The sequence below is a fragment of the Vulpes lagopus genome, chromosome 5, assembly GCF_018345385.1.
Source record: "Vulpes lagopus strain Blue_001 chromosome 5, ASM1834538v1, whole genome shotgun sequence".
Taxonomy (NCBI): Eukaryota; Metazoa; Chordata; class Mammalia; order Carnivora; family Canidae; genus Vulpes; species Vulpes lagopus.
Window position 1 is genome coordinate 61,067,563 of NC_054828.1, and position 288,358 is coordinate 61,355,920.

General features: G+C 42.4%; 1 protein-coding gene and 1 pseudogene across 1 annotated transcript; one reads left to right on the plus strand and one right to left on the minus strand.

The window, feature by feature from the left end:
• Positions 1 to 296: 296 nt before the first annotated feature.
• On the minus strand, positions 297 to 142,176 carry HMGA2 (high mobility group AT-hook 2). The gene is made up of 5 exons (XM_041756076.1): positions 141,859 to 142,176; positions 139,258 to 139,344; positions 129,109 to 129,159; positions 12,970 to 13,002; positions 297 to 639 (listed from the first exon to the last, which is right to left on the minus strand). Exons 1-5 carry the CDS (start codon positions 141,967 to 141,969, stop codon positions 592 to 594), a joined length of 330 nt encoding a protein of 109 aa, XP_041612010.1. The 5' UTR covers positions 141,970 to 142,176; the 3' UTR covers positions 297 to 591.
• A 28,139-nt stretch (positions 142,177 to 170,315) lies between these two features.
• LOC121491787 lies at positions 170,316 to 172,488 on the plus strand (annotated as a pseudogene).
• Positions 172,489 to 288,358: the final 115,870 nt, after the last annotated feature.

Consider the following 288,358-nt stretch of genomic DNA (forward strand, 5'->3'; position numbering starts at 1 on the left):
CGAAAAAGAGAGAAGTAGTATATCTAGTCCTATCTTTGGTGTTCTAAACAGAAGCTTCACTAGGGCGAGCGGGTCGGGTGGTGGTTGAGGTGTACACAGTGTTGAACACCGCGCCTTTCCCACGGGAATGCCCCACGTCACGGGCGAGTGTGACACTTCCTGGCCTGTGTGCAGTGCAGTGACTGAGTGAACCCGGCTTGGAGGTCTGTGGGTTTTTTGCTTGTCTTTTTCCTCACCCACCCGCTCCTGCTTATCAGGTCAACAAACTATTAGTAGGTTAAGAAAAAAGAAAACAGTAATTAAAAGTTGCATTGTTAAACTGTGTCCCCTGTGTTTACAGCAGTTTTTCACTAAACCTGGGACTGTGAAGGGATTACAAAGAAGGTGATTAATATAGTCCTTTTTAAGGTTATGTGATTTCTCCCCCACCCCCCAGGCCCCCCGCCCTGCCCCCCCGCCCCCCGGCTCCCCCCCCCACCCCCAGATGAAAGTGGAAAGACCATGGCAATAGAGAGTAAGTGGTCACTGCAGTGTCTTCTCCCTTCAAAAGATCCAACTGCTGCTGAGGTAGAAATCGAACGTGGGCGCCCCCTAATCCTCCTCCGCGGACTCCTGTGAGGATGTCTCTTCAGTCTCCTCCTGGAACACACAGAGGGCACAACCATTACACCGCGTGGGCCGCTCAGGGGGGCCCTCCTTCCACAGCCCGCTCTGCGGCCTCCAGGGGAGGATGCGGGTGACTGGCCAGGCCTCATTCCCAGGCCTTCTCAGACCGTAATTGAGGAATCAAGGTGTTGTTTTTTCCCAGAGCAGTCGTTAGCCACTGTTGACTTAAGGCCTGACGTCATGGCGGCTGGTCAGCAAATTCAATTGTTCGCAGCCCAGCGACTGTCAGGCCAATGTGAGCTTACTCACCAACTAGAGTAAAAAAAGAAATGCATTTCTTTTTTTTTTTTCTTTTCTTCTTTTTTTTGGGGGGGCCTGAGAGCACGCCGGTCACCACCACGGTTAGAACCCCAGCGCACGAGTGCAGCAAGAAAGGGAAATCCTTCCTTAAGCGTCACGCGTGAACCTGTCCCGCGGATGCTGGCAGGAGTCGCTGGCACCTTTGTGACGCTTACGAGATGCTTTTGGGCACCATTTTGTTATTGTTCCCGTTGGATGGACAAAAAATAAAAAAATCAAAAAGGCCAGGCCCAGCAAGCAGTGCCCCCCAGGTCGCGAGGGAGCAGGGCCAGGAGCTGGGCCCGGCCTGGCGGGACCACGACACCACCGCCAGGGCGCACAGGCAGCCCGAGCACAGACGCGCCTGGCAAAGGGCTGCAGGAGCGGACCGCTAGCTTCCTTTCCAAATCCAGTTCCTCATTCTTGCATTTATTAAAACACATTTTAAGACAATGAGCAAAGTCTGGCATCACGGCCGAATGTCAATCCTAAATCCACCTCGACCGAACACCGAGCGGTGGGCAGGCCAAGCGGAGAAAATCTAATATCTAGGTTTTTGCAGGGCCTCCTCTTCCTATAAATCTAATTCTTCCTTCTCTTTCCTTTCTTCTGATTCCTTGCGGCTCTGGAATTTGCTGGGAGTTTCTGCAAGCTGCCTGGGGCCGCACGGTTCTCGTTGCCTTTGCTTATTTAACAAATGTGCAGTACCTTTCAGGACATGGGTGGTAAAGCGGAGACAATAAACATTTCTGATAAAAGTGTCGTTGGTGAGAGGATGATTTTTATCAAATGCTGCACACTGTCTCGTAAGACGGCATGTGAAAAAGATCTAGGGGAAGAGGTAAACATTTACTCCTGCCGCCAACTGAGCCCCCTTTAAGAATGGCCAGCTTAAAACAGCTTATAACAGTCTTCATACTTTAATAGATTTGATTTTCCACATGGCTTCATTTTGTCTGGGTGGCTAACTGACACAATTTATACCTCTCTTCCTTTCCCAGGTCACCACAGTACACCATTCAGTAAAGCATGCCTTCAAGCTTGTCTGCGTTATATGACCAAACTTCCATTCATTAGTGTTTGAAACACTTCAGCTGTGAAGGAGCTCCTAAATGCTACCATGTGTGACGCTTTTGCGTAAGAGCAGCAAACGGGAGGGGAAAAGGCCCACGTGAACGGGCCCTCGCACACGCACAGGAATGCACGCGCATCTGTGCACACACACGCACATGCCCTCGCTCACCCTCTCTACCCTGGGCCTTAACCACAGACCACTGCTTACTGCAAACCCCTTTGCAAAAGGTTCCAAACATTCCCTTGCCCCAAAGACTCAAGAAAGCTGTAAATCCTGGGAATCAACACACATACAAACGAATGGATTACAGCTTAAAAAATAGAACCACAGCAGCACCAAGTCAGGAGATTTCACACCGGTTTTGTTTAGTCTGCTTCGGGTTATGTGGGAAATGTGGAACGTATGCATCGACTGCCCCTCTGCCCCCAACCCTCAAACTGAGGGCTCCACATACTTAAGCAGCAGGTTTATACCTCTTGATAGGCAACAGGCCATGACCCTGAGATTCTCCATGGAGTCCCGGCCACAAAGGAGGATGTAGCATGATCAAAGCCACAGGCAGACGAAAGGGAGACCAGCCAAGGTTCAGCTGCCCCCTGACCCTGTCTTTTCACTTAATATTTAAATTCCAGAAAGTCACTAAGCTGTTCAGCAGATACGCTCTTCACGGGTCCCCAGATGACTCACTTCTCGTTAGGACACGAGGTGTGAACCTAGGGCACTGCTCTGAGACGGACCACAGCACAAAAGCCGCCAGGCCTATTTCACGCCTTCCTCTTACGGGTAACAAACTAACAAAGCTGGAAAACCTTCTGGATTTGGCTGTAATTATTCCAATTCCTACCAGCTCGATTTTTTTCTATACTATCTGGAAACCAAAGTACTTCCAAATCCAGAAGGAAACAGAATTTTCGGGCCATGAACTCGCAGAGGCCTTGTGGTAGATGGAATGCGTTCGGCTTTTCAAAACATTCCCAGAAACTTTGCTTGATTTGAGCTCTTGAAGCTCCCGAGATGTAAGTGGTTTATTTAAATCCCTTCGACACAACTCAGCTGAAGATGATGGTCCCTCATATTGTTTCCTTTACTTAACCGTTCTTAACACGACACGGATAGTTGTTTTACTAATCTATCTTTCCGCTGACCTTGAAATTCTTCTACTAGTAGCCGTCAGTACTGGGTTAAGTAACTAGGCTGTCAGAGGGTGGGGGCCGCAGTCTGTTACCTCTGGGAAGTGATGTGGCTCTCACATGCTCCCAGTGATGGTTTGCTCCAATGTCTAGTCAGTGGAGCATTCCCTCTTCTTGGCATGGCCTCCCCTGGCGACCCTCCAAGGGTCAGCATGGCTGCCAAGCGGATGACGGTGGGGCGTGTGGCACTTCTCACCCCTGCAAACCTCTGTTGTCACCTTTTCAGTGACTTGACTTTTGCTATGTGTGTGGTTGCTGTGACAAAAGCATGGGTATAATTAAGAGAAACCTTCCCTGTCAGGAAAAAAGATGACCTTGGAAACCCCATCCTCAGCTGCCCTGTGCGTCGCAGCTCACCAGACCTCACATAGGCCCTTCTATGCTGCAAAGCGATGGAGGGGCTGAGCAGCTGGGTCTGGCCTCCCCCAGAATCTTGCTTCCACCATAGAGCAGTTGGTTGGGACACCTGAGATGCAGTCCCCTTAGGTGACTTAGGAGACACTGCCACCCGTTCTAGACAATAGCTTGCACTTTGAGATATTTATTTCAATGACTTCACGTTTGCTGCATATGGGCCAAAGGAACTTTGAGCTCGTGTAGGCCCCCCTGGCCCCCCCAAAGAGCAGCTTTGAGGCAATGAGGAGATGGGAATCCCATAGCTAGGAGTTACACACATCTCGTTAGAGTCTGGGCCGCAAGGTGGGAAGGCAAACAGCAGCAGTCTGGTCACGGAGGCCAACTGCTGGAATAGGGCTGCAGGAACGCGGGATAAAAGGACTTTTCAAAGTGGAAGTGCATAGTGACATTTTTATGAGCACCAGCCACCACGACCTCTGAACACCGAGCAGCTCCCAGCCATTCACGCGGCTACTTTACAAAGACCACGGAGGCTGCACCATATCGGGGTGAAGCGTGCAAGTTTTGGGGGAAGAAAACCGAGGAGAAGGAGAGGAAAGCGGGCAGAGCCGGAGAGCTCTATTTTTATTATGACTCCTGGAAAATTGCGCTCATTTCGCCTTAGTTTTTCTTTCGTTCATGAGAAGAAAAAAAAAGGAATTTAATAAATGTAACTCTTTCACTGCTTTGGTTAAGCTTGAAAAAACACGCCACTAAAACCTAGCAATAGAGTTTGCACTTATTTCCATCCTGCATGTGGCATGTACCTTTGGGTATGCTTCCGCTCGTTGATTCAAAAGGAGGAAGAAGACGGCCCAATATCCAATCTTATCCTTTAATGCCTGGTGGAATTTTAAAACATCTTAAGCGTCTAATCACAGATCTTAGCACACAGACTCAAGCGTGGGTGTGTGCTGGGAGGAAAGTTTAGTATTTAATGTGAGAGCCGAAGCTCTGGGTTTAATTTTCAGATGCAGACTAAACAGCAGGTCTGCAGTGGAAGGGAGGCCAGTGAATTCTAAATGGAACCAGGAAACGGAAATACCCTCCTTGCAAAATTTAGGACTTGGGTCCCCAGGATCCCCCTCTCTGTGTGTAGTAAAGAGTGCAAAAGCACAGAAGACCATGTCGGCTTTAATAAATCCTCATTTTTTTTTTTCTCCTTGATTGCAAAGAATTCTGTAACTCTTATTATGGAACGCTGCAGGCTAAAAATACTTTTGTAATTTAAGCTATCTTGCCAATAAACCTACAAATACCTGGTTGTCTAGAAAGAGTCGTTATAGTTTAATGACAAATTCTTTTTGTCATCTGAATATGTCCAACTCCTTAAGGCCTCGGAATGACACATTCAAGAGTTTTTCACGTTCCTGAGTATCTCCAGCCAGTCCCATCAGAGCAGAAATAATGGACTCTGCTTCAGTAGCAACAACCAGAAACCGATTTTTCAAGTTCCATCTGTGGCTAAATGATCCACAAGACCACAGAGCTGAGTTTTTCTGTTTCTCTGTCAGATAGTTTAATTTAAAATGGATTGAGGCTGTTTAACTTAATGGAAAGTGATTATTTCCTCCAACTAGGAAAACTTTACATCAGATTAAAAAAAAAAATATATATATATATGTTAAATGGAACATATATAAACCAGATAATCTGGCAAGTGGAAGGTATTCTGGGTGGAAATGCCAGCAGGGAAATGTATTTTTTACCAGGAGACCCTAAGAAGTTGGGATATTTGAGGCATTTGCACCCCATCCTTTCTTTATTTTGGCTGAATGGGTCTAGAAATATACGAGTGTCGGGACTACCTTGCATGTGTCACCACCAACTTAAAAAAGTCAGTGTTGAGGAATGTTTAAGGGAAAGATGGTTAATCCTAGAGATCGCTGACCACCGACATCAACCGTGGCATTAATGGACTCATGATATATTTTCATTGTGACCCATTTAACCCCCAGCAGGGGGTGAGAAAAAAATGTGACAACCAAATGGGAAATTAAAAAAAAATTAAATTAAATTTGCCAACAGATAGTATAACCCTCAGTGCTCATCACACATGGGAAAATTTTGACAACAGAAAAGAGTAAGACACCCTGTAAGATATAGCATGGAATAATCATTGTTAACTAGTTACTCATTCTATCTTTATTTCTTTACCCGTGATTCAATGATAGACTGCGGAGAAAGGAAACATTAAATAAAAATGAAAAAGAAAACAAAACAAGATTTCATTGATTTCTAAAATGTACTCTTGTTTGTCCCATCTGCACCCCATAACCCCATCAGGGTTATGTCACCGAGAGAACCGCTTACCAAAGGAGCCTCATGGTTGAAAAATAGCTAAAGATGTAGTAAGAGGATTTTGCATGAAGGAAGCATTAAGAAGAAGGAAATTTATTTGAACATCTCCAAAACTGTGGAGGGGTGTTCTTGTTTTCATGCAAAGTAGTTTTTATTTTTATTTGCTTTTTTATTTTATTGTTATTATTTTTTTAGCGAGGGCGAGAGAGGGGCCGAGGGAGAAGGAGAGAGAGACTCTTAAGCAGGCTCCGTGCTCAGCTCCATGCCCATGACCCTGAGATCAAGACCTGAGCCAAAACCAAGAGTCGGACGTTTAACCGACTGTGTCACGCAGGCACCCCCAGCAAAGCAGTTTTAAAAAAAATGATTATGTCAAAGGACGTTTTCTTGCTTTTCTATGTGTATAAGTTTTTGCATATTTGTTGTGTTTGTTGCCAGGGAGGAGACCATTTTCTGGATTTTAATCAAACATTTTTCACTGAACATTTTTCATTACCCTGAGTTAGGGCTTTTGGATAAAATTAGGAAAAGATCAGTCATACTAGTAGGTCAACAAATAATTTCTCAATATACATTTGAGAGTCTAGCAAACACTTTCTGAATGTAAAGGAAGTGTCTTGGACAAAGCAACATTTTACTATTCAAACATTTAGATTTTTTTTTTTTTTTTTTTTTTTTTAGAAAGACGAGGTTCTAAAACTAGTTACAATTGGAGCATCTGGGTAGCTCAGCGGTTGAGCGTCTGCCTTCGGCTCGGGGTATGACCCTGGGGTCCCAGGATCGAGTCCCGCACTGGGTTTCCTGCATGCAGCCTGCTTCTCTCTCTGCCTATGTCTCTGCCTCTCTCTCTGTGTCTCTTATGAATAAAGAGATAAAAGCATTAAAAAAAAAAAAAAAAAAACCTCCTATAGGAAATCTGGCAAGCCCAGAAACTCTAAATTTTGCCTTGGGTAGGTTTACATATTGCCCCAAATTGAGTGATGTTCTTTTACTTCTGTTAGAAGTTTGTCATTTCTCTGAGACATTCCCTGCCAAGACCCAGCTTACTTGACCCTGCCCATATTCCTTTATTACAAGGGTGAGCCAAACTAAGTACTTTGTAGGTTTATGGTTAATAATCATTTTGATAGGTTTCCTTGCTCTACCCCCATGCTATTATATCCTTGAGCCACTTTACTGTAAGGGTTAAACGTTGGCTTCTACTGTGCTCTCTCCTTTTCCCTTGACCTCTGCAATGTCACAGGTCAGGGGTTAAGTCAAAAAGTATTGCATATACAACAAAACAGTGCCACTCTGGCGGGGCTTTGATAGAATTCTTCACGTTTTGCCAGTTGGTACCAAACATTTACTGGCCCACAAAATGTTTTTACCAGCTTGAAGGAGCATAAGTGGGAAAATAAAAAGAAATCAGTACTCTTTATGACTTAGGCAGCATAAATCATGGTGTTCCCTGAGTGAGTAGAAGAGTGACTATTTGCAAGTCTGATTTATTAGGAACTATTTACTGCATTGGCCGAGGTACCATTTAAAAGACGAGAGAGTCTTTTAGATTGAGAACGCTCTCCCCTCTGACTCCCTCCTCCTTTCTCCTTTGTGTGTCTAGACCCAGAGCCCCCAGTAAAAACGCCTTTTGGAAGAACAAGATGCTGACTGCAATCCATCAACTTGCTTGTCCCAAAATGAAATCTCTCATTTTGCTCAAACAATGTTTAGGTTGTCTGAAATATAAACATCCTTAAAACGGCCCTTGAAGTCCCTGTAAAAACATTCAACCTTTCTTCTTCTTCTTCTTTTTTTAAGAAGGGAAAAAATCCCACGATAACTGAGCTTACTGAGAGTTCTTTGCCCAGGTACACACCTCCCACAGAAGATGTTACTCGCAAGTAAAAACTCTACTTTCAAACAGAAAGCGTTGTTTCCACTCTTCCAGCATCAGAGAACTTTCCAAGCCTCTCCCTGGGAAACTGAAAAGGAGCAAGTTTATACCTGTGTTCCTTGCTGGAGGTGGAGCTTGCCAGGGCAGCACAACAATGAGGACTTTGGGTTGAAAGTTAAGGAGAACTATCAGGATTTTTTAAAACCTGTTTTCCCTTTGGGTAGGACTCAGGTGAGAAAAAAAAAGTCCGAATTAAAGAGCAGGAGTCACTTCTGATGTCTGCTTAAGGCCTTAAAAGAAGGAAATCAGGGAACGCGAGAAGATATCTGACGACCCAGCAAAAACTTTTTAGAAGTTTGAGATGGCATGGGGTTTATTCCTATCAAAATAAAAACTTGAGGAACAACACTCCCTCTGTCAATAATAATAACCGGATACTTCTGTGGTGTTATCTTATGAAAATAACAATGACAACAAATCCTACCACTGTTTCCTACTAGAGTTAAGGATGTGATCCATGTGGTTGAGAAGTCAAGGGCTTCACTTTGCTAAAGAACTAACGTATTAGCTAATTTCTATTTATTGCTTGATTCTTCATTTTCAATGAAAATATAGTAGAGCGCCCCCCCACTATGCTTCGTTTTTGCTATTCTTATAATTTAAAAGATTAATGTGAATATTGCTGATTTTTCCCCTCTAGATTTTTAAGAGACCATTAACTTTTCCATTAGGACGTGGGACACACTTGAGGTCTCTAGCTGATGGCACCTGGTGGGCTTCATAAACACAACCCCCTGTGGTAGGGCTTCCCTTACATTTTTATTCTTCAATTGGACACATGTATTTATATACATAAACATATACTGGGATTTTGAGACTTATCATAATTCTAGACTTGTCTCCTCAGAATGAATTTTGCTGCTTTGTATTCCAGTTTCAAGAAGTGGCATTCTTGAAGCTCTGGGGAGCTTTCACAATGTGATGACATTAGGGTATTTTACAATAGAGTCTTTGTAATTCCATATAAATGTGACACACATACAAGAGAAGTGATTCTGACTGTTTTAGTCCTAATGAGAGGATGTAGCCATTACGGTAACATTTCCTCCTTAGTTAAAACAACCTTTTTTTTAAAAAGTACAGTGAAAACACGGGAGGTAAAAAAGATAGTCGCTTTGAGCGAGTGAGAATTCCAGGATTTTTGAGAGTATAAACCTCTGGAAACGAAAAACCCAGCATCCAAAAAATAAGTCACACCATAGCAATACTCCCTGGAACTTATATTTTGAATCTCTCAAAATTTTCTTGGGAGCAAAGGGCTATGTTGTCCTTATCCCAGGGCATGGGTGGATTAATGGGGAACAGAGAGATTAATTCACCCAGTGATGGGGCCAAAAAGCAAAATTTAGGTCTTTTTACACACTGCTGCGCCCTTTTCCTTAGATGCAAAATATTTAATTGTATGAAAATTTCACCACCTCAAAACAGGATCTGAATGTAGCCCCTCAAAGTACTGTCGATGAAGAGAGGATATGAGCCTGAGTTTATCCAGACTGCCACATGGAAAAGCCATCTGGGGGTATTTTGAAATAAACAGATGGAAAAGGAAGAGATCCTTTTGAATGTAGTGTTAAATTTACATTATCCTCCATGAACTTCCACGTAGCCCCCGTGTTTATATAATTCATCACTGTATCCTTAGACAATATAGATTAGGAAGCCCAATGAGCTCATGTTCTTCTTCTTCTTCTTCTTCTTCTTTTTTTTAACTCTAAACTCTCCTTGGGAGGGCGTATCTAGAGCAGGGTCTGTGAGACAGCTAGATGGATCAGTGAAGGCCAACCCAATCCATCTGTGCCTTCTCTGATAGTCTTGATTCTCTTGGGAAAAAAATTTATGCTTTCTTGATGTATTACTGACCAATCTGCAACCAGTTTCGGCCACATGGATCATCTGCACCTATGATTTATTTGTTTCTGCCTTTCTACTTCTGCATATGCCACTCATTTCATTGATAACATCTTCCTTTCTTTCGCTAATTTACATCTCCATTGTCCCCTCTGCCACTAAACAACAAAATCAAAAGGCTTCCAGGGGCGCCTGGGTGGCTCAGTGGGTTGAGCGGCCCACTCTTGATTTCAGCTCAGGTCATGATCTCAGGGTCTTGGGATCCAGCCCCATGTGGGGCTCCGTGCTTAGTGGGGGGTCTGCTTCTCCCTCTCCCTTGCCCCTTTCCCCAGCTCACACACTCGAGTGTACTCTCTCCTTCTCTCTCTCAAATAAATAAATAAATCTTAAAAAAAAAGTCTTCCAGGAATTATGCCCTTAAGTAACACATGGCATTCCACTCATCCATCTGCATCCCCTCTGTTCCTCTTACACACTGATAGTCCGTGGTCATTTGTTCAACAAATGTTCAAATGTCTTCTAATGCATGTTCGCCGAGTATCGTCTTCAGCCCTGGCTGGTTACACATTAGAGTCACTAGGAGAGTTCATAAAAAATACTGACGCTTGGGTCTTCAGACCAAATAGTCAGAATCACAGAAGGGTGGGGTCAGTAGTGTGTAGGTAAACTTGCTCCCCAGGAAAAAGAGGGTTCTGATTTGTAATAGTTGTCAATTTTCATGCCTTAAAGGCCCACACCATAGTGAATTTTAAGCTACCCTACTTGACATCACCGAACACACAATTTGAAAGAGATGCTTACAAGTGGTTCACAAGGGCCGGCTCCTTACATGCTACTGGGCAGGGTTCAGGGGTAATATACAACATGTGATAAATACACATATACACATATATATATATATTTCATATGGATATATATAATAACCACATAAATATATATATGATGATATATATTATATATTATATATGTTTATAATGTCTAGGTTATTCTAATATGCAGTCAAGGTTAAGAACCTCAACTAGGAAAAAAAATTAAAAAAAAAAAAAGAACCTCAACTAGATCATACATTTCCCAGATGCAATCTGGGAATTTGTTTGCCTCATCTTCCCTTACAACGCCAAGAACAGAGACTGAGTCAATGTCATTAGCAGACCACATAAGGTTATTCATCTATTGTTCATAGCCAGGGATGCAACAGTGAACACTGCAGTATCCTTTGACCCAAAGCCACTGACTTTTATTTTTATTTATTTATTTTTTAAAAAGATTTTATTTATTTATTCATGAGAGACACAGAGAGAGAGGCAGAGACACAGGCACGGGGAGAAGCAGGCTCCACACGGGGAGCCCCATGTGGGACTTGATCCTGGGTCTCCAGGATCACACCCTGGGCTGAAGGCAGACGCTCAACTGCTTAGCCACCCAGACGTCCCGGCACTGACTTTTAAATTTACGTTCTCTTGATGTTCTTACTGATGAAAGATGAGAGGCTAAATACATTTGGAATCACCTAGTTAAAATATCATTTTAATTTATATTTTGTTTTGTTTAAATATTGTCTACAACCAGTCAAACACTGGACATTTATTTTTAGTACTCCTTATCACTCTTGGCTTATAGGAATGGGGGCAGCCGTGAGAATTTTTTTTTCACATTAACTCTCTTATTTTACTTAAAACAACATGTAATTATTCAGACACATTTCCCCTATATGCTTGCATGTGGTTATAAGCTTCAATTCCCTTTCAAGCAGCATTCGTAAAGCATAGTAGACACATAGGATTACTTGGATGGTCTTCCCCAGGCAAGCCACCACTGTCCCAAGAGAACAGGGTGGAAAGTACACTTTGTAGAGACCTCTAGGGAAAAGATCCCATCGATATTTTAAATTATATGAAAGAGATCTACTACAACGAACAGAACTCTGTAACCCATGACACTGGGGAACAACTTACTTCAGCAGGTTCTGCGTGAAATACTCAGATCTCCTGGGCATATCTTTTTTATAATTTATTTATTTATTTTAGGGGGGGAGGGGCAGAGGGAGAGAGAATCTCAAGCAGACTCTGTACTGAGTGCGGAGCCCAACACAGGGCTCAATCCCATGACCCTGAGATCACTACCCACGTGGAAACTAAGAGTCAGACGCTCAACTGACTGCCCCACCCAGGAACCCCCTCGTGGGCATCTTTTTAAAACCAGAAGGGGAGAAGAGTGGGACATTCTTATATTTTAATATCAGCTCACATACTTGGCAATCATGGTTAATTTATTCTTCAGACTTTTTTCCTTCAAGATGTATTTCCTCAATAAATATGATTCTTATGTTTTTATGTATCAACTACATTTAGGACAAGGCACATCAGGCATAAAGAATAGAGAAGTAGGGGATTCCTGGGTGGCTCAGCAGTTTAGCGCCTTCCTTTGGCCCAGGGCGTGATCCTGGAGTCCCGGGATCGAGTCCCACATCGGGCTCCCTGACTGGAGCCTGCTTCTCCATCTGTCTGTGTCTCTGTTTCTCTCTCTGTGTGTGTGTGTCTCTGATGAATAAATAAATAAAATCTTAAAAAAAAAAAGAATAAGAGAAGTAAAACTGGTTCCTAATTTTGATGCTGCCAAGACTTCAGAAAATGTGATCCAAGCCAATGAGGGAGGACTTGAGGATTCATCAATCTGCAAAATTGGTGTAACTTAATTTCCCAGTTCCTCTGCCTTCTTTGGGATTATCAAAAGTTATGGAATAATGAAATGAACAGAATATGTCTCCTGTCATGAATCACAATATATTTTTCAGCTAGTAAGCCCTGTTTCAAGTCAGTGTAATATGGATCAATAAAAGGAAAGGACAAAATTTGATGTTTAAGAGTTAACAAAAAACATGATAAAATTACTAAATGTTTGTTTTATATGAGGCACTGAAATAAAGATTTTACTTTTCAAAGTATTTATATTTGCTTTGTACACTTCAAGCTTTGGTATTCTAGGTTTTTTTTTTTTTTTTAAGATTTTTATTTTTAAGTAATCTCTACAACCAACATGGGTACTGACTGAGCCAGCCAGGTGCCCCGCCCCCAGGGTTTTTAGTGACACAATCTATGTATTCTTGGCTTTGTCTAAAGGACACAACAAATGTGTAAGAATACTGTGATACTGACATAACCAAAAGTAGAAAAATACTAAATAAAAATTTAATTTGGGGTCGTATCTTTTTTACTCTACTAAAAAGTAGTAGTAAAATATTAATTGGGAGGAAAAAAATCATAATGATCATCTCTTACCTGAGCAGGCTTCTTCTGAACGACTTGTTGTGGCTGAGAAAGAAACAAACAAAAAGGAACCGTTATATTTTAAAAGGAAATATACATAATAAAAATAACTAAGTATGTATGTTTTAGATATAGACACTTGTCTGCAAAGTAAAGATAAAAAATTGGTTTGAAAATCAGATTCACTTGAGGAGTGGAAGGGTCTAATTTGTTAGCATTTTGTTTAAAAACACTCAGCTTTCTTGAGACACAATTTACATACCATAAAATTCGCCCATAAGGTGTGTAATTCAAAGTTTCTTTAGCGTCTTCAGAGAGTTCTACAATCACCATCAAGATCTAGTTTTATTTTATTTTATTTTTTTAAAAGATTTTATTTATTTATTCATGAGAGACACAGAGAGAGAGAGAGAGAGAGGAGAGACACAGACAGAGGGAGAAGCAGGCTCCATGCAGGGAGCCCGACATGGGACTCGATCCCGGGACTCCAGGATCACGTCCTGGGCCAAAGGCAGGCGTTAAATCCCTGAACCACCCAGGGATCCCCAAGATCCAGTTTTAGAACATTTTCACCTCCTCTCAAAAAAATACCCCATACCCATTATCAACTGCTCCCTATTCCCTCCCGCGGTCCTGGTAACTCTCCCATCCCTAATCAACGTCTCAGCTTTCTGCCTCCACAAACTGGCCTATTCTGGAAACTTTAGGTAAATGGAATTATACAATATATGGTCTTTTGTGTCTGGCTTCTTTTACTCAGCATCATGTTTTCCAGGGTCATCCGTGTGGTAGCACCCAACGGTACTTCATCCCTCTTTACGACTGAGTAACATTCCATCGTATGGACATACCACATTTTGTTTATCACCCTTCAGGGGATGGACATTTGGGATGTCTCCACCATTTGGCTATCACGAACAATGCGACGGACATTCGTACGTAAGTTTTAATGGAGACATGTTTTCATTTTGCTTGGGTAGATAGCTTGGAGTGAAATTTCTGGGTCATACAGGTAAACTCTATGTTAACAACTTCATGAGGAGCCACCAGACAGTTTTTCAAAGCAGCTGCACCATTTTGCATTCCCACCAGCAATGGGTGATGGTCCCAATTCCTTCACATACTTGTCAACATTTGCTATTGCCTGTCTTTTTAATTATAAACATCCTACTGGGTGTGAAGTTCAATGTCACTGTGGTTTTGATTTGATTGTCCCTAATGACAAATGATGTTGAACATCTTTTCATGGGCTTATTGGCAATTTGTAGACCATCTATAGAGAAATACTACTCAAATCTCTTGCCCACGTCAAAGTTTGTCTTTTCATTATTGAGTTGTAAGAGCTCTTTACATGTTCTGGATATGAGGGTCATCAGAATATGATTTGCAAATGTCTTCTCCCATTCTGTGGTTTGTTCACTTTCCTGATGGTTTCATTTCCAGACTAATTTGTTATATTTATATCTATAGCTCCTAAATTATGTATGAAGAGCAGAATTTGTTTTTGAGTAAAACATCTGAGGGAAGCTTTTTTTCTACCCAGACTAAATTAATTTTCCAATAATTAGAGTATTTGAAAGATATTTAAGTTATTCTTTCTTGGTAAAAGTAGCATCTGAATCCTAAGCTTTTTGATTGATTACTCCCAGTACTCACTCTCATGTCTGAATAGAAGCCTTACTTCTTCTATCTACACATCACTAGGATTTACAGACACAACTGAGCCACTCGGATGTGGACAGGGACATGCTTTTGTGGCACGAGTGAAAAAATAAAATAAAATCGCTACCGTTCTCCCGAATTACAGAAGTTAGGGCAAATTCACTAAAACCATGGGGTGTAGAGCTCCCATTCGTTTTCCTTCCTCTCAGAATTTCTGTGATGGTGTGATTGTCCTGTTGCTGGTGTACTAATAAATATGTTAGATGAAAAATCATCAGAGCTCTTTTTTTTTTTTAGAAGAACAAGATAAACATTTTTTTTTTTAATGGCAAAATACTTTGGCTCACCTAAAAGAAAAAAGTTCTCCCCCTCGATCTTCAATCGCAGGAGACATGACATCCTAAAAGCCCTGATCTCAAGAGGATACTTTCTCCAGGTGGAACTCACCCCAGGATGATTGGGACCTCTTAACTCTTGGGGTTCAAAGGGGTGTGCTAAGAGAGCATGCGTCTCAAGAGTCCTCTGCAAGGACAGACCACTTTCTTCCTTCTGTTTCTTCCTGCCGGTTACACCTGTACCCGTGTTGACTCCCAAACCGTTTCCAATCCGCACACATTCTTGCAGGCTGACTGGTTTCGGCTGCTCAGAAGTTCCCCTCCTCTTTTGGCTGAGGATCCCGCATTCATGTGACTCCTGCACACTGCGGGGCTCAATGAAATCCTCTGAAAGGGTTGCCAGCTCACCCGATTTTCCATGAATTAGGTCCTGACACTTCAATGAGGGGAAAGACAATGTCTGAACCTCTGCCAGCCCTGGCTCCCGGCCTAGTCCGTGTCACAGAACTTCCACCAGCTGCCCTTCCACACAGCACTTCATACTTTTCAGGCCACCAAACAAACAGACCCTTGAATGCTCTCAATGCTGCTTGGGGTGACGGCTGCCAGGAAGTTTCCCCGGCCTCTGGCACCCGAGGGCTCCAGGCAGTGCGAGAAAGTTTTCTGTTGTTGTTATTTTGTTTTGTTTTTATTTTTATGAATGGCTCTGGTAGGAAATGCAGACAGAAGCATAATACTGCAGCCATTCATAAAAAAGGGAAAGGAAACAAACTCTAGTCTGGAAATCTTCTGGGACACCAAACTGACTGCAAGGTTCTTATCTTCCTCGAGGCATCTCCTGGCTTAGGACTAAGGCCTGATACCTTGAAACCAGTTGCCCCTTGGGATTCCTGTCATCAAAATACGTGGTTGGCCACTACATCTCTAGAACAAGAGCATATGAATCTAGAACAACTATGCATATGAATCGTCAAGTGTGGATGGCAGTGTATTTTCCTGCACCTGAATACGTGAATACTTTACACATGCATTTCCCATACAGAAGCTAAAATCCTTTCTATTTTTTTTTAAGATTTTATTTATCTATTCATGAGAGACACAGAGAGAGAGAGGCAGAGACACAGGCAGAGGGAGAACCAGGTTCCGTGCGGGGAACTTGATGCGGGACTCGATCCCGGGACCCCAGGATCATGCCCTGAGCCAAAGGCAGATGCTCAACCGCTGAGGCACCCAGGTGTCCCCCCTTTCTATTATTTTAACAGCTGCCCCTTGGTGACCAGGAGGATCCAGGCCTTATTATTTCCATTTTTTCCCCCACAGGGAAACTAAGGCATAGGGAATCAAATTAACTTCCCCTAAGATCATTTTCTAATTCTAAAACAAGCTGAGTCTTCTATTTCTTTTAATCCCCTGTATAAGGCTCTGAGGAAACCTGTTTTCTTCCTTCACCATTCCCCGCCCCCTCCCGCTCAAAAAAGGTCAAATTCAAAGCCAGGTCCAATTCAGGAGGAAAGTGGCCTTGACTTCCACCTCCAGCTTTCTTCTTTGGGATCTCTCAGGACTCCCCACTGCCACCTCGGCCAGAAGGAGCCCATGGCTTCCTCAGCAGGGCCCAGCTCGGGTTTAGGAGGCCGCCGATAACAGGTGAATGCCAGAGGACAGGAGTTAGCCACCCCCCCCCCCCCAATCCAGCTAATCCCCTCCCTCCCACTGGGAGAATCTTCCCTCATTGCCAACCATGGAGGGTAAGAAGTCCCCTTTAAAGGCATGGATTTCATGATGACTGTTCAATTGAACAAGTCGCGAAGTCCTCTAAGTTGCTTATTTAGGTGATTCTGAGGACTCTGTTTCTAATAAGTCTATGCACATGGTGAGTTCCTACACTTTAGGGACCTTGTCAGCTTGGCATGCAAAATCTTAGAGCACTGAAATTTTGAGTTCCTTATGTTAAGAGAGAGTTCAACCTTTCAGAAAGCTTGTCATGCAAATCTCTCATTCAGCTGTAGCATTTAAACATCTCCAACGCAGTAGGTAAAAGCAAGCTTTCCAGCCTTCAACAACAAAGGACTCTGAAGATCAAGTGCTTTGGGTTAATACAATGTTAAAACAAGACAGTGAGAGCTAAAAAGACCCCATTGACAGAACATATCAAAGAAAGACGCAGAAAAGCCCTTTCTAACCACATGGACTTCAAAGTGTGGTTCTCTGCGGGCTCCTCCTTATATTGGACTAACTCCACCAAATTCAAAATACAATCTTTATCCAAATAAATATGGTTAACGTTTGTACATAGCATAGGATACAGCATGCTAAGAAAGTGCAAGGGATACAAAAGAGAAAAACATGCTTCAAGATTTCTGAGATTGTACAGTGAACCAGTATTTTTCCAAAGAAGAGGAAAACAGTTATCAAATGTATAATGTCCGCAGAGTATTTTGGTTTTCAAGATTTTGCAGAATGGCACTCGTGTAGGAAACGGCCTGCTGCACCACCTATTTCAGAATAATTAAGGGGTTCCCCAGCCCTCCTGAGAATCCAAATTATGGTTCCAGGGAGTCTAGGTATTTAAAGGGGATACTTAGACAGCTAATCCACCCTTCTGGTAGGCATTGAAAGAAAATCCTTCATAACAAAGGGCCGAGACATTAGTAGCTCATTTTTAGTACTAAGCTAAACACTAAATGAAATGAGGCTGGAATCGGGCTTACTAACTTAATTTTTTAAAAAATGAGGTACAATGTGCCATAAAGTAAGGATGATCCTTATGTAAAGAGTCTTAAGTTGACCTCTGAAAGAAAATACCCCTTCATTCAGATCTCTGTGGAGATTGGGTCTTTTGGTTTCAGGTAAGCAGCAGATTTTTAATTTAATTATATCTTTTGTTTTTGCCAGTCGCTGGGAGGTAGTTTTGTCCCCTTTGCTTTAAAATCCTAAGACGATTGTTCAATCAAGAGGTACTTCTGTTCCTTAGCACAATCTTTTCTTCAGGTAGATTGTTTCTCATTTCTACAGCAGTATAGAGTAAGACAGATCTCTTTGCTATTTACTAAAAAAGAATTTTAAGACCCTCATTTCTTTTGCAAGGCATGAAAGTCCCCTTCGGTGTAAACTCTCTTGAAATAAGACTTACATCGAAGGGGACTTTAACACGTCCCAAAATAACAGCTCACAGATAAGCTCAGCTATTTACAATTTTAAATTAAATATGGGATCATATTAAAAACACTTGCTGAACAGATATTTGTCTTTAGACTCCCAGGGTCCTTTATGCCTAAGTCAGCTCGTTGAAAAAGTGGGGCTTATGACTGCAATTGTAACCACATGAGAGCAACCACCTTCGTATTTTGCCTGAACTGGCTGATGAATTTATCCCTACCATTTGGAGAAAACTCCATTAAATAAATTGACCTACTGCTCAACTACCTCAACTGCTTTTTGGACTAAATTAATTGGTTATTTGTCATAAAAAGTACCAAACAAATTCAATAAGTAGACACAGCCCAGATTCTACACAAGCCATTGTCCAGTTTCTACATAAACACTTCGAACACAGCCATGAACCACGAAGGCCAGCAGCAGCTTCATGTCATGTGGCGTACATCCTTAGGGGAGGGGTTTTTTCTTTATTTGTGTTTTGAACAACACTCCTTTTTACCCTTTGTCCCAAATAGTTTAAAGGCAAAAAGATGACCTTTCTTTCTGTATATAACCATTTGCCAAGATTCATTTTCATTTATGTGCTGAGAAATATGCTTTTCACTCTCTGAAATTTCACAGTGCTGTTTTGAATGTATTTTTTTGCCTATGACATTAGCTGAACTGGAGGGAGATTCCCAACATCAAGAATGAAAAGTCTTTCCTGCCTTTCATGAAATGATGTAATCAACACACTTGCTCATGATCCTCTGGATTTACAGTTTTAAAACTCCAATATTCCAGAAGTCAAGATTTATATTTGGGTTCCTCTAACAAAATGAACATGCTCTACAGGTTTTGAACCATTTTTTAAAAAGCATAAGAACCTTTCCCTCTCCTTTTCCAAATCAGATGTTAGGTGGAATCCCACAACAAAGTAGGCAAAATTGTACACTTCTGACAGGAATGGCAGTGCCTCATTCACATGACTTCCACTCCAACCCATTCCCTGCCCTCCAAGGATGGCCCTGGGACCCCTCAGAGGAACACCAGAGCTCCAGAGAAGGTTACGTAAAGGTCTCTGATCTATAGGTGCAAATCTTCCATCAGACCCGTATCACCAGGACAGGTGGAGACAGAGCATCATTCCCTTTTACTCAGCAGGACTTGCACTGTTAGGTTGAACCATATGAACTTGGATATGTGTTTGTCAAACCCAGGAAGACAGCAACAATTTCATGTAGTTTAGCCTAATAAAATCAGGGTAAGATGACCATTCACCTTATAATTTTTGTAGTTTGTCATTAGGCTTTGGTAGCCCAGAAGTCCTATGGATTTTTATACTTTCTGTGCACCTAGATCCTGCACTCAGTTTCCCATGCTACTCCACCCTGGCTCCTAACCCTGACACTTATTTTGACAAAGTCCTCCTCACTCTCTGGTGAAAGAAGGGATTTGCTTATACCAGGTGTGATGTTCCAGTTTTCTCATTTATTCTGCAGCTTTTCTTCTAGTACATCATGGTTGTTTTTGTGATCATCTAGCTAACCTCTCATATCCACACAAGCCCTTCTGAACTCCACCTCTTCGCTGAAACTGAACGGCTAGAACAATTTGTCTGTAACAATTCTTGGTGGCTGCCCAGGAGAGCTCTAAATGGAAAAATGTAACTTCTACTGTAAAATGCTCAACTTCCAGTTGTTGACACCACTGTAGGGGAGTGGAATTCAGGGTATTTTCTAATACCAAGTGATCCAAAATTACTTTATTTACCTAAGAATGTTTTTTTTGGAGGGGTAATTAGATAGGAATATGGTGTGTCTAAAGTTGGAAGAATTTATTTCAGATCAAATGCTGATGGGACACTGTGAGGATGAGACACAGCTATAGCTAAACAAATCCCATCTCTATTGCATATACCACTTTTCTTAGGCAGGAAGCCTTCTTGTTTTCATGGCTTCCTCACCTGAGAATGATCGTGTCCCCTAGTGATGGGAGGTCTCGGTAAGGAGAAACCACCTATGGTAACTAGCCAGTGGCAATCTTCCTCCAGCTCAGAAAAAGCTGGAGTCAGGTCATAACTTCTATTTCTTGTGCCTCTTGTGTGCAGTTAGAGATGACTGTGCAATGTGTGTACACATGTAGCCCTGGATGGTTACAATCTGACAGTAACATCTGGCTCTTATAGTGCAAAGGAGATTTTGCAGTTTTCTGTGCAAAGTCTCCTAAGAAGTGATAAATCTATGGAGAGTTTTGGCAAAATCTCTGGAATTTCTGCTTGGTTTTGGGGGGAAAGGGGAGGTGTTCCTTATTTTTTACTCTGCTTGGCTTTACTCTCAGACTTTAATGCAAAAGACAAAAGTAAGCATCATTTCAAAAGTATTTATTGGATTATTATAGCAAAGTATCCTCGCTATGGCTGGGTTCATTTCATCTGCTCAAGGATGAGAAAGTCACAATCGACTCTAGTTGGTGTTTATTAATATCAGCCTGTGTGTGTATATGGCAGCATGCCACAGCAGTTCTCAGAAAACAGATTTGGGGCCAATCCTTTGGAGTCTTAGCCTTCCCTCTGGTGCCTTTCAGACACCTTCAGAATGGAGGGCAAAGATCAACAGGGGATCCTTTAAAAATTTCAGTGTCCTGATTAGTTTCAAAAGCCAACCTTTTATAATCTGATGAAGTTATTCATTGGCTCATCAAATCCTAATTGATATTTCATACACTATAAATCAGAGGGGAACCGTGTGTGCAAAATGAATAAGAAATGTTCCTTGGCCTCAAGAAGCCTAGTGTCTAATGGGGGGCGAACAAGCAAATAGATAGTAGAATACAATGTGTAATTTTAGATTCGTTTTTTCTATGTTCAATGCAATCTCTTATGCTCAATGTAATTTTAAGTGTAGAGAGGCATGGTCATGATTATTTTCCCTCTAATAGGAAAAGACAACATGATTTTTTTCCCCTTCTAGTTAGGGAAAATGAGAAAGTAGGGATAGAAGAAAAAGAGATGTAAGAAGAAATGTGAAGACTTGATGTAGAGGGAAAGTATCACTTCTTTCCTATCACAAAAAAAATATGGATATAGGGGCACCTGGGGGGCTCAGTGGTTGAGTGTCTGCCTTTGGCTCAGGGCGTCATCCTGGGGTCCTGGGATTGAGTCCTGCATCGAGCCTGCTTCTCCCTCTGCCTGTGTCTCCGCCTCTCTCTCTCTCTGTGTCTCTCATGAATAAATAAATAAAATCTTTAAATATATATATAGAGAGAGAGATAGGAAAGAAATTTCCTTGTTTTCACTTAAAGTTATAGTTAAGTTTAAAAGTTAAAACAGGGACGCCTGGGTGGCTCAGTGGTTGAGCGTCTGCCTTTGGCTCAGGGCCTGATTCTGGATTCCTGGGATGGGGCCTGCTTCTCCTCCCTCTGCCTATGTCTCACCTCTCTCTGTCTCTCATGAATGAATAAATAAAATCTTTAAAAACAAAACAAAAACAAAAAAAGATGCAGTATGGGGGTAATGTTGTCAAAACTATGGTTAGTTTTAAAATGCTACTTCCGGGCAACCCGGGTGGCTCAGCGTAAGTTTAGCGCCGCCTTCAGCCCAGGGCCTGATCCTGGAGACCCGGGATCCAGTCCCACGTCAGGCTCCCTGCATGGAGCCTGCTCCTCCCTCTGCCTGTGTCTCTACCTCTCTCTCTCTGTGTGTGTGTCTCTCATGAATAAAGAAATAAAATCTTAAAAAAAAAAAAGCTACTTCCGTGAGCTCCTGAGTTACAGCATTTAAAAAGCATTTTTATTTTATAGAAGATAGCCATGCTTTGGAGGATACAAGGCATTCTGAAGTGAACAGTCATGTGCAGGTGGGGTAAAGGAAGACATGGTCTCATGAATTGACTTTTCATCTCAATTTTTACACTTCTCCAAGATTTGGGACAAAATTCACCTGTAGGCAAAAATTTTACCTAAGTGAAAATGGTGAAATTAATGTTACTTCATAGAAAAAGAATTATTCCGTTTCAGTCCTATTTCCTTATTCTGTAAGTTTTAAAAACAGAAACTACCTATTTTTAAAGGCTTTTTACATATTTCTTTTTTTGCTGCATATAACCATTCACATAGCTAGTTCACTTTGCATATGCACACGTGGTGAACAGCACCAAAGCAAAACGAATAAATGTTTGAAACACCATACTGCTGAGTTTCAGTAAATCAAACATGTATGCATAGATGCTGTGGACTAAGTTCAAACTTCAGCTAATGTCAACTTTAGCCAGGTAGAAAGACTAGTTAATGTTCAATACTAGATGAAGATAGACATCTATGAGATAATGGAAATTAAATTATATATTATTGAAGATGACCAATAGCTAATACTTTAAATTTGTTGGTGATATACCTGAAAGTCCATTTAAGCCATAATGTCTTCTTAACATTTGACTGATTCTTCAGGTAGCTGTTATATGAAGCTCGATTTGGACTTGAACCACACATACCTAATTTTTCACGTAACATTTATATCTTTTCTTGTGTACTGGGACAATTGCTTATGATAGAAATAATGTGATTTTTATAATATATGTATTTACTTGAGAGAGAGTGAGAGAATATAGCAGGGGAAGCGGCAGGGAAAAGGAGAAGCAGGCTTAACAGGGAGCCTGATCCAAAAGCAAACTCTTAACCAACGGTTAAGGAGACACCCAAGGGCCCCAGAAATAATGTATATTTTTAGAGCAGTTCTAATTACTTTTATTTTGATTAAAGGGATTTAGAATCAGACCTAGAAAATTTCTTTGGGACATCAACCTTATGGCGGCATGAGTCATTCTTTTATTCTCTCTTCTTTGATTTACAACTACTCAGAGATCCATTAACAGGCAAAAAAAAAAGGGGGGGGGGCGGGGAGGCGCCCCTGCACAGCACACCAAGACACAGAGATCCCCTGGACTGCAGAGGAAGTGGCAGTGAGGGAAATGGCAGCGGAGCTCACAGGCAGCAGAGACAGTGGTGAGGGTGCAGGCTGGCCAGCAGTGAGCCAGCACAACTGTTTTTACAAAGGAAGTAGAGGGTGAAGGCAGTGAATGAGGGTCTGCTTGGTCCTGCCCTACAGCTAGAGGGACCCCCTGCTCTCTCTGAGGAGAGATGGCAGTGATTGAGTTTGGAGAGGGGAGGGAGAAAAGGAAAGGGAAGAAGGTAAACAAAGAGAACTGAAGGAAAGCTCTCCTGCTGTCTGCCCCAGGAATCAAGAAGACTGCTCATGGACCCCTAGGGACCCTTCCAACTTGAGAACACCCCTTCCAGGCAGTAGGCATACCCAAAGCCTAAGAGCTAAGTACACCTTCTTCTGCTGCCATCCTTTGCTTTTTTTCCCCACCTCCCTTTTTCATGTTTGCTGCCAACCTTAGTGAGAGTCAGCTCTGGGTAAGGGAAACCAAAAACATATGCTATAGCGCCACCTTCTGGAAAACAAAACGAAGGCTCTGAACTACCAGCCTCTTGAACTGTTAAGACACAAAGTAAACAAAACTATGCCTAAATAAGAAAAGTGTTCCCTACTTCATATGCAGAGGCAGAAGCACTTTTGATTAAACCCCATGGAAAACCATGGTAATACATTATCACAAAAACTGACATTTTCCCAGCAGCTAAGCCCCGAGACATGGAATATTGCAACCTAGTTGATAAAGAATTTAAAAGAGCTGTTATAGGGAAATTCAACAAGATACAAGAAAATTCAGAAAGTTAACACAATGATCTCAGAAATAAAGAGGAGTACTTTACCAAAGACCTTCAAATCCTAAAAGAGTACCAAAAATAAATTCTAGAGTTGAAGACTTCAATAAATGATATGAAGAATATATTAGGATGCATTGGATATAGAGCAGATCCTATGAAAGAGAGAATTAGTGAGCTCGAGGATAAAAATATAGAAATTATTCAAGTGGAAGAGGAGAGAGAACAAGGATTTAAAAAGTAAAGAAACCCTATGAGAACTATCTGACTCTACTGGAAGAGCCAACATAAGAACAATGGGTATCCCAGAAGGAGAAGAGAGGTAGGAACCAGAGAGCATATTTAAAGAAATAATAGCTGAGAAGATCCCAAACCTGGGAAAAGAACTGGGTATACAAGTCCACGAAGCTAATAAAACACCTTGCTATCTCAATGCAGAACAAAACAAAACAAGAACCCATCTCCAAGACATGCTATATTAGAAGTGTCAAAAGGCAACAATAAAGCAATAGTTTTAAAAGCAGTCAGGAGAAAAAAAGATATTAACTTACAAAGGTACTCCCATTAGGCTACTGCAGATTTCTCAGCAGAAACTCTTTGGGCCAGAAGAGCATGGAATGACCTATTCAAAATATTAAAAGATAAAAGCTGCCAGCCAAGAATATTCTACTGGGTAAAGTTATTCTTCAGATATGAAGGAAGAATAAAGGCTTTCCCAGAGAAACAAAAGCTGAAAGAGTTCACCATTAGATCTCTGCCTTAAAAGAATTTTTGAAAAGAGGTGTTCAAGATGAAAAGGCAAAGGTCTACAAAACTCTGATAAGGTGATAGTTAGAATTAAAACTGTAATGGTTTTTTAGAATGGTATGTTAAACTCTTAATTATAGCATAAAGGTTCAAGGAAAAGAGGATGAAAAATAACTATACTACACCTTGGCAACAAAATCGCAGCATAAAGAGAGATAATTTGTGACTTCAAAAAATATAAAAGGGGAAGAGTAAAAAGATGGACGCTTTATAGGCAAAAGAAGATAAATTTCTATTAGCAGAAAATGGACTATTTTATCCAATAGATGTTTTGTGCAAACCTCTTGGTAATCACAAAGCAAAAATCTAGAGTAGTGACGTGAAACAAAAAATGGGGAGACTGGGATCCCTGAGTGGCGCAGCAGTTTGGCGCCTGCCTTTGGCCCAGGGCGCAATCCTGGAGGCCCAGGATCGAATCCCACATCAGGCTCCCGGTGCATGGAGCCTGCTTCTCCCTCTGCCTATGTCTCTGCCTCTCTCTCTCTCTCTCTGTGACTATCATAAATAAAAGTTTAAAAAAAAATAAAAAAAAAAAAGTTTCCTGAATGGTATGATCTGATACTTTCTACTTGCTTCCTAATATAAAAATTAAAAAAAAAAATGGGGAGACTGAACAAATCAACATGGAAAGGCACAAACTTATAAAGGTAGACAAAAACAGAAAGAAAAAGGGAGAGACAAAATAACCAGAAGGTCAAAGATAAAATGGCAGTAGTAAATCCTTACATATCAATAATCACCCTAAGTGTAAATGGATTGAATTCACCAATCCAAAGGCCAGAGTGGTTGGATGGATAAAAAACCAAGACCCAATTATATGCTGCCTACAGGAGACTCATTTTAGCTCTAAGGAAACACACAGGCTCAAAATGAAAGGATGGGGGATGACAGTCCAAGCAAATGGAAAAAAAAAAAAAAAAAGTGAGCACAGCCACAGTTTTATCTGGCAAAACAGACTTCAAGCCAAAAAGGGCAACAAGAGACAAAGATGGCCAATATAAAATGATAAAGGGGTCAACTTCAAGAAGATATAGCAATAAAAAAAAAAAAGAACATATAGCAATATAAATATTTATGCTCCCAAACCTGAACCCTGAAATACATTAAGCAATTAATAACAGATCTTAAGGGAGAAACAGAAAATTCACTACAATAATTGTAGGAGACTTCAGTACCCCATTATCAGCAATGGACAGATTGTCCAGACAGAAAATCAACAAGGAAATGTTGGAATTGAACCATGCTTTAGAACAAATGAGCTTACTAGACATATACAGAACATACTATACAACAGCAGCAAAATACACATTCTTCTCAAATGCACATGGAACACTCTCCAGGATCGATCATGTGCTAGGCCACAAAACAAACCTTAGCAAATTTAAGAAAACTGAAATCATACCAACTATATTCTTTGACCACAATAGTATGAAACTAGAAATCAACAAGAGGAAAGTGAGATGATCTACAAATATGTGGGAACGAAACAACAAACTTCTGAACAATCTTTGGGTCAAAAAAGAACTCAGAAAGGAATTAAGAGCTATCTTGAAACAAAAATGAAAACACAACGTATTGAATATTTTTATAGGATGCAGCAAAAGTGGTTTTCAGAGGAAAGTTTATAGCTATAAACGCATATTATTAAGGAATTAGAAGGCTCTCAAATAACCTGCTTTACCCCTTAAAGAACTGGAAAAAGAAGAAGAAATTAAACACAGAGTTAGCAAACGAAGGGAATAATAAGCATCTCCCAGAGTGGAAAAAAAATGAAATTGAAATAACAAAATAGAAAAAAATCAATAAAACTAAGCTGGTTCTTTGCAAAAATAAACAAAATGGACAAACTTTTAGCTAGACTAAGGGCAAAAGGGAGAAAACTCAAATAAGTAAAATTAGAAATGAAACAGAAGACATTACACATGATATACTACAGATATACCTAGAATTGTGAAACTAACAACAATTACGTGCCAACAAATTACATAACCTAGACAAAGTTGATACATTTCCGGAAACACATTACCCACCAAGACTGAATCAGGAAGAAAAAGAAAATCTGAACAGACCAATAACTAGTAGAGACTAAACCAGTAATCAAAAAACTCTCAACAAAGAAAACTCCAGGACCAGATCGCTTCCAGAGAATTCTATGAAACATTTAAAGAACAATTAACATCAATCTTCCTCAAATTCTTCTAAAATATTGAGAACGAACACTTCCAAACTTGTTCTACAAGGCCAGCATTACTTTTACACCAAAACCAGATAGAAAACCACAAGAAAAGAGAATCATAGAGCAGTGTCCCTGACGAATATAGATGCAAAAATTATCAACAAAATATTAATAATGCAAATCGAAGAATACATTAGAAGGATTATATACATCATGACCAAGAGGAATTTGCTCCTGGAATCATCACAAGGATGATTCAACATATACAGATCAATAAATGTAATACATCACATGATCATTTCACTAGAGAGAGAAAAGCACTTGACAAACTGCAACTCCCTTCATGATAAAGACCCTTAATGGAAAGGGCACAGCAGGAAATACCTCAACATAATCAAGACCATATATGACAAACCCACAGCTAACATTATATTCAATCAAGAGAAATTGAATGTTTCCCCTAGGATCAGGAACAAGGCATAGATACCCACTCTTATCACTTCTATTTAACATAGTACTGGAAGTCCTAGCTAGAGCAATTAGGCAAGACAAACAAATTAAAGGCACTCAAATTAGAAAGGAGGAAGTAAAATTCGTTATTTGCTGATGATAGGATCCTATTTACAGAAGATCCCAAAGAATCAGTCAAAAACCTGTTAGAATTAGTCAACAATTTCAGTAAAGTGGCAGGACATAAAATTAACATACAGAAATCAGTTGTCTTCCTTTACATTAATGCTGAAGCACTTGAAAAAGAAATAAAGAAAACCACCCCTTTCACAACAGAATAAAAAAAGTACAATAAAATACTTAGGAATAAATTTAACCAAGGGAATGAAAGATCTGTAACAGCAAAACTACAAAACTTTGCTGAAAGAAACTGAAAAAGACAAACAAATGGAAACTCCTCCCATGTTCATGGATGTGAAAAATTAATATAGTTAAAATGGCCATACTATAGATTCAATGCAATCCTCGTCAAAATACTAAAAGGAATTCTTCATAAAAATAGAAGAAACAGTTCTAACACTCGTGTGGAACCACGAAAGAATCCCAATAGCCAGAGTAATCCTGAGAAAAAAAGAACAAAGCTGGAGGTATTATGCTTCCGAATTTCGATCTAGTAATAGATCGAAAGCCATAGTAATAAATACAGTATGATACAGGCACACACACCCAAAAATAGACACATCAACAAATGGAGCAGAAATAGAGTCCATAATTAAATCCCAGTATATAGGGACAATTATTATTATTATTTTAGATTTTATTTATTTATTCATGAGAGACACATAGAAGCAGAGACTCAGGCAGAGGGAGAAGCAGGCTCCCTGCAGGGAGCCTGATGTGGGACTGGATCCTAGGACTCCAGGATCACGCCCTGGGCGGAAGGCAGGCGCTAAACTGCTGAGCCACCCAGGGATCCCTAGAGGGTCAATTAATATTCAAAAATACCCAATGGGGAAAAGATAGTCTCTCCAACAAATGGTGCTAGGAAAACAGGAGAACCAGGGAGAATGACGAAATGAATGGAATTGGATCCCTTTCTCACACCACTCACAAATATTGACTCAAATGGATCAAAGAAGTAAACATAAGACCTGATACCATAAAACTCCTGGAAGAAAATATAAGGAAGAAGCTCATGAATACTGGCCTCGGCAATTATTTTTGGGATATGATGCCAAAAGCACAAACAACAAAAGAAGCAAATCAATAAGTGAGACTACATCAGACCCAAAGGCTTCCATATAGCAAAAGAAACAACAGTGAAAAAACAACCTACAGAATGGGAGAAATTTTTTTACAGACCATGTATTGGCCTGTAAAATATACAACAACAACAACAACAGCCAACCTGATTTAAAAATGGGCAGAAGAACCAAGTAGACATTTCTCCAAAAAGGACATCAACATGGCCAACAGACACATGAAGAAATGCTCAACATCACTAACCATCAAGGAAACGTAGATTAAAACCACAGGAAGATATCTCCTCACACCTGGTAGAGGCTGTCGTCAGGCAGACAAGAGACAAGGGGTGCTGGCAAGGACAGGGTGAAAAGGCAACCCCTGTACACTGCTGGTGGGGATGTAAATTGGTGCAATCACTATAGAAAACAATATGAAGGTTTCCCCCCAAATTACAATTACATCTATCATATGATCCAGCAAGTCGACTTCTGGGTACATACCCAAAGGAAATGAAAAAAAAAAGATTTTGATAGAATATATATGCCTCCCATGTTTATTACAGCATTATTCACAATAGTCAAAATATGGAAACAATCCAAATGCCCATCAACAAGTGAATGGATAAAAAAATGTAATACATATACACCATGGAGTATTGTTTAGCCACGAGAAAGGAAGTTCTCCTTCCATTTATGACAATCAGGATGGATCCCGAGCACATTAGGCTAAGTGAGATAAGTCAGACAGAGAAAGGTTAGTCCTGTATAATATCACTTATATATCAACCTAAAAAAAGTGAAACCCGAAAAAAAAAAAAGAGTAAAATGGTGGCTACGAGGGGATGGGGTGGTAGAGGGGTAAGAGAGACGGTTTAAGGGTTCAAACTTGTAATGAGTAGTAAATAAGCCAGAGATCAACATGCAGTATAATGAACAGAGACACTAATACTGTACTACACTCATGGAATAGCTATAAAATGTGATAAATGTTGCTATATCAGCAATCATCATACAATATTTAAATATATCAAAGTAAGACGCTCAACACCTTACACCTACACAATGTTACACATCGAATTTATCCAATCTGAAAAAAAAAATGTCTTCGGTTCTAAGAACATCTGTCTGGATCTTAGACTAAAACATTTAAATGCAGTTTTATAAAATGATTTGAGTATTGAGTAGTTCCCAGCAGCTATAATAGTTACACATGGAAATTGAATTTAAAAAGCTGAATCATGATTTTAGGCATTTCCTTTCCTTAAGGAAAGAGTCAGTAAATTTATTTGTAACCTCTTAGGTTCTCAAGGACTACAAAGGGAGAGTTTCTGGGTTGTGAGCGCTGTGATACTTCACGGAGTCATAGCTCTCCTAGAACCCTAATTTAGCAGCATTTTCTTGGCACCAGCTTAGGGCTGACATTAGCAGTTGAGTTGTTTTCCTTGGAGGAAGTTTAATATTCAATCCGAGAAATGTTAACTATTCCCGAACATTAGCTTATACACTTTAATTTTTTAAACAGTTGTAGGAGGGAGTTCTCTTTCTTCCACATTCTCACACTTCCAGGGCACACGCAGCACCCTGGTCTTTCCAGAAAATACCTTGGGCCTGGACCTACCCTCAAGGTTTCCTCTGGATTAATGTCCCTTTCTTCAGAATCCATTAAGTCCAAATGTCTCATTCCTTCTTCAGAAAACCAAACACTTCATTTAGCTTGTCTCCAAAATCTCTATTTCAAACTCAAGCTGGAGCTTCGGGCAGCCCCTGAACGACCTAACTTGGGGTGACTTCTGAGATCGATATGCTGTGAGTTTAAACACTACGTGTCTTTGTTTATGCTATTCCAGAAACGTCTCTCTGAACTGCACTTCCTGGTCGGTCACATCCAGCAAGTCAAACATTTTACATGTTTTAAAGATTTTATTTATTTATTTGAGAGAGAGAGAGAGAGAGAAGCAGACTCAGTGCATGGAGCTGACCCGGAGCTGGATCTCATGACCCTGAGATCATGACCTGAGCTGAAATTAAGAGTTGAACGCTTAACTGACGGAGCCACCCAAGTGCCCCCCAAAACATTTTATAAATTACAATTCAGGATTAGATCAAATGACTTCATTTTATATCACTCGTATGATGATACAGCAACATAAACTTTACAAAGTGACTTAGCGTGTCCTGTCTAGTTGACCTCCCCATGACCACCTGAAGGAAGTGTTTGGATTTACACTAGAAGCGGGGTCCTAAAGCAGCAAGCGACTTGCAAAAAATATGACAGGGTCCATATATAATAGAGCTACCACTTGAACTCACATCGTACAGCATTAGCTTCTTCTGTGCCTGTTTTCTTATGAAAAATCAGTGCTGTGTGCAACCATCTTCTCTCATTCATAAAAACAGGATGTTTTTTTAAAAAAAATAATAATAAAGATCTAGCTTTCTAGGTTTTCTATGATTTCCCTAAAAAACAAAACAAAACAAAACAAAGAAACAACTAATAAGAAAAACTGCATGTTAGTGACATAGCTTTAAAGATCTTAGTTCAAAAGAATGTTTCTAATATATTTAAAGGACAAATCAGTATTAGAACATTGCATAGTAACAGCTCGGAAAAGAGTTTTCTCATCAAAAAGTTCAAAATGTCTCAGAAATATAAATAGCCATCTTGTTTCTCACTAGATCTCTATAAAAGTAGGAATCCCATCCTGCTATTCTTATACACACACACACACACACACACACACACACATATATATATATATATTATATGCTTCCCTCCATCCTTTTCTTGTATTCCCTTCAAAAAGTCTGTGGGAAAAAAATGCAGTGAAGACTGTGAAGGCTAAGATTTCTGAGATAACTGCTAATGGATTCTTCGGTTTGTTCCTTTCCCTCTTGTTCATCATCTGTTCTAATACGTGATCATGCTTAAAATATTAGCTCTAAATCCCACGGTGTCTACGACATAGGAAATACACGGTCACAGCTCCTGTATCTGTGGTGTTTATGATCTAACGTAGGACAAATTGTTAACTGTGACCAATATGTGAGGAAGAATAAAGACGCCTTGCTTCCCACCCAGAGGCCACAGAGGTTCTTCCCATACAGGTTCCTCATGTGCATGGTCAGACACCTCCCCTCTTCTTTCCTTGTGGCTTTCTACTCAAGAAATCGGTACATCTCCTGCCTTTAATTCCTCGTTCTGTATGGTCTCTCCATTCACTAGCTGGTGCTTTTGTGAGTGTGTTCATTTCTTTGGAATGTGACCACCCGTGACACTTATTTTTTACTCATGATATATATAAATACACATTGCCATACAGAGGGAATCATTTAAAACACTCCATTTAAAGCCAGGATATATGTGTATAATATTTATATATATTTACATTAAGGCACAATTACTAGTCAGAGCTCCGGACGCTGACCACTTCGTGCTCCACTCTCCGAGAAGCTGTGCAGACCACACCAACAATGGAAAATTCTCAGAGATTCCTCACACACACAGGGAAATTGCCCACCCACCTGGCTTAGCTGCTAACACATTTCCTGTCTTCTGCATGGGGTAAATACTCAGAAAAGGTTTCTGACTGAGTTCTAAACCCTAAATTGCCTGGAGGAAGTCCTCTGTTTGAAGTGGTAGTGATACCTTTCATAAATCTCATAAAAGGTGCCGGTTAGAAATGATGACTCCTGGGGGTGCCCGGGTGGCTCAGCGGTTGAGCGAATGCCTTTGGCTGGGGTCATGACCCCGGGGTCCTGGGATTGAGTCCCACATCGTGCTCCCTGCAGGAAGCCTGCTTCTCTCCCTCTGCCTGTGGCTCCTGTGACTCCTGTCTACACTCCTAGCTTCAGCAGGAACTCAGGGACCGCCGGTCCTTTGGGTGGTGCTCTGAGAAGCCATCATGGCACGACAACTTTCGCACAACTACAATTCTTCCTTCCAGCAAAGCTGTCATTGGCCCGAGAGAGCTGCCTCCGTGCAGATCCGAAAGTGGGCGAGGAACATGGATCTATTTCTAAATCATGAGAGGACATGGTAAATTCCGCTTGATCTCCCCATACTTCCTGTCCATCAGTGAACGGGGGGGGGGGGGGGGGGGGGGAAGAGTGATGGAAATCGAGTAATTTCTACAAATGCAGATAACGAATTCTGATGTATCCCATCAAAGAAAATTCCTCTAGTACGCTTCTGGGTGCAACAGGGGACCCCCCCACACACTGACTTGGTAAAGATATTATCTGATGTGAACAAAAGGCCTGGACAAAACTGCACCTCCAGGGTTGGTGAGCTGAGCAGTTGACATCAACAGGTTGACTCTCGGGGGCTTCTGATGCTTCCTATCCTCCTGCTCTGCCATCTTAGATTTGTTCTGGGTCCATGTCCCTCGGAACCCCAAAATGGGAAGGGCCGTTCCTGGTGGACGGTCTCTTCCTCTGGGCCTCGGCAGGCTGTGCTGCAGCGGAAGGGCCCTCGCGTTGGGCTCTCACCCACCAGCCTCACCTCTGGGCTCGGGACAGGGCCCCCTTCCGTGAACAAGGGAAGAGGGCCAATGGCTACAGGGGAGCGACGGGCATGGCTCTGCGCAGTCCACCACCATCCCGGCTTTGAGGCCTGTGGTTTCCAAGGGCCCTCTGGACTCACATCAGCTGCACGAGGGTCTTCTCTGCACTGTTCGTCCTGGGCGAGGCCATAAACTTGTTTTTTGGTCTTTGCCAAGCGTTTCAGGAGAGGTAGGGGGTGGGGGTGGGGGGTAGGCCTCTGTAGAATGCCCACATTTTGGTTTTACAGTTATTACGGAGATGGTGGCTGCGATTTTTGCTTCCCTGGTCTGTTTGGAATTTCCTCTGCTAAATCCAGATCTGCCTTCACCTCGCCGTGGACCGAGGGGTGTAACTGCTCCGACAGCTAGTGAGTGAGTGTGCCATGTGGCCTAAAAAGCAGCTGTAACTCATTGGTCATGTCCAACAGGAGGGCAGAGGAAGGGGTAGCAGGCCACCGCCACGAACACCTGCCCACAACTGGACGGTGACTGAACGGCTCCCGGCTTTCCCTGGGAGTCCACGGGAGTCCTGCCTGGCTAAGGGAGGAAGGGCAGGGCCGGCGGGTGTGCGGGGCGCCCTCCTTGTTGTACCCTGCTCCCGACTTGGTCACTGCCCGGGAGTGTCCTCGCCCTGTGAGGGGGTGACTACTGAGAAGGGGCGCTTGTCTCTCTATAGATGCCGTGGGCTTCAAGTCCTGGCTCTAGATAATACACGTTTTGGTATGTCTGGGCTTTTTGCCAGATGTGGGTAAGTATCTCCGATCCCAGAAGGGACCGGTGGTGGTGGGAGGGTGGGGTGTTTTTTTTTTTTTTTAAAGTTTTATTTATTTATTTATGAGAGAGAGAGAGAGAGAGAGAGAGAGAGAGGCGCAGAGACACAGGAGGAGGGAGAAGCAGGTTCCATGCCGGGAGCCCGACGTGGGACTCGATCCCGGGTCTCCAGGATCGCGCCCTGGGCCAAAGGCAGGCGCTAAACTGCTGAGCCACCTAGGGATCCCCTCTTTCTTTCCTTTCTTATTTTCTTTTTCTTTCTTTCTTTGGCTTTTCTCTCTCTTTCCTTTCTTATTTTCTCTTTTTCTTTCTTTCTTTGGCTTTTCTCTCTCTTTCCTTTCTTATTTTCTCTTTTTCTTTCTTTCTTTGGCTTTTCTTTCTCTTTCTTATTTTCTTTCTTTCTTTGGCTTTTCTCTCTCTTTCTTTCCTTTATTTTCTCTTTTTCTTTCTTTCTTTCTTTGGCTTTTCTTTCTTATTTTCTTTCTTCCTTTTTTCTTTGGCTTTTCTTTCTCTTTCTTTCTTTCCTTTCTTATTTTCTTTTCCTTCCTCCCTCCCTCCCTCCCTCCCTTTATATACATACATATTTATACAGGGATTTCTTTTGAAAGGAGCCTATATTTTATCAAATATAATTAACGATGACCAATCAGATCACAATACGTAGATGTATGTATATAAAGGGAGGGAATATGTATATATATTTATATTTATATAAAAGAAGGATGTTTATAAGGTACTACCTTTGACTGTAGTTGCTATTTCCAGGATATGGAAGCTGCCTTGGAGTACTACAGTAGCAGCGTTCGGCCTTGGGGAAATTGTCCCCCAAGGAGCTCTCGGTTCAGTTTGTAAGGGTTCGGAGGGGACATCTTGGTACCTGCAGAGTTCCAGTCACACACAGGGAAAAGAAGTCCAAGAGGGTGGCGACAAACACGGCTCTGGAGCCAGGAAGGCCACAGAAATCAGGTCTGGGATCAACTACGCCCAAGCTATGTGACTTGGTGGCAATGCAAACCCCGATCTACTGATCTGTATAATGCGGATAGCTCACTGGTCTGCCGGGCTGATTAACAACGACTGACGTCTCGCAAGTACAGGGCACAGCTGCTGGCTGTTTGAACTTCATCCACATTATGTGAAAGCACCAGGGAAGGTGGCAGTGGTGATGGGACAGTAGCAAGAGTGGCACTAGAGGCACTAGAGACAGCACTTCTGGCTGTGGTGACATGGGAAGAAGGACCAAGGAAAGAAAAGACAGTCTGGCAACCACTCGGGTCAGAAGCTGTCCTTCTGTGGTGGTCACGATCGTCCTCACAACAGTGATACCAGGAGTGATAGCAAGAGCAGCGACATTCCTCATTGTTTAGGGATTTACATTGTTCGATATGAGAGAATTAGGTATCCTTCTGGTGCACGATCACTAGACGCTCTGCAACATAAATTCCAAACCCACCCTCTCATCTGCCAACATGTCACGGAAGCCGTGCCATTTCGATGGCCTTCCAGATTCCGGTTTCGGTTGCACGGGACTACACATGGCAACCAGAACAGGATTTTTTATGTGCTTTGTTCACCTAACTTGCACAGGACAATGGCAATTTCCTTTGTATTGTGTGATGCCGAATTCATAGGCATACATTTTACAAAGATGTTATCTAGCCTGATTTCCTTCATTCAGCTCTAGCCTGGCTATTTAAAGCCCTTGATTTGTGGCTAGGGATGTCCTCCCCCACATTCTTGTAAAGCTAAAAAGAAAAAAAAAAAAGAATGGAACAAAAGATTTACAAAGAGAGCAAAGAACACACACATTCATAATATTAACAAGGAACTATTACTTAATGGTAAAAGTAAAACAACTTAATAATGGTGGCTTGCAAACCGCATCTGACCCACAGATCCCATTTATTGAATGGATCCAGCCATGTGAACATTAAAGCTCTATATGTGTTAGGCATGTTTGAGAATTCCCTGTAGCTTTTTTTCATAATATTACTGTAATATGATGCTGCATCAAGAATGCAGCGCCCAAAGCACTTAACTGCAACCCTGCAAGACTTTACAGCTTAAAGTACTTCTCTTGTTCTTCTAGCTTCAAAACACCCTGGGCTGCTGGGAAAGAGAGCCTGGCTTTAAAATGTACTATGGTCGGGGATTTCTTTTGAAAGGAGCCTATATTTTATCAAATATAATCAATGATGACCAATCAGATCACAAGATGTAAAGAAAACAAACAAGCGAAAACGAAACTCTTTGTTTTCTTCCAAAACTACCTCTGTCCAAAAATGACTTTCAGCAAGTTACAAAATTAGAATTTCAATAAAAGCAAATTTAATTCTCCCTCTTCAAAGTTAGGTGCTGCTTGCAAACTAGCTCTAGGACGTGTGGGCTGTTAAAAGAGTCCAGAGATCTACTTTTTAAGAGATTAACAGCGGTAAATATTCACGTTGTGTCTGCAAGTGTTACACAGACAGGGAAAAAAACCCACCCCAATTCAAACAGATGCCTTTAGGCTATAACGAGCATGTATAACACACTGCAATTATGCAGATATTTCTGTCAAAAACATTTCACGTATTCAACAAATTTTCGAGTAGCTACTTTGTGCCGCAATGACTACCAGACTCTTCTCCAGCAACCGTTGAGCAGCCTCTAATAGATGACATTTCACTCTAAGTTTACCTCCTTAGCCACACTTCCAATGTTTTAATAACCGATAATGCTCCCGTTGTAAACATAACCTTAAAATTCAGCTACATTTCCAACCTATTATAGTTTAATAGCCAAGAGAATGCAGAGCTAATTGTGAAAGAGCCTGACTATTCCAAAAATCTAATTTTCCTGATGCTTTCCTCCAAAGACTCAACAAATATTGTATCATCAGTCTGCTAAGCCACACATACTCTGTATGATCCCTTCTCCTGGGAGGCACTAGAGACAGCACTTCTGGCTGTGGTGACATGGGAAGAAGGACCAAGGAAAGAAAAGACAGTCTGGCGACCGCTCGGGTCAGAAGCTGTCCTTCTGTCACTGCGGGAACCTATGACTTGCTCTCCTGCTTTCGCTGCTCTGACCACCGGAATGAAAATCCACTCCTTCCTTCTCTTGCTCTCAAGATCCCTTCAGGTTCTGCAGGGTAGTACCTGCTTGGCTGCCAAAAACTGACCAAGGAGGTCAGGTCTTTCTTTTTAAAGAAAAAAAAAAGATTTTATTTATTCATGAGAGACACAGAGAAAGAGGCAGAGACACAGGCAGAGGGAGAAGCAGGCTCCCTGCAGGGAGCCCAATGTGGGACTTGATCCTGGGACTCCAGGGTCAGGCCCTGAGCCCAAGGCAGGTGCTTAACCACTGAGCCCCTCAGATGCCCCAAATCAGTCTCCTAATGCCTTTACCAATGCAATGGCCCATTCAGGGTCTTTAAGGAGAAGATGAAGAAACAGACAACGGTTTGAAGAATGCCGGCCCCTGAGTTGAGTGCTTGCCCCTCCAATCCCTCAGCCTTCTTGTAGAGCATGATCAACTGCTGAGCTTCATTCATATAAACAAAGGTGTGCACCAGAACAAAAGTCCCTCAGTTCCACTCATGACTAAGAGATGGCATTAGAGGGTGCTCCAAAAACTAGTAGCTCTTGTAGAGAAAATGGAAGCACGAAGAACCCAATACGGCATAGAGGCTGAGTCTCTCATGAAGGCAAATCCTGCACCCTTCAGTATAGCCTCCACACATTAGGTAGTAAGAGCACAGGTGCACCGATGCACGAGGGGCCTAGGGCTTACAACGAACCGTTCCACATCACGAATTCCAGTATCCTTTCCATGAAAAGCCAGGAGACTGAAGCATAAAAAGATGCTAATATTATTCAAGTATAATATTTTTCCATTGCTTGCTTACAACTGGGGAAAGTGAACACAGGAAAAAATGCCACTGTATCCATGCAATACTGATTTATCTACCTTTATTTTACCAATGTTAGAAAGTACCACTGTTGAAAGTCTGTATAAATTTTCAATTACTCAAACTGTGGGGAGTAATACCTCAACAATGTGCCCTTTAAATGTGACTTAGGGCCCTGACACCATATTTTATTTAGGTGGCCGCGTTGTTGTTTTAAAGATTTTTATTTATTTATTTGAGAGAGAGAGAGAGAGAGAGGGAAAGTGCACATGTGCAAGCAGGGGGAAGAAAGAGAGGAGGAATCTCAAGCAGACTCCCTGCTGAGCACAGAGCCCATGTCGGGGCTCAACCCCAGGACCCTGATATCATGACCTGAGCCAAAATCAAGAGTCAGATGCTCAACTGACTGAGCCACCCAGGAGCCTCTAGGTGTTTTTTTTTTTTTTTTTAAGGTAGATGTAAGAATTCCCTTATTTCTGAGGGCTACTGTCATGTGACTACATAACTAAATCTAAACATCTTCTCAGGAATTCAGATGGCTGACAGAGACTTACTTAACTTCCACAAGAGAGACAATGCTGTGGCAAAGTGAGGCCCAAAAGGAGATAAGGTATGGCTGACACAGGTGTTTACAAAAGATTTCTGTGGCTGCTTCTGAGAACTGCTTTCCTCACAGGCCCTAGTCCCAGAACAGTTTTATGCTGCTGATATCATGGGTCCGTGCTGGCGCTACTTTCCACATTCTCTTCTGATGTTAGAGATTCATCGTCTCCGTGGGTTTAAGCAACTTAGAGACAGGCTGAATCTTCTTAGAGATGGCAACCAAAACCTTAGTGATTAGAAAACCTCTTCGCTTTGGCTTATTGCTTACAGAAAGCCAGCTGATGCTAAAAAAGATAAAGCTACATTTGGTGGATGGTTCCATCCATCTTTTATACTTGTTCTTTCCATGAAGAACCATTTCAGAACAGACTTACCTACAGAAGGCCTCTTGAGGAAGCAAGGTATAATTCTGTGAATATTTCTTTGTGATCTTTTTATCCCTTAGGATCAATCACCTCTGATTCACTGTACAGATCATTCAACATAGGAAATATTAATACAAATCAGATTTCATGAGAAATTTAATCTGTTTTCCAGATTCTATAGAGATTGTTTAGACGGGATGAGTGAATGGGGAACTTGCACCATTGCTTATGCACAGAGGACACATAATGAAGGAAAGACAAAAAAAAAAAAAAACACAAACAAAAAACCCTCCTAGCTTGGTGTGATATGTCTGGTCAGGTGTATGCAATCTTCTGATAAAGGCAGCAGTAATACAAGCAATAAGCTTTTCTGGAGCTCTGCAAAAATCTTTTCTATAGATCTCCATGTTTACAAAGACAGAGGAGTGGACTGAAGCTCCCCAAGGCTACTCACGCAGCTGATGGGCAGCTAATGTTGGATGCACCAGATATTCGAACCTTCATTTGTCTATCTCCAAAGGCCACACTTTCCCTCCACGTTATGCTGAACAGGAGTATCATGATGATAAAGTATTTGTATGAATGCAACCCATCCCCCAAAGTATCCTAGCCCTAATTCTCAAAGTGGTGAGCAATGCTGCTCTGTCGCAGTCCAAGAACAAATTTAGTGTATGTAGAACAGAGTCCTGGTGAGCAAAAGTGGCAAGCTGGTGTCTGTGATATGTGCCAAAAATGCCAAAATGGCAGCAGCAAGGAAAAGTCCACTGACTGTTGTTGTTAGGATACTTGTGTTTGTGTGTATGTTTGTGTGTGTGTGTGTGGGGGGGGTTAGATTTATTTGAGAGCGAAGGAGTGGGAGACAGTGTCCCATGCAGACTCCACACTGAACATGGAGCCATGTAGGGCCTGATCTCGGACTGTAGGGTCATGCCCTGAGCTGAAGCCAGGAGTCGGATGCTTAACCGACCGCGCTACCCAGACAGCCCTAGGATACTTGTTTTTAGGGAGAGAGAAAACCCTGTGAAGCGGTGGTTGCTTTAGCTTTTGACTTGAACACATATCTAGCAGATAGTAGCCTTGTTGCAATGTCCAGAGAGTCCTACAGCGCATAGGTTTCTTCCAATTTCAGAGAAAGTGGTCAATGATAAGAAAGGTACTCCCGTGTTCTGAGTACTTTTCAAGGAGGGACGGGGGCCACTGGCCTGGGGATGAACACATTTGTTCCTGTGGTCCACATAATTTGTGACCCAATTGCTCTGTCTATAGTCTCAGCTACCACTGTGCCTGGAACTACACCCAGAATCGTTGAACTCAATCTACCCTCATAACTACCCTTTTTACTTATTTTTCCCTCATTTCTTCATTTCTTCTACATACACTTACTTATTCAGTGCCTCTGCATGCCAAGGATGGAGGGGGGCTTCCTAGTTCCTCTCATACAGTGAGCATTCAAGAAATGAGAAAGGAAGAAAAAAATGAAGGAATATGATATTTGCCACTTGACAAGTCTAGCGATGCTTATGCTAATGACCAAATATCATCAAGAAACCCATAGAATTATATTCAGTGCATTGATAAATGTAGTCAGACACACATGTCACCTATACATTAGCCAGATTTTCATATACAATCACATTATCAAAATTTAAAGTTAAAAATCAAAGATGTTAACATTCAATCACCTGGAAAATCAGTACTTTCAGAAAGTCCAAGATAAGCTGAACTTTTACATTATCCAGTTTTGATCCCAGCTCTTACTCCCTTTTATTTTTTTGGTGGGGGGGGGGCAATGAAAATGAATGCAAGTATTCTTGCTTTATACTTTTCAGGATGAAAATGTAGATTGCTTGCACTTGAAAATCTCGATCTTGAAGCCAAGTTGTGCCACAAAACAATTAAAGAATGAGGATAGCTATTTAAATTAGCCACATTTAATAGTTTAAACATGAGGAGTTTCTTGCATTTGGTAAATATTTTAGTCCTCTATTGGTTGTGGCAATTTGGGCCCTGGCAACTAATAGGTCCACACACTTCAGAATTTTTAGAGAAAAAAGGACTAGATGCTTAATCAGCAATTCATATACTAAAAATACCATGAATATTTGGACACATAAATCTTTGGATATGTATCAATACATATGTGCGCGAGCACACGCACACGTAGCCATAAACTTTGTTAGCTCCTGGGCTCCGTTCTTATTGCCCCCGATAAACAGAGGAGTTATAATCACATAAAGGATATTTATAGTTGTGAGAATCTCTTAAGTCTTTCAACATTGGATCGCTTTACGTGGTTGTGAGATGATGGTTTTGGGAGGAGGAAAGAAGGAAATTCCAAAATGTGAATGGTATTTAAACCTCTTAAATTTTTTCTTCAAAGGAAGAGAAAAAGAATAAAATTATGTTTTCCTTATTCAACAAGATGGCACGCAGAAGGGCTGTTGGGCAGTAAAGTAACTAAAAAGAATATAAAGATCCAGTGACTTGAGTCCCTTTCATGAAATATGCGAGTTTAAAAAAATCCAATAACCATAAAACAACTTTTTCTTTGATGCTGAACAAAAAACAAGCTTGAAATTTAGTGCTGCTGAGCAAATGAATGAAAAATACAGATGTTTTTACCTCCAGCTCAACTTAGATTTGCCATGTGAACAGTCCCATGCTTAACTCTTTGTACGACGGACTAAATGTATCAACGCATTAAGTCAAAAGCAAAGGTTTAATGTAAAACTTTAAAGAAACACGTATTTTCCCTTCTTAAAAAAAAATCTCTTAATGAATTGGGAAGCTTAGCTGTGCCATATCCTTTTTCTTGTCCTCCATGAATTCAAACTTTAAAATAAATTTGAAACAAACTTTAAATAAGTAACATGTTGAAAACCAAATACGCTGTGTCTTCTCCGGGTACAGTATTCCAGTTTGATTTTTTTTCTTTTCAGATTAACTAAGATTTTGGTTGTTTTCTTGAAAAATGTAGGACATTGATGTTATTTTCATTTTCTAAATTATCGGCTCAGAATCCCAATTTTCCTAAAGCTTAAAAACAATATATTAAGGAAATACCACCTGCTACTTAGAGCTTCCACAGGAAATTTGCCTTTCCACTTTGTAATGTATTATTTGGGGGGAGGAAATGACAACCTACTTCATTATCCAAAGCACAGTATCCCAAGAGCTGCAAAGCAGCAGACACAAAGAAAGAAGGCCAGTGTCCCCTTGCCCACTGACATTTCATGGAAATTAGAAATTCAGCAGGAGAAAGCAAAAAGCACATGCTGAAAGAGGCCAACTTCACCCAAACTTTTTCTTCCATTTCCACTAAAGCTCAGTTTGCCTGCCAGCCCGCCTGAGGGGGGCTAGTTCCACAGAGGGGCGGGCATGGGCCCTGGGCACATTTTTCAACCTTCTGCAAACAACCGCGGAAGGAATAAGGTGGTGGTCATGGCCATGCCCTTTAACCCGTCTCCAAGAGTGAGGGAGAACACATGGAGCCTGGCTCTCCAAAGCTCAAAGACTTTTTCTCCAGGGTTATTTACAAACCAAACAAGGTCGAAGATAGATTGCTTCCTACTGTCCAGCTCACAGGAAAGAAGCATTTTGTTCAGGTACAGTATACACTTAGGAAACAGAGGAGGTGCTGAAAGCATCTCTTACAAGCATTCAGCTCCCCCGGGGTTTACAATAGATTTTACTCTGAAAACAGTCCCTGTTAATTTGGTTTTTCTCGAGTGTTTCATCTCCTTCTTTTTTCCTCTCATCCATTTCCAACTTTCATGGTTTCCCTCTCTCCACAGTTCTTTTTTTTTTTTTTAAGATTGTATTTATTTATTCATGAGAGACATACAGAGAGAGGCAGAGACACAGGCAGAGGGAGAAGCAGGCTCCATGCAGGGAGCCCAATGTGGGACTCGATCCCGGGACCCCAGGGTCACGCCCTGAGCCGAGGGCAGAGGCTCAACCCCTGAGCCTCCCAGGCCTCCTTCTCCTAGTTCTTATCACCATAGGAGAACAATCTGCTACTCCCTATCATACCCTGCACTTGATGTGTATGAGAATTAGAGCACCCCACATCTTGGTACATTAGAAAAATTTGTTCAATAATCAATCCGCACTTTCATCTGGGTAAGGACAAACAACTAGTTTAATCAACCGTGGGTTTTCTCCTCATTGAGTTGACCAACAATCTTCTTTAAAGTACAGTTATTTTCAGTTGGGTTTAGTTTAAAATGGAGTGGGCATGGGTATTCATTGAAGTACTTAATGTAAGGTTTTTGAAGAACTGATGTAGAGCTTACTCTGTCATCCACCATGTGAACTGGCTGCTTAAATATGCACGTCTTCAGGAAAGATCAAGTTGGTAAGGTTTTTTTGTTTTTTTTGTTTTTGTTTGTTTGATTTTAAAAACAAGGGTGAGTTAAAACAGGTCTTCCACCATAGCAACAGTTTCCTTTCATCTTCGGAGATGAAAATTATTTTAATTTTGTGGTCACAATGCACAACAGCTAGCAAAACAAAACCCTGCTTAAAAACATCAAATGTGTTCGTGATATGACCCTGAAATAGAAGAATGGAAAACATGAGGTAGTTTCGCTCTTGAGAGAAATGGTTCAAGGAACTGGCCAAAGAACACCCAGTCTTTATCTGGGCAGCAGTTGTGAGAGCAGAGAAATGTAGGACTTGTCTACACAATATCCAAATACCTGTACAGAAACTTGGCCAATTCCCAATGGAATTGGGATTCCATTGGAATACTGTAGTCCAGATTCTAAACGTCTACTGGGCACAGACCACATCAACATGGTGGGAAAATTAGAAAATGGAAATCTCACCGTAAATGAAGAACTGGATTGTTGGGTTTGAAGAAGGGGAGAATGCTGGTGACTTCAGAGCTGTCTTGAGGATAAATACGTAAAACAGGGCTGAACAACAACTCTTTACCCTCGGTGAGGGCACTTCAGGAACCATTCGTACTGACTTAGTCAAGGTGTCTGGATGGCCGAAAGCACGATGCACGGACTCGCTGTGACACCTCGGCAAAGTCTCCTGAACTCCCTAGGTTTCCACATCTCCATCTCTGAAGGGGAGTGACTGTCAAATTGTGCAATTCTACGACACATAAAGAACTGCGTGTGTCCTTGTCTTCTTCCAAACGGAAACAATCACCAATTTTGTCTAGAACCTGGCCACTTCAAAGGGAAGGATGGTCTCCTCCAGTGTGGCTGAAACACTGGGCAGCGCAAACAAACACCCAACAGAGGCAAAATAAGAAAATCAAAAGGCAAATAGTCTGCGGGCAAGGAGCAATTCCTCTCCAGAAAGTTCTCATCCTTTCTTGGAGGCTGGTGTAACAGTTGGTGGCTCCCAGAATTAAATTTCAGAAAACACTCTTGGTTTCCCTACCACCAAAGGGATACACGCAGGTCCCACCAGTGTAGCCACGAATAGGCACCTGGGGCCATCCACCCCGCTCTGAGGAAGAAAAGGGCCATTTTGTGAAAACAATCCCGGGCTCGAACTCAGGCTGGTTTGAAAATCGTGTTAAGTCGTACTTTTAAATCGAATGATTAAACCCCCCTGTGTGGAGAGAAGGCCATAAAAGTCCTCCTCCCTTGATAGAGAGGGACGTCCAGGCCTCTCTCCTGCGGTCATGCCCTCCCCACGATGCTACACCCCTGCTGACTTCACAGATAACAGTGGTGAATGTGGCCACACTTCACAGATAACAGTGGTGAATGTGGCCACGCAGGAGATTAAATGCAAGGCTACTGGGGGTTTTTTGGTTTTGTTTTTGGGGTCCCCCCCCTTTCCTTGAACCAACACAGGGCTGCTTCTGGAATTAAAAGTTGCATTTTTCTCACCCCATGCCTCCCTCGGAGCAGAGTGCGTGTTGCAAGACAGCTGAAGGAGCGTCTTGCTGACTGTCCCATGTGACAATAGGGGCGTTGCAGGGCTTCCTGCTGCTGCTGGTGATCCTGCTAACCCTTCCTTTGTGATCTTAGCAGTTAACGAGACTGTAAACCAGCATCCAAGCTGATTGAATGCAGGTTTAAAGGGCGAAAGAAAAAAAAAACAGTGGTTGTTTAATGATTAAACTACTTTTTTTTATTACTAAACACTGATGTTGTTTTAGTTTAATGTGTAAATCAATGTACAGGCAGGATGCAAACCGCCTTCAGGTTGAAACGCAGCCTCAGAGCACAGTTGTGCTTGGAGGGGAGCGGGTGGGGGGGAACACGGGGACATTGCTGCTGTGACTTCAAAAACTCAAATTTGTAAACCGGCCTGGAAAGCCGAGGGGAGGCCTCTGGCCTCCCAGGAATTAATTCTATAGAGAAGAAGTTAAACACATAATTTGTAAAACCATTGAGTGGTAAACTTCTGGTTCCACAGTAACCCGGGTAGTTGCCAAAAGCAGATAAATCTTCACCCAGAGGAGGAAGCCCCACGTTGTTTGGAAAACAATTCCTAGGCTTTGCCACCACTGGAGCAGATTCTGTGCACAGGCCAGAGGCTCCGCTGTTCTTGTCGCACTTACTGCTTTTTTTTTTTTTCTTTTAAAGGTTTTTATTTATTTATTCATGAGACACACACACACACACACACACACACACAGAGAGAGAGAGAGAGAGAGAGGCAGAGGGAGAGGCAGGCCCCATGCAGGGAGCCCAACGCGGGCCTCTATCCCAGGAACCCAGGATCAGGCCCTGGGCCTAGGGCGACGCTCAACCGCTGAGCCACTCGGGCTGCCCTGCTTTTAAGGGCAACGGTGACACTTTGCCAAACTCAGTGGCCTCCCTCCCGGAGATTCAGATGGTCCCTGAGAACAGAGGTCCGGTTTCCTTTGCTCTGAGCAGGTGTACAGTGAGCCTAAGCGGCGGGGTCCACAAAAGGTCTCTGGGACTTGGCGGCATATTATCCTGTAATTCCTTCCCAAAATAGACTTAATGGAAAGAGGATGCACAATACACCCCTCCTCAGAGGAAGCGCGCCCCGACACAACCGAAGCAGTCATTCTAAAAACAGCCCGATGGCTCTGTAGTCAATAGCTCTATTTTCTCCCCTTTCCACTTCCTTCCTTCTCCTGGGGAAGAACGTGTGTGGGACACACACACACACACACACACACACACGCATTCACATCTCGGTGCACACAACTGAAAAGGCCTCCCCCCTCCCACGACCCGCATCCTTCCCCTCCCCGAAACCCCATTTAACTTTATAAGACTTCTCACTTGAGGTCAGTTTTACTCCCAAACTGATGGGGGAAGGCCCATTAATCAGCCTTGGGTGGAATTTGGTTCAAGGAGCCAGGAGAAGCGCCCCACCAGGAAGCCCTGCAGCAGACAGAGACCAACAGGAGCAGTGGTCACAAAATACCAGGAGCCCCCAGCAGAATAGCTCCCTAGGGGCAGAGAATCAGCATTCTGGCCTCCAGATGGCTGAGCAGCATCAGTCCCAATCACACCCCTCAACTGCTGGTCACACTCCTTCCCAGGGTCTCAAAAAACCCCCTGAAATTTCCTTGCTATCCCTCCGATGTTTTCCTTAGCTCTGTTTCACAAGCTAGAACATTTCCTCCGGCTCAAGGCCAACCGAATCCTTCTTAGAATAGAAGCAGTCCAGAAAGAAGTTGAGTTGGGTGTCATTTTTTTAAATGCGGAAGATGCTTTGCCTTGAGTGATACAAGGTACCAAAAAAAAAAAAAAAATTGGCGGTGAGAGTCTCAGGCAGGTGACAAAAGCCTAGATCACCTCCAACGTAGCACGTGCGCAATAGAAATGTTAGAGGACAAAAAAATTACTTTTGGGCTCCTTATAATTAATTAAAAGATCTAAACAAACGTTTGTAACAAATATCTTCCAAATTCATCTTGGAATTTGACATTTGAGGAATACCAGGGTTTAATAAAAGACAGTGAATGGAAATTTTTAAGAAGGGTCTGAATGGGAGCTTCTGGGCATTTTCAAGGGCTGGAGATTAATGGCATTCTTTCTTTATTCTATTAAATTTTACCTCAAAACATATGGTTCCTCTCTTCTCTGATACGTGTATTGCCAGGGCCACTCTAGCCGTATGACAAAATGGTGGAAGGGGCATGTGAGAAAATGGGAAGGCGTGTTCTGACGAGCTGGGAAGAGTCAAAAGAGTGAAGCAAAGGGAAGGTAAATAGGATATTTGTAGGAAAATATGTGTGAGGCCACTATCTTGAGAACATACAGAGGCAGGAAAAATCTCTGAGCCACCCAGCACCCCCTCTAGCCTCAGCACAGTTACTGCTAGCTAGAGGGATTTCTGACGCGTTGAGTGTGGGGCTTGGGGGTGGTGGGGTGGGGAGGCTGAGGCAAGAGAGGGCATGCGGGATTTGGAACCTCAAGGCATTTACGAAATTCAAGTGCTCGCCCTGTTTCCAATTTATAGCCCAGAAATCAACGCATTGGAGAAGTTCGAGATCATGCTCAGACACCACAAAAAGAAGAATGGAATTCCAAGCAAGTCAGAGGGAAGTAGAGTAAAACAGTTTTGTACTCTGCTTTGCAGTGGGGTCGTTTAAAAAGTAGCTTTAATAGCATGACAGTAGGGTAGGAAGTAGGTAAAGCTTCCGCTGTCCGGAGTCGACCAAGGCAAAAGAGACGTTCATTGCAGCAAGAGGTTTTGAAGTTAGCCCTAGGTAGTAACCTTCCCAAGGCAGGCTGGGGTAGAGGTTGGGGAAGGCTTTCCTGGGGATACGAAAGTCTGGCATCTCTCATCAGCCAAACTCTAGAGTTCCATCTGAAGCCACAAAATGGCACTTGGATTGAACGCACACCGTGCCAGGTTCTCCTCACTGAGCACTGGAAGCTCCAGGAGCTAAAGGGATTCGCTGAGGGAGTCAGGGAGCTGCTTGATCCTCAGCAGCACGAACACGTTCTGCTGACTGGGCCAGGCCCCAGCTGGCAAGCGGAGTCCACCACCAACCTGCGTGGTCCTTCCAAGCCTGCAACCTGACAGTGACCTGTGTGTCATACAGGTAAGCCCAGAGCGGGTGATGAGCATCCTTCATCGAAGAACCCTCCTGCTTCCCCTTCCTCCCACACATGCAGTCTTGAGAACATCAACTTATATAAATGATAAAAACAGAGCTACTCTGGTTTGGGAGGGGGGAAGGCACCCAGAACCCTTGGTCCTTCAGGAACCTTCTTTATAAGGACAGCCATAGGATTTTGTGCTGCTCTTTTACTTGGCAGATTTACCATAGTCACCAATCACATCATTCAGAGGAGCAAGCTACCCTTCTTTGGGGCACATCAGTTAGGAGGGAGGAGTACTTTCACCTCGTTTCCAATTTTGTGATACCCAAGAAATGGTCAGATCTTCCCCAGGTCCAAGGGGTTAGCAGTAGGAGACCTGGATCTCAAACACAGCTCTTAAACAAATCTTTTACATTTTCCTTGTCCTTTTCCCGTTCTCTATAATTTCCTATTATATTTTAGTAGACTCTTGTTTTTCAGGAATTGGCAAATTCCCCAAATTCACAGTCTCTAAATTTGGGAATCCAGGAAATATTTTGCTCAGGGTTGGAGATGTCTCTTGAAACTGTATTACTATCTAGAGGCAAGGGTTTCCTGTGCATATCCTCATACCAAAGGCTGGCTGCCTCTCCGACTTTTACCAAGGATTCATCTCTCATTTGGCTGTTTTCACAAACGAAAACAAAAGCAAACCCCAGAACAAAACAAAAAAACAAATCACCATATGTTTAGTCTCTTAAAGGAAATTACCATGTCTGCTCAAATTAGGAAGAAAGCAGGTCCCATCTGGATGTGACTATTGGCTACGTGCTGGCTCACCTTATTCACCAATTGAATGATGTTTCTCCCAAACGTCTAGGAGCAAGAATTCAATTTTGTGCCGAGAAAAGTGGCAAACCACTCAATGTCACAGACCTCTGCGTCCATCTTTGGTCACTGAAAACTCAGGTTGCCTCAGATTACACGGCCTTGAATCCTTTTTGGATCGAGGTAAACCAGGATCCTATTCAATAGGGCCACAAACAGAACAGGTCTAAACACTACTTGAAGTTTTTTTGCTATACTGTCATTTAAATGTATATATATATAAACACCTATTTGATTCCATGATGAGCTTGTTTCAGTGACGTTGATAGGTTCCCTGACATTTTAATTCTCATCAACTTAATGGCAATAGGACATGTCACACATTTCCACGTTGTTCTCTATTGTTCCAGAAATGGGAAAATAGAAGATTTACATAGAATCTTTCAGAATAGTTGGATTAGCCATAATAATGCTAATAATAATGCTTAGTGTCGGCTTCTGAGATGCTATTTCACCTGCAGAGATCTGCGCTGGGAACACCTGCCTTGCTAACTAAAGCTTCACCTAGGTTATAAGTGTCTCTTGATTCTAACACCTAGAATTAGCCGATGATAGGTACCTGCCTTCTGTGATCATGTTTGAGGCTCCTCTACTATCACCCGTTCTTATGAAAGTCAGACAAAAGTGGAAGTAGAAAAAGACATTAAAAAAAAATTGAGTACCACTACCATCTTGCCATGAGCTATCTTGCCTAATGTACTTTAGCTTTCCTTTAAGCCCAGAGCTCATGGGCTACTGCTGTGTCTTCTTCAGTGACACTGTCTTTCTTTTCTCTTTTTTTTTTCAGGACATTGTCTTATGTATCATGTAATAAGCACACAGAATGCCTAATGTATACATCAGTATGAAGAATGAAGACTTGCCATTGTCCCTCCCAGGGAGCCAGTCTCTATTTTTAAAGGGCTTTCTCTCTGAAACGTTAGGGATTTAGCAAGTCTATGCTGTGTAATGTTCCCAGAGAGATGCGGCTGTGGCATCTGGGAGGTCTGATAAATGTTCTTGTCTGATATACGTCCATTCTCTGTGGGAAAGTTCTATCAGATGAATCAAGACTGTCTAGACCTCTCTTCTCTTTTCCATCCCGCTGCTTCATCAGAATTGGACCACTTCCCTTCTGCAGACACATGTTTTCTCATCTAGAAGCGCTTTGAAAGTCCTAGTCAACCCACTGGTATCTCTTGCTTTTCGGTGTCACTGACATCACTCCTTAAAATAGGCACTGTTGCCCGGAAATGGATGGAACAACCCTTATATAGTTAATGAAAATAGGTAACATTGGTGCCTCTTCAACAGTCTCTTCCTTGCCCTCTTTGGAGCGTTTGTGTAGAACATTATAAAGTTACACACTCCCAAAATGCCATGGGCCATTTCGTTTCCAGCCTCCCAATACCTGTCAACGTGGCCATCTTGATCTTCCTCAAAAGGGGAATTTTACGTCTTTGCTTAAAAGCTCGAGAAAAATGTGCTCAGGTGTTTTTAAATTAGAAAAAGGTGAAAATTACTACTTTGATGCTTTCAAAGTCATTTTTCTTATTCAGATCATTACTGCATACAAATCGGTTGAAAAGAAAATGGTTGAAATTTTCCAGGTGTCCCGCATTCATTGAAGGAGAGCTTGCAGACTAAGCACTGAAGCATTTCCCAGGTTCAGAATTAATTAGCTGCCTCCACCCCATTCTCTCACCGTCCCTGCTTATTAGCTTTCCTACGTGCACACCCCACTTTACTACACAAGTCTGACCTTTCTTTGACCTTTCTTTCTTTGTCCCTACCACACACGTAAAGGGACATCTGATTTCCCCTCTCGGTCCACACTACCTTTAATTCATCTGCGAATACTTACAGGTATTCTTATGAAAATGAAACAAAAATGAAGGAAGGGAAGAGAAAGGAGCATGTTTCGAATCTTCCAGGCACATTACTTCATGTGGCTGAAATTAGGAAGGATGTCCTTCCTAATTATCAACGTGGCTAGACACTCTTCTAGAGGTAGGGCTTTGGGTAAATTGTTTAGAAAAGCAAAGTTAAGAGCCTCCTCTGAGTGGAGAAGGGATTATTTGACTTTGACTTATCAGAAACTGGGTGCTTTCTGTGACTAGATTTCTAGAGAATTATGTATTTTTAAAAATTACTGAAAACTTGCCTCTCTTTCTTTACCCCTGTGCGTAAGGATAGAGTGAACGTCTGTATTAGGCACTTAAGAGATACGCAAAAGTAGTTCTTGTCTTTGCCAAGAAGCCCAAAGTTCTATCAGAGAGTCAAGATAAACATCTGAAAAACAGGTAGAGATACACACAAGTTGAAGTCCAAACCCATAAATTTAGGCTGTTTACTTCTGACTCCACACTCCAGGAAAGCCCTGGCCTTCATGACTCTCTCCTCCTGTTTCTCCCACCGACTCCATCTGCGACTTCTTTCCTGAACTCCCTTCCTCCTCCCTGCTGCCTGTTTTAACCTGATAGGCCTACAGCGACATTTAAAGACACTGCCGAGTACTATCACGACCTTATACTTACCAGTTACTTCCTATGCTATTACCCTCTTGTTTATAGGGAAAATCTGGGGTCACCTGGAACTGCCAGCTTGATGAATGCTGTCTCACAAAGCTCGGTGTTCCCAACGTGGAGCCCCGGTTTTGCCCAGCTCTCTGCAGTCCCTGGTTTGTGTTTGTCGCTTCTCTGAGAGCCATCAGACAAATACCAGGCTCTTTGCTGAACTTCTCAGCAGCTGCCCAGTCCCAGGGATCTGGCCTTTCACAAGGTGACAGGATGCCCTGCCTTGTGGCCTCAGTGGCATGTGGCCTCTCTGCTTGCTTTTTCTTTGCCTTCTCTCACTTCCCGGGGTGTGTTATCACTTAGGGTCCCTTGGCCTCAGCTTGGGGTTCCTTGCTCTTCTCTTCCTTCTCTATTCACTCCCTTGGTGCACCCATGTGGATTCAAGTGGCACCTATGTTCAGGTGAGCCCCAGGTCCCCATCTCCAGCCAGACCTTCATACCCTCTCTTCAGCCCCCTATTTCTCAACGTCTACAAAATACGTCAAGTAGATATTTCACTGCCCTCTACGACAAACATGTCAAAATCAGATTTTCCTATCTCTCCTCCCAACACTGCCTCTGCTGGCTGCCTCCCCATTAGTGGAACAAACTGGTATCCCCAACTCCCAGGTCCATCCTCCACCAGCCTTCCTGTCCCCCCCCACAGTCCCCTCTGCCCTGTCCCCCTCTCCAGTCTGCCATAAGCCCTACTCAGGCCTTCTCCCTGCGATTTCCTCAGACCCCGATCTTTCATCACCATTTCCCCCGCCAAAAAACTCTTCCAGATATTACCTCTCTCCAAGTAAAAATATACATACATATTAATACACTCAAGGAAGTAATAAGTAGGAAAGCTTTATCGGGGCATCCTGCACATGCTCGAGCAGATCAGGAATGGTTCCCATCATGTTTGCTAGTGATTTATAAAGCATCAAAGAAATGCTTCAAGCTGGTGTTAGATGAATATTTATTAGGTTTTTCTATTTACTTAACTCAATAGTTGTTTAATTGTTATGCTCCCAGGGAGGTAATGGCTTAACAGGCACATGAGAAATGGGCTGAACAAAATGGACACTCGGAATAATGGCATTCCGTGCATCGCCAGCAGAACAATCTCCCAGAGTCAACACGTCAGGCTGTCTGGAAATTCTGCTTCTCGTTTTATCTTCCAGTTTCTCATTCCTTAATTTATATTCCTATTTATTTATTTATTTATTCATTCATTTATTCATTTATTTTGCATTACATTATTCTTCTACCCCATTGAGATGAATTTAAGAATAACTATCAAGGGATCACCTGGGTGGCCCAGTGGTTAAGTGTTTGCCTTCGGCCCAGGGCATGACCCTGGGGTCCAAGGATCCAGTCCCACATCAGGGTCCCTACAGGGAGCCTGCTTCTCCCTCTGCCTGGGTCTCTGCTTCTCTCTGTGTGTCTCTCGTGAATAAATAAATAAAATCTTAAGAAAAAAAAAAAGAATGAGTATCAATTCCTGGATAGGAGCACAAGCTGATGGAGACCTGTTCTCCAGGACTCACTTGGCTGCCTCTGGAAAACTTAACTGTCCACCGCACTCCTTTACTATTCAATGTGGGACTTGTCCCCAGCTGTGACCTTAGTGTAAAAGGCTCTTCCTTCCCTGGTAAGGAAGACAGCATTCAACTCCTCTCAGAACCATGGGACTCTCACTTCCTGGGAAAGTTCTCAGTGGGTGGCTTCTCCAAATCTCCTGGCAACCTCCGTGCAGGCCACTTAGATGCTCATTACAGTCATCTCTAAAGTCGTCCCCAGAGGAAAAGGAGTGAAGAGGGAAAGCAACACTGAAATAAATCAGCTATCTGGATTTTGCCAATTTGCTGCTGATAAGAATCTGTTAATAGAATGTTGGGAGTTTTCAGGAAAACCTGTCGGGCTTAACCCCAAAGTGCACAGAGTTTACACGTAAAGAGTAACTCCACAAATGTAAATCAACCCAGATATTCAAAAGTGCATAGAAGGAAACCGCTAGGCCCAGTATAAGTGATGAGAGTACACGTGAAGCAGGGAACGAAATGTCATTTACAGGCTGTAGAGAGGGAGCGGAGACAGGCAAAGGGGAAGGCCAGGGGAACAGGGGAAGGTTCCTCTCAGATGATACTGGAGAGACAAAGGCAGTGAAGTACTTTTTGAGCATCAGTTTTATGAAATTAAACCCTCCTGGAGCCAACATCGTGGTTTCTACAAAAAGGTTTAATCCTGTGCAAGGATGCCTGAAGCTCAGTCCACCCCCCTACCCCCCCAACTCTCACCCTACCCCACTACCCTGCCAGGCAGAGCCTTGGGCCTGCTGAGAACAGGTAACTTTTTCTGATTTCCACAAAGTGCACCGTGGGGCAGCAAACTGCATCCCCGGCCTCATCCAGACCCGAGGTGGCAACCTACGAATGAGTGACTGGGTGTGTTGAAGTGATCTCAAGGACGTGTGACATGTCCCCCTACTGGGGAGAGCCACTGATGCGAAGTAGCCTGAGAAGCCCCGCAAGGTGGAAATGAGGTCAAGAGTTCCCCCAGCCTCCTCCAATGCCAATTAAGTGACTCCTCTTGATGTTGTTTCCTCAGGATGGTCTCTTCTTAGAGCTGGCTCTTGGAAGTAGCTAGCTCCTGAGGACACAACATCAGACCGCACATGGCAATGGCACCTCAAAAGGGACCTGGTGAGGGAACAGTGTGATGGGGGGGAAGGGGAAAGCATGGTTTCAGGAATGGGTAGGCAGGATTATTGCAAATTCCTAACACTGTGTTCAATCCTACGCTCCATAACTAGAAGGGAAGAGCAACCTGATGTAGTGGAGATGCACTAAGAGAGGGAGAGGGGAAGGGAGCTAACATTTATCAGAGCACTGATTATATACCGGGGATGTCCCACACATCATCAGTTCTGACAAGGACCGTGAGAGATGGGTCCCATTAAGCCCACCTGACAGATGAGGAAACTGTAGTTCACTCACAGGAGTCAGGCGCTCTGGCTGGGGTCAAACAGCTAGCGAGTCACATGGCCCAGATGTCAACCCAGGTCTAACTACAAAGCCCATATTCTTTCAATTACACCATGCTGCTTATTAAAAGGCCGAACAGTACGCCTGACGAGTAAAAGTTAAAGGAAGTTCCATAACTCATGCCTGACAAAAAAAAAAGAGACTGAAAAGTGATATAACGTTTTTGAAGTAACGTCTAGAAAGGACAAGCCTAAAGGATGGCAACCAGCTGTTTTCAAACTTGTTCTGAAGAAATAAGAATAGGAAATGGCCTTCAAGTGCAACATGAAGGAAAGCTTCCTCACCAGAAGGATTGTGTGGAGCCGAGCTGAGGCTAAGGAACACTGTGAAATCTTCTTCCTGTGCAGAAGTCAAGACAACCAACTCCGGTGAGGAGATGAAAGGTGGAGGAATTTGTTTTAAATGGATGAAACTGCTGAAGGAGCTGACTAGAGAGGAGGAGGAGAAGGAGCACTGCCACAGACTGGCATGCTACGGAACAGCACAAAATGGCAGAAGGAATGGCAGAAAGAAATAGAAGAAACGCCTGATGGGGAAAAAGAAAGCAAGAGAATCATGATTATTAATAATGAAGACATTTCTGTTTGCACAATGTCAAGTGTGACCCTCTTCGTGGAGCAAAGTCCTACAGCATCTCTTTCTCTGAGGGTATTTTTCAAGCAATATAGGTTTTAATCTGAAAGGAAGAATGTAAGTGTGGTCTTGCCTCAGAGCAGGAATACTTAAGAGCCAAATGACCACTCTAGGGGCTTTTGCAATCCTCAAAGCAGCTTATTCCTTGACTTTATATTTATGTAGATTTAATAGTGATCTCATTTTTAAAAAGAGCATGCCCCATTTAATTCTCATATTCCCCTATGTACTAGGCATTATCATCCTGTGACAATTTACATTTCACAGTTACAAAAACTGTGGCCCAGAGAGGCTACAGAACTTACCTACTTAATAACTGACAGAGCTAAGACTTGACATTAAGTCCTTGAAAGGATCCCAAATCCAGGATTCTTTCCAGGAACTTAACCTGCATCTTCAAACACACACGAAGGGTTGACTAACTGTCAACCATACCACTTCATGTTGTTCCCTTAACTGCATTTGTAAACTCTAGAGACTGATGGCAAGGGCAGAAGAGGAACAGCAAAAACAACAACAACAACAACAACAAAAACCCAAGTGATATATTCAGAGTAATAGAACAATAAAAAGGACCTACGTGGACACCCGTAGCCCTCTACAGACACGTTGGAGATTTGTTTCATAATGGCTCTAGATGTGGGAAGCAACGTCTAAAAGCTTTTGGTCTTTATGTTGCTGGAGCCTACCATGAAGACTGCACCCAGAAAACATGTTTTCCTTCATTTGTTTATTCTTTCATATGTTCAACTTTGAAACAGATAAGGTCACAATTTTTAATGTATTTCTGCAGTACTGAAACACTTTCAAGTGATGTATCCTATGGAGAAAGAAGTGACATGATATAAAAAACATATCAAGCTCACTTTAACATTTTAAAAGGTTTTAATTGCTTTGCTCGCTAAAATAATATACAGAAATGTAAAGAAATTTTAAAATACTGATCATGTACCTTAAGAGTCTTAAATGTGGTAAGGACGGCAACCATAGTGTGTTTGGGGATGTACGGAGAACATGAACAGAAAAACCAATGGGAAGAAAGTATAGTTACAAATAATACGTTTTAAGGTACCTACAGTGTCTAAATCAGGGAATGTTCCATGTAATCTATTATCTGTAAGTACAGATATGCCCAGACCCACAGCGTGCAGCATTTAGTACAGAGATGCATTCACAGTAGTCTCGTTCCTGCCAGACCCTGCATGTGAAACAATTTCAAGCACGGAATCGTTGATAAACATACAACCGAATGCAGTGAATCCCACATCGTGGATACTCAATACTCAACCTTCACCATGGTACGGTATTATTTCCACATGGATGCTCTCATGTCTAAGGGATGAGGGGAGGCTACGGTGTGAAGTAACCCGTCATCACAAGGAGGACAAGGAAATGGAATTGAAATTGTTTGACATGATGGAAATTCAAATGCCCAAGTGCTCATTAGGAGGCTTGGCTTTGGGGAGAAGCCGTGTTAGTGGAATCGACCATAGGCAATAGGAAAAATAGACAAACTTCGAGCACATGACCCAGCCCTGCTGCCTGCATCCTAATCTGTCATCACACAGCTTTCCTTAGAGCTCTGCCAAGCATTGTGCCTGCAGAGAAGCTGCTCTGTTGAGCAGAGGATGCAGACCCTAACTAACTACCCTGTCATCTGCTTCCAGGGAAGGCCGAAAGCATATTAAGGTCTTCAAGAGGCTCGTCCTCCCAACAACCAGTTCAGCTCCATTATTAAGCTATCTTCTTATTGGTAACTGACTTTATTATTATTATCATCATTTTAGAGGGGAGAGGGAGTGCAAATGAAGGGCTTGATCTCATGACCCTGGGATTATGACCCAAGCCCAAATCAAGAGTCAGATGCTTAACCGACTGAGCCACCCAGGTGCCCTAAAACTAACTTCAAAGTCAAATGATACAGATAGGGTGTCTGCTATGCCAATCTTTGAATATTTGTTTTTCTTACAAAACCTGCTTCTTTCACAGACCCGACCCTTGAGCACAGTGCCATCTTCTCAACTTGCTTGTGCCTTAAGCTTGCTAATATAAGTCATCAAAGCATTCCAAATAGTTTGGATTTATACAAACAGAAATGAGAAAAGAGCTGAGTTTAAAGAGCTGTGTTGAAATAAAGAGCTGAGTTTCCACTAGATACACATCATTTTGAGGATTAGAAAATGTCCATCCTTCTCCTCATTACTTATTACTTAATGCTGTTATTCTCAAGGGTGTTGATCACTGTTGCAGTCTGTGGGGCTCCATGGTTGAAAGAACTAACTGAATGGGGGTTAGGATCCAGGGAAGGTTAAAAACCAGGCCTCTTGAGTGATATTAGGTGACTTCTAATTGCTATGGCTTAGTAAATCCAGTTCAAAAACACAAAGAGTTCAATTTGGGTCCTTGAATTCAGTCAACCCTTGGACAAAGGTACTTAGCCTTTAGTTAGAAAAAGGCAGCGTGTAAAAAAACAAAAGAAAACCATGGAGGTGTGCATTGCAGTTTAAGTTGGACAATGCTCCAAGAACTACTAAGGAGCTATTTTAAAAAGGGGAGGGGGACAAAGAGGAAACTAGAAAAAGTGGCCAGGATCCCACATCCAAAGTACTTCTCTGAAGATATCCATAATAAATCAGAGAACGGGGGGCAGACAGAAAGGCCCGTAGAAGCAAAGGGAAGGTGATGAGGTCTTCTGTAGCATTATCAATGACGGGTGTTTACACGTGTGGCTAAAGGTATATGACGTCTCGCTCAGTGATCTCCAAAATTGAAATGATCCTATCGATTTTGTAGAAGTGAGGATTGACCAAGATGTGGAGACTTTTAAGCAGCAAATAAGAGACTTAAGACAGTGCTTCAATAAGTGGTAACCACTGTTCATGACTATAATATCTGTTCTCTAGAGAATATTTGTATTATTGCACAAAAAACTAAAAAGACTTGGAGAAAGTATTCACTCCTGGTGATGAGGACCTGTATTATGAGAATGGTAAGACAATGAGCGAATTAAAAGATCGAGGAGAGGCCCCTGTTTCCAGCTGGGGAACAGGAAAGGAGCCTTTTGTCAGCTGTGGTGTCCCACGGGTGAGTGTTCAAGGCCAGGCCATGGCCTGAGAACGACTGGATGTAAGAATTATCTGGAGCACGAAGAAAGGAGCCAGACAGAGGCTGACTTATATTGCTTTGGTCTTAGGTCTTTAGTCCTCTTCCCTCATTTCTTCCCTCTGTCTCTCTCTCCTTCCTTCCTCTCCAACTCTTTTCAATACATCTTTTGTACTGTTAACTTTAGTCTACCTCTTTTTTTTGGTCCTAGTGAAAGTGTTTACACATCTGACACCCCAGGCGATACATATGCAGCCATCTCATATCTGGGACCCACCTGGGCCACAGAGGCTGTCCACAGGGCATCGGGGCATCAGTGACCTCAGTCACCGCGGGTGTGCCTGCGTGCAGAAGGAGGATCCCTCCATTTAAATAACTGGGTTTCTCCTTCATGTTGAAAGTCTACTATCTTCCTCTTTTAAGCAGGGTATGAAACTGTGTTCATTGGATTTATGAATATGAGGTTTATGTCTCCATATTCCTGCCCGCAGATGTTCTACTTCTGCATTCATGTCTATATAGGCAAAACAGGGGTGCCTGGGTGGCTCAGCTGGTTAAGCATCTGCCTTCAGCTCAGGTCATGATCCCAGGGTCCTGGGATCGAGCCCCACGTCAGGCTCTCTGCTCAGTGAGACCCCTGCTTCTCCCTCTGACCTCTGCCTGCTGCTACCCCTGCTTGTGTGCTCTCTTTCTCTCTCTGTGTCAAATAAATAAATAAAATATTAATATATATATATATATATGGCAAAAAGAGGACTGACATTAGGCTTGAAGCATAATGACTTAGTTACATTAGGTTAAAGGCCCCCATTTTTTCCACCATTCTCTTTTCTGATCTGTTTCTAAGTAGACTTATTCAAATAGCACCTCTTTCCAACCTTAACCATAGTCAAGTCAGCTTTAATATCACTAGCTTTAGATATTTTTCATTGTCAAGTTAGCTTAAGAGAATTACGGGCCTTTCTGTCCTATTTCTTGAACTTGTCTTCCATATATGAATGCAAAATTCAAAATATGCCTCTAAAAAGATTAAACAGAAATTAGGGATGCTGAATATCCCATATTACAGGAACAAACCAGAGTTAAAAGAAAAAAACCCAAAAAGGCAATCCATAGTTTAAATTTCCTGCCTGCAGGGCATGCTACACCTTACATCCTCTTAAATTCCACAGGTAATATAATTTATATTAAATGGGACAGGTCCCAGCAGAAATTTGTACTGGCGCCAGGCAAAACAATTACTTTGATGTGCTCTTTTCAAAGTATTGCAGCTCCCAGGTACAGAGTTTACATACAGACAAATGGCAGAAGATTTAGATGTCCTGGCTGCTATTAAAATTATTAAATTGCTAACATGTAATCGTTGAGTAAAATGCACAAACAAAGCTAATCTATTTACTTGGTTTTTTTTTTTTAATTAATCAACGGTTTAAAAGCAAGAAAAATTAAAGTAAGAAGTCTAATAGTTTGCTAAGCTACAGTTTCCTAGAAAAGAAAGCAAAACACACCCTCTGCCAGCGGATGTGTTCAGAACTAAACCTTTTTAAGATGATGGCAGGATATATATTTGTAAAGGCAATTACAGTGGAATTCAGGTGGGGCCAAAGTACATCAAGATTACAGTTTGGCAACAAAAAGCCTTTTGCTATATTTTGACCACGTTTCAGGAAGTCCTCAACCTACACTGGAGGTAAGTTCCAAAAGTCTGTTTGTAAATTGACTATTTGGAAAGTAGAATAAACATTCTGATTGAAATGATGACCACCAGAAATATGCCCATTAGATGCCAGGTCACTAAAGAGGAAGGCCCCTTCAAGGCAGGGACAGACGCAGAATCAAGTAAGGATAAGTTCTCCGTGTTAGAAGACAGACGCTGTGCATGAGCCTGGAGAATATGTAGCTCTGGGTCCCTAAACCCACCAGGGACAGGTTTAACTCTCACCAAGAATGGAAAGAATAAAGAGAAGAGACAAAGGAAAAGAAGAAAGGCCGGGGGTGGGGGGAGAAAAATAGGGAGGAGACAAGTGAACAAGACTTCACTGAGATGGGGCAGAGATGTTGGAAAGGGTGAGTACGAAATGGCAAAGAACAGTAGAACAAAGTAAAGAACCGCCATGTGCGTGTGAGATATGCCGAGTTGAGGGCACCCACTCGAGGCTCATGCCAACGGCAACCTGAGCGGGAAGAGGAAGCCCAGGCCATGGAGAGGCTCCCACTTGTACATAACATGTTTCAAAATCAGACATGGGGAATCCCACGGGGAATCCCAAGTCTCAGGCAAATTCTTGGGGCACTTTGATTTTTTTTTCCTCCGCAAGGAGAGAATTTAGTTTCCTTTAATGCTTAATTGGCAGACTCTATAGATACCACTTTGGCCTGTGTCTCCCCCAAAGTCATATGTTGAAATCCTAGCCCCCAGAGTGACGGTAAGAGGAAACAGGGCCTCAGGGGTGGATCGGGTCATGAATGGGATTGGTGCTTTTATCAAAGAGGCTCCAGGGAGCCTGCTTTCCCCTTCTACCATGTCAAGACACAACGATAAGTCTGCAACCCACAAGACAGAGCTCACCAGGCTGTCCTGATCTTGGAACTTCCGGCCTCTGAAACCATGAGAAACAAATTTCTGTGGTTTCGAAGCTTCCCTGTTTGTAGTATTGTTTTATAGCAGCACAAACCGACAAAGACAGGTATGGTATTAGTTTTATTTAAAGGAGTAAAAAAATTGAGAAATTCAGTGAAAAGAGGCAGTCAAGCTACATTTGTAAAGACTGGCAAGCAGCGGTAGAAGCTGAAATGGGCTGCTAAAATGGGACTCAGATCACAGTAGTAGTTGATACCACCCAGGAGCAGTAGAAGGACTGGAAATGATGTTGGAAACCCAATGACATCATTACTATCCAGTGCAGCTGCTTAATCCCATGTCTACCACGTCCCAGAACCACTCAGCCACAACAAGATTGTTACCTAGAAACATCCTTACTGGAAAAATTAAGCACTGGTCCCATAATTTCCTGTTAATGACCAATTTCCCTAAATGTTGGCCTGTGTGCCTCCTAAGTGGCCACTCCATCTTTCTGCTCCCCAATCCCCGATTCACTGTCATTTATGAAGCGCTCCCCCAAGAGCAGACCTTCCAGATGGGCATGTCCAGAGGGGCATAGCCTCCTTTTGAAATTCCTCCATCTTTTCCCCCTCATGCTCATTTTAATCGTGAATGATCTCCTCACTTCAGACAAAATGTTGGGAGGCCAAGGGGACTCCCAGCACGGGACCCCACCAAAGCCTGTGCCCCTTTTTATTGACGCTAATAGTTCCCATGTTTGGTTTTCACTCATCTTCCACTACACGGACTGGGCCCCCTTCGCTTCTGGAACAAGGTGCTAACCTTATGTAGGTCCTGGCACACAGTTCATGATCAGCAATTCTGAATGAAACCCAGTTTAACAAGGCACTGATGTTTTTAATGTTTGTAGCACTTATGACACTCCCTTTGATGCTGAGCCACTGGAAAGCCTATCAAGACTCTAAAAGTCAGCATCTAAACTAGTAATACCTTCCCAGCATGGTTTTCTGCCCTCAAAGAACTTACTATCTAAACAAAGAAGGAGAAAGCTTAAAATTCGTACTCTATAGAACTTCATGTTCATCATGATTTGTTATTATTTTTAAAGTATTTTATTTATTTGAGAGAGAGAGAGAGAGAGAGAGAGAGAGAGACTCCCCACAGAGCAGGGAGCTCGATCCCAGGACCCTAGGATCATGACCTGAGCCTAAGGCAGATGCTTAACCAACTGAGCCACGCAGGCAGCCTTCGATTTGTTCTTTTTAACCTCTTCCATTTCGATCCTCTTCTCCAACACCTTTTTCTCTTTCCACCCCTCCAAACAGTATCGCGGAAAAGCATTCTGTGAGCTGAACCAACTCACAGTCCAAATTCTAAGTGTTGTTGGTGGGCAAGACAATAGAGTGGCCTTCTTGTTCAAGATTGGGTGCAAAACCACATGCCACTGAGACTTCTGTTTAAACTTTTCCCCTCTCAAGCCACAAAGCCCACTAATAAACACAAAAATGGATATAAGTGCTTATTAATGAATGTCGCGGGGCTACTGCACACCCACCCACTCTGTAGGAATCAACCTTGGAGGACTCAAGTTAAAGGGCATCAAACCCGCAGGCCTGTAAGACGCTATCACCGGAGGCACTGACAGTGCCCCAGCCCCTGCCCTAGCCCCCCCAAGGGACCCCTCACAGTCCCGCCCACCTCTCTGACAAGGCTTCCAGAGGAACTCCCCTCTGGCCATTGTTACATGTGACCTCATGGCAACTTCCCCACAAGAGTTTAGCTGCAGGCTGATGTCGAAAAGTTCAGGCACTATAAAAACTGGTTTATTGGATGCAAAAGAGAATTAGGACTTCAAAGACTCTTACTCTGTCAAAGTAAATTAACATATGGAACAGCAACTAAGCTATGATTGGTATTCATAGCATCAGCTCTTTGGTAAGGCTCTGACTGGTTTTTAATGCAGCTTGTTCACTGTTTTAAGTGAACTATTGCTGATGTATTCTGGTCACTTAGGAGAATACTTAATGATGTGGCAAATGCTTAGAGTATACTATAAAGTGTAAAAAAACCAAATTGTATGTGAAGTATAATCCAGATTCTCTAAATAAGACAGGCTCTGTATTATACTTAGTCTAACAAAAAATTCTTTACTTTATATAAGAAAGAATTGTACCAAAATATTAATGCAGACTTCCTTTGGATAGTAGGATCAAGAGAACAATTTTATTTTATTTCTTGTATTTTTATGAATTATTCAAATTTTTAAAAGAAGGGCATATTACTTTAATAATCAGAAAAAAGAATATGCGCTTTTAAAGAAAATGCATTTTTGAAGAAAAATATGCCTCATGTAAGAAGAAACGTGCAACAAATAGTACGCAAAAGAGAGGCAAGCATTTACATGCACACGCTCGGCTTGTGTGGCTAGTTTCAGAACAAGTGTAGTCGAGTGCTTATATGCCTGTGTGATACACCCAAGTGTCCACACACAGGACAGGTTTTGACATGAAGGATTTCATTTACCTTTCTCTTTATTCTTCTTTCTATTCCTCAACCTAGAAAACTGTAATAATGAAAAGAATAATAGAAGAGTGGTAAGACCTTTCTCTCTCTGTTTTTGTTTTTTTTTTTTTTTTCCTGGAAGAGCAAGTAGTTTTAAAATACAGTGCAATGTAGCTGAAGAAGCTTGATAAAGATCTAAACGAAATCAGGTGGGGACCTGGGGCCTAAGAAATAAATAATATTCAATCGTTTTGTCTTACAAAAACAGCAATTTCATTTGGCTTAAGGCAATATATCAATATCACTAATTATATATAATAAATACCCATTTTGGTATTTATCCTTATTATCCTATCATATACCTACATGTGTATTTAAGTGTAAAGCAATTTACTAGAACCTACATCCCTCAAGATCAGAAAGCCAGACCTGTAAGAGAAAGACATTAAGACATGTATTTCAAAATCTGATATAAGTGATTTTTTTAATGTTATCTTCAAGTTTTTTATTTTTCTTTTTTCTTTTTTTTAAGTTTTTTTAGTTTTTGACTTTTCAAAATGCTGTTTCACTCCACGAGTCACCTACACAAAAGCTAATTTGGCTAGAGAGTTATACATATACAAGTTGCTTAAAAGATAGCTTCAAATTAGCAGGCAATTTCATCCCCCAAATATCAGAATAATTGTTTGAATCCATTAACGGCATTATGCAGAATCATCAGACCAACCAGTTGGGCATACCCGAACCATGCTTTGTGCACCCTGCTTTCTTTATTTGTGAAATAGTAATATTTTACCTGTTTCAATTGCAACAAAAAATTGGTTAAAGAACAATTGCTAAGCAATTGGAGGATAGGGGTCGCTTGCACTGTTATCTTGATTCTGGACGCTTTCCACTGTAGAAAAACAGGATATGCCACAATCATATGTTGAAAGAGATTAACTGATAATTGTACAATGCTTGATATTAGAAGTAATTTAAAATGAATTGCTATGCAACTTGCAATTGTTACAGGAGTTTATAATCTAGAAGCAGATATAGTGAGTGCAATGCTTTGATCACTCAGCAGACTGCTTGAGCCAAAAGACAGCACTGGGAGGAAGCAGTAAATCCAGACTCTAGGCCCAGCCTCTCAACCCATGAGTTCTATGACCTTGGAAAAATCTCCCAAACCTCCCTAGCTTGAGGTCCTCTGGAAGACCAAACTCATGATTTATCCATCACATGAGGTGCTGCTTTGCAAATTACTCTCCAAATTAAATGTACTGTAATTACCATTCATGATAATCACTTGGTGATGTGTTTCGGTTTGGTTATTTACTATTTCTGGCGAATAGAACTCCATCTCCCCCAAATGAAACATTTCCTTTTTGTTTCCACCAGGAAATCAAGCTGCTCTAGGCAGTTATCGTGAATGTAAATTTGTCAGCGTTGAGTCCTGTTCCATTCCGGGGACAAAAATGAACGTTATCTGTTATCTGCTAATTACGCACAGAAGCCCGTATCTCACCAACCAAGAAGCCAGAAGACCCGACGTAGCTATGGGTGCAGATATTCTGTGATTTAATCCATATTCATTTTCAAGATGAAGGAATCCTGCCCTTGGAACACAAACAGCCTCTCCAAGCCCACTGATGCAGTGTTTGACAGGGCTGTCAGAAACATTTTGCTAACATTTGACCTAAATAAATATTCACTGTGACACCTCAAACCTTTTACATTCGATGCTTTTTACAGTGGCTCCCTTAAGCCAGGGACCCTTGCTCTGCCCCCATCAGACGATGTCTCCGTCTGCTTGGCCGGCTTTTGTGACTGCGGTCTTTCCAGCTTTCCCCAGAAGGTATTTTTCTCTCCTTAGATCATTTTACTGTGCGCTTCGGCATTCCTCCAAAATTTTCTCAATAAATTGCAATTTATATTGCTTTAAACTGTTGACTTAAAATAAACCAATTAATTAAAAAAAGAAGGAGAAGAAAAACTTACACTTCTCTTCATTCCTAGGGTAAATTGACCTTGTGTCTATTTAACTTTGCAGGTTTTGGGGCCACTACTTTAGTGAAGTGTCCCAAGTTTCAGGCGTTTTCACCAGCAAAGCCACCAGTTCCAAATTGTGTGTTTTTTGGAAAATATATAAATACCTAAGTCCTAAATCAATATACAACAAAATACAAAGCAACTAAAGGGAGGTGGCATTTCCTGTGACACCTCAGATCTTGGCACTTGTTCTTTTGTTTGTGTTCTTCGAAATATACATATATCCTCGGACTAATATTTTTATTTATGAGCAATGTATTCTCTCTTCCTTCTTGCATATCGCACTTCGCCTTGCTTCACTTTCTCTCTAATCAGACTATCCGGTCTCTACGACCACTTCACTCTACACAGTGGAGATAGAAAATTTGGGATTAGTGGTGGTAAGAAGCACGCTGGGACAAGAGTGAAGAAGTTAGAATCCCATTAGGGCCACACTGTGAGTTTAATAATTAAATCTATGGCTTGAAAAAAAAATCCTATGGCTTGAGCACGTTAAAGATTTGGTTGTATCAGAGGTGACCAACGAGATCAGAATATTGTTCTACTTTCCTCTGAATGTAGAATATACCAGAGCATCCAGTCCTCCTCCCTTATTTCTGAGTGGCTGTTTTCTCATAGCGTGCTACCTACTACTGAAACAGATCTGGGCATCCAGAAGTCACTGCGTCTTGTTCTCGAACTTGCTGAAAAGCATTTCTCCAAGCTCAGTGTGTGAATGGTCATGATAGACAAAAGAATACAAATTTGGGGTCTTTTTTTAAGGGCTCTTGGGGTTGAGTCTTTTTAGGAAAGACAGAATTTTTGAATCAGAAAGAGCTGACTTCCATTCCCATCTCCATCATTCACTACCAGTATCACCTTTAATGTTATGTAAAAGGTCTCATTTTTGTGTAAATGGAGATATTAGAACCCAGCTCACAAGGTTCTTTAGGAGATTAGTTGTGAGGAATGTGCCTGGTACAGAATGTAGCACATAACAGATGTTCAGCATTGTTGGTTTCCATTCCATGGTAAACAGATTATCATCAGCCTTAGCAAACTCCTACCAATCCTCCTTAAGACACTGAGATTGGCCCTTTAATTTTACTATTTTTTTGGAATGGAAAAAAAAGTCTTTAAAGTGGGATGATCCATATTGTGAACAAACATTTGAACTTGACTTTAAGAAGAGGACTCAAATCTTATCTCTGTGTGGAGCCACAGACAAAGACTGGCACATGGCTGGTTCTCAAAAAAACGAATTAAGATAAAAAACAAAGGTAATCAATGCCATCAATTTTTATTATACTTGAAGCACAATTCTGTGTGCCTAACATAAAAAAGACTTAGTTTCCTGATCTGCTTCTGTGTATTTCAGATTTAAGTTCTTTGATTAGATTTTCAAAGATCAAGTGGGTTAGTAGTGGTGGCTTTTCTTTCTTAGGCATGTGTGTGTGTGTGTGTGTGTGTGTGTGTGTGTGTGACTTTTCACTCTGTTTGAAAAGTTCTGCTGGTGTCCTTGGAATAACAAGGACCTAAAAATAGGACTCAACAGGAATTGGTGGAGAATTTATGAATTCAGGTCATAAAGCTTCCATTGTTATCTGGTAAATGATTAACACCTGGCTCTCCAGGAGGAAAAAAAAAGTGTGCCATGTATACACTTACATAAGTTTATTATAAATTTTGTGACATAAAGAATGTCCATCGAACAATCTCAAATATAATAAAATACACAATACTCTATTTGTGCATTCCCAACACCTGTAACTTCAAGTTTGAAATGCTTTCTTGCAAAATTCACTATCAGTTTTTATCATTCTATTTTCAAATATAGGGTCATAAAATCAGACTATAAATCAATGTTTAATTACTTTTCCATTCAGTAAAGAAATGTCCATGTAATAAACTAAGTGCAATGCCAACATCAACACAAGTTGGTATTTTTGTTTATGTGAATGAGTAAAACCAAAGTGAAACAAGTCAGAACTTCACTCATTCATCAGTGATGTGACTGACTTCTTTGCTGAATGGGATAAATAGTTTTTGAACACTCAACAGTTATTTCCTCAAGTATTTTTGTGTGTGCTATTCACAATGTAAAGGCTACAGACACAACACTCTTAAGTTTAACTTGCATTGTTAAAATGTTCTTGATAAGTTTTTTAAGTCTGGACAAGCATCAAAATGATATGGTTAGCCTTATTTGTAGCATTTGCCAATTTCTGTGACATAAATGCTCCCAACATGGACAATTCCAGGCTACCCAGCTCTGTTCATCATGGAACACTGAGTTGGAAGAGATGCACAGTGGCACACATTATGTACTTTCTTCTCCACATAGATACAATAAGCATAAATAACCTCAAGAGCACCAGGAAGAGGGGCACCTGGGTGGCTCAGCGGATGGAGTCCCACATTGGGCTCCCCACAGGGAGCCTGCTTCTCCCTCTGCCTGTGTCTCTGCCTTTCTATGTCTCTCATGAATAAATAAAATCATTAGATTAAAAAAAAAGAGCATCAGGAAGAGTAAAATTTAGTAAAATAATTTGGAACTTGTGAGCTTTGCGTATTATCTTTGTTTTTAATATCATTTATTTAAATTTATATACTTCAATTTTCAATAATTGTTATGTTTAACCAGCAGCTCACAAAATTCCCGAAAATGTAAATCTGCTCTGGGTTGGCTCCTGCACACCCCCAAATCTCCCCTAATACCTCTGGCTAGTTCACGTCTAGCTGGCTTTATCCACAAACAGGTGAATTTAGTACGTCTTTAGAAAAAACTAGAGCGTCTATTGCATAAATTGGGCTAATTTTGTTTAGTTGTCTTTTTGAGGACAGGAAACCATAAAATTGTTACTGTGGTCTCTGTACTCAGTTCTGTTCATTTATTACAGTTCACAGAGTTGGTCAGTTTCCTTTGACTCAGTTGGTCCTTGACCAGCGGCTAATGTGAACCTGCTGTGGGTACTCAGAGGAAAAGTTAATGCCCCTTGTCTGATTCCTACCTGAATCCCACACAAGATTTCAGTCTGATAAGCTCTGATCTCTGGTACTCACTCAGCTGCGCTCCCAACTAGGAACAGATCCTACATGGCTTGCTAACACCCTGGAAAGGAATCCTGGGGAGAAGAGCCTGACCATGCCCTGGGGAGTGGGAACAAAATGAGTTCTCGGAATAGCAGTGTGGGAAATGCTAAAAGATCTAGTACTTTCATAACAAAGTCTCATCACATGCAAATTGAGAGCAGTAAGCCTGTCCTAGAGGATGGAGAAAGTGATCATTACTGTCCTTTCTCTCCGAGAGAGACAGAGTAATGACTGAGATACTCCAAGGGGATCTCAATTCAGACAAATCGTTTTCACTGTCAACATTGCAAACAGGACCTCATCTGCTACTAGCACTGAGCAAAGCGATCTAAACTGCATATACTAAATAGCCTAAAATAATGAAGTAATTATCCTATAAGTCAGGGTTTTGGAAAACAAAATATTCAGATGCCTGAGACAAACCCTTTGGGTTTGTTTTATTTATTTGGGTTTTTTTTAAAAAAAATTTTTTATTTATTTGGGTTTTATTTATTTATTTATTTATTTATTTATTTATTTATTTTATTAAAGTCCTCACACAGCTGTCCCAACGTCTGACTTTATGAGAAGTTGAAAAACCCTAGTTTCAAAGAACTAATTACATAGGTGGCAAAAGTGTCAACAGGGAAAATGTGATAGTGCAGTTCAAGATGGAACTAAAAATATCCGTGTTCCTAGGATGTGGTGGGACGTTCATAAATTAAAATGGAAACTATCCAGAGATGAAAAGTCTTCAAATCTCATCATCAAAATAACGTTAATTGTGGAAAATAATCACTTTCTTCCTTAGCACATGACAATCAAAGGGTACAGACCACAGCAAAATGTCTACAATGTAGAGAATATTCTGGAGTGAATAGGCTTTTCTTCAATAAGCTTTCAGAAATTTGGTCAGAGCATTTCCGTGAAATTCCCTAGGCCAGAATTCTTCTCACCCAAAGATAAAATTTGACTCAAGCCTTCATCTTCCTCTACTCAAACCTTCTGCAATTCAGAAAGTGTCGTGCGATGACCCCAAAGGCAGATTTGAAAGTGTCCCTGTCCTACAATGATGAGCAAGAAAGCCAGTGAAGTGGTGGACTGAGTTCTGAAGCAGGGAATGCAGGATCTGAAGCCACTATGGGAGGGTGGCAGGAGTTAAACACAGGTACTAGAGAATAAGTCAACACTGAAAAGGACTTGTTCCCAAACGTGCCATAAACTACAAGCCATGAAATATAAGGCTATTTGGAAACACTTGCATATTTGACTTAAACCTTTAAGTTTGCATCTGTTTGGGAGCATTAGTTATAATTGGACAAGGAGCAAAATGGGAAGCTCACAGCCACTGCAGTTTGCCAGATGTGGCTGCAGTCTGGCTCCACTACCCTCTAATACCAGAGCCTTCCTGGGCCCCAGTTTCCCCACCTGGAAGATGGGAACAATTGTCACGCGACCCTCCTGAGGTTGCTAAGAGGATTCAGGATAATGGGAATCAAGTGCACGACCTAGCTGGTGCTTAACCCACATGGCTATTGTTGGGATCATAAGAGATATAAATAAAATTGAAGCCCTTGAAGGATGTCGAATATATTCAGCAACTATGATGAAACATCAGAAATATTGAATAACATAGATATTTAGAAACTCATGAAGCTTTCTTAATGGGGAAAAAAAAAGATGTCTAGTTAGCACGTTTTCAGGACTGACAAAACTGACGGAATGAGGCTCTGCAGGAAACACCAGCCGCTGCAGGTTTCCGTTGGGACCTGGGAGCTCCACTTGCAAGAGTGGCAAGAGTCACTGAAAAGATCTGAACACGGCTTCATGATTTACAATGGAGGATAAGGAACTGATTATAACAAACAGCATTAATCAAAACAACAAAACCTGAAGGAAAATGAATAAAACACTGTTCTAACCGAACAGAATGATTTTTCTACCCTGTTGAACTTTTCCCCCGCCTCACCTACACTGCCCATGTATTTAGAAATGTACTGACACAGGGATCTTTGGGAGACTGTTATGCACATCTTCGCTGGAAAACAGCCTGGCATCATGCTTGTTACCCAAAGGGACTGAAGGTCACCCTGAGCCGCCCCAATCCCCCCCCCAAACCACGTCACAGCAGAATTAAAATGAAGAATTAAGTAACATCAATGGCTTGTAGAAGCAAAACCATTGTGTTATCCTTTCCCATGGATGACTCATTTATCTTTCCTATTTCTCTAAGAGAAATGGTTAACATCCCTCCTTCCTCGCAGTCACTCTCCCTAACATCCCTTTTGAATTTAAAAACACTGATCGGCATGTCTCCTCATTCTGTGTTCCCCCATCAATCTGTTTTTGTCCTTTCTCCTGGCCCCCAAACACCCCCCACCCTGGGGCGATCATCAGTAAATGCATTGGATATCAGTAAACTATCTCAGGTTAGCATGCCTGAAAGCCTACTTGTTCCCAAGGAAGATTTCCACGGAAGATAAGAATGTTTTTCCTTTATCTTCTTGGACGCATCAAAGGAGGTAGATAACACAACTGCAAGTTTTCTAGCTCACAACGTGGTGCCTTTTCAGCAAAAACTAGCACTCTGTCACCGAAGATAACTCCACACCCTCCTTTTTACTTCTTTGCTATTGCAGGGATCAGGAGATGGCTCATCGATTCTATGGAAACAATACCCACCAGGAAGGAAGCTGCCCTCTGAAGTCGGACACTGACAACATTGCTCAAGATGTTCCAGGCAGGGCAGTCCCACGAAGTCAGATTCTTATGTTAAGTGTTTGTTCCCACGGACTCATTCATCACAACCAGCAGATATTTTCAGTAATTAAATGCCAGCATGTGAGAAAGATCTCTAAACCAGATTCTTCATGCAGTGTTCCTCCAATGTTTAATCAATTAGAAAAACACAGACCTCCCCGCAGGCTGTGGAGCTACTGGAGATCCGTTTATAGAATCATCTGAGGTCCAAGAAAGGCCTGCAATTGGCCATTGACTTATGAGCAGCAGCAAAGGTCAGAAGATGTGCTCCAAGAAATGGCCATGGTGCGCGCACACACACAGAAAACGTACATTCATAAAAAGAAAGGAGAGGAAAAGACCAAAGGGGAAAGAGGGGGGAAAAAAACCAGAAGGGGAAAGAGAGAGAGAGAGAGAGAGAAAGCACCACACCTCTGACAACAGCAGCTTTGTGACCCCTCTGGTAATGTTACCCAGTTTTGTTTATCATGAAAAGATCCCATTAATGCCTCAGCCCCATCAAACAGCAGACCAAGTCCATGAATGGCACCTATCAGAGCCCAGGGTAAATCCAATGATTAGAGGGAATTCGCCAAAGGGCCTTTGTAGCTGAGAAAAATGCCTACTCCAGAGAGGAATGCAGAAAATTTCTGGGAGCACAGGCCCTCCTTTGTTGGCAGTCTGGCGGTATTTTGGAGCAAATAAAAGGACAAAAATGGGATCTTAGATGCAATGAACATTTGAAGAAAATGTTTTTCAAAGACTTCCTTGAAACATTTCTTTTGAAAAAACCAAAAAAACTCAAAAAAAAAAAAAAAAACACAAAAAAAACACCCAACCCAATTACTCTGATAAAGATGAGTTACAGAGTTTGGACCCAAACCACCATTTTACAGTGGTGCACAACCCTGGAGATTCTCAACGGGAATAGAGTTTCAGTTAGCTCTCCTTTGTCCTGCTGAGTTTCCTGGTTAAACAGTAAGCCAAAGTTAAAACTTTACAGATAAGGAAATACGCGTGCACACACACACTCGTTCACTCACTCCCCCTCAGACTCATGGACAGAACAAACTGAGACTTAGCATCACACAAAGGCATCGGGCAAGGAGAGGGGAGAGCATCTAGTAGTGAACGGAGCGTATTAACCAAACTCAGACCAGAACAAAAGCATAAAGAATATGCTGAGCTATCACCGTTATCAAAACACGCCTACAACCAACCAGCAAGAAAATCCACCAGGCGGACTCGAGAGGACTTGGAGAGACGGGAAGTCGAGGCCTAAGGACCCTGGGCCTTGGGAGGTTTGGCTTGCGTGCCTTCTGTACCCAAGCACAATATTCACTTACTAAAATCCCCTAACTAAAGAATGGCAAGAAGAAGACGCCCTATGTCCTTTTAAGCATTCAACAGCCTCGTCTACTAGAGCACGCCAGAGGAATGTGAGGCCCACTAGACTTCTTTTAGCGCAGCTTTCCTGGGGCAGACAGCATCCTTCAGGTTTGCCTGGTGAGAGGAAGCTGCCAAAATAGAAAAATGAATCGGAACGTCGAGGTACAGGGGTGTTTTAAACCTTAAACCTTAGGTAGTCATCAGGAAGGCACTGGGGACATCTGAATTTCTCATTTTTCTAAAAAAGTTTCTCCCCCCACCACCGCCAAGGCCCAAACAATTTTAATGACTTTTCTGCACAATGTGCCCCTAAGTGTAATACCTTTCCTCATAAATCTTGTTATAGACTTATTTTATGTTCCATTTTAATGTTTGCTGGGTTGAGGGAGGAGCAAAGTAATAATCATGTAATTCTACTTGAAGGTTTTCCTCCCCTTTCTCCTGGGCTGAAATCTAATAAAATATTATTTATTTGCATCTTTGGATAGCTATTCACTAACATTTTCAAAACTGTAGTAAAGTGGTTGCAAAGGTGGTGTCTTTATTGCTTTGCAAATGTTGTTCGTTTTATTATTTGTTTTAAATGCCATTTTACTGGTACCAGTGGATTTACATTATAAAACTGTAGAGGGATGCTATTTGGGGTATACACAACAAACACGAACCTTTGGTTTGTGCTTCTCGGGACTCACTTCTGTTTGCCCATGTAACCATATAAAACCATATTAAGTCTCCCAGACTTCCCTTCCAAATAATTGAGCATGCATAATTGTGGAGTTATTGCATCACTGTTTATGACCAACCTTGCCCTTTCTAAGAGTTACTCCAATAAGTCTCTACCTTGGGGTGTACTCCCATAAAGTTTATACATCTGTGCACCAAAAGGGAGAGGTCAATTTCACTTTTGCATCATTAAATATACAGTTTTGCAAGCACTAATGAATACAATACTTTCTCAACATACCCGATGGCTTGAAACACAACTGGCATACTTTCCTGATGCATTTTGCAAATTTCCTCCTATGTCTGGACTGAAAAAGCTTTATTATTAGAGTTCTTATGAATAAAGTGGTTAGTTTTGCCAATGTAAAAAAAAAAAAAAAGATCCATTTGGAAGAAATGTCCAGAGCAGAAATAAATTTAAGCACAGGACAAAATAAATGCTCTCAGTGACTCTGATGCAGGATTCCCTATAAATGGAGTGCACCTCTCTACCACTACAGAGTTCTCTGAAATCTAGCCAAATGCATAAATCCTGGAAATATCTCCTAAAAGATAAGAATGAGCTTGGAAAATAGATCATCAAAGAAATATGCAGTGCCTATAAAACAAACCACACACACACACACACACACACACACACACACGTGCAGGCACACACACAATTTTCATTTACAAGATCCTCTTTCACTAATCTAGCAGATGCCAAAAGTTTCAAATGAAGTTTTTCAAACTGCAATCTGATTTTCTATTTAAACCAGAATTCTCAGCATGATTAAAAAAAAAAAATACACACACACACAGTGGCTATAATACAATCACTGGAGTCATATGACATGCTTGTGTTATGTTGGCCATGGAAGAGAAGAAAAATTAGTAAGAACTATGAATTCAAAAACATGACACTAATGGTGAGGAACATAAATTTTTCCCTCCTCTGTATCAGCTTTTTATAGTACTATAATCTTTATAAAAAGGGGTGAATTTAAAAATACCATACAAGCTTTGTAATTCAGCTGGTGACATTCTTGGGTCCTCAGAGCAAAAACAAACCCAACGATAAGCAACAGCCATCCTGTGCAGGCTGGACTCCCAACAGAGTCAGAGAGCCAGACCTAATTCTTGCTCTTCCTCCTCTTAGGAGACCCAAGCCACTCTGATATCTTCCCCCTTTTAATTCTCATCCCCAAAACTCAACCAAAACTTAAACTTTTGGTCAGTTAGTTGCTTAACTCTTGGAACCCTAGCTCTGATTTAGCTCTTTGTCATTAGGGACGGTAAGGCCACGTATAAAAACCACGGAGCTGAAGGCCAAATCAGAGAAGGTGCTGACCAGCCCTGGCTCTGGGACCCTACAATGTGCACTACAGAGGAACATCCCGTACAAGGAGGTGGTTTCCAAACCAAGCTCTGCTCTGTCTCCATTTACAAACGCAAATAAAACCTCCAAGTGGACTCAACGCTTCCCCCTCTACCTCCACTTTTTAAAACTTTATTTGATCTATTTATTTTTCTAAAGGTTTTACTTATTTATTCACAGAGAGAGAGGCAGAGACACAGGCAGAGGGAGAAGCAGGCTCCATGCAGGGAGCCCGATGCGGGGCTCGATCCCGGGACCCGGGGATCACGACACCCAGGCGTCCCACTTTTCAACATTTTAAACTCGAGCTTTCTGGAAGAAAAAGGGACCTTGCTGTTGAAGAGAGAAAAACCATAACAAAAGAGGTGATTTGTTCTTTTGGAGCGTGTCTGTTGGGCCTGTACGCACACAGTGGCGAATCCTGGGGTGCCCTGTCTCGGCCCGTCCTGTTGCGAGGCTAAGTGCCCTGCATCTCAGCTGTAACCGCACCGACTGTGAAGACACAGGAGATGCTGTGAACAGAATAGGTCTCGCTGCGGCCCTCGAAGGTCCTCCTGTGCTAACGGCAATTAGAGACGGAGCTGTAATTCCAACCCTTCTTCACGCAGGACCTTGTCTCCCCTTCTACAGGAAATGGGGGCTGAGTTAGTGGGGCATGACTATAATAGGAATCTGTGAGTGTGGAGCAGTGTAGCCATCAGTATAAATCTGTCATAGACACACTCGCAGAGGAAGAGGGACTTCCATACACTGCAGCCTTTACACTTTTTGATGCAGATACAGATTTATGGCACACGGGAAGCAGAGCGCCTTTGAGCCAAAGGGGCCCCGTGAATCAAGGCCATTTTGTAGGTTTCCGCCGCTCGAAAGAGCTACACATTTATAATTGTGCTTGAAGTCAGCCCCCTTCCAGCCCCAGGAGGCAGCACCATTTGGTTGAAATAAAACGGAGGACTTTTCCCAACAGCTGGCCAGCTCTAGTTTAAGTTTTAACAACAGGATGAATGGATTGAGGACTGCTAAAGGGATCAAAAAGCATTATGCCAGACTCTTAGAGACCCTCTCCCTGGCTACACTGTCTCCGTGCATCAGACTCATTCAGAGATGATGAACTCCGCTTTGAAAAGTTGCCTTGCATGGTTCGGCCGCCACAGAGGACTCTTTCACCAAGATACTCAAAAATGATCCAACGGAGACCTTGAGGAAATGTCTCGAGAAAGCTTCAGACAAGAGAAGGGAAAAAAAGAAAAAAAGAAAAAAAAAGAAAAAAAAAAAGGAGCCAAGCTAGGAGTCCATGAAAAAACAGCCCGGAGTTGGTGTTAATTAATTAAAAACACAATTTCAAAGCATCCTTAATAGAAGACTTCCTCCATGCAGCCAGTATCTGATTCAGGGAGTGACTCAAGCAATAAAATCACAGTTGGGACGACTCTTGCGGGGCTGGCAGGCCAAGTTCAATATTTTCCCTATGAGGCATGCCTGTACTATAAAAAGAATGTGATGTTTGAAAATGAGTGTCTCTGCTCCCTGTGCACTGGCATGAAAAGCCTCCCCTGGCCCTCCTGCCACATTTCAAGAGTACAGTATGAATCACAATCATGTGGCGAGGCCTCCCTGCCAGAGGCTTTCACGCCGCCCTCGGTGCCTCCCCCAGGCCCCAGCTGCTGTCCACCGGCCAAGGCCCCGGGCGCAGAGGGCGGCCCTCGGCCCACGGTCACCGGCCACCAGCCCGGGAGGCACGTTCCCGGAAAACCCCGGATTGCCGCACTGGGCCGCAGGCCGGCCAAAGGGCTCGGACTCCTTTTCCTTTTCTTTTCTTTTCTTTTTTCTTTCGTTTCAATGTATTTAAACTCCAGCTGGCGGGGCCACACAGTGCGCTACTGGTTTCTGGAGTAGAACTCGGGGCTTCGTGGGATTAGGTGCTTTAAATCCGTGCTCTTGGTTGGTACTTCTGAGAAACGATCACGGATACCGAGGAAACTGAGGCCCACGGGCAGGGGGGAAGCGGCCCGCTGGGTCCCACAGCAAAGGGCAGCCGAGCTCATGTCTCTGCTGCTGTCTGTCCTTCTGTCTGTCCGGCCTCCTCTGATTCTGGAGCTAGGGTTCGGAGAAGCCACAGAGTGCTCTTTGCATCTTGATCTTTGTAACACTGAAGCCTCTCTCTCTCTCTCTCTCTCTCTTTTTTTAAAGATTTATTTATTTATGATAGACATAGAGAGAGAGAGAGGCAGAGACACAGGAGGAGGGAGAAGCAGGCTCCATGCTGGGAGCCTGACGTGGGACTGGATCCCGGGACTCCAGGATCACACCCTGGGCCAAAGGAAGGCGCTAAACTGCTGAGCCACCCAGGGATCCCCCCCCCCTCTCTCTTTTTAAAAGATTTTATTTATTTATTCACGAGAGACACAGAGAGATGCAGAGACACAGACAGAGGGAGAAGCAGGCTCCCTGAGGGCAGCCCGATGTGGTACTCGATCCCAGGACCCCGGGATCAAGTCCTGAGCTGAAGGCAGATGCTCAACCGCTGAGCCACCCAGGGATCCCCTGAAGCCACTCTCTTAGCTACCGCTGTCCCCTCAGTGCACACAATGCCACTGTCAGCAATATACGTTTAGTAAAATATTTGCCAGCCAGAATGGGACACCTGGGTGGCCCAGTGGTTGAGCACCTGCCTTCGGCTCAGGTTGTGATCCTGGGGTCCCAGGATCAAGTCCCACATCGGGCTCCCTGCATGGAGCCTGCTTCTCCCTCTGCCTGTGTCTTTGCCTCTCTCTCTCATGAATCAATAAATAAAATATTTAAAGAAGAAGAGAACTGGGCAGCCCAGGTGGCTCAGCAGTTTAGCACCTGCCTTCAGCCCAGGGCCTGATCATAGAGAACAGGGATCGAGTCCTACATTGGGCTCCCTGATGGAGCCTGCTTCTTCCTCTGCCTGTGTCTCTGCCTCTCTCTCTATCTCTCTCTCTCTGTATGTCTTTCATGAATAAATAAATAAAATCTTTAAAAAAAAATAGTTGCCAGGTAGATTAACATCCATAGACCCATCTTCCACAGCCATGGGCGAGGAACCCACCCCAAACCTAACAGTTATCCCCGAATGCTGTTCCAACGTCATAAAGGGAGCTGGGAGGGTGTATGGATGGAAATATGACTGTAGTTCAACATCATGAATCACTACTGATGGAACCACTCAAAGTTTATCCCCTACTTCCATCTGCATTTCCTTTGTGTTCATTTATTGCTGTGGTTAACTACACATTAATCGACTTGCCAGTTTTCTGGCTCAGTCTCTCGTAAGCCTAGCATTGTCCGGCCCCTATGAGGCAGAAATGGATCATGAAACCAGGAAGCTCCCCGGAGTTACAATGCTTGTTTATCCCTGTCTGCTAAGCGGCCTGTTAAGGTATGAGGGTTTTAGACTCAAAAGCAGTATTGGAGGGGCTGAGTTTCTCTGTTTTACACCGAAAAGACAATTTGCTTCAACGGCTGGGAAGATACAGAAAGGGAGGTGCAGGAAGGAGTGGAAGGGTCAGTTCACATGCGAGAGTGTCAGAAGAAGCAGTAAAGTGGTCTTCCTAATCTCCACCTAATCCCAAAAGGAGTTAGCCCTTCACGGAGTTCTGGTCTACCTGAAAGGCAGGGTGGAGATGGGGGTCGAGGATGTTGGTTTTCAAGGCACACGTAAGCTAGCTGAGTCAGTACTGTAATGTGGCTGCAAATAAATACATGCATACATAACTGAAACAAAGAGAAAGATTTACATCGTAGGCAGCATTATAGCAACACATGATTTAGAATAATAATACTAGGTGCCAATCCCGCTTTTCTTTGCATTGATCAAATCCCAGGAATCTACTAATGAAAGATTAAGTGGGGTTTTGAAAGGACTCAAAACTAAGACCTATTACTATATTCAGTCCTTCATTCATTTAACAATTATACCTCGTGCTAACAGCTGGACATATGGAGATCCTTACAACATGGTCTCTGCCCCACTGGAGTGGACTATAATGAGACAGTACAGTGTCCTAAGTGCTATAGTGGCCTGTACTTAGTCATCACTAACTTTGTGGTATAATGAGTTTTGAGATCTGGGCAACTCTCACCTTGCTTAGTGGTTTTGCTGATATAATTAGCCCGGAGGAATTTATCAGATCCTGTGCTAGTGAAGTACTCTGGGAATTGGTGATGTTGTTGTGCAAATCCATAATTGTGGCAATTACAGAAAAAAAATAAAGTGGGTAAGAATGCGTGGGGAGACAGTCTGGATATTCTTTGGTGCTGAAGACAGAAGGATCTTTCAGAATGCTCCACCATATACGTGGGCTTAGGGTGTCGAAACAAATAGGGAGTCACGTAGGACAGCTCTGAAGCCAACCTGCCCTGTCTGGCTCTATCATTTACTCCTTAGCTGCTGAATTCTCTAGCAAATTGCTTCACCCATCTGTGCCCTGGTTTCTTCATCAGTAAAATGGGGATGATACTAGCACTACTTTATTGAGTATTCTGAGAAAGAAATGAGACAATCCTTACAACAGACCTGATAAGTGTACTTTGCTATGGCCTAAGGCACTTCAAAACTAAGATTTGTCAGCAACTCCCCACCTACCTCTTTAGAGTCATACCTCAATTCATTCACCATTCTACAAAACCAGAATATAGTGTCCTACACCTTGTTGGTCTCATACACCGGGTTTCCCGTTCGCATTCCTGGAATGGAAACTGTTTACAGTACTCACTCGTTTTTACCTGTGTGTGTATATAGTTATTTACTACATATGTATTTATTACATATTTACTATGGCAGGTGACCTGGACATCTACTGTATCTCTGAGCACCCTTGATCCAGTGCTAAGGTCATTCTGTTGGGAAACTGAAGGAACAAATACCAGATGACACCGGCAACTCACAGTGCACTCAGAACATTTGAATTATAGAAAAAAGCCTTCTTTGTTGCTGGGACATGAGGAAAAAAAAAATGATGGTGTTACTGTATTACTCACAAGGATCAGTCTTATCAAATCCAAATGAAAGAAGTCTTCAATATGTAGTTGGACTCTAGAGGTTATGTGACAAAGTCATAAAGAAAACTTTAGTAGATTAAATCAGGGCCCAATTCTTATTTCTTTTAAAAGATGCTTAATACTTCTGGTATTTTGGAATAGATGGGAGTAGGGTGAGTAACATCAAAAGTATAATCAGAAATGCTGTCGAGCTTGTAGTGCTCCTCGCTAGCACACACGTGGAGGGCAGTTCACTGCTGGTAGAAAGGACACAGGGTCGAAGCCAAAGGAGCTGAATAGGAGCGCATCTCTAGGGCAGCCTGGGTGGCTCAGCGGTTGAGCGCTTGCCTTTGGCCCAGGGGCGTGATCCTGGGGTCCCGGGATCGAGTCCCATGTCGAGCTCCCTGCATGGAGCCTGCTTCTCCCTCTACATGTGTCTCTGCCTCTCTCTCTCTGTGTGTCTTTCATAAATATATAAATAAAATCTTAAAAAAAAAAAAAGAAGTGCATCTCTAAAAAGGGATGCTGGTCCCCCGGCTCCTGGGTCATCTGTGTTATAAGAGTTACAGGAGGTAATCTGATCAAAATGCCTAGCACACTGGAAGCACGCTGTACATATTGGTGAGTGAATCCATGAATCACAGGTGTAAACAAAGCTTTACTCGAAGGTTTCTTTTTAAGAAAGTATCTGTGCCTCCCTAACTCGCAAACTACATCCTGTGCCCCTAATCCACGATGGAAAAGGGCACTAATAATCTCATAGAAACAAAGTGCTATTTCCTACAGCCTTTGTCAAGGTGTCTGTGTGCTTCTTTGTAAGCGAGACAGAGCAAGGGGAAACTAAACTTAAATGGGTGATCTAAAAAGACACATAACATCTTAGGATCAAAGGGAAGGAAGGCATGATTCGAATAATAAACCCAGAAGTTGTTTTGTTAGGTTTTAAAGCTTATCTGTAACAGGCTGTATAGACTGCAGAGCTTACTCTCAAGGACCTAGTGATCAAAATGCAAGGGATTTTTACTGTTTAATTATTTTAATTATGAAAGTTAAGATCTATCATTCTCTAAGATTTTAGGACTTCACAGATCCTAAGCATAAAGTATTTTTCATAATATTCTCCCATACGATGATTCACTGGAATGCCCAACTTTAAAAAGAATAGTGAAGATAAGACTTTCATTGCTTTCATCAAATGGGCCTTCGAGCAAGTCACGGAACTTCCGTCTTTGAAATTCCCCGTTAAAATAACACTGATTGTACCGGGGCCAGTTGTGTAATGAGCTCTTTATAGAAAAGGCATCGCTTAAATTGCCAAATAAATAGAGTGAGGTAATTGGCCTTCTACAATTCTGGGCCACGAAGAACACACACTACTTTCCAAATGAGCTCAAAGTCATTAAAAATCCCAAGAATTTCATAATCCAACCTATAGTTCAAGAGAGTCTTGCTTACTTATTAAGGGGTGCTGGAGGAAGGTAATGAATAAAACAGGAAATGAGACATTCAATAGACTGTGCCTTCAAATAGCAAGAGTGTGTTCAAGATAAGGCCGAGAGCAAAAGTGACCACTGCCAGTTGGCTCTCGGCTGGGAAATTAAGAAGCTCTGTCTGGAAATTTCTCTTGAATTCAACGGTACGCCGCCCTGGGTGGATTTTTGCCTCCCTCCCCAAACACCACTGTGTTGTCTTTTAGTCAAGGTCCACGTCAGGAATCCCTCGCAAGAATGATAGATCAAAAGAAGCTCCTCACCAGGAAGAGGAAACGAGTCCATGGGTGCTAGAGAATCTTTAACCTAAGTGAACTCTCAGCTTGAAAGCAGTTTGAGAACAGTCCAACTTGAATTCCTCTCAGCGGCCCAACCTCTTAATACTGTGCACTCTTTATGTAGTCAAACGTTTTTAAAGAATGGTGACAACAGAGGAGCAAAGATATACATACGTAAGCCAAGTTCCAGAAGTCTGAGCTTTTTTATGCAGTAGTTTACTTAAAAAAAAAAAAAAAAAAAAAAAAAGACATTTCCGTGGCATAGATATTTGGTCCTATCAAATCAAATTTTACTTTTATTTTTTAATTTTATTTATGTATTTGTGTATTTATGAGAGAGAGAGAGAGAGAGAGAGAGAGAGAGAGAGAGAATGTATGCACCACGGAGGGAAGAGGGGGACTTTGAGGGACAAGTGGACTCGGTGATGAGCCCCGATCCCCAAGCAGGGCTCCATCTCATGACCCTGAGATCATGACCTAAGTGGAAACCAGAAGTCAGATGCTCAACCAACTGAGCCACCCATGTGCCCATCAAATCAAATTTTTAAATAATTTTGAAATTTTCCCTCTCAAATTACGTTACAAAATTTTTTCATATCATTGTTGTGATTGTTACCATTTGAACCAAGAAGTATGGGTGAGGTGTCCTGCCTTGAAATCATCTTTAAGAAGGAAATTGGTTTGAGATACCTAGAGTGTGCTGTAAGGTGCATGAATGATCCTGCGCCTCAAAGCAAACTATTTTCCGGCATGTTATTTATTCCCAGGGATTGCACACATTCCAGATGACATCACCAGGGCTGCTAGTGCACGAGAAAATAAGCAAATGAGACACACATTGGCTCATGTGGCAAATCATTGGATTTGCCAAATGGAAAAGAACAAAAACGGGGAGGGAAAACATTTTGTTTTCAATCTACAAGGATATTAATAAAAGTCAAACCCAGCATTCTGTGGCTACATTTCCCAGGAAGAAGAGCCTCTTCTGGCCAAAAGAACATAACAACAAACGTTTGTATCTAGAAATATGTATCTCGTGATGTCATTTAAAAACCCACTATTTATCATAACTAGGGATGGAAACATGTTTCTCTGAAATTTGGACACCAAGAGAGAAGTTGAGGACAAATTCCACCTCAAATAATCTATAGTTCAGAGTAAATCTACTCAGTGAGGGTAAATTGATCCATTATATGTCACAGCTTAAAATCAAAAGCTTCTCTAGATAAAATCCTCAAGAAAAAATAAACAGCAAGTCACCAGCAAAAGACAGGAATAAAGGAAGAGAACGGAAAAATTTCTTTTATAAAAAAGGGAAGGCTTCCTATGCAAATGTCATTTATAGACACCAGAGAGAAATGAAAGAAGCAAACTGCGAGTCGCTGGCTACCAACTAAAAGTAATCAGCTGGAAGGTTTATTATGATTTATTTTTTTAAAGATTTTATTTATTTATTCATGAGAGACACAGAGAGAGAGAGGCAGAGACACAGGCAGAGGGAGAAGCAGGCCCCACGCAGGGTCCCCACTGCAGGACTCGATCCCGAGACTCCAGAATCATGCCCTGGGCCAAAGGCAGGCGCTAAACCACTGAGCCACCCAGGGATCCCCGGTTTATTATGATTTAAAACTTACAGGACACTAGTGTAAGACAATTCCAGTTTGAAAGGCATCGGTGATTAACGACATGAGTTAACACTTACAAAGCACTTACTACACACCAAGCGCAGCCTTTTATATAATTAACTCATTTAACGCTCTCAACAACCCAGTGTATTAATACAATGATCCCCTGACGGGCCTCATTCTGGAGCTGAGGCAGCGAAGGCCCAGAGAGGTTAAAACCTTGTCCAAATTCATGCAGGCGCAGACTATCAGAGCATGTTAATTTAGATGAGGCTAACTGACATAAAAACTTAAAGATGCTAATAAATGTGGAGGATTTGGAAGCCTGATTCCACGAAAACATGAAAAATTTTGAAAGAGAAATTTCACTTAGTTAAAGCAATAATGCTGAACTATGCAGACCTCTTACTTTGAGGATACAGATCACACATGCACACGCCCAACAACCTTCCTTAGAAATAGCGTAAGGGGGGGATCCCTGGGTGGCTCAGCGGTTTAGGGCCTGCCTTCAGCCCAGGGCCTGATCCTGGAGTCCTGGGATCGAGTCTCGCATTAGGCTCCTGCATGGAGCCTGCTTCTGCCTCTGCCTGTGTCTCTGCCCCCACCCCTGTCTCTCATGAATAAATAAAATCTTTAAAAAAAAAAAAAAAAAAAGAAATAGCGTAAGAGCCAACGTAAAGTGTGAATTTTGCCCTTGACAGCAAAAGGAAGATCTCCACGTGCGCTGATACTGATCAGTCTTACCAACTGGGCAGCCACGAGTTGGCAACCGTGGCAGTTTTCCCCCGAGGGCCACTGGACAGCACACGTATGAAAACATTACACGAAATTATTTTTCGGGGTTGAAAGGGGCTTTTAACCCCTTCCCGAATTCTCCAATTTGACTGATACGTGCAGATGAGAAAAACAAGCGGTCCCCTGATTTTAATAGAGTAGGATTTATTGGGAAAGCAAGGACTGGTTATTGTAAACTGTGCCTCTTTCTGGAAACGTTTAGAATTTTGAAAGAAGTCACCTCGGCAATATAATGTGGTCCAGCCTTCAGTTTCCAGTGGGGAGAACTACGCGCCAAGGACATGAAAGTCAGGTTAGCATCAGCCTTCCGAGGGAGGCAGGCCATAGCCCAGTGGTTCCAAGCACAGGTGCGCTTCTTAGCTGAGGGGCTTGGCAAGTTCTTTTACTTTTTTGAGGCCTCACTGTTCTCAGTGCAAAAGGTGGAACACGAGGGGGGTGGTTGTGGATATTAAGCGAGGTCCCAAATACAGAGCAACCTGTGCAACACCTGACACCCAGGAAGCACTCAGTAAGCGGCCACTGCTGCTGTCCCGTCTTCTTTACTCTGACCGGTTAGTGTCAGAACTGGGTGCAAAGCACTTTTGCACCCAGCACTTTTTTTTTTCATTATAAATAGTCTAATTCATTGCCCCTTTCGTGTACCCTGGGACTCCAGAGGGAAGATCCCGTATCCCTCGTGTTTCCCCCAAACCTCTGCTTTCCTTCCACCCTAGGATAATCCTCCAGCCTGCTGGCCAGGGTTTTCCATCCGAATGGAACTTGAAGGGTGCACATCCTAAACTCTGGGTCAGGAAGGCTCCCGATGCGCTTTCACAAAGGGGATAAACATAGGTTCAGGAAGTCTGAGGCGCAGAGATTCCGTGGCTCACATGCCCCGCTTCCTCATGATTCAAGCCGGGCTCTTCCTGGAAGGGGGGGTGGGGCGGGGGGACAGCTTGCCATTGGTGAAACTTTCCGATAACATCAGAACTGAACAAAATCCTACAACCAACCCGATGTGAACTCCGGGGCGCTCGCCCCTCCTTGTGCAAAGCAGCCCTGTTTTCACAAACCCTCGGCCTAGGGGTCAGGAGATTCCGATCCATCGATCCATGCATCCATCGGCTCCGGATCTTTGCTGCTCTCCTCGCCCTCAAGTCCTCCCTCCAGGCCCCGCGCCGAGCGCTCTGCTGCTGAAGTCTCACCACCCCATCCCCATTTTACAGACGAGCAAACCAGCAAACCGAGGCTGCCCGGGCGACGCAGGGAAGCCCCCGGGCCGGGGTTCCAGCCCCCGCACCAGGTGGACGGACGCACCTCGGCCGGGCGCGGTGCTTGGGGTGCGCAGTCCCGGGGGCTCCCCGGAGGAGGCGGCCTGCCGCGAAGCCCACGCTGCGCGCGTGTGGTTGTCCGTGGGTCCCTGTGCGTCCCGACTCCCCGACGCCCCGCCCCGTGCGTGCGGTGCCAGGGGCAGCCCCGGGCGCAGCGGGACCCGGAGCAGGGCAGAGCCCGGAAACACGGGAGCCCTCGGGGAGCCCGGCTTGGCCACGGCCTCCGCGGGCCTCAGTTTCCCGGCCTGGGGCGGCCGCCGCGGCCACTGGGGTTCCCTTGCTGCCTGACGGCGCGGCCGCGAGAAGGCGTGGGGCAAGGGCGCCCGCAGCCTCTGCCCGGGCGCAGGCAGGTGTGGAAGGCAGCGGCCCCGCCCCCCACGACCCCCCACGACCCGCCACGCGGCGGGGCAGGCTGCTCTCATTAGCCGCCCACGGAGGGAGCCCACGGAGGGAGCCCACGGAGGGAGCCCGAGCAGAGCTCTGCCCTCCTGCCGTGCTCCCCCTCCCCCTCTCCCCCTCCATCTCCCTCCCTCCCTCTCCCCCCCACCCCACCCTTGGTCTCTCCCGCCCTTTGTCCCCCCTCCCCCTGCCTCTCCCCTTCTGTCTCTCCCTCCCGCCATCCCTCTGATCTCTCTCTCTCCCCCCTCCCTCCCTGTCTCTCCCACCCTCTGTCTCTCCCCCCTCCCTGTCTCTCCCTCCCTCCCCCCTCCCCCCTCCCTGTCTCTCCCTCCCTCCCCCCTCCCTGTCTCTCCCTCCCTCCCCCCTCCCTGTCTCTCCCTCCCTCCCCCCTCCCTGTCTCTCCCTCCCCCCTCCCTGTCTCTCCCTCCCTCCCCCCTCCCTGTCTCTCCCTCCCTCCCCCTCCCCCTCCCTGTCTCTCCCTCCCCCCCTCCCCCCTCCCTGTCTCTCCCTCTGCCTCCCCCTCCCCCCCAGGGCGCTGCAGGAGCCGGTCCTCAAAACCCCCCCCCCCCCCCCCCCCCCCCCCCCCCCGCTGTCCTGCTGCTGCCAAGCAGCCCGGCTTCATAATCCTGCAAGTGGTTTGTCGTGACTCCTGTTTCCGCCCCGGACCAGCGAGCCGGGCTTCACCCGAGGCTGTCACCCGAGGCTGTCACCGGGAAGGCGGCGCCGCATCTGGGAAACAGAATCTGATGCGGGTTCACGGAGGGCCCACCCGGGAGGACCCACCCGGGAACGCGAGCTGTCACCGGACAAGGGCGTGGGGCCCACAGAACCGACCCCGCAGCCCCCGAGGACCCGAGGACCCGAGGACGGGCAGCTGCAGGAGCTCTCCACGCGTCTGACCTCGTGACCCGGATAAATAGACAACAAGTAGGATTATTCTCCTTCCTTAAAAATATACCTGAGGGTCCACCGGCAGCTTAAATGGATCCTGACTTTATCAGTGAGTTCTTTAAAAAAGCAAAAGGAACCTCCGCCCTCCAAGACCTAGGCTCCTGGAATAAGGATCTCTTCACCAACGAGAAAGCCTCCAACACTCATACACAATTGCCAGGAGATCTCCAGAAGGTTCTGAGCAGCTTCCGTCTGATTCTCAGGCAAAACACACACTGCAACCGGAACAGAGACCTATCACCGAGTCTTACTCTTCTCTGCTGCTAGCTATGCAAGTTTAGGCAGGTCACTGAGCTCCGAGTATGTATTGTATTCGCTTTCTTAAAAGATTTTATTTATCTATTTACATATTTATTTATTTATTTATTTACTTACTTACTTATTTATTTATTTGAGAGAGCAAGCAAGCACAAGCGGGGGGTGGGGGGCGGTGAGGGAGAGGGACAAGCCAACCGGAGGCTCAACCTCAGGACCCCGACATCACAACCTGAGCTGAAATCAAGAGTCAAGTCGCTGAACTGACTGAGCCACCCGGGCGTCCCTGTATTTTATTATCTTCCTATGAAGGGACTGTGCTAAGGATTCCTAATTTCCCATGTAGTTCCAAAGTGAAATATTTGTTTAATGAAAGAATCGATTGACCTCGTCTGTGGCAGTTTTGTAGCTTAATCCTCAAACACAAGGAGCGATCAATAGGTGCAGCACGTAGCACAGAAATAAAGCTCCTTGCCGCAGCCTCGGAAAGAAATATTTTTACCAAGTTTTTCTTGCTCTTCTTGTAAAACACACACACACACACACACACACACACACACACACACAAAACCACGTCATCAGGCTCTATGATTGAGGAGATGCCAGTGATAGATGGTGGGGGAGGAGGGTTTATTTATTCGCTTTGAACTGGAATGTTTCGAAAGTGCTAGGCTTTTCCTCGAGGAAGATGCTCTCGTGTCCTCTGTTATCTCCAGTGATCGAGAGGTGAGTGTCAAAGGCTTGTGAATGGATTTCAGAATGTGCAAGGGACACCTCCCATCGTTAGCTGTCTACGTTTTTTTTTTTTTTTCTAACCACTTGCATACTTTTGGTCAACCACTGTAAAATAAACAGCCCTTCCCAAATGTTTTTGTTTTCTTTGACAGCACAGCAATAATTCACTTGGAATGCTGTAGACTAGAAGAGCACTCCAGTGCTGTCCGGAAGGCTAGCTTTCTATCATTTCTATTTGCCGGGTTGCTTTTAAAAGTTAGACGATGCCAGACTGAAAGGAACATAAAACACAGTGGAAGATGCATTTATGCTTGTATCTTGTTTTCCTACCCCCTCAAAATATATACAACATGAGTGTCTAGCCACACTTGTGCCCGTGCATCAACGTGTGTTTATGCATCCTCTAAACGTATATTAAAAACAAGACTCCCCCCTTAAGTGTTTGCTGCTTTTGTGCTTGTACTTCTGTTTGATATGTGAGAAGCAGAGCATCTAAATTAAGACACGGTTTAGAGGTCATGCAAGAGAGGATGGAAACGAATATATATTCCTGCCTGGAAAGTTAGTTGCAGAAAAGCTGTCCTAATACACACGCGGCTTAGTTGAAAATGCTCTTCCCTGATTAAAAATGCTCTTTTCTCCAGTCAGTCACCTACTAAGGAAGTTTAGGGAAAAAATGCATATAAAAGTTGGTCTAAAGGGCTTTATTTCCTTCCCTATCGTGGGTGGGGATCTTTGTCTCCGATGTGTAGAACAGAATTAAGTGTGTATCTGGGTGTCAAAAGCGGAAGGCCAGCAGCTGACCTGGGGAACAGTCCAGCCTCTGTGCATTGCGGCTGGGAGAGCTTTCTAGAGGACAGCATTTGAAGGAGGAAAATCATGGAGTTTGGAAGTGCTCCGTTTTCATCTCAACCAGCCTCCTCTCTGAGAAACCTGTCTCTAGCGTATACAACCAAGCGTGAATGCGTCCTGTCAACACAGGGTTTCATTTCAGAGGCTGGGAGTCGATCAGCTGAGCCACCTCACCTGCGTTCCTTGCAAGTGGCTGGAGCCCTAGGAGCCTGGCTTAGCTTTGGGCTTCTCCAGCAGAGAGCAGTGAAACACTGTCAATAAACTTAATTCTGGAAACCAGAGTAGCTTCCAAGCTAAGAAAATGGCCAAGGCAGACCTGGCAGGCTCATCAGAGTTGCAAACAAACTGGGGAAACTGGGCTTGGCGATTTGAAAAGCTGGATAGGTGCTGGAAGTTGGGAGGTCGCTACTGATAGGAGTGCGTATCCCGAGACACTGAAATGTTAGTCCCAGCAGCACCGTGGAGCAAGACAGACGACACAAAAGAGAAAGCATATGCTTTCCCAAGGTAGTTTCTCATTTTCACCACACTCTTATTGAATTCTTAGACATTTCCGAGGCCACCTTCCCTTGCACTCTGCACTGTCACAATGTCAACTCCTGAATCTCAATGTCAGGCCACCTACCTCGGCAGTTCTTCAAGCACCCCTCGTTTGCAGCGGAGGAGCTGCTTGGTAGATCAAGTGCAAGGAGCAGTTTGCACATATGCATCCTATAGGAGACGTGGCTGCCTAGAGCCAATTTTGAGAAACTTGAAAACAGCCTTCTGTGGCTCGAGTTCAAGATGAGGTTTGTAGTGGGGATGTGTGAATGGCGCTTCCAGGTGAAGTGATTTACGACATTACACATGACCTTGTTAACAGAACGACACAAAAATGCAGAAACTCCCCAACACCCAGCCCTTGGCTGGGGTGTGAATGGGTTCTTCTCCTTCCAATGCACAAAAGCTGATGACAGAGAATACGGGGGAATGGACTATGTTCGTGCTAAGCTGCTCTCAAAGAGAAATATATATTTCCACAAAGGAAGTAGGAGCGTTTGCAATCCCGCGACATGGATTGTGTATGATCTGGCCTGTGACTTTTCTTGCATCAAAAGGAGTTTAATCAACTATTATTGTTTTTAACCAAAGAGATTTCAGAGAAACTATTCTGAAGCCATCTAATCCGAACCCAACCAAAGCAAGCGAAGTGCTCACTCGCCTTGCTGAACTCGGGGGGATGCCCTCTGTATCCCTCACACCAACTTTTTACTAGTGGCTCGATGAGCTCCCATTCGGAGACTTCTTACCGCCTTCAAGTGCGGGGCTCGGATGCCAGGTCCCCTGTGTGGGCTGCCAAGATGCTAAGCGAGGCAGAGAGCACTGCACATCAAAGGGGAGAGGGAGATGGCACCCTGCCCGACAGGCACGCTGTGCAAAGGGCGAACTTCGAAGAGACGGGCTCACATCAAAAGCCACCGTGTGTTTTACATTCCCCCAGTGACCAGGCTCACTTTACCTCCCCCTGGAGCCTCCTTTCAGCCACTCGGTCTCTCCCTTCTCAAAGGACAACTCCCTTCTTCTGTACTCCTCTCAAAGCTCCTCTCCGCAGCACCATCTCGACAAAAAGAAACACTCTCCAACCAGAAAACGACTTCCACAGGCCCCGCAGAACGGCTCCCCGAGCACCCAAGGGCCAAGCTTCCCAGCAACTCAAGTAGGTGCCCGGCTCAGAGGCTGCATTGCTTGGAAAGTGCAGCCGCTGGTCCACGGCCACATCACCCCCCTTGGCCTTCCCCAAGGTCTCAGTGGGAACATCTTTCTTTTCCCTTCTCTTTCTTTTCTTTTTTCTTTTCTTTTCTTTCTTTCCCCTTCCTTTTTTTCTTTCCCTTTCCTTTTCTCTTTCTTTCTTTTCTTTTCTTTCTTTCTTTCTTTTTTCTTTTTTTCCTTTCTTTCTCTTTTCTTTCTTATCATTTCAAACAAAAACAATGAATTCCTCAAGCCCACAAGAATGTGACAAGGTGTCAACAAAGCCAACCAAGAAGGTGATGTATGGTCCGCAGGCTGCAGCCCCCAAAAATCACTTCACAGGCCAGAGCTGCAAAGAATGAGCCCTGCAAACCTGGAGCCCGGAGTGCCAGCTCCTCATACCCTCAAGTATGCACCCTCCCTCCGTCCCCCCACAGCCATCCTCCTCCGGCCCCCTTGCCCAAGCCCACCTGCTCAAGAGTGAAGTTCTTTTCTTTCTGTGGCAAATAGTGCTCATACCCGGTGGAGCCCTATGTAATGGAACACGCTTTAGGGACTGGTGTTGATGTAGCTTTATTGAAGGCTATCTGGAAACATCTGCCTAAAATCCTAATTTCAAAGGTTTATAAATGGCAAAGTATTTGTTCTTTGATTGAGGAGGTTTAGGCTTTGGTGGTGAAATGATGTTAAGGTTTTCAAAAATGGGGTGCCAGAAACTGTTTTGCCTGCCTCACATGTGATACAAAGAGAAACAGAACTACCAATCTAGAAGTCCTTTCTGGGTTCTTACTTAGTATGTGGCTTTCTTCAAAGAAACACCGGATGTTTAGGGTACATACTAAAATTAGGAGGCAATTGGGGGTATTTAACACTGCCTTAGGCAAAGTAATTTACAGACAAGTATAGGACCACCAAATAAGATATTCTCTGTCAGTGTTTTAATGTATTTGATTTATACCTTAAGCCACAATTTGGGAGTGAGTACTCACTGTAAGCTGTGAATGCAAAAAATCTCTAGAAAACTTTTAAATACAAATGACTAATTTTGCAGTAACTTAGACCCTATCCTGTGAAAAGCATAATACGGAACTACTATTTTTGAAAAAGTGCCCTAAACACATACTTATAACAGACCAGAACAGCTAAGCAAATCATTTGTAAGGAAGTGTTCATATGACAGACTGATTTAAAGCTGCTACAGTCTTATACACCAAGTTTAAGAGAAAAGGAACTTGCAAAGAAATGGTTTTGTTGAAAATGAGAGGCAACAACAAAAAGAGAATCATCTCACTAGTGCCCATGCTAATGGAGACCAGAGTCAGCAGGGCTGAATGTAAGCTCGTTTCTTCCCTCCAACCACCCCCCCCCCTTTTTTTTTTTAAATCAAAGATTCTAAAAATAGCTGGAGCACCAGAGATGAACTTATTCTCAGCTGACAACTCTGCTCTCTGATGACAGTAAAATTAATCCAAAGAAGCAGGCAAATTCTTAAAAAGAAAGTAACATACACGAAAATTGGTAGCTCAAACTCATACGAAGTTGACTTAGAGTTGATGTAAATATTGGCACTAAAGACCATCTGAATCTATGAGAGTTCAGATAAGGGATTCTTTGCAGTACAGTATGATCTCTGAAAGAATATGCTAAGGTTATTATGAGTGACGAGTTCTTCTACTGTGTGTAAAACGGCCAACTCTGAATAATATCATTTACTCATTCAAGAGCACAGCTATTCAAGTAAATGAAGTACATCTGGAATTACTGCCAATAAGACAACCAAAGAAAGTATGTACTGAGTCACTGTCAGTGTCTCTTCTCAGATGAGAATAGACAAAAAAAGAAGTTCAATTTGGGGACACCTGGGTGGCTCAGCGGTTGAGCATCTCCTTTGGGCTCAGGGCATGATCCCCAGGTCCTGGGATCAAGTCCTACATCGGGCTCCCTGCAGGGAGCCCGCTTCTCCCTCTACCTGTGTCTCTGCCTCTCTCTCTCTCTCTCTGTCTCTCATGAACAAATATGATCTTTTTTAAAAAAATTCAATAGGGCACTACTTTGGAAGAATTATCTGTTCCATTAACTCTCTTTAGACATAAACATTTCTTTTTATTTTTACACATGCATGATTTTGGAATACAACAAAATAAAACTCCCTACGGCCACAGTATCAAGCTATATAGTAATTATATAATAATTAGCTAGTAAACACTAACAAAATAGTGTTACCTGGGGAATACAGACTTTCTGGCTGAATTAAAAAAACTGAAAAGATAGGGTAAGTACATGCAGATCTGTGAAATCTGCATGGTATAGAAAGCGCTATACCTGCCTCAAAATGTGACTCTATTTTCCTGAGATGGAACTCCAAATTGGAAAAAGCCAAAAGAAGAGGACACTGGGGATGACCATTTAAGATCTTATAAAGGTTTAAAGTGTACTTATGAACATATTAACTAACCTTCATGTATAGACTCAGAAAAACAGACGAATTAGAACCACGAACATCTACTCTTTTGTTAAAAAGAGAAATAGCTTGCTAAACCTTTAGGGATTTCCATGGGTAAATCTGGGCAGCCTGATGCAAGTTATGAATTGGCCCACAGAACAAGTGTTCATAGGTCACCTGTACTCCACTCCCAACAGAGCCTGCGAGGCCTCTGGAATCACTCAACTTCTAGAAAAAATTCTATAAGAACCGTTAGTGGGAACCACATCTTCAGATGGTTTCTTTCCTACTGGAAACATAGGCTTTGTTGTATGGAAGCAATTTGTCCCCACTGAAATGAAGATGTTCAAAGTTGCCTCAGGGGTACCTGGGTGGCTCAGCCTGTCGGCTCAGGTCATGATCGCAGGGTCCTGGTATGGAGCCCCGCATCAGGTGACCTGCTCAGAGGGGGAGTCTGCTTTTCCCTCTCCTCCTCTGCCCCACTCCTACTCATGCTCTCTCTCGCTGACTCCCTCTCTAAAATAAATAAATGAAATGAAATGAAAAATTCCGAGTATTTACCCATGTCATTAAAGACTTTTATCTACATTTTTACCCAATGTGTCTCAGCAAAACTGACAAAGCTTTCAACTAAGTAGCAGACTTTACGTAACTGTATTGTGTTCCTATTTACATATTTATTACTTACATATTTTATGTGCATTGATTATTTAAATTACATATTTATTAATTTCGATTTTAAATTTGCAAAATAAAAGTGTGCTTTATCTTCATAGGTAATAAATGAGATCTATGAAAGTATCAAGGATCAATTCTTACTCTTATTCACAACTAGTGTGTGTCAATAAACATAGACCAAGACCCAACTCCAGTTTAATGCATATGGGGAAGGAAAAGCAACGTAAAAATCCTTGCAAATTGGCTCTGTCCCACTGTCATGTCATTCGCAGAGCAAATACCTGTGTGTGTGCAGAGAGAGCTTTAGTAGGGTATAGAGAGATACAAAATGGAAGCTCACTTGCCTTTTGTAACTGACCTACCTCAAACTGCCCTATCTTGTTATGTACATTGGCTTCTTTTTATGTGTGGGATTTTGAATTCTACAAGGCAGGAACTATATGGTAAACCCCATGTGTGTACTCTTCAGTCCTATGTCTTTATTATTGGATTTATAGTAATTTTCTGTGGATAAATGTAATTAAATATACTCAGACTAATGTGATAATGGTTATATATGTGTGTGTGTATATATATATATATATATATATATATATATATATATATACGCTTCAAATTACACCTATATATTCTTTTTTTTAAAAAGGTTTTATTTAGTCATCTGAGAGAGAGACAGAGTGAGTGAGAGCACATGCAGAGGTAGGAAGGGAGAGGGAGAAGCACACTCCCTGCGGAGCAAGGAGGCCAATGCTGGGCTCAACCTCAGGACCCTGGGATCATGATCTGATCATGATCAGACACTTAAGGGTCAAAGACAGACACTTAACCAACTAAGCCACCCAGGTACCCTTATATACATTCTTTATATGGCTAGCAACACACTAACTTTCTACCAAGCTGTCTTCGTATTATGGGAAATCTCTAATACATGTGACTCACTAATAGTGACATTGGAAGTCTCTCCTCTTCCATTCTGTTCTATCAATAAATACTATGCCTCATTTTGTGACTGACTATATATAGCTACATATACTTAGCCTTGATTCAATATAAGTAAAATAGTGAGAGAAGGAAATAAACCTCTTCCACTGCCGGCTGCCCTGTTGGGTTTCACCATTCATTTCTAACATGCCTGGAAACAGAATCTAGAGGGATCACGGTGTAGGTAGACACACAGCTTGGGCATGGTCATTCCTTAGCTATGCTTTATAAGATCGATACTGTGCTGTGCACTGAAAATACAAGGAGGGAGGAGACGTAGTCCACTGTGCATTAGACACGCAAGCAAACAAGTACAACGCGCTGTAAATGTCCTCTCTTGAAGGTGTTTTCAAACTCCCACGATGGCAAAGACAAGATGGTAATTAGTTTCGGGAGAGGAATACTATATTTGAATTGGGGCTTGGGAGAGGCATTGAGATTTGTCCAGATGGAGACAAAGATAAAGAAGAGGACCATCAGAGGGGTAGCCTGGTGGCTCAGTCAGTTAAGCTTCTGACTCTTGGTTTTGGCTCAGGTCATGATCTCAGGGTCATGAGCTCAAGCCCCATGTTGGGCTCCATGCCAGGTACAGAGTCTGCTTGAGATTCTCTGTCTCCCCCTCCCTTGGCCCCTCCCCTGCTCATGCTATAAATAAATAAATAAATACCAAAAAAAAAAAAAAAAGGATAGGACAATCAGAGAATCAGAGCAGAGGTGGGAAATAACCAATGTAGCTTTCAGGGGGGAAAAAAAAGGTCTTTCTGTACTAATGAAGTGCAAACCACAACTGGGGTGGATGGTAGGAGGCAAAATGAGAAACTACAGCTCATGCTATAATCCCCATAAGAAATGAGGGCTTCGTCCCTTGAGTGAATGGTAGTCGCTGAAGACTTCTGGCAGGAGAGTGATGAGCTTTCTGTCTCGAAGACAGCACCCCCAGTAATATAGCGGGTGGGCTGGAGGAGAGGTCGAGAAACTAGAAGGAGACTGGTACAAAGAGCTCAAGTGAGGGATGATGAGCCCGTTCAGAGAAACAGCAGTGGAACGGAGGAAAAGAAAACTCAAAACATATGGAGCAATAAATGACAGGACTCGGTGAGTGCTGAAAACGGAGAAAGAAGGGAATTCGGGATGACCGGGTGAACCAGAGCACTCTCAAGTGAGCGGAGAGGACAGTCAGTGAAAGGTGGGAGGAAGCCCAGATGTCATCGGGCATACTCAGAAGGGATATGTGGAATGAAAAATCAAGAGGGCCTCCGTTCTCCCCTCCGAGATGAGCAACATGTGATGGGCAGGTAGAAAGAGAAGAGCCTACCAGATACAAGGAGCTTCCAGAGCAGAGAAGCAACATCAGGAAAACAGCTTCACTCTGGGATCCAAAGAGGGAGAGCTGGAAACAGAGAGGCTTGGCCATTGCATCCACTACTTCAGAACAGCCGTGGGGATGAAGACTGGGGAGCACCCCTTGGATTTCGCAGTTAGGTGGTCATCGGTGACCTTATTATGAATACGGTCCATGCGATGAAGGGGGTGGAAGGCAGATCACATTGCACTCGGGTGGGAATGAAAGACGTGGAGCCGAGTGGGGGGTAGGAGGCCGGGAGTCCTTTTCACTTCCCATCCTCTTCCCTCCCTGCCATTTCAGAATAGCTGCAGGCTCTAAAAGACAGGTCCTCTTGCTATGCCCAAAGACCTTTTTAAAAAATTTTTTAAAAGATTTTATTTATTTATTCATGAGAGACACAGAGAGGCAGAGACACAGGCAGAGGGAGAAGCAGGCTCCCTGTGGAGAGCCCGATGTGGGACTCGATCCTGGAACCCCAGGATCACACCCCGAGCAGAAGGCAGATGCTCAAACACTGAGCCACCCTGGCGTCCCATATGCCTAAAGACCTTTCAACCCAAGAAAGCGAGATCACGTTGCAAAACCCAGAGCTGCAGTGCACAGAAGGCACATGGAGGGAAGGGTGATGTTAACACATCAGAGAGGTTAAATATATGGTTTACAGTCAAGGTTACTGAACTATTCTGAGCCTTTCTGGGAAAAACTACCTGGATGAGACATGGGCGGAATCCAAACTGGAAAGGAGTCTTAAGAGATCCTAAGACCCTCATCGGGCATCATTCTGTGGAGCTGATAGCCTGCGTGTGAACTAAAAGGAATGCAGCGCTCTAACCTAAAGAGCAAACGTCCTTTCAGGATTCCTTTTAGGAAAAGGATACAGTCACGGAGAAAACTTGTTCTACCTTAGTCTTTAGCTTGCAGCATCTAGATACAGAACATTCAAGAGAATGGTCAAGAGAAGGGGAAAAAATAACATCTTGTGGTAAAGCTAAGGCTTTCTTGTTTCTAGAACTTAAATTCATTTTCCATTTGCACACTCAAGGAAGAAACTCATATAAATGGATTGAGAGGGCCAGAAAGACACACTCAAGCAATGGTCAGCAAACTTTTTGTGTAAAGAGCCAGGTAGTAAATATTTTAGGCTTTGTGGGCTAGGTGGTCTCTGTGGCGACTACGCAACACGGCCACTGAAGCAGCCACAGGCAGTACGTGGACCAATAAGCATGGCTGTGTCCCAGAAACACTTTATTTATGGATGCTGAAATCTGCATCTCGTAATTTTCACATGTCACAAAATACAACCATTCTTTTTCATTTTTTTTCGACCATTTACAAAGGCGTACACCGCTCTTGGATTAGAGGGTCATCCAAAAGCAGGCAGTGGGCTGGATTTGGCCTGCGGTCCGGTTTGCTACTCCTACACTAGAAGAACCTCATCTAGTTCAACCTCCTCCATCAGCCCGGGTTTAGCGAATTAGGATTTCTGGGCATGGAGCACACTGATCTGGGGAGACAGTGGAATTGATATATTTGGCAATCTAGAGAGAGCCGGTTCTTGGCAGTGTCACAGCCCTTCTGCCGGTGACCCTGAGCTGGTCACTCACCCTGATGCTGAGAGTGGGAGGGAGTTACAGTTGACCTAGGGGCTATCCATCCAATTCTTCATTCATTCACTAATCATTCACTGAATGACAATGGCTTCTCCAGCACTAGGGGAAATAGTAAAGAAAGCAAAAAAAAAATGGGCTCCGTATCTTCCAGATGTCTATACCCATTTGAGACAATTAGACTTATGCACTGGAATAATGGCACAATTTCAATGTAATTTCATAAAATTAAAGGGAAAGTTCTCAGGCGGCTAATATTTAGACCTGATTGCCAGAAGGAGGTAAATGTTTTCCCTTTCAAGTTAATCAAAGCATATGTTGATTACCAGCTCCTGGCATTAGGAAAGTATAAAAATCATCTCAGAAAGTACTAATCAGGGGCAGCCCGGGTGGCTCAGTGGTTTAGCATCTGCCTTCGGCCCAGGGTGTGATCCTGGGGTCCCAGGATCGAATCCCACATCAGCTCCCCACAGCGAGCCTGCTTCTCCCTCTGCCTGTGTCTCTGCCTCTCTGTCTCTCATGAATAAATAAAATCTTAAAAAAAAAAAAAAAAAGAAAGTACTAATCACCTGTATTATAAGTACCTATATCAAAACTGATGTTGTGAAGAATAGTATTGTAATAAATGATCCTAATTCATTCGTCATGATAGAGGCCTCTGACTAACCCTACATTTTTTTTCTAAATCAAATCAAATCTGATCGTTCTCTTACTCGGAAATCCTTAGTAGCTTCTCGTTTCCTAGGATGCCCGATCTCAGACATGCCATGCATGGCCTGCATGACCTGTTAGCACTAACTATTTAGACTCATTGTCTGTGGCTACCTCTGACCCATGCGATGGCCCTAATTTGCACTATCCAACCAACACTAGCTGAATACACCCTCACCTTCCTGCCACCATTAATTTCTTCCTACTTTTCATGCATCTGGAAGGGTCTTCCAGGAATTTTTCTTCCAGTTTTTCTAAAATCCTATTCGTTCTTAAGGGCTCCGCTGAAGTGCCATTCATCTTTACCTCGTTGGAAGGAAGGAAGGCCTCATAGATCTTTATGATTTACATCTTGGCAAAACTATCTAAAATACCAACCTTCTAAGGCTCTTTTCAGGATTAAATAATAAAGTAAAATAAAGTTTATAATGCACCTAGCATAACTCATGACACGTAGTTGGAGTTCAAAGTAAACAGAAGTGCCACATGTATGCATATCTACCCTTAGATTATAAGTTCTTAAAGCTAAGAACCATATTTTATTACTTACACACAAACCTATTATGCGAAGTGCTCAGTATTTATTAAATATAATTGGAATATGGAGCACTACATGTTCACAAAGCATAATCAGTGCTTTTAATCCTAAAGCTGGGATCCCTGGGTGGCGCAGTGGTTTGGCGCTTGCCTTTGGCCCAGGGCGCGATCCTGGAGACCCGGGATCGAATCCCACATCAGGCTCCCGGTGCATGGAGCCTGCTTCTCCCTCTGCCTATGTCTCTGCCTCTCTCTCTCTCTCTCTCTCTGTGACTATCATAAATAAATAAAAATTTAAAAAAAAAATTTTAAAAAAAATTAAAATCCTAAAGCTAAGTGTGAGAAGGACTGAAACACTGTAAGGTCTCTGTAATATTTCTAATTGGGTTGATCACATGGCGCAGAGAAATCATGGCTTTTGGAGTGGGTTCCAGACTCAGTTTTATTACTAACAGTGTATCTGTGCAAGTTACTTACATTTTCTTAGACTTGGTTTCTTTATATATAAAACTATTTCAATCAAATGTGCTTTGAAGGTTTATCTCTACAACAGTGTCTGGTATTTGGCAGGTGTCTAATAAGTACTGATTATGAATATTAAGCAGGGCTGTGGTTAGATGCCTCATGTACATTACCTACATTGATGAAATAATACTAGACTGAAATGTGAATTGTACTTCTTGACCATTCTTTCTTAAATATGTAAAGAGAGCAGCAATCTCCAGCCTTCTTTGTGTGGAAGAGCTGGTGCAAAGGAAGGTAGTTTACTAGCAGTTTCCTATGATCCCTGACGAGTTACCCTATTGATAGCACCCTCTTTGACTTCTCCCCAATGACCTCAACAGATAACAAGAGGGCACCGTGGACCACAATGTCAGATTAGACACGAGGGTCCATCAACCTATCAGGTGGTACTTTAAGAGCCATGATCATTTTTATCATCTGCTGGGGAGGGTCCCTAAAATGCAACCTTCATTTCCTAGTCATTGCTGTCACCATATATATATTCCTTCTGTGGTATTGCTTTGATTTAAGTACATATTTGATGATGGCAGCAGTAGAAGCCTATTTCAAAAGATGTATATCCAAAGTAAATTGGCCTAAGGAACCCTGAGCAAGAATGAATCAAAGTCTATCTGGTATTGAGTTGAGGGAGTCAGATCCTTAGAAAACAGTTCCCGGACTTAATTTAGCTAACTATTCCATCAGCTGAAATTTTTGCAAAGGTTTGTGTATCTTTGACCAAGAGGTATAGCAACTTACCGAGGCCAATCCCTTAAAATATATGATATGGGAAATCAGTGATAATCTATTGGACTCACTTGTACAGGATGTATTAGCAGTTTGGGGCAACATGAGTATTTTCGACACTACAGTGTCTATAATTGGGGTTTGGGCCCAAATTCTTAATTTACTTTTCAATGTCAAAATGCCAGGATTCCATTATTCTATCAAGAGTAACCAATAAAAACCACTGATCACCTAGTTGATGACTTATTAAAATTGGTGCTAGCATTTCCATAGGGTCTAATGAGGATTGTGATAAAAGAAGGGAGAACAAGCAGCTGGATTTTGCTGTCCTATCACCATTCCACGAACCTTCATTTCAGATGTACTGAGCTGGACGAGAACCATGGGAGAAAACAGCAAAGAAACTCTGGCTTCGATTTTTCTCCATATTCAAGGTAAATGGTGCCGTGGGTCCAAATGAGGTGACTCATGGCCTCAGTTCTCTCTTTCCTGTCTCATGTTCAAATGCAGCCAAGACTGGAAAGTAATCCGACCCCTCCCCGCTCGTAGTGGACTGCTTCCAGGATGACATTTAGTTTTCATTCTCCGAGCGCTCTGTAAAACCACCTACTGCTCAGAGAAGCTCTTTGACATGTTCTAAACCCTAAGAACAAATGAAAATGGCATTTAGGGGGGAAAAAAAGAAGGAAATGAAGCCAGAACAAAGACGTCAGAAACATGATACTGCAAGATCAGGCACTTATCTGCACCGTAAGTGAAAAAAAAAAAAACACTTCAGATGCAAAGAACTTAGCCATTTAACTACTAGTTTCCTCCTGAGACTTGACTGTCACAAGAGATCCTTCCATTTCCAGTGGCGGTCAACAGGTTCTCCCCTTTCACCGAGGCCAGCTGCAGGAGCTTACTGGATACTCGTTCCTTCTGGGACGCAGAGATTGTTTTGTGAGCCACGGTGGAGGGAGAAGGAGCTCGAAAGGGAGAGGACATCAGAAGACAAAGGGACAGGTGGGCAGGCGCCTGTGACCTCCGTCTGCATTCTGCGCTGTGGCTGGTGGAGGAGTGGGAGTCATCGGTTTAGCAACATGGCGCCCAAGGCCTGTGGCGCAGGCCTTGGCAAATATGGCTGCGGGGTGACAGGACTTCAGGGAGTGTGTCAGGCAGAGAAGCTCCATCCTTGCCCTCCGGCTGCCTTCAGTCTTGCTCAGGTAACATGTTTTACACGTACGGATTCAGAGCTTTTCCTCACTTCCTTCAAAACCCCTCCCTGTGGGAGGCGGCCTTACGGTCCTGACCAGTGGCTCCCGCCTCAACTCCGGGTGCCCCACCAGACTCATATCCTCCACTTTTACACATTCGGAACTTGGCAGACGCACTCCTTAGTGGATTCCTGTGTGCTCAGTCCAACTGATTTGTCAGTATCATGAGGAGAGGGTTTGGGTTTTCTCTTTCCTTTGTGTCCTTTCACAGAAATTAGTTCTTTGCTTACACAGAATGCTCACTCACTCAGGCAGGGCCCGTTGGCCAATTCCGACGCCTCCTGCTCAGACGCCACTCCAACTGTGCGGGGTCCTGGCTCTCCCCAGCACAGATTACGTTCCTGGGGGTTCCCCTTCTTGACAAGGTCTCCAGATTTTCATGCTGCCTTTGTGTCCAAAAGCAAAGCTCTTCTCAACAGAGTGAAAGTGAGAATTCAGTGCCTCGGTGGCCTAGACTTGTGCCCGTCACGGAAAAAGGGGCAAGTGCCTGTGTCACACAGGCCATGCCATGAACTACCTTCAGGAGCACCAGGTAACAGGGGCAGGCCCTCCCCTCAGCGCGTCAGCGTTTTCAGTTATTACGTGAGACAGTAACTTAACCCACAACTAAGGAGTCTCATGCACCTACTTCTACCTCTTTCCTTAGAAATTCTCTGCTTTCTCCTCTACTCTGTTCTTCTGCAGCATTTAGAGACCAGAAAACTGGAACTGATTTCTCCTCCTCCATCCCTCCCCTCCTCCGCCCTCCATTTCTACAGAGAAAGCAGCAGCAGAAGGAACAACTGGACTCAGATGGGTCAAGAGGGCACAAGGCCAAGCAGTGTTGATACACGTTGGCTACGTCTCAGCTAAGTGATTTTTCTCCCCTGAGTTAGCACTACTAAAAAGGACGACTACTTTCATTAATGGCTGCTTTCTTAACTAAAGAATAAAAGGTGGGCTAAGGTGGGAGAGGTAATATTCATTTCCCCTTGAGGCCTACACGTAGTCACACAGGTATCACAAGAAGAGATATAATGAACGCTCTTGCCTTTTAGTTGCCTCTCCTGATACTTGGAACACATCCTTGGCTGTTCTGCTTTGTCAGGTTTTTCAGAACCCAGGGGATAAAAATAAAGTCGAATGCTCCCTTCGCCTCTCCTAACCCCCTCCTCCCATCTGCTCTAGATGCTGGCCAACAGATCTACCAGCTGCAAGGCTGGCTCCTTCTTGTCATTCCCAACTGTAAATTCAACTCTTCCATGACGCCTACCCAAACAGTCCGATCGAAGGCAGCCTCCCCTGTTCCAATACTCTCCATTACGTTAGCTTGGTTCGCTTTTACTCATGACTCTTAACCACTGTTGGAAATCGCCACCTTTACCTTTGAGTTACTAGATGGTTGTTCACAATACCTCTCTAGAATGTACGATCCGTGAGAGCAGGGGCTTTGAACTGCTTACCAGTGTATCTCAGTACCTAGCACGGTGCCCACCCACCCAGCAGTAGTACAGACGAGATGCACATCAGCGAGTGAGTGACGACACAAGTCTCCTCAGGGGCAAGTCTCAGTTTCCATTCTTTCTCCTACATTTGTAAACTGTTTTCCTCTCCAACAGAGGGGCCTATCCAGGCCTATCCTCCTTGGACACAGAGGAATTGTAGAGTTGGTGTGATCCCTGGAGTTCATGAGTTTTGATCCTGCATCATTTCAGCCAGCAATGAAAGCTTCCATATTGGTGACAAATAGACAAGGACACGGAGACTAAGAACGAATGTCTTCCCATTTTGGTAACAGAGAAATGGAAAAAAAAAAATCCCCCTCTAGCACATGCCAAATGTAGTTCCATTCAAATTTGAAAACTCAGGAAAAAAAATTTTTTTTAATTCTGAAAGAAATTGAAAACTCTAGAAAGCCTGAGGACTAATTTAGGTTTAAATTTAATATAATAATAATTACCTTAAAACAACAGCTGTAATATTTTTAGGGCATATAGATTTAAATATTAGAGAGTGCTCTCATATCCACCTGTAAAACCTATAATATAAAAAGTTCACCCTTGTGAAATCAAACAAAAATACACTAATGTGCAAAAGAGCAGATGTGAATAAAAATGGGTCATGATATTTCTAGTTGCAATTAACTAAACCACGAAATACAGGCCACTGACAATTTTAGTCTGGTGTTCAAGCGACCATTGCATGTGCACACTAAAAGAAAATCTGCTGTTTGTTTAAGGTAAACACTATAGAATCATTTGTAGTGTATCCTCTAGAAAGAAAGAGGATATGTTTAATAGTACCATATTAATGTTACTGTCATTAATTTAGATAATTTTTCCAGCATGCTAAATAGTTCCTTGTGTTAAAAAAAACTATGAACACTAGCAGCAAATCCAGCAATCTCTTCCAGAGGTAAGGTTAATGGGTGCCACCCTATAAAACAGCCAACAATGGAGCCAATAACATAATAGAAGATTTCAAAGAGGTGCAAGAAAAATGCTATTATTTTCTTAGTAATCATAATTCTGCTTCTGAATATGTAATTTTGCCTTTAGAACACTCTTCAATTAAATTAGCAGGTGAGTTAAAAATTATCATCGTGGCTGCTAAAATCCCTTGCTCGAGTTTGCTTTTCTGAAAAGCACTTACCCACCTATCCGGGGTGTTATATGAATTAGGATTCCTGGAGCCCATGGGGTCTAAGCAATGGCCAGCAGATTGGAAGCTAATAAGCACAATGGAAATGGGCCCTACTTAGTTACTATGGATACCGCAGATATAAAGGATTCCTATTTATGGTACTCATCAGCAACTACTAACGCAAAATCCCACATGCCGCTTGGACCTAAATATGGTCATAAATGTTTACTGCACATACATAATATTCATACAACTGTTCTAAGGCTGCAGAGCCACAACACAGGAAACAATATGTTCTTTCCTTCAGTGTATTTGCGTATCCCATTTTCCATCTGGAGAAGTTAAAGTTTTGTTTTGTGATTAGCTTTACAGAATAGAGGTTGGGTTTTTTTGTTTTTGTTTTTTTGTTTTTTTTGTCCTTGGGTTATTAAAACTGCTTGGCCAAAAGCGGGTGCAAGGACAAACCCTGTGCAGAGTCACTGGCTTACCCAGAAACACCGGCCCCTTCAAAAAGGGTCAAGTACTGCTTGATGTGGAGGTTGCAACTACTGTAGCCTAACAACAGAGTCCTCTAGCAGGTAGGTCAGAGACACAGCTGGCCACAGAGCCTGGCTGGTCCTGACTCTTACCATCCTATTCGGGTGAAAACATTCTAGATCTTTCCTGGTTAAAGAATCCCAAATTACAACTCAATTTCTCATCATCTGCTCCATGCGAAGGATATCGTCTTGCTTTATTTTTTGTCTCTGAAACCTAATAATCCTCGAAGGTAAGGCTGTCTGCACAAACACACTGGGGTCATTTCACTCTTCTGTACGGATGTGGACTTCACATCCTCAGAAAGGAAGGTGCAGTCATTGGCTGGCACCAGGACTTGCACTTGTGCCCTCTTTGGCTAAACGGTTTCGGGAAACCCACAGAAAGACTTCATTTCTGTAAAGCTAATTGCACAACAAAAACCTTAACTTTCCAGATGGAAAAGGATGTGTCACAGATGGGAGTTCATGATCTGACCCCCAAAGGATTCTCTTTGGTTTCATTCCCCTGCTTTCTCTGAGTTGCTGAAAGCATTGCGAGGATTTGGGGTTGACAGATGTCCACAGTGTGCCTCCATGGTGAGCTTAGTCCCGTGAGCCAACAGAGGAACAAGGAACATGCCAATTCTCATGAGCTGAGCATGGATGAAGAGGGGCAAGGAATCACACCGGGTTCTGAGTCTACTGGGACGCCCGCAGAAGCATGCAGTGAGGACCACTGGTCCACATGCCATCGCTGTTAGCTGACAACCTATTTTATCTCCTTTGTGTGCAGTGGTCCCCAGATTCCCTTCCTTCTCTGCTTTCTGGATCACTTTTCTTTTTCCACATTCTCTCGAGATCATTATCCACGACCAAGGCTTCAATTACTACCACCAGTGGCCCCATATCTTTATCTGCAGCTCAGCTCCCCCTCCCAAACTTCACACATACACAATAAAGAACGTGAGTGCTTCATCTCCACTTGGAACTCTAAACCCATTCTTCTCCTTCCTGGGGTTTTCCCTTAGGTGGGGGACCAGCAGGGTGGGGGGCATACTTGTAGTCCCTGACACTTCCCACGTTTTAAATGTCTGGAGTACAAGAGACTAACAACTGGTTTCCATTTTGTACAACCAAGCAGATTGATTGCTCTAAAACAGTATTTTAAATATACTTTCAGAGACACTGAGCTCTTCCTCAATTCCTGTTTAATTAAAAAATGTAAAAGTGCTTAAAATATTTAAGCCTGTTGGTTGTCGCGGTGGGAAGCAGGGAGGTAGAGAAAGAGCCATTTTCTGTTGTTGGAGGTTGTGTGGTGTGTGTGTGTTTTGGTAGATCTGTTGCAGGATTCTGAGAAAAAAAGTAAACATATCCAATGCTTATTCTTTTGTTTTCAGCCTTTAAATGTTAAAGTCACACTGTGGAGTGAGGCACATGTTCATGCATAAATCAATTTTTGCAAACACATATGGTGCTATATTAAATTTTAAAGTGTAGTCTATTTAGAAAACAGCTGCAATATTCCTTTACCGAATTTCTGTTAAGAGTTTATCATTTTGTTCACCACAGACATACATGATATTGAAATTAAACATATAAAGTCAATTAAACATATAAAGTCGTTAACAATTTAAGAGAAGTTGACCTAACCTGAAAAGAGATGAAGCCACCAATGCAATATCTAGAAAAAGAAAACCAGTTTCTTTTCTGAACTCAGTCTTCCACAGTGACGCACGTAAATTAAAAGAAGATTAAAAAATGAAAAACACATTCATGTAACAGTTTTGCCCCCGAAGGAACTCTGTTTTGTCCATTTTAATTAGCAAGCGCTGCTTCCCTAAGTGGTCTTTAAAAAAAAAATCAATCACAGACATGTATTTTGGTTTTTTATTTGGAGGAAATTTCTCCAAAATAGGCACAACCCTTTCCAATTGTGGAAAGAACGTGCCACCATGTTGTCAACACCAGCCTGGCAGCTTTGTCTTAGACTGTGTCCCTGAAGTAATCCTTTTTTTAGATTTTTTTTATTTTTCTATTTTTAAGTAACCTGTACACCCAACACGGGGCTCGAACTTATAACCCCGAGATCAAGAGTTGCACATTCTACCGACTGAACCAGCCAGGGACCCCTAGCAAGAATCCTAGCAAGACTTTCTACATTTGGTATCTTTGTTTTTTTTTTTTTTTTTTTTTAATTTTTTATTTATTTATGATAGTCACAGAGAGAGAGAGAGAGGCAGAGACACAGGCGGAGGGAGAAGCAGGCTCCATGCACCGGGAGCCTGATGTGGGATTCGATCCCGGGTCTCCAGGATCGCGCCCTGGGCCAAAGGCAGGCGCCAAACCGCTGCGCCACCCAGGGATCCCTGCATTTGGTATCTTTGAAGGTATTTTTCCAACATCTACTTCTAAGTGTACTTTCTTTTTTTGTAATCTCATTGAACGCAGTAGCAGTGCTAATGTCACTTATATTTATGTCTCTAAGTATTGGATCCAAGAGATTAGCAGCCACGGTAACTCTTCAGGGTACAGTAATTAATGACATAATACTGTGCAAATGCTTTTTTTTTGGCCTGCAATTATGTAGTTTTAAGAAATCATCTTGTGGGAATGACCTATGTAGCCTAATCATATGCTTTTTTCCCTTCATTCAACAAACGTATATTAAGCAACTACTGTATACCACTGTCCTCAATTTTGAAGGAAATGCAAAACACATAGGTATCTCTTCTCAAGGAGCTTACAAAACTGGTAAACAAAGATACAAAGTGTTGAGAAATTACCAGGACAAGAGAAAATGGATGATGCTGCGGGCAAGGCACTAATAATACGTGTTCATGTTCCAGGGGTGAGCCAGCCTGCATCTGACTCAGGGAGTTGGGAGCTACTTACTACGTAAAAAGAGCTGGTGTCAAAACCAGACTTGGAAGGTCAAAGAAGATGTTATGTAGTTGAAAGTGGGAGAAAGAAACTGTAGGGAAAAGCAAAGGTATGAAAATGTCCAGTTGATGGGGTGGGAAGTTTACTTGCTTGGCTACATGTGTGTGAGGAAAATGGTAAACAGAGAGCTAGTCCTATCTATGTGACCCGGAAAATTTGTAACTTACTCGGTCACTAATTGAGGAGCCACTGGCAGTTTATGAACAGAGGAATGACCAGAGAGAGAAATGACCTGAAAGAATAATCTAGAAGTGGCCAAAGAACACAAATGTAACAAGATTAGGGGAAGTACAAGGTGTGTGTGTGAGACCACAAGGCCGAGTGTAAGCAGGGTAATCACAGAATTTGCCCTCCCCAAATAAGGCACTCTGGGGAGTGAAAGAGGGTGCTACTGGTAGTTACACTGGAGCACAGGCATAAGCTGGGACTGTCCTCAAAAAACATGACATCTGATCATCTTCATCATGGGGCACTAGTGTGACATTTTGAGAGGTAATCGGTTTATACTATATGAAGCACCTTATTTAAAAATGGTTTGAAAGTTAACCCCTTTAGAAATAAAATCACGTATTTTTTCATAACACCTCCCATCTCAAAACCATAAAAAAAATCCCACATAGGACTTGCTCAGGGCTATTGCTGAACCACAAATTGCTCACTGGCACACAGAAAACTCAGGCTCCTTCTATTCTATAAGCTCTTTGAGGACAAGCAATATGTTTTCTTCATCTCGCAACTTGCTCCAGGTCCAAGCACAGCCTTCCGTATAAGAGCTAGTTGATTTTTGCCATATTGTATTAGGTGAGAGACCAAAGGCAGCATATGGAAACTTCTGAGTTGAAAGCCATTAAGGTCTCCTCCAGGGGCAAGTGGCAATTAGAATGGAATCACACAAGGTACTTAACAGTAAAAAGGACAGAGAGGAGGGAAGGCAGGGACACAATGGATTCAAAGATGACTGTGCTACCCAGGACAGTAGCCAGTAGCCACACTTAGCTATTTAAGCTCAAATTCATTAAGGTGAAATAAAGCCAAATATTCAGCTCCTCAAACACCCTAGACACCCTTCAAGTATTCAAGTAAACACATGGGGCTGGTGGCTACCATATTGGGTGGCACAAATCCAGAACATTTCCATCGTCTCAGAAAGTTCTTTTCGACAGTTGCTCTAGAAGAACTAGAAGAATCCTGGCCCCTTCAACAGCAGAGAAAGAAAGCTGACAGGTAGGTAGGTCTGAGAGGCAAAGGCACATCTAAGCTCTTCGTGGATGTCAAAAGCCGAGGAGAGGGAAAGGCCGAGGCAGGCTGGGGGACACCTGAAGACCTCAGACAAAGCAGGAAAGTCTGACTGCAAACACGTTCACACAAGTGAACACCTGCTTGAAGCTCTAAGTGAATCTGATGAAGGAGGAGAGAAGTGAGACAAGAACATGAGACTGGAAAAGTAAGACTTCTTAGCTTGACTCCTATTTCTTTAGGTACAGATCTGTGTTCTATAATTTTTAAAACATTTTATTTATTTATTCATGAGAGACAGAGAGAGAGAGAGGCAGAGACACAGGCAGAGGGAGAAGCAGACTCTTCGCAGGGAGCCCGATGTGGGACTTGATCCCAGGACCCCAGGGTCACGACCTGAGCCGAAGGCAGATGCTCAACCACTGAGCCACCCGGGCGTCCTGTGTCCTATAATTTTTCAAACCCTCCAACAACTATGGCCTATATCTGAACGCTGGTAAACATGGGGTCACTAACTGGTATTATAGATAAAAAGGGCCCACGGGCATCATGCCTGGGTGATACAGTCTACATTTCCTCCCACGGTCAAGGATGGCAATATTCCAGGATTGTCAAGATTTGCCTTTTGTGACTTTTAAGACTGTTTCTACATAATTTGTGTTAACAATTTAGATAAAAACAATAGAACAGAGGCACTTGGGTGGCTCAGTGGTTGAGCGCCTGCCTTCAGCTCAGGGCGTGATCCCCAGGTCCAGGGATCGAGTCCCACATCGGGTTCCCTGCAGGGAGCCTGCTTCTCCCTCTGCCTGTGTCTCTACCTCTCTCTCTGTGTCTCTCATGAATAAATAAATAAAATCTTAAAAAACAAAACAAAACACAATAGAACAGGCTAGGTGATTAATATTGGAAGCAGAAATGCAAAAGGACTATTCTCTTAAAAATCACAAAGGAACATAATGGGCAACGTTTTGACACTTTGGCTTCATGTCTGGGACTTTTGTGCGCATGTGTGTTTTGTGTCAAAGGGTTCCCCATTATTGCAATATTTAATATATATAACACACCCCACTGAAATGTTGAATAACTAAGCTGTGTATTGGTCTTTCATGGATTTAATATGTAAAAGTGTAAATGTAAGGCTGCCTGTTATGTAAGTGACAGAGAAAAATCAAAGAAGTGCAGCAAAATTATGAGAGGGTTAAAAACAATATTCTTGGGGCACTTTATCCTAACAGAAGAGTTATTATCACAAAAATGGGAAATAAACTCTTTTTTCACTTCAGAACACACATGAAACCTGAATATCATTTGAAGTTGATAACAGAAACTGGTGTTTCCAACTATGTCATTGAGTACAACGCTTTTAAGCCTTGGGCCAACGTAGGAATTACTGAATCAGATTTTTGTTTTTTTGAGTGGTAAAGGTCAAGAACTGTAAAGTCAGTCATAAAACATATGGAATACTGAGGGATGATTCAAACAATCTGACTTACTATTGTATGTATACACATTCATTTTTTCGAATTAGTACATACCATTGGAAACTGCATCAACCCATAAAAATAACTCATACGCCTATTATGTTTTTCCATTTTAAGCTTGTAATAGCAATAACGATCTTAGCAAAAGACATTTCCTTGGAATTAATGGCTGGCTGGGAGGCAGAGCCAAGGGCCACTGGTTCCTCCCAGCTGGTCATTAATCCTCAGGAAATGCCTGCACCTCCATCATTATTGCTAAAGCACCATTACAGAAAATTCTCACAGTTCCAATATATGGAAATTTGAGGCTATTTTGCAAGCCCACAGTATTCATGTTAGTTAATAGGCCACCACTGAGCACAGAGGACGTAATTATCAAAACGACAGAAGGGAAAATATTGTTCTCCTAGGTCTGTAAGATTATAGGAAATGGGGACTAGCCTTATGGGAAGAAGTATATTTGAAGCTAAAAGACATTAATTTAAAAGGATATTTGGAATCACGTACATAAAAGTTAATAAAAGACACGACATCCATTCCCATTACTTGGGTAAAAAATATATTTTTAAAAAAGGTACAAATTAAGGTTATATGGACATTTATTTCCTCCCAAGCTGATCAAAGAGAATGAGGTCAAGAAGCCCATTTCTGAAAGCAAATAATTATATTCGACTAGTGAAGTGTAGGCAAATGCATGCAGTTGAGGATAGGATTTCTTTCTTTTTAAGTTTCAACTTGAAAACTGTACACATACCATTAAATATTACACAGCAAACATTTGTTCTAGACTCCATTACCACAATAGTTTTTTTTTAATTTCTTTTTTTTTATCTTGGCTAGAGGCTTAAGCACATGCAAACAAGCATCTAATAACCGATGATCAAAATGATAAATACAGCACTGGGTGTTCTGTGATCTAGTTTTCGATTCTAAACAAAACAAAACAAAACCAAAAAACAAAACAAAACAAAACCCAAAAAACAAACCCTACAGATGTACTGGCTTCCAGTCTGAGATGAAAATGAAAATTAGGTGTTTTCAGGTCTATTCATTCCCTCCTTTAAATAAACAGAGCCTAACAAATGGTTTCAAAGTAGGGAATTAATCCAAAAATCACACCCAAAACAGTCTATAAATCTTTTCAATGTGTTATTGTAACAAACTACAAATGTTGGATATGATGCTTTTACATGTAATGAAATTCACTGCAGGTTCTCATTGTGTGTTACGAATACCTGCCTGGTTCTAAAAATGATTTGAGAATTAAGGGCCTCCTCCACGCTCCCGCCCCCAAATGCTGAAGTCCTAACCCCTGTGTATCTATGAATGTGGCCTTATTTGGAAATAGGGTCTTTGCAGCTACAACTGAGTTAAGATGAGGTCGTTCGGGTAGGCCCTCATCCATTATGACTGGAGTCCTTTTTACAGAAGAGGAGACATCCAGACACACAGGAAGAGTATCATCTGATGACAGAGGGAGAGATTAGAGTGATTGCAAGCCAAGAAACATCAAGAACTACTAGCAGCCCCAGAAGCCAAGGAAGAGGGATGGAACAGATTCTCCTCAAGCCTTCAGAGAGAGCACGTCCCTGCCAACACCTTGATTTCAGACTTCTGGTTTCCAGAACCGTTAGAGGATAAATTTCTGTCGGGTTAAGGCACCCAAGTTTATGGTACTTGGTTACAGCAGCCCCAGGAAGCAATTCCAGCTTCTGAAGGAAGAGGTTCATCAGAAGAACTGTCAACATCACAAATGAAAAACCAAGAAAGACTGGTAGGGTGACAGGGAAACTGCTCCCGAGAGTGGAAAAGCCATGGACTAGGAGTCAGGAAACCTGGGTCTTGTAGCTGATGAGGTTGTGTGACCTTGAACTGGACACCTAAGTGTTCTCGACTTTCATTTTGTCACCTGCAGAATATGAGGGAATTCAACTGCATAATCTCCCATCTGGGCCCAGGGTTACTATTGGGCACAGAAAGCCCCAAATAGGCCAACATTTTCAGACCTACAAAAAAATCACTATTTTGGCCGAGCTTGGACAAGGCATCAGTGGCAGACGACAGGACAGGCTTTCATTTGCCACGTCCACGGCCACACTGGCAGCTTGACCACATTTATTTGGATCAAGTAAGGCCCAAGGGAAGTTTGCCATGGAACTCAGAGCCGCCTGTCCTGATATTCTTCTACAATTTTTTTAATATATAGTTTTTCTGAGCTTCCCGGATTCTCGAAATGTCTCCAGCTGATTTAAAAGTAATTTTATGAGGAATCCCTGTGTGGCTCACTGGTTTAGTGCCTGCCTTCAGCCCAAGGCAGTGATCCTGGAGTCCTGGGATCAAGTCCTGCATCGAGCTCCCTCCCAGAGGGTGCCTGTTCCTCCCTCTGCCTGTGTCTCTGCCTCTCTCTCTGTGTCTCTCATGAATAAATAAATAAAATCTTAAAAAAAATAAAAGTAATTTCAGTTTAAATAATTGTTACCATCAGAAATAAAGAGTGTTACTTGTGAATCATGAAGTTTTGAAGTGCCAATAGGGGAAGTCTTAGTCCAAAGAGGAAAAGAAGTGCTTTAAATGCCAAAGCAGAGTTGGGATTTAGGATTCAACAGAACAGTGGTAACAAATATGTGATACCTGTTCTCCAGAAGGATCCAGGGCGATCAGATTTACAGCTTGTAGCTCACTGGGTATTATGCTCAAACATCATCATCATCACCACCATCATCATCATCCTCAGAACGTGACCATCCAATCAAACACTCAGATTCCAGGAGTGACTAGTAGAATGCAGTGGACCTTTGTCATTCTCAAATTTTAATATTTATAGCTTGAACTATTTGTAAATCCAGTGTTTCTCAGACTGGAGTACATGACTGAGATACTCGACTGGTGAGGCAGCTTAGCCATCTGTCAGTGTTTGCACCTCAGCACAACTTTGTGTGTGTGTGTGTGTGTGTGTGTGTGTGTGTGTGTGAGTGGCAATTTTTTATTTTTAAGTTGGGGAACCTAATGGTATTGCGGCATTCTCAAACGTGGATATTCCTATAGGTCTCAGGATAACAGGATTCTACTGCAGTTCATTCTAGAGACTGGGCCAGAGAGCCAAAGCACAATTAACAGGACATTTCCCCAATGAAGATCTGTTCTCATGGACATTCAAAGTCTGTGTGAAATGGATTTCTAGAGGGAGAAAAGTATTTATCCACAACTTCAGGACTCTGGAGACATGTTTCAATATATCCCAGGAGGACAAACAGGTACTCAGATCAGCCTGTTGTTGTATGTGGCCTCAGGAAAAGCAGGTGTGTTACCCTACGAGGCCAACTCTTTGCTTCCTGGCCTCTGAAATTGGCAGACCTCTTCACATAGTACAAAAGCATAAGTTACTCCAGGCAAATAGTTAGCTGTGTGCCAAGCCCACCTATGATTTTGGCTGGGCCAGCAGTCCTTTCTAATGAGGGAATGTCAAAGAGTAACTACACAGCCACAGACAGGAACCAGGGGCCAGATTTCCACTCTCCACCTTCCTACAGCCACAAAAAGGTTGTGCGTGCTTAGAAGAGAAGATGTGTAATGTCTGTCATCACAGGATGTGTCGAACGCTCTCAAGTAACCTACAGTCTTAGAAGAGAACAGGTCTGGTGGTCACACGTGAATCCACACAGGGGGTAAAACTGTATAGAACTTGATACACACACACACACACACACACACACACACGAGTACACACACACGAGTACACACAAACAGGAATAGGGGAGGATGAGAGGTGGACTGTGTTCACGCAATATCCTAGTTGAGACTCTAGATTTTCTACTACAGCTTTACAAAATACCACCACTGAGGGGAAATTGGGCAAAGCATAAGAGGGACTGTTCTGTATAACTTCTAAATTCCTTCTATAAATTCCTGCAAAGGAATTTATAATTATAGGAATTGGAAAGAAAGATGAGGCTATATTTGCTGGAGCTGGGAGTAAAGAAGAGAGGAAGAAAGTAAGGGAGTCAAATTTTTCTCTCTACCAGGGAAAGGGCAAGAAACAAACGTTTTTATTTAAAAAAAAAAATATGGCTGTGGAAGGTTATCAAAAGGTTCTTTTCTAGTTTGATGTTTTCCCTATTTAGGAATTTGGAAACAATGTGGAAGGCCTTCCTTCTGATCTTTTTTCACGGGGGATGAAGGGAAGTCAATAAAGTCCAAACAATGTTGGGAGAACGCAAAGTATCTCTAACACATGTACCCCCATTGGCTGTTTTTCATACTGAACACTTTCGAACGTCACAATATTACACACAGTTTACCAATTTTGCATGAAGTTAAAAGTCATTAACCCCGTAAGAGATTTTATTATGATTCATGAGCATGGGAAGCCTAGCCACAAACCAGCGTAATCATCTTTTGTAGATTAACTGGAGTCTGGAACTGCATTCCCACACATCTGCCTCAGCTCTCACTATGGATTTTAATTGGGGAACCTAATGCCATGGTGGTGTTCTCAAATTTGGATATTCCTATTTGAGGTCCAGAGAGAGACAGGAAAAGCAACTAAATTTATTGAGCACTCACTATGTGCCAAGCACTGTGTATTGAGCTGCCTAGACCAGGAAGGGTGGGACCTGTGTGTGGTGAGGGTACAGGCTCATGCCCCAGACATGACATCACACTACCACTCTGCCCACTCAGAATCACTGACTTAGGAGGCCAAAAACGATTACATGATTCAGTGGCTAAGGTCACAGACAGCCATGGAGGAAAGGGCCCTAGGAAAGCAGCATCTACAAATCCCAAATGGACAGCTGGATCACTGTGGCTAATTTTACTGGAATATAGAAACACGTAACATAATCAACAGGAATGGTTCACCAAAATCCATTCTCTACCACCCAAACTTGAGTTCTTTCATCCCCGTAATTAAACATAAAACCAAGCCAAACTGACGCCACAAAACTAAAATCAGTATGATACAAATATGGAGGAAAGCTTCTTCTATAAATGCTAACTGGATATTCAATAGATTTTTTTTTAAGAAAACAACACATAAATATTCATTTAAATATTACTATGTCCACTCTACTTTCTTTCCTCTCAATTTTAACACTCTTGGACGGTCCTCATGGCTTGTGCCCTCACAGCTGAGGTGCTTGGCGTTCCTAATGGTTTCCCCCAACACCACATCCTCAACTCCCCACAGGTCAGTCTACCAGATAACCTCCCTCCTTAGATTGGATCTCTGCAGAAATGGATTGTCCTCTACGGCCCAAGCTCACTGTAAGCTCCAAGGTCACTTCCACCGTGAGCAATCCTCCAGGTCCCAAAGTTCCCTTTGGGAACTTTCTGCTGTTCTTCTGTTTGGAACCTGGCGGTGACATGGGTCTATAATCCTCTCCTTTAATGTCCATCACTTGAGACATCTTTCCTGTGCATCTCCTCCGGGGATGCTTCACCCCTTTATTCACACTTTGATCACCCGGTCCCCTCTTCACCTTACCCAACACTGCTCATTGGCTCACTTTCTCTGCACACAAGTTTAATTGTTTACTGTCTGAACTGCTTTAACTTGTGTCATTATACATCTGAAGGTTGCCCGCTTTAGCCTTCCCACCGTAAGAGCAGATGAAAATGGAAATAAAAAAAGAGCAAATGCCTCCTAATTGCTATGTAGGACAAGGGTGAGGCTAAAGATGGTGACCTAAGTTTTAAAAGTTCTATGAACAACAAACAATTTCATTCACCCTATTATGAAGTATTACATTTAACTGCTGATTATATTTACTGCTATCACCTTATGACTGCATGGTGCTTTGTGACCATAAACTACTTCCTTACGTTATCCTAACTGAAACCCAGAGAAGAAGCCACAGGACTTCCGATACTTGTCATTTCCATCTTACATATGCGCAAACAGGCTCACGGGTGTTAAGTGACTTATCCAAGGACATACAGTTACAAATTCATTAACTCAGAAAACAGGTCAGCTGGACCTTCCATTGCAAACCTAGCGTTCCATCTACGATACCATCTGAAGTTTTGTATAGAACCAAGATTACTAGATTAGAAAAGCAGGAAAAAGTCGGAAATACCTGGGAATGTTACCATGGGGAAAAGAAAAAGCTGACTCCATGAATTCTCGCAGATTTTGACACTAATGATACAAGATACCATATTTTGAGCATTTACTAGGAACTGGGCACTATAGCTAAAACTGCAAGGGAAAGATTATCAGCTGTGTTTCACCAAAGAAGACTCTGAGACTCAGGCAATGATGGCTTAAGGCTGGTTACCAGACTCAAACCCGGGTCTGCTCGGACCCGAAGTGTGTATGCTTTACATCGCCCCAAGAAAGAAGAATTATTCTGAAGAGGGACATACCAGATGTTTTCTGTCACCACTAAGAACAACACACGAGAAGGACTGAAGACTTCAGCCATGAAAGTGAGGAAGGAGACAGTCACAGGAGACATAAGCACAAAAAAATCTAAGAGAAGCAAAGAAGGAAAAGAAGCAGGCAGTGAGCCTGCCCCTGAACAGGAGAGCACCAAAGCTGCACATGCTGAATAGGCATGGCTATGGCCTGTTGTGTATGTTAGGGCCAGAAATGTACCATAAATCTTGTTATTTTTCTGGATAATGTTTAAGAAATTTACTTTTAATCTTGTTCTGTTAGTGTGAAAAGTTAACTTTTTTCTCAAAATAAAAGTGTGAATTTTTCATGTTAAGTTAAAAATCTTTGTCTTGTAATATTTAAAAAAATAAAGACAGGGGCGCCTGAGTGGCTCAGTGGTTGAGCGTCTGCCTTTGGCTCAGAGCATGATCCCAGGATCCAGGATCAAGTCCCACATCAGGTTCCTTGCAAGGAGGCTGCTTCTCCCTCTGCCTATGTCTCTGCCTCTCTCTCCGTGTGTCTTTCATGAATAAATAAATAAAATCTTAAAAAATAATAATAAATAAATAAACCTAAACTTAAAAAAAAGACAGCAATGACTTTATATCCAAATATATATATATATATGGAGATATATGTTGAATATAAGACCCTCCTGTGACAGGCAGGGTGTTTAAATTTGCACACCACTACCAAGGGTACTCATGACATCTTTCTAGACACCTTTTCCTCATACATAAAGAGAGTTTCTACCAAAGATAGTTTTGAGATTGAGAGTAAATAAATACAAACATTTTCTCCGTCTCAAAAATTCTAGAGAAAGATAAAACCACAAAATAAGACACCTAAATTTTCGAAGTCGCGTTTGCCTCAAGGGGAGAGAACATCAGCTTCTCAATTTGGGGGCACTGAAGTTTTATTATAACATAATTACTTAAAATAATAGAAAATATCAATAATGGATACATATCACGTCATAACAATCCTGGGCAGAAAACTCCTTTTGAACCAAAGGAAAAAAAAAAAATCAATGGCAAGGGAATTCTTCATACTTGTGATTACATATGGCCAAAGTTTCTCAAACTACATAATCTAGGTACATTGGACATCCTATTAATCCCATAATGTACATACTGAACATAAAAGCTCACTGGCTTCATCATAGCAGGAAACTATGTGATACTTACTTACTGCAGGGCATGAATCAGTTCTCTGTGAATACTTAGGAACCCCTAGGAGGTTTTGACAATGCAAGTTAGATAATAGAGCAGTTTTGTTCCCATAGGTGTTAACAACTGAAAAGAGTCCTAGTTGATATGAAGTGAGATTGGTGCCAAAAATTTGGCAAAGCAGATTAAGACTGTGTATTAGACCAAGTCACCGTTTTATTGTTTAGAAAATTAAAGATTTTTTTTTGAAAATTAAAGATTTTATAAAGAAGATGTGGTTTATGTATACAATGGAATATTCCTCAGCCATTAGAAACGACAAATACCCACCACTTGCTTCAATGTGGATGGTACTGGAGGGTATTAAGCTGAGTGAAGTAAGTCAATCGGAGAAGGACAAACATTATATGTTCTCATTCATTTGGGGAATATAAATAATAGTGAAAGGGAATAGAAGGGAAGGGAGAAGAAATGTGTGGGAAATATCAGAAAGGGAGACAGACCATAAAGACTCCTAACTCTGGGAAACGAACTAGGGGTGGTGGAAGGGGAAGGAGGGCAGGGGGTGGGGGGTGAATGGGTGACGGGCACTGAGGGGGGGCACTTGACGGATGAGCACTGGGTGTTATTCTGTATGTTGGTAAATTGAACACCAATAAAAAAATAAATTTATTTTTAAAAAAAAGAAAAAGAAAATTAAAGATTTTTAAACGGCTTTTGTGTAGCTCATCAAGGTAAAGGTAAAGCAACACACAAAATCCTAAGCCTGACTGGGTCGTGGATAAATTTTAATGTCCACAAAAAAGTCAGCTACCCCTGGAAGAAGAGCATTACTTACAAAACAAAACAGAACAAAAACAAAAAAACACCACAAGATGCACCACTGCCTTGGTTTGGTAGCCTGGAGACAAGCATGCTGTATATGGCAAATCCAAACAGAACGTCATTAAACTCTATCCCATTGCTATGCAAGGAATTCAAAGGGGGCGTTTTAGGGCTGGGAATGAGTTCACTTTCACCCAACACATAAAGGAAATATATGGTCCAAAGATAAGAAAGGGGAATAAAGGATAAAACGTCAAACTTTATTTACTCCTGAGCAAAAAATTTGAAATGGACTAAGAGCACAGGAGAATGAAAATGTTCCAGGATGGGCAGTATTATGGCACATGGCCCATCCAATTATTGCCAACCAAGTCCTAAGGAGCACACGAACGCCAGCCTTGGGAGCAGGGGCCAGGGGCTGGGGAGGAGCACAGAGATGGTCACACGCACCCCCTCCACGCCATCAACTGACAGCCAGGCTTCATCCATTTCCATTAGGACGTTAAAGGACACTGAGGTTGGGCCATCTACGAGAATAAAGGCAAGAAAGAAAATGTAGGCCCTGAGATCCTGTAAGAAGGGAATTATCTTGTAGAATCAGCTTCTGACACCCACCGGTACACGTCTCCTCGGACATCAGCATCACTTGGAACAGTGAATAAAATAAAAGACTGCAAGGCAAAGGGTACTTTAGAGAACACGATCGACTAGCACCTTAGGATTCCCTGTTCCTCCGCACAGGTTCCCTCAAGGGGAAGGTGCTCCCTCAAGATTGGAAATATTTGGATTGTCTGGAAACTCGGCAGGCCTGCACTTCCTTTTTTTTTTAAAAGATCTTTATTTTTTTTTTTAATTTTTATTTATTTATGATAGTCACACAGAGAGAGAGAGAGAGAGGCAGAGACACAGGCAGAGAGCCATGCACCGGGAGCCCGACGTGGGATTCGATCCCGGGTCTCCAGGATCGCACCCTGGGCCAAAGGCAGGCGCCAAACCGCTGCGCCACCCAGGGATCCCCTGCACTTCCTATATTGGTAATGTTAATGCTTAAACTTCTAAGTTATGCGACATTGCTACCTTTGTTATTCCGACTGTGGGGTCCTTACCCCTAGTGATGTGAAACCAGGGTATTAGATCCCCGGCAACCCCACCCACCAATGAATCCTTAGCTGTAAACCCCTCAGCTTTCTGTGGGGTACTTCAAAACGCCCCTTCAGAATGCCCCCTGGAAAGAAGTGCTTCAAAATGCCGCCAAAAGAAGTCAAAGAAACAAACAGTTATGAACTGATTTTCCTCTTTTGCTTACTTTCACATCAACACTAAAAGTTAGGAGCAAAGGACATGGGACACAGGCGATTAAAGTTAAGTTTATGTAGAAAAAAAAAATTAGAAGCCACCTGAGAAAATTATTCTGTGAGGTTTTGCCAACAAAGCTTTCTTCTGTTTTTCTTTCTTTCTCTCCTTTTTTTTTTTCCTTCTGTTTTTCTGATGATCCAAAGCTGGGACAGAAATTCTTTAAGGTACGGGACTAGAGTCTATTTTGGAAAGTCGAATGCTGTTTCCAGGAGTGAGGAAATGGAAAGATTAATATAGGGCAAGGCATTCAACGTCTGTATCGGCCTGGGTGATAGAGACTCACGGTTCACTTCTTCAGTGGGAAGGCATAACCTGGAATTTGAAATTAGTACAAACACTGCTTTGACGCCTCTGGTTTGTACTGTTAATCCCTTTGTAGCTTCTTTGAAAATACGAATCGTCAGATAAAAAAAGACAAAGAATGCAATTCAAATCCACATTCATACTGGAAAACAAACATTCAAAACCCGTGGTTTATACGCAGTAAAGAAATACCATCATCCCATTGGGTCGACATTTATGATTAAGTCTTGCTATGGGCCTGACATGGTACTAACACCAACAACTGTGAGCTACTGAATGCCTACCACATAGTGAACAAAGGTTTTTGATGGCTTCTCATTGAATTCTTACAAAATACTCCTGTGAAGTGAAAACTACGACTGCCCTCTGTTTTACACACAAGAAACTGGTGACAGTGGGTCACCTGCCTTGATACCTTGATTCAGCTGCTACCTGAATGCAGGCAGTCTGAGCTTTTAATCACTCCGCTGAATTCCCTCCTAGGTCCCAGGTGCTAAGGGTAAAAGGATAAATATGATATGCTTTCCACTTTCAAGAGCTCGTTTTTAAATACAGAGAGTAGCAAGATCCAGAAATATTAAAATATACAATTAATCGCTTTGATACCAAGTGATTTGAAAGTTGCTTGATACACGTAAATCATCAGCACAAAGAGTAAAAATTAGAGCAATGTATGTTGACGTGGTGGCCCAATAGAATTATCCTGATCTTTCTGGTTCCTTCTCCTCTCCTTCTTGAGAACATGGAATCAGAAATCTGATTTCTGACAATTTAGTACCTATCTTTTTAAACCTATACTAACCAGATAAAATAGGACCCACTATTTTGAGAAATCAAATATGTGTTCATTCGATATTAGCTTGGATAGTTCCTGTGCTGATAAGGAGAGAATGTCACCCCGGGCCCACTGGTACCATTAATTCAGAGATGATATGTAAAGATATCTTCAAATAATGAAATAGAGTGACATTAGGATTTGGAAAGCAACATAATCTCTTCTATGGAAGGACTGTTAGATCCTGAAGAGCTCCAAATACTTGAAAACGAGAATTTAATTTAGCCTCACAGCATCCAAAGCACAGAGTAGGAATCGAAAGGGCTAGCATTGGGTTTTCCTCTTTCGTTCCCCAGACTGTAAGTAGCAGCAGCTCCCATCTATATTGTTGGTCTTGACAACCCCAGGACCTACCACAGGGCTTGATCCATGACACTGTCAGAAGATTTTAGGAAAATATTGAGATACATGGAAAATTAAAGAATCAAAGCATCTTGCCATTGGAGCCTTGGGGTTTAAGTGGTTTGGTCAAGTAACAGAGAAGTAACCAAACAAGTTAAGTCAACAAAACAGTGTCCAAAACAGTCAGTGTCTCACTCTTGATTTTTGGCTCATGATCACTCTTGATTTTTGGTCATAATCTCAGGGTGGTAAGATCAGGCTCTGAGCTGAGTGTGGAACCTGCTTATGACTCTGTCTTCCTCTCCTTCTGCCCCTCCTGCCCACTCATGCAGGCATGCACACATTCTCTCTCTCTCTCTCTTTCTCAAAAACAAAACCAAAAACAGAGGGTCCAAGCAATTTCTTGCATGTCTGTGTTGTTCATCTTACATGCTTAGCCTCCTGGAGGACACTATGTTCAAGGAGACACTCAAAGTGCATTTTCTGGGTTAATGCATTGGAACCACAGCACAGAGTAATGACAGGCTGCCCTTGGCCATAGGGCGCGGGTTAGCTTTTTGATCTTCTCACATACAGGCAGGACTCTTTGAGCATCATAGAGCAATCTCCCTCTCCCTGAATGTTAGAACCCTCATTCCACCACCTTAGTCTAATATAAGAGTAGATTTAATGCAATTCTTCTGAATCCGAACAGGGGGCAAAGGCCTGATTTGCAGCCACTCACTGATACTGAGGAAATATTTAAGAAGAGACTTTGGCTTCCCACAACATCCTAAAAAAAGATATCATGCTTCCAAAATCACATTTATTACGAGAATAAATAATGAGTGCAAAGCAAATTTCAGTGTCGTGGCTACGTTGGATTACCCCTGAGGATGGAGTTTGGGTAGCCTGGATCTATCAAATCGACAGATAATCTGAACACCTTATGGCTGCCATTACTCCCTGCCTCTTTCCCAACCAAGTCTTTTACCGGCGCTGACCCCCTTTCTGGCCCTGCCCCCCATCTGGTGGAGGTGCTAATGAGTAGTGAAATGAGTAGTGAAATGGCCAAAGGGCAGGCAGCAGGGGGTGCAAGAAAAATAAAGCAAAGGAGACAGGAGGCTGGATCATCTACAAACTCAATAATCAGTCCCTGGGTAACAGAGTTGGCTGCAGCAATAAAGGTTCTTGTGTTTTACAACCCTAAATGCTAGAAAGCCATTAGTTACAGATAGAGTGTTCCTGTCATGCACTTAAACAGGAGAAAAAGCAGGGGTAAACCAAGCAACCTGCCCAAAGGTATTCAGCTCATCAAAACACAGAAGTCCTTAATTTCAGCCCAAAGTAGAGACAGTAGGCTTGATTAAATCCCATCAAATTGAAATTCTGCCCAAAGTGGTTAAATAGTTGTGTCAAATATTAAGAGTTTAGACTAAGGAAGCCCTGGATTAAAAAAAAAAATCTTGAAGGCAGATACCACCGTTAAAAACAGAACAAACATGTTTTCTTGAAGTGTGGACTAGTTTCACCCATGCTGACTAGTAAAAAAATGTATGCACACATGCACACACACAGAGACATATATAACATATTGATTTTATTTATATACATCGTGAGAATTTCTAATATTTTAGAAATATATACTGCCATCCGTAAGCACTCAATTTTGGGGAGGCATAGGTAAATATACATACATGGTGGTATGGATAAAGTCTTAAATACCCCCCCTTTTTAAAATAAGATTTTATTTATTTATTCAGGAGAGACACAGAAAGGCAGAGACATAGGCAGAGGGAGAAGCAAGGCTCTCTGCGGAGACCCCGATGCAGGACTCGATCCCATTAAATACCTTTACTGTCATATAATTTCATATTCTGTGAATTCCATAACACCTGACACTTGCTTAGAGTGGAACTGGGATAACTGCCTTAGACAGGATTTTATTGAGCTGATTATTTTGTGTAGAGAAACAGGACATTTATCTGAACTATCTCCTGTCTTTAATTTGTCCCTCAATCACAAGTAGGACAAAAATATGTTCTTCCTTGATTATGTTTGATAAGACCACATGGTTTTTGTGTGGTGGCATCACCTGAGCGGTAGACCTGGGGGCCAATGACTGTCTGGTCCTGAACAGTCAGGATCTGATGGAGGAGGTTAGCCTTGCCCAACTGAACCGAAGGACAAAAGAGGGCAGGTGATCGACCTCTTTTTTGAAAGACGTCATTTAACAGAATAATTAAGAATAGCATTTCAATACTCAAAAAAGGAGGTCCATCTTGAATCAAAGTATTAACGATCAAATCCAATTCTTGCCTTCAGAGCGTGATTTATTTCTTAGTACTTTTATATTTAATCTTGCATTTTTTAAAGAGTCATTTTAGCAAATTTTGCAGTAAGCAATTAAAAGAGAAAATAAAGCTTAAGTCACTTTTCTCCCACAGAATTCTACTAGAGTTTTGCAAAGCACTCCATTTTTATCAGAAAATATGGCAAAGGAGACCATTTCAGAAAACACGGCTTACCAATTTTAAATACATTACATGCATTGGAAGACGCATATTTAAATTACGGAGCACATATCAAAGTACCATGTGCTTTCAGGGGGAACACCTCCACTTTTTAGTGCATGTTATTACTACAAGTTTCTAAGGGAAAATGGTTTTGCCTCCACACACTCCATTAGCAGTTCTTGATGTTATATCAAAGTCATTTCTTCCCCTCCGACTCCCATAAAAAGTTACAATTATCTGCAATATGCATTATTGGATATTTCTTTCTAAACATCAAAGTTCTACTTCAGTTTAAACAAAGCAAGTGTTAAATTACAAATGGCTAAAAGTTTAAAAAAAAAAAAAAGGAACAAACATCTGGAGGGGAAAAGTAATGGAAATGAAAACCTAATGTTTGAGCTTCAACATCAGATTTCCAGGTTCCTCAATGCATTAATGCTTGGGATCTTTAGAAGAAATCCAAAGAGTTTTAATCAGTCTAGTTCGTAATAGGTTTTATGCTGATTTAATTTCCTGTACTTGATCTTCATATCATCACTTAAGTTTCTAGATTTCTTCAAACTTGAAAAAACAAAAAGCCTTTGTTGCCTATCTAGAATGCTCACATGTCTGACCAACAGCTGAAATTACATCACTTTCCTGTGCATCACAAGCTCTTAAAAGACAACTGCCTCCTCAAAAAAGATGGAAATGCATATTTAAAAATTTTTAAATCTGTGTACTGCACACAACCCGTTACCAAATAAAGAGAATGAGCAATCCCTGTCCCCCCCCCCCCAAAAAAAACAACCCAAGTTAAGCTTCTGCAACTAGTCGTTGGTTCAGTTTCTAGGTCAATCTCAGTATCTCCAGAGGGTTTTTTTTTCTCTCTTTACAAACCATTAATTCATATTGGGGGTATACTTCCCTTCTTCTGTTGCCAATTTCTTTTCTCATAAAGATATTCTGAAAACAAAACCCCGACAAACATCTTTGTTCCCACTGCTTTATTCTTTATTATTATTATGTCTTTGCTTCTTTTCCTCCAGAAGCACTAGGTGCTTCCCTAAGTAACACCTGGATGGAGCCTTTCGTCCTCCAGGTTCACATCTTCTGGAGCCTTCACTCCATTGTCTAGACCTTTATCCAACTATTTTCCATCACTACGTCTGTTACGTGATGAGCTCCCTTCCTAGGCAAAAACTGAGAAAGGCAAATACTAAATGCCTTGTTTCAACTAGCAGGACTGACTAATGGGATTCTATGGAGGTTCCAAGAAACCAGCACATCTCTGTATGTGCATTGTGAGACACACACGAGGAATCATACTTTTCAAACTGATGGACAACGCATGACACCAAATCTCTACAATTAGAAGAAAGGCTTATAAGCTGCTATGTAAAATTTCCTCCTTAACTGAAAATAGATTTCAAATGTACCTTAGTATTATTTATCAGCAGTTCTTAAACTTGATGATATTGAGCACAAGTACGTTAAAGACATGATACCACAAGGGTTCTTGGGCAGTTTGATGCATGACTGTGACCTCCCTCCATGTGTGTGATACTGGATAAGTAAGTAGGGTTTAGGCAGTCGGTAGTAACTACATGAAAATGTACAGTGGAATTCATCATAGTACCTAACATTTATTGAACGTTTGCACGGGCTGTGCCTTTTATTAAGCCCTTTGTATGCATGATCTTCTTTTTTTTTAAGATTTTATTTATTTATTTAGGAGAGACACACACATAGGCAGAGGAAGAAGCAGACTCCCCAAGGGAGCCCGATGCGGGACTCCATCCCAGGACCCAGGGATCACAACCTGAGCCGAAGGCTGAGCTACCCAGGCGTCCCACATGCATGATACTTCTCTGTATGAGAAATGTATGTCTCTAACAACTGTGAAAAATGTGCCTCTCTTACTATCTTTTTAGAGATGAGGAAACTGGAAATGTAATTGGCACAAGATTCCACAGTTATTCAAGCAATGGGCCAGAATTTGAATCCAAGTCATCTGAATCCAGATCTTGAGCTCCCACCTATAAAACTCTAAGGAGAAAGTTTAGGTCCCACTTCTTTCTCCTTCCTTTATACCTCTAGCCTCCTCCACCCAAAATACGTTTAAAAGGAGAATAAAGGAAACAACAGAAGTAAGTGCTTTTAATCAAAATCCAGTTAATATACTCACTGGATTAGCCGATGGTCCATTCTCTCACCAAAGCAAGACTGATGCAAGTTTCTCCCCCACATCTACATATGTACTTTTGGTTAATCAACTCTTGAGTAACCTACCAACTGCTGGTTCCAGTCACATCAGATGAGACAGTTACACAGTAGAGATTTTTTTCCAGGTCTGTTACATGACACTAAGATTTATAAGACATCTTTTTAAAAGTGAAAAGAACTTTAAAAATGAAACAGCTCAGAAGAATAAAGGGGGAGAAATTTGGCTTTTAGGCCACATACCTAGTAAATCTAGTCAGTTCAAAAATATATCTCTAATACAAAGAAATCGGTGAACGAGAACGTTGGAAAGAATTGAACTTACGATGAAGTACAAGCCCATTTCCTATGGAAAATGCAATAATTTATTTCCTTAGCACGGGCTTTCCAGCAAAGAATGCCACTGTACTGAATGCCTCGCTGTGACTGGCTGCAGACTTACCCAACAGAATATATACAAGGAAAGAGGAAACGCACTGTCTAGAAAAAATACACAATTTCCTTTTATTTCCTCTACTAAGTAGAACAACTTTTCTTTGGGGACCAAATCAGGGAGTTGTAACATTCACTACACAATATTTTCCATTCTCACAGCCAGTAAAAATTAGAAATCACGATAGTCAATGAGGATGACCCAGTTAGTCCCAGAAAGCAAGTTCTTATGGTGGATGCCTCACACGGGATTCTTATTCAGCAAAATGATCCAATGCCTGGAATCCATATCTCCCTTAAACAAGTAAGAACCATTGGAAAAAACAAACAACAACACATAGGTCCTTGGCTGAAACATGGGCTGTGTAAAGATGAGTGGTGGGAAATAAACCCATAAAGATAGGTGAGTGTGAACCGTGGGGACCTTAAAGAGCTAGGGCAGTGTGTAATTAATTCAGTGTTAGCTGTGCAGCCACAGAGAGTTTCTAAGAGCAGTGACATGACTATAATCTACAGATGTGACTAGTGAACATTATAGGGTACCCTAAAGGTAGAACAGATAAAAGGTAGAAAGACCAGCTAAGAGGCAAGCCATGGAAACAATCTTAGTGTCCACCTACAGATGAGTGTTTAAGAAGATGTGGTCTGTGTGTGTGTCATATCGCTCAACCGTGAGAAAGAATATTGGATGGTATTGCTCAACCAAGAAAGAAGAAAATGCCACCACTGGCTTGGACGGAACTTGAGGGCATCACACTAAGGGAAATAAGTTAGACAGAGAAAAACAAATACTGTATGATATCACTTATAGGTGGAATCTAAAAAAACCCTAAACTTACAGAAACAGAGAGTGAATGGTGGTTGCCAGGAGTGGAGGGTGGGGGAAGTAAGGAAATGTTGGTCAAAGGACACAAGCTCTCAGTTATAAAGTCTGGGGATCCAACATGCTGATTATAGTTAACAACAGTGTGTAATGCTTGAAAGTTTGTTAGGAGAGATCTCAAATGGTCTCACCACACACACAAAAAGAAATGGTAATGATGTGAGGTGATGGGGGCTTAACAAATGTTGCCACAGTAATCATCTTGGAATGCATAAGTACCAAACCAAGGGTTTGTATTCCCTCGGGCTACGCAATGTGATATGTCAGTTATCTCTCAATGAAGCTGGGGGACCAAAGAAAGGCCTCTCTTGATGGAAGCTGTTGTGCCCATTTACTCTCATTGTCTTTGCTTACGATTTATTTCATTTTAGCAACATTAATCTCATGACTGCAAAGAACTTACCATTTTCTATTACATTGCATTTTAGAAAGTTTATACAGGTCTTTCTGAATGGTTAGCTCAGGGGGATAGGCTGTCCTCTCAAAGCTCTGATGTTTAGACCTTGGTAGACCTGGATCTGACACGCATACCAATGCCAACTTAGTCAACAGCATGTTCACTAGCGTAGAATGCAGGCGGCACTTTTTGACTTAAGCAGCTTTATCTTCACTTGCCAGAACACTCCGGGAGCCTTGAGTGTATGTCAGAAGGCTGACTATCTACCCTGAGACCACAAACTGGAAAGGCCACGAGGGGCAGGGGGTACTCCAGTGGACACTCCCCGATGCATCCAGACTTCCAGCCCATCTTGCAAAAGCTCCAGGTCCATGAGTGGAGAAGCCTACAGACTGTAGACTCCTAGTACTAGAATCACCTCCAGCTGCTTGAGTCCCCTCACTGAAGCCCCCAGACAACCAGAAGCAGGGACAAGCCTTTCTGCTGTGCTCTGTCCATATTCCTGACCCAAAGAATCCATGAGCATAATAAAAATGGTTTTTTTTTCTTTAAACAGTATTAAGTTTTGGGGTGGTTGATCAATCACTCAGAGATAACTGGAACCATTTGTACAACAAGAAAGGTGATAAACCCACCAATTGCAGAGCCCACATGATACTCAGATCTGGGTGACATATTTCAAAAGATTAAAAAACAAACATCCTCAGAAGAGAATAACAAGAATGTTCCTTTCGGGAGAAAAAAAGTGAAAGGACTGAAGACATCCAGACTACAAAAGACAACAAATGATATGTGTTAATCGTCTTCAAATATTTGAAAGACTATCATGAGTAAAAAGTGAAAACAATTACTCTGAATACTCCCAGGAAGGAGGCCGAGGGACAGTGAGCAGAAGCTACAGGAAAGCAGATAGATGGATTTTCTGATGCTCAGAGCTTTCCAAGGAAGACCAGGCAGCCTTAAGAGGTAGTGAGTTCCCTAACACTAAGGAACTCAAGCAGTCCAGATGATGACCACCTGGTGGGGAGGTTTGGAGAGAACCCACGTATTGACCAGAAGGTTGAATGAAGTGCTCCTACTTTAAGGTTACACTGCAATGCTGAGGTGTTTTTAATCTAAAGATCATCTCCATTTCCTTGTGCTAAGAAATTTAATCCCAACACATGTTGAGCAGAGGAAAAAAAAATACAAGATGAATAAATTAAATGAAAGGCAATACCACAGTATAAATAGAAAGTGATGTCAAATTCTAGAGAAAGGAATGGCATACCAACAGGAATATATAATCCAGCAGAGTAGCAAAGACACTTCAAAAAAGATTAAGCATACAGAATAAATGGGGGAGAGCGAAAAGGAGAGCCAAAGATCCCATTGTGGATGATACCTCGTGTAGAGGAAGCCTTTATCTTTCTCGAGAAATGGCCTTATTCACTTTTAAGACTTTGCTCCTCCATCAGTGGGAAAGAAAGATCAGAAGAACATAAGTGTACATGTAGCAGCAACGGGAGCAAAGTTGGAAGTGGAAAAATTAACGAAGCTCTTCAGTGATCACTGGCTTTCTGGCCTCAAGGAGCCACAGTGTGTGCCTGTGGCATCAAGAGCACTTGCGTAGAAGCCAAGAAGCCACTATTCCGGCTAACGTCAGTACGCAGGAATGACCCACTAAGGGGAGCAAACACATCTGGAAACTTAAAACCTGGTTTCCTAAAAAGCCAGTATAAAAAGGAAAACACAAGCCACCTTGAAAATGAGATGTGTCCAAAGCAAAGCCATGAAGGAGACAAAACAAAAACAACAGAAAAAAAAGGAGAAGAAGAAGAAAAGAAAGAAAACGTTACAAAGTTATCTCATACACATTTCATCTGCGTTTTATCACCATTTGTAATCAACTTCCAAGGTTTCATAATACCCTTTAACCTTAGTCACTAACCCACTGAACAAGTCATCTCATTGTTATCCCTGCTTGAAGGAAGAGTGGAGACTCTTTTCATGTTGATAAGAGATAGAAAGAGGAGTCACTCCCAGGAAAGAAAAGCATTGTGAGTAAACTCCTGGAGCCTAATGGCAAAAGGGCGGTGATAAATCATTCCTTGCCTTAACCCTTTCAAGGACTCATTGAACCAGAAGTCCAAAATACATGTGATTGATCAAATAAAAGTAATTTTCACTTAAAATACAGAAAATTGTCACCACAAAAAAGAGAGAGAGAGAGAAAGAGAGAGAGAGAGAGAGAGCCCAGGAATTACTTCTGATTACTCACCCATTTCCTAGGTCTGCCTCTTGGCCGTTTTTCTCCAGTGGCTTCTGCTTTCTGCAAAATGAAAAAGGAAGTCATATTGTTTCCTACCTGACATTATTGATTAAGTGCTGCACCAAGGGACACATGCCAAGTGGGAGTGTCCTGGTCTACGACGAGGTATCGAGATTGCTTTAACAATCCCCTTCTCCACGAAGGCTCATCTTCTCCATGTTTGAGTAGATCCTCCTTCCAGGTTTTTCATTACATGAAGCACAGAGATATCTACCCATCTCTCACCCTCAAACACTCCCCTGGGATGCTCTCCTCTGAAATGCATGAAAATCCTTTTGATAAGCCATTTTGCTTTTAGTTCTAGCCATAATTTTAAAAAATACACCCACTTACCCATAATCATAGTTTTAGCAAAGGAAGGTCTTTTAAATGATTTTCTTTCCACCTCACAACTAAAGTTACTAAAATTAATATTGTTATGTTGTTTTACAATGTACAAAGCGCTTTTACCCACATTGCTAATGAAATGGAAGTCAAAAGTAAGTAAGAATACACAGGCTTCTATTTCAAAAAACCAAACGTTTGCACACTTCTGCATAGTTAACTTCCTAGGCCTTGCCCAAAACCATCACATGTCAATCAGTTCATTGAAAGCAGAGGGGAAAAAAAGTTAGCAGAAATCATCAATGTTTGTCCCTGTGGCGAAAACTAAGGGTGCCAAAGATAATGATTAATAAAAACGTATATTACTATCAAGAAGCTCCCACTCAACACAAGCATGACATGAATATATTTTTAACCACCTTGAGCGTTTGTTTTGTTTCATAGAAGATTTCTCTGGTATCAAAGTTGGTTTTTGCCCTTTGAATCAAATTTTAACATAATCTATAAAGTAATTTCCCTATGTTTACCGACCCTACTCCACTCCCCAAATACACCAAAACACACATACACACACAAGACACACATCCTCCTATAAAAACATATGTTTATACTTTTCAGGGTAAAGAATAGTACGTGCTCTTGCATATATGAGAATCGTCCCAAGGCTACATAAACACAAAAATACAAGTAACCTGAGCCAGGATAACTTGTTTTGCATTTTGCTTTTGTTACCTAAGCTAGCAGCCAATAGGTACTTGGTACAGTGATACTAAAATTACCTGTTATGACTGTCTACACTGCCAAGTAGACTTTCTCTCTTCAATCTGTCTTATAAAAATAGATGGAAATAGATGATAGGTAGATAGATGATAGATAGATAGATAGATAGATAGATAGATAGATAGATAGATAGACACACACAAAATAAGCCACAAGATTTCTCACAAATAGTACCTCCTTGACCTGGCATTACTCTCCAACGGGTCCTAGGAATTCACCAAAAATCTGTATAACTTTAATACTGTTAGGTCACATTTCTTGAGCACATGTGTTAATCTTTAATCTTTACAACAACCTTATAAGGTAGGTATTATTATTTCTCTCATTTTGCAGATGAGTGACTGAGTCTTATATAGTTGAGGAAAGGCACACCCAAAGGCGATAAATGGCTCACCTGGGATTTGAACCCAGTTCTTTTTTTTTTTTTTTTTTTGAACCCAGTTCTGTTGGCCTCTAAAGACTGGGTTCCTCCCCTCCTAACAATAGTACCCCCCCCCCTTAGCCTACATACATGCGCTACCTTATAGAGATATTTGAGTCAACTAAAATTGGTCGCTGACTCAGCTCAGTCCCCCAATAGAAGGAAACTGGGTAGCTTTTAGGAAGTCAGTGTAACCGTCAGCTTTGGGCACGGTGAATGGCTCCACAAAAGAATCACTTACTGTCAGGGGTTAGTGGCACTGTCCTCCCTTGAGCTATAAGGGCGTGCATGAGGTTAAGGAAAGCCAGGGGTGCCCAGGGAACCACAAGCCGCCTCCTGACTGTTGTCTCCCCAAGAGGGAGTTGTCTTCACAGGAACACAGACTCTACTTTGGAAAGCTTCGATTCAAACCCCTGCTCGGACTCTGGGCAGGTCCCTGAAAACCTTAATCCGGTTTCATGTGTGAAAAGGAGATAACGCCTCCCGGGAGGAGCCAAGGGCCCACCCTACAGGAGGTGCTGGCTACAAGTTCCTTGACTCCCAACAAGATGGAAGTCTTCAAGGGAAGGTTTTCCTTCAAGTTAGTCCAATCTCAAAGAAGGGTCAGTCAATGCAAATATTCCACTACACACCCATCTGTCACCTTTAGGATGAAGTTTTCAAGAGACCCCCTGGCTAGTACATAGGGAGTTCCAGGAGTACAAAATTCCCCAATACAGAGGCAGTGTCTGATTTAATCTTTGGGATCAACGGGGAGACTGCACGGTTTATCCAGTAGTACATGACCCAAATGTGGAAGATAGAAGTCCCTTAGTGGGCACAGGGATGGTGGGTGGGTTTAAGAGGAGGAGGCTATCGACCCTGGAGGCCAGCAGAGCCACACCAGGCTCTCTCCACACAGTTGTCCTGTTTCAGGTGTGCTCTGGGCGTATCTAAAATCTGCTGAAGAGGAGGTTGTTTTCTAAAAGGGTTTCACTGCATTTCCAAGTCAGAGAAAGCAAATCTCTCAGAGGGAGAGAAAGCCCTGCAAATAAGAGGACTTGAAAACGAGCATCGCACTCACAAAAAGCCTATTCAAAAATAAAATTCGCACCATTAACTAAAGGGCAAAATATCACAATTATCACTTGGACTTGTTAAAAGCAAACTTGCTCCTTGGTCTTCAGGCCAGTGTGACATGTAAACTGAAACCCTCTTCTGAGTCCACATCTACAAGAAACACATTAGCTGTGCTGTGTGGCGTCGATCTGGGAGGTTTTCATTGTTCTTTAAAACCCACATTATTTAATCATTCTGATCAAACTTCACAAAGGCTGCAAAACAAGTTAGGATTTTAGTTTGTAAACCAGCAGAGATCCAGGGTTTTTACACAGAGGAAAACACTGGCTTTAACTTTTTTTCCCCCTGTGTTTAATGCTCTTCGGAATATTATTTTTCAATAGAAGACAAAACATTTCAGAGGCTTGTTTTGTTTTTAATACATCAACATATACAATACTGTGGGGTTATATATTTGGTTTTCCTTCACCAGAGTGGAATGTCGTTCTATACTACAAACCCGTGTAAAATTGAGACAGTAACTTGTTCTAAGTATTTACAGCTTATGGGAGTGGCAGGGTGAGGGGTGGGGGAAAGAGGCTGGGAATTGTGCATTTGTAAGAACTGAAATTTCAGACTATGGACACATGATTATACGAATATTTGCAACTACCACATATCTTGTTAGAAGTGTTATTTATTCCTTGCTTTTCATATTTTTGCCTCTTTTTAAAAAAAAGTTTCGATTCAGAACTGTATATGTAGTTTTATGATATGCTTAGAAGCAAGTTCACGAGGGTTGGGAAGAATGTTAACTGGGAAATGTAATTTTTTCCCCTTTTTTTCTAAGAAGTCTGGTACCCCAGGCTCTCAGATGTACTCCACATTAAAAAGAAAAATTAATTGAAAAAGGAAATCCACCTAACAAATAGAACTCTTAAGCTTGGAAACAGTGCTTACATCAGGGCCTGGTACGTAAGATGTGCTCACACATTTATTGGATGAAGAAGGAAGGAAAGAAACACTGGTGTTTACAGCACGTGTGTCTTATTTCCCTCTTGCCATCAGAATTCTGTAGCTTGGCAGGAACTTCAGAAAGCAATTCATCTAGACCCTTCATTGAACAAATAAGAAAACTGGATGTGTTCTGACCTCCAAAGACATGGCCCTGTGGGTTCTGGGGGCCAGAAGTCTGGGGGTATTGGCTGCAGGAAGTACCCATTTCCAATCTCTTTATAAGCTTGTAGAGAACTTCTCTCCAAAGGGTTTCCTGACACCTGACTTCTAACCTGCATTTGACATTCCTGGAGATAACATAAACTACACTGTCACAATAAGAGGACTTATTGTAAAAATGTATATGCATTTTACAACATATCCGACAGCACATAGTAGTAGAAAGATCAGAAGCTTTAGAGTGAGATCTGAATTCAGGCCCAGGTGCCACCGTTTTCTAGAGGTGAACGTTAGATATGTCACAGTTTACATCTTGGGATCAGTTTTCTCACTGGTGAAATGAAGACCATTCTATCTATCTACATCAGAGGATGAAGGAGCTAATATTTATGTAAAGTGCCGGACAAAAGCTCCAGCACATGGTAGGTGCTCAAACCTAATTTTTTTTCTCCCTCCATATTTTATATAGGACAGCTATTACTTGCCCCGTTTCACAAAATGTGAGATTAAGCCAACTGCCCACATTCACAAGCAGTGAAACTGAGGCCCAATGTGATTTCAAGGCCAATAAAGGGTCTGTTCTTCTGGGAGAGATTTCATATAAAATAAAAGAGCCATGGGCAAATTTAAAAAAGAAAAAAAAAAAAAGAAAGAAAAGAAAAACTTCTAGGGTGAAAATCAAATGAGTCGTTGAAAGTAAAACATTTCTAAGCCTCCTGTAAGGACATGGACAATTGCTGAGAATGGAAACCAGGAGAATTATCCAATGCTGACTTTTGGGTCAAATTTGGATAGCTATTAAATTTTGTTACTTTAAATGCTCTCATCACATTTTATATGTACTGTGATAACGCTTGAAAGCACAAACTCTCTCACCCCAAATCAATCAGCACCTCTGCACACAGATCAAAAATAATCATAATAATAATAACCTAAAAAAAAGCTATAAAAACATTTGGGCATAGTCACTTGTTTTGTTTTCATGTACCTTGGCATATACATTTGTAGACTAAGGTCTGCAGAGCTCAGAGCATATGGAGCAAGCCACCCAAGTCCAGAAAGCCACATTTTATTTCTTCCAGTTGTTCGTTTAAATATATAAACAGTGCAAATCAATGTGCATGAGAGTCAAAAATCAACTGGACTGAGCAATTAGACTAAGTACTGAGGATTTCTCATTTTACCTTTCTGACAATCCAGTTCTGTGGATTTCCAAATTTCAAGTACAATCATTTTTAGTCTTTAAAAGGGGTTGCCATCACTGCATATTTTACAATAGGAAATATAAGCAAATCCTATCGTCCACTGTAGTTCATGCTCATTTTACCCAAGGAAGCCCTTTATTGTCGACTCTCATGTCATTATTTACACATGCCTGTCTTCACCTATACAAACACTAAACCAAAGCCAAGGCCAAAATGACAGGAAGAGCTATTTTCAAAGTTTAAGATTCTCCTCCTTTAAACCATCACTCTACTTTTTTTTTGGAATCAGAAAAAAAACAATAGCTCCGATACAAGAGTTCACAGGGGTTATCTTCTGAGCAAACTGCCCCCTATGTCACCCTGGAGAAAATAAAGTGACTGCACCATTCCTCTCTAAATCGATCAGAAGATGCCATTCAAAACTGTCCAGTGTCTTAAAAACAACAGAGAACAGAGGAGAACAAAACAGGAGCCTAAAACATCATCACTTTTCAATCTTTTTCTCCTGAGGAGAAGAACAAAAATTCGTAACTGAGAGTTTCAGAGTCTAGGAGAGTGAGATTCACTGTGCCAAGGGGGTTCCAAGGTGAGCTCTGAAAACTGCAGAGGGTGAGCTGACAAGAGAGGTCTGACTTAAGTGACATAAAATGCTCTTCAGTCTCCACCCATTCTAAAGAAAGAACTGAAACACAACATAATCCCAATTGGGGATGCTCTATCTCCTTTGCAGAATGATTAGTTGGGACTTTGAGATAAAAATGAGCCAGTGTGGCTGGGTCAGTCAAAGCAATGAGGAGCTCTGGATGGTAAGTTCAGAAGAATGACAGCTTCCAGAAAAATCAAACTAGGGGTCCCTTGATATAAAGTTACTTCATAAAAGAATTCAAACACTTTTGAATCATCCATATTTGGATCATAATCTATGATGATTCAAAGGCATTACCAGATAGAATTTACTGATGCACGCATTCAAGGCTTGGTCCTCCGTGGCAAAGTGAAGTGGGGAAGAAAAAGAAAAGTCAATTATTCAGGTAAATCAGCATAAAAGATCAAGATAATGGAGATAACACTTAGGTTTTCCTTAACTCCATCTGTCTGGATACATGTGAATGCTCAGATAGTGCCCTGAATCCCAGTGGAAATTGCCTGCCATTCAAACACACAGGAATCAAAGGAAATAATACTAAAACCATAGGCTGGAACTGTATGGTAACTTTGCAATGCTCATCTTTCCCTGACTTACCTAATAATGATGCCTCTGGTTACTCTTTCAGTTGGGCCTATTATATTCTGGAAAAAAAAAATCTTATCCTCACTCAGCATCTACGCTCTAACATTTCTGAAATGATGAATAAAACCTACATTTTCTTATCATAAAATACCTGTGCTTGGCATTAGTCATCATTTATGAAAAAAAATCAACCACGTTTCTAAGAATGCAATTAGAAAAAAGCACAAATCTGCCTTTATAGTGTCCAATCAATACCAGGCCTTTTTTGTACAAGCAAATGGAAGATGCAGATTAAATATTCACCTGAAGAGATTACTTGAAGTACACATACTTTACCTACACGGTATTTTTGTTCTGCACCTTGCTCTCTAGCTCTGGTCATTACACCTAAAGTCAAAAGGAAGTTCAAGCAAATCTATGACCCTATGAAGTAGGGCCATCTTACACCTGAGATCCTTTTATATGCAATTTCCTTCTATTAAAATTTAATTCAATCTCAGAAAAAAAGAGGTGTTTTTTTTTTTTTTTTCTTTCCTTGAAAGTACCTGAATAAGAATTAGCTTGAGGCTTACAGCTGAACTGGACTTGTGACCTTATACATAAAGTGGAGTATGAGTGACAGCCCCTCCAGGATTCTCTCATGATTATAAAGCCACAATAAAAACCCTACACAACCAGGAGATTACATCTTTCTCTTCTCTAAACGGGCAGAATGCAAAAATACAAAGTATTTCCAACCAGCACAAACATGAGAGGAAAACAAAGCAAAACAAAAATGAAATTGAGAGACCACTGGTCATAGGTATATCTCAATCTAAAACATAAATTAAAAGGTCAAGACATAGGCACACATGCATATACACATGCACACACACACACACAAATTATTTATTCAGGAAAATAGTAACTTCTGGTTTTTTTTTTCTATTAAGATAGCAATATGAAGTTGGTTCAGGGACAGATTTTGAGCACTCAGAGATTGGGTTTCTCAGCAATGATTAGAATCACCACATAATGGTCATCCGTGGGAATCTGTTGGATTATATTATTGGAATATAAGCAGATTGAAGAACCATTACCTTTCTCCTCCAAAAGTTCCAAGCACAACAAATTGTGCTTCCATAAATGTTTGTTTTATATATTACACAAGTCAATTTTATATTGACTATGGCCTGAAATTAAAGTGATTGCTAATTCACTAGTCCTCCACTTGGTCTTGCAACATGCAGCGTGCATTGTCAAGTTTCACATTGCTAATTTTCCAACAAGCATTTTTGTTTTCAAATGCCCCAAGGCCAGTTACTGAGTCCAAACACAAACTCTGTAAGCAAAGAAACTCCAAGGAGCAAGAAATTTTAAACACACAATATCATCAGGATTCCAGTGTCCACTGCATCTCTTCTAATTTTAGAGCTCTGTTCTCCTATATACTTACCAGTTTTGTTTTATATTTTTCATCTGGATGAGTCTCAGTTTGCACGAGAATATCCAATTTATTAATCATAGGAGACTTCTCATATCTACTCTGGTCAGTCTAGCAGGGTATGTTGATCTTACATGTTATGAACAATATAACCTTTCGTAAAAAAGATTGCTTCTCAAAAATCCTAACAACCATGTTTTGTCAGAATACAATATGTTTGATAAACAAATATGTTTGATAATCATGTTTACATAGAGTAGTAGCAAACTTAATAAATACTGATTTGAAAGTGAAAATACCTTAAGTTTACACATGCCATGAACAATTCATCAATGTCATTCATTATTTTGCAAAGTATTATCTTCTCCAAATGAAGCGTAATCTATAAAACTGAAGAAATGTAACAGTCGTGTTATGGCAAATATATTTACTCATTTTTATTAGAAGGCACTTTTATAACAGAATTGTGTGAAATAATTTTGTCTGGAGGAATGAAAGACCTCAGGGAAAGATTTCTGTGGGAAAAAGAAAATCTATCTCTGCTTTAGAAATTGTAATAATGTACATATCTACATGAAGAATTATCAGAAAGATGAGTAGCCTAGTAGAATCACTTGTAAACGCCTATTACTAAAGCAACTAAAAATAAATCAAACCTTCCTTGGGAGGAGACCAATTTTTTTTTTTTTTTTTTTTTTTTTTTTGCTATTTTGCTTTAGGTAGTAAATTGGACACAAGTCTCAGTTTTCCTTTTATCAATAAAGATTTTGTTAGCCAGTAGTAAATTTTTCAAAATGAAGAGAAAGAAGGTGATGGAAGCATCAATTTACTCATTCAAAAAAATGCAATACAGTGAAATCTGAAAGATAAGATTCATTTTTCTTTTCTTTTTGTCTTAAATTTTAAATAAATTATTTATGATGGGATATACAGATTTCTTCCTGGGAGATGTTGTGATGATGCATTTTTTCAGAGCAGTTACATCAGAGTTTCAATGTCTGTTAGCTACCTACCAAGATATTCCTTTGCCATTTCACTAGAGTAAAATTAAGTTAGGTAAACCCCACAAACTTGTGCAACATTTAAAACCTCCTTTGTTAAATTAGCCCCCTTCAGCTAATTTCATAAAGCAGGCAAAAATGTAACAAATGGGAAATATTCATATTAGAAATACCAGATTATATACAGTCAGCTCTAAATGACAAGGTCACTTAGAGCTACTTGAAAGTTTATTGATTAAATGTGGGTCACAATTAAATCTTCCCTGTGTGAAGCAGCTGTATTTAAAGACATGAGGAATCTGCTCCTTCACTTCAGCTCTGTTCAGGATTATTAAAATAGAACAGACAAGAACTCATAGTTACTCCCTAAACAACTTTATATGTATCACTGGTTGCTATGGCAGTTTACAACACTGAAAACTATCACGTCTAACATGGTTAGTGCCCACAGTCACAGAGAAAACCACACAAAACATCAGTCCCCAAAGATGATCTTATAACCCTTTCTAACAAATACTGTACGTGATGTACTCACGCCTACTAAAAGGGTATACATAAAATTTACCAAAATTCACTGCTCAATCTTGAACTCTGTTTTCAACTAATATACAGCCCTGCAAATAAGATACAGAAACTTCTTTGGATTACGTTATAGAGCCAAAAGAAGTGAGTTTTATATTCACCTTCGCTTCTCTGAACATGCCTTGACCCTGAGATATTTCCTCTTTGCTAGCTCAAATACAAGCAACATGAAGTTGCTTCAAATTGCATTTTAAAATTTATACATAAAACCACGAGAACTTATAATGGACTGGATTCTATCCTGCCCCAAAATACACAATAAACTAAATCCAATACTTGTTTAAAAAGCTTCTCACCCCATTTTAGAGCACTGCTGTATCACCTGATGGAAAGGCATTTTGAAAGATTATGTTATATTGCATGTTTACTGTAAACAAACAACATACTTTATCATCACATTTAAATCTGTAGAATTCATGAAATTTTTCTTCTCCAGCATCCCATAATTGGATTTACTTCTAATTATCATTTGGCAAAGTACTTAACCTTATGGAAGGATTTGGGTTTACATATAATCATGTACATCAGCACAAAGCAAATCAATCTTTATTATTTTTGAAGGAAATTGCAAACATCACCATCAAGCAAATCCTATAGTTTTGACTTACTTTTAACTCTTTCACAACTGGCCCAGATCTTAACTGCGTCTTTCTCCATTCCTCCCACCCCTGGTTTTGAGTTTCATATTATTTGGTGATTGTTTGTTTAAGAACAACACTGGAAGCATCTTCATTAAGCTAGCAACTGCTTAGAAATCTTACTTCGCTCAGACACAGCAGAGGTAGGAAATGAGTCTTGGGTTACCCAGTTGGGACAAATCCTTAGGTTTGGATCTAGAATGGGAAATTACAGGGACGGAAGTTCCTGTGGTCATAGAGAAAGTTGAGGGGGGGACGACTTAGCTTGAGAAATCTCACCTTTTGAGCTGCTTTGGAGGGACTCTTGTTTTTGCTGCCTTTGGGTCTTCCCCTGGGTCTCTTAGGAGAGGGCTCACCGGTTGGCTCCTAAGTGTGGGGGGAAAAAATGCTGTTGTGGAAGAGTGTCTGAAAGAAATGGACCCTGACTCTACAGTTATATTTTCTGCATGTGCTGCTCAAAAGAACTGTTGGAACACATTCAGGAAGAGCATACATGGAATGATGATGGTACTGAGTTTACAGAAAGAGGAGATAACTATACTTTTAATCCAAGGATTCCAATAGGAAATTCTAGTTTGCATTTGAAAACTAGATTCTTGTTTCAACTCCACAAAGGTAACAAAGGCTGACAAGGCTGCAGGTTCTAGAAGGAATTACACATTTTAAAGGTATAAAATTTGAGTGGTTATGCATTTGGCGACTTATAAATACTTTAGAGGAATGCTACTACTCATTGTACTAGCATTTCAAACAACAGAAATATGAAGCTAACATCATAAATATTTCAACAATCTTCCCTATTGAAAAGATAGTTTTTAATCATCTCTGTGTATCTGCATTGTAAGTCAATTATGACTCGATCAACACATTGTGTGAAGTATTGGAGCAATTATCCAAGATCTTCAATTCAAAATAACTCCGTTCTCCCTAAAATTTCCAAATAATTATGATAAATCTGTTGTGGGAGGTTTTGCTTGAATTATCTAGATAATTGCTTCAGTTCTCCACTTCCTTTTGGAGTTGGAGGCATGGTCTCTAGCCTACATTTAAATGCCTTTTGATAAAAACAAGCATTTCCTCCAAAACCTGCTTTTGAGAAAACTCTTCTGGAAGGGGGTAGATTGGAGAAAACTAACAGGGGAGGGGGGCGGGGAAGGAGGCAGAATGGAAGTGTCTGGGAAGGAGAAATTGAAACTATCAATAGGTTTAGCAAGACTTTAAATGACTTCTATGCCAAGTAGTAAATACTCAAGTGGTTAAGAGAATGCGATGATTAATATTCCAGATCTTAAATATTTATGCGGTGAATCACCAATTTACGTTTCCTTCGGATTCGGTGATTAAATGAGACTAACTAACTTAAAACGCATGGAAGTCTTCGATGAAAATTCGCATCCTCATATTTAGAGAACCTGAGGAAGACTCCCTGCAAGCTTCTCTGGGACCACCAAGCGCCAGTGGGCACATCCGGGGCAAACACACCGGAGACACATTTTTCTTTCTTTGTGAACTCTGCGTTCACTCCAAGGTAAAACCTCCAATCACCTCCAGCTCCCACTGCAATTTCTTTTGCATTCTTTTTTTTTGGGGGGGGGGAGGTGGGGAGGGGGACAATTTAGAGTTAGTGTGGGCTGGGGGGGACGGGTGGGAAACAGGTCTTGGTGGGGAGTGGGGGGTGGGGGGGGCGCAGAGCCTTCCTGGGAGGTGGAAGACTGGCTCCCAGCGCGGTTTAAAGTGTCGCTGGGGCAGAGCGGGAAAACTCCGGGGCCTCCAGATTGGCTTGTTTCCTTTGATGATTTCAAAAAAGGTACAACCCTTTCAGTTTTTCTAAAACGCTCTGGCCAAGCAAACGTTGCTCGATTCCCCCCCCACACCCCCCTCCACCTTGCTCTCGGGCAGCTCGGAGAGGGGGGGAGGGGGCTCCAGGATTATTTTCTAATCGGCCTATTTGCCGTGGAGGAAGCGCTCCAAGGCTCGGGCTCGCAGGGGAAGTCTTAAAGCCCGCGGAAGCGGAGTTTAAATGCTCTCCGCGGACGAGTCCCGCTGCAGCCCGGCCCGCCGAGGCTTGGAACTCGCGGCGAACAAAACCCGCGGCCCGGGCGCTGCGCGCAGCTCTGCAAGCGCCCGCTGCAGCTTAACTGGCTGCATCCACAGACAAAACCGTGCACTCCGCGGGGTCCCGGGCGCCCCGCGATCGTCGCCTCCCAGCCCCCAGCCGCTCGCCCCGGGGAAGCCCGTCGCACGTCCCCCGCTCAGGGGCCCCGGGGGGCCGAGGCAGCGACCCCGCTACCGTGCGCTCGCTCTCGGGCGCTGCTTGCCGCCGCGCCCCCGGCCGAGCCGGCGAGTCCCGTCCCGCCGGGACCCCGGCCCCCCGCAGCGCCCTCCCGGGGACCCCGCGGCGGCCGCCGCGCCGCGTTTAAAGAGCCCGAAGGGCACCGGGCGGGCCCACGAGGTCTTTGTCGCGAGGGCGCGAGTCTCGGGCCACCGGGAGCTCGGGGAGGGCGCCAAGGGGGCGGCGGCGGCGGCGGCGCGCCAGTCTGCAGCCCGCCGGCCGCCCCGCTTGGCGGGAGAATCGGCCCCGCGCCCCCAGCCCCGCGCGGCCCGCGCCCCCCCACCCCCGCACCGCCCGCACCTCCCTCCCACCCCCGCGGGACCCCGCGCGCTCCGGAGGTGCCCGGCGAGCCCCGGGTCGTGCGCCCCCGGCCGCCGGGTCTCGTGCACAATAGCGAAAGTCCCCGGACGCGCTCCGCCCGCCCCCGCCTCCCCGCCGCGAGCCGCGCGGGCGCCCCGGGGCTCCGCCGCGCGCCGGCGCCGAGGACTCCGCAGCCCGCGCCCGGGGAGCCGAGCCGGCTGCCGCCGCCGGCCCGCCCGCGTACTGACTTGCTGCTGCTTCCTGGGGCGGCCGCGTCCTCTCTTCGGCGGCGCCGGGGCGGCAGGTTGTCCCTGCGCTGAAGTGGACGGCTGCCCGGCGCCCTCGCCGCGTGCGCTCATCCTGCCTCCGCTTCGCCGCCGCCGCCGCCCCGAGCGGGCCCCGCACCTTTCGGGAGATCGGGCGCGAGGGCTGCAGGAGGAGGGCGAGGCGGGCGGGCGAGAGCCGGCGCGCTGCGAGGGCTGCTGCTGCTCAGGCTGCCGCCGCTGCCACCATCCACACCGGACGTCCAGCGGCTGCCAGAGAGAAGAGGGGAGGAGGAGGAGGAGGAGGAGGAGGAGGAGGAGGAGAGGAGAGGAGAGGAGAGGAGAGGAGAGGAGGCGCTGCTGCAGGCGGCGGGTGGGTGCGGAGGTGGAGGTGGCGGTGGAGGTAGCGAGAGGAGGGGGAAGCGAGCGCGCGAAGGAGGCTCTGCAGCCGGGAGGCTCCCCTCTCGGCGTGGGATCCGGAGTTGCGGTCACCGGTAGCAACTTCGGAAGCGGCTTGCAAGTGGAAGAGACTTGGAGGGGATCGCGTCCCTTGAAATGTTAGGCGGGGAGAGAATGCCTCCTCCTCTTCCCCCGCGCTCGGCGCTCGCAGAGCAAGAAAGAGAAAGAGCGAGAGAGCGAGAGAGAAAGCAAAGAGCGCGTAGGGCAGTCAGAAGGCAAGAGGAGGATGGGGAGGTCCTGCCGGGATCGGGATCGGGATCGGGATCGGGATGGGGATGGGGACGCGGCTGGCGCGGCGGCGGAGGACGGAGCGCGGGGGGCAGCGCGCGTCCTCGGGGGCGGGAGCGGGCGGCGGCGGCGGCGGCGGCGGCGGCGGCGGCGGCGGCGCACGGGCGGAGGGCACGGCTGCTCGCTCCTGCGTCCTGCACCGAGCGCGCGCTGCCCGGGCTGGAAGTTTTCTGAGTTCCTGCCCCAGGATGCAAGCGGGATGAGTGAGTGAGTGAGTGAGTGAGTGTGTGTGTGTGTGCGCGCGCGCGCGCTTGGGGAGGGGGCGGCGGGGTTGGCGTGCAGGGGAGGGAGTGCCCACCTCTAATCGTGGGCGGAAAAAGGGGAGGGGGCTGCGCAGGAGGGAAAGGAGGAGGAGGAGGGAGGCCCGGCGGACCGCCGAGCCCAGGCGCCTGGCCGCGGGCCAGAGGCAGCGTTCGAAATGCAACTGCTCGGCGGCGGCGGCGCCCGGGTGCCACCCGAAGCCCCGCTCACGTGCTCCCGCCCGGCGGCGGGGTTAAAGGGACAGGCCGGGCATCCCGGGGCGGCCCGCCGCCGCCCGCGGTCCCCGCCGGCTGCCCGAGGTCGCCCCTGGGCGGCGGTCCCAGGAAGGCACCGCAAGGAGGCCGCCCCGGAGCCGCGTTTCGGGGCTTGGCCTTTACCTGCTCCTCCACACTGCGGGGAGCGGCGGAGGTCGCGGTCCCGGGGAGCCGTAGCAACCGGCCCCCGGCAGCCAGCCGTGCTCGGCCGGCGAGAGAGCCCTCATCACACACCGCACGACCCAGCCGTGCAACTCCGTCCACACTCGCACAGCCGCACGCATGCATAAGCACACGCGCGCTTGCACGCAGCTACGCACGCACCTTCGCAGACATGCACACGTGCAAACAATGTGCACACATGCACACGGAGCGCGCCGGCTCCTTTCGGTGAGGTTTGTTGGTCCCGGTCCCTCCTGCCCGCCCTCCCCCGCCGCCGCCCGGGAAACCCTAGAGGCGACGCCAAGTCTCCCCGACTCCGGGCTGGCGCTCCAACGCAGGGCAGACGGGTCGCCCCCCGCGAGAACCCCGCCGCTCCCCTGCCCCCCAAAACTGCGCCAAGTGCCCACCTCTCCCTGCGCTTTACCTAGCTTTAACCTCTTCCCTAGGAACTCCCTCTCTGCCAAGTCCTAATTTTATTGCTTGGGCTGTTTCTGAGTTATGTGAGCACTGTAATGACCACAGTCCGGTTTTTTTTTTTTTTTATTAAAAAAAAAAAAAAAAGGTGGAGTGCATTTTAAAAAGGGACCTCTTTTCATCCTTGAATAAGAAAGGGGGGGGGGAGAGAAAAAAACGCCCGAAAAAATGAGGTTCGGGTTTTCACACATCACGCCCCAAATTATTTTGGAGCGATTCCAGAATGAAAACGTTCACCCGAGGAAGAAAGGTCCCCCGCCCCCCGAATACAGACCACCGTGGAATACAAACGCCTGCTTTACAGCCCCGCGCGGGGAGCGGGGCGCAGCCGGGGGCGCCGCGCCTGTGCAGGAGGCGCGTGTAAATGTGTGCCGGGCGCGGCGGCGCTGATTGGTCCGCGTTGCCATTTTAAATCGGTTTCCAGCTGCCCCGTGCAGCGCCGGGACCCTTCCCTGCACGTTGAGTGCCCCGCGGGAACCCGGAGCTTCTCCCGGGTCTGGGAACGCTTAGCCGCGCTGCACGGGGAGCGCCTCCCTCCCTCCGGATGGAGCCCCGCAGTTGCCCGGGGGCGGGAGGCAGGGAGGGCTCTAACGGGCCCGGCCGGGAGACGGTATCTGCACCAAAGGGATCGAAACTCCATGTACCAAGCACCGCGGTGACACCTCCTAACTGCAGAGTTTGCACTTAAAAAAAAAAAAAAAATGTGCTCCCAGTCGCGCTGTGCCGTGCGCGTGGTCCTTACACACACACACGAGACGGGCCTCTCGCTCTGTTTTTGTTTGCTTGCTTTTTTGCAAAGACTCGAGAGAAAGTGCTGAGGATGGATGTAGGAGGAGAAATCCCCGAGGGCTCCAGCCCGCCAGGTTCAAGAGTGGTGGGTACGTTGCATCCTCGGGTATTTCTTGCACGTGCACAGAGGCTGGCAGGAAGGCGATGCCAAAAAAAAATGTGAGATTTGCATTGATCCTTGGCCGTAAGCAAAGCACACACACGAAATATTGGGGAGTGGGAGGGAACGTGCGGCCGCTTGCTTTCAGGCCACGGCCCCTTTGCCATCAGGTTGTTCGACCCCTGTGGAATTTATCACAAGGCTATAAAACAAATGTTGCATCAAATTTCAATCTAAATCAGTTTTATAGATTTTAATTCCGGGAAGCTATATTTAATTTTTTTCTTCAAGTTTTTTTTTTTGTTGTTGTTGTTGTTGTTTATTTCCTGTAGGAGAGATGTTGCAATGTGTTTTCATCTTTGAAAATATGCAAGACTTTAAAAAACTGTGTGCTATACTGTTTATTAAGTTTTTTTTTTTTTTTTTTTTTTAAAGATTGGGCATAAGCTGGGTTGGGTGAAAGTCTTGGAGGAGAGAGTCCTTGTCTCCCTTGTTTTTTGTTTTGTTTTTTTTGTGTGTGTGTGTCTGTGTTTTAAAGATTTATTTATTTATTCATGAAAGAGAGAGGCAGACACACAGGCAGAGGGAGAAGCAGGCGCCATGCAGGGAGCCCACTCGGGACTCGATTCCGGGACTCCAGGATCATGCCCTGGGCCAAAGGCAGGCACTAAACCGCTGAGCCACCCAGGGATCCCTATTAAGTTAAATGGTTATATTTTGAAGAAGAGGTTTTTTTACATCCACATGGGGGGGGTCCCCGCCCCTCAGTTTAAGTTGCTCAATTGTTTACTTCTTTTTTTGTTTTATTGTTTACTTCTTTATCTCACCATGTATTACCCATCCATTGGAGGGTAATGAATTAGAAATAAGAAACTCTTATTTCTAATTTGAAACCTTCCCAAGGTGGTTTCTATCCCAGTGAGGCTATTTCATTTCTTCTGCCCCTCCGATCAAACTGAACAATTAACACTTTCCTCTTACATGTTAACAAGGGTTCTAATTATCTGTGTGATACGTGATTCAGTGTTTGGATCAGGTCAGCTCATGAGTGGGTAGTAAAATCTATTCAGTGGATTCACAGGTCATTTTTTAAAAAGAATACAATAAATAATTTCACAGGTACAAGTTCTGTTTTAGTTGCATAGGACATGCATGTAAAAGTTGTATTCAGATGCTTTTTTTCCCCACTACCTCTTCAATATTTTAGAAATTGGTGTTTCTCTTAGTGTTCAGGCTCTCTTGGCACCGCCTTATCACATCTTAGCCAGTATCTTTTCTATTTTAGTGGTATATGTAATATAGATCAGTGAAATATATGCACTAAAGTCTCTCTCTTACTGTGGGCTGCAGTGTAACCTATTTAAATGCCACTGGCTAGAGAGTTAGGAGAGCTGGACTCCTTTACAACTGATGTCTTGTTCTCTAATTGTGTTTTGTTTATATGTAAATGATATGTAGATTTATGGAGACAGGTAGTATTTCTTTTTTTTTTTTTTTTCAGGTAGTATTTCTAACACCTCTTTTTAGCACCAGTTAAGTGTAGGTAGAGTTCAGTTCATAATATAGACTTTTGGTACTTGCTAATTTATTGCTATGACAAAGTTACTCTTTTTTTTTTTTTAAGATTTTATTTATTCATTCATGAGAGACACACAGAGAGAGAGGCAGAGACACAGGCAGAGGGAAAAGCAGGCTCTATGCAGGGAGCCGATGTGAGACTCGATCCCGGGTCTCCAGGATCACACCCTGGGCTGAAGGCAGATGCCCAACCGCTGAGCCACCCAGGCATCCCCAAAGTTACTCTTAATGAGATTACATGTAATCTACACAAGCATTACGTGTATTAAAATATCTGAATAATTCTTTTGACAATAAAGAAGATGCGTCTGTGATGAAGAGACTGAGGTTCTCACACTGCACTTTAACACATCGTGTTTGTGCTTTAGTGTAGCCATAAATTACAGAATAATTTAAGGATTTTCTCAGATTAGAACAGATTGACTTAGTCATGGGTGTATTCTGTATGTAATTAAGCAGATTTATTATAACCAGATATTTTGGAAGTCAATTTGGGATCACAGGAAAACATTATAACTAATACTTAGTGAACAGAATGTATAGTATAGGGATCCCTGGGTGGCGCAGTGGTTTGGCGCCTGCCTTTGGCCCAGGGCGCGATCCTGGAGACCCGGGATCGAATCCCACGTCGGTCTCCCGGTGCAGGGGGGCCTGCTTCTCCCTCTGCCTGTGTCTCTGCCTCTCTCTCTCTCACTGTGTGCTTATCATAAATAAATTTTTTAAAAAAGGAATGCATAGTATACACATATACGTATATAGTATATTGAAGCCCATGATAGTGCTAGGTAAACACATATTTTTGAAAAATATTTCTAAGGTTTTGATATGGACTCATTTGTACTGCTTACACTCACATTTCAGAAATTATGTCTTTTAAAAGATGCTTTGAAAAATTAAAAAATTTTTTAAAAATAAAAAAAACATGCTTAGTGTTCATGAAATGTAGGAAAAACAATCTCTAAAAATCTCTAAAAAGTTTCCCTACATGATCACCAAGAAAGAATATATATTTATTCATTCACCCGGCAGCCCTGGTGGCTCAGCGGTTTAGCGCCGCCTTCAGCCCAGGGCGTGATCCTGGAGACCCGGGATGGGGTCCCACATCAGGCTCCCTACATGGAGCCTGTTTCTCCCTCTCCCTCTGCCTGTGTCTCTGTGCCTCTATTTCTCATGAATAAATAAAATTTTTTAAAAAAAGAAAGAATATATGCTGCGAGTTAACATTTTATTGATGGGGGTCAGACAGGCTTTCTAGTCCCATAAACAAAGATCACCAAACAAAATGAATTTGTCTACTCATTCGGTCAATCAACAAACATGAGTTGGTTTTACACTAATCTCACCTATTGTCCTCTTAGGACTCAGGAAGGTAATTCATATTGGACTTGGAGAAAATCTCTTTTGAAACAACTGCTCATTTAAAATCTTATTTACCTACTATGTTAAGCCTTTCACTTACCCTTACAAATATTTATTCTCCTTTATCTGATCCGTAGTTCATTCAACAAATACTTATTAAGTACCTAATATGTGCCAGGATTCACAGGATATTCGTTTTGACAAAAGTCGTGGAAGCAGAACAGAAATGGAATTGTTTTATTTCCATCCCTCATTCATTGACATTATACTGTCATCTTGGTCTAGGTATGCTATCAAGTAGCTTTGGATAACTGGAAGAATATGAACTTTTAAATCAGCTTTAAGACTACAAAGCGTGGCCTGCAGAATGTTAAAAATGACTCCCTCAAGACTTCTTGTGCTCCTGGTGTACGCACCGTGCATAATCTATGATGGAGTTTACTCCTATGGTAACATAATGTTAGATAGTACAGTTTACCTGAAGATAAATTATCCAGGTGAGCCTGACCTAATCATGTGTGTGCTTTTAAAGCAGAACGTTATCTCTAGCTGATTTTAGGAGAGGAAGTTAGAGATTTCGAGCTCAAGAAGGATCTGACTTGCCATTGTTGGTTTGAACACAGCGAGGAATGTGGGTAGCCTCTATTTGGTGAGGGCAGCCCCAGGCTACCAGCCTGCCAGGAAACGGGGACCTCTTGAGTAGAACCACAAGGAACTGAATTCCGCTAAAGAGAATGAGCTTGGAAGTAGGATCTTGCCTAACACCTCCCAAGGAGAACTCAGGTGATCACCTTGATCTCAGCCTTGTGATACCCCCAGCAGAGAGGGTTTTGACCTACAAAACTGTAACCTAATAAATGGGTGTTTTAATGACGTTGAAAGTCATTAAGTCTGTGCAACAATAGAGAACTGATGTAAGAGGGATCTGGTCAGATAAACCTCCCCTCTTTTTTCTATCCTATGGACAACTCCCAAAACACAATGACTCATGTAGTTTGTTTGGAAATGTCTCCACAACCACCAACCCACCTGCTATGTCTCTTTGGGCTTATAGTGAAGCAAAGGCAGCCATGGAAACACATCATCTTGCATTGCTTTCCATCCTCCTCAATCTCTCTCTTCTCTCCCTCTCCCTCTCTGCCTTCCTTCCTCCATCTTTCTCATTCTCCTCTTTGTCTCCGTATCTTAGAACTCCTAAAGCCCTCATACTGGAGGGACATGGGAAGAGGTTACATAATTAGATAATTCCAGGTCCACCCAACCCATCCCAAAATGAGGTAAATAGATCAGGGAGGAGAGATCCCTGCTGGGCCCTGCCCCACTTGCAGATTTATGAATAAAATAAATACTGTGTTTTGTTCTCAAGGCATAATTTTTGGGTGCTTTGTTGCATAACAATAGAAGCTGACCCATCTTGTTTTCCCTAAAACTAGCCTTATCCCAATTAATAATCTTAAAGAAGCGATTTACTTAGCTAGAAATCACTCTTAGCCAGGAATCACTCTTAACTCCTCTTTCTCTTTCCACTTCAAGTGATCACCAAGCGCCTCCAGTTCTGCCTTCTAAATATTTCTTGAATCTGTCAACTCTCCACCTCCAGTGTCACTACCTTGGTTAGAGCTCTCTCCAGTTCTCATTTGGATAACTCCAACGTCTTTTCTCTCTGCTCTCTTAGCCTTAAGTCTTACACATTCTTCACAATGCTTCTAGAAGAATCTATGTCTTCTTATCAGTTATCCTTTTTTTCTTATCACAAATACAATAGTCCTTCTAGACCTTTTTTTTTTTTTAAGATTTGTTTATTCATTTTAGAGAGAGGGGGGGTGGGGAGAAGTGGCAGAAGGAGAGAATTTTCAAGCAGACTCCCTTACTGAGCATGGAATCTGACATGGGGCTCCATCCCACAACCCATGAGATCATGACCTGAGCCAAAACCAAGAGTCGGATGGATGCTTAACTGACTGAGCCACCCAGGCAACCCCTTCTAGATTTTAAATGAACTAATATAGGTTCATGCTGCACACTCTGGTCCAGAGTCAATTTTCATGCAAATAATATGTCATGAATATTTTTATGTTGATGAATGTTGTTCAATAACAGCAATTCAAATGGCTTTCTCTTATTCTGCAGTAAATATAAACATCTGTACTTATGTATACGATAAAATAGAACACCTAGAAATAAGTAAGCATTTGATTAAAATTTTTATGACATCCTTGTGAAAAACATAAAGAAATATGGATTGAATGTTATGCATTTTTTTGGGCTGGCATCAACTTCAAAGGTAGTCTCTTTACCAGCATCCTGGCATAAATTTTAAATGTTCATATATCCTAAAGCTAGAAGGGAGAGCTAACTATTGATGCCCAGATTAAGATTCAAAAAGATCACAACAAGCCATAATACAATTTCAGAAGATGAATATGAAGTATGCAATCAGTTTCAAAAGGGCAAAAAATATACCTGTACAGGGTAGAAAAAGTGACTTAAAAGCAATTTCTAGGGTTGCATACAAGACTAAAAAATTAGTCTTAAGCTAGCAACCTAATATTGCTAGGTTCTAGCTCATATCCATTTTGCCCTTCTAGTTTGATAAAAGAACACCCACAGTGTTGAGTAGCAATATCCCTAACAGTAAAACTGCATTTCACAATCTCCCTTTTAGATTAGTCAATGAAATATAATCGCAAATCTTTAGGATGTAGTTCTGGGACAGTGCTTTAAATGGGACTGACTCAGCTGAGAGTCTTCTCCGTCTGTGTGTGGATGACCAGTTGTTCTAATACCATTTACTGAAAATACTGGCTTTGCTCCATTGTATTTCCTTTTCTCCTTTGTCGAAGATCAGTTGACTGTATTTGTGTGGGTCTATTTCTGTGTTCATTACTCTGATTAATCTATTTATCAATCTTTTTGTAAATAACGCACTGTCTTGATTTATAGCATTATAAGTAAAGCTTGGAGTTGAGCAGTGTCAGTTGTACTTCTTCAAAATTGAGTTGACTATTCTGGTTCTTTTACCTATTCATATGAACTTTAAAATCAGTTTATTGATATCCACAAGGGATTTGATGGGATTTTGATAGGGATTGTGCTGAATCTATTAGGCCAAATGTCAAACTGGCATCTTGACTATATTGAGTCTTCTTATTCATGAACATGGAATATCTCTACATTTATTTAGTTCTTCTTTGATATACTTCATCAGAGTTTTGTAGCTTTGAGTTTATGTAGATCTTCTACATATTTTGTTAGCTTTATAACTAAGAATTTCATATTGGGGGGTGCCAATGTAAATACTAAAGTGAGTTTAATTCCAAATTCCATTTGTTCATTACAGTGCATAGGAAAACAACTGACTTTTATATATTAACTTTGTATCTACAATCTTGTTATAATCACTTATTAGTTACAGGATTTTTTTTTTTTTTTGGTTAAATGTTTGCAATTTTCTTTGTGAACAAAAACAGTTTTATTATTTCCTCCCCAACCCACATACTTTTTATTTCCTTTTCTTGTCTTATTGCATTGGCAATTCTTCAATTACAGTGCAGTTTTCCCTACCCTAGTACTGGCTCCACAGTGATTTCTGCTCTGGGAAGTTGTGATTCTCTATATTCATTTGTCTCTTCAATTTTTGAGGCAGTGATATATCCTGTACTCCCACTTCTCTTATGCATCTAAGAATTGTTTTTTCAGTTTGTTCAGTTTTTTGCCTGGTGGACAGATGGGTAATTTATAAGTTTCTTATATCCCAGATTAGAACCCAAAAGTCCCCACAAGTGGCTCTTAAATACCTAGAGAAGGTTATAATATCACTATACTTTGCCCTTGTCAATGTGCATCAGGAAAATTATTTACAATTCTAGGCATCATGTTTTAAGAGGGATTTTGACAAAAAAAAAAAAAAACACAAAAACAAAAAACCATGTGATCCAAGTGGGATTTCCAAATATGTCAAATGAAGATAATTTGAAGCAAATGGTTTTTAGCCCAAAGAGAGACTTGTGGCACTATGATCACCATCTTAAAGAACTGCCATTTTGATGAAGTAAATTTAGACATATTCTTTATTGTTTCAAGCGGAGAATAATGGGTAGGCATATTTCAATCAGATCTGAGGTAAAACTTTTTAAACGTAGGGGCATTTGAAAACATATTGTATAATCTTATTGCATAGTAAGTGGATTTCCAGTTAGTAGAGATGTTTAAGCAGAGACTTTGTGACAAAAGAGAGGAACACTGTGGTTAATGTCTGGAGCAGGAGGGCAGATTAGGCCAGAACCCTTTCTTCAAGTGGAAGTCATTCTGAAGATGTCTCAATCTATCCCCACTCCCAGAAAGAATTGCCAGAACTTGCCAGAATAGAGCTTTAAAAGACTGGATTACAAGATAGGTTGAGGATTCTGACTCCAACTCATAATGTTAGGTAGCCTTAGTTACAGATCAACATTTGCCCATACATGATTTTTTTTCTTTGATCTCCAAGAAAAGTATTGAGAAAAGATCCAGTTTATCACCTGAAAACTTCTAAATAAAAATAAAATTCCCTATTATATTTGTATCATAGGTATATGATTATTGCATATTTAAAATGTAGCTACTACATTATTGCTAAAGGGAGATTTTAGTCTGCACCTTCATTTTCATAATTTTGGTAAAGTATACATTGTAATATATTAGTAAGTGTCACCTGTTATAACAGTAATAAGAAGCAATAACAAATCATAATAAGAATGAATGAGAAAGCATTTGGTATCAAGTCTTGTTTCAGGTACTTTTGAGGAGGGAGGTAAAGTTCAGGGAGAAACATAAAGGAAAGAGAGAAAAATAAAAACAAATCAGACCTAGGTGTGGGTTCAGACTTCAAAGAATCTAAAAAAATGGCCAGAGTTACATGTATATAAGTCACTATAATTTAAAGCAGAAAAAGATAATCACTCTCAAGTGTGTGCTGAGTGAGTTCAAGGAAAGAAGAGATTTCCATGGTGTGGGGATTTAAGGGGGGTACTTGGGAGCACTGCTGCTTGAGAGAGCCTTGAAGGACAGCTAGACCCAGAAATGAGAGGAAAGGAATTTCAAGTAAAGGGAGGATTATGAGAAACGATACTGAAACGCAAACCTGAAATGCTTATGCTAAGAGAGGTTTTTACTGCATTAGTTAAATGCCAGCTGGAAACAATTCACCGCAGATGGTTTTGTGAAGACACTTAACCATAGGATCACATAGAGAGCTTGGGCAGAGTCAGAAGTACAAACAAGGCATGCTGAGGCACCCATGTACTAGCAATACTGAGGAACCTTTACCACCCTAGGCCTAAAGGAGTAAACAAAGAAGTGGTATTAAAGACCCTAGTGAGGGCACCTGGGTGGCTCAGTGGTTGAGCATCTGCCTTTGGCTCAGGTTGTGATCCAGGGATCCTGGGATTGAGTCCCGCATCCAGATCCTGGCAGGGAGCCTGCTTCTCCCTCTGCCTGTGTCTCCCCCCCCCCCCCCAATTCTCATGAATAAATAAATAAATCCAAATTAAAAACATAATAAAAATAAAGACCCTAGTGAGAGTTGGAGTCCTGGAGCGTGGGCTATATGCTAGGAGCTAAGGTCAAGAAGCTGTTACTACTGCCAGAGAAATGCTTGGCCTCTTTCTCCTCCTGCTCTGCTTCCTTATGCCAAACTCCCCAGCAAGATAGGCTGGGGGACATAGGCCACCAGTATCGCCTCCAGCCAGGGCACAGAACAGGGTTGAGAGAGACAAAAACTACATCTAGGGTGGGTAGTTGGTTGAGGGAACAAAGAATAATCATGAGATGGAAGATTAGATGTTTAGAGAAGATGCTAGAACATCTTTTTTAAAAAAGATTTATTTATTTACTCAGAGAGAGAGAGAGAGAGAGAGGCAGAGACAGAGGCAAAGGTAGAAGCAGGCTCCCCTGTAGGGAGTCTGATCGGGGACTTTGATCCAGGGACCCTGGGATCACGACCTGAGCCAAAGGCAGACACTCAACCACTGAGCCACCTAGGTGCCCCAGACTCTAGAATCTTAATTACCACTTTAAAAAGTTTCTCAATCATTTGGTAGTTAATGTAGAGATACTGATGCCAGCAACACAGTGAGATAACAAAAATCCCAGAACTGGCCAGGCCAGGTAGGGAGAACTCCAGGATGGTATCAGTGTCCCATGTTCCTTCTTCCACCCTGCACTCCAATCCTTAGCACATGGCTTTCATCTGTATGGTCTCCTTTGCCTCTAGTCTCACACCCATATCCTAGACAACAAAATGATGAAGAAAATGACAAATAAACCAAACTTTTCCTGAAGCAGATTTTCACCACAGGGTTAACCTCAGCTGTAAATGAAGGAAGCTGGGAATTCATTGCTACTCTGAATAAAGTCAGTTGGGTTTTGCTGGTTTTGTCTTTTAAGAAAGAAGAGGAGGAAAAATACTAGAAAGAAAAAGAAAAAAGAAAAGAAAACTTGATGGGAGAAGGTCTCTCTAATCCTTAATTATTTGATCATCTAGTAATTCCGAATTTGGGTGCTATTGCCCAAATGGAGAAGTTGGGAGAGTTGAAGAAGAGGGTGTCTGAGATTTGAGATACATGGAATTTTGAGCAACAGCGACATGTAACCCATCATGGGTAAGAACGCATAATGGGTTAGAAATCAGGAAAGGGGTTAAGCACTGGAGACAGGGAATTGAACGGTAAAGTAGATTGCATTATTGTTCCCAACTCTCTACTTCCATACTTAATAAAATTATACACTCGTGCCCTTTGCCACTGCAGGCCAAGTTTGCTTGCCAGCTCCACTGAAGTTGGGTTTGGCAACATGAATTTTTTTGAACAATGACTTGAGAGCAGAAGTGAAGCATCATTTTTAGGTTACAGAATATTTCTGCTTGCTGCTTGAGATTCTAAGCTCCTGTATGACAAGAGCACTCCCCGGCCCTAGGATAAATATTCATGGCATATATCAGAATGAATGCCCAGCCAAGCCCTGCAGAGCCAGAGTCAACATGCAAACCCATAAGGGAGAAATAGGTGCTTGTGGTTCAAGTCATCACTGAAGTGCGAGATTGTTTTTATCATGCAGGACTACTGTAGCCGAAGTCTAATATAAGGGGTCATTCTCTGAGACACAAGAACATATGGAAAAGACTTCACCCTCATTGGGATGACTATGATCAAAAAGACAGATAAAACAAATTTGGACACAGATATGGAGAAATCGGGACACTTAGACATTGCTGGTGTGCGTGTAAAGTGGAACAGCTTTCTTAGAAAACTGTCAGCGATTCCTCAAAATATTAAAGGTAGAGTGACGGTATGACCCAGCAATCCTACTCTAGATGTCTTGCTGAGACCAATGAAAACACAGGTCCACACCGAAGCTTGTGTGTGAATGTGGATAGCAGCATTGTTCACAATAGCCGAAACCTGAAAGCAGCACAAATGTCCATCAACTGACGAATGGATAGACAAAATGTGGAATATTACTCGGTGATAAAAAGAAATGATGTCCTGTCACATGCTACAACTTGGATGACCCTTGGAAACATCATGTTACCCGAAGGAAGCCAGACCAAGGATCCCATGTTGTATGATTCTGTTTAAATGAAATGTCCAGAATAGGGAAATCTGTAAAAATAAAAAAAAAAAAAAAGAATAGATCTGTGGTTTGTGGAAGATGGGGAGAGGTATGAATGATCACTAAGGCATAAGAGATTCCCCTTGGAGGTGATGAACACTTGCTAAAACTTGATTGTGGTGATGGTTTCATAACTTTGTGAATATACTCAACACTAGGGAATTGTGTGACTGTCGATGGATGAATTGTATGGTGTGGTTTCCCACAGTGAACAGAGGACAAAGACACAAACCTGCAAATAAGACATAGGCCAGGAGCTGGGAGCAATAAACCCCCTCTCACTTGATCGGACTGTGACAAATGGCACATGTGGTTGTGGAGGTGGGCTGGCCTTTATCGGGGCAATCTTCATCTGACAAACGGAGATTATCTGTATGTGGCACTACCTTGCCCAGCGGTTTTCAAACTCTGTAAAAAAAATCTTTCCTTTGATAATATACACAAGCGATTCTTGTCTTTTTATAGTATGATTATAACACAGCTTGATTTTTTTTCCTTTATTGAACAATATTAAATTGTCCTCCATTTACCACTATTACAAAACAATGATAAAGGACATCTTCAGGCAGGTGTGTAAGTATTGCTGCAGGACAGTTTCTAAAAGTTACATTTCTGAGTGGAAGAGAAGGAGCATTTTAAATTTGAAGTGACTTACTTATTTTTTTGGCCGCACAACATCAGAATCCTCTACCCATGCTTTGGGAATTCCCTCTTAATACTTAATGGGACACATCTTGCTTCTCAGGATAAAAGCTAAGATGCCAGATACTCTGAACTGGCCAAACTCTCCTTTAAAAAATAAAACAAACAAATAAAAAGCCCCTATCTGCCAAAATTAGCCTAGGATGGTTTTTCTTATTTGCAATTCAGTAGAGATACATGAGTACACATAGGCATACATATGCATACATGTATACACATATAGGTGAAGATATAAACTTTTAACAAGAGTTGAATCATAAAAATGTTTTAGATTCTGAGTCTTTCCTTTTTTAAGAGCCACTTATTTATTTTTATGTCCATTTTTTTTATCATCGTTAGCGTCCACTGTTATAAAGATTTCCTTCGTGCTCCCTTTCTAATGGTTGCTTCAGTTTCTCACCAGTCTAGGAGTAATCTAGAATTGGCTTTAAAAAAATCAGTAAGTCCACATTTCTCAGAACTGGGATTGGTTCATAGGCTGATCACAAGACCAAATCTCACAAATCAGGGCAACAAATTCTGGGCCTTTTGTCTACACTGCCCCCCACCTTTTCCTGCCCTCAACCCCCAATTAAACAGGAAATGTGTACTTAGCTCCAAGTTGTAGACAGTCATCTTGAGGCCAGGAGGGGGCTGCCTGCTAGGGCCTGGGGTCAAGAGAGTGGCGGTACAGCAAAAAATGGAGAGGAATACATGTTTTTGAGCCCTGGGTAAAGCCTTGCCTGAAGGACTATTAATTTGTATGACCCAACATATTTCCATTTATCATGATGTTGGGACGCCTGGGTGGCTCAGTGGTTGAGCGTCTGCCTTTGGCTCCAGTCATGATCCCGGGGGCCCTGGGGTGGAGTCCTGCATCAGGTTCCCCGCAGGGAGCCTGCATCTCCCTCTGCCTGTGTCTCTGCCTCTCTGTGTGTCTCTCTCGTGAATAAATAAATAAATAAATAAATACATAAATAAAAATCCTTTTAAAACAAAAAGATTTATCATGAGGTTAAATTATCTAATATATGTAAAATGCTTAGTACTGCACTTACACCTGGCATTTACTAGATTATGGTAGAAATAAGAGGCGTAACACAGCATGCAAGATACAAAAATCTTACAATTGCCTTCTTTGTCTCTGGTGCTCAAGCAGCTCTTAATCCGTTGCCCATGTCTTTGTGATTCTAAACAATCCTGAGGACCCCCACTCCTGCCTCATCCCACTTTCTTCCCATTTGTTCGTCCTCTCCCCATTCATTTCATCATCTTCACCTTCATTCCCTTTGCAAAGCTTGGAGTGGCATGCTGATGCAGAGTTTAGAGACTGGGAGAGAAACTCTGGAAGGTGAGGACGATATGCTTCGTGCCTATTTAAAGGAGATCTTCTGTTTGTCTTGTACTAATTTATCTCTCTTCCTTTTTGCTACTAATACTCCAAGGCCTGTGTCTATTGGTAATGAACAAATGATAATCAACAGTTAAAAATCATGTCTTAGCACACTGTGAAAGCATACAGTTGGTCACACACACACCTCCTCCCCCAAACAGGCACCCAGTGGAAACGCAAATTGCTCTTCCTTTTGAGTCAATCATTTGATTTAAGGGCTCTGTATTATTTTCCACTTTTCTCAGTATTTTCTTTCCCAGTGAAATCTTTCAATCAAATATTTATGTGTAAGTATCTTTTATGTTCAGATGAGCAATTGTGTAGCACAAGGAAGAAATTCTATTGAGGTGTTTGGAAGCTTCACAGTATGGACTCTGAATTTTCCCACCTAGCTGCAGGATAGAATTTCTTTTGTGGTGCAGTCCTAGCCTAAAATGTGCACTTCTCTAAACTGTCATTACTAGGAGACAGCGTAAAAATTATATTACTGTTGATATGATAAAATATTTTATGAATACAATACAGTCTTGATTACTAATCTTACTTCCCTTGGAACCTATAGGATACATAGAGGTTTACTGGGAATTTTCCAGCTTAAATCTTAATATTGAGTTAAAAAAGGGATCGCTGGGTGGCTCAGCAGTTTAGCACCTGCCTTTGGCCCAGGGCGTGATTCTGGGTCCTGGGATCAAGTCCCGTGTCGGGATCCCTGCATGGAGCCTGCTTCTCCCTCTGCCTGTGTCCCTGCTTCTCTCTCTCTCTCTGTCTCATGAATAAATGAATAAAATCTTAAAATAATATTGAGTTAAAAAGGAGAATGATTCAGAAGACAGTATTTTTCTCATGAAACACTAACTTACACGTGATTCAAATTTATCTTTCCCTGTTTATGTCTTCCCAAATCATGACTTACATAATTTAATGTTGACCTTCTGGCTTTTAATCTACTTGTTATTTATTTGCTCCTGTATGCAGTCAACAAAGAGCTCTAGAGTGCCTACCATGTGCAAAGCACTGTTCTAGGTATTGATAAGGGGGAGAGAGGGAAAGAAAAGTGGATTGTCTTTCCCTATGGAGCCTCCAGTTGATTAGGAGCAAGACCCAATGCACAAATACCTCTAAAACATAATGGAAAAGTACTCAGTAGACAGCAAGGAGAGAGAAGTAGAGGTCCAACAAGAAATGGCTCATCCAAGAGAGAAGTGGCAAAGCATGGGGCATATGTGGGACTGAAATGATCCCATTTAGAAGGATGTATGAAAGGGAGCAGTGAGAAATAAAGGCAGAGAAGTAGGCTGGGCTGGACCATGGAGGGTCTCGAAGGCCAATCTACACACTTCATGGTTGACAAAAGTGGAAGGTTATTTGTAGTGACTTGAGAGATCAAATCAAGGTTTTAGGGGTTTCAGGCTGTCAGAATCCTACAGAATGGAATGCAAATATGGTTACAGAATGGAGGCATTATAATGAATGACATTGTGCCAAATATTTAATTTTCCTCAGGCAGACACAGTTTCACTAACATTTGTGTCACAAAATGACATTTTTACTGACATCAATTTTGGGGTGGACAGAGAATGAAGAGATGAAGGAGGAAGCCCAAGTCAACTGCTGAAAATCTAGCTGTTGAGTAAACACCAAGGTTTCTGAAACGTCTGCTGAGACTGCTTATGATGATGGGTCTACGAGGAACAAGGTTTCCCCCACTCCTGGGACATTCATCGTGGATGGAGAGGCCAAATTAGACCCACCATTCTTTTAATCTCATCACGCTGCACCATATGTTTGTAAATAGTGTTTTTGTTGTGAGTCTAACTGAGGGCGATTTAGTGCTGTAACTGGCCTATTTCTGACTCACTGTTGTCTAAGATCTTGCATTCTTTTGAAAGTTGAAGCAGAAAACTAGAGTAAATTACACATATCTGCTGCCTACAGGATTTATGTTTTCCTTTTGTTTGTTCTTAAATACCATCATTGTACTCATCTGCTGACTGTTCCATTGCAGGACATGGTGGCATGGGGCCAGATAGCCTGGCCTGGGGTTCCCCTCCCCATAAGAGCTCTGAAACTAAGAGGGAAGGGAGAGGGTTGTGTGGAAGAAGAAGCTTTCTCTTCCATTTTAGGAAAGACCTCACCCAAAAATAAAAGAAAAATGTGAGCATAAATACCACCACAAACAAGATTTCTGATTAGCCAGAAGCTTTTGGTGTTGTAGCTTAGGCTGGTTCTCTTGCTCTCCTCAATGAGAGATGTAGGCTGTGGGGATTTCAACAGTACATGGAAGGGCTTTGTCATGGCACTAAATCTCCACCCAAGGTGCTGCTGGAGGGGGCCCACCTATGTCTTGGTACCCCGGGAGGGGTGGGAGTTAAACGCCTGAGGACTGGCGGCTGCCCCCCCCCCAGTGCTGTCCATCTTGTGTTTGGCAACTGAGCCCATTCCCCTGGTAGTCAGCTGAGAAGATAGACAAGCTCTGACTTAACCCTGTATTCCAAGCTATCTGATTTTCATACTAGATTCCACGTTCCATCTATCAACGGGGCTCTTTCTCCTTCCTCCTTTCTTCCTTCTGTCTCAGTCTTCCTTCTCTTTCCTCCCTCACCTCATGCTTGGCGCCCTCTCTCCCTACCACTCTTTCCTCCTTCCTTCCTTCCTTTCTTCCATCCTTTCTTCATTTTCTCAAGGGGAGGTAAGTCATTTTACTTTATGCATGCCAAGAGAAATGGAAAGAGGAATCATAGTGTGATCGGGAAACAACACACTGCCTTCAGTTAATGGTAGGTATTGCCATCGTTGTCATCTGACTTACGTTGTCACAGGACACAGGGGTTCCTCTTGAGTCAGGTTTATAACTGTAGGTAGTTGGTGTTGGCTTTTGTGATCAGGGAAATCTGTACTCCGTAGGCAGAGGAAAAATCATTTTTTCTGGAGGCCAGAAGGCTGAAATCAAGATGTTGGCAAAGCTGGATTCTTCCAGAGGCTCTGAGAGAGAAGCTGTTCTCTGTCTCCCATCTTCTGGTGACTGCTGCAATCCTTGGCCTGTAGACTCATGGCCCTATAATCTTTGCCACCCATCTTCACATGACTTTCCCTTCCATGTGTCTGGGTCTCAAATCTCTTCTCCTTTCCCTTATAAAGACAATCGTCATTGTATTTAGGGCCCCCCATGAATCCAGGATGGTCTTATTTTGAGATCCTAACTTAATTATATCTACAAGGACCCCATTTGCAGATCAAGTCACATGGATAGGTACCAGCAGTTAGGACTTGGACATATCTTTTTATTTATTTTTTAAAAGATTTTATTTATTTATTCATGAGAAACACAGAGAGGCAGAGACACAGGCAGAGGCAGAAGCAGGCTCCTTGCGGGGAGCCCAGTCCGGGACTTGATACCAGGAATCTGGGATCAGGACCTGAGCCAAAGGCAGACGCTCAAACACTGAGCCACTCAGGCATCCCTTGGACATATCCTTTTAGGGGACATGGTCCAACCCAATGAAACAAACAAAGAAACAAACAAACAAACAAAATCAAAGATTAAACTCTGTAAAGCCACTGCAAAACTAAATCAACATTAAGCCAGTGGGAATGGAACTTTGAGCTTCAGGATTAATCTGAGACTTGTCATTAAACCAAAGAGAAAACAAACCCATTTTGTCCACAAATTTTTTGTCTAGAATAGTTTCTGTTGAGTTTTGTAAAAGGTGCTCTCCTTAAACACTAGTAATAATCATTGTTTACAATCATTTCAGAAACCCAGTAGAGGAAAATAATGCCACTGAGTTGCTTCCAAATGTTTTACTTAAGAAATTAGAAATGACTGCAAGGAGAAAAGCCATGTGGATGGCTTCATTAAAGATTACCTTGGGGTTAAGTACCGTGCTCTATTAGCTCAGGCTTGATCTCTCAGGAGACACAATTCAGAGAAAAGTCAAAAGTTGTATTGATTAAATCAGTTTAGCAGTTTTAATACATAAAAGTCAAGCGGTCAGTTTGAAAAAAGAAAACTGTCAACTTCACTCTTTTGGTCTTAAACTAAAATCAAATGATAGCTTTCATTGAATCATCAGAAAGCCTTTGATAGACCATAAATTTCTCTTGCTTCTAATATTATGATTGTTATACCCCTGCCTCAGAGTGGGGACAAGTATAAGCCAGTGGCTCTAATAGATTAACCTTTTCTGTGAGCAGACTGGCCCGCACACTTTTATGATTGCTGACAACTCTGTCTTTGGGGACGCCTCTGTTTTGTTAACACTTCTGCACACCCACTCAAGGGAATGCATTTGATACTTTCAAGTGAAAACCCACATCTACTTCCCTATATGTTTTTTTGATATCTCAAATACTGACTTTGTAGATGGAGAAGTCCTTTGAAAAGGAAATATGCCAGGAAGATGGCTCTGTGGGCATATTTTGTCCTCAGCCCGAAGGGTGGAGACAGTGAGTAACTAACTCAAGATCCTGAGGCAAATAGGATTGATAGGACTGTACCTTGAAATTTAATTCTTAGAATACACCTTCAAATATGACTGCAACAATGCATGCCACTGAAGTGGTTTTCACATCATGTGCCGTTTGGGATGACGTATGTCTCTGAGATCGTCCAGCAGTGTGAGTCAACAAGAGTTGACTTTACCAAAAAATAAAAACTAAAAAAATAAAAAAAAGAGTTGACTTTACCGTTGTGCTTATCTCCAGAAACAGCTCTACCTGCAGCCATAGGCCAGAAAATGGTTAACTTTGATGCTTATAATGTCAATTCCCATGAAAAGATGACTTGTAAGACTACACAACACTCAGATTTTGGACTGGAAAAACTGGCAGCATTTTGACAAGAACATATAGTAGTTTGGCATTATGTTGACATGACCTCAACAACAACAACAAAAAAACGTGTCAGCTACAACTGTTGGCTAGGTAGACGTTTGGAGTTAAATGTATGCACTATCAGAAACACGAATGGGACTCTATACAGCTATGTGACTCGAGTATATTTGTGGATCAAACCACTAACACCTGTAAAAATACATATGAAATATAAATCTTAATTGAAATATGTTCATCATGCTTAATTGAAACACACTCCCAGAAAAGCAGAGGAGGTTTTGCCTATGTAAAACATTGCAGAATAGAGCCCAAAGGTAACACAATATTCTTCTATTGGTGGGGTTTTTTTATTTAATGAAACTGTAAGACAAATATCTCATGTGCTTGGCTCATTAACAATACTTATTTTTTTATCAGAATTAATATTCTTTCATATTTTCTTTGGAAATGGCACTATTGATGTTTATATGAAATGCAAACAAATGATGCAATGTTTCACATTTTCCAGTTTTTCACTGTGATATATTCATTTTCTAAAATTTCACATTAGCACAACCGAAAACAAAGTGCCTCCACAGTTCATTTCAAGATAATATATTGCTCCATAATAGCAAATGCAGTGCAACTTGGGCTTTAGAATTGGAAGCTAAAGCAGTCTTTGTACATGCATTCATTATATCCTGAACAAGGCTCTTTTGGTAGGTCTTAGGCCACTGATGAGTTATTAAAAGACAAAATTTCCATGTGAGTGGCAAGACTTTTCAAATACATAGATGCAGATGAAGATATAGACTTAGATATATTTCATTGCACTAACTTACAATGTTCTGGAAGGAATATCCTTGGCAGGAAAGAGAACATTAGAAACATAGAATTCTAAAAAAAAAAAAATGAGACGAAGTTTACAAGAAAAAGAAAAGTTGACTCTATAATTTAGTGGTTCAGTGAATGACAGACCTCAGTCAGCAAAATCACCTATCTCTAACCTCCACCTGTTTACTTTGTCACTAGAGCATATTAATACGTGTTTTTATATGTAATTATCCGTATAATGTTTCATAAATATTAGAAGTTTTTAAAAAGGTAAGCTCAGTTTGAAATCTCTTTATCAATCAATTTCTTTGAAACTTATGGTAGAAAAAGCTGAGCATAGGTATCAAATTATGAGTAGTTGAATTGAAATAGACAACATTACTCTGTACTACGTCCTTAAATTTTATTGACTTCTTGGTGTATGCCAAGTATACACATATAAGCTTATGAATCCTCATGGAAATCCTTAGAAATAGGTATCTTCCAAATTTCAAACACACAACCCTGAAACTCAAGACAAGTTGGATTTCCCAACATCACATCCTGAGTTAATGGTGGAATCTATACTCTTAACCACAGCCTTTTAAAGATGATTCAAATTACACATCATATATTTCCTAAAGAAATCACTTGCATACTATAAACTTTATTTTCTGTGTTAAATTAAGCATGAATAATTTTCTCTCTTGTTTAAATAGAAAATGTAGTGAAAAAAATGGGAATTTTAGGTTGTTAAACTATTTGAGCAATGTACAGTAAAGCCAAGTATTAAATAGCAAGGATGACATTATACATATTTTCATAGGAATAAGATCTTTCCAGAAGATCATAAATATTTAAGCATGAACATACCATAAAGTGGCAACCAGGACAATTCTTGATTCAATGTGGAATCCTCTTTGTTTTGGAATGTGCAGATCTTTTTTTTTTGGAATGTGTAGATCTTTAAGCTAGATATTAACTTTCAAGGTATTTAACCTCCAAGCCCCCAAGAAGACCCTGTGAAAGTAAAATACAAAAGGAAATAGTCCAGGATCATCAATTTTTATGTTCTTCCTTCATCCAATTCAAATAACTCAGTCTTTGCCAAGTCTCTCCTACTTATTTTCTTTCTTTCTTTTTTTTTTTTGCAATTGCTATAACTTTACTATTTTATTTTATTTACCAATCACATGTGTGGCTTCAAGGGTTAGCTTCACCTAAAATATCCATTTTCCCCTTCTTCGTCAAAAAGGGAAGTCCTGAGTCTTAGCTGGATGCATGGCTTTCCAGAATAAAGGAATTTTTTTACATTTCTTAGCTTCCCTTGCAGCCAGGTAAATTCTAGCCCATGGAAATGTAAATGCAAGTAAGGAGTCCATGCAGACCCCTACTTTGTGTTCTCTTATAAAGTCTGAAGCTTTAGCAGCCACCTCTAAACAAGTGATCTTGGAACAGAGGCTTCAAAACAAGGCAATCACTTAGAAGGAGGTGGTCCCTGCCACCCAGGAATGCTATTCCAACCAAGATCAACTGCCTTCAGATTTTTGAACATAAGAGAAACATTTCTAGCTTGCTAATCCGTGTTTTTAAAAATAATTTGCAGCCAACCAATATATCGAAAACAACATATAATTTACTATCACATTTGATCTTTGTTGCTTATAGGATGCCACAGCAAAGAGCAGTACAGGTTAGTTTTAGAGCTCTGGTAACAGGCATAAACAAACAGCGTGGGTGATCGGAACACTGCTGAGTTTCCATCGCCTATGGATTTGCTGGCTGCTTTGCCTTCCTTTTGTACATGGTAAAAAATGATTTGTGGTTGTTGTTGTGATGACTAATATCTAACACTGTCCAGTTCAACAGATACTTGTGGGTGAAATGCTCTTTGAAAGAGTTAAATACCTGTGTCTGCTCACCTTATAAAATTTTCTGAAAGGACACTTGTGTGAACCACTGGGAATTAATTTGCATGCTCAAGTCTAGTACTTTGCATTCTCAGGTTAGGTAGGTAAGTGGGGTGGAGATGTTTCCTCGGTCAGTCTTAAAGTGGCCAGGAGATGTTGGTGTCTGAGGTTCTAAGCAGCTGCTGAGCTTACCTCAAGGAAAACATCTCTTAGTAGAGGTAGGTTACTAAAAGCACAGAGACAAATACTGAAGGGACAGTTTTGCCTGCTTTGTCACAGCCTTTAATGACATCTGAACAGGGGAGCCTGTGATGCTTTATCTTGAATCCATGACTGGTTATGTAGATAAAACACTGCGAATCAGACTCGACTCAAATGTTTAGTCAAGTTCAATCCAACTGCAGCTCTATAAAACCAGTCCTGTTTTTAGCCCAGATCTGAATATAGTAAGCAGTTCATTGAACTTTGTAAAATTCCAGATGAATTTTGTATCTAATTTCTCATATGATATAGCAAAAGGAGTAATTGAGTACTACCCAACTTTACATAAAATTCTAAGTACTTAAAAGTTTGAGTTTTGAGGTATTTAGACTTAAAAGCCTTTGAAAAAAGTGGTTGAATAACTATTTCCTTCTTGGATGGAAAAACAAATTTTCCTTTAACTTAAAAAAAAAAAAAAATCACATTTGGGAGGCAGCCACCAGGGACAGTTTCACTTGGAAAGAGACTTTTTGAGAAAGTTCCAAGTGACTGAGAAAAGAGAATTATAATGGAATTTGCTCCACAACTTTTATTCTGACAGAGGGGCTATTCATCCTATGGAATTCTTGTAAAATCACTGACCTGAACAATATGCTTCTGAGAATGTTTTCCTGCTTAGCTTATAAAGATATTATTATGTATCTATGATATAATCACTAGAAAATGCTCCCCCTGGGGCATTTGTTGTTTCTCTAATTATCATAGTTGATTGTGTAACTGATATCTCTGATGTGCGTAAAGGTATAACAGGAAAGGAGAGTCAATCTTTTATGCAAACTGCACTTTCTGTCTTTGTTTTAGTGTTATATATAACAATTCTGTCAATTAAAAGACATCCTATAGACAGATTATTTTAATAATTTAATTTAAAAGGGATAAAAATTATTGTAACAAGGTTACAATGGTTCCTATAGTATTTGTGATTTTGATGCCAAGACAAATCTATTTTCCACCATAAGCTCTGATACAAGTTACTTCTCTGAGCCTTAGTTTTCTTTCTGTGGAGCAGAGTTAGAAATACCTCTCATCTCACAGGACTGTTTTGGGGATCAAGACAGATGATACCTGGAAAGAGTCTAATATGGACTTCTTGCTGTCTATTATCAGCATTATCTTAGAATCTGTGCAATGCCAAAGCCCAAAGCCACAAATGATAGAAATACGTATTATTTGATACTGATTTTCATTGTGAATGGAAGAAAAGTAACTCAAGAAAGTTAACCAACTATGAAGAAATTGTACTCTTTGACTGTCAGTTAGGTCTTCTCAATTATTCAAAGTATTTGGGAAGATCAGAGATTAGGTTAATGTAAAACAGCCATGAAACTAAAAATTCTTTGCAATTGGCTTTGGAATGTGTTTGGTTCTTACATTTGAAAATTGGGTGTCTGGTGGTCTAAATATTCACTTCAGAGAAAATGATGAAGACATACTGAGGACACATGGTTCAGGCAAAGAGAAAGATGCCTGGTTTCCCCATCCAGTTTCTCCATCCAGCTCTTCTCTTAACACAATGATAGAAAATGTCTGCTTTCTCTTAACTAAAAAAAAAAAAAAAAAAAGAATCTTTGCTCTCTCAAAGCCTCCTTAAAGTAGGGAGGTAGCTAAGTATTTGATCTTCAAAGGGCTTGTCTTCATGCAAACTAAGTAGAGGAAATTGAAATGTCTAAAAAGCTATAATTAAGCAGATTCCACACTAACTGCATTGAACTTGAAAGCAAGTTTATTATGGATAACCTAAAGTTCTGATAAACCACCCAAGGACAATACTAATTAACCTCAGCGTGCTTTGAATATGATGAGGCATAGATCTCTATATGTCTTTAAAACAAAGCCTGCATTACTGATTTTATCTTTTATTTAGAAGTATTGATTTATTATTAAGTGAGCATCTAAAAAACTGGCATAAATTAAGCAAATTTTTTTGAGAAAAAACTCACTTCTAGGAATTTCTCAAATTATTTTATTTTAGATAAAATATTGAATAAATGATTTGAATCTGACAGAAAATAAATAAGGCCCATTGAAATGCATTTCAATAATAAATACTGCAAAGTGTTTTTAAAGCCATGCACGAATCTATGGTTAATGAAAGTGAAGTAAACTATTCTTAACAATGAAGAGAAGGTGGCATTTAGCAAAGCAAGGATGTTAAATCTTGACTTCAGAAAAATCCAGAGGTAATATTATGACAGTGGGTTTGTTTGTTTTTGAGAATTAATTGTAGATGATATGTGAAATTTAAGAAACAAAGCAAATGAGCACAGGGAAAAAAGAGAGAGACAAACCAAGAAACAGACTCTTAACTACAGAGAACAAACTGATGGACACCAGAGGGGAGTTGGGTGGGGGATGGGAGAAGTAGGTGATGGGGATTAAGGAGTGTACCTGTCCTGATGAGCACCCAGTAATGTATGGAAGTGTTGAATCACTATATTGTACACCTAAGGGCTAATATAGCACTGCATGTTAACTATACTGGAACTAAAATTAAAAAATAAATTTAAAAAAAGGAATCAGGGCGCAGCCCGGGTGGCTCAGCAGTTTAGCACTGCCTTCCGCCCAGGGCATGATGCTGGAGACCCAGGATCGAGTCCCACATCAGGCTCCCTGCATGGAGCCTGCTTCTCCCTCTGCCTGTGTCTCTGCCTCTCTCTCTCTCTCTCTCTCTGTCTCTCATGAATAAATAAATAAAATCTAAAAAAATAAATAAATAACTTTTAAAAATTAAAAAAGGAATCAATTGTAGAACAATTTAAAAAGAAAACTGTTGTTTCTAAAGATTTAAGACAGAGCTTTAGAGAAACTTGATAACATTGTACAGTGATTTTTAACATTCTAACAAGAGTGTGGGCTGTCGTGTTAATGAATATTATGTGGATGAATGTCCTGGGTCAGACATTGGATTATACAATGTTAAACAGGTTTAGTCTTCATTACTTATCTATTGCTACATGATAAGTTTTTCCAAAATTCAGCAGCTTCACTGGGTGGTTCTGGCTCAAAGTAGTTCATACGCTACAGTTAGGACGCAGTCATCTAAAGGCTTGACAGGGGCTGGAGGACTTGTTTCCAAGAAGGTTGTTGGAGGGAGATCTTTGTTCTTTGCTACTTGGGCTTCTTTGACAGATAGTGACTAGCTTTTCCCAGAGCGAGTGACCTGAGAGAGAGAGAGAGAGGAAGGAAGAGGCTGCATTTCCTTTCATTTCCTATCTATTTCTAGAAGAAACACATAGTAGAGCTCCCAGGTTTAGCTCTTAGCCCACTGGAGTATTATGCTAGCAGACACACTTACAGGACAGAAAAGAAGATTGCAAATAGCCCTGACTCAGGGGACTAGAGGAAAATGTCACAGTGGAGGTGACCTCAGAGCCAGGCCTTCAAGGGTAGCCAGCCTCAGGACCCAGTGTCGTCAAAGACACCGTCCTCTTCCTGAACTGTGGGTTTAGAGAAGGCCAGTGTGAGTATACAACACCGTGATTGCTAGAAGGTTCTGGGAGATGAAGCTGGAGACCTAATGGCCATTACCTGGGAGGTAAAAATCAGAACTGCAGTGTTATCTAGCTCACATCTGAAAATGTTTAATATTAATATTCACCTTTGCAAAGAGAGATTCACAGAGCCAAGAAGAGCTGTCTGAGATGGCCTGGAATACGGGGTGTGGTAGACACTGCGATGCACCACCCAGAACCCCTTCCAGGGATGAAAGACTTCCTCTCCCAGCTGCCGGGAGTGCTGCCAGCAGAGAGCCCTCAGAGGTCAGCTTTTCCTGGGACACGGCATCCAATGACTGGTCAGTGTTGGCGTACAAAGACCCAACTCTCTCCGCTCAACTCAAGAAAGCACGGAGGGCCATCCCGGCTTTGGAGGGCCCCGCAGAGGATACCTGGGCACCGCCTCCCTCAGTGATAGAATTTAATTGCCCGTCTGGTTGAGGCTGCCTCACAGTTTGACTTCTCCCTCTGCCTTCATCTCTCCTCTTCTACGGGAAGTGATCCCAAGAGATCCTATAATAAAACTCTTGAGCTTGAACTCCATCTCTGAGTCTCCCTCAAGGAGCACCCAACCGGTGTCAGTTAGTGTCAGGACTGGTTGAGAAATTGGATGCTGGAATGGAGTTTTGGAGTTCTTGGCTGGCAATCTGAATTCCATCGCTGGGGTGGGGGTGCTCAGGTATCCTCTGGTACAAGGTAGTAGTGCAATTGTGTTCACCACCCTTGCCAGTGGTGGACTGGGCTGCCATAACGGTGTCCAGTGGAACAGAAATCACTGATTGGTGCAGTGTAGTAGGAGTTAGAGAAATGTGTGGGAAACAGTAACTCTGAGGGTGGTGGGACTGGTTGGCTATACCCACACTCGATTGACACTGAAAAAGCCAATTATGACAAAGAACCAAGAGTGACTGAAGTTGAAAACGTAAGCATGAAAGCCAGAGACAGCCTCCTTGATTTTTTCAAAGATCTTATTTATTTATTCATGAGACACAGAGAGAGAGAGAGAGAGAGAGGCAGAGAGAAGCAGGCTCTATGCAGGGAGCCCAATGTGGGACTCGATCCCAGGTCTCCAGGATCACGCCCTGGGCCCAAGGCAGGCACTCAACCCCTGAGCCACCCAGGCGTCCCAAGAGACAGCCTCCTTGGTAGCATGAAGAGCCTCTCATCTCCAAGAAGGAGAGCAGAGAAAGCTGAAGGACAGACAGGAGTTAATCATAACAGTAGCAGAGCTCAAAAGGTTAAGCTCCCAAACAAGACAGATCTGTTATGCCAATCCAGGGCCCTGGAAGGAGGGGGGTGGGGGCAGGGGGAGACTAAACCCAGCACATGGAGAGGACATCTGGATTGATGTGCATGAGAATCATGAATTCCCAGACTCCTTTGAACCCACTGAGCCTGCACAAGGGGCCCACTCTTCCTGTAAGGCCCAGCGTTTTCCCTCGCTTGCTAGGAGGTCAATACAGCTCAGATTCAGTCTCGGTATAACCCAGCCAAGGCCATAAATGGGCCCAGTAAGGGGAGAAAGGTTCCTGTCCCCAAAGAGCTGGCAAATGGGCAGGGAAAGATTAAGGGGCTCTGGCCTGGATTGGGTGAGTGGTTGATGAAGGACGGTGGAATGGAAGGCTGGATAACGCTCAGTCTCTCCAGACAGGATCTAACTACCCTGGCAGGGACCCTGGGACCCAGCGCAAGCACACTACCAAGATGCTCCTAGAAAAGCGCTTGAGAACACTCAGTGAGGCAATGATGCCAGGGTGGCCGCAACGGACAGCGAGAGGCTTTAAAGCTGAGCGAAATGGGCATGTGGCCGCGGATACCTGTGCTGAAGGGGGATCAACACCAGAGGTCCTTCTGCTCAAACAAGGGAGGAGCATCATTCGCCTGCGACAGGGATACGCCGCTAAGAGGGGCACCTGCATCTTTAGGTTCAGGGTAGCTGTCCTCTGTAAGCCATGGCTGGTGGAGGGGAGGCCACCCCTGGTAGCAGTGGGAGGGAGAAGACCCTCCCCGCGCTGGCGGGGGGACCTAATTGTGGTAACAGGAGGCAAAGGCATGAAGGCAGACAGAGGGGGTCTATGCTCAGAGAACTATAGACGTTGTTAGTAGAACAGGGTCCCTAAGGCCAAAATAGATGGACAGCCAGGGAGGGTATGACTTAATCCATTAAACCAAAAGAGATTAAGGATGGATAACTAGGAGGCTGAGCCAATTGTTGGACCTGTAACCCAGTGGCTAAAGAAGAGGCCCGGCCCCCAGGAAAAGACCCTGCAATCGCGCAGCAAGTGAACCCAGTGATGATTCCGCCGCCCTTCCCTAACTTATGGCCATTTTACTAGGGAAAAGGGACAATGACACCCAGAGGCTCAAAGCATTGCCTTGGTGACCTATACACATGTGATCACGTGGGTGCCAAATAATACGTGGAATCCTGGCTTGTGTGTGGCTCCCAGTGAGCCCGCTGGGACTGTGGACAAACCCGGTGGTCATTTCCCTGGCCCCCAAATGTGTAACTGAAATAGCTACACCTTGTCGCTGGTTGACCCCTCCATCGGCCTCTGGGCCTAAGGAGGTCAGAGTTATCAAAGGGACCAGGAATAGCCAAGCAGATGTCTCTGAAACTGCCCCCTCTCTTCAGCCAAAGTAGCAAGTCAACAATATTGCTTCCCAGAGATGGACATCTCGTTTATAGCTCATCTCCGAGGCCTCCAAACTGAAAAAATAACTTCTAGTGAAGATTTCATGATAGCCATTATTATTCAGTTCTGTGATGATGAAACTATTTGAAAAATCCACAAAAACTTCTAAAACAAGATTTTGCCTATATGTGTTATCTCAGGTACTCTCAAAAACACATTCTTTTTTTTTTTTAATTTTATTTATTTATTCATGAGAGACACAGAGAGAGGCAGAGACACCGGCAGAGGGAGAAGTGGGCTCTCTGTGGGGAGCCCAATGTGGGACTCGATCCCGGAACCCCGGGGTCATGCCCTGAGCTGAAGGCAGACGCTCACCGCTGAGCCACCCAGGTGCCCCTAAAAACACGTTCAAAGAGTGCTAATACTGTTTGCTAGGTTAAAAAAAAAAAAAAAAAAAAAAAAAAGCTTTTCATTAAAAAAAAAACTATTTTTGTTTCAGACAGAAGTCAGGCTAGAGGGTGGCAGCCAGGGACCTGCTCTGCTGGTCAGGGGGCTATGGTCAGTGGACCTGGATGGCCTGGCTGTGCTGACCTATGCCAGATTTGCTGCTCCCCCCCGCCCCACAAGGTGCACATGATCACCAAGCCCTGGCGGGGCCTTCTGGAGCCATGCCTGTCCTTCAGCCCGCTCGAGGAGAGGTCATCGTGGTACCTGCCACAAAGGACCATCACCCACCTTTGAAAAGACAAGTACAACACTGTTTATGATCTGTCAGCCAGGCCAGGGGCAGACACCTCGGCCTTCACCTCTCTGCTGGAGGAGCAGCTACTCCCTGTGCTGACACATACTACTCGGATTGACACCGGGAACCAGGTAGACGTGACCCGGAAGTGGTATGCAGAGGCTCTTTGCCTTTGGCTACTTGGTTTTGGAGATGCTCCCACTTCTCTGGACACTTTTGCCTTTGGCTACTTGGCCTACTGCTGCAGGTAAAGCTGCCCAATGGGAAGCTGCAGGCCCACCTTCAAGAGTCACACGACCTCTGTGTCTACTGCTCACACATCTTCAATGTCTACTTCCCCTGAGATGGAGCTGAAATGCCACCTCCATGCCAGACACCAGTGGGCCCAGAGACTGACAAGGAACCATCCCGGTGCTGGAACCAGATCCGATCCATGCCGGGGGTGCTGTCAGCCACGGTGGGCTGCGCCTTGCTCAGTAGCATGGTCTCCATCCGGTGAGCAATGACTGCTCGGGGCTTGGCTGAGGATGATGAAGAGGAATGATTCGTCCTCATGCTCCCAGGACTGATTTTTCTACCATCATACATTCCAAAGGTCCCCGTGTTTCCCTGCTGTTGGTCCAGCTGGAGATGGGATTCCGCTCCCAGAATAAACTCGTCCACACTGTATGTGTGCACATGTGTAGATGCTAGAATGGCTCTATTAATTTTTTGACCCATAAGGACCTCAGTTCCTAAAATAGGAAATCCAAGGCTGACCTTACAGAAAATAGTAAAATACATACATTAGCCCTTTGTCCTTCCCTTCCTCTTCCTCATCTCTTCAGTCTTTTCTCAACCAAATGCTCCTCCAGTAACTTTATGTGAATGTGTTAAGCACTATTTTGGAAAATCCAGAAAACAAGAGCAGATTATAGTGTTCTGCGTTTGATACGTTATCCTTTTCAGAGAGAATTTACTTTGTGTGGTTTAAAAAAAGAGTTTAAAATGGGTAAAATTTAGGGAGAACATGACCTAATGGGACACTTCAGTCACCATTGGAGGAACATTTGTTGATATTTCAGTGGAACAGCCTTCATAGGTCTTTTCTTTTCTTTTTTGACAATTTTATTTATTTATTTATTTATTTGAGAGAGTGAGAGAGAGAACGCGAGCAGTCGGGATGGAGGGGGTGGAGGGGGTGGTGCTGGGAGAAGGAGAAGGAGCCCCAGCTGGGACTTGATCTCAGGACCCCAGGATTATGACCTGAGCCAAAGGCAACCGCTTAGCCGACTGAGCCACCCAGGTGCCCCGCTTCATAGGTCTTTTCTCAAAGAGTGAACTTGGTTCTTTAGAGTTTTTGCTTCAGACTACAAAATGCAATAGTGCGTTACAAAGATTCTCAGAAATTACAGATTGTATCTTTCTCATATCCCTGCATACTTCCCACAACTCATGCATTGTTTGGCAAGAGGCAGTGAAAAGCACAGGGCTCTGGCAGTTAATAAATAGTTCCGATTTCTGAAGTATTTCCATAAATGTTCATGAGTTCTCCATATTCACCTTAGCAGGGTAGACAAGACCCTGCCCTAATTGACCTAGTCTCCATTCTGAGTGCCTTCTCAAATAGTTGAAGATATAAAAGGAACCGAGAACAGTTGTTTAGAATTATTTACATGTCCACTATTTTTGTTCTTCAAACACAAAAACAGAATGCTGTGAAATTCGACCCTTCTTGTTGTTAATGTGATACTATATTTAAGTTTGATTTAAAATGGTTAATAGGGCAGCCCGGGTGGCTCAGCAGTTTAGCATCGCCTTTGGCCCAGGGCCTGATCCTGGAGACCCGGGATCGAGTCCCACATCGGGCTCTCTGCATGGGGCCTGCTTCTCTCTCTGCCTGTGTCTCTGCCTCTCTCTTTCTCTGTGTCTCTCGTGAATAAATAAATGAAGACTTTAAAAAAATAATAAAATGGTTAATATATGTGAATCACTTAGTTCCAGATGCTACTAAAGACCTCTAAAAAAATCTGAATGATACTGAATTATTACCATCGTCGCTATTACTATCACCAAAAAGATATTTCGATCACATAGTCCGGATCATAGAGCATCCATGTTTCACTTGGTCAACACAGTGTTTTCAACTTCTAAAATAGCTGATAATGAGGGCACCTGGGTGGGTCAGTCAGAGAAGCATTGACTCTTGATTCAGGCTCAGGTCATGATCTCAGCGTGTGAGATCGAGCCCTGCGTCTGGTTTTACGCTGGGCATGGAGCCTGCTTAAGGTTCTCTCTGTGAGAGAATCTCCCTCTCCCCAACACTCTCTCTCCATCTCTTAAAAAATAATAATACAAAAATAAAATTAGTTGGTAACATTTTAAAATCAGGGCATTCCAAAGCTTGAATGTTTTGTCTGCTGGATCCATTTTCTCGTATGGCGTAGTCATCAGGCACCAGCTTGGGCTAGCGTCCCTTCACCACATGCCTCCCCCATGTCCTAATCTCCTACTGTTCCTCACACTGATGCAGGGTGTCAGTAGCTATTTACTGTAGTATTTGCGCTGTAGCCTGTTTTCATAACTGCCTGCTTTTCTTCTTGTTGTTCTTCCTCAATGTTTCGAGCCCCCATGGGCATTTCATTTTGAATATCTGTCAAAAAGTATAATATGTGTGAGTTGAAAGGGACCTCACAGTGAGGTTATATCACTTTTTCACCACCCTCTTCTTGCTTCTGTCATTGCAACAATTGTTACTACCGACCTGTGTCCTTTCGATAAAGTGGTCCATCCGAGGGGAGGCTTTACCTTGGTAACACATCCCTCCTGGGAAGAGAGTGTGTGGCCTCAGTGCCCAGTAATCTGCAAGGATTTTCTGGGCTTGGTCCTTGTTGCAAGTATAGTTTTCTTTCTGCTAGTGAGGCTATTTCATGGACCCTGGGAGCTTTTACACTTGTTCCCAGCCCATCCCCCAGAACAACTCCCTCCACTCTATAATTACATTTACATTCATGAAATTGAGTGAGTATAAGTGACAATTCCTTTTAGCAAGAATTCTATGGCTGTGCATTCTGTTCAGTTCCAAACAACAACAGCAAAATAACTTCAGCAACCCAGAAGGAATCAGCTGGTTGTCTAGGGTTCTGTAACTGAAAATAATTAGGTATTTTAATGTTCTTTTTTTAATTCCTTAGTATGTTAGCATTAAAGAGACTATAGTACATTATAGCCACTCTGACTTTTATAAGTCAGCTGGCTTTTTCCTGTTCTCTTCTGGGGACAAAGATTTACCCATTAGAATTGAGAATGACAAGCTTGGCTCTCAACTCTTTGTGGAGTACTTCAAAATTTAATTCCCAAAGAGGCTGTAAGCTTTTTATTGTTATTTGTCCTCAGAAAGGCCTCATATCAAACAAATGTGACTTCATTCTTCTAAGTAGCAATTGGTCGGAATATTGGAGATCTGAACGTATTCAGAAAATCTTCCAAAAAAACATTTGTAATTGGTTGACTGACTGACTGCACATCAATGGGTTATAAGGAGAAACCAAACTTCTAGCTTTGTTCTTCCACTGCTCTTCAAATTTGACTTCTGGAACCCTTCCCTCCTCATCCCTCCCCAGGATGAAATATTATCTAGCTATTTCACTGCTCTTGGATAATAAACAAATAGTCCTTCATTTTGGCATTTAAAAAGACTCAGTCTATAATCCTATGCCTACTAGCCTAGTGTACTGTAAAAATCATTTTAATCCAATTTAAAGCTTTCTATGTAGACTTTAGTTGGGCATGGGTACTCCTGGTTTTACACCTTTTTCCTCACTTACTTTCTTCCCTCTCGCTGCTGTTTCTGACCTTTGTAAGGTTGGATCGGGGGATAGAGAAGAGGACAGGAAGAGCTTCGAGAAGGCATTGCTGGTCCAGGAAGATAGATGCTCCAAGCTGATTCTTTCTCTCAGTCAAGGCTATCGTGGGCTCCTCAGTTATCCTTCACCAGGGACCTCTGACTGCTTTCACCTTGACATAGACAGTTGTCTGAGTAACACTGCCCCCTTGGAGGGCACCTACTCCTCTGTTAGGGTCACATCACCCCTCTAGGTCATCATGTGCTTATTGAGTAAGATCCCCTCTAAGGCAACCCCAAGCTGGCTTCCTTTTACACTGTCCACATCTGAGCTCCAAAACCCCTCACTTTTCCCTACCATCAGTGGAAGTAAAGTTTGGTCTATTATAGTCCTCCTTACTCTGTGATCAGACACAGTGGTGTGGCCACAACCACAGCCCTTACACTTACTGTTCTTTGTGGGTGTCAGATACGAGTCCTTATGTTTCCAAACTTCGGGGGATGGGTGCTCGTAAGCTCCCCTGAGACATCCCCTTGAAGTCCTTGTTGTGTGCATTGAAGTGCAATCCAACAACTTTTTTCAAGGAAATTCTCTCCCCACCTCTTCCAGCCCATCTAGAAGGAGGTAATGCTGGCCAACTTGGGTTCGGCCCATTTGCAAGTCCCACCATGGGTGGTCTACTAACTCATATTTTAACATGGGGTACTTGGAACCAATTGCCTTATTCTTTGACTTTGTACTTCCACCAAAACTGAAACAGAACGATGCTAATTGTATCATCTAGTAACATAGTCAATCTCTTGACTTAGTCTCAGTGGTATGCTGGAGCTGATTGTTAGCCATGGTCATTATTAAAATTTAAATGACATGAACCTACAATTAAATAAATGAGATATTTTTCAAAGGTAACAAACACTCAATGGTCATTACTTTCTAATTATTTCACTTCTTTTTATTATCTCTGCTTTTGAGATTATTTGTCTATTGTTTCTATATAGTAAAAATAACATACGATGGCGTGCCACTGCCCAATTCTTCCCAACTCTGCATTCAGTGATCACTGTGATAGCCAGAAATCAGCTATGGTGGGAGTATTTACACCAAGGAAATTGGCAAATGTAACAAATCAGGTGACCCCCTCCCCCCCACCCTCCCATCCCCATTTTGTTGTTAAACATTTACCAAGACACCACTGCTGAAGATGTTAAAAACCAGCAAGATAGCAGGTGCAGTCCAAGCTAAGAGAGCTCATTTCAATATAAAAGGGCTACTCTGTAAGTGCTAACACTTCCCAGGATCAATAGATTCAGCATGTTCAAACAAAGCATGAGTCTCTCTCGCCAATGCTTGCAGTTCTTGGGAGATCAAATTGGTTCCTCTTCACAGGTATCCACCCTTAATACATTTTCAAGTAAAAGTCTGAGATTAGACAAAGAAGCTCCTGCAGCTGCACATTCCTTGGCAGCCCACACCATAAATGCTTTTGCAAAAATGCCTCACCCAATTTTTTAAACTGTTCTGGGCTACATTTAATAGATGATGAAAATAATGACTTTTAAATATGCCACTGCACAATTAGGCCACTAAAGCAACTGAGACACTTTGAGAAGCTAAAGCCTAGGAAATAAGACAAAAATACCTGCAGGAAAAAAACCAAAATACCTACAAGCAAAAGATAGAACTTGGAGGTCAAAATTTGCATCTACGCAGTCAAACTGAATAAATGTGAATGACACCATAAAAGAAACAACCTCTCATTTCTCATTCAATAGTATACATTTGAGCATTGAATAATCTTCATTTCACTTTGCTTGGGCAGACCAGGGGAAGAGCTAACGACACCATTGTTTCTGAGAAGTTGGTGAGAGAAGAGAAGGAGCGCTCATTCTCTAAAAGTGGGATCTTTTTCATAGATTTTAGAAGGAACTTGTTGACATGATAGTTGTTGACTTTAAAGAAGATAATGTGAAAGCAAAGTTATGAGACCTACAGAAGAGGATTGTTGCTGAATGGAAGGACCTCCTTTATGGACTTGACCTCCTCCTGCCTGACACTGTTCTGAGCTCCCACATGTTGATAGTCAAAGCTAGAAATACCTTTTCCATCTGCCCTATACGGAGTATTTCCCGGGGGTACTATGACTTATGGCCACTCTCCCTTCGGATTGGTTGTTCTCCTCCAGGGGACTCGGTGTTAAATATTGCCTTTGAATACCACCTTTCGAAAATCACCTTTGGATAGTACTTTATATCCGACAGAGAGGACACTCATGTTCACCATTTCAGATAAGCTTCATAGCCACTCTTTCAAGTAGGAAAGACAAGTATTATCGGCTCTTCTTTATTTTATTTTACTTTTTTCATCATGATAAGTTCCCTCCTTAATCGTCATCTCCCCCACCCGCCTCTCCTCTGGTCACCATCAGTTTGTTCTCTGTAGTTAAGAGTCTGTATTTTGTTTTCTCTCTCTCCCTCTTTTTTTTTTCTTTTGCTGGTTTGTTTTATTTCTTAAATTCCATATTTGAGTGAGATCATATGGTATTTGTCTTTCTCTGACTGACTTATTTTGTGTAGCATTATACTCCCTAGGTCCATCTATGTTGTTGTAAATGGCAAGATTTCATTCTTTTTTATGGCAGAATTATATATATGTGTGTGTGTGTGTATATATGTATACATATATAAAATTATACATATGATACATATTATAATATGTATATGTATGTATACATATGATATGTATGACATAAGATATGTCACATCTTTATCCATTCATCTATCATTGGACCCTTGGCCGTTTCTATAAGCTGGCTATTGTAAATAATGTTGCAATAAACAGGGATGCATCTATCTCTTTGAATTGTGTTTTATTGGCTCCTCTTTAAAAATGAATTGGCTCAGGGATGCCTGGGTGGCTCATCGGTTGAGCGACTGCCTTTGGATCAGAGCGTGATCCCAGAGTCCTGGGATCGAGTCCCACATCGGACTCCCCACAGGGAACCTACTTCTCTCTCTGCCTCTCTCTCTCTCTCTCTCTCTCTCTGTGTGTGTGTGTCTTTCATGAATAAATAAATAAAATCTTAAAAAAAAAAATAAAAGAATTGGCCCAGTCCTCTGGGCTAATAGTGGATAGAACAGCAAGTAGAGTCTGATGCTCCTATCTCTTGACTCTGGGTCCAGCAAAATCTAACAGAGAGAGTATGTATTCGTTTTCCATGCTGTGTAACAAATTCCCACAAATATCAGCTTAAACCAATGCTCATTTGTTGTCCCACAGTTTCTGCAGGTCAGAAGTCCCGATGATGTGACAAATCTGGATTCTCTGCTTCCTGCTGCAAGGCTGAGGTCAAGATCCGGGCCATACTGTGGTTCTCATCTAGAGCTCAAGATCCTCTTCCGAGCTCATTCAGATTGTTGACAGAATTCAGTGCCTTGAGGTTGTAAGACCGAGATCCCTGTTTCTTCCCAGATGTTGCCTCAAGCAACTAAAGACTGCCTTGGCTGCCTCACTCAGGTGACCCACTCACAACACTATAGCTTACTTCTTCAAAGTCAGCAGCCAATTCTTTCTGACTTCTGCCAAGATAGAGTCTCCAACAACAGAATTGCCATCAGCAGAATGGCTACACCAGCCTATCCACATGTTCCATCCATACTTGAGGGGGGGATCCCTTAAAACGCAGAACCTCAGAGAAGTGGGAATCTTGGCGTCCATCTTGGAATTCTGTTACCATGTGGCATGAATCCCTGATGGACAAAGAGAACACCCCCTTTCAACCCTGCACCTGCTAGCTTTTTAAATTACCTACTTTGGGCCTTGTGTTCCTCAAAAGTAGAGGGCAACCCTACTCGTGGAATTACTGTGAGAAAAAGAAGTGCTAGCATCTGGACAATGTTTGGCACAGGAAACTCATTCAAGAAATACTTTCTCCAGCCCTTCCACTGCACGCTAATGTGTGTCCTGTTGCATGCAGGTGTGCCAGGTTAGCTCAGGATTTCTTATAATAGTTACAAAGCAGCACATTGCAAACAAGGATATTTGACTTCGGAACACAGAAAGTTGAAGCAGATTTTTAGCTCATCATCCTTATCACATCCTACTGAGGATCTCCTGTATGAGATGTTTCTCGTGTTATCTCATTAAACCCTAAGAACCCTGTGCAGTAGATGCCACTATCCCTATTTAACAGGCTAGGAAACTGAGGCCCAACACACACTGGGAATAAGTGACAGAGTTCGTGCCTGTGGATCTCAGCCTGGAACAGGGTATCCCACAAAAGAGCCACTAAGAAACCAAGACGTGTGTGTGTGTGTGTGTGTGTGTGTGTGTGTGCGCGCGCGCGCGCGCGCACCCGCGTGCGTGTGTGTCTGATTCATCAGGAAGGAATGCAAAGAATTTCCCCTCCCCTCAGGGAGAAGGCTGGGCCCCTTTACCCTCAACAGAGAGTGCACTGATTTTAAAATGTTGCAAAGGCGCATCAATTCCTATTGTGGGAGAAGAGGAACTGAAAGACTATTTTGTGAATTAAGGACTCAAGAGAGGGGGACTGGAATTACCAATCGTGATCTGTTTCTGTCTCTATTTAGTGCTCTTTTTAAGGTTCCAAAGATTCTTTTTGTTGTCATTGATGTAATGCCATTATTTCCATGTCTTTTAAAACTTTCAAATATGAAGATCAGTGACACAATTATTTTACTCTCAGCTAAAAAAACCCACAAAAACCCAAGAATATGAAAACAAAACAAAACAAGAAAAAACCTTGCTCAAGAAATATTCCTACCCAGAGGATGATGATTTCTAATTGAAAAGAAGATATACATTTAGAAAGATGACTCCAAAGCTCTCAAAAAGGAGGGGAGACTTGACTATTGACCAGGCATAATTTATGCTGCAAAAATAATTCTTACTGCAGTTTAAAGATTTTCTGAACAAGGGGAATATGAACGTAGCAGTATTAAAATGGATGCAGGTAATACTCTGATGACGTGGCCACTTATCTTAAGAAAATGAAAGAAAGGGAACATGAACTAGCAACGTTTTCTTTGAAATAAAAGCTACATCTTTCTAGGAATGAAAAGTATCTGTAAAGAGAAAAAGCAAAGTGTTCAAAAATATGTCAAAGTATAGAATAAGGGATGGAAATCTTTGAAGCTGAAGGCATCAGAGAAAAGTATTTGGGGATAGATTATTACCATTTCTTCATCATTTCACCAACTGGTATAAAGTTAGAAAGAGCTTTTCAGCAGCTGGCTCTCTTAAATTTTATTTATAGAGGATTTAGCTCTGAAGAATAAGGAGTATGTTGGAGCTAAAGAGATTTTCAAAACCATTAAAAAAGAAAAAGCTGTTTATAGGCTGAAATGAGGACTTTCTAATAAGATAAAGGTTACAGTCCTTTGCTTGGGTACAAATATCTAACTCTGTAAGTATGAGACAGAGGTCACATACGTGAGTTAGCCATAATATGCTGTAGGCAGAGGTTGTCTTGCCTACCCATTTCCATTTTCCCTTCTTTCTTTGTTTAATTAAAAAAAAATTTATCGAAGTATAGTGAACACACAATATTAGATTAGTTTCACTTCCCTTCTTTATTAATAATAAAATCTGGATTTTATTTGGAACAGCAATGCGCTGAGCTAAGACTATATTTTTTAGCCTCTGGTAAAGAAAGGTTTGGCCATTGAGATATAAATGGAATCCTGGCAAATAGTTTTAAGAGACCTATTTAAAGGGTATTGATTCATGAGGAGGGGTAGCTCTTTTTTATCTTGCCCTTCCCCTTCTCCTTCCTGGAACATTGATGTAATAGCTGGAGCTCTAGCGGCCACACTGTGTCATTGATGACGGACATGAGTAAGGTTGGCAGAGAAGAAAATCAAGGGGACACTGTGCCGCCGATGACTCATGGAGCCTCTAAACCATCTTGGAATTGTTCTACTTGGGGCCTCCTTTATGTGAGAAAATAAACTCTTAACTAGCTTTCCCTCTAGTGAGGTATCCATTACGAGCAGAGGAATCCAATCCTGATACTGGTCAGCAATACAGTGTGATTGCGAGAATGGTTCAGATTATTGGAGACGGCATTCATAAATATTTTGTACGCGGGCAAGTAAGATTACACAAAACAAGACAACACAGACGGGACAGTAACAAAAACTGAATGATGCCAGAGTTTTCTTCCACCACGAGCTTCCAAAAAGAGGCAAAAATTAATTTCCTCAAGGGCCCTGCAGGAGTATGATCCTGGACTGATTGATGCAGAGTTCAGGAAATCAAAAGATACGCGTGAAGGGTAAAGGTAGAAATGCCTGGCCCTGGGGAGGGTAGGTTCTGCAAGCCAGGAAGAGGGTAGAGGGGACCTTGCAGTACCCTGAGGAGTTAACAGTCATAGAAACAAATGTCTGCACAGGGCACCAAGGACAGCTGGGCACCAGGCCTCAAAGCCTTCAATCCAGTTTTGGCAAAGACCCTAATGCCCGTGCCTGGTGTGCAAGGAGGACAGCCTCCTGTCTTTACATGGACCACAAACAGACTTGGATAATGAAACTCTGCTGGGGGCCCCTGATGCCCTGAAGATGAACTGCAGATTCCTCAATCTCCAGGACCCAGGTGATACCTTCTCAATCCTGCCCTTACGTGACGCTACAGAGACAATAATGCATAAATAGTGATGGTGAGGAGTGATTTTTTCACCGGAATGGTAAGGGAAGGCTCAAATTTGATTTAGAAAAGCAAAAGGAGGGATCCCTGGGTGGCGCAGCGGTTTAGCACCTGCCTTTGGCCCAGGGCACGATCCTGGAGACTCTGGATCGAGTCCCACGTCGGGCTCTCGGTGCATGGAGCCTGCTTCTCCCTCTGCCTATGTCTCTGCCTCTCTCTCTCTCTCTGTGTGACTATTATAAATAAAAATTTATTTAAAAAAAAAGAAAAGCAAAAGGACTTGAATGTGTGTGTGATGAAATCAAATCCCTATTTTTACGGTGTGTCATTAAAAAAAAAAAAAAAAAAGGAGCAGTGATAGTTCTGCTCAGCTTTGGCCACAACATTTGAAGAGTGACGATGTCCTAAGTACAGCTGGCTATCCCCAGATTTTGTTACCCCTTCTTCTAAAGCAACTGTGCCTCCAAATTTTAGCAGGCATATGGCTCCCCAGAATCATCGCATTCCCCAGTCTCTCTTCCTTACAGGTGCAGGCACCTAACTAAGTCTGAGTCAATGAGATATAAGGAGAAGTGACAGTTTCTGGGCACCTTTCCTCAGGGACAGTGCGCATGCACACACAGGTCCTCCTGCCCCCTTGCCCTGTCCTGCTGCTTCACACTTGGTGCTGCCACTCAGGTCTTGAAATGGAAGCCATGTCCAGAAGGTCAACAAGCCAGGTGGAGCCTGGCTCCGTGGTGTTCTGGAAGCCCCTCCTAGATCACTCACCCGCAATCTTTTTAGACAGGGAAATAGACTCGGGCCTAGTTTAAACCATTACCGGTTAGGTTTCCAGTGACTTCGCAGCAGAACCTAAGTACTGCAGAGGCTTGGGGAACTGCAATCACGTCACAGTGCTAAAGGGGCCGGGTCTCCTTAGCCTGGAAGAGATAGCCCTCGGAGGAACAGGTGACTGTTTTAAAAACCTGAAATTTATGGCAGAAGAGAGATAAGCCTTATTCCATGTGGCTCTAAGGAAGAAATTCTAGGAAGACAAATAATGGATAAAATATAGGACCAACTATGTGCATCGCTTTGGGTGGTAGTTAGTGTCTGGCCTGGACACTGTCACTGGCTCTGTGATCTGATGGGACTTATTAACTGAATCAAACCATTCCTCAGACTATGAGCTAAGTGGGGGGAGGACCCCTCATATCCCACCCAACCACTGTACACACAGACTTAACACAGTCCTGGCCTCCAGCAGGTCCTGGATAAAAATGTGGTATGTGGGTAAAAGGACAAAGCAGAGCTCGAAGGGGGAATGAGCTGTGTTTGCAGGACCAGAGGCCTGAGCTTTGAGGACAGAGCTGCACCCAGTAGCAAGCACAATCTCATTGCTTTTTAAATTCGGTCCCTTTTCTTGTTTGGTTAAGTCAAAGCAAAATCCGCTTTCAACAGCGAATGCTGGCAAAAGTGACCATTATCACATAACAGAAGAATGTATGGGACAGTAATGATCCTAGGGAAGAGCCAGGGAAATTCTCCATTTGCTTTCTCCAATGTGTGTGTATGGATGTGGAAATCTTTAAGGAGGAATACACCAGGAAATATGGTATCAGGCCTTCCTCACTAGGCTTTCAGATATGGAGACATTTACCATATTTCTCTTATTCCCTTCAGCCCCATTTCAAGCCCTGCCATCTTGATCCCATTCAGAAAATTTGAGCTTTGCAAGTAAAACTATATCAGATGTTGTGCTCACAATTTTCTTTGTATTCCTTTTATCCCCAAAACTAATTCAGGTGTGCCCTACTTTAAGAAGTCACATGTAGTATACCAGCACCCGAACTTGCAACGGATACATTAAAGGGTGAGAATTCACATCACAAGAAGACTCGAGCTGTGACTTCTTGGGAGAAAGACAAACATTGAAACTAAAGCCACTTCATTAGTATGAAATCAAAACGTCTCTGAAATTATGAGGCAGACCAATAAGAAAATACTATTTTAAGGACACAAAAGCACTTGAGACGGCCTGTGATTAGGTTGTTCATGACAAATAGAAGTGGTTAGATAGCTCTGGCGTCTGGGAATAAACAAAAATCTATGACAGAAGTATTGTACAGAGAGAGTTGTACAGAGAGAGTTCACCCTCCGTTATGTTGGAGGGAAAATGTTATTTTAAATAAAATGCACTTACAGAAAATAATCACAGCACAGCATTTTCTATGATGCTTTTGATACAAGAGCCCCTTGGATCAGATATTTGGTACTAGATCACTCATTCATCCATTCATTTAGTAAGCATCACTTAAAGCCCACTGCCCTCCATGCTGGACTAGCTGCCGAGCATCCAAAACATAAGTCACGGAGGAACCTACAAGCTGTTCATTCACAGGTGAGGAATCAGGATACTTATGGTGTGTGGAAAAAAACTATTACCAACCTGGAAATAAGCTTTCCAAAGAGCAGTTGTGGCTTAGACCACCTCCTTTGCCTTGAGAGTAGAGTGAATTGATGCCTGGTCCTCAGCACTGCTTCCTACCAGGGTACGCGAGGGTGGGCAGGTGGGACTCGGAAGACTGATCCCCGTCCCTAAGGGTTTTCACTGTGTTCTCCAGCAGCCCTGTTGACTGTTGACTTTGGGAGAGCTATTACCTTTGGATTATGCTTGGCTTCCATAGAGGCTCTGGAAAGGAATAAGAAGGAGCAGCTTTTTTTTTTGTTTTTACTTAGGATGCATGATTTCTACAGACAGAAGAGGAGGATCTTATCCCAAAGTTGGAAGAAGTTATGGAATTGAAAATGGCTACCTTTGTACAGTTTCTCCGAGAGAAACTTCCTTTACTTTTCTTATACTGGATTAGAGATAGCAACTGGAAACCAATATTTCTTGATTACCTCCTATGTGTTGGGCATTGTACTGGGAAAACCGACAAGAAATGTTCCACAAGGTAGCCATGATACGAATAACACTGCTTCCTTATGGATAAATAAAACAAATCTTAGATCAAACCATGTGCCAAAGTCTCAGAGTAAGAAAATGGTAGAACCAGATTAGGAACTCTGTGTTCCAGATTAGGAACTGAAAATAAAGTTTCTACTTCCAAAACTATAGAAAAAAGACTGCTTTCTCCTCCGTAATTCTAGAAGTTGGAGCTGGCTGGAGGGACACCACATGTCTTCTCATATGTTCCTAATCCAAGGAGTATTTCTCTAGAGTGAGATCTTTAGGTGAGACCTGACTGATGCAAAGGGTATAGAGATGAATGGGCAGAGTTGGAAGAGATAAAGCCTTTGTCCAGGAAAGACTGGGAAAGAAAGTTGGAGCATCTGCTACTCCAACAGAATGCCACCCTGGACTGAGCTTCCTGCCCAGAGCAGGAGCTGAGCCTGTGGGCGATATTGTCCAGCAATGCAGCAGGGTAAGCCGGGGAGACCCACCTCGGCCTAGGAGGAGTGTGAACAGGACGGAGGGTACTTCAGTCTGACTGATGAGTTTGGAAGGAAAAGCTGGGCATGCGTTGACCAACCTTTCCTCTTCCTTTTATTTTGAGGTTCTACCGATCTGTGAGAAGACAGCTGATTGCTTCTTCACATCACAGGTTTGACAGGAGCAGGTCCCCTCCTGGGGGAGGAGTTATGGTTGCCAAATGACAGCTGCGATTGGGTTGGTAGATCTGTCTTCATTCTGGAAGCCAACGATGGCGATGCAGAAAACAGTCACCATTACCTGCTTCATCAGTAAGAATGTAATTTGTCTTCTTGTCTGCCTCACCCTTTCATCCAGAATTCGACGAGGGAAAGCAGGTATATTATTAACTGGACCTCCTCAAATTTCAACCAGGTAAATAGAACGAAGAAGCAGAGCCCAGGGGATAAAAGTAGGTACCGTCGTCCACAGGAAGAATCAGACCCTCACAACTGAGCTGAGATGCTACAAAGAGACTGTTCAGTGGGAGGAGTGGAGAGGTGTGCAGACTGTATCATCCCAAACTTCTCTTTTGGAGACAGAGTGTTTCTGCAGGTAGGACCACCCCAACTTCAGCCAAGTAGCAATCAGGCTCAGCCTAAGCAAAAAGGAAGGAGGGGGCTTTTGGAGTAGCTGAGTTTGGCTCTAAGTTTAAGGAGATCCGTTTTTTTTTTTTTTTCCTTTTTAAATTCATTTTAAATAAAATCTTTTAAAAAAAAATAAATAAATAAATAAATAAATTCATGTTATTCTGCTACAAGAAGACCAAGAAGAAGAAAATTCTCTTTGTTTTAGCTAGAAAACACAGAATCTGTCCGCGTCACGCAGGGGCCAGTTCTCCAAAGCTGACCATGACAAAGGGATTTGATATCCCAGCACGCTACTGACCAAATATTTGGCACAGTCTCTGTGTATAAAACGAGGTGACAGAAAGGAGCGTGGCTGGTCTAGGAATTCAGGATCTTGTTCTCCCTTCTTTGGGTAGGTGGACCAGTGGAGCAAAAAAAAAAAAAAAAAAAAACAGAATACCTGCCTCAGGTTTAGAGTAAATGTTTTTCTCACAATCACCTTCAAGTATATATATACACACACATCCATACACATATTGCTTTTTCAAATTATACGAATTGTGTACGCTCATTATAGAAAAATGGTAAGTTGAATGAAGAATGAAAAAAATTTTAAGCCCTCTAAGTATCTGTTAGGATCATTTTTGGCTGCAATAATGAGAGATCCAGATGAAGCCGTTTGAAGATAGCACAGCAGCTGTATGATCCCTTCAGGAATCAGGCTCTTTTCTGTCTTTCCCTTTTACCATACTTACATGAAAGCCTTTGCCTCGTGTCTGGTGCCTCATGGCTACAAGACGGCTGCTGTAGCACTAGGCCTCACACTCTTCTAAGGCAGGGCTGTACCTATATCAGAAAAGTAAAAGCTGCTTTGTTTTGTTTTATTTTTAGAAACCCTCACTTCAGATTTCATTGGCCAGCATTTTTTACCTGGACTCCTAACTACAAGGAAATTCAAGAAAGTGAGTATTTTTGGCTGGGCCCATGACTCCTCCAAATGAAATCAGGATTTTGTTGGTAAGGCAGAGGAAGAAATAGCTACTGGATAGGAAAGTTGGCGTTTCTTCCAGGCCTGGCTCAGCCCATGTCCTGCCTCATTTCCTTTCCTAGGTCCCGTGGCATCCGTAACCCAGGCCATCCTCTTAGTAACCCCTGTGCTGTTCCATCATAAGTGTTGGCACACCAAGGCTTCCTCCAATTTTACATCTGGCTGACAAAATGAGAATCTCCTCCTTTTCTAGTTATGTATCCAGTTGAGACTAGCACATCTTTGCAAAGCATGTGTATAAGTATGCCACACCATTTCATAAACTGTTCTTTTCTCTTAGGATCATTTATTACCAGTAGCTCAGCAGCAGAAGAAATTAACTGGGTCTCAGCAGCCCAGCCTGCTCCCTTGATTCATTCTACAAATACATGCCAAGCAGTATTGAAGATGCTGGGGAGAGTGAACAAAACACACCAAGTCTCAGCATTGGTAGAGCCGATAAATCTGGTAGGGGAAGGCGGTGAACAAACGTGTGAGTAAATACACAACATATCAGATGGTGAAAAGCATGCAGGAGAAACATAAAGTGGAGTGAATGAGTTAGGAAGTGTCAGGAATGAAAGGAGTCCTATGTTATACACACAATAGTCAGAAAGATTTCACCCATATGCAGAGGCCTGAAATAAGAAAGAGAGCAAGTTGTGTGGAGTTTTGGAAATTTTCCAGGCAGAGAGAATAGCACGTGCAAAGGCCCTGACGTGGGAACTATGTGGTACGTGTGAAGCACACTTCCAGGACTTTTGTTAATCGACCAGCATTAGCGAGGGGAGCATATTCAGAGACAAGGGAGGGAGAGTACTGACATAGTCAGGAGAGCATATTTTTATTAGTCACACAGTATTAAATCACTTTGTTACACACTCAAGTTATTTCCAATTTTTCATATTTGTAATTGAGTTGTTTACGAGTCCTGAGCCACTGACAAAAATTTGTGGACAGCTACATTAAAATAATAATTGACAAGTTTTGTTTTTTGAAACAAAGTTCTAAGCCCATCTCACCTTTTCTAACGCAATGAACAAGGGGGGAAATAATACTAAAATGCCACTTCGTTTGCAAACAAAATAATCATAAAAGTGTGCCTAAGGATCTTAGTGAAATGGATATGAGAGAAGAGCAAGGAATAGAGAGAGTTAAGGAAAAAATAGGAAGAAGGCAGTAGGGAAACATAGAAGGGCAAGAGTGAGGGCCCCCGAAGTAGAAAGGGAGCCTCTAGTTCTTTCTCTTTTTGCATGACAAACCACCTTCAATTGGGGATGTGAAACTACAGGGTTTTATGAAGCTCGTGAGTCTGTGGATCAAGAGGAGCTTGGGCTTCCACACAACATGACACTCCTAGCGTAGTTGCTCCCCCGTGCCTCACTCTAAGAGGCCAGGGTGGGAGTCCTTTGACAGGCTAGGCCTGGAACTAGGATAGCATTACTCTTCCCACACTCGGTGGTTAGAGCAGTTAGAAGCCAGCCCAGAACCAAAGGCAAAGGAAATAGGCCCGGTCTCTCAATGGAAGGAGTGTCAAAGAATTTGAAGCCGTTTTTTTGTTTGTTTTTTGTTTTTTGTTTTATGATAGTCTCACACACAGAGAGAGAGAGAGAGAGAGAGAGGCAGAGACACAGGCAGAGGGAGAAGCAGGCTCCATGCACCGGGAGCCCAATGTGAGATTCGATCCCGGGTCTCCAGGATCGCGCCCTGGGCCAAAGGCAGGCGCCAAACTGCTGCGCCACCCAGGGAACCCTGAAGCCGTTTATAACTTACCGTAATATCCAAGAAGAAATAGCCAGATTCCTTAGCATTGGCTCGTGTGAGGCCTGTGGCCATGATCTCATAGCCACGTAACAAAGAAGGCCACACTTGGGGTCATTGTGGCGTACGGTCCTGAGATGTCTGTGTGAACTCCTCAGCTCCATCTTGTAGATGGTTTATCCTTCTCTAGGTCTTGAAAAGCTGCCCTTAGTAAAGAATACATTACAGATTTCCTCTATCGTCTTTAGAAAAACACCATCCTGCAAAACATTTTTGTTTGTGTTTTGAGCTCTCTTGTTGATATGTCGACTTTTTGTATCTTGGAGTAAGCTCATGTGTATGGCCTTATAAATGGTAACGTGTCCAAGGTAACGATGCGTGCCAGGAGAGCCAGAGAGGATGTTGATTGTATGTTTTACTACCTGTGTACTTCCTGAAAGGAGAGTGGTTTGGTAAAATATTATTGTGAAGCTGCTCTGTTTCGGGCCCTTATTTGCAAAGCTGCATTAGCTAATTCCCTCCAGACTTGAGGATTCATGTCATCTGGACCCACTGATTTGTGTATGTTCAGATTTTTCAAGTATTTCTTTACCTGCATTGACAGAGCTTATATTTGACAGAATAATATTAAAAAATATAAGATGGCAAGCAGATGGTCAGAATCTTGACTAGAAAGAGATCTTATTGAAAATGGTTTGTGAATGCAGACCATGCTTTTGTTTATGGGAATGTTCTTTTAAATATTTTGGTTTGATCACCAATGGAGTTCTTGAAAGAGCCCAATGCCTGCAGAAATATGCCAGCTGATATCCTCTACCTGAAGCAATGGCTCCCTTAAGAAAGGGGGAACAAAACGAATGAAGAATTTTTCTATACCTCCTTGCTGCCAGATGTCTGTATTGCTACCTATATTGTGGAGGTGAAAAAACCTTTTCCTGATCCACTATGCCTCATGCAGCCCCTTTTTCAAGGAAAGAAAGAATTAATTCAATTCAGTGAAAACATGAGGAGGTAAAAGAAAAAAGAAATGGAAAGACAAAGACTCCCACCAAGAAGAACTTCCGAGGATTTCAAGTTAGTTGCTTTGTGTTGGGAAGGCAGATTGGTGAGGAATCTACGCTCTGCAATACTTAAACTAAGTATCAATACTTAAACTAAGAGAGCTAACACTTTAATATTTAAAGAATGTAAAGCTCCATTTAAAACCCTGGACACCTGGTACAAGATGCAAAAGGAAACTTGGTAGAGCAATAGTGGAGATTTTTCTCCCTACAGACTTTTCTTCACAGATGCTAGGGTCCTATTAACAGAAAAGAATGTAGATCGATGTTCTGGCGATGATGTCTAGTACCTTCCATTATTCAGATAGTCAATTCTAGTGCACTGTTGCCACCTGCCTCTGGTTGTTGCCACTGAAAACGCTGTTGAAGTAGAGTTGGCCCAGTGGCTGGAATGTCAGAACCTACATTTGGCCTTATAGTCTTCAGATCCCCATTTCAGTTGCTAAGGTATCTGGGTAGGGTGAGGGCAACAAAGCAAGCCTGGCAATTGCTTCTAGCTATTATCACGTATTTGCTGCTGAATATTTTAGGATGGTTGAGTGTTATGGGAGGGTGGGCCTTCTGTCTTTAACACACATGATGTTCTTGGTCTCATACCAGGATAAACACCCACATACACAGAAGCACCATCAAACTTTAGCAGCCATGTGCCATTTTACAACCTTGGGCATATTTCTTCTGTCCCTGTGGCCTTAAGCTATTTGTCTCATTTCCCTACATATACCCTTCTTCTCTCTTCCTTCTTGTTCTACATAGCGCCGTTCCCTCTTTTTTACCTCCTACTAGGAGTTATGAGCTCTTTTAGGGATTGAAATGAAACCTTGGGATGCCTGGGTGGCTCAGTCAGATAAGCAGCTGATCCTTGATTTCAGTGCAGATTGCGATCTGGGGGCCTAGGATCGAGCCCCACATCTGATCTTGGGGGTCTTGGGATCCAGCCCCACACTGGGCTCTACACTCAGTGGGGAGACTTCTTCTCCCTTTCCCTCTGCTCCCCTCCCCAACTCATGCTTTTTCTCTCTCTATCTCAGGTAAATAAATAAATCTTACAATAAAATGAAGCCTTATTATTAATGCTATCGCATTAAAATGTTTAATAACTGAAAAGATTCCTTACATTCTCTAAAAAGACTCTTTAAGGGGCCCTTGGGTGGCTCAGTCAGGTAAGGATCTGCCTTCAGCTCAGGTCATGATCTCAGGGTTCTGGGATGAAGCCCTGCTTTAGGCTCCCTGCTCAGCCTGAAGTCGGCTTCTCCCTCTCCTTCTCTCTCCCCCACTCATTCTCTCTCTCTCAAAAAAAAAATGAATAAAATCTTGGGGAAAAAAAGACACTTTAAAAGATTTTTCCCTTTATATAGGGCGTGACAATCTATTACTTTAAAGCTATCGGGCTGAACAATATGTCAGAAGCTTAATCCACCTGCTTCTAGATGAAATGGTTGTCAGCAATCCATACAAGAGGGTTTCTCTTGGGACAAGGAAGAGATTTTACAAGAAGTAGACCAGTGTGGAAAATCAGCCAAATGATAAGACATTGAGTACTAATTTGTTAAAGAACCAATTTGCCCAAAGACCAATTTTTCAATATTATTGTTTCCCTAAAGCCTTGCTGTTTTATAGTTATTAACACAATTGCTTGAAAAGAATTCCAAGCTTAAAACTATTGGACATGAGCATGTTTGCATCTTCACACTCTCATTATATCACATGCACACAAAGTCCTCCCGCCGTCCATGCAAAAAAAAAAAAAAAAAATCCCAGTTAATTGCTTATAATCCAATTCCTTCCTTTCTCATCGAGAAAGAAAATCTATAAATTATGAGAAGTAGGAAAGGAGTAGACTGGGTTGAAAATATATTGGAAGATTAAAAACCATACCACTTAAAAATCCTGGAGACTGGTGACATGCCTAATACCAAAATGGTTAAAAGTCCAAGAAATGATCTCTCTCCAAAGAAAGCTGTATATTGAGTAGACTGACTAAAACACAAAGTCCTGTTACTTTATTACTTGTCAAAAAAATTATGAATCATTAAATGGGCAAAGCAGTCATTGGGAGAATTGATTTATTGACAAATTATTCTGTGAAATAAACAGTAATGGATTCATCTAGAACCATTGCATAAATACTCTTTTAAACAATTCTAGAACTTACAAATTTCCTCCCCAGAATTTTCTTGCCCGTAAGTCTAAATTCATTTTTTTTTTATTTTCAGAAAACAAACTGATGAGCTAATTAAAACAGAGAAGTCATTCATCAATAAATACTTTTTAAGTACCTAACAAAAAATATTTTATTAGATGCTCATAGATCAGGTAACGAAAGGAAATACGATATAAATAGGTGCTGAAAATTCTGCTCCTTACTGACTCAGAAGAGAAAACATTCATACATTGGCCAACTTGAGAACAATTATGAAACACACTATCAGTGAGTTCACAATGGCACTCTGCGAGCGTCCTGTGCACACAGCTCCGACCTCCTGGTGGGTCATACTCACAGTCCGTTCCCTGTGTCCACACATGAAAAGAAATCTCTTCTCCTCTGGCATCATGTCTTTTTTTCCTTCCAAGGTAAGGTCTCTTTCCAATTTTCAAATCATTAGATATTTATCTCCCTTTGCAAATCATTCTACACTCTACAGGAGTTTTTACACTTCTTATTATTTTACTCATACTTTGATTTTTTAACTCAACCAGAAAACAATTGAATCCAGTCTTTATATCTCCTAGGCTAGGTGCTTGAAAATATACCAAGATAATATTTTTAAAATATTTGCACATGATGATTTTAAGCAATACAGGGATCAGATGCCTGTAAACATCTACTTTCGACATCCTTCTTGTATTCAGAGAAAGTCTGGCCCAAGTTAAAAGACCAGGTGACTAACCAGTGAGCCAAATGAAGATCTGCAGGGAATTTCGGAGGCTTAAAAATACTGTAATTTCAGTGAACTAACTGGAATTAAAATAAAGACTTAAAAATACTGTAATTTCAAAGGATGGGTTTTCTAACTAAAATGCAAACCAAAGTTCCCACAGATGCAAAAAAGGAAACTAGTTGGCATTAGATGCCAAGGATTTGGGACTCTGACATTGTACATAATTTTTTCAGACATGCATGTTAATTACTGGGAAATAGGTTAAAAAATAAGCAGAACACTATAACAGTTCCCGAGGCAAAGGAAGAGCGTCCAAGAACCAAGTGGCACCATCTTCCAAGACGGAGACCACATTTCCTCTATTGTTCTATGCGGCGGTCACGTAAGGTTGATGGTCAATCAATACATTAATAAAACGTTCACATAATTACAAGCTTCCATGACTGGAGGGAGTTTTCATTGAAGATATGAATAATATTTTATAAACCCCGACAAGCAAAATGGTACAATTATGTAGACAGACTTCTCTCAGGTACTTGTTGATGTCAATATAATCAGATATGGCTCACTTCCATGCATTCAGCCTTAATGGTCTTTAGAGACTATTCGAGATTTCACTAACATGTTGGATACATAGTTTGCTATAGTTGAGCAACAGCATAGCAGGAATTAGCAAAACAGAAGGGCCTATTTTTAACATAACCACTGTATTCCAAGTCCACATCTGCTATCTTGGTCCATCTATCTATCTATCTATCTATCTATCTATCTATCTATCACTGATTTTTTAAAACCTTGAAGTGCATGGTTGCAAGTGTCTTTAAAGATGTTGCATGCAGTCCAGCCATCCAAGTCCAAATTCCTCCACATTCTAGTCTAGACACAGAGATTCATTGCTGGACTGAAACATCCATACGTTTTTGTTTTTTTGTTTTGTTTTTTTGTTTGTTTGTTTGTTTTTGCTCTGCCTAAAGCAGGGGTTGGCAAAGTGTTTCTGTAAAGGGTCAGAAAGTACATATTTTTAGATTTTTGTGGGCCATACAGGCTCTGTTGCAATTATTTCACTCTGGCTTTGTAGTGTGAAAATAGCCACAGATGATCTGTAAATGAGCAGGCTTGGTTGGTGTGCCATTAAAACTCTATTCACAAAAATAGGCAGTGGGTCAGATTTGGTCGAGCCCTGGACTAAATAATGTGTTATGGGGCCTGGAGATGAAAAAAAAAAAAGCCAAGATAATATGAATGAAATGCTCATAACGGTACTAAAAGCTATCCTCAATGACTCAAAAATTTAAAGTCGGTCCAGATGACTCAAAATTTCTAAAGCAATTGGTTTTCTTACTAAACACTTCTGTTGGGCACTGTTAAGTAGAGATCACCTCCTCCCACCCCACCCCCCACTTCCCATCTTGGCAACTCAAGGTGGAGGTAAAAAAGAGAAGCTATCAGACATGCATTTGCCATCATCTTTCTATATCCCAGGTATTCTTAAGGGTGACAGTATTTTAAAACAAAATGAGCTAAGGTTGATACAGCAAGGATGTTATAACCTGGTCCTGAGAGGATGTTCCCCAACCACAGGCAGATGAAAGGGGTGATGCAGGAACACAGGACGAAGAAGTACAGACAGAGCTAAACTCCAAGTGGAAGATGATGCAGTGAAGTTGATTTTGAAAAGGAGGGGGAGCATGGCCTGGTTTTACAGGCTTTGAACTCAGAACAATATGAATGTGAATGACCTCTGAAGCTTTAGTAATTCTGAAACACTGGGTATGTATCTTCATTTTTTTTTTTTGAGCCTCTGGTGCCTCATCCATAAAATGGGAATAATAGTATTTTATTTTCAGGATAGTTATAGGGTTACATTAGGTACGGCCTGTGAAGTTTCTAGCACAGTCTCTGGCATACAAGAAGCACTGACATTCTATACCAAGGGAATAATGAATGCTCTCTTATAAAACTTTATCAACTGACCACCATTTAGGAAAATCTGCAAACTCTGGGACAAAGCCTAAACTTAAAGCATTTGGCTTCCATATTTTGAGGGGAAAGTGTCAATGGCTTGCACTTACTAAACAACAGTACGATCAACATTATATATATAACACACACACACATATATATAAAAGAGTTTATAGGAAGGCATCAAACTTGGCAGGAAAGTTACTGGTTTCTCCCAGTTTTATTTTCCTGACAGGTTGTTGGTTATTCAATCAAGTTTTGGGGCCAGGTTTAGGCACTTCGGTTTCTCCTCATGTGTGAACTCAGGGACTCAAGAAATAAAGATTCCAGAGTACAGTGTAGTTGTATGCTAACCAGGTCCCCGGATGATTAGCAAGGAGAGAAAAGTCCAACTTGTTTCCCTTTTAACACAGCCCTAAGACCACCCAAGAGCCTGAGATGCTCAAGAAAGCAGCGGCATGTTTATGTAGGAATGTGAGCTGTATGGAACATGGAACACCTGTGCCCTGTGGTCTTCCCAGCCCCAATTAGCTTCTGGAAAGAATTCGGGGTAGAAATCCTTAATGGGATGCCTCAGAAAGTGCGTCAATTCTGAACATTGAAATTATTTCTTCAGTTCTGCTGGCTAACTATGTGTAAGACATATTCATTAACAACTATTTAGTTACCCAAGTGAGTACCATTAAAGACTCCTTGACATTCAGAAAAAAAGAATGTATTTATAACAAGACCTTATAGTGTTGGTACAGGAAACTGCCTTGGGGCTTAATATGACAAAAGAATTTTGAAATCTAGAACCGTTCAAACAAGGAATGGGTTGTCCTTCGGGATAGCAAATCTCCATGGTGAGAAGAGACGACCAATTAGTAGTATTGTGGGGAGCTTTCCTCTAAAGAGAGGAAAGAAGGTTTGACTCCATTGTTTTAATCCTACATGTTTACTTAGCAAGCATTCTGGAGCACCTAATATTAATTGGGACTTTTTAAGTTCTGGAATGCTGATAAAAGTAAAGAACATAAAGATAAATATGAGGACATTTTGCCACTAAAGGACTTAAGGAGGAGAATGATTATGAGAGTACAAGTGCTACGACAGAGAAATGTGCAAAGGTGGGGGCACCTATCTTTGCAAATAATAATGGGGAGGTGTTCCTAGAGCAGGTGCCACCGAGACTCAAATGGTTAATTAATATAAGTCAGATGGAAGGAGGTAAGAAGCCATTCCAGGCAGAAGGGACAGCATCAGCAAAGGCAAAGGACCACAGAAATGAGCCTCAGCCAATCGAGAAGGTTGTCATAACGGTGGGTCACCGGGCTTCTCATCAACCCTATTCCACTCATTGTACTGAATGTTGTGTATGAAGGCCCTCTAAGCAAAGTTGTGAATAATGTGAGGCTGAGCTGATACATTACACAATTGCAAAACTAAGACCCGCAAATAGAACACAGTAGGAATTCAATAAATAATTGTTGAATCAGGAATTTGACAGTGTGCTTATATGGGAGCACAAATACTCTATGGGGGAGACCTAGGAAAAGAAAAGCATGTATAAAGAAGAGGTAAACAAGGCAAACTAACATCTATTGCTGGTGGTCATGAGTTTGTGGGTCTCTGCTTTGTATTTGCTACATCTTTAAATATTTCATGATTATAAAAGAGACTTAAGATTTTGGTATCTATAGGGGCACCTGGGTGGCTCAGCGGTTGAACATCTGCCTTTGGCTCAGGTCGTGATCCCAGGGTTCTGGGATCGAGTCCCACATCAGGCTCCCTGCAAGGAACTTATTTCTCCCTCTGCCTGTGTCTCTGCCTCTCTCTGTGTGTGTCTCTCATGAATAAATAAGATTTTGGTAACTATGATTCACCAGTGATATCATCCCATATACGTGTTTAAGGGACAGAAGTTCAATTACATGAGCTCTGTAAAAATAATCACATTTTTAAAGGAAGTAATATGATCTAAATAGTGCTGGCTCCTGCAGCTATTCCAGTTAATGGGCATATGTGTGGCTCCAAATGAGCAGGAGACAGGGTGTGAATCTCCCATCTCAGTACCAGAGCATAAACATCTCCCCAGTCCGACTGTAACCCTAGCCTTGAAAAATACATGGATTTTAAAAATCCACATACCTCTTATATTTGAGCCAACTACTTTTTTTGGTTCTCAACCGAAGTGATTAGTTCTGACACTGGAGGGAATACTGGCTGAGGAATCATAGGCTAATGATTTTTGAGGTGCTTTCCGGAGGAACTTTCAAGACTGACTTTGGCCATATGTAGTTGTGGCCTCATGTTGGCTTTAGAACCAAACCTCCTGTAAAGGATGCAACTTCACAATAAAACCAAAAAGTTAAAGTTGCAGCAAGAAGGCTCTAGTAGCCACTTTTTTAGGAAGTTAAGGGGGCTTCCCATGGCATCAAAGATGTTTATGCAGAAACCAGACAATAAATTTTCAAGTACACTGCACATGGGGCTCAGAAATTCAACGAGAGTGGTGATTTAGACCAAGTCTAATTGGCCTCATATAATCTTGAGGTTCTGGAATTCTGTGATACAAAGACCAGATTCATTCCAAGTCCATGATTTAACTCATGTCACCTTCTACTAGCCCATCCATCTTTCTTTCTTGAAATTCCTTTTTGATTTTTTTTTTTTTTGAGACCAACAATCTCCGTCAAGAAGCATTTCCCAGGTCATCTCTACTCAGAAGCAGTGGGTGGTGAATCAGGAATGGCAACCATCGCTGTTTTATTAATGATAGCTGCATTTGTTCTTACACTTTTTTTTCTTAGTCCATGGTACTCATTTTACATGGAACTTCCACTTTTTCCTGAGGCTAAATCTTAGGGACTCAAGATCCTGGCTTAGATGGTTTCATTGTATGTGGATGTTTATATGTGTGATATTTATAGGACCAACAGCAAACTCCCAATGGGAGGGGAAAGTTCATGGTTGGAGTGATCTATTGGTACATAAGAAAACACCCCAGACTTAGTGGCTTAAAACAACAATCATCTTTTTTATTTGCTCACAAACCTACAATTTGGGTGGGAGTCAGCAAGGAGCAACTGCTCCACAAAGCGTAAGCTGGGATAGCTCAAATGCTGGGGATGACTACTGCAAGCTGGAATCATCTGAAGGCTCCTTCATGTACACAACTGGTGAGTGGTGTCATCTGACAGGTGGGACCACAGCCGGGTTGTCAGCTACAACACCCACATGCGGCTCTCTGTGGCTCCTTGGCTTCTTCAAAGCACAGGGGCAGGTTCCAAGAGCAGTGTTTCAAGAGAATCAGGGAGAAACTGGATCCCCTGTAGAAGTCACACCGTGTCACTTCTATCATGGTCACAGGCCCTCTCATGTTGGAAAGGAGTGGACACATACTGTACCTCTCTGTCGGAGGAGTGTCAACCTCAGGTCATAAGAAGCGAAGTTGTCATGGGCGGCCTCACTGCAGCCATCTTGGAAAGTACAACCTGCCATGAAGTGGACGATTCATTTAAAAACAAGAAGACTAAAAATAAATAAATAAATAAATAAATAAATAAATAAATAAATAAATAAAGACTCAAAACCTGCTCAGTTTGATTTTCCCCATTGTCTAGTATATTAGAAAAAAATTCATATGCTTCATCTCTTCCCGCTGATGTGACCCTTGAATGTATAGTTTCAAAAATCTGTGGGGTTGGTTTTTTTTTTTTTTTTTGAGATGACAAGTCTGCTTTATTAAATAGATGCAAGGAAGGCAAATAGGTACCTGAATTTAAGGAAAGGTATATGCAGACATAAATTTGATGGACAGTTTGCTGCATCTACATTAAATGATAACATTGCTGTCAACACCAGTCTTGTAAAAAAATACCTCTTCTCTCCCACGAGTGGAGACAGTCGGGCATATGCTGATGCTCTGTGCTCATCCTCAGTAGAGCAAATGTGCCACCATCTTTCATGTCAATCAGTACAGGGGATTCCAGAAAGGAAGATCCTGACCCAGTTTGTTCCCACCTCTTCTTGTCCCCTAAAGACCTGTTACTTAGCCTTCTACCCCTGGGACCAGCATTTCTAGTCATTGCATTGCTTTCACTGCTGCATCCTAAGTTCCCCAGCCAACGGAATGAGAAAACCAAACCAAGAACATAACATCTATTTACAACATCAAAACATTGTGTTGAATCCCATCATAGTTTTGAACAATGACTGGGTTGGTTGCAGTGACTGTAAGGAGGGAAAACAGGAGGGAAGGGGAGAACGAAGGGAAATGGGAGAGCACCCCAGGTATTTTGACAGTGAATTCTCCGGATATGAACACACCGCACCTGTTTATTCTCGGTGTTTCTTTGCATAAAAGTCATGACATGACTTGAAGTCAATTCATGAAAGTCAATTTCATGACATGAGTATGATTCTGCAGCATCACAAATGTCAATAAAACTAACACATGATATGTTCATATAACTTTTTCTCTGAAAACTATCCTCGATTCTTTAAGACTGTAGAAGCCAACAACTTTTTTTTTTTTTTATAAGCAAGAAGTATATAATTCTGATTGCTTCTTCAAAAACTAGAGAAATAAGCCAAATAAAACCATTAGGGCTAGAAGAGCATCTCTAATATAGAAGTCAGGCTAGTAGGCTCTTCTAGAACTGCTTCTCTGTCTCTCTCTCCTCCTTTCCTCAAGAGGATAAAATACTTATTGATGTCTCTGTACCCCCTATGCCCATCTTTTGGCCACCTTTGGTGAGTTTCTGTCATAACGGATCATCGGTGGCCTGTTCAGTGGGCGTGACAATGGGGTAGAGGAGGCCAGTTCATCCCGTCTATACCTGAGTTCAGTCAACTCACTGCATGAATCACCCAGGTCAAGAAATATTGATTTAAAATTCCCTAATAATACAATGTAAATCATTCCAAATTTCTAAGAGGGCCCGCACTCCCTTTCAGGGTTCAAAGGTTCAAGGGAGGTTTGTGGATGATAAGAGAGTGTTAAGTTTCCGCTTAGAAATGTTTGGGAATTTAGACTCTTTTTTCAGGCTCAGACTGAGGATCAGGAATATGCATAAATTTAGGATAAAAAGAGAGGGAGTTTCCCTCAGGATAGGGTCATGGCTCAGAATCCCAGTGGTCAGCTGGAGTCAGACCAAACACACATCTTGGGAAATAGGGACATTAATCTGTCTGGCTTGCGGGTGTGAGATGATTCTTTGGAGGCCAAGGGACAATGAGGTAACCAGGAACGAGGAGGAATGAAGGGGGATTTGTGAACAGAGGGAAAATCGATAAAATGAGTAAGAATTATGGGTTTCTGCCTACTGAGAATAAACAAGGGGTTTCTGGTGAGATGGATTCAGGCATGGACAAACCTGAAAGATCAGGTGACATATAGGGCCAGATAGGGAAGGCTGCACTTACCTTTGTTATAATATAAGGATTTGTTTTATAAGGTGCGAGGTCTGATACTGGAGAGTTGATGGAATTCTCAACAAGACATTCCAACGTGGGCTGTATCTGTCTAGCGGGAGTTGCTATCAGGACCAGCAAGTATCGCCCCCCCCCCAATAAATATAACCCAGGGTGGTCTCTGGGCACCCGCCCCCTTCTCCCTCCTGAGAGTTGGGGGCTTCTGATAGCTGGCAGGCCTCCCAGCCAAGAGTCATGTGTCCCTGCCACCCTGGCAAATTTACAAGTGAGCTGTGGCAAATTTACAAATTTACAAGAGTGCTGCAGAGCCGGGAAAACACTGGCCTAGTGGGGTGGCTGAAAGTTCTCCTGTTTCTTCACTAGAGAGGGAGCATGTCTTTTCTCTTTAAGAGTGTTCCCTTATTTTTCAGTTCTGCTCAGATATTCAAAGCAGCCCCCCTCCCCCGTCCCCCACTCTGGTCAAAGCTGGCCGGTTTTAGCAAAAACTCATTTTTCAAAATAAAATTGTGGTACAAATTCAGAAAATGAGCTTCTTTGACAGTTGTTTCTCATTAAAATTCTTACCTGAAGGATTCAAAACATGATTTCACAGCACACAACCCTCCTTCTTCCGCCCCCCTCACCACCGCCCAAGGATTGTGGAGGCTCAAAATCCATTAAAGGCTCAGATGCCTGACATCATTTTACATAAAGACAAATACCCTGTGTTTTTCACAAGCACGGAAAGTGAGAGGCTGGCCTGTGTAAGAAGGTAGAGATTAGGCTCCTTAAATAAAGAAAAGACTGCACGTGCATTAGAGAAGAGGGGACCCTGCTACAGCTTGTCTCTGGGAATCTGGCTGTTAGGCAGATTCAAGCAATTATTTAAAAAAGCATGAAGAGTTTAGACATAAATGAGGGTTTCCATATCTAAATCACGGGCTGTGACCCTGCTCCCAAAGATAAGGCAGTCCGGATGCCAAGAGGCATTACATTTTGTGGCACAATAAAAGTTCCACGCCCACCAGCTTTCACGGTCGAGCCTACGATTGACATCTCCGACGTTAGGTTGATGGCTGAAGCCTGTTTGGGTTTCCTGGTGACTGTACCACTATACGTTCCCCTCACTCATGCTGGGTTCTGTGCCCTGATTCCTGGAAGAATGGTGCTGGGATTCCTGGGACAGCACTGTTGGGAAAGGCTCCTATGGGAACACTATAGCAAGTGTCAGATGGCCAAGTGTCTTAAGTGGTTAAGTGGTCGGGCAAGAAGATGAAAGAAAGGATGGGGAGACAGGTACGGTGCCCAGACCAGCCTGGCTCATCTCAATGAGATGGTGGATAATTTAGAATTTTTCTGCTAGTGTTTCAGCAGAATCTCGTTGGATAGTTTTAGCCATTTTTTTTCTAGCTCACATGGATGCTTTTGGGTCAAAATTGGTCAATCTATGTAGCTTGAGGGCTAACAAAGCAGTAGCCCCTGCCAAAGTCAATATGCCTATTCCAAGGGTTTGCTTATCAGTCACTTTCTTTCTCCTGTACCTGATAAAAATTCCACATAGCTTACATAGTTCTGGTGGAAGAAGCTTGAGAGACATTGCTAATAGATTGCCCCTAGCCTGGGACACCTAGGTGGCTCAGTGGTTGAGGGTCGGCCTTCAGCTCAGGACATGATCCTGGGGTCCTAGGATCGAGTCCCACATTGGGGCCCCACGGGGAACTTGCTTCTTCCTCTGCCTGTGTCTCTGCCTCTCTTTGTGTGTCTCTCATGAATAAATAAAATCTTAAAAAATGAAAAAAAAAAAAAAAAAGATTGCCCCTAGACTGGACTGCAAGGAGAGAAGTATATTCATTTCTACAACACACCTTTTCTATCTTCAAAGTCTTGTGGAAATTGGTGATTTTATTTTGGTTTTGATCACTTATTATATCTCCAAACATTTCCACAAATAAGTTGAAACTATGATTCAATATAAAGCTTATCAATGACTTACCTACGGTGTAGAAATAGGATCAGTTCTCGAAACCTTGGGATGACTTACATGCTCGTTCATAAGATGAGAGGGAAGTAAGTTAAACTGTTAGAACCCAAATTTTTTATTCACTCCAGACTTTATGAAGTCCCAGAACCAGGAGGCCTGGGTGGCTCGGCGGTTTGGTGCCTGCCTTTGGCCCAGGGCATGATCCTGGAGATCTGGGATCAAGTCTCACATTGGGCTCCCTGCATGGAGCCGGCTTCTCCCTCTGCCTGTGTCTCTGCCTCTCTCTCTGTATCTCTCATGAATAAATAAATAAAATCTTTTTTAAAAAGTCTCAGAACCTCACTTTTTAATTTACTTTTCATCTTAAGTCAATGGTGGTATTTCCAGAAAGTCCCACAAATTCTGGGGTCTCTCAACTAGGAATTCCTCTGTAGAATGCAATATATTTGAAAAATAGGTAAAATCTAATTGGTAGATGGGTATCAGTTGGCTGGACGTATGAGAGCTCAAAAGTACAAGCTCGTCCTTCGGTAAGATGATGGTAACCTGAGTAAGTCCTCCACCCTGGTTTAAATTCTCATTTGGGTGGTGGATGTCATGAGCTAGAGCTCTTTGCTGGAAACACCTGTTAATAAGCTTCAGGACACTCGCTTGGGAGACAGCCCTATCAACAACTATCAGCAACACAGAACTTGAATGTGAGTAGATGCTGCCACTGTGGGGGGTGGGGGGGAGGGGTGGTTTTAAAAAGTCCTTTGAATTCTCTCATGCAGCCTCAGTTTAGAAAGTATTCTTTCAAGGGGGATACTTGTCTCCTACAAAAGGGAATGAAGTAACAAATGGCCAATTTTCTGTGTCTGTATTGGTCATGACTTTAGGAAATAAAGGAACTTTTCATAGTAATTGGAGGATCCAATTATAGTAATTGGCCAATTTTCATTTTAACGTCTCCACTTGCAAAGGGAAAAGCGTTTATTTTCTTGCTCAGAGGTGACTGTAAGCAATAAATCTAGGTTTGTATAGTTGTTTTCCAAGTGATGTTTAAAAATTACATGACTTGACTCGAGATAGATTTAAGGTCTCCCATATTTAAAGAGTTTCTCTCTTGACATCAGTGTCTTCAACCTCTCTTCCCCAGTGAGATGCTGTTGCTTTGCTCATCTCTTTCACACCATCTGAATGTGACTGGTGACTTAGAGGTGACAAGATCACTTCATATGTGGCTTCTGTTTTTGTGGGTTGATTGTCTAGTGCTTAAGTGTATTTTAGCTTTTGTTTGGTACAACCACTCTTGCTTCAGCTAATACCACCAATCCCTCTACTAGTAAGTCAACAAATATTTATTGAGAACTTGATTTCATAACAATAGCAAACACGACCGAATGTTGACTGTATTCTGGGCACTGTTCTAAGAGCTCTACACCTGTCTTTGCATTCAATCCTCACTACATCCCTGTGACACAATTTTACGATCCATTAACAAGTGAAGAAAGAGAAAATCGCAAAAGGTGATGTAACTTGTTTCAGCAGCTGGCTAATAAGTGTTGAAGAAAGGATTTGAATCCAGGCAGTCTGACTTGAGAGCCTCAACATGTAATCCCTATCCCAGGCTACCTGCAGCTCTAGACAGGTAATCATGGAAGATAGGGAGGAAAATACAGCTTCGTGATCCCTGGCCTTTGCACTCTTCCTCACTATCCACTTCCATCGATGTCTGATTCATCAGATTCCTGAGGGTACCACGCTCACTCCGCCACCTTTGCTGGTGCTCTTCCCCTGCTAAGCGCCTTTCTCTCCCCATCTGACTGTATTCTCCACGTAGATTACCATCTCCCCAACCTGGTCCTCCTAGCCTTCCTCAGCCACTCTAGCTCACCTCCAACTCTTCTTTCTCAGACATTTTTTCTTTGTCTTTATTCTTTTTTTTCTTTTTCTTTTCTTTCTTTCTTTCTTCTTTTTTTTTTTTTTTTACAGCTGATTCAGTCACGTTATTAGCTCCTTGAGAGGAGGGCTTCATTCCTGTTACTTCCTTTATATTCTCTAATTAGCTATAGCAACCAAGCAGCTTCTACAGTGTACTCTCAAATTCACTGAGCACATCCAGAAGTTTTCTTTTTGTTTGGCTGCCATACCATTACTCATTTCTTCCTCCTCCCCATTCGTTTCCTCCTCCCTCAATATTATAAAAGTTAGATACACTCATTTATGTCTTTGTTTTTTTTTTTTTTTAATGATTTTATTTACTCATGAGAGAGAGAGAGACAGAGAGAGGCAGAGACACAGGCAGAGGGAGAAGCAGTCTCCATGCAGGGACCCTGATGCAGGACTTGATTCTGGATCCCAAAATCACACCCTGAGCCGAAGGCAGATGCCCAACCCCTGAGCCACCCAGGCATCCCTGTCTCTGTTGTTTCTGATGAGAGATAAGCCATCTTTTGTATAATAATTTGATTTATTTTCTTTCCTCTGGCTGCTTTTAAGATTTTCCTTTGTCTTCGGTTTTCAGCAATTTGACAATGATGTGCTGAAATGTGGTTTTCCTTGTATTTATCTCCTTTAGTGTTTGCAGAGCTTCCTGGATTGTAGATCACTTTTTTGCTTGTTTTTATGCCTTTGAAAAACCAAATTTGGAAAAGTTTTGGCCATTATTTCTTCAAATACTTTTCTTTACCCTGTTCTTTCTCTTTCTTTCTGAGACTCTAACACAGATATTGGGCTGCTTGATATTTTGCTAGCATGCTCTGAAGCTCTGTTCATTTTTATTTTTTTATTTTTTTATTTTTATTTTTTTAATTTTTATTTATTTATGATAGTCACAGAGAGAGAGAGAGGCAGAGACACAGGCAGAGGGAGAAGCAGGCTCCATGCACTGGGAGCCTGATGTGGGATTCAATCCCGGGTCTCCAGGATCGCGCCCTGGGCCAAAGGCAGGCGCCAAACCGCTGCGCCACCCAGGGATCCCTCTGTTCATTTTTAAAAACTGTTTTCTCCTCTTATATGTTAACTATAATCCAATTTAAAATAAAAAATTAATCCATTTTTAGATTTTTAAAATTTTGTTTTATCTTTTTTGTTCTGTGGATTTAAATAATTTCCATTGATCTGTACTCAGATTCACTGGTCTTTTGTTCTCCAGATGCCAATGTGCTGTTAAGCCCATTTACTGACTTTTTCAGTACACATATTATAGTTTTCAGTTCTAGAATTTCCATTTTTTTGTTACCAGTTCTCTGCTGATAATTCCCATCGATTCACTTATGTCTGTCATTTGCTGACTCCTTGAATACATTTCTAATGATGTTTTAAAGTCCTTGCCACACAATTCCATCATCTATTTCCACTGACTGCTTTTTTCATGACTAGGAGTCAAATTTTCCCACTTCTTTGCATCCTTCCTTTGAGTACTTAGTAATTTTTAATTGCAAGCGGGACAATTTTGATGATCAGTTATAGGGAGACTAGAATAGGTTGCGTTCTTTTAAAAGGTGTCTATATACTTATTTTAAAGTACTTTTGAAAGTAAAGAGAGGGGCGGCTGTGTAGCTCAGTTGATGAAGCATCTGACTCCTGATTTTGGCTTAGGTCATGCATGATCTCAGGGTTGTGGGATGGAGCCCTGCATTGGGCTCCACAGGGAATCTCAAGGAGAGATCCCACTGCCCCTCTCCCCGCTTGTACTTTAACTCCCTCTCTTTCTCTCTAAAATAAATAAATAAGCATTAAAAAAGAAAAAAAAGGGAAGGGAAAAAAGAAATTATCAATGTATTCATATGGGGCAAATGTAACCATTTTAAAAATCATTACTCATGTAGCACAGTGTCCACCATCATTTTCCAAACTAACTCTCAAGGGCTGGTTTCCTTATGGTGCTGGAAACTTAACTAAAAATGGAACTTCCTCCCAGTTACTTGTTTCGAAGAAAAATGAACAAATGAGTTGTACAAGTAAATTCCAGAGAGAAGATTAGAACTTGGATAGTTAGAAAGACACGAAGTTCACGCTAGGCATATAGGTCATATATGCAACAATGAAGGTTCCATATCTTGTTGAAACTATCAAGAAATAGTGTTCTTATTTCATTTCTCTCCATGATCCTGTTGGCAAGCTACAGAAAGGATATAGTATAGCGTCGTGTAGTCTAGTATGTTCACAGATTTCCTCTCATGGGTTTCTTGCCACTTAGTGCATTAAGCTGACATCAATTATCGCTTTATTCCAGGATCTGACCCAAATCTTTTGTTTTCAGGGAGCTGGCCACAGCACTTGAAATAGAGATGGATAAGCGGTGAACCCTGATAGTTAATTCCCGTGTTCCTCCTCCCCCGCTGCAGCACTGCCGTCCTCCTCTCTGACTTGGGTAGACTGTCTGCTATCCTATGAGGGAAAATGCTGAATTTCCAGTTCTGTGAGCAGTGGGTCACCATAGGGACATCTGAAACAGCAGCCCTAGTTTACGGGCAGCTTCCTAATGGAGTCTAATTTTAAAATTCTCCTTTCCCACTATCCCCATTTCATTCTTCCCCTACTCCTGCCCTGCTCCTACTTTTCCTTCCTATTAAGAGCAAACAGAGCCCTTGGTCAAATCCATTAAGTCCTATACAACTTGGAATCTTCTAAGCCTTCAGGCCTCTATGCCTTCTGGGAGGTGAAATAGGAGCACCTAGAACATGAGGTTAGACCAGACATTTGGTTTTCTGTTTAAATGTCGGGATCATGTTTTATGGAAGATGCTTAGTTAAGTAACCAGTACCCTCCTTTCCTCCTCACTAACGGAATGGTACTTGCCAGGTGTTGCTGGCAGTGTGTCTGGTTGCAGGCTTTGGCTCATAATTGTGAAGGTGATCCTCACCTCCTTTGCAGCTAGGAGTGGTCATTTCCCCAATTCTGGCCCAGGAGATCATAGGAGATCTGCTGTGGTGAGGTGTTGCGGGAACAGCTTTGCAGTTCTCCTAAAAGGGTGGTCACAGTGCCTTTGCCTCTTCCTTCTTCTTTCCTGCATCGAATGTGCATGTACCAGGAGCAGCATCCACTTTGTGACACTGAGGAAAAGTCAGAAATTAGCAGAGATGCCCCCAAATCTGTGCCAGTACCCATTTCCCTTATGCTTCTTGTAACTTGAAAAAAAATATTTGTCTGGTCATTAGGTTTGGTTTGTTTTATTTTTGTTTCTTTGTTTCTTGGAGACTGAATGATTCCTAACTGATAGGTTGGGGGGAGGGATTATTTTCTTTGTTATGCTAATAGGAACAAAACTAATCTTCAAAAGAAGTGAGAAGATCAGTAGAAGAGAATACAAATCGATGTAATAAGTGACTATTTCAAAATATCTACACTTTATGGTTGACAGGAGGGGGATACAGTTTGCCTGTCTGTGTTCTCCTGAAACTCATATGTTGAGACCTATTGCCCAGCATGATGACATTAGAAAAGGGACTTTTGGGAGATGATTAGTTGATGAAGGTGGATCGCTCATGAATTAGATTAGGGACCTTATTAAAAGGCCCTCGACTGCTCCCTTGCCCCATCTACCATGTGATGACACAGCAAATAGGCACCATCTATGAGGAAGTGAGCTTTCACCCAACACTGAATCTTCCAGTGCCTTGATCTTGAACTTTCCAGCCTCCAGAATGGTCAGAAATAAATATTTGTTGTTTATAGCCTGGCTAGTCTATGGTATTTTACTAAAGCATCCCCACAGGACTAAGGCAGAGGATATTTTTTTTAAAGCTATGACACTGTATTTTAGATTTTTCTGCTTTGGGCCAATTATTTTTCCAGAACATTTTATTCAATCATTAATTCCTCCATGCATTCAAAAAACAGGTATTGCCTCACAGCTATTCGGCTTGTATTACGATAGGTATTAAGGATGCAACAATGAAATGAACCAAAAACCTCTTTTGTTCTCATGAAGCTCAATCTGGTAGGAGAGACACACAAGCAAAGAGGCATGACTGGTGGGGAGGGAAGAAAAGGCATAGCAACCCCAGAGAGCTGCATGGACAAAGGCTCAGAGATGAGCTGGCATATGGTATGTTTAGAGATGAGCGAAATGTTTAGCAGAGACCTGCTAGGACCGAGGGGCTGGAAATGGAGTTGAAATACAGAGCAGGGCTACGTGTAGTACCCTTGATTGGCAAGCTTATAATCTGGTGTGGCTCATAGGCAACAAGCTGTAAATAATGTAAACTTTTGTCATATTTTAAAGCTGTTGGGTTGACATGAACACACTTCCTTTGTAGGCAAACTGATGTCGTTTAGGGAACTAACTAAAATTGGAGAGAAGCTCATGAAAGGGAGAACATTTCCACCATTACAGAAAGGTCTCTTGGACAATGTGGACAATGCTGTTTTAGATAATTTTGAACGACCTGAATGAGTACTAAGGGAAATGTAAATTAAAAGACATTCCATTTCATGTCTAAGAGATTGTTGGGTGGGGACACGGAAAAGCCTGATAATACCAAGTTTTGTTAAAGGTGTGTGAAATAGGTGTCTGATACACCTACATGAGCACAGACCATTATAACCAGTTTGAAAGACAATTCGGCAAATCTACTAAAGGTGAAGATATATAACCCCACAACCCAGCAATTTTGTTTCTAGGGACAAAAGTAAGAGAGACTCTCTCATGAGCAAACAAGGAGATCATGAGTACAATGGACATCTCTACATCGCTTTTTAATAGAAAAAAAAGGTTCTCTGCATGTCCACATGGGAAGATGAATAAATAAATTCTGATCTATCCATTTAATGGAATAGTGTATAGCAGTTAAAATACAGACTGATATATCTCAAAATGGCTGTATCTCAAAAAATTTTTAAGATTTTATTATTATTTATTTATTCATGAGAGACACACACAGAGAGAGGGAGAGAGACAGAGAGAGAGAGAGAGAGAGAGAGAGAGAGGCAGAGACACAGGCAGAGGGAGAAGCAGGCTCCATGCAGGGAGCCCGACATGGGACTCGATCCCGGGTCTCCAGGATGACGCCCTGGGCCGAAGGCGACGCTAAACCGCTGAGCCACCTGGGTTGCTCCAAATTTATTGTTGAATGAAAATAATTGATCAATCTTGTGAACACTAGCAGGAGGGTATATTATGTTCGTTAAAGCTCAAGCAGAGGGTTCTTCTGCACTTAGGTGCAGACTGTCTCCACACTGCCATCATTTTTTGTAAAAAGCTAATCTGGTCATGTTACCCTTTGCACTTTCTTTAAGTGGGATAAAAGCCCAAGAACTGGAAGGAGAAAGAAGAAGGAGAAAGAGAAGGAGGAGGAAGAGGAGGAGGAGGAGGAGGAGGAGGAGGAGGAGAGAGAAGAAGAAGAAGAAGAAGAAGAAGAAGAAGAAGAAGAAGAAGAAGAAGAAGAAGTTGTTACCATTTTCTAGATTTGAACAAGAAGAAGAAGGAGAAGGAGAAGAAGAAGAAGAAGAAGAAGAAGAAGAAGAAGAAGAAGAAGAAGAAGAAGAAGAAGTTGTTACCATTTTCTAGATTTGTAGGAGGAGGAGGAGGAGGAGGAGGAGGAGGAGGAGGAGGAGGAAGAAGAAGAAGAAGAAGAAGAAGAAGAAGAAGAAGAAGAAGAAGAAGAAGAAGAAGAAGAAGTTACCATTTTCTAGATTTGAACAAGAAGAAGAAGGAGAAGGAGAAGGAGAAGAAGAAGAAGAAGAAGAAGAAGAAGAAGAAGAAGAAGAAGAAGAAGTAGTTGTTACCATTTTCTAGATTTGGAGGAGGAGGAGGAGGAGGAGGCGGAAGAAGAAGAAGGAGAAGGAGAAGGAGAAGAAGAAGAAGAAGAAGAAGAAGAAGAAGAAGAAGAAGTTGTTACCATTTTCTAGATTTGGAGGAGGAGGAGGAGGAGGAGGAAGAAGAAAAAGAAGAAGAAGAAGAAGAAGAAGAAGAAGAAGAAGAAGAAGAAGAAGAAGAAGAAGAAGAAGAAGAAGAAGAAGAAGAAGAAGAAGAAGAAGAAGAAGAAGAAGTTGTTACCATTTTCTAGATTTGAACAACAAGAAGAAGTTACCATTTTCTAGATTTGAAGAAGAAGAAGAAGAAAAGAAGAAGAAGAAGAAGAAGAAGAAGAAGAAGAAGAAGAAGAAGAAGAAGTTGTTACCATTTTCTAGATTTGTAGGAGGAGGAGGAGGAGGAGGAGGAAGAAGAAGAAGAAGAAGAAGAGAAGAAGAAGAAGAAGAAGAAGAAGAAGAAGAAGAAGAAGTTACCATTTTCTAGATTTGTAGGAGGAGGAGGAGGAGGAAGAAGAAGAAGAAGAAGAGTTACCATTTTCTAGATTTGAACAAGAAGGAGAGAGAGAAGAAAGAAGAAGAAGAAGAAGAAGAAGAAGAAGAAGAAGAAGAAGAAGAAGAAGAAGAAGAAGAAGAAGAAGAAGAAGAAGTTGTTACCATTTTCTAGATTTGAACAAGAAGGAGAAGGAGAAGAAAGAAGAAGAAGAAGAAGAAGAAGAAGAAGAAGAAGAAGAAGAAGAAGAAGAAGAAGAAGAAGAAGAAGAAGAAGAAGAAGAAGAAGTTGTTACCATTTTCTAGATTTGAACAACAAGAAGTTACCATTTTCTAGATTTGAACAAGAAGAAGAAGAAGAAGAAGAAGAAGAAGAAGAAGAAGAAGTTGTTACCATTTTCTAGATTTGAACAAGAAGAAGAAGGAGAAGAAGGAGAAGAAGGAGAAGAAGAAGAAGAAGTAGAAGAAGAAGAAGGAGAAGAAGAAGTAGTTGTTACCATTTTCTAGATTTGAACAATCTGTGTCTAGTGTAGCCTTGTGCTAGCAGCTCAGCACTTACATGCAGAGTCTGAAGGTGGGTCAGAAAGGCAATAAAGACAATGCACCGCCAGAGAATGTTACCTACTGAGGAGGGTGGGCATGGTTGGCTTGGGAAACAAAATGAACCTGAGGTACTTAATGAGGTTTTAGAGCTTCTGTGTTTTCACTTAGTTGTGTAGGACCTGGGTTTAGCTTTGAAGATCTAACCCTAACTTGTTTTTTTTTTTTTTTTTCCAAAGGATCTGAAATTATTGTGCGAGTCCCTGGCCCCATCCTGCCTTTCTTTCTCCCTTCCTTTTTTCTCCTCTTTATATTGACGTTTTAAGTGTCTCTGATGGTGTTTGGAAAGCTTCACGCAAAAAGCTGGTTCAGTTGAATGCAACCTAATTGAATGCACAGCTGTTTATTTGCCAGGCCCCGTGCTAGGATCTGAGCCATGGAACTGAGTAACACACCCCTTGCTCTCAAAAAATCTCATAAATAAATATAAACTCGTCATTATATCCCTGCAAGATCAATGCCAAGATAAACGACTTAAGCTTCCTTAACCATTCTATGCAAAACGGCCTTTATAAAGTCGGGGAGAATAATAGCCGTCCGGGACTCACGGTAGGGACCACCCAGGTGGCGCCCGAGGTTGGACGCGGCCTCCTCCCCCCGCCCGCCGTCAGCGCGGCTCAGAACGAATTGGCTTTTCAGGAACGCCGAGAGCAAAGGAAAAGCCGGCCAAATCTTCCAGGCAGAAGGAGTTCCGATCCGAGGATTAGAGCCTGTCAATGAGGGGTGTCCGACCTGGAGGAAGGAAGGAGGAAGGAAATATGGCTTAAGCTCCAGGGGAGACTCATTGGCTGGAGCAGAGGGTCAGGCACCAGGAACCCGCGTCCACCGCAAGCTTCCCGCGGCCCCGAGGGGGGGCACCCCCGGCTGCCAGGCCGCCTTGCAAGTCGGGGCGGCCGCCGGGAGATGGACGCCCGCGGGGGACGGGCCGCGGGGGACGGGCCGCGGGAGACGGGCCGCGGGAGACGGGCCGCGGGGGACGGGCCGCGGGAGACGGGCCGCGGGGGGCCCGCCCGGTTCCCACGATCGCGGGCGCGAGGGGCGACGGCGGGCGCGGGCTGGGGCTGAGCGCGGAACGCGGTGAGAGAGAGGTGCGGGGGGGAGGGCGGGGGCGAGGGCGAGGGGCCGGGGTGCACGTGTGACGGGGCGGGGAGTGTGGGCGAATGTGTCGGGGGGAGGGAGAAGGCAGGGCTCAGTGTGCGGGCGGGGGGGGGGGGGGAGCCGGGGAGGAGTGTGCGGAGGGAGGAGGCAGGGCTGAGCATGAGGGGCGGGGAGGGGGAAGAGCGTGCGGGAGGGGGCGGGGCTGAGTCTGCGGGGGGGGGGAGGGGGCGGGGCGAGCGCGTTGCCGGAGGGCGGGGCCGAGCTGGCCGGAGGAAGGGCGGGGCGAGCGCGTGCGGGAGGGGTGGGGCTGAGTCTGCGGAGGGAGGGGCGGGGTGAGCGCGTGCGGGAGGGGCGGGGCTGAGTCTGCGGGGAGGAAGGGCGGGGCGAGCGCATGCGGGAGGGTTGAGGCTGAGTCTGCAGGGGGAGGGGCGGGGCGAGCGCTTGCGGGAGGGGACGGGGCTGAGTCTGCGCGGGGGGGGGGGGGAAGGGGCGGGGTGAGCGCGTGTGGGAGGGGACGGGGCTGAGTCTGCGGGGGAAGGGGCGGGGCGAGCGCGTGCGGGAGGGGCGGGGCTGAGTCTGCGGGAGGAAGGGGCGGGGCGAGTGCGTGCAGGAGGAGCGGGGCTGAGTCTGCGGCGGGGGGGAGGGCGGGGCGAGCGCGTGCGGGAGGGGCGGGGCTGAGTCTGCGGGGGGGGGGGGAGGGCGGGGCGAGCGCGTGCGGGAGGGGCGGGGCTGAGTCTGCGGGAGGAAGGGGCGGGGCGAGCGCGTTGCCGGAGGGGGCGGGGCCGAGCTGGCCGGCGGAAGGGCGGGGCCAGCGCGTGCGGGAGGGGTGGGGCTGAGTCTGCGGGGGGGGGGGGCGGGGCGGGGTGAGCGCGTGCGGGAGGGGCGGGGCTGAGTCTGCGGGAGGAAGGGGCGGGGCGAGCGCGTTGCCGGAGGGGGCGGGGCCGAGCTGGCCGGAGGAAGGGCGGGGCCAGCGCGTGTGGGAGGGGTGGGGCTGAGTCTGCGGGGGGGGGGGGAGGGCGGGGCGAGCGCGTGCGGGAGGGGCGGGGCTGAGTCTGCGGGAGGAAGGGGCGGGGCGAGCGCGTTGCCGGAGGGGGCGGGGCCGAGCTGGCCGGAGGAAGGGCGGGGCCAGCGCGTGCGGGAGGGGTGGGGCTGAGTCTGCGGGGGGGGGGCGGGGCGGGGTGAGCGCGTGCGGGAGGGGCGGGGCTGAGTCTGCGGGAGGAAGGGGCGGGGCGAGCGCGTGCGGGAGGGGCGGGGCTGAGTCTGCGGGAGGAAGGGGCGGGGCGAGCGCGTGCGGGAGGGGCGGGGCTGAGTCTGCGGGGGGGGGGGAGGGCGGGGCGAGCGCGTGCGGGAGGGGCGGGGCCGAGCTGGCCGGAGGAAGGGCGGGGCGAGCGCGTGCGGGAGGGGTGGGGCTGAGTCTGCGGGGGGGAGGGGCGGGGTGAGCGCGTGCGGGAGGGGGCGGGGCTGAGTCTGCGGGAGGAAGGGCGGGGCGAGCGCGTTGCCGGAGGGGGCGGGGCCGAGCTGGCGGGAGGTGGCTGGAGCGGGGCGATGGCCCAGCTGGGCGCGTGGATAAGGGGTCGCCGGCTGCGGATGGGCTGAGGAACGGGCCCTCGAGAGCCCGCGCCCAGGGGGGTGGGAGGTCGGGGGCTGCGGACACCGGGTGCGGGTGCGGGTGCGGGGGGGTCTGTAACCGCGGGCGCGGGCTGGGGCACTAAGGCGTCAGGCGCGGCGGGTGGCGCGTCTGTGCCCCGGAAGGGGCCCCCGGGGAGGAACGAGGCTCGGCTCACCCGACGGGGCACCGAGGGCCTCCGCCCATTCTGGACTCCGCGAGCCCAGGGACCCGCAGGAAGGGAGAGCCAGCGGAGCGCCGGGGCCGCCGACTTCAGTTTTCAAAGCCTGGGGCCCCGCCCCCCGGCCCCGGCCCCGCCCCCCCAGACTGCGCGGCGTCGGCCCCCGAGCCAATGGGAAGCTGGCGAGCTCCAGCCGGACCGCGGATCGCCGCAGGGAGGGTTAGGCGCGCCGCCGCCGCAGACAAGCGATTACCTGCTCCCGCCGCAGCCCAGCCGGGGCAGCCGGGGCAGCCGGGGCAGCCGGGCGGGGGCGGGGCGGCCGGGGTCTCCGGGCCCTGCCTTGGTGCTGAGGGCCCCGGGCGCCCGGGGGGTCGCTCCTTAGCGCTCTCGCCCCAGCCTTGCGGGCACGGATAGGGACGCGCTCCGTCGGAGCCCAGAGCGAGGCCCATTAACTGGAGTGCGCAGGACAGGCGCTCCTGCAGAGGGGGCGGCCTTCTTGCCCAACCCCAGATTATTTCTGATGGGGTCATCGCATAAATCTGCAGGTCACGTCTGCTCAAAGGGACTTATTAAGACATTGGTTGACCTAGAAGTGAGAGTTACATCTGAGAGGGTGTGTGTGTGTGTGTGTGTATGTGTAGGGTTGGAGAGGGCACCCCACCCCGGCCAGCAAAATACACACAGTCAGAGGCTGTGAAAGGGCCTTTAAAGGACAGCCAGTTCCATGTTAGGTTCTCTATATTCAAGGTAGAACCTTGGGCTGCAAGGTAGTTTGACATCCCTAAAATTCACTGGCTCAGAACAGTTTTAAAATAGAGGAAAAAGTGCACCGAGACGCTTTGAGCAGCAAAAACAAAAAGGTGGATACATGGAAGGGAAGGAGGAGAACAGAACAGATGACAGAAGGGCGCTTAGAAATTATCTGCCGTTTTCTTCAAGCTCAACAGGCATTTCTAGGGGCGCCTGAGTGGCTCAGGTGGGTGCCTTCCGCTCAGGTCATGGTCCCAGGGTCCTAGGATGGAGCCCAGAGTGGGGCTCCCTGCTGAGTGGGGAGCCTGCTTCTCCCTCTCCCTCTCCACACCGTGTGCTCTCTCTCTCTCTCTCTCTCTCTCTCTCTCTCACACACACACACACACACACACACACAAATAAATGAATAAGATCTTAAAAAAAAAAAAAACATTAAAGGCATTTCTAGAGCCCTCTGGTCTCTGTCGCCGAGTCAGAGTTCAAATCTGTGTCCTTAGAGCTGCATGTAAGGTGTTTAATTTTTTGTATTACTGCATATTACAGCCCGATGAGGTGCTTTTGGCTACAAGGCTTGTGGTAGTGGAGAGGCACCTCCCTTTAGGTCTTTTTTTAAAATTTCAAATTTGGACTAGAGACGGTTCAAATTCCAAATCTGAACTAAATCCCCTCTTCCCTGTCACCCATCTACCTCTAAACTCTGGGAGATGGAAATACTGACTACCCAACAACAACCAAAAAAATTGCTTTTCTCCTTTTGGTTGGGAGCAGTATGTACTAGTCATTATTTTATTTTACAGGGAACTTGAAGCTCATTTCCTTTCTTTGCTCCTGAAGGCAGTCAATCCTCTTGGTGTTTGTTTCAGAATGTCTTTATTTAATGAAAAACGGTTGCGTTGCAGCACTCAGCGTACCTTAACAAAATTGTCAAATTCCTTGTACTGTAGCCAGTGGGCATTGAAATTAAAAAGGGAATGTGTTAACAGGGTTTATGAAATGATAGTTTCTTGAATATTTGAAATTAAACTGCATACTCATTTCCTTAATTGGTCAGATGCCTTTCACTTTTTTTTTTTTTTAGATTCCTTTTATCATTTGGTAAATTTAGGGACAGACCACTTGGGAGAGAGGAGAGCGGTTGCTTTCTTTTCTTCAATAGGCAATTGGGTTAATGGCAAATATCCCTGTCCTTTGTATGGGGCACGTGACTTGAAATAAAAATATGCCTGTACAAGGCAGAAAGGGTGTACAGGAAAATACTCCCATGGGGTCGTAAGATCTTCTTTACCCTGACCAGCTGTCTCGAATGCTTACTGTTAGTTAAATACAACCAGTGTTCCCATCAAAATAAATAATTCTGCTAAGCACCTAAATGGCAAGGGAGAGACCTATTAGTAATTTTAAAAATTCTGTCTTCTTTACTCTCCTCCCCTAATCTACCACCAAATCCTAATCATTCTACCTTCAAAATATATCTAAAAAAAAAATCCCAATTTTATCTTCTGCGACCTACCCTAAGCCAAGCCATATTTTCCCCCATGATTGCTGCAACAGCCTCGTGTACTGGCTTCTCCTTGTCCTCTCTCCTTTGCTGCCTCCCCCTCTCCCATGCCTGGGAATACACAAGATGGTTTGTTGAACAACCAACATGCATTGTATCCTGTCACTGCTATTCTTACAAGTGTTCAAACTCAAAAAAAAAAAAAGTGTTCAAACTCTTGTACCATGACCTACCAGACTTGTATGACCCAGCCTCTGCCTACTTTGCCAAATTCATTGCAGGTACCTTTCACCTTTACCTTCTGTGACTTCTTTGTCAAGTCTTTGTGCAGGCTTTTCCTCAGGAGGTGCAGGATAGGTTTTATTTTATCCTTTAGGTTTCCACTTGAATGTAACCTCTGAGGGTCCTCCTCCTGGGACAGTCTATACTCTCTCCACATGGTATTTGTTTCCTATGAACCCTGTTTCAAGTGGTAATTACTGTTATTCTGTTGTTTATGTGTTTTTTGTCTGCCCACCTGAAGGCTTCATGTGTCTGTTTTATATGCTCAAGGTCTAGCAGAGGATTTGGCTCTCAAAAAATATTAGTTGAATGAATGAGTGACTAAACTCTGCAGATGAATAGCTCAGTAAAGTGTTTTCCCTCCTGTAATACATGTAGTGTACACACACACACACACACACACACACACACACAGGTCTAAAAGGCATCTCTACTGGGATTTCCATCAGCACGCAGGCTCAAAAGGTCCAAAACCAGCTTCATTGTGTGGTGCCCTTCCTGTATTTCCTCTTTCCATCACTAATGCTGTGATGCATTTGCCCAATCCAGAAATCTGGCAATCACACGAGATTCCTTCCCTCTCCTCACGGCCGGAATCCAACTGGTCATAAAGCCTTGTAAAAATGGCAAGCTCCATCTCCTCTTCTCCTTCCCACTTCCTTTCCAGTTGGTCAGGACCTCCCAGTTTCCCATCAGCTTTACCACATTGGGCCCCTATGGCTCTAGTCTGGGCAAATTTTTTTTTAAGATTTTATTTATTTAGTCACGAGAGACAGAGAGAGAGTGTGAGAGAGAGAGAGGCAGAGACACATGCAGAGGGAGAAGCAGGCTCCCTGCAGGGAGCCCGATGTGGGACTCGATCCCAGGACCCCGGGATCACACCCTGAGCCGAAGGCAGAAGCTCAGCTGCTGAGCCACCCAAGCGTCCCTATTCTGGGCGAATTGATCTTGCTCCTTCTCAAATCTGCGAAGCTTGCCCCCCCTTTAGGATGTGTATTTGTTCTTTCTCATCTCTCAGTTCTTGACTCGAATGTCTCCTTTCAGGATGCCTTTCCCAATCAGCCTATATAAAGCAGTCAACCCCTTCCCTTTCTACTCAACTTTTTCTGCACTTACCTCATAGAGTGATATGCTTTTTTGTTTATTACCTGTTTTCCCAGGGAAATCAACTCCACAAAGGCAGAGACTTTGCTTTTGCTCATTGCTGAGCCATCAGTGTCTCAGTGTGGAGACATCAGAGGCACTCAGTGTTTCTTGTGCCCTAACCTGTCTCTGACCTCCCTGGCACACTCCTTCATTCATCCTCTGGGCTACCATCAGAGTGATCTTCAAAAACCCACATCTGCTTTTCTCCTTTCAGCAGCCCCCTCCTTCTCTACCATGAGGTCCAGTCTTGTGTTGACTAGCCATTGCCCAAGGCCCTCCAGCTACCAAGTAGCAGAGCTGGGATTCCAATCTGGCTTTAACTGCCTTCAAGGATCCAAACTCTTCAAAATAGTATTTTCCAGAAACACTGGACTATATTCAGGCTTACAAAGCACGGACCTATTTCACACCTCCAGGCTTTGGCACATGCTGTTTCATCTACTGGGAATGTTCTTCCACTTTCTTACTCACCTTATAAACTCCTACTTATCTTTCAAGACCCAACCCAAACGTCACTACCTCTTGCAACTTCACTATTCCGTCAGCCCAAATGAATCACCCCATTAACTGTCCAACCACAGTAATTTACACATATTTCCCTTTTTTTTGCATTTATTGCTCAGGGTTGTGACTATTTACTTGTCTTTCTTCCACACTCAATCGATAACTATTGGATGATATTTTAGATACTTAAGAGTCCATTTTGCTGCTTGAAATGGATAAATTTCACGTGGCAAATGTCCATTTCTTTACCATCCTAATCTTCAACTTAGCTTCTCCCAAGTCTCTCTAGACTCCTAACCTATAAGCTACTTAGAGCATTTGAAAGGGGTAGCATTTAGGGATTGTTTTCAGGTCCCAGAGACCAGAAATAACTGGCTAACACAAGACAGAACCTTTTTTTTTTTTTTCTTCCTTTTGACAAAGCCTGTCCAGGTCAGATTTGGTGGCTCCACAGCCATCAATGACTCATTTTTACCTTTTTGTTCCGCTATTCATATTAGGTGGCTTCCATTCCCAAGACTGCCTCAGGGTCCGTGATGGATGCTGGAGCTACAGTCATCACATTTTTTTTTTTTTAAGTGAGGAAGACAGAGAAAAGGTCATTAAAGTCACAGAACGGCTATATAAAATTTTCTAGATTCTTGACACCTCTTGGATTTGGTCCTACAAGCTCATCCTGCCACAGCACAGCTGATTAACACTGATTATAATTGTGTGAAAATATTTTGCTATAGGTGGAGGTTATTTTAAAATTAGCCACAGATCCTTTGCTACTCTTCCCATTGAGAGGTGGAGTGTGTATCTGCTCCACGCAAATCTGGACTTTATTTTGACCAATAAGGGATGGCAAGAGTGATACTCTACTATGTCCAAAGCTAAATCATAAAAAAAAATCATGAAGCTTCCCCCTGGCTCTCCCAGAATGTGTGCTCCAGGTTAAGCCAGTTGCTATGCAAGAAGCCTGAGTACCCTAAGACTGCTATGCTGGAGAGGACACATGCAGTGGCTAAGCTCCCGACCAAAAGCCAATATCATCTGTCCAGTCGTGTTGGATGTCCCACCTGACATCTCAGCACAACCATGTAAGAAGCCCTGTGAGAGACCTGCCCAGGTGATCCATCCCCTAATTCCTGCCCCACAAAATAGCGAGCAAAGTAAAAAGGATTGTTTTAAACTTTTGGGCTTGGGAGATATTTGTTCACAACAACAGACCACTGAAACACTATCAGAACTGATAATGAGGGATCCCTGGGTGGCGCAGCGGTTTGGCGCCTGCCTTTGGCCCAGGGCGCGATCCTGGAGACCCGGAATCGAATCCCACATCGGGCTCCCGGTGCATGGAGCCTGCTTCTTCCTCCGCCTGTGTCTCTGCCTCTCTCTCTCTCTCTCTCTGTGACTATCATAAAAAAAAAAAAAAAAAAAAGAAGAACTGATAATGAAAAAATAAATAAAAAGAACTGATTATGGCCCGTCCTGATTGATGTGTGCCAGTCTTCACCAAATTATTCCTTTCATACAACCCCTCTGGTAGGATCTTGCCTGTTTGCACTCATAATGATCTATCAGCAAATTGCTGCAGCAAATCTGTTGCATTATAAATCCAACAATACTTATTAATTTCTGTGAAAGTTTTTTCCAGTTTTCTGTATTTCTGAGCCTCTCAGTCTGATGTTTTATCTACAGAGCAAGTGGGTTACAGACATAGCTGCTCTCTCTTAGCGTGCAAGGACACATTGCCTATCTCTCTGGGGAGAAACCCGCCTAGAACAATGATGATGGTTTGCAGGTTCCATCAACTCTTTGTTGCGTGGATAGGAGCTGGTTATGCACCACAATGTACGGTTGCCACGTGGATTATTCATTAAAAATGTTCTTTAAAAAAAAATTCTCCTTGAAGACATCATGCTAAGTGAAAAAAAAAAAGTCAGTCATGGCAGGACAAATGCTGTTTGATTCCACTTATGTGAGCTATCTAGAATAGTCAAATTCACAGACACACAAAGTAGGATGGAGGTTGCCAGAGGCTGGGGGAGGAAGAATGGGAAGTTAGTGTTTAATGAAACAGAATTTCAATGAAGGAAGATGAAGAGTTTCTGGAAATGGATGGAGATGGATGGAGATTCAACAACGTGAATCTACTTCATGCCACAGAGCTGTACACTTAAATGTGGTTAAATGGTAAATTTTATGGGCAGTATATTTTACTACAATAAAAAGATGTTTTTTCCCCTCCATTCCAACGGCCCCCATAAGAATCAAGACAAGCAGAAACAGTCTTCTAACAGATCAGATAACAACCCTTTGAGGGGTATAAAACAGGATGATCTCCCTTCTGGCTTAAAAGCTCCCCTGCCATAGTAAATAGAAAGATAAATATCTTCCTCTGGTCTGATGACATTGTTTTATTATCACGAACCAGAAGTGGCCTCAAAAAAAGTAGTCGCTGTCGGTATCTAACAGCTGTCAAAAATAATGGTTTCACTTTAGTAAAATTAAGCCAATTGTTTACGGGAGCTAGTCTCCATTCATTCAGCTTCATTTTGCAAGGAACTCATCCATGGAGTTCCATCAGAAAGTTCAGTCCCTTGGTCAGGGCTGCTGGGGCCGTCCCACTGATGTTTTCCTCCAGCCACTGTGGGTGATTAGGAAACACCAGCTTTGAAATATTTTCCATGCCAAAACAGTGTGGAGCTCTAGGGACTCAATTAAACATTTGTTCAAGTGCTGGAGCACATTCAAAGCAACTTCCTAAGGAAAATTTTGGCTCACCCTCGAGATGCCCCGCAGCCTACTCTGAGGAAAACTCGGGTGGTCTTCATTGGTGTGAATACACTGATTTGCTTCTGCCTCTTTAGTAGAAGGATGACAAACTTAGCATTTGCGCAGTTGTTATCCAAAGCCCGTAAATCTGTACTCTATGGTCCAAAGTAATACCAACACTCTGGGCTCCTGCCAAAGGGAATAATCTTAATTTTAAATTATTTGGCTCCAGCTGAGAGGAGTGTTATATAGAGAAGACTGCCTAGTGGGTATGTTACTTAGTGTTCAAGGGTGAACACCCAAACACTGAGTTATACGAGCTTAGTCTACAAAGACTCATCTTTACCCAAGTCTTCATTTTTATGGGAGGTTATTACAGAAAACAGGGCTGTGATATCCCTGTCTTTTTTTTTTTTCTTCTATAATATTTCTCTTAGGACACTACCTGTTACATTCCTCAGTGCCCTTTAGGATAGACCACATGGTAAGTGTCTTTTATAACTTAGTTTCACTTGAAAATAGGCATTCTCTGCATTTTTCAACAGCAAGATTGATGTCAGTTAAGGTTTTTTTTTTTTCTTTCTTTTCTTTTCTTTTTTTTTTTTTTTTTTTTCTTTCTTTACCTTGGCTGCTAAGGAGCTCAGAGCCAAATCTGAAGCTTGATCTCACTAATCATGTTAACTCTTGAGGTTGCCTTATTTCAAGTTTCCGCCCTTTTCTTTTCTGGTTTTCTATTTTGGTTTTACCAATTTATTTGAAATGGTGTGTTTTTAGTCATGGACCACCCATATCCCTTTTGGAAAGAAGTAATAAGTAAAACATACTTAACTCATAACTTTTAACTCCATTTGATTGTGTCTCCTCAGCTCAGCCTCAATTTATAGGAATTGACCCCAAAAATGAGTGTTCAAGAAACTTAAAAAAGAAGAGAGTGATGATTTAAAGCTCATGGAAGGGAACATACAGAAGGTTCTAGAAGAGGCAGCATGCTAAACCCATATCAAGGACTGTCTTATGGGGAAACAACCTTTAGCAAATTCCTTCACTTAACCTGGAGCCCAGGACAGAGCTGAAGTCTGGCCAGAGTGAGCTTAATAAATAAAAGGCAGTCCTTCAGCTGGGAGGGATCCCACCTCCCCAAACTCCCAAGATTTTATTTAGCTCCTATCTTCAGGCATTTACACTTTTTACCTCTTGCACTGTTTAAACTTTCTTCCAGTCTCCAATCACTAGACTGGATGATCTGTGAGGGTGGGAGCCCTGAATTTATTCATATTCTATTCCTTGCCCGATTCTTTCCTGCCCTTTCTACCAGAAGTTGGTTCAAATATTCATTGAATGAAAAATAACTCACTCGTTCACTTATTCACCCACTTAACTGAATGATGTTCTTTCAAAGGTTCTTTTGCATGTGCTATTTACTCTTGGGAATCTGCTGTCCCTTTCTCTGTAGTGTCAAACCCTGGATATTTGCCCAGACAGGATACCAAGATCTAAGGAGCCTGTGACATTCCTTGCATTGCTTTGTTCTCCAATTATGATCAGCCATAAAGTTTCTGATAAGTAAACGGATGGGTCTCAGTAGGTCCACTCTGTTCCTTTCCAAAATTATCTCCGTCCTGGAGAAGTTCATGTTCCAGAATCGCTAGGCTTATTCATCTGGAATGATGGGCATGGACAGACTTTGGAGCACATTCCTAGAAGATTCGGTTTAAATACCAATTTGTAGGAGTGTGTGCCCTTTGTGATTTTCCTACAAATAGAAATCTGCTGTACATTTTTTAAAGGGGGGGGGTGTTGTTGTTTAACCCACTGGCTGAATCCTGGGCCTTGGGGATGAGGGTGGGGATATGGGGGAGGGTGTGTATGTGTGCAGAATTTATAAAGGAAAGGCTGACAAGCTGACCTGCGAGCACAAATACATAATGTTACGTCCGCGGGGGCAGGTGGAGGCTGCGGCTCCTTAATATTCCTTCGGTGTCGCGAATGATCCACTGGTTGCTCCGGTGCTTAAGATGCCTTTTGTATGGGATGCCTGCGGGGCTCAGCGGTTGAGCACCTGCCTTCAGCCCGGGACGTGACCCTGGAGACCAGGGATCGAGTCCAGCATCGGGCTCCCTGCACCGAGCCTGCTTCTCCCTCTGCCTGGGTCTCTGCCTCTCTCCCTGTGTGTGTTTCTCATGAATAAATAAATAAATAAAATAAATTTAAAAAATAATAATAAAAAATAAAATGGCTTTTGAGTGTCTCCCCCCCCCACCCAGCCGCTCCCGCCCCCGGGCACCTGGAGGTGCAGGCCCAGCGGCCCCGCGCCCCCCACCCCGGGCCCCGCCGACCGCGCGGGACACCGGACCTCGCGGCATGGGGAGCGCAGCGCGGGCAGCCGGGGGCTGGGGGCTGGGGGCTGGGGGTGGGGGCTGCCCCCGAAGCGGCCTCCCGGGCCCCCCCAGGGTGTCCCCGCAGGCTGTGCCCCCAGGGGAGCCCCTCCCCCCGGCGGCGGCGGCGGCGGCGGCGGCGGCGGCGGCGTCGGCGCCCGGGCTCGTCGGGGGCGGAGCCGAGGGTCCCTAACTGTCCCGCTGCAGCTGCCGAGCCCTGTGCGCGCCCCGCTGCGCCCGCGCGCGGGACCGTGGGACCCTCACCAAACCCGCGCAACCTGAGGACTGACATTTGCATTTAATGAATGCAACATGCAATGAATGCAATTTACGAATATCTATATTTTCAGACCCATAAAAACCACCACCACCACCACCAACAAAAAACACAAAGAAACGAAACCCCGCCGTTCCGAAGAGGGGAGGGCTGGAGGGTGGCGGGGAAGCGGCGTGGGGCCCGGCCGGCCCGGAGCTCTAACCCGCGAGCCGCCCCCGGGGCAGGTGCGCGCTGCCCGCAGACGCGCTCAGGTGGGCCGCTCGCCCCCAGACGCAGGACGGAGCCCGGCTCGGGAGCAGTTAGCCGGTGTCAGGGAATCCGATCTCAGAGCGATTAGGGAGTTAATTCACATAATAAGCAAATCATCGAGCTGACAGATGAGTGGATGAACACGGACAAATTGTTCCATAAAATATTTTGATACTGATTGTTTTATTAGTAATGTTAAGCCTCTTCACGGCTGTTTCTGTTTCTCGGGACTGACATGTTCAACAATGCTCCCTGCTAAAGAAATAAACCAAAATGGTGTGAACTAATTGTCTCCGTCATTTAACTGTAGGGTCTCATTAACATTATGAACGTGATTATTGATAATTCTACCGGTCAGGGTTTTTTTTTTTTTTTTTTTTTTTTTTCCTGTAGCAAATGTTACCCACAGAGGAGAATATGCTAACTTAAGGCGGACTCGAGTCCTACTTTGTGATGTTTAGAGGTTTGTGGAGGGTTGTTGCATCCCTTAGACCAGAGAATGTAAGCTGCACGTGTCCCATCTCTGAAAAGCAGTCTTACCTATGATTAATGATTTCACCAAAAAAATAAATAAATAAATAAATAAAAATAAAACCAAAAAACAAAAACCCAAAACCCAACAAGGGATATTATCTTAAAAGCTGAAACTAGAAAAATATGTTTCACCGAACAAAGAAAAGGAAATTGTAATTAATTTTTCATTTTATCAAAGAACGCTCTGTGCGATTTACTGAAGGTAATGATTTCCAGTTTTAATGGAGCCCTGTACCTGTAAGATGAAAAATGGCTAATCAGCGTTTTGCCGATAAAAAGAAACACGACAACTTAATCCTTTAGGTTTCAAGTAAAGCTTCATTGTTGAGGAAACTGTTCAAAAAGGAAAGTCGTTAAGCACTGAAGTGGGGTGCTGTATATCACAGAAGTAGGGGAAAAGTGAAATTTGAAATTTAGCTGGCATTATCACTTTCTCTCAGAAACGGGAATATCACTTTCTCTCAGAAACGGGAATCTTACCTGTAGGGTGAACTGGATTTGGGGAACAGGTGAAGAATCGGAAAAGAGGAGGAAAGAAATCAAAGAAATTTTAGTTTATGAAGAACCACATAAATATGATAATAAGATGTAGACCCATTTTTCTTGTAACGAATAAAGTACAATACTGAAACTTGTTTAATTTTCCTGCAACCAGAGGAAATGTTGAAGCAACACCATGTACACCATCCTGGCATTCTTTTTCTTGGCACTAATTTAACTAAAAATATGTTTCCTAGTAAGAAATGTAAGAAAATTCAGAGACATCACTGAAACAGTGTTGTTTTGGAGAGGACAGCTTTGCACCTGTAGCATTAATAGCCTTGATGATGCTGTGGCATGAGGTTGTTAACATTAGACCAAAAGTCAAATTTGTCTTTCTGTTTTAAAGAAGAATATGAGAATTTGAGGTATTTCAGAGGAGAGCACCACCAGAATCAGAAATGTTACATTAACTGAAAGTATTAAAGAAGGTAACTTAATGACCCTGGTAAGCGAAATTCACGATTGCTAATAATCATTTTCTGTGATTTAAGGGATACCCTGGGAACCCTAGAGTTGGGACATATTAAAAGATCTAGAAGAAAGAAATGAGATTTCAGTGGCGATGGGAGGGATGGAGGACATTAGTATCTGAAGACTTTCTTGAACACGATGTTACTGAATAGTAACAAGTCACCAAGCAAAGCATTATTCCTTCAAGACTGTATTTCGAATACCCATTTAATGTTTAGAAATTTCTTGACTGGCTCGAGAAGAAAGCAGGACTTGAGGGTCCTTCTGGTTGTTCACTGTGACGTTCTTCATACAAATTAAACACGTGCAAGTGCATTCCATTAAGATGTTATTTTATTTTCTCCCTTTGTCATTTTTACCTGTATTCTTATAGTTTATTCACATTTTTAATTAAGTAATTAATTAATTTATTATTTTATTATTTTTTAAAATTTATTCACATTTTTGTAAGACTAGTCACCTACTAGTTTGGACTGACCACATAAACTTTCTGAGCTTCTCATTTTCTTCAACTCTTATAATAGTTCCTATCTCACAAGTTGTCATGATCAACGGTTATGATGATGAAAGTAAATCATGTATTTAAAAGGTAATTATTAAGAGAAACTCCCTACAAATTTATATTATGGGTGCTGACTTCCTCTCTCCCTATTTTTATTGCCATGTTTGATTGCCTTTTTCCAAAGTAGCTAAAAGATCAAGAGCATGCTTGCTTTTTCCTTGCTCGGTTTTAGAATTGTAAGTGAATTGTTTTTCCTCTTGAGAAATGGAATGAAGACACTAGTGGAGACCTACCTCTGTTGAGCATGCCTGGAGGAACACATTCACTATGGAAAGCGGACATCAGAATTCCCAGCGGTGGGTCCCACTGATCCAACACAGACCCAATGAGTCAGAACTCCAAGGGTGGCATCCAGAGATCCTTGTTTTGAAAAGTTCCACAAAATCACATGCGTGCCCCAAATCTGAGAACCTTGCCCCAAGAGTTAAAAGTATTACCTTCCTTCTGTAGCCAGATATGCTAGTTGTGCTTATATGTTGAGATGACAGAATTAATCTAGCTTGTGAATGGCATCTGTACCTCCCCACCTTCAGGGAGATTGCAGACAGCCCATGTCCTCCGTTACTTGTGAGCTGTTCTGTCTCGGGCTCCTTCAAACTCAGAAAGGCTGGTAGGTCATGGGGTCCCCTAGAGATCTCAGAGCCTAAACTTTCAAATTTTAAGCTAGTCCTTCGACCTGTGCTTGTTCAAATTCTCCCAAACCCACTCTTAATGAAGAACACACTGGTGGGATGGGCAGGGGAGGGAAAGTGTGTTGTATCTGCGCTGCTGGAGTTGGCCGGGCCGCTTAGACCAAGGGAGGGAGAAAGCAAAAAATATGAGTCGTGATGGCAACAAAGGAAAGGTGTCTTGCGGCGTGGAAGGACCAACCCTTGTGTCTAATGGGATCCCGGCATCCTTCAACACACTCACTGGCCATAACAAGATCTCAGGTGATTCCTGAACTGTCCTTAGGGAAATCACGGTGGCTCTTGTAGTTCAGTCTCTCCCTATGTCTGCCACAGCAGTGTGATTGCTTTCCTTTCTTTAACTTTCCTGCGCGTGTGTACATGCATTACATGTGCGCAAGCACACGCATGCACAAGCGTGCACACACACGTGCCTTCAAGTCAATAAACGTTCTCTGCTCTGGCAATCCTGCTTCCCTTCTGTGCCAGGACACAGACTCCTCTTGCCTCCCCAGAAGCAATTCTGTTTCTAAGAGCCAGTTCCTCAATTCTCTCCCCAAATTCTGTCCCGCCTTCTGTGGGGGACTCATAACAGCATTAGGGGTTATAAAATCTTGGGGCACCTGGGTGGTTCAGTGGTCGAGCATCTGCCTTTGGCTCAGGTCATGATCCCGGGGTCCAGGGATGGAGTCCTGCCTCCGGCTCCCTGCATGGAGCCTGCTTCTCCCTCTGCCTGTGTCTCCGCCTCTCTCTCTCTGTGTCTCTCATGAATAAATAAATAAAAATATTTCCAAAAAAAGAAGTTACAAAATCTTATTGTCTACATCTTTTAAAGAGACAGCCCAGGCAGGACAAGTATGGGAAGGGTCAAGGAACTCCCCAGGTTTGATGCTCAAATGACCCATGTGGGCACATAATTCTGGGCCTAAAAATCAATAACCCAGAATTTTGGCCCTTTTGATTTCTCTAATCATGAAATGGGAGACTAAGCATGTATCCTGATAGCTAGAGGATTCGGAACAATGTCTAATGTCTACCCAGCGCGCTGAGTTTCTGTTCAAGCTACCAGCACAAAGTGTTATTTCAGGATAGGATGAGGTACTTTGCCAGCACATATGAAACACGTTCAGAACATTAGTGCCTTCCTCCTTTGTTTCAGGAATCCTGAAGCCCCCCTGCCCCTGAAATAGAGTGGCGGCTAGTGTCTACTTCTGTATGAGGCAAAAGCCCCACCTGTTACGAAAACGTTGTGACCTTGAGAGGCTGGAGGTTTCATGTTTTCTGTTGGTATGAGGTTTGTGAGAAGTTGAGAGGGGCCACACGTTACTGGCTTATGTTGATTCTCACCCTTACTTTACACAGAAACACAGCTGAAACTGAGTTTTGCTTGATTGCCGTCTGAAACCATAATTCACCTCAAGTTCGCTTGAAATTGCCCTTACCTAGTTTAGGACTTGAGGCAGGTTCATTCGGAATTTTGTGAGCTCCAGCAAACCTCTCCGTGAACTGGGCCTGCATTTGAGGTTTTGATGCAAAAGTTTGGAGTTTTCATTCGGGAGCTTTGTGAGATCCTTGGCCATCTCGGGCCATGATCTGAAATCCCATCTCACTTCAGACCATATGGAGTAAAGACAGAGACCTCTATGGCTCTCACTCACTTGGCACACCTTCGTGCCAATGTTCCTCTATCCTCAGCAGACCTCACTAGATTTCTACAGGGAACACTTTTTTCTTTTTCTTAAAAAAGAAGGAGAAGAAGAAGAAGAAGAAGAAGAAGAAGAAGAAGAAGAAGAAGAAGAAGAAGAAGAAGAAGAAGAAGAAGAAGAAGAAGAAGAAGAAGAAGAAGAAGAAGAAGAAGAAGGACATTAGATATTAGTCTCAGTGGCTGCTAGAAATAAACTGGTCAAAAAGACCATCAATTTCTTGACACTCCATTACATATGTGGAAGGATTGCTTCCAAAGTGTTTGCTTTCACCACCCTCAACAGACATGTTTGCTGCTCTTGAGTACAATAAACACCCCAACTGTATACCGTATTAAGATCTTATACGATTATTTCCAACTATGTAGGTAACTTCGCAAGAAGGTTCATTATGTAATATCAATTATAAAAGTCACAAAAATTCTAGTGAGTCCTTGAAAATACTTTTCCTGAATGGTGGCGGTAGTTATAACAAGGGAGGCAACATAAAGTTGTAGATGTTAAAGTCTGGGGCTTAGCCGTTGACTTTTCCCTGTGCTAGTTAGTGTCCCAATGTGAGAATCCATTTCCATTACAAGCTCTCATTCATACTTAAATGACTCTCGTTTTTATGGTGAACTATATTTTGTTGCTGCTTTCAGTATAGGTAATAGCAGATCATAAGATGAAATGGAGCAAACCCACATAAAATAGAAAAATTTCTATTCGTTTTGACAACGGGGAGAAATTCTCGTTTCCTTTGGTGAATAATGCAAATGAAGGATTTTTCTCAGTGATGGAGCTTTGGGAGACATCTGGCTGCAAAGTATTGGGTTTTTCCAGAGACCAGTGCTTTACGATGGATTCCCAAGTTATTTCTCCAATCCTCAGGAAACAGATTAGCTTTGCAGCATAGCTTTATTTATTCAAACATATCAGAAATCAAAGTGAGTTTGAACTGGTAAAATTCTGAATTGAAGATTATTTGTAAAGAAATGCATCTGGATTCCTTTTAAGGATATACGGTCATTGAAACATAGCTAATAAAGTTTCTAAGCCAAATCCTTTGAAGGAAACTCTTTCATGAGTAGAAGAGACAGCTGAGAATAAATTATAATCAGCAAGTCAATTGTTTCTAATAAGTGGGCTCCTGAAAACTGTTTGTTCCTTTAAGATTTGAGATTCTTCTCGAGTCCACTTTTCACTATTAATTTTCTGGGTACCCTTTGTGCTCACAGGGAATGTAAACGCATGCTCCTACCCAGCTTCTGAGTCAGCGAGGCTTGTGGGAAAGTGGGGGCGCTACCCATCCCGTAGGCTGCTGCCTTGCTGGCTGGTTTATGGCCCGCCACATTCTCTGGGTTCTCTTCCATTGCCATCACATCCCAGAGTGCACTGTCCCTCAACCCCCTTGTTCTCTGGGTCTCAGTGGGCTCACTCTCCCAATCCCAGGTCACTGTCCAGCATCAAACCTTCTCATCCGTCTTTCTTTCCTCCTCCCCAGAGTTCAGTCAGCACCCGAGAAGAATCCAGCCAGTGATTTCCCAGCCAATCTCCCTGAGCCACCTCCATCCCTCTCTGTTTCCCCTGGCAGGCGCTGGCTCCCTGGGGAACTCATCTTTTGCCCCCTGGCTGAGGCCTGGTCTCCCAGGGAGCCTATTCACCTTAACCAGCCTCCTTTGTCAATTGGTGATTTCGCTCTCTCTGATCCCACCAGCCCTCTGCTCCCACGCCTCCCGTGGCCCCTAAGGCACACCTCCTGGCCCAGCCTTTGGAGGCCTTCACAGGAGCTGAGCCCTCCACCCCCCTCCACACTGTGAGCTCCTGCTCCTTCTTGGTCAGCCTCACACTGCAGCCCATCAGATGACTTGCTGTTCCCCAACACACCAACGGCCCTCCAACCCCTTTACATGATCTCATGCCTCTCCCCCACTTTCCTCTCAAAACTTTAGCAGTCCTTCGGAGTCAAAAACAAATCCTGAAGTTTCCTTACAGGCATGTCACTCAGGGGAGCCCTGGGTGTGTTGGCAAGCATGTGAGTGTGGGCATCATGGATGCTTGCGGACCTGTGGCTCGGGGAAGGCCTGGCTGTTAACAAAGGACGTCCACCCGTATTATCTCATCGAATTCCCACACCCAGCTCGTGGCCGAGGTGAGCAGCCTCCAACCGTTGGCGATGAAGAAGCTAAATGTGGGGAGGCAGGTGGGATGACCCAATGACTCCCAGCTAGAAAGTGACAGGAGGGGATTCCTGGGTGGCTCAGTGGTTTGGCACCTGCCTTCGGCCCAGGGCGTGATCCTGGGGTCCTGGGATCGAGTCCCCATTGGGGTCCCTGCAGGGAGCCTGCTTCTCCCTCTGCCTGTGTCTCTGCCTCTCTCTCTCTCTCTGTGTGTCTCATGAATGAATTTAAAAAGAAAATCTTAAAAAAAAGAAAGCGACAGGAGCAGGCTTCACACTCAGGCCTTGTGACAGCAGCTCCAGGGTGTTCTCACCCCTTCCACAGTGACCTTGTCTAGTGGGACAGGGATGTGGGTGAAGGCATTTCTGCAGCGGAGGGGGAAAGAGGCAAGGGCGGGGGGTCACAGGAGGCCTCTGGGAAGAACAGAGGAGGGATCACTGCTGCGGGGACACTGACCTGCTGGTGCTGCAGGAAGGGGATGGGGCGTGAGGCCCTCTCGCTCCCTCTGCTGAACTCCTGTGGCTTTTAGTCTATCCTGCTCAGGCACCGGGTAGCCATCCGGGGCTGCCAACCGGTTATTTATGTGTTTATTTCCTCCCTTCCTGTGAACACCCTGCCCCAGAGCAGAGAGGATTAAAGGTGGCTTTCAACTATCGTACATTGTGCAAGGAGATGCGTAGGACAACTCGGTCTTAGCCTCCCTCACTCGATCCTGAGCCCTGAGCACAAAGAGGAGGTGTTTTCCATCTTCACAGGAACCATGTGTTTGACATGGGGCTGGATTGAAGGAGGACGGTGGAAACCCAGTGAATGAACACCTGGGGAGGGAAGGACATGTGAAGGGTCGGGGTGGAGGGGTGGGGGGGCATGGTTAAACCAGTACAGGATTTGATATTTCAAAATCAGGTGCAACCATTAGCAGGGGGAGGCAGATCTGTCTGGATTAACATGATGAGGAGACTGTGATATCCTGGACTGTGCGTGTGTGTGTGTGCGTGTGTGTGTGTATGTGTGTGGTGCTCATAGAACAATTAACTCTGAATGCCTCTGGGAAAAGTAATGGGATTGGGAAAAAGTGGGACTTTTATGTTATAGTTCATATCCAGAGTTTTTTTTTAAGATTTTATTTATTTATTCATGAGAAACAGAGAGAGAGAGAGAGGCAGAGACACAGGCAGAGAGAGAACCAGGCTCTATGCAGGGAGCCCGACGTGGGACTCCATCCCGGGACTCCAGGATCACACCCTGGGCTGAAGGCAGATGCTCAACCGCTGAGCCACCGAGGGGCCCCCAGAGTTTATGTAATTCTGCACAGTTTTGTATATGTTGTAAAATGTATTTTACAATGACTTTGTAGGACTTTTGTGTGTCCAGAGAGTTTGGTAATGCAAACCATATCTAAGGGCTAATGCAAGAGTTTCGTGTTGTCTAGTTGCCTTAGCCCAGCCAGGGTTTAAAAGAACCGTTCAGTCTCTCCCACATGCTGAATGTCTTCATTTAACTTAATCCTGGAGATTCTTTCCAGTTTGTGATCAAACCCACCTCTGAGTCCGACTTCCTTCCCTGTGTTGCCTGTCCCCCTGCCCCAGGGGGGGGGGGGCACAAAAAATGCCCCACACATGGTCTCCTGGTCTCCTTTCTGGGTTCCCTTCTCTTAGGACTTTTAATGGCATGTTCCGGTCCCTCTTGGTTTGGCTCTCCTTCTGCTTGGGACCATCCCCTTGGATGCAGCCCAGCTGCTTCCCACAGGCCCCCCAAGGGAGCATTGCAATATTGTAAACATAGTTGAGAGAGTGCAGAGGCGTCCCTAACAAGGCAGGACAAACGTCAAGCCTATCTGTGAGGTGGCCAAAGTCTTGAGGTCTTTGGGTGCTGGTGGTAACCATGCTTTATGATTCAGCTGTGTAATGCATCGTCCTGACCACTGCTTTTGACAGAGTTTCATTATTGTGATAAATAGCGTGGTTAAAAGAGCCAAGCACAGTTCCCACTCAGGTTGCTCTGTCTTTATTATACCGGGACGCCCACGGTTCCTAGAGGGGCTTATCGTCCGCTCTCCTAACTCTCCAAGGAAAACATGTAGAGCCTGTAAAATGATGACATAGTGTGATTCGAGACGATTTAAACTTTTATTTATCAATTTCTATACCGGTAATCCCAACCGCTTGAAGTATATAAAGATTTTATTTCATGTTCTATTAAAATAGACCTATAGCACTTCCTCTAATTTAATGATTCAGGTGCATATAATATTAAAACATTGGAGATCAGACATCTGTATATGCGCTTATTGTTTGTTAGTGTATATATAGGTTACAAACATATCAAGTTGTTTGATGAAAACGTATGTTTCTGGATTTCATTTTACTTCGAGGAATGAAATCTGAAACAACTCTGAGATTATTTAAGTAGATTATTTAAAGCATAACATTGATCGTGCAACTTGTTTGGTTTTGTGTGTGTGTGTGTGTTTCTCTTTTTCTTTTCTTTTTTTTTTTTTTTTTTTTAATATTTAAAGGCCCATGAGTTGTTTGACCCTAGAAACAGAGATTTTTGGCTTCTAACTTGGTCTGATATTCATTAACAGCTGTTCCTTCCTTATAAACAGAAGAACTAGATAGGGATGCCTAGCAGAGAGGTCTAACTCCGTCCAAATCTCATGCTTCTCTCCCCCAACCCGCCCGTTCTCTTTCTCATATGGTAACCAGTTAGCTTTTTTTATAGGATTCGTTAACTGTCAGTTAAGAGGGAAATTAAATTTGGAAATCTTCCCTTTTTGGACAATCCCAGGGGTTTGTAGAACTGTCTGTGATGAGAGACCATATTTATCCTACGGGAAGAGCCTTAATTCTTTGGAGCTTATTTCACATTTTGTTTTGTTTCCTTGATTAGTCGAAGAAAACTTTCACAGGTCAAGCAGGCTTTTTAAAGAATGAAAGATCTAATTCCAGGGCAAGGCCCACGGTATTTGTGAATGAATGGAAAGTTAATTGAGGAAAAGGGCAGGGTGTGTTTTATTTGTTTGTTAATGTAAGTGAAGCTGATAAGCAAAGAAGTAAAACATTATTGAATTCCCAGTATAGATGCAATGTACAGCTCAGGGAGTTTAGTTAAAAATATAGTAACAACTTTCCATGGTGACAGGTAGTAGCTAGATTTATCGTGGCGATCACTTGGTAACATATATAAATCCGGAATCACTATGTTGTACACCTGAAACTAATATAATATTGTATGTCAACTATAATTAAAAACATTTTTTTCAGGTATGTTTCTCACCTTATATCAATATCTGGATTGCTTTTTCATGGTGATTCCCAGGATCAGAGTTGTGTTTTGCTTGGTTTTTTAAAAACATATTTTACTATATAAACTTCTTTCCTAGAAAAGTTTTCATAGATAGTGAATGGGTTTATTAGATCTGATCAAACTTTGAACATTGACACTTAAACTTAGTAAGATAGTCAACGGTCCTGTTACACATTCCTGGACGTTGTACAATTCTTTATCAGATGAATGATTTCACTTCTGCTGGATGTGACATTATGTAAAATCTGAAAGTTCCAAGGGAGTGCAAATTGCAAAACTGGAGAATTGACTTGCTGTAATGTTCGATGACCCTCTTCTTTTGTTTCCATTTTTAGTTTGGTTTTGGTTTTCTGAGAATTTGCACCCTTCATTTTGGAACTCATTATTTCAGACTCCAATCATTCTAGATATGAAAGCTGAAACTATGGAATTCTTTTATGGTTTTAACTTGATCATTCCCTTTCACCTAGAAAAAGGCAAGAATTTGCCCCGAAGCCAAATTTATGGAAAACCTTGGTAAAAACGGTGAATGTTTTGTGTATGCAGTGATGTCCAGAGCGGCATTACCTTCAAGTTTTATAATATGAAATGTTCATGCCACTGTTCTAAAAATGCTAATCCTTTTTTTTCTAAGACTCTTCATTTATTTCTTCAGGCAAGAGAAGTAATTTGCAAGGAGGTTGGGGTCGTGATAATATGCAGGGGTTCATGCTTTAGTGAGAGTTCAGAAATGGATTACAAATAAAAGCAGTTCAGTTTTCTCGTCTGCAGAAATAGGAAGTTTGTGGTTTTATGAAGGAAAGAAGCAATAACGTGCTTACCTTGTAAGACGGTGAAGCGCAGCAAGGGATTAAAAATATATGCATATGAAAATGTGAAGATGATTGTAAGAAGACAGCATCAACAAAAAATTTCATGAAGATTAAATGTGAGAGCCCACTGAACATTCTCCCTTTGGTTATTTGGTCTTTAAAGAAAATTACAGAACATGGTTCTCACAGATTTTGTGTGTTAGGCTCATCTCTGCTGCTGACACTGAGTGATCCAAAATAAGCGCTTGGATTCCTGTTGCTTAGTCCTAATCCCTTGGCTACTCTCAGAATTTAGGAAAGATAAAGTTTGTGGTCACACACACACACACACACACACACACACCCCTCTAATCCTTATATTTTCCAAAGTAACTTTGAGATTCAAATGTTCTTCCTCTGGTTTTTTGTTTTGTTTTGTTTTTTGTTCTTTTTATCCCAAACTGCAGATTACACCTATTCCCAAAAGGTCTGTTAAACTCTCTCTCTATAAATTTTCCAACCATCTCCTTGTCTCTCAGCCTTTCAATCTGGTCCTCATATGTTAATTTTGGCCTTCCTCTGGTCAGGCTTCCTGTCATGGCATCCAGATAGAAAGAATAATACAGAAAAGAGGAAAGTAAAGAGATGAAAATGTCAACAGATAGGGAGGAATGGAAAGGAAAGATTAAGGCAATTCCGTACTACAAAGGCAGAAAAAAAAGAGGAAGAATCTGGGAGGGTTAATTATACTGGGCCTGTGAAACACTTGAGCTTTTCAGAGAAGGCTGGTAAATGAGGAGCTGGTCAGCAAATGGAGAGGGAAGTTACAGTTTCCCCTCAGAGGGAGAAGCTCTCCTGTGACGTGGGGGTTCTCTGCAGGGACCAGCCACAGATGGCACATGTTCGGGAGCCCCGGGGCACACATAACCTCAGGCCATCTCTTGGTTGTCTAAAACCTTGGAGTTTGGGGCACCTGGGTGGCTCAGTGGGCTAAGCATCCAACTCTTGATTTCAGCTCAGATCAGGATCTCAGGGTCCTGGGATCCAGCCCCGAGTCTGGCTATGTGCTCAGTGGGGAGTCTGCTTGAGATTCTCTCTCCCTCTCCTTCTGCCCCTCCTCTCTTCTCTCTCTCTTTCTCTCTGTCTCTAAAATAAATAAATCTTAAAAAAAAAAAATCTTGGAGCTTAACCGAATGATGAAATGGGAATCCTCAGGGAAGAGATTCCTCTTCTTCCTAGGACCAACAGCCTGGATTCCAGGGCCACTCTGGATCTCCCAAAGCATCCTAAGGTCTCTTTTCCAGCTATGAGTCAGTACCTGAGGGTGCCAAGGAGAATGAATGGCCCTTGGTAATGGAGGTGGTTCTTCTGAGATCTTTCTGATGCTTCCAGGGTGATTCCAGAAAGCCTGGTCTAAGTTTAATAGGCTCATCATATATTGTTGTTGGCTCATGGCAGACACAATGTCCACCTGTTATCTCAGCTTCATCTAGCTCATATAAGAATTACTGTATAATAAGACTGTAGAGAAGGGAAATTTTTTTTTTAGAGAAGGGAAATTAAAAATATTCCTGAAATACAGATAGCTTGCTAATTTTGTTACATTCTTTTCTATTCGTAATTGTCCAAAGGGTCTTTTTGAAAAAAAAAAAAAAAAGATTAATCAGAAAAATGACAGCTAGACTGGAAACTACTACCAAGCACGAGGTAGTATGAAATGATTCATGTTATCTTATGAGGAGATAATATGAAATATGAAAATGTCATTTAGTATTCTTAGCAGTGTCTAACAACAAAAGGATGGAATGAAGAAAGAACCTGTTTCCTACGTGTTTATCTAGGTGAAAAAAAAAAGGTGTAACGTCTCCATGGATTTTGGATTTGAAATTTTGTTAAATGCAAAACTGAAACTCTTGGCTGCATTTAAAAATGTTCAGTTCTAATGCACGAGACATATGTGGAGTCAATACAAAGTGAAGTGGAGGTAAATGTGGCTATAATTAGCATCCCTTTTGACACGGTTGGACTACGATGATGCATTTCCATATTTTTTAGCTGAAAATTTAATGAATTCACAAAACTATTTATAGATTATTTAAGATATATTCTGTACATAAGGAGTCTAATGTTTCTGTTGTTTTTGTTCCTTATGTGAAGCATGTCAAGTTTGTATTTTTGCTTCCTGGCTTTGGTCAGATACTCAGTCTTGAACTTGGAAGTCTTCCGTAATAAAATGAAACAACAGTTGACCACAATAAGATATCATATGCTTCTGGACCAAAATTCATTCTGATTTATGGAGCAGACCTGAGTGTTATTGTTTTAACACAATGTAGTAGCTTATTCCTAAAGATTAAGGGTCTTTTTTTTTTTTAAGATTTTACTTATTTATTTGATAGCAGAGAGAGAGAGAGAGAGAGAGAGAGAGAATGAAACAGAGAGAGAGCACAAGCATGGGGAACAGGAGAGGGAGAGGGAGAAGCGGGTTCTCTGCTAAGCAGGGAGCCCTATATGGGACTCGATCCCAGAACCCTGGGATCATGACCAGAGCCAAAGGCAGACGCTCAACCAACTGAACCACCCAGGTGCCCCACTAAGGGGCTTTTAAAAATAAAGCCAATTCCAAATATAATGTGTGTTTGAAAGTCATGAGAATGCCCATTGTTCAAATATTTTATCTCTTTGGAGATAATTTTCACTTTCTGGTTTCCTTCTCCTCCTTCCTCTTCTTCTGTCCTTCCCTTACCTCCTCATCCTACACAAATCTATCCAATTTGGGGACCGCTTGTCCTTTATAAAACACTTTGCCACTGTGCCACTTACTGCCTTTTGGATTTCCTTTCATGCTCCTGTACGAATAACCAGCTAAACAATGCCTCCAATGTAACCCCAATGAAGTCAACATACGAATTGGCCTCACTTCAATTGAAAGGTAGAAGCAGGTTCCCACCTATCTGTTTTCAGGTAACTGGCTCAGATTCCCTGCTAGGGTTCACGGAAGACTAATACAGTCTGATGTGTTCAAACTTTAGAGTGGAAAGAAGAACAAAGAAACTCGATTCCTTTTGAGATGGATCTATTTCTTTAAAAATTAATCGTTCATTAGTAGGCAAATCCAGCTTCAATAAAATTTTAAAAAATTAATTGCTATAAATTAGAAATGTTAGGAAGAACATGAAAACTATGTTGATGTAAAGTTAGGCTCTTGTTATGTGACGCAGCTCCTGGAGACCAGAAGTGGTTTAGCAGCACCCTTTAAAGACACTGGGTCAGCCTACAAGCACTGTCCGGGGCCTCCGCAGGACGTGGTGAGAGCACACTATGAGAAGACACCAAAACTCAGAGTAAGTAATGATGGGATGACAACTTCCTGAATCTAACCCCAAACCTATACCCTGTGCTCTGTATGCAGTGGGAATTGCAGACAAACTTTACATCATCGGTTCTAGGATACACTTCCCCACCTCCTCACTTTACCTACTTACAGTTTAACATCTTTGAAATCTTACAATAATGGTATCAAATAATCATGGTTGGCCTGGTGGAAGTCCTAACATAATTGTTTTTGCCTTTGCTCCCCTAACCTTGAACTTGGTTGACATTCTGGAAGCATGACTGGATAATTGCAACTCTTCCATATTTTAGTCAACAAACTGTTACAAGATAATCTGAGAGAGAAATATGAATTCTGGCTGTTGTCTAAAAACCTTCCTTTGATCTCTTGAGATCAAGCAATTACCAGTATTTGCAGAAATGGGTGTCTGTGACTTGAAAGAAAATCCAGAGATAATGGTGGAGCACACTTGTGCTGCAAAAACAACATTTTTGATAGCACAGAGAACAATATCGTGTGTGGAGAAAAACTCTGAATTGCAGAATTAGTAAGGAGAATTAACACCGAATGAAGCAGCTTTAGGATTACCTTCACCAACCGAGTTTGTGTGTATTTTCCTTTCTTACGTATGCGAGCCAACAATAGAAGATAAAGAAACATCTAGGTCTAAAGAAGCTTAAGTGAACTCTAATGAGAACAAAATGGAAATTTTGTTTTAAAACAGTTCTGTGTCATTTAATTGACCGTACTTTTTTTTTCTTAATTATACCTGACATGTTGGTTAGTCTTATAAACAGTGTTAACTTGGATTTAAAGGAACACAGTACGGTTCTGTTCCTTGTAGAAAGAAAGGAAAAGAGAGGCGTGGACAAAGAGAAAGAAGGCAGGGAAAGAGAGTTCTCTGTGACTTTCTTATGGGGTCTTTCTATTGCTTCCTGCCATGTGGAAGACCAAAGCTGCAACTGGCCAATGGTTGAATCTAAAGATAGCATAGTCACGTATTGCTCTGTAATAATAATGAAAACGAGCGTGCCAAATACCTTCAAAGTCAGAAGATATAAGTAGGAGGCCAACAGTGTTATTTATCTTCTGACCCCTCTGTTGACCATCCACACTTGGTGTTCCTGGAATGTGTTTCTTGGCAATTTGCAACTATGGGCAAATGGACGTTTGATCCTGTGGGGCTGGGCATTTATTTTTACTTCCACTTTCTATTTTTACAAAAACTGAAGCCAACCAGTGCCTCTTCTCAGGACTGAGTCAAGCCACTGACTTTCACTGTGGAGAAATAACTGTAGTCCTCTACTTCTGCCACTAGACAGTGTACTCTCTCTATGTTCAATGCACCGACAGTACTGTGCGTCCTTAACTCTGAGAAACTGGCTAGCCACTAGAGAGGTAGCCCTATAAATAACTGTAAACACTAAACATAAAGGGACCAGTCAATATTTACTACGGATCCTATCTGGGAGGTCCTCACTGTCTTAAGTGCTCATCTCTCCTGGATTTGCTCCAGGAGCCAGAGACAGAAGATTCTCAGGAGGAACATTGCATTCTTATGGCTCAGTCTTTTTTCCTGGGAAGTGAATGATCTAAACGGCAGATGAATTCATTGACTCTTCAGACTGTAGGCACTGGCCCTCCCCTCCCCGCTGACCCAGGAATCCAAAGGCAGAACTCCCTAGTTTTCTGGAAGTTTGGGAAAACAGAGAGAGATATGAAGCTACTTATAGATATTTTTTAAGCAAACAATTGATACATATTTATAAATAGAAGGAGTGAGATGTAATGGAAAGAACGTGACTTTGACGTCAGATCTGGGTAGGCGCCAAAATTACATGGTCTTGGGCAGGTTATCAAACCCCTCTGAGCCCAGTTTCCTTCTCTGTAGCATGGGAAGATTACAAGACATAAATTGATCACTGGGTTGTGGTAGGAGCTCAGTAAATATTTACTTCTGGGGAAGCGAGTGACTATTGGTATCATTGATTTTATAAATCACTTCTCCTTAGAATGTGTGATATTATAAATAGTGCTGCAATGAGCGCTTTTGTACATAAATCTTCATCTAATTCTTCGGTTTTTTCTTAAAATGTGCTCCTATCAATGAAATCACAAGATCAAGGGTATAAATATTTTTAAAAAGGGTTTCAAAGCATAAAAGGCTTTCCCGAAAAGTTTATATCTTTCATTGAGTAAGAGACTGTCTTTCTCATCTACACCTCATGGGCATTACTTTGAATTTTCATGTCTAACAGTGTATTTTATCTGATATGTGTTTTCATTAGCCTTTTCGATTACTTGTGAAATTAAACTTTCTCTGTTGTTTATTAATCATTTGTGTTAATCACACCGTTTCATGAAAGATGTATGATGATTCATGTCTCATGTAGCAAGACTTTATACATACTAGAGTCTGATTCTGAATCAATTATGTCTTCCATTGATGTATCTTTCCAATCTTGTACCAATATCATCTTGTTTTAATTATCATGACTTTCCTCTGGGTTTGAATATGTTTTGAAAAGCCTTCAGATCACTGAGCTCAAATAGCAAGGCATCATAAGATGTTGGGGAAAAGCAGCAAGAGAAAAAAAAGGATTAGTGAGACAGAGACTAGACAGTGACAGAATGGGGGGACACCTGGACATTTCCCAACGATCTCCAAAAGCCTGGAGATAGGATTTGGAATGCTCCTTAAACCCACTATGGCTCGTGACAGAGATAGACAGATGGACAGGGAGACGGGTATCTTTTTCTCTCTGTCCTGACCAGCCTCAGTGACTAGATGCTGGGTGGTGAGTAGACCCCTTGTACATGCGTTCAGTTTTCGGAAGTGATTTTTTTTATTCCACCAACAAATCTGACCATGTCATTGTTGTGTTCAGAGCTTTTCACTCTTCGCCTGCCATTATGTGAAGAGTGAACTCTAAAATCGACTTACAAGGCACTGAATGACCTCGTCCCAGCTCTTCTGTCCAGCCTCATCTTCTGCCATGATGTGATGGCGGGAGACAACCTGGATTTCCCCAGGTAACCCTCCCTGCTCCTGCTCCGTGCCTCTGAAAGTCTGGCTGCAGCTGAGCCCCCCTCCCTCCAATCCTGGTTTTTTCATCTGAAAGATCCCCACAGTCCTTTCAGTTTCCATTCAAATACAATCTCTTTAATCAAGTCTCCCCTGCTTCTCCCACATCCTCTCCTGGGTGCTTTCTACCTCCTTCCATCAGAGCAATTACATTATTTCAAATGTATGTGCTCCCTGGGGCCAAGGACCGTGTTGTTTCATCTCTGAATCCCTGATATCTAGCATGGTTCCTGGCATAGACTGAGTGATTAATGAAATGTTCTCAAATAAATAATGAGACAAGAATTGGATCTTGTATGCGGTGTAACAGATACACCCACTTTTTTCCCCTCCTGAGGAATGTACCAGAGTTAGAAAGCAAGCACAATCCTGCAAAAAAACTTTTCAATGTAATCTTTTTTTTTAATTCATTTTTTTCTTTTCAGTATAATCGTTTGAGCTTTTTTAAGTTTGTCTTTTGCGGTTGCCTGAGGGGCATACTTGAAGATTTTTCTCCATACATCTTTTTGTGCTGTTGTTTCCCTGCATACATCTTATTCGAGGATGTGCAATGATCAGAAAGCTCTTTTTTTGCAGAAAGGAAGCATGTGGCTGGGCTAAATGTGGTTAATCCAAAGAAGACTAGCGATATCTCTGAAAAGGCACCGCAGTCCTCCAAAGAAGGGAACCCTACATATCCATCCGCTCACTCATCAAAAACACAAGCAGGACAAAAGCTATCAGCACCTTCTAACCACAAAACTAAATCATAAACTTCCAGCTGCCAGGCATCACTTCAGATAATGCTCGCATTTCTGGCTTTTCTGAAGCTTTTACACACATCTCAATTTGGGGGCTAGAAAAAAAAATAAGGCACATCTTAAGTCTATAGCTGCACACCCTCCCCCCCCCCCCCCCAGCCCCAGTCCAGCGCTTCTGGGGACAATCCCTGGGAAGTGGGCTAGACAGGAAGCAGAGCTACCTCGCACTTGCACAAGTTGTAATAGCCTTCCAGATCGTGTCTGTGGTCAATGACTGGCCAGAGCTGGCCAGCCTCCAGCAGGCTTGTTTAGACTACTTGATGAGTTGACACAAGCAACGACTCTTTCCAGTGCTATTAGTGTCTGAACATTAACAAGCAACAGTGTTCAGTGAGACTATTAAAGAGAAAAGGCATTTTAATCTTTGTTTTGGAAGCGAGCCCTCCAAACAAACCCGTGGTGAGGGAACCCTTGTGAGCTGGCCGGATGGCAACAGCGGTCAGCAGGGCCTGGGCTGAGCTGTCACAGGGATCCTCAGCTCTCAGTCCCCATGGCAAGGCTGGCCCGGGGGCAGAAGGGAAGGGACGCCACCCTTAGAGAAAGAAAACGCTAAATCCACCCTGTGATGAATTTTCAGCACTCTGTCAGCAACCCTATCCGCTTAAATTCCAGGCAAATGGTTCACAAAGGAGTCCCTCACCTTTGCTCACTGCAAAATAAACAAACCTCCGGGAGAGAGGGTGTCTCACCTTACAAGGAAACCCTTGCAATTCGGAGAGTGCTGGGTTGGTATTTAGAATCAGGGTTCTGGGAACTGCTGTGGCTCCCAGGTGTGTCACCCTATATCAGTGACGATCTCAACTGCAAGTGTAGAGAGGGTGGCAAGAATGTGACACAGGAGGCAACAGCTGTCTCCAGGAGTGGGCATTCCAGGCTAAAACTAAGGCAAGTGTTTCACACACAAAGGAGAAATGTGTGCTGATCTTGGCTTTTTTTTTTTTTTCTTATTCTTTTGTCAACAAACATAAAAGCAGAGAAGCCTAAGATTTAGAGTTTGGAGGGAATTCAGAGGTCTTCTGCTGTAAGATCAGCGAGTCTGTTTTGCATTCTATTAACCCAGAGAGTTCAGATAATGAGAACTCCTATCATCGTTTTTTTCAGATAGTAACGACTATTTAATTTTTCCCCTTGGAGATTTATAAAATTAAAATGACCAAAGTTGAATCCCGTATGACTCAAGAGTGGTTGGTAGGATCTATGACATTTATACTGATGGAGTATGCATCAGTGTTTATTTTTAATCATTCTTAGGCAGAGCTTGCAAACAGCAAGAAATTACTGGCTTTTCCACAAAGTCTCTTTTCCTCCAAACATTCAGTTGACTTAGCCCATCGTCAATTTGATTTACACAGCAGAGGCTGAAATGAAGAAGAATTTTAAATTTAAATTATATTGAAATATAGTATTATGTTATGTTTTAAGTAATATAGACTATTACCTACATTTAATAAAAATGTCTTTAAATGGGAGCGAGTGAGAAAGCCATGAAACCATCATGCGATAGTTGAGTTGAAGGGGAGGAGAAATCAGACCTACCTATCCTTCCATCCTTTCCCTCCATCACTCAGGAAGATATAAACACTCAAGCCCGCTCAGATGGTACGTTTATTGAGATTCTTGACGTTGGAGAACAAGAAGAGGAAGAAATGATTGCATCCTCAATTACATTCGTGAGTACAACCAACGACTGCAAGCCCGTCACAAATATCTCTATTTCTACATTAGGAACGATGGGAGACATACCTGGTGCCTACTTTCCTGTTTTCAAGATGAGAAAGTCTACATGCTGATGATGACCTAAGGTTATTATAGAAAGTGACAACTGCTGCCTTTTGGTTCACTTATCTGCGTTGTTGTTTTTTTTTTTTATGCTTACCTATTTTAAAAAGTTGGGAGGTCTCAATTCTTAGTACAATCGCTCTTGTCTTATGCCAGTTTGGAAGTGGAACCCTAAACCACCAGCCTCCTAGTCAAGTCACACATTTATCACTGTGGTGGGCTGAACCCCCAACGCCCAAAATACTGAGGTCTTGATCTTAGAAACTGTGATAAATACCACGTGTGAAAAAGGAGGCTTTGTGTATCTGACTGAGTTGAGGTTCTGGAGATGGAGAGGTAATCTTGGATTATCAGGGTGGGCTCTAAATGCAACCCTAAGTATACCTAAAAGAGAGAGAGCTGATTAGAGAGACAGAAGGAAAAGGCAATGTCACCACTGAAGCAAGAGGTGACACTGTTGGCTATAAGGATGGAAGAAGGGGTCATGAGCCAAGGAAAGCAATGAGTGCAATTCTAGAAGCTGGAAAAAGCCAGGAAACAGATTCTTCGTGAGAGCCTCCAAAGGGAATGCAGCCCCTGCTGACACCTTGGTTTCTACCCAGTAAAACCATTTTGGACTTCTGGCCCCTGGAACCTTAAGATAATACATTTCTGGTTTTTTTAAGTCACTAAGTTTTTGGTAACAGCAGTCGCAGGAAACTATAATACAATCACTTTTCCTTTAACTGGCTTTGTAAACCACTTGTAGAGTTAACCTTTTTTTTTTTTTTTTTCTTAGAAAAACGGCCGGGGCACCTGGATGGCATAGTGGTTGAGCATCTGCCTTGGCTCAGGTCGTGAACCCAGGGTCCTGGGATTGAATCCCACACCAGGTTCCCTGGAGGGACCCTGCTTCTCCCTCTGCCTGTGTCTCGGCCTCTCCCTGTGTCTCTCATAAAAAAATAAATAAAATCTTTTAAAAAAAAGGAATATAGCTGATATACCTAGAAAACCTGGGCTGCATAAGAAGTTGTATCACAGAGCAGATCATTAGATTGAGACACTCCATCCCTTTTGAAGCAGTCATACCTGGAAGGACACTTTTGCTCGGCCCTTTTTTTGGCTTGCAATCTGTAGCTTATATAACACAAATCAAAGAGTATGTATTTCTAAAATTAGTATATATATATTTTAAATATTTTATTTATTTATTCATGAGACACACAGAGAGAGAGGCAGAGACACAGGCCGAGGGAGAAGCAGGCTCCATGCAGGGAGCCCAACGTGGGACTGGATCCTGGGTCTCCAGGATCATGCCCTGGGCTGAAGGCGGCGCTAAACCGCTGAGCCACCTGGGCTGCCCTAAAATTAGTATATTTTTGACATGATTTTTATTTAGCTCCCCTCTTTGATGACCCGATACTTAAAAATTTCCAGTTTAAACTTCCTGTGTTTTGTGCTCACTTCGGCAGCGCTTATACTAAACTTCCAGTTTCTCTTTCCAAAATAGAATTTTCTTACCATCATGAGAAATTAAATCAAGCAGTGGTAGTTGTCAGTGCTGAAATGTTGGCTCTTTAAACTATCTTAAAAAAATAGATAGGCCATCTTTGGGATGGCCACCTACTAAATATCTGAAATCACATAGAACAATTAGGGGAAGTGATTCTAGAGAGATTTGAAGAAAGATGGTACCAACGATCTATACACGTCATGACTGAGTCTGTTGTGGAGTATAGACCCTCTCTCTTCTGGCACACTAGTATTTCGCTATGACACCCTTATGAAAGGATTTCTTCCTTTCCCACCCCTACTCACCTGTCACATTGTGAAATACAGAAGCAAAGATGTCAGAAACAAAAGGGCACATCCTATCCACTCACTGACTTGAAGAGAAAGGAATCTGATTTTCCAAATGGGCAATATGCTGCTTGTCTGACCTTAGTAGCAGGAGAGAGACCAAAACTTCAGAGAGGTACTTAGGTTGTGAGAACCTTTTAGAACCATGGTCTTTAAAAGAAGAAACTTGGGGATAATCTGCTGAAGTCTCCCCATTTCCAGATAAGAACAATGAGCCAGGTGACTGATTGAACTTCACGTGGGTAATCAATTGGAGTAAGCATGGATCACAGGTCTTCCATTTTCCTCTGTGTGATGACCTCTCAAATTCATTCTTTCTTTCTTTCTTTCTTTCTTTCTTTCTTTCTTTCTTTCTTTCTTTCTCTTTCTCTTTCTTTCTTTCTTTCTCTTCTTTCTCTCTCTCTCTCTCTTTCTTTCTTTCTCTCTTTCTCTCTCTCTCTCTTTCTTTCTTTCTTTCTTTCTTTTTCTTTCTTTCTTCTTTCTTTCTTCTTTCTTTCTCTTTCTCTTTCTTTCTTTCTTTCTCTCTTTCTCTCTCTCTTCTTTCTTTCTTTCTTTCTTTCTTTCTTTCTTTCTTTCTTTCTTTCTTTCTCTGTTTCTATTTTTAAAAGGATTTTATCTTTAAGTAATCTCTACCCCCAATGTGGGGCTCAAACTCACAACCGTGAGATCAAGAGTTGCATGCCCCATTGACTGAGTCAACCAGGCACCCCTCAGATTCCTTTCTTTTATTTGTTTCCCCTGCTTCCTGCCCTGTGAGGCAGCCTTTAATGCCTATAATCAAACTTCTTATGCTACAATCTTCTGTGTGGCTCTGTCTGCCTCCTGGCAGATGATCCTGATCCTTCTGAACTGCACCCTGTCCAGAGTAAGTTAATGGAGTAGACAGTTCATTATTTTAAGAGTATCTTCCATCCGAGTAGAAATAATATCTTGAGCACATTGAAGGGTTCTTTATGAGGGATTCAGGGGTGGAGATAAAATCTTCCTACCATTCATGGGAACTATTACTTGAATGAGTTAAAATCAAGTTCCAGAACCTTCCAACTGTCTATGGGCCCTCTCTGCACAGTGTCTTGAGAAGACCATCACAGTAACCTCATTCTCTCGTGACGACTCCCTCTGAGCTATGGTTGGCTCTTGTACAACATAGTTATGAAGCCCACAGGTCTGCTTCTAGATGGATTTTTAAAAACAAATGCACTCACTATAGTACTGTAAATGTATTTTTCTCTTTCTTATGATTTTCTTAATAACATTTTCTTTCCTCTGGTTTACTTTATTATAAAAATACAATATATAATCATATTACATATAAGATGTGTGTTAACCCACTGTTTATGTTGTTGATAAGGCTTCAGTCAACAGTAGTTAAGTTTTGAGGGAGTCAAATGTTATATGCTGATTTTCAACTGTGTGGGGGATTGGTGCCCCTAATGTCCGTGTTGTTCAAGAGTCAACTGTACTCATCTGTGGAGTCCACTCTTCAAGATTGAATACCATTAAAGGTCCTGAAGTATACCATCACTGCTTGTCAGACTTCCATCTTAAATGATCTCATTAATTCATCCAATATATAAAAGTACCAGACTATGTGCTAGATAACAGGGAGATAGTGTTAAAAGAAATAGACACGGTCCCTGCCCTCATGGAGCTTATATTCTTACCTCATTATCTTGAATCAGATTTAAATTTCTCATCAACAATCTTTAGCAAACCTCCAATGTTATGAATTTATTTTCTCTTTCTGTCCAAGTACACACCAACTTCTAAACAACCTGGTAAAAGAAATAATGTTCTCCACATATGAAGAGTTGCAGAATTTGTAGAGCTTAGAATCTCATATAGAGAGAATATTATATTTTTTCTTTCCTTTCTGGACTTGCAATTATTCTTTTAGCCTCTTTACCCGACAACTACCTTGCTACAGATTCATCCTTATAGTTATTTTGCAAATAATCCTTCAGCTGAGTGTACTTCAATGCCCAAGCGGTCAATTCTTAGGAGTGTGAGTGAGTGCATGGGTACTCTCCTGGTCCCTCCAATCTAGTTAGAGGTTTATGGAAGACAAATCTATGCAATTTCAAGGCAAGAATTTCAAGGAAATGAGAGAACTGCATACCCTTTCTCAGATAGTTTGTTGCAGGATACTTTTTTATCAGTTGATGATAACAACAGACATTTATTGAATGTCTACTTTGTAGTAGGTTCTGTGCTTAGGGCTGGAGTCAAGAAGACAAAGATTTCTTGTCTTCAAGAAGCTCACAGACCATGAATTTAATCAGTACTTGCAGGGTAGTATCATTTCCTCTTAATTACCATAACTGGAGTGGATGATAAATGAGGAGATTACATGAACGTGTGAAATTGTAAGCAACTGTCTTTTTATGCGTGGTAAATTGCAGTAAGGTCCACGTTGGCAATGTCTAACCAGATACTTTTTTTTTTAGGTTTTATTTACTTAGTCATGAGAGACAGAGAGAGAGGCAGAGACATAGGCAGGGGGAGAAGTAGGCCCCCTGCAGGGAGCTTGATGCTAGACTTGATCCCAGGAGCCCAGGATCATGAGCCAAAGGCAGATGCTCAACCACTTTGCCTGAGCCAAAGGCAGATGCTCACCCACTGAGCCACCAGGCACCCCACTTTTTTTTTTTTTAGATAGTTTTTAATCCTTTTGTTATACTATTTGTTGCTTCTTGGTGAAAAGGGCTGCTTAGAGTCAAGCACTATCAGTGCTTTTCTACTGTCCATTGTAGAGTATGTAAAAGAACTGGAAATGGTGTATGTGAGTTGGGCTGGGAGAAGAGTCTGGATTTTAAGAATCAAAAGAATATCTCTGTTACAATCTCAGCTCTGCTACTAGCTAGCTGTGTGACTTTATACACATTTCTTAATTTCTTACTATCCTCATCTAGAAAACTGGAGATAATAAACATTTATAGAGCTAGTTAGAAAAGAAGCAAATGATATAATGCATAAGGAATATCTCAAACAAAACCTGGGCACCACTGATTTAGGTAGAAAGAGAGAATGCAGGGCAGCCCTGGTGGCGCAGTGGTTTAGCGCCGCCTGAAGCCCGGGGTGTGATCCTGGAGTCCCGGGATCGAGTCCCACGTCAGGCTTCCTGCATGGAGCCTGCTTCTCCCTCTGCCTGTGTCTCTGCCTCTCTCTCGCTCTCTCTGAATAAATAAATAAATAAATCTTAAAAAAAAAAAGAGAGAGAGAATGCAATGGTGCCATGCTGGAATTGGGTCACAATCATAAACTAGGATTCTTTAGAGAGAGTTGATATTTAGCTGGTGGGCACTGGCTTTGCTGTACTTGCTGTTTACGACAAGGTCTATTTTCATTTGTTGGCGCTTGCACTGATTAGCTGTAAAATATTCTGAATTTCACTCTTGACTTATAGGATGCTATTCTCAGAATAAAACTACTTTTTGTGTGTTGGCTCTAGAGCAATTGGAATAACACTATCAAATCTAATGCCCCTTTTTTTGTAACAATTTCTTTATTTATTCTAAACTAAAATTCATAAATAATACAAGCTACTAACCTATAATACAGCATTGAATTATTGGATAAAAGAGAACCAAGGGAAAGTAATTTGTGATAAAAATCACATGTGTCTCAGTATATAAATGCATGGGCGTCGATAATAAAGTGGTTACGTGTTTGCACTTATTTATAATGAGTAAGCCCGGTAGAAGGCTAGAAACCATATGGTATGGGAAGTACGGAAAAATTAAAGAAGGAAAGTACAAATAGATATGAGAATAAACACTAGTGTTAGGACATGTAATAATAGGCTCTCTATATTTGTATGTCATAATAAAAGGACAAAACGAATCCTAACAAATGGAAAATCCAATTAATTTCCAAGTGTGATGACATGGGTTAGGATAATGACAAAATAGCAAAGAAAAAAACTTTTTAGAGATCATTTATTTACTTATTAGAGAGAGAGAAAGCACAAGCAAGAGGAGCTGTAGAAGGAGAGGGAGAAGCAGCATCCCCAATAAGCAGGGAGCCCGACAGTGTGTCTCAATCCCAGGACCCCCAACCCGGGGATCATGACCTAAGCCAATGGCAGACTCTTTACCTAGGTGCCCCTAGGAGTCACCCAGGTGCCTCGCAATATCAAAGAAAATTTTATCTCCCATCTTGAAAGATATATATTCAGTCTCTAATATTTTAAAAGTCCTTGGAGGATGTATTTTTTTGATGGACAACGAGGAATAGAACATAGGTTAGGAAAAAGAATTGTAGTTCCAAGAGTTTGTAGAGAATTTGTGTGGGAGTAAGACTGAAAAACAGCAAACAGTCTCCAAATCAGCAGCTACTTTCTTTTCTTTTCTTTCTTTCTTTCTTTCTTTCTTTCTTTCTTTCTTTCTAGCTACTTTCAAACATAATATTCACAACATAAATTTCTTTGGATTCTGACTCAAAATTTTTGGAATGAAATCTTATAAGCCAGTCTTATTTATTTATTTATCTATTTATTTATTTTTATTTTAAAAAATTTTTAAAGGATTTTATTTATTTATTCATGAGAGAGAGAGAGAGGCAGAGACATAGGCAGAGACAGAAGCAGGCTCCATGCAAGGAGTCAGATGTGGGACTCGATCCTGGGACTCCAGGATCATGCCCTGAGCCGGAAGGCAGACACATAACTGCTGAGCCACCCAGGTGTCCCAAGCCAGTCTTTTTAAAATGAGACTCAGTCTGAATTTTGTTTTTTGTGACTCTGCTGATATCAGACTTGATGTTGAATTCACTGAGAGATATCCCAGATCTTTTTTGGTACAATTTTTGGTGACAGCTACAAAGGCAGACTGAAACTAGTTTGCCATATGGGTTTTGCTAAAGACCTTGAAGACCACAGCAGTTGGATGTGATTTCTCAGAATGGCAAACTACTGTTGCTGACATTCTAAACCAAAGTACATTTTTTTCGATATATGGGATAGATTGCTTTCCTGGAAATTTAATGTATATTAAAACTATTAAAAAATACATTGTGTCTTGGGGCACCTGGGTGGCTCAGTTGGTTAAGCATCTGCCTTCGGCTCGGGTCATGATCCCGGGGTCCTAGGACGGAGCCTCATATGGGGCTCTCTGCTCAGTATGGAGCCTGCTTCTCCCTCTCCCTCTGAGCTCTCCACCCCAGCTCATGTACTGTCTATCTTGCTCACTCTCTTTCAAATAATAAATATAACCTTAAAAACAAACAAACGAAAATACTTTGTGTCTATATATAAAGTTGTATTAGATTTCAGGCTCAGATAATTATGAACAAATTTCTCATCTATGCGACCATTTGGTGGGATATATACAAGACTCAGCTTCTTCCTTGGGCAGACTATCCCCTGTGATGTCGGTTATCTAGCATACCCGCTCTGTCAAATGCTAAGAGTATCCCCCAATCATTGCGAAAACAAAAAATACCCCCACAAATTTTCAAAACGCCCTCCATAGGTACCGCCTCTGCTGAGAATCAATGATCCAGATTTATGGACTTGGAAGCACTGAGACGGCGATTCTCATCTAGCCTCTGAACACATACATTCTCCTTTGTTTCCATGTTGCAGTACACAGGCAATCCTATGTGGTACTTCCAATTTTAATGACAAAAGTACTATACACTAATTTAAATGTTTCTTGACGTGACATTCTGTTTCCGGTCGAGGAAAACCCTGTAGTTACTGTATCTGCATAACACATGGGCTGTGTGACCTGGTGAAAGGGAGGTTTCACAAGCTGTATCTCTGAATGCTGGCCTTACTAGAGAGGGATGAAGGCAGTGGACCTCTCAAGGTCTGGGACTTGCCTTGCTTTGCCTCTTCGTCAGCTAGGACAACGCCTGGCACATAACTGCTGCCACTGTTCATTTCTGTTGGATAAATATTGGATGAGGTATGCTGGCACATGCTTGGCACTGACCCCCCCCCCCCACTAGGAAGGATGGTTGTTGGTGGGAACTGGTGTCTGAGGGGCACACCGGGCTCAGTCATAATCCTTGAACTCAATGGTCCCAAAGGGTGTGTGGGATGGGTAGGGAGAGAGAAGAACGAGGTAGCACAGTTCAAGGTAAGGTTCTAAAGACTGGGAGAGTGAAGCAACCAGGAGTCTTGGGGGAAATACATAGGCAAGCAGGAAAACTGTTCTACTGGGTCACGTCCCCAATAGCCAGGCTGAGACCCATGGACGAGACTACCTTCCATCCGAGAGGGCCTGGAACAACAGAGGACACTCTGTGGGTCTGATACCAGGTTGGAGTGAGGATCATGCCCGGGTCTCAGGGGAGATCCTATTGCTCTGCTTAGGAACAGGATCAAAGGAAGCTTCCTGCTTCAATGGCCTGAATGAGAACTAGGGATGGAATGAGATGCGCTAGAGAACTTTAGGGGGAATGTAGTTGGGTCAGAATCCACCACTGAGCCCCTTCGGTGGGTGGAGGGAGACCCGTTGAGGTCCAGGGAAGGGGAATCTGTTTAACCTGAGCTGTCAAAGTAGCTCTTGGGTCATCTGGAATAGAGGGTCTGGCTGGTCTCAGCTCTGGAAGACCGGATGAGACAGAGGGAGGGAAACTAGCTGGTAGGTGGTGTGAGGGAGGGAGGCCCGGCAGCATGATTTCTAAGTAGAAAGCTGAAGTGGGTGATATATTTTGACCTATAATGTACTATGAGGTGCCTGAATTATGCTTAGCTTTGGCTATAAAAGTAAATCACAGGAACACACTAAGAAAGGCCTAATTCTTAGTGCCCCAACCAGAGGGCAAGCAGACCCCAATTCCCAGGTTTATTTTCAGTAACTCAAATGTTAGGGAAGGTCTAAAGTCTTCCAGATGGAATGTAACTTGAAGTGGGAAGCAGGAAGGAGGGAGAAGTGTGCGCCATTTCTCACCTTGACTTTACATCTGTTACTACTTTCTTATTTCCCTGAAATACTAGGCTCCTCTCCACCAAAAACAATCCCTTCTTCATGCGCACTAGCTCCTCCCGCCTTCCTCCCGTAACAAAAAAGGAGGCAGTAATGTAAATGTGAGGCTCTTTTGTTTCTACACCTATCAATAGGATTGATTCTATTTGAGCATTCGTTACCTTAAATTTCAGGATCCTCTTATCCTCAACAGGGTAATGACCGCCTGTGTAGACACAAATACCACGGCACCTACTTAATGAAAAGGGTGTGATGACAGGACATTTCACTATAAACAAAACTCTCAGCATAACATTTTTAGTGTTGTTGAAGCCTCCCAATTTTTTAGCCGCACAGCCTTGTACTAGGGAGTCTTGGTCCACATCACTCCCGAGCAGGATGCAGGGTATACACTGTCTATAAAATCAGGTGGATGGAGTTATTTCAACCTAGCACCTTGTGTAGACTAAAACAGAGAATTAAAGAGAGCTGCTTAAAAAATAGGGAGCAAATAAAGTGGATTACATTTAAGCCAAAATACCTGCCCCAAGGTCTAGTAAGCCATGCTGAGTCAAGAACAATATCCTAACACCTTTGTCGGTCCATTTGTGGATGAGGTTTAGACGTGGGAAATTTAAATGCTGGGATGTTTCCAAAGCAAAGATGAGATTGCTTATACTCCTACTTCACGGGGATCGAGAGGCTGCGGACAACAGTCTAGGACAAGCTGCTCTGAGACTAATACAGTAGCTGCTAAGGGCCCCCGGCTGCTAACTAGTGAAACCCTGTGGCCACATGGAAAGTGATATCAGTCCTGACTGGTATCACAAGACCTTTCTTCACAAGGGTGTAGTCAGGTTAAACACCCAGCCTCAAGACCCAGAAACAAGTCATTTATCATCCCAGACCCAGGGCCTCCTTGAAGCTCCCTGAAGTTCCGGTAGTCTCAACTCCAGAATTCAATTTGCATTTCTTTGGGGTTTGGTTTTGTTTTTTTTGTTTTTTTTTTTTTTTTTTTTTTTTAACTGTTTGCTATTGTTTCCAGTGCTAATCTTGCCTTGGGCTACCAAAGCAAATACTTCCTAAGGCAGGTTTCCTGTGGTTAAGATTGTTTGCCTTCCGCTGGTACAGAAATGAGTTACTGGTTTTGGCAAAATGAATTTGTGATTTACCAAGCACGTGCTGGTGTTCCTATACTGTCCCTTAATCCTCATTAAGGGTGAGGGTGATACTATCATTGTCCTCACTTTATAGACCAGGAAACATTTCACAGAGATTAAATCCTTTGCCTCAGCTCACACCCTCAGGGAATGGTGGGGCTAGCTCTAAACTCCGGGCTCCTTATCCCAAATCCTTGGCAATTTCCACCCTGCTGTTGGGCCTCTACCTAATAGGTCACTCAGCCCTAGAATTATTTTATAGATTAACTCTGTTACGTAAGAGTGGAAGGGCATGTTTAAGATAGTTGTGGTTTCCTGGATGAAATTTAGTCTCTGAAAGTTCAAATTTTAAAGTTTATGTTTGTAAGAGCTTTAAGTGCAACGATATTGTGGGAAGAGAGTGATACGGTTACACATATACATATGCACACTCATATAATCACGCATGTATAATCATATACAAATGTAAGATGCTGAATGAAATATGAAACAAAGTTGCAATCTCTTTCGAAGTGCTCATTTTAGGGTATTTTTTTTAGCTATTGCAGTGTGTGGTTCTCAATGTTTGTTGCTTTGTCAATTGGAGGAACCCAAAAGGAAACACTGGTACCCTGGGAGAACTTAGACAGAAGTACCAAAGATGAATATGCCAACATCAGTCATTCACTCTCTTTCCTAACAGCCTAAAGATATGTTAGTAAAGCAATAGTATCGTTTTGTATATGTTAATCTTTGTATGAGACTTACCATTTTTTGTATTTCTTTGAAACTTGTTTTTTCCTATGAAGTTAAGTGTTTGAGATGATCTCTGTCAATACGTGTAGCTCGGCAGTGTTCTTTTTCTCTGTAGTAGAATATTCCATTGGATGACTAACCCAAAATTTATGTATCTGCTCTACTAAATGTCTGTTAGTGACCATCTAGGTTGCTTCCAGTCTTCCACAGGGATAAACAGTGCTGCTCTGGGCAGTTTTACCTACATCTACCGCGCTCATGTGGGACGACTTCCACATGGTCCAGAAGTAGAACTACTGGGTCACTAGATGTTATTATTCAACCAAGATAAAAGTTCCCATAGCTTCAAATCCTCACTAGCACTTGGTATTGTCAAACTTTAATTTTTTCCCAAAATGATAGGTATGAAATGGTATTGCTGTGTGGTTTAAATTAGCAATTTTCTAATTACTAATAAGGTTGAGCATCTTTTCAGATGTTCATTGCCTGTTCCAATTTTATCTTCTCCGAATAATCTGCTTATATTTTTTGCTCATTTCTTTGTTAGGTTGGCTTTTTCACATTGGTTTGGAGCATGTACTCAGTTCTTTGCCAGTGATGTGCATTGACAATGTCTTCTCTCAATCTGTACTATCTTTTTATTTTAATTATACATTTGATTCCATAAGTATTAAATTTTAACACAGTTGTTCTTCTTAATCTTTATTTTTTATGATTTCAGTTTATTTTTTTATTTTTTAAAGATTTTATTTATTTATTCATGAGAGACACAGAGAGAGGCAGAGACATAGGCAGAGGAAGAAGCAGGCTCCATGCAGGGAGCCTGATGTAGGACTCGATTCTGGGACTCCAGGACCATGTCCTGGGCCAAAGGCAGATGCTCAACCACTGGGCCATCTAGGCGTCCCTATGATTTCAGTTTAAACCTTAAGATAGTCTTCCAAAGTTAGGTCATAAAGATATTCTATACCTTTTTCCCCTAAAGTTTTCTTGTATATTTTAATTTTATTTTATGTTTTGTTTTTATTCCACTTCAAATTCCTTTTAGAGGTATGATGTGAGGCAGGGATTCAGTTTATTTTTCCATTTGGAAAGCCAGCTGTCCCAGCACTTACTGAATAATCCATCACTTTCCATTGATCTTCAGGGCCATTTCTCCATGCATCAAGCTTCCATGTAGGCCTCGTTTTGTTTCTAGACTCCTTATTGTGTCCCATTAGTTCATTTGTCGATCCCTGGGCTGAAAACTGGGTAGCCTCCATATTTTAGAGAACATTCCTTACTCTTCAAAACGACTGTGACTCTCCTTGGCATTTTTGTTCTTCTAAATTAAATCTGGGATCAGTTTGACAAGTTTCACAAAAAATATTTTTTGGCTGTTGATTATAACGCATTACATTTATAAATGCCCTGTTATAATATTGAAGAAATTCAAAAACAGGAAGAAGAAAATTCTCACACTATTAACACTCTCAACACAATCACTCATCCAGACATATCTGTGCACGTTGGGGGAGGTCATTGAGAAGATACAACTGCCTTTTGACCTGTGAGCTGCACTCCAGCAATGGGAAGCTCCTCGTTCCCACCCCTATCCTTGGAATGTGGGTTCCACTTGCCTTCCCCACTCCCAGAGTCTGCCCCAAGGACACAGCCTTGAGATAGTGATACAGTGCTGAGGCCATCTGGGCAGTAATATGGGACTGAACCCAGTTAAGGCCTCTCTATAAACTTTTCAGATTTGGTGGACAGGAGTGGTGATCTACTTGTCTTTCAGTCGCCCAACACAAATTTGGTATGTAAGCTCCCTGCTTCTTAAACCTGCTACCCTACCAATCTGGAGTGGCCTGCCTCTTTCTTCTGTCTACGCCCTCTGTATGAGGGCTGGTTTCAGATTACATCTGTGAAGCTCCCAAGGAGCTGTGGATGTGTGTGCTTCTTGTTTCTTTCGCACTAGAAAGTAACCTCCCTGAGAATAGGGGCTTGGCATGTTTTGTTCACTGCTATAATACCAATGCCTAGAGAAGTGCCTAGCACATAGCAGATATTTAATTGATAGTTGTAGAATAAATGAACAAATAAATATAAGTGCATTTTATGGTAATCTTTTGTTCATAGCTGTACTTTTATTAAAAGATTTTATTTATTTATTTATTTGAGAGAGAGCATGAGTTGGAGAGAAGGGTAGAGAGAGCGGGAGAAGCAGACTCTCCACTGAGCAAGGTTGGGGATGGTGGTGGCAGGGGGCTCAATCCCAGAACCCCAAGATCATGACCTGAGCTGATGAGCTGAAGGCAGATACTTAACCGACTGAGCCACCCCGGCGCCATCATAACTGTACTTTCAAATCGTTTTAAAACCATTAAAGAGAGGCTAGATATTTTTTCCTTGTAGTTTTGTGAAGAATAAGGCAGTATTCTGAGGAGACATTTCCTACAGTGTGTTAAACAGACCTTAGACCAGCAGAACGCTGTTTGAAAGGAGAGCTCAGTGGGCAAAGATGTTTGAAAAATGCCTCGTGAACTCTTTTTCTCTTCTGCTCCTGTGTGTATCAAATGGGAAAGGTTCCAAGAAGTTCTGCTGTAAGGAAACGAGTTCGATTTTCTCTAAAAATTTTGTGGCACTCTTGCTTTTAAAAAATATCAACCCCCCTTTTTATACAAAACACAAATGCTGATCTAAAGAACAATTCTATTTCTGGGGAAGTATAGAACTGGAAAATGTTAGAAATATAAAATTATTTAACTATCTTCTCCCATGCAATTGAACGTGTCCTGGGGTAATGCTACATGCCACAGAGAAGATAATTCATGGGACCAACACAATCTTTGAGAGGTAGTTCATCCTTAATAGCTACTTCTCCTGCTAGAATAAATATGGTAGAAATAATTAGTTGCTGCAAATCCCAAATTTCTACTAGTTCATCAAAGTTCAATTTAGCAAGAGAAGTCAGCGCCGTTTGCTTTACTCCTGAACGAGAGTGAACTTGTAAAACCTTTGTCTTGCATTTGTGTGTCTATGCTGTTATTATATTGGTGCTGGTGTGGCAGTTGAGCTACCTCTGTGCTCCAGCTCTTTTTTCTTACTCTGATTCTTTGGTTCCCAAAGGAAGGGAATTATTTAAATAATTGAATATTATATACTGTGACAACCCTATTTTCCAGATTTTAGTGACAGGTGGTATTTCCTGTTCCAGACCGAACACTAAATTTATAAAAATTTCCTCACTGTAGCCATTCTGCAATTGATTTTATGTAGAATAACCATAGTTCACCAAGACTTTCTTGAGAGTCAGTGTAGGCACTGCTATTCTACTCGGACAATAGACATAAACCAGAAGTGTCCCAGACAAATCAGGCATAAGGTCATCCTGATTATATAAGACTCATTTCAAATGATTCCTTTAATGTAGGATGATGGATTGTAACCATCTTGCTTTTAAAGGCCTTAAGACATGTATTTTATTATAATTGATGCAATTGCTTTAAAAATTACTCATCATCTTATGATTTTTATGATTGCAATATAAAATCAAGAGTATGAGGGAGTTAAATGATAAATATCAGTATTCCCAGGCATCAGAACACATAGGATCTCTTTTTACAAAGCATCATAGCACTGTACTTTAAAAAAAAACTATGGGACCCTAAATATAGACAAAGCTATGTATATTTCTTCTTGTTTGCGACTCTCTTAAAATAGAATTTACATATCATAGCTTTTTCAAAAGGATTATTTATTTATTTGACAGAGAGAGAGAGAGAGAGTATGCAGGGGGAATGGCAGGCAGAGGGAGAGGAAGAAGCAGGCTCCCAGTTGAGCAGGGAGCCAAATACTGGCTCTATCCCAGGACCCTGGGGTCAGAACCTGAGCAGAAGGCAGAAGCCCAACCAACTGAGCCAACCAAGTGTCCAAACAACTGAGCTGCCCAGGTGTCCCTACATATCATAAATTTTTAAAAAGTCTATGGATATGTCAGCTATCCTGGAGATGACTGCATTGACATCGGTAACCCATCTTCAATTTCTGCTTGGGGATGGAGGGAGGGTGGTCCCTTTCAAGAGGAACCTTAATGATAAAGCAGTGGTCACATTTTTCCGAATAATAAAGATTTTGTATGCTGTTTAGAATTAATAATTTAACTTTTGGGGAGCCTTTTTTGGGGCATTTCTTTACAAGATAGGAAAAAAATATAATCCCCCACTTGTGTTTTATGAGTAAAATCAACTTGCTGAAGATGTTTGATCCAGTTGGTTTGTAAAGGTGTTTGAGAATGCTTACAATAAAATCTAGGAAGCCATAATACAATTGTTAAGTATAGCCAGATACAGATATAGATACTCACGTGATATACCCAGAGTAATCTATTCTACTTTTGAGGAGTTTCCAAGGACAGTTTGCCCCTTTCAGAAACAAGTTAATCAAAACAGTAGCAAAACAGTAGGTCATATATGCAGCTCTGTATTGATTAGACAAGTAGATAGATTGACATAGGTATGGAAATACCCACAGTATATATCATATCCAGATGTAAATAAAGATACGGATAATGTTAATAGAGATATATGCAAATACAGACATAGACACAAATAGAAATCATCTAGCTGACTCTTCCCTGTTTAGGGTATTTAGGGCATCTTACTAACAGGAAATTATTACTTTCATCTTAGTTTACTTTTCCAAAATATATCTTGCCTGGTTTATAAATGAAACCCAGGGAATGATTAGGATTCACATTAATATTATAGACTCTTCCCTCCCACGCTAATTTGCATTATGAGTTTGGAGAAAAACTGATTTGGAAGACTACTCAAGGGCTTGTGGCTTGTGTCCTGCTGGCTCTCCAGCCTGCTGTGTTCTCTTCCCAGATCTGCAAGGCACAATCCCAAACATCATTGAAGATCTCTTTGTTGACTCCACCTACTCAGAGAGGCCTTTGCGGAGGCTCCAGCCAAGAGAGCACCTCTCTCTTTCATACTCTGCTTTGTTTTATTACCTTATATTTGTCATTTCTGAGTCCTTCTTGTCTATTTTTCTCTTTTCTCATCTCTTCTCTTCTCTCTCTCCTCCCTTCCTCCCTCTTTTTCAGCTCTCTCTCTCTAAAAGGCTGAAACTGTAGTTACTTGTTAGTGTATTTTCAGTGTCCAGAATATTGCCTGGCACAGAGTAATTGTTCCTAAAAGCTTTGTTACTTGAGTAAGTGAATGAGGAAATTGACGTTCATCCAGTTTAACTCACTAGGTAAAGCTACATGAGAGTTTGGTGATCCTCCATAGGGAACAGAAAACCATACTTTTTTGAACTCCAATGATATTCCAAGGCTCTGTGCTAGGAATGCCTGGAAATATCATTCAGCAGAGTCACATGCATGAAATGGAACTGTTGTCATGTTCCTTTAACTGAATTTAATTACTATTTGGAGCCCTTATCCTATTGAGGCAAGACGACAGAAAGGCATCATGGGAACCAAAGAAAGAGAGGGTTTTGTAAAAGAGATGGTGGTCAACAGTGTCAAACACCAAGAGAAACTGATGAAACAATGAAATCAACGGAACATTGAATAAGAGTCCTGAGGATCATGTCTATGGGATGCCCCAAACATTGATGATTTGGGAAAAAAATAAAATAAAAAAAGTAAAAAGAAAATTTAGCTAATATACGGTACAACATAGACAAAAAATTGATCTGGGCTTTTTTTTTCTTATTGAAAAGTCTTGCAATTTTTCTGCAGAAACCCAATGAGCAAATACTGGTCGAGTGTGATATTTTTACTTTTCACTTGCAAGATTGCTCGCTCTAGCCATGGTCACTGGCTTCCTTCTCAGCCCCCGATTTAACGAACTTGGCACCCTCCAAAAAAATTCATATTTCATCCTTAGATCTGTTCTGTTTCTTAAATGGCAATGACCTTTTGTGAGGGTCAGTTGCTCATTTTCTCTCTCCCTACCCCGCAAAGAAAAAACTTTGTTAGAGGCGTTACACAGAACAGCTGCTTGGAACATGCATAGGCCAGTTTACATTAGGCTGTTTTTTCTTGAGAAAGTCATAGTTTAAACAAATGGTTGTGTCTATTTTAATCATTTTTGCCCTCTTTTGAAGTGTTTTTTCAAACATAAGTTTTTTTTTTAGAATAGAGTTTTGCATTATAAATTAGTCTGCTCTGTCATGTCCCTTTTAAACACAGCTGTTACTACCATGTAAACAGAGTTTTAAAAATGTAGATAAACAGTTACAAGAGGAAGAGTTTCAAGTGTTTTTAACACATGGTCAGTTTTTGCTTACTTGAATTCTGTGGTTTGAAAGTTAAATTCGAAATACACCCTTGATTTCACAGATGTCAGGCTATTCGATACAGCTGTTCGTGGATGCCCCCAAAAGGCATTGGGAGTCCACAGTCAGCACAATTTTGACAATATCATATTTTTGAAGTCCTATCTGTAGTAAACTTCGGATGAATATGAAGAGTCCATCATGGTATACGGTATAATACTCTATAGGGGCAGAAATGTGGAATGGAAAGAGTCCAATAGGCCAAAGCTAACACGTCGAAAGATTTTGCATGTCCCGTCCAACACCATGAAATAGCAAATTCTAGTATCTTGAAAGAAGCTGTGGCCTTAGTCTCAGAAACAGCAGAGTCCTAATTCTTCAGTGGAACCAACTTCTACCTATATTCTAAGAAATCGCACCTAATCCTGTACTTTAAAAAGTGAAAACCTAAGGGCTGTTTGAACATAAAGCTGTTGACTGAACTAAGTTTATTATTTTGACAAAATGTAAACAAATGGACCTAGATACGGCGTGAGTGTCCTATTTCCTGAGCACCGTGCTAGGTCTTCCAGCTACACAAGAAACACAAGCATTTGGAATTGAGAGAGTATGGGAACTAGAACATTTCAGGGATTTTGGGGGTGGGGGGGTGGGCACAGTAATAGGACTCTACATTTGAAATCAATACTTCCATGAAATATTTGGAAATCTACTATCAAAATGTTCTAGTGGATGTTTAAGGACATCAGTTTAAATTATTATCCAGCATCCCCAATTCATTGTTTATCTATAATAACATGACTTCTACTAGTTGAGTGATAAGTTTTGAGGCCACATAATTTATGTGATTGTTTGGAAAAATGTTCTCCCAGGCAATGTCACGTTAGGTAAAAGTGAAAGTGAAATTAAATTCTACCTACAATACAGTCTTTTAAAAAATGCCATTCATTTAAGTGTCCAAGAAAAACATAGACAATTTCTACCCATATTGTTCTCAAACCACCATGTCTGAGTTATGGATCTTAGGGAGGAAGCCATGTTACTAAACCTAATTACTCTGTGTTTGGCTTGGAAAAATAGTTAACTGATTATTTAGCTATATCATGCAACCCAACATGACCTCATTTTCAATAAAAACATATGATTTGATCCAAAGCCTTCTACAGTACTCCATAATTAGACACCTTATCCATCAAGCTGCAAGGAAACTTTGGTAAAGGAGTAAAACAAGAATTTTCATGTGTTAAGTTATACAGCAGAGGGAGTCCCTTGAATATAATACAAACATACTGATATTGCCAAAGAAAAGTCAATTAAAAATTATATGCACTGCAAGAGTTTCGAAGCTCAAAACGCGTTATGTGATTCAGGTCAAATGGCCCTTGAATAAAGATATTTGGGAAAATTAGGCCTTATTTATTAGAGTTTTCATCCCTAAGATCTTCTAAAACTTTTCCTAAGTGAATTTTGGAACTGGTCTAAAAAGTATAAACATTTTTTGTTTCATCAGGACGTTAACAGTGTGTCTGTATGTATGAACACACGTATTGTGTATTTATAAGTAATGCCATGTTGGGAATCTTGAATTTTCTCCTAAAATTTGATCGCATACCTTATCCTTTAATGTTTTTACCTCTAATGTACATAAATCTTGTTTCAAGGTAAATTGAATTGACTCCTTTAAATCAAAGAGAATCTGGATTTCTTCCAAGAGGCCACCTCTTATTTTCATTCACTGGTCTGGCTGTCCCTCATATGTCCCTAAGTCATGTAAATAAAGGCCAAGACCAAGGTGATTTGCTTCTGCTGCTGCCAATTTCTCTTTCTCTTTGCTTCTTTTTCTTGTTCAGCCTCACACACTGTACAACTGACATGAATCTTGCCAAATGGAAGTAACAGTAACTCTATAGAATTCTGTGATTATGGCCCCCAAAGAGCTTTGAATAATACTTGAAAATTTAAGATCAAGGAAAACCGTTAAGATCTTCATAGGCTCTTCATTTACTTATTTATATTTTTAAAAACAAGTTCCACTGGATTTTATTTTGCCTACTATCGCAGCCCATTGACATAATTAGTAGAAATCTTATTAACATAATACAAAAAAAAAAAAAAACCTCCGTCCAGCATATACACCGTTTCTTCACTAGTTAAGAAGAAAGAACTAGGGGGATGCTTGAAAAATTTAGGCAAAATGTTAAATTGCTGCTGAAAATGTAAACTCTCCTGGGCAGAGGGCTACTATTCTGGTGGAGAAGCTGTCTTGCCAGTGGACTTTTCCTATTTTTCTAAAAAAGCATTCTTAATCTTGCACTGGAAAGGCCTCTCTTGATGTCAGACATCAAAATGTCAAATTGTGAGAAGGTGATTAAAGTGGGACTATTATGAAGCCTTCCCTCTTCCTCATTGTAGCAATAACGCACGCAGCCTTGCGCTGATATCATCATCATTCCTACTAGACACTAAGGGTACTTATGGGAATGATGCAGAGAAAGTGGTTCGTTTACTATCTCAATTACGTTTGCCTTTTTGACGTCTGTAGTGTTAATTTCCTTTATTTCAACAAAAATTATGGACAACACAAAGTAGACGAGAGTAAATGGTAAGCACGGTGCCAGCCCTTGCTATTTTTGTAAAGAAAGCCCATAGTGACTCAAGGAAGGAATGAGTCCAGGGAATGCGATCTAAGTATTTTTTACCTTATTACTTCCCTGCATTCCTGACCAGCTTTCTCTTGCCCTTGTCCTAGCCCTGAATGCCCCGTGGTCTTTCCCTTTTGCTCTCTAAGTCAGCTACCTCCGCTGGCTTGGCCCAAGATCACCTAGTGACATTTCTAGCCTTTTTCTTTAATTCCCTGTTGGCCCTCAATCAGTGCATTTTCTGTAGTTCAGATTGTTCTCTCTTCTCAAGAGGAAACATTGGGTTCCCTTTGTGGCACTGAACAAATTCCATGACCATGGTGACATTCCTGGTCAAAAGATGAAATAGTTTACACTCTCCCCAAATAAACCACAGATGTCCCTTGACTACAACTTCAGTTCAAAATGTTTTCCTGAACCATGCACCATACCATTTCCATTGGGCAGCCAAATATTTAAAATTATATATATATATATATTATATGCATGTAATATATATGTAATTTATATATATAATTTATACATGTATAACTTAGTTATATATATATAACTATCAGTTATGGTTTTAAGTAACAGGAAAAAAATCTTATTCAATCTTGCTTAAGCAATAACAAAAATTTATTGGCTCAGGTAATTGGAAAGCCTAGGGGTAAGTCTGGCTTCAAGTGTGACTTGATTTAGGGACTTAAATGATGTCTTTGGGATCTTTGAGTCTTAGTTTTGCCTTCCCTTGTTAGCTTCAGGCTCCAGGGACACGTATTCACTGATAGAAGTTGAGAGCAAAACCAAGTACTTTGTCGCGGTGGTTCCCACCAAAATTCCAGAATTCATTTTTATTGCGTCAGTTTGAGGCATGTGCACGTTTGTGAGCTGTGCTGTCACTAGGGAGAAGCAGCTCCATTGATGGGCCAAGCCTGCATCATAGGTGCTGGGCCTGGAGCTGGGAATAGAGACCATCTCATCACATGGTCTGAGAGTAGTTCCCCAAAGCAAGTTCTGGTACTGTTTCCAAATAGGGGAGATAAATGGTGGGCAGAGTCTTCTCAACTCTAGGTGCAGATACGAAGTATCCCATTCTGTGGCCAAAGTGGGGTTCCATTTGGCTCTGAGGAAATGAGGACATATCCAAGGACTATAAAAATCAGATCTTATGCTCCAACTGCACACTATAATATCTAATATAATCGTAGGTGTGCTTTAAATATTTAAGCAATATATGTGTTCCTAATCAGTTCCTTCTCTTGCATTTCCTCTTTCTTTCTTTCTTTCTTTCTTTCTTTCTTTCTTTCTTTCTTTCTTTCTTTCTTTCTTTTTCTTTCTTCTTTTTTTCTTTCTTCTTTCTTTTGACTTTTCTCATTTCTGTAAGTAGAATCAGCAATGTTCCCAGGTGATTTAGGGCCAGGAGCAAGGTGAGGGTAATAAGGGCAGACACTTGCCTTAGATGCAAAATCTAAATAGACATTAAAAAACAAAAACAAAAACAGTGTAGCAGGCTAAAAATGAGCCCCCTCTCCCGAACCCACATTCCGATCCTTGGAACCTGTGGGTGTTATCCTATATGACAAAGACTTCATAGATATGTTTGAGTTAAAAATCATAAGATGCAAATGTTATCTGGATTATCGGAGGATCAGAGGGTCCTCACTGCAATCCCAAATGCCCTTATGACTTCAGGCCTCTGGCACCCAGAACTATGGAAGAATAAATCTCCATTGTTTAAAGCAGCTAAGTGTGTAGTAATTTGTTACAGCAGCAACAGGAAACAGATCCACTCAGAATCAAGATAAATGTTTCAGTGCAAGATTTACTTTTAAAAATCAAAAAGAATGCAAAAAAAAAAAAAGGTGATAAATGAAATATCAAAACCTTAAAAAAAAGACTGGCGAAGGGGAGGGGCCAGATGGCGGCAGAGCAGGGTCTCCAGGTCACCTGGTCCTCAACAAATTACCTAGAAAACCATCCAATCATCCTGAAAATCTACGAATTCGGCCTGAGATTTAAAGAGAGACCAGCTGGAACGCTACAGTGAGAAGAGTCCGCGCTTCTATCAAGGTAGGAAGACGGGGAAAAAGGAATAAAGGAACAAAAGGCCGCCAAGGGGGAGGGGCCCCGAGGAGCCGGGCTGAGGCCGGGGCGAGTGTCCCCAGGACAGGAGAGCCCCGTCCCGGAGGAGCAGGAGCTGCACCGACCTTCCCGCGGAAAGGGCCTCCCGGGGAATTGGAGCAGGATCCCCAGAAAGGCGGGGACGCCCTCGGGCTCCCTGGGACAGTAACAGAGGAACCGCGCCCCGGGAGATGCGCCGAGCTCCCTAAGGGCTGCAGCGCTCGGCGGGACCCGGAGCAGCTCGGAGGGGCTCGGGCGGAGGAAGAAGCTCCGCGGAGGGGGCGGCGCGGCTCCGGGAACAGCTCGGAGGGGCTCGGGCGGCGGCGAGAATCCAACAGCGCAGGCCCCGTAGCACAGGGCGCCGGGACACAGCCCAGGATCCGGCCTCCCCCGGGACAGGCAGAGGCCGGGAGGGCCCAGGACAGCAAGGACGCTCCTGCCTGGAACTGAGCAGATCAGCGGCCCCGCCCCGGAGCCCCCAGGCCCTGCAGACGGAGAGCCCCGGAGCTACTGCGGGGGCTGACTCCAGGGTCCCAGAGCTGCCCCCGCCACTGTGGCTTCCTCCCGGGGCCTCACGGGGTGAACAACCCCCACTGAGCCCTGCACCAGGCAGGGGCAGAGCAGCTCCCCCAAGTGCTGACACCTGAGAATCAGCACAGCAGGCCCCTCCCCCAGAAGACCAGCGACACGGACCAGTCCCAAGGGAAGTCAAGGGACTTAAAGTATACAGAATCGGAAGATACTCCCCCGTGCTTTTTTTGTTTTTGTTTTTGTTTTTGGTTTTTGTTTTGTTTTGTTTTGTTTTGTGCTTTTTTTTCTCTCTCTTTCTTCTTGATTTCTGATTGCTTCCCCCACCCCCCCTTTTTTTTTCTTTTTTCTCCTTTCTTTCTTTTTCTTTCTTTTTCTTCTCTTTTTCCCCTTTTTTTTCTTCTTTCTCTTTTTTCTTTTTCTCTTTTCTTTCCTTCTCTCTCTTTTTCTCCTTTTCCCACTACAACTTGTTTTTGGCCACTCTGCACTGAGCAAAATGACTAGAAGGAAAACCTCACCTCAAAAAAAAGAATCAGAAACAGCCCACTCTCCCACAGAGTTACAAAATATGGATTACAATTCAATGTCAGAAAGCCAATTCAGAAGCACTATTTTACAGCTACTGGTGGCTCTAGAAAAAACCATAAAGGACTCAAGAGACTTCATGACCGCAGAATTTAGATCCAATCAGGCAGAAATTAAAAATCAATTAAATGAGATGCAATCCAAGCTAGAAGTCCTAACGACGAGGCTTGACGAGGTGGAAGAACGAGTGAGTGACATAGAAGACAAGTTGATGGCAAAGAGGGAAACTGAGGAAAAAAGAGACAAGCAATTAAAAGATCATGAGGATAGATTAAGGGAAATAAATGACAGCCTGAGGAAGAAAAACCTACGTTTAATTGGGGTTCCTGAGGGCGCCGAAAGGGACAGAGGGCCAGAATATGTATTTGAACAAATCATTGCTGAAAACTTTCCTAACCTGGGAAGGGAAACAGGCATTCAGATCCAGGAAATAGATCCCCCCCTAAAATCAACAAAAACCGTTCAACACCTCGACATTTAATAGTGAAGCTTGCAAATTCCAAAGATCAGGAGAAGATCCTTAAAGCAGCAAGAGAAAAAAAGTCCCTGACTTTTATGGGGAGGAATATTAGGGTAACAGCAGACCTCTCCACAGAGACCTGGCAGGCCAGAAAGGGCTGGCAGGATATATTCAGGGTCATAAATGAGAAGAACATGCAACCAAGAATACTTTATCCAGCAAGGCTTTCATTCAAAATGGAAGGAGAGATAAAGAGCTTCCAAGACAGGCAGGAACTGAAAGAATATGTAACCTCCAAACCAGCTCTGCAAGAAATTTTAAGGGGGACTCTTAAAATTCCCCTTTAAGAAGAAGTTCAGTGGAACAATCCACAAAAACAAGGACTGAATAGATATGATGACACTAAACTCATATCTATCAATAGTAACTCTGAACGTGAATGGGCTTAATGACCCCATCAAAAGGCGCAGGGTTTCAGACTGGATAAAAAAGCAGGACCCATCTATTTGCTGTCTACAAGAGACTCATTTTAGACAGAAGGACACCTACAACCTGAAAATAAAAGGTTGGAGAACCATTTACCATTCAGATGGTCCTCAAAATAAAGCAGAGGTTGCCATCCTTATATCAGATAAATTAAAATTTACCCCAAAGACTATAGTGAGAGATGAAGAGGGACACTATCTCATACTCAAAGGATCTATCCAACAAGAGGACTTAACAATCCTCAATATATATGCCCCGAATGTGGGAGCTGCCAAATATTTAAACCAATTAATAACCAAACTCAAGAAATACCTTGATAATAATACACTTATACTTGGTGACTGCAATCTAGCTCTTTCTACCCTGGATAGGTCTTCTAAGCACAACAACTCCAAAGAAACGAGAGCTTTAAATGATACACTGGACCAGATGGATTTCACAGATATCTACAGAACTTTACATCCAAACTCAACTGAATACACATTCTTCTCAAGTGCACATGGAACTTTCTCCAGAATAGACCACATACTGGGTCACACATCGGGTCTGAACCGATACCAAAAGATCGGGATAGTCCCCTGTATATTCTCAGACCATAATGCCTTGAAATTAGAACTTAATCACAACAAGAAGTATGGAAGGACCACAAACACGTGGAGGTTAAGGACCATCCTGCTAAAAGATGAAAAGGTCAACCAGGAAATTAAGGAAGAATTAAAAAGATTCATGGAAACTAATGAGAATGAAGATACAACCGTTCAAAATCTTTGGGATGCAGCAAAAGCAGTCCTGAGGGGGAAATACATCGCAATACAAGCATCCATTCAAAAACTGGAAAGATCTCAAATTCAAAAGCTCACCTTACACATAAAGGAACTAGAGAAAAAGCAACAAATAGACCCCACCCCCAGCAGAAGAAGACAGTTAATTAAAATTCGAGCAGAACTCAATGATATCGAGACCAAAAGAACTGTGGAACAGATCAACAGAACCAGGAGTTGGTTCTTTGAAAGAATTAATAAGATAGATAAACCATTAACCAACCTTATTATTTTTTTTTATTAGCCAACCTTATTAAAAAGAAGAGAGAGAAGACTCAAATTAATAAAATCATGAATGAGAACGGAGAGATCACTACCAACACCAAGGAAATACAAATGATTTTAAAAACATATTATGAATAGCTCTACGCCAATAAATTAGGAAATCTAGAAGAAATGGATGCATTCCTGGAAAGCCACAAACTACCAAAACTGGAGCAGGAAGAAATAGAAAACCTGAACAGGCCAATAACCAGGGAGGAAATTGAAGCAGTCATCAAAAACCTCCCAAGACACAAGAGTCCAGGGCCAGATGGCTTCCCAGGGGAATTCTATCAAACGTTTAAAGAAGAAATCATACCTATTCTACTAAAGCTGTTTGGAAAGATAGAAAGAGATGGAGTACTTCCAAATTCGTTCTATGAGGCCAGCATCACCTTAATTCCGAAACCAGACAAAGACCCCACCAAAAAGGAGAATTACAGACCAATATCCCTGATGAACATGGATGCAAAAATTCTCAACAAGATACTAGCCAATAGGATCCAACAACACATTAAGAAAATTATTCACCATGACCAAGTAGGATTTATCCCCGGGACACAAGGCTGGTTCAACACTCGTAAAACCATCAATGTGATTCATCATATCAGCAAGAGAAAAACCAAGAACCATATGATACTCTCATTAGATGCAGAGAAAGCATTTGACAAAATACAGCATCCATTCCTGATCAAAACCCTTCAGAGTGTAGGGATAGAGGGAACTTTCCTCGACATCTTAAAAGCCATCTACGAAAAGCCCACAGCAAATATCATTCTCAATGGGGAAGCACTGGGAGCCTTTCCCCTAAGATCAGGAACAAGACAGGGATGTCCACTCTCACCACTGCTGTTCAACATAGTTCTGGAAGTCCTCGCCTCAGCAATCAGACAGCAAAAAGACATTAAAGGCATTCAAATTGGCAAAGAAGAAGTCAAACTCTCCCTCTTCGCCGATGACATGATACTCTACATAGAAAACCCAAAAGCCTCCACCCCAAGATTGCTAGAACTCATACAGCAATTTGGTAGCGTGGCAGGATACAAAATCAATGCCCAGAAATCAATGGCATTTCTATACACTAACAATGAGACTGAAGAAAGAGAAATTAAGGAGTCAATCCCATTTACAATTGCACCCAAAAGCATAAGATACCTAGGAATAAACCTAACCAAAGAGGTAAAAGATCTATACCCTAAAAACTATAGAACACTTCTGAAAGAAATTGAGGAAGACACAAAGAGATGGAAAAATATTCCATGCTCATGGATTGGCAGAATTAATATTGTAAAAATGTCAGTGTTACCCAGGGCAATTTATACGTTTAATGCAATCCCTATCAAAATACCATGGACTTTCTTCAGAGAGTTAGAACAAATTATTTTAAGATTTGTGTGGAATCAGAAAAGACCCCGAATAGCCAGGGTAATTTTAAAAAAGAAAACCATAGCTGGGGGCATCACAATGCCAGATTTCAGGTTCTACTACAAAGCCGTGGTCATCAAGACAGCGTGGTACTGGCACAAAAACAGACACATAGATCAATGGAACAGAATAGAGAATCCAGAAGTGGACCCTGAAATGTACGGTCATCTAATATTCGATAAAGGAGGAAAGACTATCCATTGGAAGAAAGACAGTCTCTTCAATAAATGGTGCTGGGAAAATTGGACATCCACATGCAGAAGAATGAAACTGGACCACTCTCTTTCACCATACACAAAGATAAACTCAAAATGGATGAGAGATCTAAATGTGAGACAAGATTCCATCAAAATCCTAGAGGAGAACACAGGCAACACCCTTTTTGAACTTGGCCACAGTAACTTCTTGCAAGATACATCCACAAAGGCAAAAGAAACAAAAGCAAAAATGAACTATTGGGACTTCATCAAGATAAGAAGCTTTTGCACAGCAAAGGATACAGTCAACAAAACCAAAAGACAACCTACAGAATGGGAGAAGATATTTGCAAATGACATATCAGATAAAGGGCTAGTTTCCAAAATCTATAAAGAACTTATTAAACTCAACACCAAAGAAACAAACAATCCAATCATGAAATGGGCAAAAGACATGAAGAGAAATCTCACAGAGGAAGACATGGACATGGCCAACAAGCACATGAGAAAATGCTCTGCATCACTTGCCATCAGGGAAATACAAATCAAAACCACAATGAGATCCCACCTCACACCAGTGAGAATGGGGAAAATTAACAAGGCAGGAAACAACAAATGTTGGAGAGGATGTGGAGAAAAGGGAACCCTCTTACACTGTTGGTGGGAATGTGAACTGGTGCAGCCACTCTGGAAAATTGTGTGGAGGTTCCTCAAAGAGTTAAAAATAGACCTGCCCTACGACCCAGCAATTGCACTGTTGGGGATTTACCCCAAAGATTCAGATGCAATGAAACGTCGGGACACCTGCACCCCGATGTTTCTATCAGCAATGGCCACAATAGCCAAACTGTGGAAGGAGCCTCTGTGTCCATCGAAAGATGAATGGATAAAGATGTGGTCTATGTATACAATGGAATATTACTCAGCAATTAGAAACGACAAATACCCACCATTTGCTTCAACGTGGATGGAACTGGAGGGTATTATGCTGAGTGAAATAAGTCAATCAGAGAAGGACAAACAGTGTATGTTCTCATTCATTTGGGGAATATGAATAATAGTGAAAGGGAATTTAAAGGAAGGGAAAAGAAATGTTGGGAAATATCAGGAAGGGAGACAGAACATAAAGACTCCTAACTCGGGGAAACGAACTAGGGGTGGTGGAAGGGGAGGAGGGCGGGTGTTGGAGGGGAATGGGTGACGGGCACTGAGGTGGACACTTGATGGTATGAGCACTGGGTGTTTTTCTGTATGTTGGTAAATTGAACACCAATAAAAATTAATTAAAAAAAAAAAAAGACTGGCTATCTCAGACTAATTCTTAATTTCTTTTGTTCCCTTAATCCCCACAGCCAATCATTTGATTGCTCCTGTGGTCTGGGACATTATAATTTCTTTCGACTCTCTCTTTTGCTTTTCTTTCACAATGGGACAGTTGTCTGGTTCAAATGCTCATGATTTCTCACTGTCATGATTTTGACAAACAGTAATCTACTTTGTCTCTTTCTATTCTCTCCTCCCTCCCAATCTGTCCTTTTCACGGTTGGGTTTTCCTAGGCATGTATTGAGTCCTGTTCTTTGATTGTTCAAAAATCTCTGGTTGGATCTCAGGGCCTTCAAAGTCTGGCTGCCAGCTTTCCAGTCTCGTCTAACACTTTTCCTTTGCCCATAGCCTTAGTCACCCCAGTGCACACTCGTCTTTTCCAACCAGGCATCATTGTTCATGTACTTTCCTTATATGGCTCAACTGTTTGTGTTTCATGGAGAGGCTATGGTGTCCGCCTTAAAACTAAGGTCCAATATTATGTGCTGCCTTGACGTTTGGTAAAATTAGAAGAGCCTTCTTTACCTGATCCTGTGGATAAGGTCCCCTAGCCCAACAAGGCTCCTTATTAGGCAGGTCACAGTATTTCCTGCTTACTCCTGAGTAGCAGGGTGAGGTGTCAGATACCTGCCAATCTGCAGGATTAGTCAAAGAAGCCAATCATATCCTCTGGTAGGCACCCTACCTTCTTGATACAACGAAGCCTGACTCTCACAGCCCTTTCTTATTTACTCTCTTCCCAAATGCAAGCTCTGTATGCCTCTGAATGGCATGCAGTGACTATATGTGACTAACAAAACTGCTGTTGGCTTCCCTGGTCTGTTATTGGATGCCCATCTGCCCAGAACCCTAAGGCAGGAATCCCTCCCTTAATGCATGAGGTAAACAGAAAGGTGATTAAAACAGGTTCTTGTACAGCTTCTAATATACCACTTAGTATTTTTGTGATTTCAGGAAGATAAAACGGACAGGAAAAACATTTTAAAATTCAACAAGCTATGAGCACTACCATTTTATCTTAGTTTTTGAACAAAGCCTACAGAGGACCTGCTTCAAGTTCAAAACACTGGGACTCTCTGGGGGTGACATTATCATGTAATAGTCATTTCAAGCTCTGAGTTTGAATTGTGGCTCTATCACCGACTAGCTGTGTGACCTTGGTCTGGTTTCTTAGTCTTCCTAAGTTACAGCTTCCTCAAGAATTGGGGCAGTGATAATATCTACTCATAGTGTTGTGTTAACAACATATAATACAAATGAGATGACCCATGTAAAAGCACTCACACAGTTCCTAGCATGAGTACTTAGTAAATATTAACTTTTATTAGTATTCACAGAATAGCCAGGACAATAGATATATTGGACTCTGTTACTGAGATCATACTTAGTCTCAAGCAATTAAGCCTCCAAAGGCTCTCGGAGTCCTCGATTCTATGGTTTTGTGTCTGACATTTTACATGTGTTGTCTTAATGGGACTAAAAGTAACTTTTCTAAGAATCTTATCACATAGACTGCAGGCTTTAAGTTGCCCAGTTAGAGCACCACTCTGTCTGTTGAGGCCTCATCTTTTATATTTTTTGGTGATAGAGGAAAAGACTATCTTCGAGTTAATCCTAAAGGTCACTAGGTGACCATTCTAGCCCCTAAATGAGAGCCCCCTGCTTCACACCTTGCAATGTATTTGGGCCAGGATGTTGGGTGGGGGGGGGCAGGTAAGGGGGGAAGAAGGCAGTTTATATTCACACAGCATATGTATTTCTCGCACATGATTTTCTCCCATATAGGGAGCAGAACAGAGACATTTTATGTTAGTTTGATTTCTTGTGTATTGTATTTCGTCAAGTGCCAGATACTCTAGGTAAATGAGATTATATTCTATGTTATATATCATTTCAAATTAAACAACTTTAATTCTGAGTTTTCAGAATGCATCTCAGAACGCTGTCTGGCTATACATGCTTTTGTTTTCTTTTTGGTTTCTGTGTGTAGTTGCATCATTCTTGATTTTCAATTAGTCTTTCTATAGGATTCCATTACTGTCCCCAGAAGCACTGGGGTTTATTTTACAACAGCCTCGGAGTTGACCTCACCTTACAGCCCAGGGCAAATAAAACTCAAGACAAGTAGAAAGATGGTGGGCATCTTCCATTCATAATGGAGGAGGTTAGATTGAGATTCAATTTCAGATCCTAGTATGACTAGTGATTTGCTTAGAGCAAGAAGAAGACACTTTGGGTTTTTTTAACTTTTTATTCCTACTTTACAAAGCCCTCCATGGCATTTCTGTCTTCCTCTCTCTCCATTTTCTCCATAAAAAAATCCTAAAGAAACAGATTACAGATGGAGGGTGACCCAGGTATTGCATTGGTGGTTGTCAGCTGTGGTGGGGGTCAGAGGGAACAGAAAGGGAAGAATGGTGGTGTCAGGAAGAAGGAAGTTATAACAGGGGCAAAGATCTGCTCGTCTCTCTTCAGTGTAATCCTAATCCCCGCCTAGGGATTAATATATATTTGATGAATTGATGCTTCTACTTTTTGCAGTCTCTTTGATTTAGCTGTAGAGCATCATTAACAAGCAGAAAATGTGGCTAATGTACATACCTTCTTCTCAACAGCTGACAATATAGTTCTCAGGCCTACTTCATTTGAAGAGAGAGAGAGAGGGAGCAAAATTCCACACTCATAGCAACTTGACCCCTGGGCAAACAGGAACAAACACAACAAAATATGCAGCAAGCAAGAGCTATGGTGTCGGCTGGCAGTGTTCACACCACAGAAGGCCCTACTGTCTGCCTCCTGGGCCTTTGTGGGAGAATTCTCACACGGGAATATTTGCATAACCCACCAGAAAGAGAGCCATCACCAAATAACTTCAAGAAACATAGAATACTAACCTGGGGACTGGGCTTGTCATGAAGCCAATGTTTTGGCGTCAAGCACAGCTCCTACCAGCTGTGCATGATGATGTACTGAGGACATCTGTTGTTTTTGTCTGCCCAGCATCCAGCTTGCCTTCTTCTGCTAAAAGCACCTCCATTTCCCTTTTTTTTTTTTTAGCACCTCCATTTCCATCTGGAAAATCACCCAGCCATCATCACATGCAGTGTTGGCAGGACCAATACTTGAGCTAAGGAGTGGGAACAAGACCCAAACTGGAATTCTCCTGTTTTGTTTTGTTTTGTTTTTCTCTTGGGATCGTGACCATCAAGTGGATTGACACAATGAAGGGAAAAGGTCAGAGTTCATTCATCCCGACTTCGGCATCCTGACAGATGGTCTATTAATGCCTGTTACCTATGTACTAACCAATCTAATGCCTGTCCTTCTTAAAGCCTGGGATAGCGGATGTCCCCCTAATTCAAGGAATAATTCCTTTATTCCTTAAATTAACCAGAGTCAGTTTCCTTAGCTTACAACTGAAAAGTCTTAGCTTGAAATGGGTATCATCATCGGGCAAAAGGAGGTGGAATGGACTGAGAGTCCATAGCCTGGATTTGGGACTCGGATTTGTCTTAAAGTAGTCTATGAACTCGGATAAGTCCCTTAATCTTTCTGAGTCTCAGCATCTTCATCAGTAGACTAAATAATTGAGTTAGATAATTTGAAGGTCCATTTATTTATAATATTATGGAATTTTAGATTTTTTAAAAAATAGGTGTCTTCAAAAAATATTTGTATCTTCATAGTGTTGTATTCATTTGTAAACACAGTTTCTTGAACTCTCATTATGCTAGTAATTGGGGATCCAGAAGTGAACTTGGGATACAGAGCTTACATTTGGATGTAGGAGACAAACATAAATAAGTAAGCAAGTAAAATAATTATGCACAGTGAGAAGATCTTCCCAAGCACAACAAAACTGATGAGATGGGAAATCATGGGAAAGGCCAGCTGGGATGGCATTGTGAAGGAGCCTCTCTGAGGTGATGACCTGGCATGGAAGCTAAATAATAAGTCAGCTGTGTGAAGATGTGGGGAAAGCACATTCTAGGCAGAGAGAACAATAGGTGCTTAGGCCTAGGGTTAGAAAGGGAACCTGGTTTTTAAAGTACAGGGAGGAATAGGCAAAATGGGAGGAAGGAGACTGCAGAGGGAGGGAGACCAAGACCACGCAGGACCTTATACGCCCAGGAAAAGAAACTGAATTTTATCCTAAAAGATCCAATGTATAAATTAAGAGAATTGCTCTGTATGATCTGTGGGGTTTAGAGCTGTTGCATAGGAAATTGACTATAAATATCAGGAACTCAAGGGAGGGGTCATGGCTGGAGATAAATATTTGAAAACCAGCAGCATAAAGGTGGTACTCAAAGCCACGAGAGTAGTGTGATTTCTTAGGGAAGAAGTATAAATAGAAACAAGGGTTGCAGACCAAAACCTGAAGCTCTTCAACATTAGAGGTCACGTAACACATGAGATTCCACTGGAAGGGACTGAGAAGGGACCAGCGAGAGAGAAAAACAAACAAGAGAGGGCGATGTGATCAAAGCCAGAAGTGGAGAATGTTTCATGGAGGAAGAAATGATCAACTGCATTCAGTGCTCTGAACATCCCTGGAGCATGTGCTTAGCAACATGGAAGCCATTGGGGACTGTGGCCAGAACCATTGCAGGGGAATGGTGGAAGAGCATTGAGGATGGGTGAGTGGAGGTCCCCAAAGAGCTGATGGATGGCATGTGTGAGGTCCTGGAAGAAATTTCACTCTGAAAGGAAGCAGAGAAATTGGTCAATGTTTGACTAATTGAATGGAGGACTATTAGAAGGTGGTACTAATGGAGGCCTATGGAAATGATTCAGTGGAGAGAAAGAATTTTGTGACTCACAGAAGCCGAAATAACCAGCAAAGAAGTGGCCCTGAGAAGGGGTAGTATTGAGCAGCAGTGAAGGGGCTTCTTGCCCCATTTAGTTGTAGAGATGATTCTTCTACTACCAAAGCAGGGAGAATGCTTATTAGGGGCAGATAAATGTGTCAGTATGTAGATAAGCCACTGGAATGCGATGGAGTTCCTTTCCTCAGTCAAATGAGACACCAACCAACCCAGGGGGAAGTTCGAGGTGATATGAGAAACTTTTCAATGTTAACTTAAAGAGCAAGAAATCAAGTTAAGAGGGAAGAAGTAGGAACCACTGGGCAGTGATTTGGGGATCTGGGGCCATAATTTCAAAGCAGGTCTTGTTGGTGGGATCTTACCCAGCAATGTGGAGCATGGGTTCATGCACGGAGATGGAGGGGAGCTGGGTTTGTCAGGTCGGGTTTTAGTTTTGCTTTGCTTTGCTTTGTTTTGCTTTATTTTAACCAGGAGAGTATGATGACTGAGACAGAGAGAACAAAGGGAGTCGAGGGTGTTTGCAACAACACACAGTGGAATCTAAACTGAGTGAAGACGGGAAGTGAAGATATGAAGGGTCGTGAATAGAGCAACAACTCTAGGATAGATGAGCAGTGAAAAGGAGGTGGGATCCCTGGAGTGGAGAAGAGCTGCCATGGGAGGCGTCAGAGTAAGTGAGCTGGAAGGGTAGGAGGCAGGCTTCGGAGAACCAGCTATTTAAAATCAAGAGTCTGGAGGAGGCTTGTTGGGTCCCTGGACTTGTGTTGGGGTTAGACTGGAACACACGAGCAATAAAAGAAGCGCTGCAGAGAGACAGGGAGGCCGACCATTCCCTCTTTTATTCATTGCACATCTAGGGCTGATTGATTTTTAGAAAGATCCAGTGAGACTTAGGCCTACTTTCTAAAGCTGAAGAAGTTAGTCTAAATCTAATGCAGATTGAGAGTGTGAAGACGAAGCTGGGTGTGTTCAGATAGGAATGTGTTTTGCTGCCAATAATTGAAAACTCAACCTCCGCTGGCTGAAACAATGAGATGATTATCTTTCTAATACAATTAGAAGTTTGGAGAGCGGTAACTGCTGGCCTGGGCTTCGTGCCTCTACAATGTAAAGGTCAGGGTCTGTGATTCTTTTGACCTTTTCCTCCTGGTTACAAAGTGGCTGCTTCATCTTCCCATATCATAACTCCGGAGTCAGTTCTCAGCTGAGACCAGGTGGAACCATTTTAGACTCTAGAAAGAGGATGGGAGGGCAAAGTCAAATTGGGCAATCACTAAGGTCTACAGCTATTATTATTATCTGGAACTTCTGTATACGTACCAATGAGTATAAAACTAAAAATATTTTCAATCTGTCATCAACACCCCCCTCTCTTCAAAAGATTTGTATATAAGTATATACACTGGACTCCTCAGAAACCTGTAATTTGGCTTTGTTTGGGCAAAGAAATTGCTATACATTTATTGTTGGGATTCTAGATATAAACGTAGGGCTAAAACAGTCAAAGAAATATGGGTTTCACCTACAAGGATTTTCCGGCCATTTCTGAAACCTCACTTTAGGCAACCCCCTCCCACCACCCATAAATCCTAAAGAATATCAAGTTTCTTATTGAAAGCAGATGGGATGTTTGCAGGAGTTGCCACCTCTATGTCAATGACATTAAGTTTAAGAGCGTGGGCATCTGTGGAATTCTAAAAAGGATGAATGGGCTAATGTAAGTAAGTAAAATGTCATATATAAAAAATAGTAACCACCCACTTCAGAAAAATTATTTAGCCATTTTCAATCTTTCTAATTTTGCATATCTAAATAAAAATCATACCTAGATATCCTTTCTCAATTTTAAGATGTTAGATCTTAGAGATTTACTATTTTAGAAATATTTGACTGTATTAAATTATTTAGAAATATCTTGTCATATTTCTTAATTCTTTTCTGCTTTATGACTTCATTAAAGTCCATTATAAATAATTTTTATTGCTGAATTAACACTCACATTAATAAGGCTGTCAGTTGAAAGGCTGGCATCCATGTACCCACGTATCTCCTGTTAGTAATAACTACATATAAAATCTATTCTGCACAGAATTAAACACACAGGCACACACACACACGGATGACCCAGAAAATTAAATCCTTGGGAAAGGTCAGGATAGCAAGAGTTTATTTCAGTACTGGGGTTTAAACCAGTTAATTTCCAGTTTCACTAAAGTGAATATCAGTGGCTCTGCACTTCTGTGGTTGATGCTGTTATGATCTGGCCATCTTGTTACTGTTACTCTAGAAGGTGCTATTAATGCCAGTTGCCTTCCTAACTTAACTCTGTCCCCACTTTCTATTCTAGAAAGGAAAAAAAAGAAGAAAGGAAAGAGCCATAAAAACAATGGATAAGTGAAATATACATTCGCTTTTGACCTTAATGTTGACCACTGAAGACTCTAATTATTTTCTTCTATCTAAAGGGGAAGGGAGGCTCCTCTGATTGATAGTGTCCTTAACTTAGTAACACCACTATCTCAAAGTACTATAGATCAGCGCACCGTCAGTATTGTTATTGTCATAAATAATGTCAAAATCCTCTGAAATTGCTGGAATATATACAGTAATTTCACTTTGATCTCTTTTCTTTAAAACATGAATGACAGCATCTACTTTATGTACCACCACTCAAAAGGAAAATAAGACTTCTAGGAGTTTATAATGGAATGATCCACCGTGTGGGCAGAGTTTATAAGCTAATATGGAAATCCTCCATAATCATCCAGAAAGATTCACATTCCAATTCACACACAATTGATGTGTGTCCAGTTTTATGATGTTGGAATAAATTTAAATTTCCCTTACATCCAAAGTTGCAATGGACAATTTCACACTGCAAACTTCTCCTTCCCTTGTCATTACTTTTATTTCTAACTATGAGTCCTCATAGCCATAGAGTGGCTCAGGATTTGGTTGAGAGATGGGAGATTGAGCTTTGGGGGGCAGAGCAAAGATGTGAATGGTGGTTCAGAAATCAAGGAAGTGGATATTGATATACAGCTGAATAAAATTTACTGAGTATTTTAGAATTGGTGTTGTCTAAACACTGGTGATGCCACACAAGACAAAATCTTCTTTCATTCTTACGGCCCATCGTCTATTGGAGACTTTCTCAAGGCTTGGGAAAATAAAGGGGCAGCAAAGAAGAGAGAAGAGTAGTACCTAATGAAGGAAAAGATTTTTGCTATTGCTTCTCTTTGAGTAAAGGAATTGCAAAGGTTAGCACACTGGTAGATCATTAGCAAAATGACACTTTTTAAGCACTAATTGCTCTATATAGGATGCAGGTGTCTTTAACCAAGTCTTTAGACTACTAGAAACAGTTATCACCCTAGAAGACTAACAGGTTCAGCTTTGTTGACAAACCGTTAGAACTATTACCAGGTGTTTAGTGCTGTCTTTGAGTCGAGCAGTTCAAAACCTAGCAGACTCAGGAAAGTGTTAATAGCTCTCTTCCCACGCTTGGTTAGCATGCCAGATTGGGAGGTGAAAGACTCTTAGCTTTTCCATCCATATTAATTCAATTCAGTAATGCTCAATTCACTTAAAATGAATTTAGACATGACTTTGTTTTAGGTGTTTGGAAACTACTTCACAGCCCGTGTACCCACTCGATCTAGGTCTAGCTGACTTCCTACTGGGTTTTTCCACATGGCAATCTCACAGGCATCCAAAACTCAACTTGTTAAAAGTTTGCTCCCAAAAACACTCCTCTGTGTTCGCTATTCTGTGTTCCCTATTTCAGGGAGTAGAGTGCCGTCATCTCAGACAGCCAGACCTGAGAAATGGGCATCTCCCTCTCCTTCAACCCTTCATCCCAACCACATATCCATCCAGTCAGTAAAGATTAACTGAAGAGGTACTATTGCAACAAAATGAAAACCAACAATATTCCCATCCTCGAGGAACTTGTATTCTAGTTGGGGGAAACAATAAATAATATAAGAAAGTGGTAAGACTGATGGATAAAATCAAGTATAGCAGGGCAGATTGACTTTAAAAAATGTTTAAATATCTGGTCAGGTGGCTTTAAGAAAATATTTGAAGGTGGAGAGGAATGAAACCATGTGAATATCTGGGGAGGTGCATTCCAGACAGGCCCTGGTGGGGCCAAAGACCTGAGCATGTGAGGAATATTCGAAGAATAGTCAAGAGACCAGACAGGTGGAACTGGTGTGAGCAGCTGTTGTGAGCAGGATGAGATGAGACCAGACAGGAACTGGGGACAGATACTGCAGGATCTTCTAGGCCAACATAGAAACTCCAGCTTCCACTGTGAATGGAAGTGGGAAGTCCTGGATGAGTTCTCAGTAGCAGAATAGAATGTGATCTGATACTCATTTTAAATATATCATTTTGGGATCCCTGGGTGGCGCAGCGGTTTGGCGCCTGCCTTTGGCCCGGGGCGTGATCCTGGAGACCTGGGATCGAATCCCACGTTGGGCTCCCGGTGCATGGAGCCCGCTTCTCCCTCTGCCTATGTCTCTGCTTCTCTCTCTCTCACTGTGTGCCTATCATAAATAAATAAAATTAAAAAAAAATAAATATATCATTTTATGGTAATGGATTATAACACACTAAATTGAAAAGAATCTAACAGTCCTCTGTGAAAGTCAGAAGAAAAAAGAGGAGGAAAAGGGGGAGAACCAGGAGGAGGAAGAGGAAGAAGAGGAGAAGGGAGAAGAGAGGGAAAAGGGCAAAAATGTGGTAGGCAGGGGAGTTGGTGGTGCAGAGAAAGTAACAAAAAGAAGAAATAGGGAAGGCAATTTTTTACCAACATGCCTGCTAAAAAATAGAAAAGTGGGGATATTTTTAAAATCACCATTTTGCAATATCCTGTAATAATCTAGGAAGGGTTATAAATATAGGCTAAAACCATTGGGTTAAAGGTGGTTGTAAATTAGGTATTTGGAGGGTACTAAAATATCACCCCATAATTTTTTAAGAATTACAAATAGGGAAATTCATCTTTACAAAGGAAGACTCTGGTGGGTCACCACATCAACCGAGTCATCAAACAACATCATGAATATTAGGACAACCTGATATTATGTGCCCCTCCATCTGATGCACTTATGTACTTCATAAAGTACACAACACCGTCTATGAGGAAACTGACAAATTCAGAACCTATGGGACAATCTATATGAACAAGTGAATGTCATTTTTTAAAAATCTGGGAAATTGTTCTCAATTAAGAGAGACTAAAAAGATATACAAATGCATGCATAAACATTGATTGGCTCCTGGATCAGGAAAAAAACCCCAAAACTGTAAAAGACATTTTATATTGTACTACTCTTTCAAATTTTCTGTATACCTGGAGGGTTTCAGATAAAACATTGACAGGGTGGAGCTCAATCATCCTGGGTGCTAAGCAGAGAATAAACTGCCTGCAGGGAGCATGGGAAGAAGCCAGGAGATCAATAAGGAAGCTATTTTAATAATCCAGGACTGAAATTATGATAGTTTAGGTCAGGGTTTGGCAGTAGAGGTGCTGGGAGGTGGTCAGCCTCTGTAAATTTTCAAGTTAAAGCCCGAGGGATAAGCTCGTGGGCTGAATGTGTAGTATATAAAAAATAAAAAAGAGGAGTCAATGGTTACATTGAAGTTTTGGACCTGAGCGACTGGAAGTGAAATTACTATTAACAAAAATGGAGAAGACTACAAGTAGAAGAGGTTTCAAGGGTGTCCTCCTGTTGAGACTGGGGCATGGGAAGCTTAATATCTCTGTTAGACATCCAAGTAGGATGATACGTGGGCCATTTGGATTTTCAAGTCTAGAGTTCAGGGTAGTGTGAGCTAGAGATACAAGTTTGGGTATCATCACAGACTGGTTGAGGTCGACAAGGGAGTGAGTATATCTAGAAAAAAAGAAGAGGACCAAGAATTGTGCCCTGGGGTTGGGACAGGGAGTTGGGCTCCAATATTAAGAGTCTGATCACCAAGACTCTAAACCGGAGTCCAGAGTCAATAATCTGTTGTACAAACTCTACTCCCTTCCCCTGTTGTCTGTTCCCACTGATCCAGTTTTCATTCAGACTCTCTATCATGATAGGCTCCTCGCTGGTCTGCCCACCTACATCTAATCTTTCTTTAACACTTATGCAAATTATCTCATTGAACCCCTCTGCTAACACCTTTCAGGGCTCCTTCAAGATCTCGGCAGAAAGACATAGGACTTTTGAATGTCTAGCTCTTGGCTTCCGTCTCCAGTCTGATCCCTCACACTTTTCCCCAGGAATGTCTATCGTCTGTACTTCAGCTCTACCGAACTGACCTTTGATCAGAGGTCTGCTCTCCTGACTTCTTGCCTTTGGACATGCCTTTTCTCAGGTCTAGCCCTTACTCATTTTGTGCACTGTGGGAACACCTCTATGATGGTACTTGCCACATTTAATTGCATCTTTTCCCCCATCACGCTCTAAGCTACTTGAGTGCAAGGGACTCACCTTAATTCAGCTCTGCCTATCTCAAATAGGGTACACTTATTCATCCCATGAAGACTTGTTGAATAAATGGATAAAAAATATTTGCTTTCAGGAGGGCTGAAGTTGAGGGGGCATGTCCTTCATCTGGAAAAAACACAAATGTTTATTGTCTACCCACTACTACAGTCTGCATGTTCAGTCTCTCCAAATTCATACGTTGAAATCTGAACAAGAAGGTGATGATATTTGGAGGTGGGACCTTCGGGAGATGATTAGGTCACGAGGGTGGAGTCCTCATGAATGATATTAGTGCCTTTATAAGAGCAGTCCAGGAGAACTCCCTCCCCCCTTCCACCAGGTGGAAGGGTTGGCTGTCTATGAACAAGGAAGCCAACCTTGGACTTCCTAGCCTCCAGAACTGTTAGAAAATGTCATTGGTAAGCCACCCAGTCTGTGGTATTTTTTTCTAGTAGTTCAAACAGACTAAGACATCTACTTAACTTAGCCAAAAAAGGGGCATTGTAGGTCTTTTAAAATAAAAATTACAAACCAGTCTAGACCAGTTTGATTATAATCCTGCCAAAGGCTGTAAAGAGATGACCTCAGAGAAGTCCATTTCAAAGCAATGATTATATGTTTCTGGTGTTTCTCCCTCCATATTAAAACCAAGAGCAGTAGGGTGCCACATTATTGAATTTTAAAAGCTACACTTTGGCCAGCCGTAGCAAGAGTCTGAGTCAGGTGATGATCCATTCATCAGTCATAGGAAACATGAGGCATTGAAAATTTAGTACAAAACCCCAAACCCACAAAAACTGGCCACAGTTTCCTATCACGGGGGATGTGACTCATATCTCAGCAGGGGTACACATACCTTATTGCAGTCACAAAAGAAAATGTTTCTCAAACAAACTTTATCCCCCCAACATCATTTGCACAGAGCAGTAATTTGGTGAAAATCTTTTGAAACTTACAAAGTAATTTTTTTTTTTTTTTTTTGTGGTTGGCCCATATTGCTACGCTTGGTTCTTACCACAATGACTCTTAATTTAGGGAACAAAATGATGGGCAATTAATCCTTTAACTATATTCAGCTGAATCCAGAGTCAAATTGAGGATGGATGGAAAGAAAAAGCCCTTGGCTGACCTAACCTCTGGACCTCCCAGAAATTGCTCCCACACTCTAGGGATGCCTCCACCAACATGCACGAGGAGCTCCTCCACTGGCCATTTCAGTCCTGAGTGGATTCCTACACAAACTTAGCCCTACTTTTCTGGATTGTGGATAAAGTTAGAGGTGCAAAGGAGGGTGGTGGTGCTGAGAAAGAGAGAAATACCACAAAATACATGTTTATACTGATTTGGAAATAGTTCTTAGAGCAAAGCACTTTTTCTTAAGTATATCTGGACAGTTGCAGTGCAGATTTGATGATTTTGTTCATAAATAAAAAATAAGTGATTCCACTTATTGAGTGTGTAACATGGAGACCTCACTTGCACATCCACTCAGTTATCCAACTGAGTTTATGACGTGTCTATTATGTGCCAGAGATTTAATAGCAAAAGGACCAAAACAGAAGCCATGCCCTACAGGCATCTGGTAAGATAACCATGTAGATATGAAATTATAATGACATGATACATAGAATATTTGTAAAAGGTCCCTAAGGGAACATAAAGATAAAAGGAATTAATTCTGCCCGGAGGTCAGCAAAGACCAGCCTGGCAATGAGGTTTGTAATGGGAGTCTTGCAGAAGTCTTGGGGTTCTCCTAGAGTATGAGAACAGAGTAGACTTCCAGACAGAAGGAACAATACACACACACAAGCTGGGAGGTGAATAGAATCGTTGACTCCCGCACAACAAATCGAGATGTTGCAGATTATGTCTGATTCTCACCACTTTGACCGTGAGGAAGTTTTGAGCTGAGATGATAAGAATAAGCCCTTTAAATGGGAATGGTAACAACATTGATGCATTTTTGCCAGAAAGGTGTTTTCTACACTAGTTTTCCTTAAATCTTAATTCCCTGATCAGTTAAACCATTTAGAGTTATTTTTTTTTCCACCTCAAATTTTATTTAAGTTTTCATAGGGATCAATCCTTTCTTCTCTGGGCAAATACTTACAAAATTTGATTCATCCATCAGCTTCTTCATCCTAGTGATTCTCTGGTTTTCAGTCTTTGCTAGTATGAGAGAGACAGAGAGAGAGAGAGAGAGAGAGAGAGAGAGAACAATTTATTTAATAAATGCAGTGTCTCTGGGACAAACTTTGTAAATCTAAATTTTACCAAGTATCATCTTACTTGTCATTTTTTTTATTTGTGTTGATTATTTAATTTAAATATTCACTAAGGGGATGCCTGGGTGGCTCAGTAGGTTAACTGTCTGCCTTTGGCTCAGGTCATGATTTGGGGGTCCTGGGATTGAGCCCGGTACGGGGGCTCCCAGCTCAGCGGTCACTCTGCTTGTCTCTCCCTCTGCTCCTCCCCCAGCTCATGCGTTCTCTCTCTCAGATAAATTAAAAAAAAATTCTTTAAAAAAAACCACAATATTCATTAGGAATCGAATAAAAGACTGATACCGATTCTTAGTTGATCAACCAGAAAAACTGAGACAAGTTCCTTTAAATAGTCTGCAACTGCTCTATTACACTGGTCTTCTGATTTTTTGATAGACGTATGTTCACTAATGGTCTGTGCTACTTTAGACCCAACAACAAATGATAAATGTTGAAGACAGAATTTCTGGTTCAGATAGAGCCCACTGAGGACATGTCATATCCCTGCTTCATCTACCTTCCAGATTAACCCACAGACCAACTACGGAATGTCAGGTTGCCTTTCAGGAGTGTTGTAGTCCTCTAGACCACAATCACTCAACTAGAGGGCATATACTGCTGGCAAAACAGTTCTTTAAAGCCATACCAGTCACAATTCAGTCTTAAATTATGCGCTCCATTCTTCCTGGGTTCTCTGAATTCCACCCAGAAGCTCCTGGTACCATTGAGACCAGTATTGTCTTGTGGTAAACCTACCTGTGTCACATTCATCCGTTCTTTATCATCTGCTCTGTTCAGGCTGTTTTGGTTCATTTATTTCTTGGGCTTCAACCTCTGTAGCTGTTACTCTCTATTTGATATAACTCACACTCCTCGGAAGTTATATAGAATTTATGATTCTTAAAAACTGAGCCAGGTCTTTTTTCTTACTTTCATCTTTTCAAAGATTATCACCTTCATATATGATGTAATCTTCAAGATAGGACCTCTTAGCATTTATTTTAATTAGTTATTCTACCATTAGGGAAGGCTTTCAATAAAGTGAGGCCCCTCCCCAAGGTGAATTAGAAGCTCCTAAAATGGAGCTTCTCGATATGTCAGGAGTTCACAGATATATTTGTATTTGTTTTTTCTAGAGAATCAGATCTAATGTCTGAAGCCTTTTTAATTATGTTTTCACTTAGCCTTCTTGGCCTAACCATATTCTCAGGCATCTGTGTTGGTGCCATATGAGGAGGAAAACGCCATCAGAATTTGTTAAGTACTTTTTTCCTTATCACATTTAAATTGCAGGCATCTCTTGTCTCAGATTTTGCTGCTTTCCTACACAACCCACACCGAGTACCAAATGTCGTAAGACTGGTGGCCCCTGATGCAGAAAGGGCTCGGGGCTTACAGTTAATTAGTCTGACAAAAATACCTCATATAACTTCCTTTTCCTAATAGTCTCCATTTAAACAACAACAAAAAAACTCAGACTGTCATCTTCGAAGTGTTGTTAGGCTTTATCTAAATGCTCTCAAAATCCTTAGAAAGAAAAAAAAGAGAGAAAAGAAATGAGTTGATAGTTCTCCACATAACACAGCGTGGCTGTATCTACATTCTTTTCCAGGCATTTCCTAATTAGAGAACCAGAGGATATCTTGTATCTGTACATTAATTAGAAATTCAAACTTTGGGGTCATTGGAAATATCCTATCTTACAGTTTGAACTGGCACTAGAATTTCCAGTGTTGAGGGTACCCTTTGTGCTACAGGGGCCGGTCTCTTGAGGCTTCTCCTGGGAGCACAGAAGGGAGAGTTTCTGTAATCCTGGTCTTAGCATTATATCCACATTTACTAAAACAGAGACGGATTGTGGGATGGTGATGGGGAACTGGTTCTTACAGCCTCTCCTTTCCTGTTGTGACTGGTCCAGCCAGTCACATGGCTGTCTACCATTGATCTTTCATCAGTAAGGCTCTGTAGGGCAACAAGCAAAATATCTACAGCTCGTGTGCATTTGAGTTGAGAGGGAACGGCATGCAATCACCTCTTAGAATTTTAGAAGTTACACTCCATAGGTTGTGGTAGCATGCAGTGTGAGCTAGCATTCTGATTGCAGCTCAGTTTCAGGGATTGCTGCAAAGATTCGTGAATATGTGGCTCTGGAGAAACAGGAAAATACTTCAATCTAAAAGCAGTTTAGTCAAGTTGTCTGCATGGGCACAGGCTCCCCACATTTAATAGCAGAAACTTCTGAACAAGGATATTTTTCGAAAGGGAAAGGGAGCAAGCTCTGCTTATTGGGCTCAAGCAAAGAAATGTTTAGGGGCACCCGGGTGGCTCAGTCAGTTAAGTGTCTGACTCTCAATGGCAGCTCAGGTCATGGTCTCAGGGTTGTGAGTTCAAGTCCTGGGTCAGCCGCAGCAGGGAGTCTGCTGGAGTTTCTCTCCCTCTGTCCCTGCCTCCATTCCTGCACACTCCCTCTCTAAAATAAATAAATCTTTAAACAAATGTTTAGCTTTAGTATAATTTTAGATTGATAGAAAAGTTGCAAAGATAGTAGAGGGTTCACATATGCCTCGTGTCCAATTTCCCCTGTCATATTTGTCCTTATTAAGTAACTAATATTTGTGTACTAGTATTAATTAAGGTCCATGAATTCAATATTCCTTAGCTTTTACCTGATGTCCTTTCTCTGTTGCAGGATCTCATGCAGGCTTCTACATTATATTTAGTTATTTTGTCTTCTTAGGCTTCTCTCTGCTGTGTGTGTCTCTCAGATGTCCCTTATTTTTGATGACGCTAACAATTTTGAGGAATACCGGTCATGTGTCTTATAGAACATCCTCAACTGGATTTGGTGAATGTCATTTTGCTTGTGATTAGCCTGGAGGTTTGGGGGAGGAAAACGATTAGAGACAGAGTGCCATTTTCATTATACTCTATCAAAGGTACATACTATCGACCTGTATCTAAAGCACTATTGATGTTAACCTTGATCACCTGGATAAGGGAGTCTTTGTCAGTTGGTCGGTTTCTCCTCTGAAAACTTCTCTTTTCCCCACCTTTTCCAGGAGTTTACCATGTGCCCACATATCAGAGCGGGGGGTTAAGCTCTATAATGGCCAGTTTTTACATGGGATTGTAGAAGTTGATACTTAGCCTCCAAAGGAGTTTACCAT

Coding starts and splice junctions, on each gene's coding strand:
- HMGA2 (XM_041756076.1), bottom strand. CDS start 141,969: ATGAGCGCACGCGGCGAGGGCGCCGGGCAGCCGTCCACTTCAGCGCAG. Junction 129,160..139,257: donor CCTCCAAAGCAGCTCAAAAG/GTGAGATTTCTC, acceptor TTCATTTTGCAG/AAAGCAGAAGCCACTGGAGA. Junction 640..12,969: donor TTCAGAAGAAGCCTGCTCAG/GTAAGAGATGAT, acceptor TGTGTGTTCCAG/GAGGAGACTGAAGAGACATC.